The following is a 210,575-nucleotide window of genomic DNA, read 5'->3' on the forward strand; positions in this document are numbered from 1 at the left end:
CCACCCGCGATCACTGATGCGCCCACGGGCAGCCGCCCCTGGGGCTGGGGGCTTTGGAACACTCACGGGGGTCGGGATCTTCTGGCCTCTGAAATAACCCAGAACGAAGGGAATTACGACGCGTATTATAAGAATGGCATAAAAGGCGATGAGGCCCAAAGGAGAGAGAGAACAGCAATTCAGGGAGACAGTGTGGGTGCTGTTGCTGTTGGGTTTTTTTTTTTTTTTTTTTTCCAAGTGCACGCTGAGATCCCCATGCCATCTTGCTTCTGCCCTTGTTCCTGTCATGGTTAAGCCTCAGAAGAGTGAGAGCATCAGTAAATAGAGGGAGTGCTACAAATGATCCATGACCCACACCTTGACTGAACTGCCTTTTGAAAGAGGTTTGAGTTCATTTTCATGCTTTTGTGCTTCCTTTCTCGGCCGTTGGCTGAGCTAGATCCTCAGTTTTAGTTGCCAGCAGAGCAGACATAGTCAAGGCATTACTTTAACTCTTTGGGGTGCAAGTTCACCTTTTTCCACCTTACCTGTCTCTGCAGCTTTAGTTCTTGGGCAGAATCAGCAGAGATAGCTAGTCCACGCAAGAACAGATTGATACTAACAAAGTTAGTATCAACTTTGGACGGCCCATCGTGAAGAAGCATTTTTCTCTCTCTCCCCAAACTCTATAGGTTTGTCCCATTTCATCTGACAAATCTTGAAGTTGAGATTTACTGGGATCTCCCCTACACTTTTATCTAGAAACAAGTGATCCTTTAACAAGAGGAGAATGCAGAGAGTTGAAGCTAATCCAAAATAAATAACACTTAGAGACTCATTGAGCTTCAAAGATCTTCCTTGTTTTCCCTGGTATAATTCATTGGGCCTTAGTACACAAGTTATAATCTTTTACCTCCCCCAACGTGTATCTGCCTTGGTTGGTGAGAATAGGATTCAGAGGGCACTGGGAACAATTTTAAACGCTGCATCTACCTCACAGGAATGTCAATGTCTGGTCCTCTTGGAATCAGGTAAAATTAATAATACTTCTATATTCAAGGGCTGCTTATAATTACTACAGACCCTGCTCACTGTTCTCCTGATTGGCATTAAAATAAATAGCATGCCTATAACTGGAAATGAGTGTTCTACAGATGTATGGCATGGGTATTTCTTATCGGATGGTGTTATTTACACAACCAGATCACCATCACATAATAGAGATATTATTAAACTCCACACAAGTTTCTCCTCAGGACACCCAGGAAGAGTGAAAAGTGAGCCACTTTTGAATTCCTGTCTACTCAGCACAAGTAGGTGACCATGAGTAAGTTGCCTAATGGTAATAAACCTTCTTTCTAACCTACAAAAGACAGGGAGCAGATGGGAGCACCTTAGGTGGTGGTCATGAGAGTGAAGTAGCATTCTCTAGCATTCCTAGCAAGATGCTGATGTGGAATAGGTGCTCCCTATATGTTAATTCCCTTCCTTCCTTTCTCCGTTGGGTTTTCTCTACTATTCTTATGATAGGATAATCATAAAGTTTTCATAATTGAACGTACTACACTCCAAACTCCTCAGTTTGTGTCAGAGTACCATTTTTCTATGCTCCCACCAAAACCCCAAAACAAAACAAAACAAAAGCAAAATAAATAAATAAATAAATAAATAAATATCCTAAAAGGCCATATGAAATAGTTTATTTATTTTCCAATTTCCTGGTTGGTCAGGGGCATCTGGCCACAATGATCCAGTGGGTAGTCATCGAAACTAAAGAAAGTGAATTTCTGTGGAAAACATTTTGGTATAAAGTTTCCACTATTCAAATTTAGCCTAGGACTGCCTAGTCACATTCACCACTTCCTGTTGTATTTCAGTGTTCCTTGTGGTGGGAAACTGTCACTGAAATAACGTTAAGTGTCCCAAAGTATTTGACTATGCTTCTACTAAAAGTTTCAAAGCAACACAGTGCTGAGGAGGAAAAGCGAAGTTTTTGTATTAGGGAATTTTGTAGCGTTTGGTGGAATTTGTGGAGAGAAGCTTGGATTTCTAGGGCTGAGTTCTGAGGAAGAACACGGTGGATGTATGTGCATGGGAGCATGGGGAAGTGCCACCAGAACCAGAGACCACTACATGGGGCCTTCCCCCATCCATAGGTGGTCTTGAGCACTGAGGCTGGTTCATTTCAGGAGACAGGGCCTTGGGCTCCAGGATTTGGTAAGTTTGCCAGGCTGGAATCCTGTAAACCTCACTAGCAAGTCTGTGAGGACTTTACATGAGCACCCAGACCTCAGAAACAAAGCAGAGTCACAAAAGAGCATTCTCTCTCCTTCTCTCCCCTGGTACAGCATGTGCTTAGGCTGTATTCATGTTTGTGTTAGCTGCTTACCGTCTTTTGGTTTTCAATACAATCATAGCTTTATTCTATATGGCATCCCAAACCCTGCCTCAAAATAACACCAGCACTTCTGAAGTGGACAGCCGATGAGGACAAAGGAGGTTTTCAAAGAGCATTCAGAGTGACATGGAGAAATCCACAGAGGGCTGTCTCCAGCAAGAGGAGCAACTGAGAAGGCACTGTCACCAACAGAGGCAAAATTGTGTGGATCATTTAATTCAGTCAACAATATCCCAGGAAAAAGCAAAAGCCAGCAGGTCCACTTGAGGCCAGGATCTGAAGAGTTTTACAAACAAGAATTTGGATCTTGCCCCAGAACCAGCAGAAAGATCTGTAGGTAAATGATAGGATCATTTTATCTTCCCATAACAAAGCACCTGGCTCCAAAAGCATGGAGACCCTCTGCAGTGAGTAATGCAGAACAGATCATGGACCAATGCCCAAGAACCAGGTCTGACTTTCTTAAAATCCAAATTTCTGGACCCCATTTAAGAGAGTCTGATTCTGGGTCGGGGCCTGGAATCCGCATTTTTTAAACAATCTCAGCCAATGCTCATACTGATACTGGTATATAGACTGTACTTTAAGAAACGCTGTTTCAGAGCTCCACCCATTTCTCTAAACTATAAATGACATTCCAAACCTCCTTTTGTAAATAACATTTTAAGTGCTTTCTTTGGAGATATTTCCTGTTTGCTGAAAAGTTGCTTAAAAAACAAACTTATAAAATGCTATTACAGGGTCCTTTACCCTAAATTTTTATGGTTATTTTTACTGAAGATCTACCAGGTGCTTAAAATTGGGGAGAACTCAGATGAACTAGACTGTCTGTCGACAGATTCATTTTGTAGTGCTGCCTGTGAAGTGCCTCACAATGGAGTAGATATTTCCCAGAGCCCCAGAAATTTCTTGGGCTATAGCCCCAAGTACCTGAGCCTCATCTGGCCATAGAAATGTAATTCACTGCCATCACAAGAGACACCTGCTCCTTGGCTTTCTTCGCAAGCAGATTGACAAGTACTGGAACCCCTGGCACTGAATCTTATTAGCAGTGAATCTTTGGATAGGATGCAAAACCTATTTACTGGCTGTGTGCTCCATGAGAGTGTTCAGGTCCATCTCTAGTAATGATCTTTGAAAGATATCTAAAAGATGAATATTCAGACACCATAGGACCCAGCAGGTCCACTCCCAGAACATACATCAAAATCATCAAAAGATGGATTCAAGAATCTCCGCAGTAGCACTACTTTTAAGTTTATGTAAAAAATGTCATCTAGTCTGTGACCCTGGTTTCATAAATGAGGAAGCTGAAACCCAGAAATTGTAAGTAACTTGCTCGAGGCCAACCAGCTAGTGCTATTGCTAGTGTGACTTTCCATTTGGATGCGTCGTGATTCAAGTGTGGGTTTGGGGAATACTAGTTTAGGTAAAGCCAAAGCTAAAGGAATGAGAAGAGAGAGAGAGGGAGGGAGGGAGGGGGAGGGAGGGAGAGAGAGAGAGAGAGAGAGAGAGAGAGAGAGAGAGAGAGAGAGAGAGAGAGAGAGAGAGAGAGAGAGAGAGAGAGAGAGAGAGAGAGAGAGAGAGAGGAAGGAAAGAGAAAGAGAATCAGCAATTGTCATTTGCCCACCAGTCATGTGCCTCTCTTCACTGTTCTCTCTTCCTCCCTCTCCCTTCAAATCAGTGTTACAAGGATCTAATGCCTGGAGCTATTAGAGCCATCTTGTGGCCAACGGTAGCAACATTCTCAGTACTCCTGAGGATAGCTGAGTGGATAAATGGAAAGAGCCTGTGTCTTTGATGGCATCATTGAACCCCTGCACCTAACTCAGCAGTCCCCAACATTTTCAGCACCAGGGTCCGGTGCTCCTATGACGATCTAATGCCTGTTGATCTGAGGCAGAGCTGAGGCAGTGAAGCTAGCCTGGGGAGCGGCTGCAAATAGAGACGAAGCTTCGCTGTCCTGTGCACCGTTCACCTCCTGCTGTGCGGCCCAGTTCCTAACAGGCCACAGACCGATATCCGTCTGCAGCCCAGGGGTTAGGGACCCCTGACCTAACTCCAGACTTAAACAATAAACACCCATATGGTCTCAGTCAGTTTCATTGGGATGGATCCCTGTAACATGCCGCTGAACTCATCCTCAGGAGTTCAAAAGATAAGGAAAACAAGCACGTAGAATGCCTAAGAAGAGAGCCCCCCTCTGAGCCTGGCCTCCAAGTTTGTTGAAAGAAAAACTTCTCCCTCATTAGGCATAGTCATTTCTTCCCAAAATCTAGTTAAGAAGTGGGGGTCTACTTGATTAGAGGGTAGGAAAAGATTGAGAATACATTCCAGATGAAGGATGTAAATGTAAAAATAAAATATTAGCAGAATATTTATATAACCTTAGAGTGGAGACCATAAGCCACACTGGCAAGTGGAAACCTAGAAGCTGGAAAAGAAAATATAGAGATATTTGATTATAGGAAAATTAAGGAAATTTGATATTTAAAATACCACATATAAAAAGACAAATTGTGTTGGGGAACTGAGGGTGATTGTTAATGGGTACAAGATTTCTTTTGGGGGTGATTAAATGTTTTTAAATTGGTTGTGGAGATGGTTATACAACTCTGAATATATTAAAAACCATTGAATAGTATACTTTAAATGGAATATTGATGGGTATGTTAATTAGCTCAGTTGAGATAATCAATTCACAATGTATACTGATACCAAAACGTTACATTGTACACCTTAAGTATATGTTACTTTTATTTGTCAATTATACTTCAAGTATATATGACTTGTCAATTATATCTCAATAAAATTGGAAAAAATAATGTAGATAAATAAATAGGTGAATTGTATGGTATGTGAATTAGAACACAATAAAGCTTTTACCAAAAAAAGACAAAGGATAATCTAGAGAAAATTATTTGGAACACAAATGACCCACTACATATTAATATCCTTAATATACACAGCCCCTACAACTTAATAAGAAACAATCAAAAAATGACAAAAGGATAGGAATGGTCAATTCAAAGAGGAAATAGAAATGACCAACACATATGAGAAAGAAATGTTTAATCTCACTAGAGATCCGCAAAATGTCAACAAAAGCAAAAAGATACAATTTATGCTTATCCTACTGGTAAATATTGAAAGACTAATAAGTTATAATCAGATAAGGATTCATGCTTTATGAGGCATAAAATTTAAACGATTTAGGGGCCCTTTTCAAGAAAAAGAATTTAAAATTTCAAATGTATTTAGCATGAGAAAATAAATCACCACAATTTTAAGTTTTATGAAACTGATATCACAAATATCACAAAAATTTTTTAGATTATTAACTTCCCAACATACCTCTGTAATACCATTTTTCATAGTCTTTGGATTCATGTTCTCTAAGAACTTCACTAGACAACTTTTATAATATTTTCTACAGAGAGAACAGAAAGATAATGAAGTTTTTCTTTTAGCATGGCTGATTGAAATTTGTGTTTTATTACTGATAGCTTAAAAAGTTTATTTCAACCTCAAATTCATTCTTGGTAATGTGTAAGATCCAACCTATTATGTTAGCAGGCATAAAATACGTAGTTTAACACCAAACGTACCTGCTGTTTATAGAACTGCAACAGATTTTTACCCTGTAAACTCAAGAACTCTTATTCTGTTTCAAGTAAGTTCCACCAATACAAAAAACAAAAACAAAAACAAAAACAAAAAACTGTATGGTGAGTTTATAATTGTATGTATTGCTTTATCAAGGACATTCCCAATAGGAGAAAATTTATCAATGAGAATGAAATCATTTGCTTATAATTCTATAGCTTTAACTATAGGAAGAATTTTCTACAGACCAGCTCTGGCTCTATATATTTCAAACTTTATTTCTTCTCTAGTACCCCATAGATCTGGTGCCAGGTATCATAAGATGACTTCATTTCACAGTGTTACCTCTGGCCCTGTATCTTCACAGGAGTATACCTGGAAGCTCTTCCTACACCAGGATGTCTAGCAATAACCCCACAGAAGTGACAGTGAACCTGCTAAATACATCCTGCTAAACTTAAATTAGATGTATCCCAACTCAACTTTCAAAAATGCCTGCAGCCACTAAAAGACCATTCAACCTAAGGGGAAGTGTGAGCGGAGGGAAATTCAGAGTGGAAAGGGAAAGTCACAGTTGTCTTAACTGGTTGCAGATAAACTAACTTACTTTTTCAAAAATTACAAAAATAATGACCCTGTGAGCACATTGTCAAGACTTCTCCTAAAGCCTTGGGGTTGGGGCCAGTTAGGAGGTAGGGATAGATGTTCAAGTAAACATCCCTAAAACTTCATCAGCTTCAAATACTATCTACCTCCACATCCACTGCTAGTGAGGGTACAGGGAAATGGGTGCTTTCAAATAGCATTGCCACAAATGTGTAGTGCTATCAAAATAAAAGCACTAGCACCTAAGGGTATATGTGCAAAGACATTTATTGCAGCATTGTAGAGGCAAAAAGAGTGGAAACAACCTACATACACATCACTATGGAAAAGGCTCAAAAATTATAGTACATTCACACTATATTAAGCAGCAACGAAAAATGAATTAGACCTTTATGTACTGGGAGGTCTATGATAAATTTAAAAGGCAAGCGGTAAAATGATATGTATACTAATATCACTGCATAGGAACGTATATGTGTATATATACATATATGAATGTATATGTTCATACAAGAATAGGAAAAGGCTTGATAGGATATGGACCAGACGGCTAGGGGTTTTAACTTGGGGTTGAGGGGGCAGCAGGACAGAGCCAGACCAGATTAACATTTCTTTCTACGACTTCATATTGTTTACTTTCACGCATTACCATGAGCATTTATGTATTTTGTAATTTAAAAATTCTAATAAGGAAAAAAAATGTTAAAACATGAGAAACATTGGAGTTAATTAAACATATTTACAATGCCTCCTACTTCTTTTCCAAGGCTAAGCAATTTGTGTCAGCCCAACTTCTGCTTGCCTTTCTCCACTCCTAAAGTGATATAATTATAAAAACAACTTCAAGAGCACTTTAAAAAAAAAAAAAATCCTATGACAGGTATCATTTGCTATTTCAAAGTATGTTTATATGCTACTCAATAGCAACAAAGACAATTTTCAGGTACAATCCTATAGCTATAGGCCTTATAGCTATGTCACACCTTTCTCCACTTGACATACTTCTTTTTGCCCTAACTCACTTTTATCAGACGTGAGACATATATTAACAATCGGGGTTGAATTTGCGCTGTATAATTTGAGGTGCACTACAGAAGCATTTCCAATTTTAGAAAAAAATTTCAATTCTACGTGTTAGAATTCTTTTTTAACACTTCAGAATTATGTCCCTTTGCTGTTAACTTTATATACAATATGTGTTTTTAACTGGAGCTGGTATATTCTCAGCATCTTAACTTTGACGATGATCTTAAAAGTTTTCTTGATATTCTGAACACATTCTGAATATAAAATATAACAGCATATGCTGAGTCATCTAGATGACCTGTTCTTAATTGATGAATGAAATAGATATTAGTTCCCACATTTTACATTTAAGATCAAGAAACTACCAAATATTTTGACTCTAATTTTCCTGTGCTAATGATGGAAGAACAGCAGCAAGCTTAACACAGGTAAACATATGCCTAGTCAGGCCCATCTGCGCATTTGTGGGACCCGGGGCAAGAGTACAGATGCGGGCTCACATTCCATATGTGTAAATATTTGAAAGTTATAAATCAAGCTAACAAATACGTGCCATGCTATGGCTTTGAAAGGACTGAAAGTTGGCTAAATATCAAAGACAACAAACTTTGCTATTTTTCATGTCTGTGTGGTCTGTTGATATTTGATATGAGTAATAAAATAAATACATAAACAGTTCATAAAATGTTCTTTCTCCTGCTTTCATAGCAGCAAAATAATATTTACATTGTTATAAGATTACAAGACTTTTCACATAAATTGTGTCCCATTGATAGTGTTAAAAGGTAAGCTGAGGCATATTAAAATTTTTAAGGGTTTGAGAAAAAAAAATCAGTTCCAATTGGGCAGCACCAAACTGAAAGTGGTTAGAAGAGCACTACCAACAGGAGCTAGGGAGAAACTTTTATAGAGAAAAGGCAAAAGCAAAATAAGATAATTGATTGGCTGCTGCTTAAAGCCTAGTTGTTTGTAATTGGTTGTCTTTAGGTTTTAATTTTGTAACCTTGAGTCATTTACTGGCTTACATTTTGGGTTGCTTATGAAGGCCACCATGGCATTAGAGCCACCTCAGTTTAATGGCCTCCTTGTTTAATTTAACAACAATAATGTCACACTGGACAAACTTTCTTGAGTGACGTAGTTCTTTTATTAATTTCAATTTGGAGAAAACATGTCCTCTAGTAAGGAAACAACTGAAAATACCAAAGAAAGGTGACCTTACCTGAAAAAAAATCCTTTTTTTCTGTTACGACTTTCTTGTCCCACCCCTTCTCTGTCTTTAAAAATCCTTCCTTTTCTGTGGTTCTTTGATGTTCTTTTCTATTTGCAAGGTGGGATGCTGCCTGACTCATGAATCATTGAATAAAGCCAGTTTGAACTTTAGTCAGTTGAATTTTTATTGTTTGACACATGATACATATAAACCTACATACACACAAATATAAGAATCACTTGCTTAATATTGCATAAATGTTCCTCAGCCACCAGTACAACTATTGTGAATACTGTACCAAGTCATGAGGAACTCCAGAATCACAAATGAGAAGACAAGCCAAAAAAGGGACATTTAGCACTAAACAGAAATAACAGTTGGTTGTGCGAGAATGTATTGAATTCATCTAATCTCAGAGGAAGTATTTGCAAGTTAAAAATTTGTTTTTTCTCTTCTGCTGCTGATCTATTCCCTGTGCTCAAAAGCAGTGTCTACTTCTGATCTTCTGAAATAATAGAAAATATACATATTGATCTCTGTCCCTCTCACCCCTCATTCCTGGCACAGAGCTCCTGAAATCCTTGTAAATTCTTAAGTGATAAGAGTACTAGTAGCATTCCTTTGTACCTTTATTTGATCTTTGACATTTGAACTTTAAAATTTTTTCTGTAATTCTTCACTCCTGCCTTAGACATTATACAGATTGTCATCAGTACAGTATGCGTCAGTGCCTGGTTTCTAGTCAAGTGTAAAACCTCCTCAAAGAAAACCTCTTCGTGCCCAGACTGCTTGACACCCCTCCTGATGACCACCTGAAATTTATTACCATAATTATCAATACTAGTTGACTCGGCAAAATGGACCAATCAAATAGCTAAGCTTGCAGGGCTTCTTTCTCTCTTGGATTCAGTCGCATTATAAAAATATATAATTTTTCTTTGTTCTGTGGAACACTCTGGGCTTTGCCTAGCTATGTTTCCAGCGTGCAAACTCTAAGACCCATGAATAAATTTTTGTTATTTATTTTTAACCAAAGCCTCCGGATTCTTTTTTATTATGTTCGACAGGAGGCAGCCCTTTACCTCTCCCCATGAGGTGTCATAGTGACCCAATTCCTTGGTATCTGTGCCACATAGAGTGGGCCTGCAAACTGTGGATGAGACCTGAATCCACACGGGGTCTCAGTCTGCACTAGTTGGCAAATGATTAGGTCTTGAGGGAATTAATAAATCCTATTTATTAATCTCATAAATGGGATTAGTGACCTTATAAAGGAGACCCCCTGTGAAGCTACAGCAAAAGACAGCCATCTATGAACCAGGAAATGGGTCCTCACCAGAGCCCGACCACACTGGCACCTTGATCAAGGACTTCTCAGCCTCTGGAACTGTGAGAAATAAAAATCTGTTGTACATAAAACACCCAGCCTATGATATTCTGTTATAGAAGCCTAAATGGACTAAGACAGTCCCCAGTGATCTGTCCTCCTAGTATTTACAGCCTTGTAGTCCCTTCCACACTGCATAAAGTTTGGTCTGTGTGACCGACAGTATATGGCAGAAGCAATGGGTACGTCAAAATCAGGTTATAAAAGACACTGTGGCTTCTGTCTTGGTCACTCTCTTTAACTCTTATATCACTTGCTCTGGCCATGAGCTGCCACGTCATGAGCAACCCTATGGAAACGCCCGCATGGTGAGGAACCGAAGCCTCCTGCTGTTAGCCACACGAGTGAGCTCTGCAAGCAGATGCTTCCCTCCAGTCGAGCTTTCAAATGACCGTAGCCCCAGCTGGCATCTTGACTGCATCCTCATAAAATATCCTAAGCCAGAGCCACCCATCTCTGCTGCCTAGATTCCAGCCCCTCAGAAACTGTAAAAGAATACATATTTCCTGTTTTAAACTGACAAGTTTGGGGGTAATTTGTTATAAGCAATAGATAACTAATACAGTAATTGTCTCAAACGTCTACACGTTTGACTCTAAAGTCTGTATAGCCTAATGCATTTCCCATGAATATTTTAGCACAGAATAGCAAAAGAGGATTAGGTGGCTTCATTTGGAAACTGGAGACTCTTCTCGACACTGCTTTGATATTGAAGGTCTATAATAATCATAATGGCTTCACGAGGAAGCAATTCACACACTGCTACCTCACATTTCCTTATCATTTAATAGAACCACAGAACTATAGCATGTATTCCTTTTATCCTGGACTTTCCCATTGTAGATATGTAGGAGCTAAGTATTTATCAGCTGACTTATTGACCAAGTATCAAGATATTCAGTAAAACAAAGATCTTTCATAATTGCTGCCATCAGCACCATCTGTCTCCAGAACCCTTTTCATTTCCTAAAACTAAAACATTATACCCATTAAACAACGCTCCATTCTCCCCTTCCCCCAACCCCTGGCAACCACCAATCTGCTTTCTGTTGCTACGAATTTTTTTGAGGGGGGGGGTCTCTATGATTTTGACTACTCTAAGTACTTCATATAAATGGAAATACAACGTAAATAGAGTTTCTGGACCCATTTCTGACATTGGGGGGCGGTCCCACATACCAATAAGCAATTCTCAGACTCCAGCAAAGTATCGAAGAATTCAACTCAATTCCGACACTCTCTACCTGGGGATAGCATTGGATTCCACAGGTTAAAGGGTCAGTCCTACAAGACTCCTTCCCTCCCAACACACACTTCAGACACCAGACACAAGCTCAAACCTGTGCTTCTGGCCAACTGGCTACAGGTAGGAGTTCCAACCACCTCTCCTTGGGTTTAATTAATTTGCTAGAATGGCTCATAGAAGTCAGGAAAACCCATTTACTCCCTAGATTAATGATTTATTACAATGGATATTAAAGGATACAAATCGACAGCCAAATGAAGAGATATACAGGGCAAGGTCCCGAACAAAGGAGCTTCTGTCCTCATAGAGCTTGGGACCTGACACTGTGGCACATGCAAGCATTCCAGCTCCCCAACAGGGAAGTTCTCCCAACACCCTCCTTTTGGGTTTTTATAAAGGCTTCAGCACATAAGCCTAATTGTTTAAATCATTGCCCATGGGTGATTGAACTCAGTCTCTAGCCTCTCCCATCCCAGAAAGTCAGGGGTAGAACTAGATGTTTCAACCCTCAAATCATTTGGTTGGCTCCACTGGCAACCGGTCCCTATCCTTAGGTGCTCTCCAAAAGTCACCTCATTGGCATTACAAAAGATACCTCTATCACTCTCAATACTTGGGAAAGTTCCAAGGTTTCTGGAGGTGTGAGCCAGAAATTGTGGCCAAAGACCAACACTTCTGAGAAATATATATATTTGGTCATCTGAAAGACCAATTATATATTTCTTATAAATCACAATATCGCACACAGTATTTGTCTTTTTTTGCGACTAGCTTATACCACTTAGCATAATGTCTTCAAGTTTCATGCATGCTATAGCATATGTCAAAATGTCATTTCTTTAAGGCTGAGTAATATTTAATTGCATATATATGTCACATTTTGTTTATCCATTCATCTATCGATGAACATTTGGGTTGCTTCCACATCTTGGCTATTGTGAATGGTGCTGTTATGAACATGGGTGTCCAAATACCTCTTCAAAGCCCTGCTTTCAGTTCTTTTGGGTATACACCCAGAACTGGAATTGCTGAATCAAGTAGTAAATCTATTTTTAAATTTCGGAGTAACTGCCATACTGTGTTCCTTAGCAGCTGTACTATTTTACATGCTCCGCAATGCACAAGGGTTCCACTTTCTCCACATCCTCACCAACACTTGTCATTTAATTTTCCATTTTTTTAATAGCAGCCATCTAATGGGTGTGAGGTGGTCATTCATTTTGACTTCCTTTTTATATATGACAGAACCAAAGCACCAAAAAGTTAAATGAGAGCTTACAATCATTAAATGTCAGAGCTTGGGTTTGAACTCAAGTAACCTGACCCACTATTAACCAATAAATTAAAAGTCTTGTGAGGTACAAGTTACAAAAACGCAAGCAGAAGATAGAGGGGTTCGAGGGCTACCACCCACCACTAAAAGGCAAAATGATTAGCAGCAAGTTAAATTTATCTTTCTCCTGATGTTCTCCCCAGCCCTAGAAGGCTGAACTTGCCAGGAAATTGCAAAATGTTCTGAAGGTGGAACTCTTTCTCTCTTTCTCCTTAAATAAACTCTGCCCGAAATGTTCATGAGGGACTTATACTAGAGCTTTCTTATGCCCTAGTTCTGTGTTGTCTAGTCAGGCAACCTAAAACCCAAAAGTTCTCCTATCCATCTTGGTCATCTTTTTAGTCACTCCAGGGCTCGAAAAGCCCTCTTAATTGAAAAGGGATTCTGGCCAACTACCAAAATGCTCTTGTGTCACAATTTATATCTAGATTAAAGGAGTCAGCAAGAGCTGGTCTCAGAGCAATTCCTTCCTCCAGAGCAGAAATGATGTATGAGGTTTAAAAACCTGGGCTTTAGTATCTGGCAGACTTTAGTCATTTTAACCTCTGCTGGCTGATTGACATAAAGTAACAAATCAGGGATGACAGACCTGGAGCTGACCCACAGGAACCACCTAACACTCAGAAGGTGCTCATTAAGTGCTTGGTAGTATTACTACTTCAGTCACAGATCCATAAACAACAAAAAAGTGCATCATAAACATTTACTATTACGCAAACACCGATTATTAAGAATGTATGTTCAAATTCTAGAAAAGATACAAAATGGATTAACGGCCACAGAACAGGCTACATACATCAATACAAGGTTAGCTTTTAATGTAAATGTGCAAATCTATTGCGCCGGATCAGGTATCAGGTGAGATCCCACTGGGAGGGATTTAGTGTTTTGAGATGTAGCACATCTATTTCTTAAATACAGATTATTGAACAGTAGTAAAAACTTGTACATGTTTAGTGCTTTTCTTATGTTTAATTGCGTAAATTATAAAAGATAAAACTATCCCTGGTACTTGTGTGTGTAAATCTGCAACTCGAGATAGTTGTTATAGCTTGAAAGCGAGCCCAACTTATGAAGACTCGCCCTTCTAGTCCAAGCAACAGCTAGCTGGGTCTCGGTCCCTGCCTAAGTGTATTCATTCACAACTTCGCAAGATCCGCTGGGCTGGTGGCTTTTCTCCGGGGAGCTGCCGGGACCAAAGCGCTACCACCGGTGCTAGGGACCCAGCTGTTCTCCGCCACGCCCCTGCCTAGCTGAGCCAGTAGGATTCGTCACCAGGCCCCGCCCCGCTTCGCCCGAGTCCCGTCCCCCAAAGTGTGGCCTGCATCTCCCATGAGCCTCTTTGGCTGCCACTCTTCGGAAGGGAAGTGGAATATGCGCTGAGGCGGCAGTTAAAGTACGAATAGCCATGGGCAGCAGCCTCTGGGTCCTGGTGGGAGGCGGGACTTCCGCTCCCTCGGGTTTACGTCATCAGGAGGCGGAAGCGCAGTGGGGGCGGGAAGGTTGTAGAGCTGCACGCTGGGCTGGGTTTGCCGGTCTTTAAGTGGTCGCGCCCCCTTGGAGAGGGCGATCCGACGGCAGGGTGGTCCCGGGCGCTCTCGCGTCCCCGGTAAGTAGGACTGTTCGGCGGCGCCGGGGGATGGAGGTGTGTGGCTCCGGCGCTGAACTGCTGCGGTTGTCTTTGTTGCCTCTGGGCAGTGGTCTCCCCGCTTCGCTCGCCTCCCGAAGTTTCTCACTCCTGTCTTCGGTCTCGGCCGCAGCCCTGGGCCAGCCTGCCCTCCACGCCCGCCTCCTCTGATAGGCAGGTTCAGCCCTGTCACATTCCTGATTGACGTTCCCTTTCACAATATGTGGCCCTCTTGTTCCTCCCGTCTTAACCCAGCTTCGCTAGCCCTGTGCTTCAGCCACAGGAGACACCTAAACCATATTTTGTTAAAAACCGACATGTATTTGTTAGCCCTTGTACTTTCCCGGGCTCCCCTGAAGGCATCCCTAATCACGCCAATAGAAACAGTTCCTCTCTGCTTCCAGAGCAGTGTTTACGCCTCTTAAAGAGCGCGTTTGTTAAAGTTTCTTTAGTATGATTGCTTGAATGAGACTGTATTTTCCCACCGTATTATGTTCCTTGAGGGCAGAAGTGGATCCTGCTCATTTGAGGTCTCTCCTCGTTTTCCTTTTAAGTTTGCAGTGTACACAATTGTTGCCGGGTACGTTTTTTTAAGTGAATTGAGAGACATCATAGATGAGTGATTTTTCTTCCTAACACTGATCGTACTGATGTTATTAAAACTGCTTGATACATTTGGTAGTATTTGATAAACACAACCTTAAGATATATTAAAGACAGTAATGCTAAATGTTGGTATCAACATTTGCAATAATAAACATTTAACCTTTATACTCTAATTAAATACTTGAGGCGCTTGTAGAGTTTAAATTTGTGATTTCAGTCTGTGTGCTTTTCAGATGTATGTTTCTAGAGCGGTGGAGAAACTGTAAACGTTTCATTTTAGGGAGGCTAGCTGTTCGTGACAACTTTTAATTATTAAAGTATGGTACATTTTATATGCGTGTACACACATGTTTTTTACAGGTGATTGTAAAGTGCTGACCAATTGCCACTGAATATAGTTGAAACAGAAAATAAGAAGATGGCAGCAAATTCTTCAGGACAAGGTAATGCATGCTAGAATTTATTTTATTACTAGAAACTTTCCCCCATATAGTAAATGTATTTTAATAGAAAATTTGGCATAGGGAAGTTACTGTAGCTGGAATAAAAAAAGTAAAACCCTATATTTGAAGCAAGTCCAACATTGTATCAGATATTTAACATCCTCAATAGCTATTAATCCTATATTTTAATCTGTGTTAAGATTATTTACATTGTAAACCTTAGATCCTCCTCTAACATCTGTGTTCTCATTTACTTGAAATCTGAACCACTTTTAAAGAAGTTATGTTGTCACTGGGCAGTATCCATACCTTTATCTTCATTTGCTCTGAAAACTTTCATATTTCACCTGTGTTAAGAGCTCTCTAAAGCAAGTTGAGTTAGACACATCCTAAAGAAGTTTTTAGTTAAAGATAGATTTTAAAAAGTAAAATTTAATCTCTAGAAAGTATTAAATCCCATTTTGTAAGTAGTTTCCGGCTCCAAAACTTGACGCAAACTTATATTTCCTTTCTATATCAAGTCTAAACTCCTGTTTAACCTACCATATATTTTTTTATTACTCCGTTCTGATTTTTTAAAATCTCAGTTTTGTCTTATCTTAAACATATAAGTGGAATCATAAAGTGTGCACATGTTTGTGTCCAGCGTCTTTCACTCACTACTATCTGTGAGACTGATCCATTGTGTGCCAGGTATCAGTAGTTTATCCCTTTTTATTGTGGAGTAGTATTCCATTGTATGAATTTACCACAATTTGTTATTCATTCTCCTGTTTGGAGGCTTTGGGGTTGTTGGCTCAGTTTTGGCCATTGTGAATAAAGCTGCTTTGAATATTTGCTTGTAAGCCTTTTTGTAGATATTTGGATAAAGATCTAGGAATGAAGCAGATAGCTGAGAGTATAGTTCACTTTATGAAAAACTGCCAAACCTTTTCCTAAGTTTTTGTACCATTTATGGTGTCTCCAGAAATATGTGAGAATTCTGCTTGCTCCATAGAGCACTGGCTGTTGGTCTTTTTTATTATAGCCATTTTAGAGGGTGCGAAGTCACATCTTTCTTTAGTATTCACTTGCATTTCCTTGGTGACAAATGTTGAGCACTTTTTAATGTACTTATCGGCCATTGTAAATTTTCCTTTGTTAATTGGTCGAGTCTTTTGCTCATTTTTTAAAAACCGCGTTTTTTTTTATTATCAAGGTATTTTTTTTTAGAGTTTGGATATAGGTCCTTTGTCACTGCTGATTGGATCATCCAGATCATCTTAGAGTTGGTTTCAGTTGACTACATGTTTTTTTTTTTTTTTTTTTTACTATGGGCTACGTTTCCTTTTTTTTCCTTACTAAGTGATTTGTTATTGGATACTAAATATTCCGACTAATACATTGTAGAGATGCTAGATGCTGTTGTGTTCCTCTGAAGCGTGATTTTTGTTCTAGCGGATGGCTTGGCTCAACTTATACTGCAGACTTATCTCCCTTGTGTTGGGTAGCTGCTCAGATCTGCCCATTCTTGTCAGCTTCCAGCTGCTGCTTTATTGCTGGGCACCGTGTGGTCTCCTCATGTATGTGTAGTTTAGCAGGATGCAAAAACTTTGAGTGGATTTTATAAACATGTTTTGGGCTTTTCTCCCCCTGCCTTTCCCTCTTAGGTCTCTCCCCCAATTTTTTGGCTACTCTGCCAGCCCTGAATTCTGTGCTGTGATACAAGCCAGTCAGGTGCGGTTATCCAAGCTGTTTATGGATTGGGGAGTGCTTCAGGCAACAAGTCACAGATTCCCAAATCTTACCAATTGCAGTTTCCATCAGATTTTGGTCAGAAGGTATTAGATACCTTCAAATAATGAATGTTTTATATTTTGTTCAGAATTTATAATTATATTTGCAGCAGCGTTAATCTAACCAAACTACTCTGCCTGTACTGGAAGTTGGAAGCCTGCTGAATCTATTTTAGTATATTAGCTGCATTTAGGACAAACTAAAGGTTACATGAGTTTTATAGACGTGTAGTATTAAAAGCTGGCTGTGGTAACAGCTGTACCAGCTGTAACCAGCAAGTACTGTTCTGTTCTCTCAACCATGTGCGATTTGTGTGCTCTGTAGATTAATCACGGGTCAACATTCCTCTATGGTCTTTAATCCGAGTTGTAAGGACTCAGATTAAAAATAATTTAAATGAATCAAAAATGGAAACTAAGAGAGGTCTATTTTGGAAAGAAAATATGCAGCTAAAAATCACACAGTGCAATCCAAATGAAAATAAAATGTTAATTATCCTTCTGTTCTAATAGTACAGATCATTGAGATTTACAATTTGCCGGTTACTTTTTTTTTTTTTTTTTTTTGCAGTTGCAATGAAACGCAGCCATTTGTAGTGTTGCCTTTGATTGATCCATAGTGAAATGCACTATGAAACAGTCAAAGCCACTTTGGTGTTTGTTATTCTTTTGTCAGAAATTTTATTGGTTATGGAGCTGCTGCCACTAGCCACCAGCAGAGGGAGGCCATATCATGTTCTATAGCTTCTCAGACTCAATGAAATTTTTAAAAAGTCTTGTTTATTTGGATCTGTTGCATTTTACTCTCTATATTAAATTATTTCTGTACTGTTTATTTGTGTAGGAACTACTTATTATGAAGATTGACTGTCAAGTGCTAGAATTATCTTACAATAATAACTGAAAGAACAATGACTTTGTAAGAAAAATCTTGATCTCTGATGTAGGGGACAGAATCCCATTGTGTTTACTAAGCCTTCTTTCAGATCTAGCAGTCTGTCATACTGTAGTATTAATTGGACTGCTAAATTTCATAAGCTCTTGGCAGATAGTTACTAAAGTGTCATCTTCTTCTTAGCATCCATTGTAGTGTGGAACATTTATTATTTGATTGATTAGAAGTAACATTTTGAGAATTTTAATGTGTAATGGCAGATTTTTAAACTGGAATTTGTACAGGGTGTCATTCCTATGTAAAGAATCTTTCATTATTGGTAATATCAAGGTCCTGGGATCATGTGGTGGTAGTTGAATTGGTCTAATCTAACCTGACTTCAGATACACAGAGAAACCTGATGAAAAACTGAGTAAGGAACATGAATTCTTTTCTTCGGTTATTTTATAGTTATCTCAAAATGCTTATAGTAATAACTATAAGCCCTGCAGATCAGGTAGTTGGAACTATTGATTTGGGGTCACTCTGGGTGCTCTCAGCTGAGATTTCAGGGTGCTGTTAGGAATGGGGTGGCATAGCTCCTGGCAGGTAGTCCTGCTTGACCTCAGACCCAAGTAGAAGGCTTTCCTAAACCATCTATGGTCCTATGGTCCAGAAGGAACGCAGATTTGCCCTTCAGGCTTGTGCGAAGGTATGCTATGTCTGAATTAAGAGTTTGTCCCGGTGATTTATAACTTGCTTTTTCTGGAACTTTTGACTTAACTACAGTTTCCTGTGTCTGCCCCTTTCTCCTTTACCTAAACAAAAAAGTACACAGCTATACTTTAGAAACAGACTTACACTTAAGATAAACAAGACACCAAAATGTTAACATTAACCTAATTATTAATGTAATAACTGTTATTTTTACCCTTTTAATAACTATCTTTTTATGTACTTTAACTTTTCTTTTTGTATCTTATTATGAATTCATGGCTTATCATAGATTCAACTTGTTCCAGTTAGCTGTTAATTATTATTATTTTTTATGTTCCACCTGTGATAGCCTGGTTAATCTCAAACTGGCTTCTTTGTTCTTTGAGCACTGTTCTGGGCCTTTTAAAAAAAAAAAAAAATCTTCTCACTTTCTGCCAACAAGATATTCTAGGCCTATCCTGACTATTTTCATGCCCTAAGATATGGAACTAGTACTCTCCTGGAACTCTGGTTCCTTTTAATAGACGATACTAAGACTAAAATTTGTTTCTTATGGAGTCGATGACAAAGTGGAAGGCATTGTTGCTTGCCATCGTAGTGACAGAACAGGGAAACACGTTTCTTTTAAGAGCATATTTTAACTTTAATATTACTACATCTTTTTATATCTCATTTTTCTTCATTATAAGGTTTTGTTGACTACTAACATTGTCTGTTACATTAACATGCATCTTTCTTCATGAAGCTCCCTCTGCCAGGAAGGACTCCAACCACCCACCCTTTTGATTGTTTGGCAAACTTAGTAAAGTGAAGAGGAAATAGAATAATTTTGTATCACTTATTTCCTCATTCCCATGCCACCTAACTCCTGTGTGCTTTGGAAACAAAAAATATTTTCATGAGGTTGTAATTTTTAATATTACTGAACAGATTCTGGACCTTTAAAAATAATTTAAGTTTATATACATTGAAAAGCTCCATTGTGCTTGTATGTATATGAACATTATCGATTGAATTACCTTTGTGTAGCCTTTTTAATGCTTTGCCTATTGTTGCCTGTGTGTACAATTTCTATGTACATAAAATTACTTTAATACAGTAACCCTAAATTTTTTTTTGTAAGCAAATCTAGAGGGAAATTGATACTTCTGTAAACAGCACTTTAGTACTTTCCAAAGTGGTGACCTATTTTGCCGATTATATAATTTAGAACACTATCAGATTTTTTAATTTGCTTTTCAAGGACTTTCTATTTTATATTTATAATATCTCTAAATCTTCAAAAAGAAAGACCTACATAAATCTTCTAGGAATGCATTAGCCTCTTATGAGAATGTAGCTAGTGGTGTAACTTCCCTTAAACATAGGCAACTTCGTATATACAAATGGGAGAGTACCAATTTCCTTCAGAAAGAATTCTTCACTTTCCAAAGAACTCACTTTTTGGGTTCCTTGAAATAACATGTTCCAGTATATACTTATCCTTCCATAATTACCTTGATTTGTATTATATCATCTTTAGGAAAATTTCTGTTGTATAAAATTAGTAATACCCACATTCTATACTTCCCACCTGATCCATTGTCAGATCATTTACACTGATTTATTTATTTGGATAAAAAGCCAACCATGAGATGGTAAATAGACTGAGAATAACATAGCCTTCTTTAGTGGGCTAAGATCATTGACAGTCGAAACTATATTAATTTAGGAATTATATATTAATTTAGAGCCCATAGTTATTAATTTTTATTCTTAATTTCTATAGTAACAGGTAGTTAACTATAGCTGCCTGTGCTCTGATTGTTAAACATGCATGAATTTTATTAAGGAGGCTGTGCCTTCTTGACTCAGCCAAGAAAGATATATATGAGTAAAAAAACAGTTGGCGAATCATATGAAATTATTGTTTTTGTAGGTAGAAAATGGTCAAATATAGGCAATTTAATAAAAATATATAAAAATTCCCTTCTAGTGGTTATTATGTTTACATAACATTCCTAATAGTAGAAATATGAGTTGATATTTATGGTTTGTGCTGGTCATCCTTATTAGAGAGGTCTCTAAATTTTATAAGAAATTATTTTTGTCGAAAGTATTTTTTTATTACCTTTATTTGCGTAGCACCTAAGTTTGAAGCCCCCTTGGCAGATTGCCTTGATAAAATGGAAGGGAAATTGTTCATCAGTTGCTTTGGTAGCAGCTGAAGAAAAGGTCTAAAGCTGTAATTTGCGAACTACAGTGGTCCCCTCCTGGCCCTTGGCGATATGTTCCAAGACGCCCTGGATGCCTGAGACCATAGATAGTCCTGAACGTTATGTATAGTATGTTTTTCCTATACGTACATAATACCCATGATAAAGTTAAATTTCTAAGTTAGGCATAGTAAGAGATTAACAACAATAATTAATAATAAAATAGAACAATTATAACAATGTACTGTAATAAAAGTTACGTGAACGTGGTCCCTTTCAAAATAGCTTATTGTACTGTATATACAGCATGGATATACTGGACAAAGGGATGGAGCAGGGTGGTGCACGAATTAGCCGAAGATACTGCAGACCTCAGTGTGAATATTTTGTATGTACTCTCTCTAAGTGTTGACATTTAATTCAAATTTTTAAAACAAAGCTGGATGCTGCTCCTAGGCCAAGACTTTGCAACCGCTGCTCTAGATCTTATGTAAGTTTGGAGCTCAAAATCCAGCCCAGTATTAAGTATTTCATAAAGAATATATCTATTCACACCCTATCAGTTGTGCTTCATTTCTTCCTCAGAATTACTTCTTAGTTACAATTCTTTTATATTTTTCCTTGAAAAATTGTGTGTCATTTCTGAATGAAAGCAGTTGAGAAAAAGAAAGATTGTTTTGATCTGAGTATGTCTAATGCTTTTTCCCTCCATGAAAGAGGCTTTCACAAAGAGGCCTAAAACTGAGAGCTAAGAAAATCTCCACTCCCAGAGATTGACTTAGCAGAATAGAGCTTGGACTCTGCAGTATTTGGGGCCACAGAGATTTTGTTAAAAATCAAATGCCATTACCCACACCTCAGTGATTAAAATTCTTTAGAATTGAGTCTTAAAAGTCCTCAGTCAGTATTGTATTTTGCATATATCCATGTATTATGCTGTTAAAATTGCTGAGAATTAGGCAGTAGAGAAACTAACCATCTAAGGAAATGACTTACTAGCGAGTTCATTATGTTAAAGAGAATTTTGCTATCTGGGTTTCTGGATAGCCTAGGTTTATAAAATAACATTAAAATGTTATTTTATTTCTCTATCTCTTTCTCTTCTGTCTACTCCCCCCCACCCCGCTTTTTTTTTAGGTTTTCAAAACAAAAATAGAGTTGCAATCCTGGCAGAACTGGACAAAGAGAAAAGAAAATTACTAATGCAGAACCAATCTTCAACAAATCATCCTGGAGCTAGGTATTAAAGACCATGTGGTTTTTATACTCAGTGATATAAAAAATATCTTAGACAAAATAACTCCAATCGGTTGACAATGGTTTGTTTTTTTAACATCGGAATTTATATATTATGTTTTCTTTCTTAGATTTGAAAAATTAGACTAGTTAATTAGGTTTTAAATATTTTCATTCTTATCAGAATATTTAATTTCCCCCGCAACCTACTTTTAAAAAGGTTTTATATGTTTTCTGTTTGTTACTGAAATTATTTCCAGTGTCCCACTTTTTAAGCATTTTGCAAAACAGGTAAATTTAGGTAGCTTAATGAGCTTTATTGTACAGTATTCAGTTTCTGCCATCTTAAATCTCTTCCCTCAGATCCGTTAACCCATTCAGCCACCACCCTAACTTTCCAGTCTTTTTCAGCTAGACTTCTTAAAACAGTTGTCTATACTCACCTCTATTTTCTCATGTCTTTAGTCCTCAACCCACTACAACCTGACTACCAGGCGTCCTCCTCCCCTACCTTGAATAAATTTTTGCCTAGGTCACTTGCAACCTCCTTGTGGCTAAATCTGGCAGACCAAAGTCCTTTTCTTGTTCGACATCTTAGCATTATTTGATAGCACTGATCACTTTCTCCTTTAAATACTCCCTTTCCTTGGTTTTCATTCACTCACTGTTATCCTATCTTGATTTTTTTTAATAGACATTTCTCCACTGCCTGTCTCTTGAATGTTGATGTTCCTCAGAGTTCTGTTCCAGACCCAGTTTCCCAGTCTACATCTTTTCACTGGATACGCATCCACTTTCACAACCTGTTAATTATGTGCCAACAACTTTTATCCATTTGCATCTCTAGCCTAGTCCTCTCTCCCAAACACCAGACTGTCTGTCTCTTGGATATCTCCACTTCGCTGTCCAACAGACATTTCAAATTTAGTATGCCCTAAACTGAATTAATCTTCTCTTCCCTATCTCTAAATAAGCACTTAATAGTCTTAAGTTTCTTGTCTCAATGAGTGGTACAGATCTACTAGTTATCAAAGTCAGAATTGTGAACTCTAATTGTTTATTATTCCCATTGACTTCCATCTCCAAGCATTTACCATTCTCTGTTTACACTTAGTGATATGTTTCAAATCTGTACATTTTTCTTCATTGCTACTGTTGCTGCCCTGGTCCTAGCTACTGTCATTTCTTGCCTTAATTACTATAACTGCTTCCTCACTGAATTTCCTGTAGTCTTAAGTCTTCTCAAATACATTTATCAGTTGTGTCAATTAGGATGTTTTAATCTGGAAGTAACAGAAGACCAACAAAGTTGGCATAAACATTAGGACATGTTCATCAGGAACGTGAAGATAAGGTGGTTCCAGAGCAGCTTCGTGCAGAGGCACAACAGTGTCGGCAGCGATCCAGTTTCCTCATCTTTCCCTTCTGCCTTTCTCCTTTTGAGTCAGCAGCTTCCTGATGGTCAGAATATGACTGCAATAGCCTAGGCCTCAGCTCTGCACCGAGCCATCTGTAGAGGTAAAAACCAGAAAGTTTCCTATCCTATGCCCCTTTTGTAAGATTGAGGAAAAGGTTCTTAGAAGCCTTCCAGCAGACCACCCATGAAGTCTCTTTGTTCAGAATTGTATTCCTTTCTCTTGCCTACACTGGAAACCAACAAGGGGAATGGCACTGTCTAACACCAAAGTTCACACCCTGAGGGAAAAGCCTAGCCCACCTTGAAGCATGGGACCACCAACAATTTCACTAAGTTTGGGTTCCATTAGCAAGGAAGAAGAGAGAGAAACAATCGTTGAGGTGACTAGCACTGTCTGCCATCACGGTGGTCTTTCCAAACTGTCCTGTGGTACTTGTCATCATGTTCAGCATGATGCTTATGATTCTCTTTGGAAATCTCCTTAAGTGCTCTGATAAGGTTCACATTTCTTAATTTATTTCACAAGGCTCTGCATATCCTGGCACCTGCCTTCCTCCCCTGCCTCATGTTTTTTTTTTTTTTTTTTTGCCAACCCCACCCTTTCCCAACCCTGACCTCTAGTCCTGTTGAACTCTAATTTCTTCAAACACATCAACCTTTTTCGTCCTAAGCTTCTTCACTTGCTATACCTTCTGCTTGAAATATTCAGCTCTTCAGTTTTCATCATAGATGTAACCTTATGATAAACTGGGGTATGTCAAATCTGTTTGAAAGTAGGGGACCATAAATCATCAATCAAAAGGAGTTAATGTGAAGCCCCAATAAATAACATAGGCTTTCTTTGTATACGTTAATGCAGACAGTGGGAGAAGAAAAAAAGGCCTATTGTGGAAGGTCTTTCTTTATTTTTAAATTCCTATAAAGAATAGATAATGAAAAATGTGATTCAGAAGTAAGGACGTCTGTACCTTGAACAGCCAGGTAACTGAGATTCCCGTTTTAGCATTGCACTTTCGAGACCTCTTAATAAGGACTTCCGGGATCATGCTGAACAGCAGCACATCGCAGCCCAACAGAAGGCAGCTTTGCAGGTGAGCAAAGTGTAACTGACATTCTCGTCTCATTGGACATTTCCTAGGTCTTGGAAACTGGTACAATTTCTATTTTATATTTCAGTGGAGCAATATCAATAAAAATGTTCCACACATAATTGCAGTGGTTTGCCGATGTTCAGTTGAGCCCAAAGGATTTGAAGGACCAATACAGCAGTAATGAAAGTATCTTTTATGGTGTTGATGCAGCTATGATTGATACAGTGCTATACCTGGCAAGGGATTGCATGTGCACAAGAGTTTTAAGATATTTGGTTGGACAGAATGATCTTAAAAGCTGAACTGGCTAGTTTAATAGTACGTACTTATTTTTTTTTTCAAATTCGTCATGCCATTATATCCTTCGATAATCTTACTGGTTTGTTATTGTTGTGTGGATTCTTTTTTTAATGGCCAGCATGACTATTGTACAGGAAATGTTTAAAAATGAACTTCCTTCTGTCACTGGTGGTTTTCTGTTACTTACATTCCAACATTCTCTACAAAATGTTATCTTAATTACCAGTAATTAGCTGCCTTTACCCACCTCTCTTTCCAACTACTACCCTTCTTAACCTCCTGCTTCGTTGATCAAAAGCAGAGTACTTTGGGTCCTTTGTTGCTAGTTTTCCCCCACTCCAAGGAACGAAGTACATAATTCGTGATTTTGACTCATTTGCTGACTGTAGAGAATCATAGCAGAGAGCGTGGGGTAGATAGATGAGTACCTGGTACAACTTGGTAATATAAATTCTTTATCATTGTCCATTTCCTGTGTATTTAAACGAAATGAGCAGCACAAGAACTGATTTTTAAAATAAATTTGGTCTCAAGCACTCAGGAAGGGTAACTGATTTAATGCTTTGGTTGAAGAATTGTGACTCTAATCTCTTAATTGTCTGTCTGTTTTTTAAACTCTTTCCCAGCATGCACACGCACATTCATCTGGATACTTCATAACTCAAGACTCTGCATTTGGGAATCTTATTCTTCCTGTTTTACCTCGCCTTGACCCAGAATGAAGAAAATATTTCTAATGAAATTGACTTTGTAATATCAAATGCCAAAGCTACTATCATTTAGTGCTATACAAGCTGTGACTTTCAGAATTTTGGTGAACTTTCATGTATTTTGCTTCTTCATAAGAAAGGTATGTGTAAGTGAAAGCAAAAAAAAACAAACAAAAAACAAAAAACAAAACAGGGAGGTCACCAGGATGATGAAAGCTGTGGAAGCTATATTATCTGAGGAACTGATTATGCTACCTGTGACTGTAACTTATTTGTAATGCAGTTTGATTTTAACGCGAAATCACGCTCTGAATTGGATGGTCACATAAACTCACTCCCCAGCCCCCAACTAGTTGGACTGAGTACATCATGTCCATGATAGACTTTTAAGAAGCATTTATAGTACTTAACTTTAAAGAACAAGGGTGCTTTTAAAAATGTGAACCAAAAGGCTTAAATAAGTTACATTCATATTGCTGTTTATAGAATTGATATCAGTGTACCTTTTGAGTTTATAGTCAAAATATCATCCTGAAATATTCTTTAAATCCTAGTTTCCTTATTAATTTTAAAAGAAAGCCCAAGGTAAGACTAAGTTAACCAATCAGTCTTAAACATTGTTTTTAAACCTATGCCACTATAAATTATGTGACTAAATGCTATTAAAAACAATTATAAGAAATGTGGTTTTAAATTTTGTACATGTTCTTATTTAGTGTTCTAGCATAAATGGTGTGCCTGCGTAATTTTATTGTCCATTTCTGTTCTAATTAAAACTATGCAAGTTAAGCCCCTTTTAATGACTAATGAGGAAGGAGTTAGGTTAAGCAGTGTCTCAACATGATATTTTTAACAGAATCCAGGGTGCTTATTTAAATACGTGGTCCCTACCACCTTGCCCTAGTCATACAGAATTAGAATCTCTAATTCAAAATAAAGGCTGACAACCATGGCTTGGAGAATTCAATTTTCGTGACATATGTTTATAAATTTATAGATTTGTAGAGCCCCCGAAACTTAAAGGTCATTTAACTAAAATCTACATCATTTTACTTTTAATCGGATTGAAATTATATTTTATATTATATCGCAGATAACAGTATTTTATATAACACTTGTAACTGACCTCATCTTGGCCTTGAGTCCCCATATTCTCTAATGGTAGAATGAAATTTAAACGTAAAATTCCATTTTGGGTCCGTATTTAATCAAATTCATCTCCCTTTGCAAAAAAATGTCTTTTCCTCCCTCCCTTGATATTTGCACCGGCCACACAGCCCCATCTTACCCAAACTAAGTCAATCAAGAGTAGACAATTCCAGACTTTGCTGTGCCACTTAGAGCTTTCTCTTGAGAATTTGAACTGGTGTTCTTTATCTGAGTAAGTTGCTCACCACTGTAGCCAAGATGCCCGCCCTCCTGCTGCTAAGGACCTCCCCGGGCCTCTGGCTCCTGTCCGCCTCAGGTCTAGCCAGCTATAGTTGTCCTCATTTTTTTGAATGAATTTGACTAAGTTTCTGTTCTTTGTAATCCACGACCTAAATCCATGGTTCGAAATCTGTCTACTTGATGTAAGGGAGATAGAAAATGTGGATTGTAGTTTTTATACTCTTAAAACCTCTAACATGTGTGGCTTTTATAACCTAGGTTAAAGAGATCTGTTTTCCAGTGGTATCTTTTCTAGTCTCTTAGCCTTTTAAATAGATGAAGTTGCCTAAATCCTGCAGTTCTGGCGAGTAAGAACTTCCTCCCATCCTACTCCTTTGAGTTACTTTCAAATTCAATTCCATATGTATTTATTAATACCCACTCTGTAAAACACTGTGCTTTGGGGAGAAAGGTGAGTGATAACCTGCTCTTAAGGAGATCACAGTGAAGAGGAGCCAGGCACAGCAGTGATGATAAAGGGAGCCCCGGCGCAGTGAGTGGCACAGGAGAGGCCTCCTGGAGCACGTAACAGCCTACAAAGGCCTAAAAGTATTGATACGATTTTTACCTGGCAAAGGAGGGGAAGAGCTGCCCCAGGCAGAGGCCAAGATTTCTTAATCAAAGACTTTAGAACGTGAATCCAAAGACTTGCGAGCACTACAGAGGATAATGGAAAACAGCAGAAGACTCTCTCAAGCCCTGAGGTGAAGGTTCAGTATTGCTTCCCTCAGCTTGTGGATGAATTTGGCTAACTCGCTTAAACTCTCTTTACATGTCACTCCGTCCCATCTGTAACATAGGAACAGAACACACTGCCTACTTCGTAAATTGTCTAAACCAGTATTTTTCAAAGTGCAGGTCTCAAGCCATTAGTGAATTGAGAAGCCAACATAATGGCTTAATGGAGTGCGACTAGCATTTTTTTAAAAAACAAAATACAAAAACATCAGGGCGGCATAGCATGTAGTAATAGGTTTTGTTTCATGAGTCATCTGTTTCTGTGCGTTCGTGTGTGTGTGTTTTACTTAATTTGTTTATTGTATGTTCTGCCAGCGTGTGAGGTCTCTGAAGGCAAGGACGTTTGTTTCCCTCCTTCCCTCCCCTTTTGTTTACTACTGTACTCTGCTTAGAATAGTACTTGGCATATAGTAGATGGTCAGTACTTACTTATTGAAGGAATGAATGAATAAATATATATGACCTGAGTCATGATGGAGAGGGTTTTTTTGTTTTGTTTTGTTTTGTTTTTACTGTGAGTCATGACAATAAAGTTTGGAAAGCCACTGCTAAATAATACAGATGATAGTGCTTTGTATGATGCTGGAATAAAAACGAAAATGACACAATAATTTCTAAAGCCGATATTTTTTCCTGAACAATCTGTCAGCTATCTCATTAAGTTCTCAGTTCTTTGCTTCACTTTGGCACTAGAAACTCGGCCTTTATATGAGTTTAAGGCCCACTGAGGCAAGGGTTTGGGCAAATATGGTTACACAGATCTATAGAATGCCGATCGATTAGTGCAGTTCAACCCCACAACCAGAATCCCGTCAGCTAGCACAAGTCCCATTTCAACAGCATTAAGCTCAGCCAATATTTACTGAATGCTTTTCTTATTCACCTCTATGCATACGGTGACTAGCTCACTGTAGATGCTGCCGATTTATTTGTTTGTTTATTTTTTCACGAGCAAGGGAGGAATGAACGTGGATGGAGGAAGAAAACTGTCCTCAAGAATCTGACCATCTAGAGTGGACGAGACAAGCACACTAACAACAAATACTGGGTGCAGCTTAGTGAGGAGAGAGTGAATACATGAGCCTGGAAGGACCAGTAAAGGCCACATCAGAGAACAAGCATTTGAACTTGGCTTTCAAGATGAGAGGATCTCAGCCAGGAAAGTTAGGAGAGCGACACTAAAAGCAAAGGAAAAGCCTGCATGAAAAGGAGGAGAGCAGGTGTAGGGACCATTGTGAAGCACCCAAGTCCAATTCGTCTGGCCTTGTATGGATTTGGGTGGACTTATATAGGACGGTCATCAGAAACGAGGCCAGAGGTAGGCTGGACTCATTCTAAAGAGTCTTGAATCCCAGGGTGAGATAAGTATCTTTAGCCAGGCACTCAGCTGGGAGCTATTGAGCATTGTTGAGCGTAGGCAGGTTAGAGATGAACCAATTAGGCTCTCATCAGCTCTTAGGAGAGGGGAACTTGGGAGGCACAAGAAGAATATCACTCTTAGTGGCGAGTTCAGGCAGGTGTGTTCTGTTTATATCAACATGTCAGCTCCAGCCCCATCTACCTCTGCTTGTCTCTTTCATTTAGTTCTTGTACCCTTCCCCTAAATTTCTCTTTCCTCACCTCCCTCCCTCATCTACCTTTCTTTTCTCCGCAGCTTTTGTCTATTAGCTACCTTCACGAACCTTTTAAGAAAGAAAAAGCAAGGCATTGTCACCGTTTTTATTTGATCGTCACAACAGCTCAGTGAGGTAGTGGATATTCTCAGTAATCTACTCTGCATGAATTCTTCCTTTCCCCGTTCCTGACAACACTCAGGATTTTATGGGGGTATTCTCCTTCCCCAGGGCAGCAAGTGCTTCGAGAGAAGCTGACTGCCCAGCAGCAGCACTGAGTCTTACATGTCCCACACTGACCGGGGGGATTCCCTTTGCCACAGCCACTCAGTACAAGATATTTCACAGACCACAGGAAATGGTTTAACATTGGCCATGTTACCCAAATTCAACCCAAATGAGACTCCAGGAGAGGGTTGCTGGGTTTATGGAAAATATATATTCTCACCTTTCTGAGAATGCTACCAAAAGGGGGACTTTCTAGATATATAAAAGAAAGTGTATCTATACCCAGATGCTCCTTGGGGTTATGTTCCAAGAAACGCATCATAAATTGAAAACCTAAGTAGAAGATGAATTTAATATGCCTGGCCTACCGAACATCATAGCTTGGCCTCGCCGACCTCAAATGTGCTCAGAACACAACATCCAGAACCCAGTGGCAGCACGGCACACCGCGGAATGTTGGCGCTTCACCCCTGTGACCGCCACCCGGCTGGGTGCTGCGCTTGCCACCGCTGGCCAGCTTCGCGAGCGTGGCGTGCCACCTGCCACTCGCCCGGGAAAAGACCAAAATTCAAAATCAAAGTATAGTTTTTAGTGAATGCGTATCGCCTTTGCGCCACCGTGAAGTTGAAAAATCTTAGGTTGAACCATTGTATGTCGGGACTGTCTGTACATATGTAATCTTGAGTATTATTGGCAGGTGTCACATGAGTATGAGATGGGACCAGTCTTAGGACCTGTCAGGTGCATCAGAGAAATAAAAAGAATTGGGCTCTCGGTGACATCATTGTGCCGCTGAGTTGAACAATCACTAAAGTGCTACCTTTCCTCTGGAATTTCCAGTTATGGGAGGTAATAAGTCCTTACTGTTTAAGCCAGATTAAAGTAGGTTTTCTGTCACTTGCCATGTAAATACCCTCGTACGAGATGTGCTGACTAACCTCTTAGCCACGCAGGTAGTAGTAAAGCAGAACTGGAGCACATCGGCCTCCCCTCATGACCACACTGCTGTCTCCACCACCACCTTATGCCACACTTAACCGGCACCAAAGCCACCAAAGTCAATTGCCTATGTATTCCCTCCCTCCCATTCCCTGTCGAACTTAACCCTCACGTGACATGTCCTTTTCTAATGATTGCCCTATTGTGATTGCTGGAATCCTTTGGTTCAATCACCAGAATATATCTATACACTCCAGCTCTTCCTCGGTCCCTCCTTTCTTTTGGGGTCTACAGGTCCTTATACCTCGCAAAGCAGCTCAGGAGTCCCATCCTGGCTGTCAATTCAGCCAGTTTCCAGCACGCTCACCACTGCCACTCCGGAACATTGTTTTAACTTCATTTTAAAATTCACTTCTTAAAAACACACGTCCCCTCCTCCCTTACACAAAGCCACACCACCCCAGTGCCATCATTGCCAAGTTCTGCGGGCATTCCTTCATATTCCTTAGGGACCTTGACTCCTACTCCACAGTCTTCATCTCCTCTGCATTACTCCTGCTGTTTTCCTGGGGATATCACCAGCCACCTTCGTATAAACTAATGTCCTAGTCTCCCAGGTCCTTCACGTCCTCTGCTCCAAAGGCTGCCTTCTGCATTCCAGTCACCACGCTCTGGCCATTCTCTGAACCTGGACTATGCCCTTCTTCTTCCTCCCTAAGTTCTGCATCTGTTCTGCATTCATTCTGCAGCCACATATTCTGAGGTTTCACACTGTCCATTACCTCCTTCTCCTACCTCTCCGCAGAATTGTGGTTGTTGCCTATCAATGTGTACCCGCTTAAAGACCTTCCAACGATCTTACACCTAGTTCAACTGTCCCTTCACCACCAGACTGTATGTGTTTCTACAGCACCTCCTACTGCCACATCTAACCACTAGACCTGCATTTGTGACCATATATACTCAGCCTTTCTTGCTGTAATGGATGAATGGTTCACATTACTTTTGAAAGCTGATTTCTACATTTGTCTTCCTTTGATGTATCTCCCATTCATTACTGCTTCATTTCTCTGCTTCCCTGTATAACATACTCGCCCAGAGTTGTATGTCTTTAATTTTTCTCCTTCCAGTATCTCTGGAACTCACCCTAGTCAAGCTTATGTCTCCACATATTTACTGAAATTATACTTGTAAAATCACCAGTCGACCCCACTCAGTCAAATCCAATGTCAGTCTTCATCCCTTGTTTTATCTGAACTTTCAGCAGTGTGTCCCACAACTGATCACTTCCTCTTTCTTGAAATACTAGCTGCACTTGTCTCAGCAACACCACACTCTCCTGGTTTTCCTCCTACCTTATTAGTAGTTAGTTCTTCTCAGTCTCATTTGCTGGTTTCTCCTTTCAAATGCAAAATGTTGAAATACCCTAGAGATCAGTTTTTCCATTTATTTTTCTAGCGACAGTCATTCCCTGGGTAATCTCTATCCAGTACCATGGCTTTATGTACCAATTATCTTCTGATTACTTACAACCTTAGATTACCAACCCCAATCTCTCTCTTTGTGGTGCTTAGTTTCAAAAAAATGGCTGCCATCAATTTCTCCCATCCTTGTAGACATATAACACTGTTCCAAAAGCTGGAGTCTGTTTCCCCTCCCCCTGGATATGTGCTGGCCTTGTGATGTGACAAATAGCACACAGCAGAAGAGATGCTACATCAGTTTGGACCTATCCTTTAATAGGCCTGAAGGCTTCTGCTCTTGTCCTTTCTGGTGAAGTCAGCCACTAGGCAAGATGCCTTACTCCCTGTGGCCGCCATGCTGCAAGGAAGCCCAAGCTAACCATGTGGAGAGGCCATATGGTGGCTCACTGAGGGACCAGACATGTGAGTGAAGCCACTTTGGCTCTTCCTGCTCAGCCCAGGCCCCTAGCTAAATGCAGCCAAATGAGTGACCCCAATTGATGCCACTAGGAGCAGAACTGCCCAGGTAAGTGGAATTCCCACAGAATTGTAAGAAATAATAAAGTATTATTTTAAACCTCTAAGTTTTGAGGTAGTTTATTGTGCAGCAAAAAAATAACTGAAAAAAATAAATAAATAAAAATAAAAATAAACCTTGATCTCCAAACTCCTGTATCCCATATCAACATGACATCTCCACTCGGAAGTCTAACAGGCGTCCGTTTCTAACATACCCAAAATCAGACTCTTAATATCTCACCTTCCCAGCATGCTCTTCCCCCAGGATCCCCACAGCAGTACAAGGCCATTTGCACAGCTGTAAACATAGGAGTCATTTTAGACTCCTTTCTTACTCCTTTCTCACACTCCTCTGCCAATCGAGCAGTTCTAGCTTCAGAATACTTCCAGAATCCCATGAATTCTTACCACTTCCATTGCTATCATTTTGTCCCAAGCTACCATCATTTACCTACTGCAATAGCCTAACTGGTCTTCCTCCTTCCACATTTGTCTCATGCCCTCCATAGTTGAGAATATTCAACACGGCAGCCAGAGCGATACTTTAAAAATGTAAGACACAGGAAAAGATTCTCAGCATTACTAACCATTAGGGAAATTCAAATCAAAACCCACAATGACACCACATCCAGTAGGATGGCTATTATCAAAAAAAAAAAAAAAAAAAAGGAAAAGAAGTGCTGGTGAGGATGTGGAGAAATTGGAACCCTCATGCACTATTGGTAGGATTGTAAAATGGTACAGCTACTATGGAAAACAGTACAGTGGTTTCTCAAAAAATTAAACATAAAATCCCCATTTGATCTAGTAATTTCACTTCTGGGCATATACCCAAAAGAACTGAAAAGCAGGGACTTGAACAGATATTTGTACATCCATATTTATAGCAGCATTATTCACAATAACCAGTGTCCGCGGACGAATAAAACATGAACAGATAAACGATGTGTTCTATACACACAATGGAATATTTTTTAGCCTCAAAAATAAAATTTGGATGCATGCTACAGCATCGATGAACCTTGAAGACATTATGTTAAATGAAACAAGCCAGACACAAAAGTTCAAGTATTGTATGATTCTACTATATGAGATACTTAGAATAGTCAAATTCATAGAGACAGAAAGAATGGTGGTTACCAGGGCCTGGGGGACGAGGAATGAGGAGCTATTGTTTAAATGCTACTGAACCGTAATGTTTAAAAATAGTTGCAATGGTTAAGTTTCATGTCATGTATATTTTACCACAATAAATTGTTTAATATAAATAAGATCATGTCATTTTCTTCTCTGAGTTTCCAGCTCATTAAGAGTAAGAGCCAAAATCTTTACAATGGATTACAAATATGGAAAATATTATCAAATGAGTCTCTTTGTCGGACCGCAAAGAATTTAGCTGAAAATGGGCAAAGTAAAGTATTTTTCTCCTTCGAATTGAATGTATTCTTTCTCTTTCCCCCTTAGAGGTATTAAGCTCTTCTATTGAGAGGTTGTTGATCTACTGAAAATGACCAATGACCAAAATGACAATTGGAATCTGAGCCAAAAGTATATGTGCTTCCGTCCTGTTCTGTGGAACCAGGAGGTCTGAATAATAATGAATGTCAGTCCCTGGGCCAGAGTGAGATCCCTATTCTGTGCGGCTTTGGTCAGGCAAACTGGCCTGGTCCATCAAACAGAAAATGGTTTGACCTGAGATGCTTCCACTATTCCAGGAGGTGATGATTTTTTTTTGTTTTTTGTTTTTGTTTTTGTTTTGTTTTTTTTAGCACCTGCAGTCTGCTTTAACGCCAGGCAAAAGCGACTTTGAAGACATAGTCCCCCAGATCCCTCTGGGGCCTCAGGGCCTTTGCACTTGTTCTCACTCACTGGCATGCATTTCTTCCTGTTACCCATCCTCCAGTCTTTACTTAAGTGTCATCTTCTCGATGACGTCTTCTCTAACCACCTTATTCAAAATTCCATCACCCTTCCCCTCTACAACCTTGCTTAATTTTTCCCTGAGGCACTTAGCAACTTCTAACATAGAACGTAATTTACTTTCTTATTTTGTTTATTATCTGACTTCTGCCATTAGAACGTAGGTACTTTTATGTGGTTATATTTTCACTAACATATATCCCCAGTGCTTAGGACAGTTCCTGGCACATCATAGCCTGTGTTCAGACATTTTAAGGAATAAATGAAATAAGTCTGACTCCAAAGGCAAAACTGGCATCTCCATCTTCCCAAGTGAAATGCACATATACACATACACAAAAAATTATGCCTACAATTTTAGGGGGTTCCTGGAATTCCTGAAGCCCAGTCATAGTGCCATGCTAAAACCCTTTGATCAAACAGATTTTCGCTTCTACTCCTTTGGATGCTTCTCCAATGCAGCCTCTTGGAACTCTTCTTATGCCACAGATGTTATTACCATTGGGAGTCTCCAGGAGATTTTGAGCCTTGCAATGTTGTAGCAAATACAGTGAAGCTGGCAGCCATGGTTCTGTTAAGAAAACAGGAGTGTGTGCCAGCCCCTCATTCTTCATTACTGAGCTATTAATTCAAGTTCTCTTAGGAAAGCATCCAACAGTGAAAATACAGGCTCTGAGCAGCCACAAGCTGGAGCATAGCCCTCCATCCTGGGTGGTACAGTCCTTCATTAGAGAACTGAATTCTCCTGGTTTAGCCACCTCGTGAGTCAAATGCTCACAGATGCAAAGTAGCTCCCTTTGAATGGGAGTGGAACATGGCCTGCAAGGTGACAGCGATCGGACTGCAGGTTCTGTTCAACGTTGCTAACTTCTGAAACTGCAGAATCCGAGAGGACTGGCTGCTCCTTAGCGGAGGAATTCATGCACAGCATGCCAGATGAGTGGCAGGGATGGAGGGAGAGGGCGTCCCAGGCAGAGGATGAGGGAGGAGCAGGCACAATGGCAGAGAGGGAGGGAACGGTATATCAGCACGAGAGAGCGATCCGCGTGGAGGGTTCGGAGTTTATTAGAAAGGCTTTGGAGAGCCATTAAGGGGGAAATGACAGAATAAGGTTTGTATTTAGTGAGATTTTCCCAGGAAGCAGTGGAGGATAAAGTGGTAGAGGCAAGGAGACCACTCAAGTTGCTTTTAAGCGATCATAAGGCAAAACGGTATGGGCTAACCAAGCTGGTGGCAGTGAGGAGAATGGGAAGGAAGAGATTCAAAAATAATTAAGGTAGGAAGAATTATCCAATAATGGAAACCGATTATGGAGGATGAAAAAGGAGCGGGAGAGAGGGGGGACGTCCTAGAATAACTGTCAGGTTTCTGGCTTGGGCAACAAGGCGGACACAGGTGCCCCTTCCTTAAGAAGAAATACAGGGTGGGGACATGGGGTGGAGGAACCTTTCCCAGCTGTGCTTTTACTAGAGCGGTAAACCCTAATGCCCTAAGGCCTCCACTGTCTGGAATCAATGAACATCTCTCCCTTGCACCCAGAATGGTACCAGTAGTTGTGTTGTTCCTCAGTTCAGAAGAAAATAGGCACTTGTGTCATCTTCTGCATTCGATGGTTCAGGTAAAGAACCCCAGTGGAGAAAGGTTTAGACAATGCAGGTTTACTTACACTAAGGATATGGGGATGGAATTGCCTTGAGGAAGTGTATACAATTGAATCAGGATAAATGACAGAATCAAAGGGTGAGGAGCCTGAGAGAGAGAATCTAGAGATGCAACGAGAAAACCAGGAGACAGTGTTCTCACGGGAGCCGAGGAGAAGATAATTTTAAAAAGGAGAGGACGCTAAACCTATTTCCCAAGGTGTGGTTATCGTGCCACACCTTGGCACATATTCTTGGGGAACATAAGGGCAACGCTTTTTAATAGTTATGCATTTATATCTGTTTATTACAATACAGCATTTATAAAGTGATATAAATAACCATAGATAACAGTTATTTTTTGAGTTAGTATTTACCAGCCATTGTTCTAAGTGCTTTATATGTGTTAATATGTTTACTTAATCCTCGCCACAACCCTACATGGTAGATATTATTGTTATCCTCCTTTCAAAGATGAAGCAGTTGAGGCACAGAGAGGTCAAGTAACTTGCCCAAGGTCACAGAACTAGTAAGAGGCAGAGCTGGAGTTTGAATCCAAATAGTTTGACTCTAGGAAAACTGCTTTTTAAAAAAAGCATTTATTATTTTTTTGCTTTAAGATAATCAATTTAAATACTGAATAGAGAACAGAAAAAGTGGACTCAGCTCTCACAAAGACTGTAGAGGAGATAACATGAATGACTGACGCTCGTGAAATAGTGTGTTGGCTGGAGTCACATTAAGAAATCATAAGAGAGCAAGAGCAATACAATGCCGGATAGCAGATTATCCACAGTCTACACATGTCCTGAGAATAGAAGATGAAAGGGAACAACGGGATCTTACTGCTCCCTGCCTAGGGAGAGGTCAAATTGCATCCTTTCAGTTCTGGGTCATTATCTGTGGGACAGACAACAACATACCACAAATACAGTACTAACTATTAACTGTCAAAATGTACATGTTATTACGGGGAGTTGGATTCTTTAATGATGTCCTAGAAGATTCACTGGGTTCTTTAAATTTGGCCAAACTCTTAAGCATTATTACCATAGTTAAGTGTATTAGAAATGCGCTAAATTACTTCCTTGATTGCATTTTGAACATTTCAACAGCTGAGTACATTGTAAATACTCCAGCAGGAATTTTTATTTCTCATCCTTATTTCTTTGGGATCCCATGAGAAATACAAGAATCTTGTTTATTGCTGAAATATATCTTGTTTAATGTCTCTCCTATCTGTCCCTCGTGTGTTACCAGCAAAAACGGTAGTGAAAATCTTCCTAAGCAGAGGAAGAAATAAAACAAGGAAACTGAAAGAAAAGAAAATGTATTAGGAAAGAAGATGGGACACACACCTTCTGGGGCTCCGGGTCTTAATCTGGGAGAAGGCAAGAAAAAGGAGACTGAAATAAGCCAAAATGTACTGGTTATGAGAAGCACCCTTCAAGCACTGGGAGATGATGTCTTGTCCCCTATGTGCAAGTGGGCACGCACCAGGCTACAGGTGCATCTACCCTTCCTGCGTACCTTGCTGGTGCTCACCTGGAGGTCCTTTCCTTCTTTCAAGGTTTTGGTAGCTCATAGTTTCCTTAGCAACTTCTCCGGGAGACCTGCCCTTGAAGCCACATGTTGGGTCCCTGGACCTTCTGACTCAGAATGTCAGCCTTCATAGTCCTTTCAGCACGACTGGATCTCACCTGGATCTGTGTCGTCAGGACAGCTCTCTTAAGGCTTCTGGACTCAACCCCCATGGCTTTCACAGATCTACTTTATGCCTTAAAGGGAGAGAACAAAAAGTGTTCCCACCTGGTAGGTACAAATGAAGCCATCTTCATTGTAATAAGTCAAATTTCAGCAGTTCTTGCCCTCACTGCTACAACACAGCATTCTCACCTGAAAATCTACCTCAGGTATAGTAGGGAGGGTCTTATCTGTATGTGTTGATGTCTGCACTCTCTCTCCTCAGGTCCTTCCTTGCAGCTTGAAGATTCTGTGATTCTATGAGATTGGTGAGGAGGGCTATGGAATCTCTAGCACAGGAGCTTTTTGTGTGTGTTTATTTTTCAATTCTGCTTTATAGAAAATTTCAAACATATACAAAAGAACAGAGAGGAGGGTAACAAACTCTCACATACACATCTATTTGCTTTAACAATTACCTGCTCAGTAACCATTTGTATATCAACTCCACCTCCACCTCTACCTACTCTACCCCTCTGGATTATTTTGAAATAAATCCTTCGATATTTTGAAATATATCTCAAAAAGACAACTCTTTTAAAGAGCCAGTGTGTGTACTTAAATCTGTTTATGTATGTTAAATGTTGTATGCATATAAGCATTTTCCTGAGAAAAGTCTATTGCTTCATCCAATTTTATTTTATTTTATTATTATTATTTTTTAGGTGAGGCAACCCTTGGTTAATCTCACAGATTGCAAGGACGTTGTCTGCTTACAATCCCTTATTTTTAAAAAAATTTTTTATGCCTATTGCACTTGATCTTCCTAGGTGGTCTCCCATCCAAGTCCTAACCAAGCCCAACCCTGCTTAGCTTCCAAGATCAGATGAGATAAGACACATGCAGGGTGGCATGGCCATAGATGCTTCAGCAAATTTTAAAACTGGTTCAAGTGTCTACAATTTTAAAAATTAGTGCTCTAAGTAGAATAAGAGAGTCAATTTGCCTGAGGACCAGTAATTGTCAATGAAATAGCTCATCTTTTCACCATTACCACCATTCTACTCATTTGGAAGTATTTTTCAGAAATTTATTTGTTAGAAATGGTTTTAGCTGTTGTATATATAGAACAGTAAATTTCTACTTAAAAAGTTTTAGGATTAAATGTACTCTCCAAAAGCTATAAACGATAATTTAGAGAGCAGGAAAAAAAAAAAAAACCCAAACACATTAATTAGAGGCATATATTCAATGGTCAATATACAATCACTATGAGAACTTTCCAGATGGGCTCTCGGACTGCCCACTGAAAAAAACCTAAGTCAGAGAAGCAGAGGGAGAGTCATTTAGAACCATTTCACCCAGAGCATTCACTCAGAAGCATAGAATACAGGTCTGGAACTGCTCAAGATGGCCTAACATTTTGCAAAGTACAAAGGAAAACATTACTCCCAGGAACGTGATACTAAAAAACATTCAGAAACCATACGTACTGCTGATTAAGTTAAAATCTCTACGTTGTTTTAATAAAACAGACATAAAATATACATTAATGTTTTTATTTTCAAAAATCTGGTTTAAACAGCAAGCTGCATGTACATAAACCAAACCAAACAACAATAACAACTTAAAAAAAAAAAACAAAAAACCCAGCACCTTGTAAATTGTTAAAGACTCTCCTAGACTATCTGCCAGAGGGCTGGACTTGATGAACAAGAAAGTGCCTTCCAATTCTGACACTGTGACAGAAACTAGATGTTACACGTGCTTTCCCGCTCGTGTGCTCCTAGGCGCACATGCATCACTGGGGAAAAGTAGAAAAAGTTGAAAATGGAACAAGAAAATCATTTATGTTACTCTGTATTTTTGATATTCAGAATGTTGTTCCCAATGTTAAAAAATTATGGATATCTTCCTCTACATTTAAAATAAAGTCCCAAAACACAGCCAGGACAGTCACAACATTAGGACACAGTTTTGTTGCTGACATTTGGAACACAGCCGTGGAGAAAATATTAAAAACTTAAATACAAGCATTGTGTTTCTTATCTAAATAGTTCAGAGTAAACAGTTATGGCCAAGCAAGGCTCCGGAGACCCTGGGAAAGGTGATACTTGGAACGTGTCCAGAAGATTTCTACCTAGAAGAGGTTTGCTGTGCTTCAAAATGACAAACCAGGCAAACTCAAAGCAACCCATTAACTATTCTATCGCTAAATTTAAAGTAAATGTGCTGGTGTTGCTGAAAATTTAGAGTTTAAATCGGCAAGACAACTTGGGGCACAGATGAAACCTTTATGCTGCCAGGGAGGAACTGAGCATTAAGGCCATCGATACTGGACATTTCCATGTGTTTTCAAGTCCTTCCAGTGCAAGCTGATGAAAACCAGAATGAAACAACCCAGCTGCCATTCTAACACTGACATTGTAGACACCGGAAGTAATTTATTATTATTGTTGTTTACTGCTTTTATTCTTTTAGTATCCTCATTTAAATACAGTTCCATAAAACTTCACGTACAGTTAAGGAAAGCACCTCACTGCCCCAGGCCAGGTTCCCGCAGTTGAAACTGAACTTTTCTTGCATTTGTATTCTAAAACAAGTTTCATTCCCCCTGCCTGCATATCTGATCTCTTTTTTAAAGCACAGTTATATTCTGTAATTTTCTAATTTTGCACCTGTTGTCAGCTCTGAGTTTGAAGAGAGCAGAGAAGCACATGGTACCCTCTGACCCCTTGCCTTTTCTCACTTGGATGCAAGGGACTCTTTCAGGATTGTATTTTAAATAGTAGTGAAGAAAACTGAGAACAATTTGAATTTTATTTGTAAAATATGTATCTGAATTTTCTATTTATATCATAATGATCATAATGATTATTTCAGTAATAAAAATAAAGAAACATAACACTGTGATATGGCAATTATTTTTAGGTACATTTTCTTGTATTAGTTTAACCCATTCATGTGAGGACTTTGGGAAGTTTCAGATATGTGGCTTCAAGCATTATTATCTATTCATCTATTTAAAAGCATATATATCCTTCTTCTAGTGGGTAATGATCTGATATCTAATACACCTGAGTCCCTTAAAATTATATTAAGCAAAAATTGTTTCTTAACCAAGCTTAGTAAGTTGCAGTACAATTTATCTTTATTAGAATACTATACAGATGGTTTATCTCCTTAATGCTTATCATAACTAAAAATATTTTCTGTATTTTAACACATAAAATATATCAAATTCCAAAGTCACAACTTTCCCCTCAAAATTATCTATTGTTTTCTGGCATTTGGTGCTATAGTGTAGAAATCTAAAGCCAGAATGCTGTTTTGTTTTCTGACAGCAACTCCTTACTTTCTGAGTGCCTGCAGGAGTCCTCATTCTCTCTCCTGGGTAGTTTAAAATTTTTTCCATGAGATGCTTAGATAGGAGTCTCTTCCTTCCTTCCTTATTATTATTATTATTATTTTGGCCTGGAATGCAGTTAACTCCTTTCACTCTACAAATACAGATTTTCGCTCTGTTCAGGAAAGATTTCATTTTTATAGTTTGATATTTTTTTCTCCACAGTCTTTCCATCCAGAAGGCAAATACCAGTAATGTCAGCTAATATTTAGTCTTCCATATCATTGTTCCCCATTATTTTTACCTGTTTTTTTTTTTTTAAACATTAGGAAGAAAATCTCAAGTTTGTCCTTCATGCTATTGATTTTTTTTAACATATCAGTTGATCTTTTGTTTCCGATGTGGATTTTAATCTGATGTTTTTAGCTTTCTTAAAATCTTTCTTTCTAATTTATCTTCTTTTTCATTTTATTCTATTGCCTTCTTTCCTCAGCCTACTCCTATTTTAAGTATTGCTGCATACAAGCAATGCTGTTCTTTCCATTACAACAAAAAGAACCCTAAAAATTTGTAGACCACTTTCATTTTCAAATGTTCTGTCCATTTTCCTTGGTTCGGTCACATTTTAAAAATATGCTCCATTTCACTTTTTTCTCTATATTCATCCTTAAATGTGGTCTTTACTTCCCATATCCCAGTATCTGCCCTTGATTATGCTAACTGTCCACTTGAGTTGTTTGTCAAATCCTGTTTTTGGATATTGAGATTGACGCTAAGGAGATGTGCAGATTTCCAAGTTCATTTCTAGTTCAGCACTTTTCTACTGAAGTGGTATTCTTTTCCTTCCTATTATCAAGTTTTCTGGCTCTCTGAACCCACATCATACATGGAAAATCACAATATTTGCATGTTCCGCTCCTTTGTTACTTATTGTTTCTGCTCTCACCTAAAGGGTGTTTATCTTAGAAGGTGCTATGCCTCTACCAGATCCTCTTTGCTTTGTGCTTACATTTCAGCCCTAGGACTTGGAGTCTTGGGGTGCACAAAGAGGAGGTGGGGCTGGGAGAAAGAAGAGAGCGTGGGGCAGAGAACCTTTCCAATTCCTTCCAGACACCAGAATTGAGATTCGACCTTCTTCTGGGTCTTTACGAGTGTTATTCTCAAAAGACAGGGGCTCACTGGGGGATTCTGATAGAAGCAAATCCATTAATTAATTCTTAAAAATTCAAACTTCCCAGCGACGGAATGGAGAAAAGAGTTCTGGACTAATTTTCCGGTTCTGAATCTACTGCTTATGGTCTTGGTGATCTTGGATGGGCCCTTTACTATATCTGGGCTTCAATGTCTTTATTGGTAAAATGAGGGAATATGACTATCCAATCTCAGAGTTACCTATATTCTATTGTTTTCTTAAGTCTCGAAGCAGAAAATAAATATGCCTCGATAAAGGAAAGAAGAATAAAAAACAAATGACTATGTAAGTATTTTGCTATGGGTGCTTTAGCTTAAAATTTATAAAAATCCTCTGTCACCAAAATTAAAAAGAGAAAGTAAAAAAACTTGAGCATGTACTTGTGACATAGGTAGCCCTTTACATTTTAAGTCATGATACCAATGTCAAAACAGCTGCAGTTTGTAAGTTACTTGACTTTTATTAGAATAAATTGGCATGACCATCAGCCCTTTTAGGTTGATAGCATGTAACATGAGAGTTATTTATTGGATAAAGGCAAGGCAGAAAATTGTATGCTACTCCCAGAAGACAATTAGGCATTACCAGGAACGACTAAATTATACCACGTGACCAACTGATTAGTAAGAGAGTACATATAAGGTGTGAGACAGTATGGGTTAAGAACATATTTCCCAAACAAATAGAAACTGTGTTTAATTTTTTAAAAGCCCTGTGGTAAGTGGACCTCCGTTAGTCTTAAGAAAGCAGTTTCGTCTAATGGACTGAGCACTGGATTTGGAGTCAGAAGATCTGGGATCAAACTTATGCTCTCCAGCTTATTAGCTCTGTGAACTTTGGGAAATTACTTCTCTGAGATTTGGTTTCTCAATAAATAAAATGGGAATAATGAGACCGACCTTTCATAGCTGTTGTGAGAATTCAATGAGAATATGAGGCAGCTGGAGAAAGCGTTTACCATAGCGTTAGTCAAATCTGCATCTTCTAGAGGCTTATTTGAACAAATCAGTAACAATAACTACAATTAAATACAAAGTAATCAAACCAGTTATATGGACCACAAAAGTCTTAAGCACTCATTCTCATCTCAGTCGGGGAGAGGTTCTATCTAATTGCTATTGGTGGTAATGGAAGCAATATGTACCTTCATATAATTCAGCGATTATTTTTTGGTCTTAATAAATATTTCCTGAAATTGTTAACTTCCATATGAGCTTCAATAGATAAAAATAAAGCATATTAATTGAGCATAATAATCTTATTCTGATCGACAACTAACCATGGGGAACTAGTATGGATTTTTTGGACTGTAAAGAGCGAGAGGTACTCAAAATCATAATAATATGCAAACTTTGCCAGAAGAATGGGCAGTCTCCCTCAAAGGAGTTTTGGGAAATCCTGTGGTATCAGAATATGTAGATACAGAACACAGAGCTTCCAGAGATAAGTTAGTTATCATCACACATGGCCTCCTCCTCTTTTATAAAGGGACCCTAGCCCTAGGTCGCCACCAATCTCTCCCTCCACTCACGTTTTTGCCAAGTGGTTAATTTATATAGGAAAGTACAATGAAGATTTTTACTTAACGACACCACGTAAACAATTGAATGTTTTTCTTACAATAAAGAGCATTAAAAATTCACCCCCAAAACGAAATCATTTAAATATATATATATATAAATTCAGAATTTTTAATGGAGTCTTCTGTTCAGGGCTATTTGTTAACAGCTTCTTAATATGTATGAGCCTTAATGAGCCTTAACTTAGACTAACTTGCAGCTTATGTGGAGAAAATGAGGTAACTCTTCTTGGAGGTGTTCATAATTTGCATTTATTGATGCCTACAAGTAACTGGTTACTAATTCAAAACTGTTTAGCAATCCAGATTTCAATAAAAGCAACCAAGTGATGCATGTTCGATAAGCATAATAAACATTGTTTACTTTATTTAAGTAGTAACAATGTGGTCAGTGTCAGCCTGAAAAGAAAAATAATCAACACTCTGCTGCCCAGAGGCAGTAAAATATTTTTAGAAGTTGTGAAATTTGAAAATTCAAGAAAACTGTTATTCTTAAAGAAAATGTTCCAGTCTAGTGAGAGGCACTAATTTAGGAGATTCGTCATATGACCTTGAGGAATTGGGAATTTTGCTTCCTAGTTTTGCCCCTTCCGAACTACATGGCCTTGAACTGCAGAAGTGTAACATTCACTTTGGAGATGATCCACTCCAATGATCCCACTTTACAGCTCAGGAAAGTGAGACCAGAATTTGCCGAGTAGTGAAGGGGCTCCCAGTCTAGTAATCGCTCTACCACAGCAAGAGGCTTCAGCTGTTTCATGAGGATTATTTTGTCCATATTCTCCTAATGACTGTGAGAATGGTAGAGTGCTTAATTGCCTTAAATAATGCTGAATTAAAATCAGAATCAAAGTAACAGAATCCAAATTGTTATTTATCAGGGAAGATTAATCCAGCATATGTCTAATCCAAGGAAAGCTGGGAAACACGACATGACTAAGGAGGACCATTTCTTTCACAACTTTGGTTAGGTTCTTCCATGCTATTCCGCTTTGCAAACATACTAAACAATAGAGAACCTTGCTCATAAAGTTTCTAAAGGTTTCCCCATTCTTCACTTGTTTTTGCTTATATCTGAGGTATCAGGGCTTGGCTGTGTTAGAGGTAGAATTTATGGGCATAAGTGTGAACAGATGATCAGTTTTGGTTTCCTCTTCAAGTTTAACAGTTCAAAGGAGGGAGAATCTCCATAATGGAAGAAATAAGCGGTACAATGCAGATCAGTCGAATGATATTAGTTATTCCTATTGCCAAAAGTTGTAAATAAAATAGCTAACATTTATTGCATACTTATTATGTGCCTAGTGCTGTCCTAAACCCTTTTTATTTCATTGAACCATACCCTCGAGCTGATGCCCTAACATCTCTGCCAGAATACACTTCCAAGGGGAGACCTGCTGGATTCGGGGAGGGGGCACCGCGCGAACAGGGCTCACTTTAGAGCAGATGCAGAAGATGCTGCAGGCAAGAGCTCGCCCAAAGGACTCCACAGGTCCTGTCACAACACCTACAGCACCACCATTACCGACACAAAGCCAGAAGCAACACATGCCTAGGTAAACTTGTAAATTCCTGATAGTCATTCTGACTTTTGAGTTAAAAACAAAACAAAACAACAACAACAACAACAACAAAAAACCTCAAGGTAAAGGAGAAAACATTCTTAATCTCCCCCTTCCTTCCCTTGAGATGCTCCCTTCTCCTGGCTTAGGCCAAGAATAGAAAACTATGGAGTCACCAGGAGATATGGTTTAAAGCTGTCAGCAAGGACAACTGCCTTAGCTGCACGTCAACTAGAACTAGCTACCCTGCCCCCCTTCGGCTCCTCTGAGGATGGACAAAGCTGAATAGATGGATAGGTGCCATGCCATTTTAGCAGGTTTACTAGGTGTTACTGCATGTAAAGTGTGTGATACAAACATATACATCTACATACAAATACATAACAGACTAAGTACCCAGTACAATGGGCGGCACAGAATAACACTCCCCAAGGAGGCATGTAATAAATAGCAGTTAGGATGCTGAGATACAATTCTTTCATTCCATCAGGTGTCACTGAAGATTCCGCCGCCTGATTTTTTATTATAATCATTCACTTCAAAACTCTGAAATTTTACACTACATCAAATAGGTAATAAGCAACAAATTTGAAGCGGACATGGTTATTCAGCTGATGGAAAGCCACCATCGACAGAAAGATTATATATAACCTCTGAATCAGTGATTGCTCCTTCTGGAAAGGTTAAATCTGAAAAGATCCCACTGATTCCTAATGGCAATTTCTTCTTGAATCTATTTAAAATAAAAGTGGAGATTTTATTGAATGAGGCTGCAGGCTCTGTCCAATAGTTCACATAGGTTCTATTTCTGTTTAAGTGCAGAACTGACAAAAAAATGAAAAATAAAAAAAAGACTATCTGCTTTCCACAAACAAAATATCCTTTGGGTGTTTAGCAAACTAAAGGAAACTGTATCTAATGGTTTGTGGTTTTTTAATTCAAAACCTTAAATCATTATAGGAAATCATAATAGAATAGTATGCAATGTCAAGTCAGAACATCAATTTTTAATTATTACCTGTTATTTATATACAAATGGAGACACAACAAAATTAATCTATATTCAGGAAAGATCCACTGGTGAACAAAATTACAAATGTGCAGTAACTAAAAAAGGAACATTAACCTTTAAGGCAGCATTGGTTGAGTCTTCTCTGGTATTACATATTTTAGGAAGTATTACATATTTCAATGACCAGTGAATGTTTTTTAAAAACAATTAAAATAAATACTAAAATAATGTTTTGAAAAAGAAAAAAGAACAGATTTCGGGTCTCCTGCAATTCCAATTTATACTGGAATTTTAATTTTGAATTTGAAAGCACATACAAGGAACACAATGGTATAAAGTTATAGCAGTTTTTTCTCAAATACAAAATAAAGATCCCTAGAAATTATTATTATTAATTAGCACTCTTTGGGCTCCTTTTTCACTTCTCATTCATAGTAGTTATTTAAAAAGTCTGCTGATGTTTCAATAGCATGTGGTCAGGTTGAATTTTACCTGAGTGAAATGGTTTCAGATTGCATTAATAACTTATCACCATGCTCTGAGTTTGACAACTATGTCCCTAATGCTGGGTTTGCTTACCTGGTAGGCTGCCTACATCATCGTGTCCCAAGCCTTGGTGCCAACCTAAAATGATGACATCTACTATGGCTGAAAAAGTCATAGTTCAACAAAAAAAGTTCAAAGCTCTTTAATAAACACATTCTTTTTTAGATTTGTTTCCTTTGTAGCTTGTTTTGTTGGGTTTTCCTGGCTCAGCCCAAAAATTATCTTTAGGTTTTCACAGATCCAGCGCTATATGCTGACAGAACAACTGTAGGACACAAAGAACAAAACAAAATAAAACAAAACAAAACTCTAAAAAACGTGCAAATGAAAAAAGTTTTTGTATGGTGCTGATAAAGAAAACGTAGGCACTTCTGCTTTGGGAGCTTTTCATATTTTGAACACAGTCCGCTTTTCCAAGCCACTTACTTTTACTACTAGAGACTCTCTCGTGGTACAAACCATCCAGTTCACTGGAAACCTTGTTCTCACAAACACCTTTTGATACATTAATCTTTTTCCACAAAACTGTCTCCACCGATGCAGAGACCAAGTTCCTCCCAGTGCTGAAAGCCTGACTGAGTGCAGCCCCACAATCTTCCACCAAACAAGGCTGCTTGCTTTGCAGAACCAAGTTACTCACCAACACGATAAAAGAAGAGTGTCAAGTGCAATTTTTCTCCTGGAAATAGTGAATGCGTCTGCCTCTCTCTAGTTCTTACTGTGTGTGTAATTCAACAAAGTGTATATAGTCTTCAGAACATTCTAAAGCTACTAGGCTACCAGGATTTTTAAAAATGACTAATTAAACAGGGTTTTTTTTTTTCCTTTTCCTTTTTTTTTTTTGAGAAAATCTGTGCTAAAAAGGCACTAGATAAAATGAACTTCATTGCTCCTGCGTACGTAGCAATTATACAGTGTATTAGATTCTATAATTTAACAAAGGTGACATATATTTGGATAAAACATCCTAATTATTCAGACTCATCTACTTTCAGTTAGAAAATCCAAAGTCAAAGAAATGGCAGGTCGCACTGACACAGACCAGCCTGGCCACAGAGTCACGGTTGTACCCTGCTGCCTCAGAGCTCTGGCTTCGGGTGCCTGAGGAAGCTCTCACCTGTCAGGGGAGCAGGACAGTGGCCTGGACCCAGAGAAGACTCACTGGCAGCAGCTGTGGGAGTCGAGCCTCCTAGAGACCTGAGTAAATGAGACGAAGGTGAAGTTCTCACAGTTTTCCAGCTTGACCTTCTTGGCTAAGTTTGGGACAATTCCCCGAAGCGACCGCAGTCCCATCCTCTGCTCCTCATACCACACGCTGCCCATGTCTATGGCCTCCTTCCTGGCGGTAAGGTAGAATGGGGACTTGGCCTCCATTTGGGTGGGGGGCCGGTGGATGTACATGTACTTGTAGAGGAGGCAGTAGGGGCACTGTTTGTGTCCCCTGGAATGCTCATGGTAAATTTTCCCGTGACATATCCTAGTGGAACCACTCCGACTCTCCCTCTTGACACTGTCTGTCCGGGCAAAATAGGGCTGGTTTTGTGGGTCTTTGAGTAGCTCGATGTCACCATACATCAGATCTGCGTGCTCCTGCAGTGTCCGCATATTCAGGTATTGGCTATTGTACTTGACCACAGTGGACAGGAGGGTAACAGGGCTGTCATCCCCTAGACACCCTGCCTGCCACATCTCCTCCTCATCAGAAAGGGAAAAGTAGATGATATTGCGAGAACGGGCACCTGACATCCCTGCCTTACTCAGCACCCACAGCTTCTCCTTGAGTTTCTTGGTGGAAGAGCTGAAGGTGCTGCTGGTGATGGAGAAGCCCACACCTGCATTCTTCAGGATGCGGTCCAGGCCTCGGCGAATGGCATGGAGCGAAGTGGCCAGGAAGTCTGAGCCGTCACTCTTCTTAACGGTGACATAAAAGTTCTCGAGGAGCTCGTTCAACTTCACTGCAGGGATCTCAAATGAGACAAACACTCAGGTTACACATCTGAGGACACGCAAATAGCCAGACCCCTCCTTCCTTCTCCTAATCCTCACCAGGGGCGGTATTGTAGACAAGACATTTTGTGGCCTCTAGAGGGTTGACTCCTTAGCATGATATAGTGGAAAGAACAGTGAACTTCAAGCTGGAAGATCTAGGTTCCATACTTGGCTCCACTTAATCTCTTTAAACCTCAGTGTTCCAAGCTGCAAAACGGGACATAATAATCAATACCTTCTCAAAGGATTATTGTGATAAATAAGGTAGTGGACGTGAAAGGGTTTGTAAATAGTAATGAACACACACATATACATACATACATACATACACACACATTTATAATAATAATAGTTATAATAGTAATTATTAATGGCCTTTATAACGTTCACTGCTCCTCTCTGGAAAGCCCTTTCTTCTCTTTTCTAGCAAATCATTTTGTTCCCTCCCCTTCAATAAGATTCAACCACCCTCTCTGAAGAATTCCTGAACTAAACTTACCAAACTCGAAATCACTCCGACCTTAATTTCCTTGATATCCACACAGACTGTGTAGTACTGCTGGCACTAAATATAGTGCTGTCAGGAAAGATGACTGATTTGTCCACTTTCCATGGCAGGTTAATGATCCTTGAATTTTTGCTTGAATTTGTATCTCTGGCTTAATGATCCGTAAGGCTTAGATATTAATATTTGCTCAAAAGATACAAAAAACTAAGTGACTAGCCTAACAATTAGAGAGAGCTCCCTATTAGGTATGGTAGAAGGAGAAGGAAGCTTGGCTGGTAGGAAGGCTTTATATTTCAAGAGGGAGCTAGCTGTAAAGAGAAAACCAGATCTTGTTCATAGCAAAGTCAGGCAGAATACATATTCTAGGACAAAAAAAAAAAAAGTTTCAGTAAAAACCGTTTTAAAAGTAGAAACTGTACAGGTAACATTGTCTTTTCTTCTAATAGTCCTTGGGTCAAAGAGAACACACAAACAAAATTATATAGATTTAAAATGAACCAAATTGAAAACATTACATATCAAAATGTATGAGATGTTGCATTTAATAATCCAATAACATCATAGTCTTGAATGATTGTGTTAGAACGCTTAATTGAAAATAAGCAAACATTATTTAACTCAAAAAGCTAGAAGTCAGCCAAACTCAAAAATAGTAGAGTGGATCAATAAAAATGAAACATAAATTAATGAACTAGAAAAGATATAAATTGGGATAGATAAAACATGAAAATACATAATCTTTAAAAAGACCCATAAAGTTGACAAACTTGTAGCAGGTCTGACAGAAAGAAAGAAAGAAAGAAAAAAAAGAGAAAAGGAAATACACTTAAATAATATTAGGAATGAGAAAGAGTACAACTACAGAAAATGAATGAAGAATATGAAAAAACATATGTCATGTGTATCAATTTCAAAATCCAGATAACCTGAACACTTTTCCAGCAAAATATAAATTACCAAATTGGTTCGATAAGAGGTAAAAGATCTGAGGAGCCCCAAGCAAGAGCAGAGTGAAATGACTGTCAAAGGTGTACGCCACTCTTAAAGAGGCTGCGTGTCGAGTCCTTCCACCTTTTCTTTTGTATTTAAACAGTTTTGGAACATAGGAAGAAGAAATGTTCTTCATTTTTTTTTCTAACCCAAATCTGACAAGTATTATACCAAAAGATAAAGTATGTGAATATAAATGTGAACTTCCTTAAGTAATAGAGAGGCAATTTCCATTTTGCACAGACATAAAATGCGTGTACATCAGAGCCACGCGAAGCAACGGCATGGCTCTGTTATGCATAAGCAGGGACCGGCATGGCACCATGCAAAGTCAGGACCGCCTCTGCGATCGTGTCACACTCAGGACGGCAGGAAAGCAACAGTATGCCAGGAGAAGGAGGGATTATTGCAGAGTGCAAGGATGATTCGGTCTTAAAAATATCTTAATGTAATTGACTTATTCACATATCCAGTGGAAATAATATGAGTTTGATAAATACTAAAAATTATTTGAAAAAATGCGATACCCATTTTGAATTTTTAAAAATTCAAATTAAATTTAGATTTAAAAAATAATCCTTTTACTATAATGAAGAGTATTTTACAGACAAAAACTATAAAAAAATTACACCCAAAATGGAAACATTAGAATCTTTCTTATAAAGCCAGATAGAATGAACATGCTGAATATCATTGCTATTATACAACATTGTTCCAGCAAACCAGATAAGAAAAAGAAATTACACACACACACACACACACACGTATGTATATAGGAAAGAAAAAAAGACAAAATATAATTGTTTTTTGCTAATCTGATTGTTGGTCTAGGAAAAGCCAAAAGAACCATCGGGAAGGGTAGGGTTGCTATACAAAAAATACAAAAAGCAACAGCTTTCTTACATACCAGTAAAAATCCATTAAAGTAACTTCCCAATAATCATGAGACCCAAACTCAGCTGGTTTCAAATTTTTATGTTGTCACTTCCAACTCCCTACCTGCAGTTGTTAACTTCTCTTTGTATAAGTTGGGACTTGTTTGGTTGCAAGAGATAGACTAAACTTGAACAAGCCTAGGCAAAGGGACATCAGAATCAGTGGACTCCATGGCCATCAGGCCTCTCTCTCTCATCTCTGCTTCTCCATGCAGAGCACCTTTCTTCATACAGCTCAAAACAGCCACCCAGCACCCCCCACCCCACCAAGGTTTACATCTGATGGCTTCAAGTATTGGCAAAAGACCAACTCTCATTATCAGCAGAAACAAATTTAAAGGAAAGATTCTGATTGGCCCACTCCTGATCCAAACGACTGACCCAAACATGGGCCATTGTGTTAACATGACGGCTTCTATAACAACCATGGGGATTGCAGGAGAGGGATGGTTCCTAAATAAGAGATTCTGAGCAGGAAACCTTACTTATTACTTTAGTACTTAAAAACAAAACAAAACAAAAAACAAACTTCTGGTAAGTTTTCTGTTGCCCTTAGGATAAAGGCAACTGACTTGACTGCAAAACTTCGCAATCCGGCTCCACTCTGAGGTAGATTGTTCCCCCAAAACAGCCATAATTCCTCCCCTCTGTATTTCCACGCTCCTTTGCAATGTGACGTTGCAGCTCCTCCCACCAAGAGGTAGAATCTATTTTCCACCCTTGGCATCTGGGCTGGCCATTAGTTATTCAAACCAATAAAACGTGGCATAAATGACAGTGTGTGAATTCCAAGCCTATACCTCAAGAGAGTCTGCTTTCACCTGCTTTAGACTTATAAGTTCATACAAGTTATGCTTTCACTGTCGTAGGATGTGATTTTGCCATGTGAGGAAGCCCCATTAGACCATGGGAACATGAAGCAGAGACAAGCTGTCTCTCATCTAATATCTGGATGACCGTAGCCACGAGTACACTAAATGAGACCAGTAGAAGAACCACCCAGCTGAGCACAATCCATAGAAGCAAGAGCAAATAAAATGAACGTTGCTTTGGGCCACTAAGTTCTGGGATGGTTTGTAATGCAGTGATAGATAACTGGTACAAACCCTATTTCTCTGGCCTGATCATCTGTTCTTTTCATATTCTATTTCCAGCCTCGATGAACTTTGTGTCATTCACAGAAACCAAAAGGCTCTTTCATGCTTTTAAATCTTTGTACGTGCTGCTTCCTCTGCCTAGAATGCTTTTTATTCTAACATCTATTTGCAAAATCTCTATTCATTATTTCAGATCTAGCTCGAATTCTGCTGTCTATATAAAGGCTTCTCTAGCGTCCCTAGGCTAAATTACTCTCTCTAACCTGGGATCCCATTTTATTATGGCCCTCCACATTGCACAGCCTTTTACCTATTTACATGTTGGTCTCTCAAAGTAGACTTAAAGCTCCTTATACATGACTGGGTCTTCATCACATACCAGAAGGCCTGAACTGTATCTATGACACCCAATGAACTGATAAGCATGGGTTAAATCAATGAATTAAACTTGGAGTCAAAAGAATCAAGCTGACATATGATGCAGAACATTTTTCTGATTTACAAAGACTACCACAAATTTCGACATAAAATCACAGTTAAAGCAATGGCTGGAAAAAGGTCAAGTCACAAAATTTATATTGCTGGCACATGAGAAACTGTTCATTATGGCCCATGTTGGCTGCCTCCTTTGTTTTCTCAGACTGAGTTTTGGTTGTAGATTACTCCTCCTGGTCACCAAGGTCTTCAATTTGTTATAAAGACATTGCAAGAAACTATATTCCTTCATTAGGTACTCTGAATAGATATACCATCCCAAAATTCACTATGGGTTATAAACGTGGCTTCCCTAACATAAAGATGACCAAAGAGGTAGAAAGAGCTTGGTCATGGGGCAGACGAGTCTAGGCGGGAAAGAACAAAATAAGAAAAAAACTGACTTATTAGGCAAATTCCAGAATCTGGAACTACACAGTAATCCTTAAAACTTGAAATGCTATAAAACAAATAAAACCAAGAGTTACTTTTGGGGAATGCCTCAAACTCCCGTTTGTGATAATAATCTTGTCCAGGGGGTTGATGAAGTAGAGAAAACGCTTATGAACTACAAGTATTCTAATCAGAAAACAAAATGAATCTTGAAGAAACCACTGCTAACAATAAAAATGACTTCATTTTTGCAGTTACGAAATTTTACTTTATTCAGAAAGATAGGTATTGAACTTCAAGATGCTCTATTTTCTGTGTGAATCTACTGAAGACAGAAGTCAATGACAGCAGCCTTGAGGGAAGATCAATCAGTGAGGATTAAGTCACATTTGTAAAGAAAAAGTACTGAGCTGAACACACACAGTAGGTCATAGAGTAATTGTAGAGTAAGATTAGCAATGTATACTGTTTATTTAGATGACATTTTAAAGTCTAATTTAACTCCTTGTTTTCTTCCTTAAACAAACAACTAAATTTGAGGCTCAACAGCTACCAAACCATGATGAAGAGCTGACAGTTACATCCATCTTTAAAGATACATCTAGACTAAAAATATCTTGCATTGAGACCAAGAAATTGAGATGAAAGAATATAGGCCTTGATACCTCAATTCCTTCTTTTAACTAAATACTCACTCATTCTCTAAAATATTGGCCTCTTTTAAAAAGATTATTAAAAATGTTTGAGTGGCCCATATGAGTGGATTACAGAGGATCAAAATATATCTTCTTCCTCTCCCATTATTCCTCTAGATCAGCGGTCCCCAATCTTTTTGGCACCAGGGACCGGTGCTCCTATGAGCATCTAATGTCTTATGACCTGAGGTGGAGCTGAGGTGGTGATGCTAGCACTGGGGAGCGGCTGCAAATACAGATGAAGCTTCACTGGCTCACCACTCACCTCCTGCTATGCAGCCCAGTTCCTAACAGGCCAAGGACCAGTAATGGTCCGTGGCCTGGGGGTTGGGGACCCCTGTTCTAGATAACACAGAGAAAACTATGAAATACTAGTACCTAAAAGTGGTGATAAGGAGCACTCCACTGGACAGCTGAGACATTTTCATCCCCTGGGATGTATAAGTTATTTAAGCCATGGGGGGTGTGGAGAAATGAGCCTTTTTTCATGGATTACTACACAGAAATGTAAAGGTTTTCAGTAACAGACAGTTGTCTTCACAATGACTTCACCAAGTTTGGAAAATAAATCCCCCCAGCCTAGACACAGTTAAGGTTGGTGTGGATGAAGAAGTGGTGTTGGGGACCTGTGAGAACAGGTGAATTTTAAAATTATTATTGATGAAGGTGAAATAGTTGCATTTTATTGATTTGCATTTTTTTTGTGGTTTTGTATATATCATAACATTTACCATCTTAATCATTTATAAGTGTACAATTCAGTGGCATTCGCTACATTCATAATGTTGTGCAATCATCATCAGTATTCATGTCCAGAACTTCTTCATTATTCCAAACAGAAACTGTACTCATTAAACAATAACTCCACATTTCTTCCTCCCTCCAGCCCTTGGTAATCTCTATTCTACTTTCTGTCTCTGTGAACTTGCCTATTCTAGGTACCTTACATAAATGAAATCTTACATGTTTGTCCTTTGGTGTCTGACTTATTTCACTTGGTATAACATTTTTGAGGTTCATCCATGCTGTAAGCATGTATCAATACTTCATTTCTTTTCATTGCTAAACTAATATTCCATTGTATGTATAGGCCAAAATTTGTTTATCCATTTGTTTGTTGATGGACCTTTGGGTTGTTTCTATATTTTGGCTATTGTAAATAACGCTACAGTGAGTATTTTTGTACAAGTTTTTGTATAGATGTACGTTTTTAATTTTCTTGGTTATATGCCTAGGAGTAGAATTGCTGGGTGATAGAGTAACTCTATGTTTAACTCTTGGGGAACTGACAGACTGTTTCCAAAGCAGCTGCATCATTTGAGATTCCTACCAGAAGTGTATGACAGGTCCAATTTCTCTATATCCTCATCAACACTTCCTACTGGATATGAAGTGAAATCTCATGCGGTTTTAATTTGTATATCCCGGTGTCTAATGAGCTGTGCATCTTTTAATGTGTTTATTGACCATTTGTTTATCTTCTTTATAATAATAGTTCAATGTCCTTGCCTGTTAATTCTAAAACCCATGTCAGTTCTGGGTTGGTTTTGATTGATTCATCCTTTAAGGACTATATTTTCTCACTTCTTTGCATGTCTGATAATTTTTGTTTCATTACCAGACATTGTGAATTTTATTTCTTGGGTTCTGGATAATTTTATATTTGTGTAAATATTCTTAAACTTTGTTCTGGGACACAGTTAAATTACTTGAAAATCATTTGATCCTGTTAGGTCTTGATTTTTTCCACTTACTTTTAAAAAATGAGATATAATTGACATATGTATTATATTAGTTTCAGTTATGTAAGATAATGATTTGATATTTGTATATATTACAAAATTATCACCATGGGTCTAGTTAACATCCATCACCACATATAGTTAAAATTTTTTTTTCTTGTGATGAGACTTACGAATTACTCTCTAAGCAACTTTCAAATATATCATCCAGTATTATAAACCATAGTCACTAAGTCACCACAGTCACATTAGATCTCAGTCCTTTTGACTATTTACACACATTTTGCACCAACCCCCTCCCACCTCTAGCAGCTACCAATTTGTTTTCTGTATCTACAAGTTTGGTTTTTTTAAAAAAAGATTTCACAGATAAGTGAGATCATATGGTATTTGTTTCTCTCTGTCTGACTTATTTTACTTAGCATAATGCCTTCGAGGTCCATCCATGTTGTTGAAAATGGCAAGATTTTGTTCTTTTTTTTTTATGGCTGAATAATATTCCATTGTATTATACACCACAATTTCTTTATCCGTTCATCCATCTATGGACTCTTACGTTGCTTCCATGTCTTGTCTATCGTAAGTAATGCTGCGATGAACATGAAGGTGCATATATCTTTTCAAGTTAGCATTTTCATTTCCTTCAGATAAATGTTCAGATAAATGGGTTGTATGGTAGTTCTAGTTTTAATGTTTTGAGCAACCTCCATCCTGTTTTCCATAGAGGCTGTACCAATTTACATAGCACAAGGGTTCTCTTTTCTCCACATCCTCGGTTACACTTGGTGTTTCTTATCTTTTTGATAATAGACATTCTAACAGGTATGAGGTGACACCTCATTGTGGTTTTAAATTGCATTTCCTTGTTGAGTAGTGATATTTACCACCTTTTCACTACCTGAGTCTTGCTTTTAAGATTTGTTTGTGTGGCATTAAAGCAGAGCTCCATCTAGGGTTAATTATTCTCCACATTTGATGCAAGACCTTTCTGAATACTCTACTTCATGAATCTTGAGGTTTTTCCAATCTGGCTGGTGGGAACAGGTATTATTTTCAGTTCTGTGTGAGCTCCAGGTACCACTGCCTCTGAACCTTTCAGGTAGTTTCTTCACATGCATACGTTGATCAGTACTCAGCTAAATATTTGAGGGGAACCATCTTCATTTCTCTTAGGTTCTCTCTTTTAAGCTCTCTACTTTGAAACAATCTGTCATGACAATCTAACCACCTCGGTCTCTTGACTCAGCAAGCCCACTGGGCTCTACCTGCATTCTCCCTGAGCACCTACATTTTGAATGTTTCCCTTCAAAGATCATTAGCATATGACTCTGTGAGAAGCCAGGGTATGCTACTGACCTATCTTTCAGGCCCCTTACGGAGTCCTCCCCTAAATCAAGGATTCTCCAGTTCATCTACCTGTCTCTTCTCTTCCTTAATAATATTGTCAAAGATATGCCCCACAGGAAGATAGATGGAACAAAAGGGGTCAAATATGTGGTGACAGAAAGCAATCTAACTATGGGCAGTGAACATATAATGTAATATATATGACTTACACTTGAAACTTACTGGATTTTGTTAACTAATGTCACCATTAAAAAAAAAAAAGCCTTCTAGTAGAGCCTTCCATTTCACATGTGCTTACTGCTTGCTGCTCCAGTTTCGGCTGTCCTTTTTTGGGGGGCCCTGCAGATGGTTCCCCCTCTTTCTTCAAGTACGGCAGAAGGGCTCCATATAGTATCTAGTACACCATGCTGCCAGAAGTAGTAACCCACATTTCCTATTTCATTTCTTGTTAATGCCCTAAAGGTTACCACCCAAACTTGGAGATGACACCTGCCCTGGGCTTCAATTATGACCTCCATTCGCAAGACCTTTAAACCTATACTTCAGGTTTAACATTTTCCCATGTTTTAAATTCCACATTCCCAAATGATCTTTGGACATGTCCACCTGACTAGCCATCTGATTTAGATTCAATACATCCAAACCAAAATACAACATCTTTCTCTTCTGTCTCTATGTGTCCAAGAATTTTTCCTTCCATTCATAAACCTACAACATTTCAAGTTAGCTTTGCAGAATTCATTTTCCAAAGTTTTGCTCAACACTTCTTAATTTCTCTAAAATATCACTTTCGTTTTGTTTCTTCACATTCAAAAAGCTTCAGTGGTTTCCCTTTTACCTAAGACACTTGTAGATCTTATGGTCACAGTGTTCTCACTATTGCAACAGTTTCTACCCCACTGCCCCGGGAATAATCCTTCAAATAAAATCTCTCCTTACAAACAAAAACAAAAACAAAAAACTTCAGTGGTTTCCCAATCTTCACAAGATTTTAGCTAGGCACTTAATGGGTATCCAGTCTAGTTTTATGTCCATGAATCCCATATACAAAGCCCCTGCTACAGGCAAGAGAGTCTATCCTTCCAAATCTCTTTTTCACATCACTAAGCCTAGAAGACTCTTGTCTCCATCTGCTTCTACTGAAATTCTGTCTCTCTCTGAAAACACAGCTAAAATATCAATGCCTTTGCTAGTGTACCAAACTGAAATCAATTTGTCCAACTGAATTTTTTTTTTTTTGCATTTCTGATCTGAAAATTCATAGAACACTTATTAAATTCCACTTTGCACTGTGGATATATTTCTATTTAATGTTCTTTCAAAGTTTCTCCAGGCAGAAAGCAGCTGTTCTGTGCTTCCCACAATGCTCAGCACAGTGCCTGGCACTGGGAAGCTCAGTGAAGTTGGCTGAAAGAAGTAAACTCAAGAGTTTCTTACCTTGGTGATGTCCGTATGATCTTTGAGCCCGTTGGTCATACACCAATATCGCCACACATTCAGGGCATAGCGCGTGGCTTTGGTAGTATTTGGGCTTACTGCACTGGTACACAGATCATTCAAGTCATCGTTAATATTAAATACAGGAAATTTGTTGAGCTTAGTAGAATAGGCTAGAAACAGAAAAAATAAAAGGCATTAAAATAATTTGCCATTCCTTTCTTTAGAGAATTACATCTTGGGATCATGTTAAATCACAGGAAACTCCTCAGAGATAGCACTTTTGAAAAAATGAAATTTCTATTGAGTACACATATATTAGAATAAATAAAGTAGGGAACAATATTTCTAGCATAAGTTCCCGAATCAATGCAGTAACCTTGCATTTCATTCCCAAAATTTTGCCCTATAAACTAACCGATGCACTAATGCAGGCATTCAAATAATGAAGGGGGGGGGTGAGGAGGACGAATGTGGAAAAACAAAGAATGTTCTATCTAAAATGTTCACTGGACAAAATAGCATTTCTATTAACAACGACAACAAAATGAAAGAAGGGAAGACAAGTTAACACATCCTTTCTCTTTACCCATGGCACATGAAGAGCTATTATTTCTCTGCAATATATAGTCTCAAATGTCTTATGAGCCATCCTGGTGTTAGCATATTTCTTTAATTCTTTTCACAAATAAAGAGAACGATATTGAAACCCTGACACATAACCCATTAGCTAGCTTAGAATAAGAATGGAAAGGCAAGGCGGGGAAAGAGCCAGGGAAAGGAGGGAGAATGTTCCAGAGAGGCGCACATGGTCTCAGAGGAGAGGGAACAGATTTCAAATTGCAATTGCTAAATTACTTCAAATAAAAAACTGGTTTTCCTCAATGTATCCACTTTTAGTGTTGGTAGCCAGAAAGATAATCAAATCCACAAACTTAGCTGGCCCTTCTTCGTATTCTAATCCACTAAAACCAGAATTAAACTATTCAAATTGTGGTGTACAGATAAAAAAAAAAAATCAAGGTAGACCACCTCAAAGTAAAAACAATGTCAACCTGTACTTTAGTGGTTCTGACTCTCTCTGGAATGTTCCTGTCTTCAAACAACACAACAAAGGGCTAAGAAATAGCAAAATGAAAGTGAAGGTGATCATACCAAGGTGACCTGCAGATTGGCTTCCTGTTCTCTAACTCGCCTCACCTTTCACTGCTCCTACTGAGGAACCACCAGCCTTCTGTTGTGTCCGGCATCTGCTGGCAGCCAGGACACCCGCCCCACACCTTTCCCACACTTAGCCTGAGAAATCTCCCCAGAGTCTGTGTGCCCATCAAAAGTGTCTTTTTTTTCCAATTCCATTTGCAAGCCCATTCTACATAATCCTTCCCCATACTACCCAGCTCCCTCATTTTCTCCTTCACTCTGTCTCACATTTGCTTTAGTATTTCACGGAACTGTGATCTAATTGTATCCAGAATATCACTTTGATTGGATTGTATGCTCCTTAAGACTCTGTCTTTATCCTTTCAGTCTTCTGTTGAACTGTTGAACACTCAATCAGCTTTAATGCTAAAAATGCTATTGGAAGCAACTTAGTCATGTAGGTATATTCTCTTGACACCCGTATAAACCAAGATAACTTACATTATTTTCGGGACTTGCTTGATATTAAGGAAAGGATTCTACTATAAAGTGTATTATTACATCTAGCACTAACTGAAAGCTTACTATATGCCGAGAGTTATATAAATTATCTGCAAGCTACAAGCAACCCTGTTGCTGTAACTATTTCACAAATAAGGAAACAGAACCTCATACATTTAGTAACTTCAAACATCACTCATCCAATATGTAGTTAGTGCCAGGCACTGTGCTGTCCCTGTCCTAGCGTCAGCAAGTGGTCAAGCCAGGGTTTGAACCTGGGTCCCACTGACTCTATGTCTGACCACTACACAAAGGAATCTTGTACTACAAGGATAAAGTTCTCAGTACAGAATGCAATTTAAATATCAGCCACTTACAAAAAGTATATCCTGGCCCCCCAAATTTATTCGGATTAACTCTCTGTGAGGAGAACTAAATCTGGTGTATTTCAACAACCACTATAATTCACTATGTTTCTATTAAAAACAACAAAAGGATTATTTGTACCAGAGCCCAGTCCCCATCACTTAAATACAGTGTAAGCATAGAAGAGTCACACTGCAAAGTGGACAAATATCTAGAAAAGCTACAACTTACCAAAACTAAATAAGATACAATTTATATAATTCTATACCCACTAAAGAAATTGAATCTATAATTTAAAATACACAAAAAAACCCATTCATGTTCAGATGGATGTCACCAGTAAATTCTTTTAACATCTAAGGAACTAATATACTGTCAGATCTAAACACTCTACTAGTAAACAGAGAAAGAAGAAATATTAACCAGTGTCTTTTCTAGAACAGCCTACGTTTTCTATAAAAATACGATGAGAATACAATAAAATAAAATTACAAGTCAACGGAGCTTATAAACACAGACATAAAGATCCTTAACACACTAGGAGCAAACTGGATGACTACCTCACACCATGAACAACAAAAAATTCCAAATGTATCATGCCCTCAATGTGAACGGTAAAATGAAAAAGTTTCTAGACAAAAACATTGGAGACAATTTTTGTGACCTTAGGGTAGCTAAATATTTTTCAACGGGACATCAATATCACTACCCCAAAAGTAAAAGGCTGATAAACTGAATTTCATTAAAATTAAAAAGGCTTTTCTCAAAATGCACCCTTAAGAGAGTGAAAAGGCAAGCGACTTAGTGGGAGAAGATATGTGAAGTGCATATATCTGACCGATCAATGAGAGGGCACATGGTCCAATTAAACATGGACAAACTTAAATGGGCTCTGCATAAAATAGGAAATGTCATTACTATTTCAGGAAATATAAAGTAAAATGCTCTCACCAAAATATCTAAAATGAAGAACTAACCTATAAACATCAAGTGCTGATGAGGATGTGAAACAACAGGAACGCTTCCTGGGCTGGTAAGAGTGTCGGTTTGTATGACCACCTTGGAGACTAGCTGGCAATATCTCCTAAAGTTGACTGTACATGTATTCTAGGACCCGGCAATCCTACATCTGAGTATATACCCAACAGAAATGTGTATTTGTGTATTAAAAGGTATGTATGTGTGTTGATAAAAGCATAATTAATAATAAATACTGGAGACGACCCCATGCCCATAAATAGAATGCATATGAAATGATAAAATATTTATATAATAATTATACGATAACAAGGAATGGACTACTGTAATGAACGATATGCCAAAACGCAGATGAATCCCCAAAACACAATGTTAAGCAAAAGAAGCCAGACATAATAGAGTATATTAAAAAGGTCCATTTATATACTTCAAAAACGGATAAAATGACTCTATGGTAAAGTAATATAACGGTTACCTCAGGGAGGTATCAAAGAGAGGGCACATGAGGGAAGCTTTTAGGCTTCAGGCAAGGCTCTATGTCTGCCTCTAGGTGCTGGTTATAGCAATATGTTTGCTTCATAAAAATTAATCAAGCTGCACACTAATGATTTGTGCACTTTTCTGTTTGTATAATTCAGTAAGAAAACTTTCCAAAAATCCTTAAAATTAAAAATATACAAACAGAATGAAGAGTTACACCAAAAAAAAAAAATATATATATATACACTGTACCTAAATGGTAATGCTCAATATTATAAAGATGTTTAATTTCTTCAAGTAATCTTTAATGCAATGTAATTCTAATTAAAATCACCCAGTGTGTTGTTACTTGACTGGTATTCTAAAGTTTACCTAGGAGAATAAATGTATAAGAAAAGGAATGCAGTTTTGAAAATAATGATTGGGAGGTCTTGCCCTGAAAGACGTAAATGGGTACTATAACATTGCAATAATTTAAATTTCAAGTTCTTGTAAAGAAATATGCAAATAGATCAATACTACAGAAGAGAGTGCAGAAAAGATCTGCGTAAATATGCAAATTGAGTATATAATAAAGGCTCCAATTCACATCGCTGGGGAAAGGATGGACTTTTCAATAGATGCTTTGAGATAACAAGCTACTGAGTTAGAAAAACAAAAACAAAAGCATATTTAGATTCCTATTTCATTCCACACACAAGTAACACATTTCCAAATGGACCATTTCGAAAAGCTATTTCCATAAAGAAGACAATTTTCATGATTTCAGGAGTAAGGAAAGCCTTCTCAGTATGACACAACCCAGAGGAATAAAAAAATAGATTAACAAATCAGATGACAAAAAAAATTCAAAGTTCTGCATTTGATATATCTTAAAAGACAATAAACAGATCTAGACAAAATACTTAAAAAAGTGACAAACTACATATGAAAAGCTACTATAAATCAGCTGGAAAAAGATACCTCAAGAAAATTGGCCCAAGATATACAAGCAACTATTCATACAAGAAATACAAATGTGAAAAAACATTAGTAATAATTGAGTATGATAATCAAAATAAGATGTATTTCATTTATCAGACTGGCAAAAGTACAAAAAGGTCCATTTCTAAATCTTGGTCAGGATGCAGACGAACTTGCACTACTAGTACAGAAAAAAATTTAGGAGATACATCACATTGGTTAGCCATTACCTCTGTGGGACTTCTAAACTTTACAATACGAATGTATTGTTTTCGCAAGTTACAAAAATCACTAGGACTTTGGAAATGCATATGTGGGAAAAATAAATAAAATGCACTTTTTATTTGACCCAAGAATTCCTATTTTAGAAATTTATTCTAAGGGTATAATCAGAGAGATGTATAAAAGGTATGCTCGAAGGTGTTCTTTAAGGCATATTTTATAAAAGTGAAAAACTGAAAATAGATCTAATCCGGCAAAAATATTATAGTACAACAAAATAGCTTTTGGTACTACTGTGCAACAGAAAACTATGTAGCTAAATAGTAATCACACTTTCAAAGGCTAAAGATCTTTTACAAATATACAAAACAGTAAATATAGTTTGACTACAATTTTTGAAAGTACAGTTAACCCTTGAATAACATGGGCTTGAACGGCACAGGTCCACTTATACATGGATTTTCTCCCAATAAAAATGTACAATGCTGTAAATATATTTCATCTTGGTTTTTTAAGTAAAGTTTTTTAAGAAGCTTCTCTTTATTGTAAGAATATAGTATATAACATACAAAATATATGTTGACTGATGCTATAAGGTTTCAGTCAATGGTAGTCTACTGGTAAATTTTTTGGGAGTTAAAAGTTATATGCAGATTTCTGACTGCATGGGATAAGTGCACCTCACCCTCCACCTTGTTCAAGGGTCAAGTGTACCTTTATGCTTAAAAAATTCCAAAACACCAAAATGTTTTAAGTTATTATGGGTAAGATTCCTGTGATTTTTATTTCCTATTTTAATAGGAAATTAATTTAATTTCTTTTAATAAAGAAAATGTTTTTTAAAAATGATAGCTCAGTCTAAAAATATTTGCCGCCAAATTCAATATTTGCTTTTCTCTCTTCAGATGATGTGTCACCAACATTAAGTATGTTATACATATTAGCCACTTCAGTCACTTGAAATCGTCTTGGGAAAGATTATGAATAAATAAATTAACTTTTTAAAAAACATTTTCTGACTTGTAGGCTGAATGTTACTCAACCTGAATTCTAATATCCTTCCCCTATCAGTGAGTAAAATTTGTCTTATTTTAAATATATAACTTGTTTCTTAAAGTATTAGGAAAACAAACTAAGTTACAACTATTTATAAAGTAATTTTAATATTTAAAATACCATCATACAAAAATACAATCATTGTTTCTATTTGTAATATTCAGCTTTACATGAGTAAAGACTTTGGTGGATTATTCACCTATATGAAAGAACTACATTTGTATTTCTCTAAAATAATTAACGGTGAGAGAGAACATTATATTTTCTGGTGTTTTAATATGCTTTATTCAATAATTTTAGTGACATGAAGATGTCTGAAATTAACACTTACTCATTTTGAACAACCACTCCTGTTCTGTTCAAAAGAGACTTTCTGTCAAATGTACTAGAGGTAATGAATGGCACATGGAGATCTGTATCTGACCAAAAAGATTTTCTTAAAAGTGAGGCGGTCTAGAATCTGACCTCTACTTAACTTGGTATAACACAGTTGTCTGACAGAGGTCCAAGACAAGACAGACAGACAGAGAGAGGGTGAGTTTGCAGTGAAGCCTTCTGCTCCATTAACAGGATTTTGGAGACTGGGGCTCCAGGAAACACATGATTAATTCAGCTGTTGTTGCCTTCTTGAAACGCCTCCCCTACCCCATGGGCTGCTTCTGAGCACTCACAGGTAGAGACGCTTCTCCTTTCACAATTTCTCCCTCCTCAGTGGTAAGAAACATGTGACATGGAATGCTTTGCCCAATATGCATTGGCTATAAGGGGCCGAGGCTTAGTGACCGGGACAATTCTGTTTTTCATAACACAGTTTAACTTGTTTTTAAACTGTTTGTTGTGGCTACAAAAACTCAACCACCTTTGCAGAAAACCACGTATTAAATGAATGAAGACTGCTCATACCCAAAAACAGACAAAATACTGTGATTAAAACACGCTCTCATTATACAGACATAAATGACACTCGTTAGCTGATTTTATTGGATTGTTTTTCTTATTTCCATAAGTTTTAGGCTGTACCAACAAATATTGAAAACAAGAGAAAATTACACTTACATTAGAGGCAAACATTATACACACAATGGAATAGACCACTGGGACACAGTACTAGTATTTTATTTAGAGCACAAGTACATAGACACATATGAAGCAGAAACAGTGAGCTGATAAAGATGAAAACATCTCAGTGTAAAAGATCAGTGAGCAGCAAAATAAAAATGAAACCAAGAGAATATTAATGAAAAAATTCTATCATATTACAAATATCACCTGGCAGAATATTAACCAAGAGTATCACCATCACATATTTTAACATCTTAACAGAAAGTTTTCTCCATTTCGATTCACCTTTTCTCCTCTTTCACAAATTATAACTGTAGCAGCTTGAGAATTTTCAAATATGATTAGCGTGAACAGGCACACATGTGCTTTTTCCATGTTAATTAGTTAAAAGCCGAGTGGCCAGAAAACGTATCAAAAGTGACAATCTATCAAGTACCGGGGAAAGTAAATGCATCTTTAAAGGACAGTTCTATTTTTTCATTAAATTTTTCTAAGTATTATTTTTAGTGGTTATATTTCTAAAAAAGATGTCTGGTATTAAATTATACTGACTAAATTGATAAATCTACCTTTTTATTCCCAATTAACTTCCAAGCAGTAGAGTAAAAGGAACCTTACAATCATTCTCATAATCTGTAAGAAAGATGGAAGACCTTAAGTTGGACACAGCATTCATTCTACTAAACCACCAGAGTCCTTCATTTAAACGGATGAATGAGTCATGTACAGTGATTCCTTTGAATCCAAAACGCTTCCAGTCATTCTCTCACCAGGTTTCAGCCTACAGGGTTACAGTGACATTTTCAGATCACAACGAAAAAGGTACAAGCTATTATTGCTCACCACGGGGCTAATCTGGAAAATCTATGTCTAACATTAGCAGTGAAAAAAAGTTTAAAGTCACGGTGGAAACAGACTCTATAATTTAGAAACCTAATAAATATATATGTATTATTTGATTAAAAAGTCGCCCTAGGCAAAAAAGGCCTCAGGACAGACATACAAAATGTACAGAAGACCCAAAGGGGGTAAATAAATCCAAGAGCAGTATTCAAATAAATGTGCCCACTGCTATCTAATAGAAACTGTTAATTAAGCGTCAGGATATATCATGCCATCATCTTTGGTGTCCAAAATATAAAAGGAATTCTAAGTACAAAGGCCTTGTCTGCAAACTCCCGACACAGGAATCAAGAAATACTTCAGTGTTACAGTGGAGGCCACGGGACAAGGGCAGAACTTCTTTAGAATATGCATAATTGAATTTCCTTTTATTGCTTTATTACCTTCCTTGAAGGGCAAATGTTTAAAAACGTATTCTGGAGAAAGGCTCACAGTTAAGATCTGCCTTTCTTTTCCTTTAAGCAAAGAAGTAGCAGGGGCCTTGATGAATTAGTTTTAATATTCTTAGAATTAAATCAGCACATTCAGCAGCAGTGTTTCCAAATACGGCAATGGCTGTTGCCATGTATCTGACAGTCACACAAAAAGCCTCTATATAATCCAGGAGATTATCCCTTTATTAAAGGAATCTTATAATTATACACCCATTAAACAGACAAAATGAAACCCTAAACTGAGGAATTTCGGCATGTTGGTGTAAAAAGGCTCTTGAGGAAGTAGCCCTTTTTTCTTAACATTTATGACAGTTACTCTTCTATTTTAAGAGTATAAATGTATATTGATTTTTCTCTCATGTTGAATTTTAACAAGTAGAATGGTAGAATTAATTCACTTAAATAATTTTCTCTTTTCTTGTAGAGTTTGGAATTGCTGAGACAAAACAGAAATACTAGAAACTAAGCTAAAGACACGGCCATGAAAAAAAACCTGATGGTCATAAGGCAACCAAATGTTAAATAAATTCATGAGAATGCTGAATATAAAATTAATATTTGGGAACTCTGAGGTTTCTATGGTCCCTTATATATATAATTTAAAAACTAAATATTCTTATTAAATACAATTTAAATAAGCCATGATAACCAAAAAAAAAAATGTAGGTACCTCCTAGTCCTCTGTTATTACATTGTTCAACTTAAAAATATGCTGATCAAAGGAAATTATGCTGCTACATTGTTATTCTATTGGATTTCTCTGAAAGGTGCTCAACTATTAGAAAAAAAAAAATTTAAGGTGGGGGAGGTATACCGGAAAAGTTCAGAATTCTTGCTTTCTCTTTTTTCAAATGCTTCCCTTTCAAAGAGCTGGGGACAGTGAGGAGAAAAGCTACCTGCAATCATATCTATGAAACGAGATTTTGAAGTTGGCACTACTTGACAAAAACAGTATTTCCTCCTGTAGAGGCCACTAAGTGCTGGCTCAAAATATTCAACAACTAAGTACATAATTCCACAAATCACACATAAAATGTTGACTGGCACAGCCTCTTAGCACAGTTTGTCAGTTCAACTACGATAATGGATAGCAGCAATGGTTAACAATTCCACGTAAACACCACAAACACACATATGAAAGAGCACCCTACAGTAACATGCAAAATTTCAACAATGACATCACTGAATATTACACAATGCATAGAAATCGTAATGGTTTTTGGCAAGATTATTTTTGTAACAAATACTTTATAAAACAAAAGTTCTTTGTTATAAATGCTATTTAAAAAGTTGTAATATAATGGATTATAGATATAAAAGTTCAGTCAGATAAAGTTAATTTGAGTGGATTAATACTAAAATGAACCTGCTACTTCATCCAATACAAATAATCAATTATAAATTATTTTCTAGTGGAAGTACACTAAGGTATTTGATTTATAAAATGTAAGAATTACAGAAAGTAAACAGGCATAAAAATCACTTAAATACAGTATGCACAATTATTGTTAGGAGTCTATATTGCTGATGCCTTCCTAATTCTGCCTACCACAAATAAATAAATTAGCTATTTTCAAAGTTCTTTGAAATGAATGTATAATGGTGAAAATGCTAATTCCAGTGTAATACAAAATAAAGAAAAACACATTAGAAACCTAGCAAAATTCAACATTTCATTCAAAAGACAAAATTTCGTTGTACCTTTTAATATCCTAGAATTTCTTTTTTCTTCAACTGTGATTTAGTAAGTATAACCTGTAAATTAAAAATTTGTAAAATGGTTTTATCTTTATGCTTGAATCCTTTTTAGAAGAGCAAGCAAGATATGAGAATTTACAAATACTTTGTATTTCTACATCTTCCTGCTGTAGGTCACTTTCATAGTTCCCATTTTCTGTTCATTTCCTATCTCTAAATAAATTCACATCAGAAAAATTCTAATATGTTGATAGAAATTTGATTATTTTGATTGAAGATATGTCCCAAACCTTCAAGATGACTTTTTAAACTCTCCGTAGACTAAAAAGGGATAGACTACATTCTAAACCAATAATATAGATGCTATGTAGCTGGATATTCAAATAAATATGATAAATTTTTAGTTACTTTTTAGTTTATAACCTATAACTTGAATTCTTATACCTGAAAACTATAGTTCGTTTCCTCTCTATAAATGAAAACTAAATATAGATGGGTAGGCTAAGAGATGTTCATTAAAATAAAAAGGTGAAAGATTACATTTGGAGATTATCCCATCAACTTTCAAAAGAAGTTGTTAAAATCAAGATATAATACTACACAGTGAAAAGTGAAAATTCACATGCAATGAATAGTGAAAATTCATATTCAATAAAAAGCCTATTTGAACACTGGCAGCTTGGATATACTCCTAATAGAAACTTGACTGAGGGTTTAACATTTTTACCATTTTGAAAACAAGGATATTCTTTCTAACTCAGGAGGAATATAGCATTGTTTTTCCTCCCTAAACTCTGCTTATGGACTGAAAGTCAGGATGCCTGGGCTCTAGTCTTGGTTCTGACAAGGTGCATGGACCTGGGCATTCATCTAATCTGTCTGGGGCTGTTTTCCTCTTCTGTAAAAGAAGAGGGGTGGGTTAGATTAGATGTTTCCAATGCTATATTCCAGCCCAGTATACCTGAAGATGCGTAAAAGACGTAATAGCTCATTTGGTCTAGTGAGTCTCTAAGTAGGACGGTAAGGAGCATAGGGAAGGTGAGAATTCCTGGGAAACCTATGTTTCACGATGCATTCATTCCCTTTGCAATTTCCATCTCCTTGACCTCATGCCCCCTTCCCTCAAGAGAATGGTGACTCCCACTCTTTGTAGTACTGAAAATCAATGGGTTAGATGAGCTCTTGGGTCCTTTCCAGGTCCAGTCTCTATGAGTATAATTCAATAAAGATGGGTTAATTAATATTCTGAACCAAATTAGTATTCTAACTTAATCAATACTCTAATTGAACTAGGTCATGACTTACATAAAAACTGTTTAAAAATAATGCAATATTCAATGCCACATCAGGTCCTTCCCTCAGCTTTGGCAGGCCCAAATTTATAAATTGGTCAATAAGAAACTTTATCTTTCTGTTTAAAAAAGTAAACTCAAAGTTGTTGGCAGTTTACCAATATCAACCTCCCTTTTCTGTTTTTACATAATTGGAACCATACCACCCACCAAAAGGATGACATGCAGTGTATTTCTTTATCCCAGTTATAGTCTATGGCAAGGATGTCTTAAAATCATCCTAGTTGTATTACTTGGCCATATAAAACGCTATGTATTCCTATCATCTCAGCTAGCTCCAAGTGGAGAAGAGAAGCAATGTCTGACTATCACACATTAAGGAAAAAACAAAAAACAATCGAGGGTGCCCTTGCTATGGTGTTTCTTAATAAGTAACTATCTGCACCATATCATATGCTGAAGGTACAGAGATATGTCTTGCATATTTAAGAAAAATATATTAAAACGATTGAGAACTTGTTAACTCTTTAGTATTTATAACTATTTTTTTCATGAATAAACACTTAAAAAAATATCTTACTGCAATAAATTATTGTATATTCTCCTTGATTTTCCCCCTAAGCTTAGAAATTTACTTCATTATATGGTAGGGAGTTTTTATTTATAGACACTAAGTATTACGGCTTTATTTTGCCTAGAGAAATAAAGGTCAAAATACATCTTTCCTATAACTAAAGAAAACCAGTCAGAAAAAGCCTGGTTAAAATCAGGACAGTTTGTCTCATATATTAAACTGTGGAGACAGTCAAACTAGAAAAAAATCTGAATGGTTTCACAATCCATCTAATTCTGAGAATCATAAGGACAGTATTTTCTCCAAAAGCTCTGTTATAAACAATCATGATTAATTAAAAAATAATAAAACACTTTATTAGATATTGTTAATTTACTGGCACCAAATATGTAGGCAAGACCAAAGTCCCTGGCAGACTGGCAACCAGTATCTAGTATTTGGTGGATGGCAGTTATCACTTTTGGGCTCAAGAGAGGTGTGCTTTCTGCCTAGAACCTCCCCCCTTACCTGTCTGAATTAAAGGAACTCACTTGAAATTGGTTTCTTTGGGGTAAAAACAAATGGCAATCCTTTTTAAAAATATAATTCCTTGTGCGCATACACGCTCACCTCTACAACAAAGTTAAGTGTTCTTTAAAGAGTGTCACAAATTTTTGCTCTCATGGCCAGGGGGAAACAAACTCTCCTGAATGTCCTCTCTCAAAATAATTGCAGTAACGGGGCCTAAACGATGTGCTAACAAACATGCCAGGTGATGGCACTGCTCTCAATCAACTCAGAGCTGAAAGAATATCAACGATTTTATCACACCAGGGATTTCATTTATAATTTGTCACTTCAGAGTCTACGGAAGCACAGCAAATCACTCTGTGAACAAGCAGCTACAGCAGATAAAGATGGTGCTTAATGGTGTCTGGATCTAGTTTCAGATCCTGATGTTCTTAAGTATCAATTGTGACATGGGCAACCCATTTGACATCTCTGGATTCCTCATTTAGAAAAGAGAAATAATGACACCCTCAAAAGACTACTGTGAGAACTAAGTGAAACAACTTATAGAAACACTTAGTACTATGGTACAGGGTAAGAATTCAACTAATGATGGTCATTGATTCCTATGCATGCGTACACCTGTGTGAACAAAATGGCTGATGTAGAAATGGCTTTGCCTTATTGATTTTAAAACAGGCTCTAAGGAAGATTCTCCACAAAATACTCAAACCAATATTATGTATTCTATAGCAAATAAACATATTCAATGGCTAAATGAGTGAAAAGTTTGGGAAACTATGAAAAATAGTAGTGGCATAGATTTTTTTTGCTGGGCTTTCAAAAATAAAATGAAATTTATTAGAGTATCCTTTATAAATTCTGAGAGCAGGGACTATTTACGTATCTTTGTACCCTCCCTTTGTATACTAGGGGCGCAATTACTTGTTATATATGACTATTAATTTTCATCTCAGTGAAGTGATTTGATTTCATGGTGTCTGGAAGCTAAGTCACTGAACATAGACAGGTTAATATGATGAAAGTTTCAGCTAACAATGATCTAATTGAAAAACCGAAGAGACTCGACTTATACTAAAAAATTTTCTGATTATTCTTTTGTAGATGAGGACGTGATTTACCAATAGGGAATGTGAAATAGGAAAAATTTAACATTGGGAAAAACAATTATAAAATAAGAACTATTTTAAATAGCTAATGTATACTAATGAATCCTATTCAGACCAGCTCTACTAACCAAGATAACAAAGAGAATCTCAAGAATAAACATCTTGAATATTGCTAACCTTTTCAAACATCTATGGTTTTCAATAGTCAGTTAGTTGCATGAATATAAAAGATGGATTATATAGCTTTGTCTTCCAAACTGATGGATGGGTCTGGCATTTTTGGTATAGTTAGTGCAAAACTTCCAGAGTCATGTGAGGGGCACTGGGAAATTTCTTACATGACGTTACCCAGACCTTAAACTGTAAACATTGCAAATAAAGTTTTGTTTTTGGATGAACTGTGAAATTGCTTGGATAGGCAGCACATTCTGTTGTAGTGAATACTTGTTGAATTTTGGCTAAAACACATGTATGATTTTGGCATTTACCACTGCCACAGTATGAAGGTAATTTAAGTTATGATAACAAATAATAAAAATGGCATCTGGCAGTAGCATGTCCTCAGTATTGTTTATACAAAAACATAAAATTTAGAGGTAGTTAGAGACAATTTTTCGTAATTTGATTAACTCAAATTGATACTATAATTTGGCTATACTTCTACCAAGCCATTCTTCAGGAAAATAGTTTTCTAAATCTGTCACAATGTTCCTATTTGGTTTGAGTTATCAAAGCAGAATATAAATAAATAAATAATTCGCATTCTCAATCTGTGTTCTTCTAAATGAAAGTGCAATAGAATTAAACAGAAGAGAGATTGTAATGGTAAACACAAACAGAAATTTGAAATTTCCTAGTTCCGTTTTCTCAGTGCATACTGACTGCCCTTCGTCCTTATGACAAACTTACTTTCCTGCCAAAAACATACCAAGAATTAAAAAAAAAAGTCAAAGCAAAAATAAAATGCATAATAACATTTTAAAGTGTTTTACAGAAATCTTTTTTAAAACATGAAAAGTGACCTATGTTAAAAATAGCCTTATGTTTAAAGTCACTTGACAGTAGGCTGCCCTGTGCACTCAGAGACCAGTTACAGAATAACGAGATCAGAACAAAGAGAATTGGGAGAAAGAGATCCTGTGGTTCAAAATGAACGGGAGGTCACAGTATGCCCCCATGAAAGATAACTCAGCATTTCTTTTTATCAGACAGCCTAGAGAGATGGGAAGGCACTGTGTTCCCATATCTGGCTCAACTCTCTGGAAACTAATTATAAGTTGGAACTCAGAAAGGTAAATAGAAAAAACTCTGGAGTCAGATGACAGTACCATTTCCTCAGCTACACTCTAACTGATTTGTCTTGATCTCAACAGAAAATAGAGATAACGCACCTTCCTCTCAAAGTTGTTGAAAGGATTAAAGGTATATATAGAAATAAATATGTATTTATCAAATGTCTGAAGACATATTTACCAAAATGTTAACAGTGGTTATTTCTGGCTAGCAGATTTACAAATATATATTTTGTTTTCTTTACGCTTATCTGTATTTTCTAATTTTCATACAATTAGTAACTATTTCTTATATAAGTGATGCATGTAAGTCACTTAGCACAGTGGTGGCATACATACTGGCTCAAAAATGGTGCCCATCATCATTATCAATACAAAAAACAAAGCAAGATATCTTCTGCCCTTTCTTCTTGTTTCTGGATGAGTATCTATGGAGGAAAAGTCATGAAATGAAGTTGATTCCACCACACAAAGTCCACGACAGACTTCCTACTCCTGAGCCAAAGGCCACAGCTTAGAGGAATGGGTCTTTATGTGCTGTGATAGTGTTGCAAAGAGCTGCATAGCCATGGGAAAGCTCAGTTAATTTGATGATTTAGCAAAGGAAATCAAAATGAAATTTATCCTGGTCGTACAATAAACTAATACATAAAACACCGCCTATTTTCCTAGCTAATGGGAATTGAGAAGTTGCCTTGAAGAACAAATACTTCCCAACAGAATGCCCAGATCCAACAAAGCAATTAAGATCTGGATTTTTTTATATTAATGATTATACAAGATAGGAAACTAGCTCAGCTTCACTGTGGTCCTAATGTCTAAATTTATTTTAAAGTATCTTAACTAATAATTCATCACAGGCTTCAAGACTTGAAAATAAAGACCCTGGGAAAATCACTGTAAAGAGCTCTTTAACCCAAAATGTTAAAATTCAAAGATGTTACAGAAAAATTTATATTTATATTTACTGTAGAAGATACTCTGCACATTTTCAAGAATGCTTTGAATTCAGCTAAATCTGGTAACAAAATGTTACCTAAAGTGAATGTCGATATTCCTTTGATCTCAACTACAGAGTCAAGTAATCCCCTAGGGGAAAAATACTGAAGTTTAATGCTTATAAATAAAAAATTCAAGGGGGATTTGAGCTTTGAAGAAGATGAGTTTTGTTGCTGTTGTCTTAACTAGTGCTCCTAGATCTTTAAGTAAGAACTTTTCCATTCTCTGCCTTCTCTTTATACTTGATATACAATCTAATACTTAGGGACATTTTCAAACTTTTGGTCATTTTAAATTTCTTATGAATCTGGTAATCGAATTTCATTCACATTAATTTTCTTAAGGAAGAAAAAAATTGTACCCAGGTTCAAGCACAACAGTAAAAATGAGCTATGTAACAGTCTTTTTTTTTTTTTTTTGCCACAATATTGGACTTTGCATTTTATTTAAAAAATTATATATGTTCCAAAAAGAATGGCACCTTTTTTCTCTCCTTCTACCCCTTTTCCACTCAGGAGACAAAATGTTAGCTAAACCTCTAGGTTTTCATATTAAGAAGAAAAAAGAGAGAGTAGTATATAAATAATTTGATGTCGAGCTTATGTCAAACTTTCATATTCTGGATCTGACTGAATACGATTTTGTATAAGCAGTAAAGTTAGTGTTATCTTCTGATTTGTAGAGAATTTTAAAAATTAAAAAAATAAAACCATTTAAGTAGACTAAAAATGAGAGGGGAGGTGGAAAGGAAAGGCAGGAGTTGAGGACACAAGTGTCTAGGATGACTCTGTTTCCTTTTCAACTTTTTGACAAAAACGGAATTCCTTTTCTACTTTGTGTTGCCTGAGAACCACTATGGTTTTGTAAAGTCTGTAACAGTAATTACATTTAATCATCCACAAGTACATTTGTTTTAAGCCTATAAATACTATGTTAGTAATACTAAACTATCTCCATTGGCTTATTTGTAAAAAGAAAAATATATTATATATATTTTTATAAAGTTAACACTGAGGGTAGAGGAAAGGTATCGAGAAGCAGTGTATAATCACAGTTTCTCTGGACATGGTAACCACACTGGGGTCTAGTTCAAGCCACCTGGTCAAGCAGTATCTGAGGAAGAGTCATAGGAGGCGGAGACGATAAAATTGCCACTGTTGGAGTGCCCAGCCACTGACTGGGCCGCCTGCTGGCTCAGATTGTTACAGATAAGCACCAGCTGGTTGCTCTGGGCCTCCGACAAGGTGCTGCAGCTCTGATACACACTGAAGTTGGTTTTCCTGCCAGGGATGTTGCCCTTCTCACACATGGTCTTCACCATCTTGGCCAGCTTGTTCTTGCCAAGGGCTTGGCAGTTGTACCAATGCAGAGCTGCCAAATTCACAACTGGTTTGATGGACAAGTAGAAAGGGGCATCTTCGTAGCGCATGGCAGGAGGCCGCCGCTGGGCATACTCCTTATAGTCCTGTACGGGGCACGTCTGCGGGGCATGCTGGGTGGCATACACCCGGGAGTCTGTCCCCCCTCTCTTGGTTTTGGCATTCAGGTCACCGGTGTCTTGACCCATCCATTCTAGGTACTCCAGCCCCGTTTCTGTTACCCGGAGCCGGATATCACCCCACTTCAAGGTAGATCCATGGAAGCCTGTGCAGTGCCCAAAAGCTTTTGTGTTGTTGAGCCAGACGAGGTTGAGCAGACCCTCAGGGTTGTATCGGCTGAGCAGTCCCCTCTTCCGCAGAATGAGCTCATCGGCGAAGGTGAGCTTCATGGACTTGTGTGGCTTATTTCCTTTTCCTTTGCAGCGGAGTTCAATTTGCTTCTGCTTCAGGGCCTCTTGGGAACGCTTGAATTCCTTATCCCTGGTGATGCTGTAGCCATACCTGTGTTCTTTCAGGTACCGTTCCAATCCACACTGGTAATTGGCCAAGCTGTTGGGTTCATATTCGGACCCATCCTTCTGCCTGGCATCCACAAAGAAAGAGGCGAGGTAGGCATCCAACTCCTTACAAGGGATGACATAAATCTCTCTTGTTTCAGAAGGATACTTGGAGATAAGGAACTCGCGGAAATTGCGGAGCGCAGTCTGCGTGCTCCGGATGGTTTTCTCATTCTGCTCCCTGCTGAGCTCAGCTGCTCTTTCATCCTGGTCTGCAACAAATTGGGGAGGGGAGGGATAGAGAGGGTGTTGATGAGTTCAGACAATGCACTTGCTACTCTGAAATAAAGTTTCCTTTTATAATGAAAAGAGAAAGAAGGAATCGATTTACAGAGATCACTAATAAATGTTATTTACATACCTGTTGCATTATAATAGCCAACTTCAGTTTCACAAATGATGTACTAGACAAGAGTATGGCCCATTGCAATCAAAATGAGCTTCTGGAGTCACTGGCACATAGTGTAGTGCATGAAGGTTTGTGGAAAGAGCGAGATTAGAGGCAGCCTTAGTTTTAGGAAACAAGTGAGACAGAAATGTGCTATTTATCCTACTGCGGAGTGCAAGGGCCCCATGAAAGCTGACACTTCATTTGTGAAACCAGAGGTTGTACTGGTTCCATTTTAATCAATTAAACTAAAATATCTGAATTTCTTATTTAGCATATCACTAGAGATCTGTATTTAAAAATTACTAAGCAGGTCATTACAGGAATTAATTCCATATTTATTCTACAGCAATTCAGGTAAGCACAGTTTACAAATATTCTGTATGTAACTGCAGGGTAGTTTATAATGAGTGACAAAAATACTTGGTATTTTGGAAAGTAATGAGGATAAAACTTCACAGCTATAAGAAACTAGAATTTGAATTAGGCTATTTTAATCAAGATGTAAGGAAGGGGGGCGTCTGTCTCCTGGAAAAATTATTTTATTAATTTATTATTTATATCTGCCACTCTTTCCATTATGGATCATTCATGACTACATAGTATTATTCTGGAGTAGGGGTTCTCACACTTTAGGGTGCCTCAGTTTCACTCAGGATGCTCAACCAAAATCAGATTCCCAGGTGGCAGGTCTAGGAATCTGTATCTTAACTACTTAGCATCATCTACATGGTCAGGACGAGGTTCAAAAAACACATATTTTGAGAAATAAAGTTCTAGTGTTTAAATCTTATGAAAAAACTCTAACTCAAAACTTTTTACAATGATTAAAATCGATGATCATTTAAATCATTTCGTTGCCTTTCAATAATATGTAATTTAAATTTGGAATTTTAACATTAACATTTTGTCAAAATCACCACTATTATGTCAGACATGGTCTAGAAAAAACTCAAAAGAGAAATCCTAAAAATAAAATTACACAATAGAAAACCAGGCTATCGTATTGATTATTGAGAGGCAAACACTAATGCTAATTTAAAGCAACATAAAAATATAATTTCTGATTCTACAGTATGAGGTAAAATATTTTGTTTATGTGGATTATCTCTATTAAAAAATCTTTAGTTTGCAAGGTTGCTCAGTGGAAATAAGCCTTTGTAATAACCAGATACAACAATGCAAATAAAATTTCTAATAAACTGAATTTTATTATTAAAACACTACTTTTCAAATTACTGTACACATTTGTGAATGACCATGTTATTTTAAAATGACAGTTCTAAGGTATAATTGCCAAAATCGTCATAGCCTTATAAAATGAAATCAACTAAAATTCATGAAACTAGCAAATTAGATATTTTACAGGCACATTTTTGAGATCATATTTCCAAAATTCAAATAAAATATATTTTATGCTTCATTAGCTTAACTTTCAGTTATGCTATTCTCTTTCAGTTCAAAATGCTTATATATCAACAATAAAGATGTGTATCTTTACAACAAAAAGACAGAAGCCACAGGTTACACGTAACCTGTACCGCACTGGCTCCCTTGACTGCTTTCATGGAAGGCTAAAGGGGCCAGCACATCTGTTTACTTTGGCTACTTGTTCAACTATCTGTCACAGCGGGCTTCAAGCATCAAACAAACACTTTCTAAGAAATAAACAGTCATAGACAACTTCAGGGGGAAAATTTCCAGTTCCTTAACTTTCTCATGGGATCTTTTCTAAAACATATTTGTTTGATGTGAGGACTGAGTTGGCACATGTTGCCATTCCAAATATACTTCCTCTGGGGGTGTAAAACACTTCGAAGGAACCAAGCAAAATTCATGTATCGGTGATTAAATACGTATGCTTCTTGTCCTTCGGTCTCATACATACTCTAAATTTGCCATGAGAAACAGGCTGATTGGGCCTGAGTTGGGGTGTGCTGAATTCAGGACTTCTAAAAGGGTTATAGGTTAGTGAGGTGGAGTCTTTTAACAGAAACTGGAATATTTGGCAGGACTACCATAATGCTAAAATTGTATCCAAGTCTTTCAGATTCGGTGTGCTTTTGGTTCACAAGATGCTGAACAAGGATTAACAAAACGTACGAACTACCAGCTCTAGTTGCAGTCGGTCCTCATCTTCATTTTATATAATATTCAATATTTTCTACTTCCTTTTTACAAAAACAAACAAATTGAAACTTACATTGAAAAACCTTTGGGTGCCAATTTAAAAACAAGTGAGTGGTATACAATTTTTTGAAATTCTTTTAAGGGGTATGTAAGAGTTTAAGTCTGTTGGACTTAATTATGCAGCATTAGTTAGTATACTGTAAGTAGAAGGTGTGAATGACTTTGGTCCTTTGAATGAATGATCACTGATTTCTTGCCTGTACCATCCACAAGAGCCATAATATTCATTACTTTAACTTACTCCAAGCTTCTCAAAAGGAGAAGCCATCCCATAAAACCTAGTACAGACAGCCTTTTTCGAAAGTTTACACCAATTCGCTTTTACAAAATACCTACATTAGTACTGCCTGTTTTCACCAACCGAAAGAAATCTGAAGATTCTTGTACAGAAAAAGGCGAAGAAAGCATTCAGTGTTTGTTTTGCAGCGAGCCATTACAGAAGCAGCACAAAACCCAAACAGTTAGAATGGCCCTCAAGCTCCTTCTCCAGGAACCACACTCAGCATAGCATCTCGGCATCAAGCTGCCACAGGTTCGAACTGTGTCTATGAACACCAGTGCTTTACCTCGATTTTTTTTCATGCATTCATTAGCAAGATGTGTATTCATAAGAGAGCTTATGAGGGTGTTATGATTAGCATAAAACTGGACATAATTAGCGTTTCAATCACGGTCAATGAAATAAAGACGTGTAAGTTAATGGTAACTGCTTCTTCACTTTACGCCATTTCGTCTTATGAAAGGTTTCATAGGAATGTTCTACTTTCTGACAGCAGAGGGAAATGTACACTGTGAAACAGGCCTTCAATAAAGGAACCCGAAAAACAGAAAGGTTTTAGGTTATTGATTTCCAAGAGGTCTGCGACCTGAAGAGAAGCCCCAGGCAGAGCCTCAGCACTGGCTCAGGAACTCTGCCTGAGACTAGTAAAGTTTTTACACAGACAGCTTTTCTGTACTTATTTACATAGTATTCATGGCCCATTAATCCAATTATTTCCCTCCTTGTTAGGAGATGGCATGGAAAAACACATAATTAGTGCAGAATCTTGTGCTCTCACTTAATTCGTGATTTATGTTAGTTTTAAATTAAGATCCATTAACTTCTATTGCTATAGCATTCGATTTAACAAAAAATAAACTCAGCTATCATGTCCCTTTTATGTTTTTGTTAAAGTAATACATCTGAAGCAATAAGAAACATTCTTGATGTTTAATTTCTTTATTATTTTCATTTGAGGAGAGTATTTTGTCTTTTCACTTGATAAATGTTGTTCAAAGTCTCTTTATAAATCAGTAAATGAGAAATCCATGAGCTTATTAAATAAAAATGTATTTTAAATTTGAAAAGTAAAAAAATAAAAAAGAAATCTGGTGAGTAGATTTATATTTATGAGGCTGCAGTTGGAATTAATATTTAATTCACATTTGTGAGTATCCACTATGCCCACTAGCATTTCAAGAAGGCCTGTAGGGTATAGTCAAAGGTAAACCCCTAATGGTTATGTAGATTCCATCATCACTAGAAAAGATGACTATTATACACAAAACTAATTAAAAAGACCATACACAGCTGTGTAATTAGAAATGGAGTTTGTGGCTTTAGGTCCTATAGGAATTCAGAAACAAAAGAGAAAAATGTCAAATAGAGCTTGAGCTGTGTTGGAGCTTTATTCCTTGGGGGAACAAGGACTTTGGTTAGGTATTAAAGGATGGCTACCATTTGGTTAATCAGAATAGGAGGGTCAGGCATTCTAGAAAAACAATGCATTAACAAAGGGAAAGAGATGGGAAGGAATCTGGCTTGTGCTCATGAGGACTGTAAAATACCGGTCCTGGTTTGAGATTGCGAGAAGGGTTGGAGTGGAGAATGAAGCTAGGCCAGTGGGATGACCACACAGTCTTACATGATTATAAATATATACACCAAAGAGAGGAGACTGAATATTCTAAGTGCAAAGAACCTCTAAATGCCAGACATTTGAAGCTGCTTTAAAAAAAATTTTTTTTCCAACACTCCAATTCTCCACCTCTGACATTTATTCTCATGTTGTTATTTTTTTGCATATGCCTATCACCATCTGACATACTGCATATTTGCTTGATAACCTGCTTAGCATCTGTCTCTTCGCGGTGGGCTGTGAGCTCCATAAGAGCCAGGATGTCACTGCTTTCTTTAGTCCCAGGATTTAAAAAAAACCCTTGAGAATGTAGCAGTCATTAAAAATCTGTTGACTGAAGTAACACAAAAGCTGAAAGGAGTTACTGAGATAACTTTGTGTGTGTAATTACACAATCCACTTTAGACCAACCATACTGACTGCATTTAGAAAGAACTACAAAACAGTGACATAAAATTAAATTTGGGGACTCACAATCAGACTCTCATAGACACTTATCCTTTGCTAAGGCTAGGGATGTAGACATCTATAATAATGGTATGAACTGATTTATGAGGCCACGGGAAGCTTTTCCCAGTGCAAATTCCTTAGGAAATAAGGACCTATCAACAATCCTTACTCTTAGGATAAAGAAAAAGAATAATACTTTAACAAAAGTTCATAATAGATATATCCACAAAATCAAGGGATAGCTTCTGCCCACCCTTAATCCTGACTTCCACTTTAAAAAGAGATTATATGGTCATTATGGTGTTGCCCATTACGTACTTCCTTCATCCACATGTGTATTTATTTCAAAGAACTTTTCTTATGACTCTTTCTCTGTTCAAGGAAAATAATCTTGGTATTAAAAAATATATATATATATATATGCCTTGGTTAGTCCTCTTAGGAAATAGACCAACTTCAATTTTATTTGTCATGGGTTACAAAAATCGTATTTGCCAATATTCGTGTTTCATTTTTTGAAAATGGTAATAGTTTCTAACCCTTGCTATTTATTGGGGGAAAAAATAGTGAGCTACATTTACTTTAGAAGCGGAAAACAAATTGAGATAACCTTATAACCACCACAAAATGTATTAAAAAGTCAGTGTCTTCTCTCTCCTTTAAACACTGAACTTTTTGCACATTTTTATGTTTTCTCTGAGAACTTTAAAATGCAGGCTCTTTTCTAGGATTGTTAACATCACTAATTGAAGCCAGACCTATATGCTATTATAACTATCTGACCAGCAAATTATTTTTATGCTCAGTTAATCTTTTCCAATAGTGGGAATGAAACACATTTCTTACACACACATTCAGGAGCATGAAAATTTAGAATAGTACCAGTTAGTCCAGTATGATTTTTCATAGTATTTTTCACTGAGGTGGGAATCAGTTAAATAAACATTAGCCATCTGCTCATTTTTCCTGGTTGTATGTTATGTGACTCTAGAGTGTCTGAAAATTTTTTTCCTTAACAAAAATTTAGAAATAAATGGAGCACAAAAAATACCAGCATTATTAAACAAATAAAGTACAGGCAAAAAACCTTCTTTGTCATGCATATTCACTGTTATCTCTATAGGTGAATTAAATCAGGCCTAGGAGCTGTGTGTGTTGGATCGTGGGGTAAGATAATCCAGGTGTAAGGAAAAGGAGGCGCTGACCTTGCAGAGCCTCACAACAAGGAATTTACGGCCAACACGTGCAAGAGTCTGCATTTTTAACAAGTTCTCAGATAATTCTAATATAAGTGTGGTCATGCAATGAGAAACTGTGCCTTATCTCTCTCCCTTCCCCTAGAACGCCTAGAAAATGACTCTTTCAAATAAGCCTCAACTCAAGTCCAGCCTCAGTTACAGTACTGGCTGCGCTGCTGGAATAGTGGATTTTCTGATCTGAAATTTTTTATTTCCCAGGCAGAGCAGTTGCTCCATAAACAAACAAACAAACAAACAAACATACAAATAAATAGTAAATATTTAAATGATTTCTGCTTCAGTGAAAAATACTATCAAAAATCATACTCATAGACAATGGACTAGTGGTTATCAGAGGGGAGAGGGAAGAGGAAAAAATAAAACGTTAAAAAAAAAATCATACTAGACTAACCAGTATTATTATTTGACAAAAGAATGAACAATTAATGAGTTAAATTATTATTTCCCTCTGAAACCTACTGGGTTCAGACCTTTTCTTTCATAACCTTTCTGAAATTATTAGGTGCAACACTGTTTTTCTAATTGCCAAAAATAATTTCTTAAAGCTAATTTCATTTGGTCCCTTTTAGGGCATTTGACATAGGTAGTGTAGCAAATGGTTAAGGGCTCGAGCTTTGCCAGTGGGAATGCAGTCCAAATCCCAGCTCTGCTGCTTGAAATAGCTATGTGAATCTATGTGAGCTTTTTAAACTTAGGCCTCAGTTTCTTCAATTGTAAAATGCGCATACAAAATAATAACTGTATCTATCTTTTAAGTGTTGATGAGTATTGATTACGATAAGAAAGCAAACCACTTAGCTCAGTATTGGGCACATAAATTATCCAGTTCAACTCTTTAAACACATCACTGCTTAGAAATGTGTACCTACCAATGATTTGTAGCAAATACTTGCTAATTCTCCTAAGCCAGATCTACAAATGTTACCAATGTTTGTTAGGCATTTGTGCATAACTGAACATTTCCTGTTGCAAAAATATGTAAACAACTGGAATTAATATCTACATCTAAAACAGCTCTTAGGAGACCTTTCATTCCACATGATCTAGAATCCTATAATTTGACAAGCTCATTGTGTCACTGTAAGAAGAGACATTATGTGACTGTATGAATTCGGTACAGTACTAAACGAGGGTATAATCGTGGAATTCTTTTAAGACTGTTTTAAAATTCAATTAAGAAATTGAGGGTTTCTCAATTGCTCCCCCACTTAAAAAGAGCCCAAGTGTAATTTAACAAGCCTTGCAGTCAGTTCTGCTAGCTAGGGACAGATCTAGGCTAGCCACATTTGCTTAAAAGGAAAAAAACTTAAAACACGTTTCTCATATATAAGACACAAAGAGGCAAAAATGAGACCAGATGACAAGAATGAATGAAAACTAGATGAAGCTTCTCAAATTTTAAACTTAATTGCAAGTCACAGAAAAGAAATTAAGCATTCAGAAGGCAAAAGAATAGAACGAGAAAGTAAATATTGTACTATATTAATCACAATAAGAAGCACTTTCATCTTGGCCAAAATATATTTTAAATCAACTTTAGAATGTGGCTGCATTTTCGGGCTTAGCAGCATGAAACCCACATGACTGTAATTAATGTAATAAATCATGCTGTGGAATTTTCTACAGAATCTGACAGTACGCATTGATATAGGGCTTATTAGAGACTGTAGAGATTTCTCCCCCACTTTTTTGTTATTCTGCCAGAGATACTGAATCAAGAGTAGCTTCTGATATAAAGTATCTGCTGCTGGTGTAATACATAAAATACATAGTGAGCTGCTGCCATTAGGTTTTCCAGATGTGACATTTACATATTCCAGTTTCGGTCATAAAGACAGTTTTGCACACATGGCTCTCCTTTTTAGTTTATTCTCTGATGACTCCATTACTATGTAGCAAGAATACTATTAGAGGGGTATTATTTCATCAGCCTAGATGTGTTCTTGCATTGTTTTCACATCTGACTCTTAAGTAAAATATCACTGAATATTAAATCATTTTCAGGAGTAAAAATTAATCCTTACACAGTTCAGGAATTTAGCCATGACTGCATTTCACCTCAGTGAGTTTACATATTCTTAAATATACCTTGAATAAATAAAAAAGATAGTTAAAGGGTGACTATTCACAAGAGGAAAAGATTATTTCATGTATATTTCCCCTAATAAAATTTCTCATTTTCCATAAAAGTAATACATGTTTAATATAAAATTTTCCCCAGATAATGAAGCAAAGCTGCCTATAAATTTATGCTCCAAAAATAGCCATTGGATACATTTTGGTGTATATCTGATTTGAAATTTTAATTATAATATTATTCTATAATCACCAAGAGTCTAGTCCATTGCATCTTAACTATACACTTCATTTTTCTTTTGTGATTTATTTTCCTCTGGAAATTTGCTTTGTTTTAGTTTTATGTTCAAGAAGAAAGTTACTGTTAACACAGTAATGCCTAAATAAGTTACTATTTCTGACATATTTCTTTTGATCATCTGAAATCATAGACTTTTAAGGCTTGAATAATAATTTGGTATTGGATTTATTATCTATTGGTGACACAGAAATTCCTTTCTTAGCTACTGAGAATTCCCTATGTCCAGTCTTGTCCCCAAACTGTTCTCCACACAGCAGCCTGAGAGAGTTTTCCCAAAAGAAAGCAGAGGACATGAAAGTTATCTTTTTTCTTTCTACAAATTTTATTTGCATAGTTGCTTCAACATTCAATAAAAATATATTTACACTACCACATGGTAGGCATTGTTTTAGGCACGTCTGCTTGTTTCCTTAACTGTTAAACACTTTCATCACTTCTTTTTGGGACAATTAGAAATAAAAGCAGATGGAGATTGGGACTAGAAAAGAAAGAGTGAAAACTAGAATTTTTGGCAACGAAGTTTTTGAAGAAATTAAGAAAACTGAGGTCTAGGTCCTAAAACAAGACTTTAAGTGCTAATAGGAAAGATGCTGAAACATGTAAAGGAAGCATCGTCATGACAAGTGAGCCCAGTGGTTAAGAGCACAAACTTGGGAGACAGACTGTCCAGGTCAGAATCACCCTCTTACTGGTTTACCTCCAGCAAGTTCAACCATTTGAGCCTTAGTTTTTTCATCTGTAAAATGGAGTTAATTATAATCCTAACTTCAGAGGGTTGTGAGAACTGAGTTCCATGAGTAATTACTGAGATAATAAGCACTCTATAAGTACTATTTTTATTGTTATTTGGCATCCAGCATATGACCCTGCCCACTGAAGAGTTTAGAAGTAAAATAATCAACATTTGTTAACAGTTCATCAGCATGTCAGTCAGAACTGAGTATTTAAGGAGCACTTTTCATAAGTTTGTCAAAATTCCATAGCTTCAATGATTGAGAGCTCAAGCACAATATATGATGTAGCATCTGATAGATTTGAGATGAAATGCTATATCACAGTAGAAATAGTTATAACAAATTTGATTAGAAACCATTTCTTCCTTTAAATTTGCATTCAGTTTATGGGACTGCATATCTTAATGAGTAAAGATCAAAATGTGAAGGCATCTCTTACTGAAATGCACAAGACTTTCAAAAACACAAAAAGAATTATTAATCAACTTGAAACAAAAGATGTATGGCACATAAAGCAAAGGAAAACAACATAAAAAGGGAAATGCATAAAACTCTAATAAATTTCCTCCTTTTCAGAGTTAGGCTATTAATATTCATTAAATTTCATCCAGGAAGTAATAACCTAATGGATAGAAGGATGTTATTTTCAGTTAATAACAAAACATATTTTGAAAAGTTCACTATACAATAATCATTTTTCTATATTGGTTAGCTTCCTATTACTCATTTGTAAGTATAGGCAAAACAGGAAAATAAAGCTTTTTTCTTAACAATGAGATGCCGCTAAATTATTATTACATAGAATAACAGCACACTTTTACTTTGGTAAGAAATGCTACCAAAAATTTTAGGAAAACAATTACTATTACATAGAATAATTTAGCACAGTAATTATAAATGTAAAAGGTGCAGAAGAAACCAAGACCAGATTCCTGTCCTGTGTTCTTAAATGTGAACAATTAGACTAGGCATCAAGAAAAAACTGGCATCATTAAAAAGAAGGATAAAGAAAAAGGAACAAGAAAACCGAAGGAAAATATAATTCAAGGACAGAAAATTTTTTTTTAAAAACTTCCTAATTAAAATTCTCAAAGAGATTTGAGAGTTTACCATAAGTATAATCCTTAGAAAAGGAACAAATGCTAAAGGAAAACTTTTAAAAATCGTATTAGAGAAAAGAAACTTTTAGCAATTTAAAGACTCAAAGTTTATTTTCCACTTATCCATTCTCATGAAATTATTTGATGGACTCCAGCAAAATGAGGAAAAAATAGAGGGAAACAAAATTTAGGGAACAGTGGATACAACCGAGGAGAAACCTCAGGGTACAAGAGTTACCTCAGGCTCACATTAAATCAACTAGTCCAAAATGCAGTAGGAAGACTGAAGACCCAACATGGTTATCTTGGGAGGATCACACAGACATGATAAGGGCACACTGCTATTTTGTTAAGAAGTGCTATTAAAAATTTTAGGAACACACACACACATACACCGCCCCTATCCCAAACTAGAACAGCACCATGTTTCATTGATTGTATGACGTACTTCACATATTAACATCCCTGAAATTAGTCTCACAATTCCTGGGGATTATAGTTTAATTGGTAGCATGCTTTTTTTCTTTGTGGAACATCAAAGAATGGTACATCTTAACAATCAATGACATTTCAGATGCAATGAAATACAGTGATAATAATAATACTGGGACATACTTACTGAGGGCTTACTCTCTGTATCAGGAATTGGTCTAAGCTCTTTATATAGATTAAGTCATTTATTCACACAACTGTTTGAAACATTCTCTTTTTGGTGACTAAGATATCATGAAATTTATCAGGATGGAAAGAAATTCAATTTTAGAACACTAAAAGCTATGAACAATACTTACACTGTCAAAATAATATAAATTGGTTTTGAATGTTTAGAGTCAACTTAAGGATAAAGCAGAAAAGAGTTACGGCCACAAAAGAGAATGAAAATACTGACAACCGTGTGAAGTTAAGACGACGTAAGAAGGAGGGAGGCAAAAACAGTGGAAGGAAAAGATAGGGACACTAATATCTTAGGTTGAGAAAGCATATTTCCGCTTCCATTATTTTTAATTTTTCTATTGAGTACTTATGTATTTTAATAACATAAGCAAATATTAGAAAGGTAATGAAAGAGTTAAATCATTCATAAAAGAAACAAAAGTATATAATATTGTCCACCAATATTATTTTATTGATTGCCATATACACATATTACCTTGATAAAAATAAAGAAAATTGAAAAAAGGCAATAAATACTGTTTTTGTCTAAGAAATCAATCCTGTAGTTTTTAAGGCAGTATTGAAGAATAAGCCTGATATGTGTATCAATAAACTAAGGTGCATCACTCATTAAATCCGATTTACTTGATTGCAAATCTGATCATTGTTCTCACCTAAAACGAAGCTTTAAATCATCTTATAGTCATAGAGGCATCATTTATCATTTTTGCCATGTTATATAAATACTTCTTCTGAGTCTAATACCCTCTTGGGAACACAAGTCATTAGTTACATAAATGAGATCTATATTGAAAATTATTGCTGGGCCTAAACTATAGTGGATCACCTGCACTCTGCCCATCCCTGCAGAGACCCAAGATGGTCACGAAACTCAGGGAGGAGATGGGGGAGGCTGCTGCTTCTCTGAGGAAGAGGAAAAGGGATCATGGGACACCGAAGCTGCGACTTTTGTGTTCTGACACCGATTTGTCTGCTCTGGATTGTACATTGTTTCATCTTTTCGTACCACAAAGACTACCAAAGCCTAGCAAATCGAGGTCAATGCCTCTTCTGTTCTGAACTGCTTCCTGGCTTCCTAGCAGTCTTAGTCAAATCCAAATTCATTGAAAGAAAGTTACATCCTGAGGTTTACGGCTATTTGTTAAGTCTGCTGTATTTGGGTACATATTGCTAATTTGTAAGCCTCAGGTCTATTTAGGCGAACTTCTAAATACATATAAATAACAGTTTTTACTTCATTGGCATAACAGAAAAATGCTTTTATTTTAAAGAAATAGTTAACTGGGAAGACTTTCTTGTGAAATATTAAAACAAGTGATAATAAGGATATGCAAGCATTGAAGAAAAAGCTAAAACTAATAATTTCTCAGAAAATTATACATTTGTACAGCAGAAAGTAATTAGCTTAATTTTCTATTTTTGCCTTTCAGACAACTATCTTTTAGAATTAAAAGATAGGTCACTAGTTGTCTGCAAAAATAAGCAAGATTACGATGTTAATATAAATAGGCTCATGTTATTTTTAGCTGAGTAGAAAGTGTTTCAAATAAATTATGATGTGGAATGGGTTGCCTGTAGCCTTTGCACATTTAATGTCTAGCTAAGAAAGTCTCATTTTCCATTTATCACTGTGGCTTAATTTATTCATTTAACCACTTTTAGCCATATATCATCCTAGAAACAGCCTTAATAAATGTATTATCTAAAGGCAATCAATTTAGTTTACAAAGTCATTCACAGTTGAACAGCATCTTTGTTCGTTTTTTTTTTTTTTTAATTGGGGATGTTTTGAGAGAGGAAGTGTTATGACATCTTTCTCCCATTATAGTGTAAGCAGTATGATTATGGCATGCTGCAAAATTCCTAACACTGCTTTATCTTACACAGAGAGAATTACGACTTCACTGCAGATATTTACGTTGTGAAGACCTTTCGGTGTTACCTAAAACAGTGTTGGTGCCTTTGGACAGAGAACATGAGGATGGCAACAGAGATACCAAGAAGCCGCTCAGAGGTCATCAAGGTCTGTACTTCCTAACGTCTGAACCATCAACCTCTGTCTCCTCTCCAGTGCCTTTACTGTTGCCACATTTGAGGAGTACTGTCATTCCCCATCTGGATTACTGTAATACCTTATCAAATAGCTTGTGTCCCAGTCTCTGCTCTCTCACTGCAACCGGTATGTTCTTCTAAGATAATGAACCGTGTCCCTCTACTACCCACATAGGACATTTGTGACATTATAACACGCATGCACAGACAGCTCTCGCCCAACTTTCCAGCAGCAAATCTGACCCCTGTGAAATCTACTCGCAAGCCATACTCTACTCCTTGCTTCCCTAAGTAGTCTGCATACGTCTATGCTCTAATGTCTTTGCTTGTGTTGTTCCATCAATCTGAAATACCCTTCCCTGTGTCCCCGCTGAGCTGACTGCTCCTCACTTATGTGCCACTGCTCTTTATATAGCTCTCTGTACCCACCTGGAGCTGGAGTGGCTGTTTCGTCTGCGTCCTTCTCTAAACCATGATATTCTGTGGCGGGGAATTTGACATTCATCTTTGTATTTTTATCAGCCCTGCCATACAGGTGACTCTGAAAAAATGTCTGATAAATTGAAGTGCAAGTGATGTGTCCAGATGCTCAGTAGAAAAAGAGCCTAAGACATGTCTCCCTGCACCTGACACAGTGAATCCTTCAATTAAACTGTGGGTCCTTTTAAAAATGATTCTCGGGAAAAAAAAATAGATGATCTCGTTAGGACATATTCTAGCAGCCTAAACTCTGGTTAAGTGATAGGTATGACCTGAAAATGAAAAAAGGGAAAGCGATCACTAGTTTAGAGGCTATTCCTACACCAGGATTGGCAGAGGTAGGGACTACGGTGTAGAGCAGAGACTCTATCCCTCTTAGTTAATAAGTATGAAACCAAGTTTCTTCCTATTATAACTCCAAGCAAATTATCTAGGTTATTTTGTGTGCGCGCGTGCGTGTGTGTGTGTGTGCGCGCACGCGTGCCTTATTTCCCAACAATAAAATAAAGGAAACGATCTCTTTCTTCATGGAATTCATGCAGTGTTGATCCTGGAAATAAAAGTGCTGTATGGATAATAGATGACATTTTGTTTCCGTGTTTTTAAATTTATTCCAGCAGATCTTAAAAGAAATTCCCCATGAGAGCATCCCATCATAATCACAGGAGGAAAGCCATGGTAGTGAAATTTGTTAAGAATAATTCTCAAATTCTTTGTCCTTAAACAAGTACACCAGAAGATAATGTTTGTAAAGTTTTGCTTTCTTACAAAAAAAACTCTATATTCAGTAATAAAAATAACAAAGTCATGATATAAATATTCCACCATCAATTTTTTGCTTTGCGGTCTATCTTTTAAAAGTCATCACATTAAAATATACAGAAAGGTATACAGAATATTAAAAGTATGCTTACTAAGAGCCTGAAGATTTTGTATATATTAATTTCTTACATGAAAACCCTATAGAACAGATATGTTTTCTTCATTTTACAGCTGAGAAAGCTAAGCCATGGAGAGGTTAAGAAACTTGCCAGCATCACCCAGAAAATGAATGGCAGAGGTGGGATGTGAATCCTGGTAACTGTGCGTCTGGATTTCCATAATTAAGCACTGAGCTTATATTACCTCTTGTACAACACAAACTCATGTTCCTGTCATTCTGATTTAACAAGTTAAATTTAGTCATATTTTTTTTACATGTTTTAAAAAGAAAATGTTACAGATATGTATAGCTCAAGTCTCCTGTGTACCCATTCTCGTGGCCCCTCCTCCCCAAAGGCAACCACTACCATGCATCCGTTGCGTCTCCTCAGTCCACGTTTCATGATTATGTGTGTTGTGTGTGTATGTGTGTAACACACAATACGTAGTAATTTTCTGAAGGTACAGTACTCTATCATTCTGCAACTTTGCTTTCAAGATTTACTTATATTAATAAATACAGATCTGGTTGACACACATATTCCACTGAAAAACATATCACAATTTATCTATCTCTCTATAGACAAACATTGAGGCTAACTGATATTTTCCTTGTTACCACAAAGTTGCACTGTACACCACTGCACATTTTTACTCTCTCTCTCTCTCTATATATATATATATTCCTCAAAAATATATATTTTCCTCAAAAGTGTGCGCGTGTGTGTATAGAGAGAGGTTTCTCTAGGGCAGATGCCTAGAAATTGAAATCCTAGGTTATATAATATGTACATATTTAACTTTTTTAGATATTGTAAACTGCTCTCCAAAGTGGTTGTACCAATTTATATTCCCACCAACATGTACCTATTTTCCTATACTTTTAACGAGGATAGTTAAATAATTTTTTGCCTTTCTGATGGTACTTTATTGTTGTTGTAATTTGCATTCCCCTGATTACCAATGAGGTGGAACATTTTTTCATATATTTATGAACTATATGGGATTCCTCTTATGAGAAATGCCTCTTCATTTCCTTTGCTCATTTCTCTTTTGGATTATTTGACCTTTTTCCTGCTGATTTGTGCAAATCTTTATATATTCTACTTATGTGTATTTCTGGTTATGCACACTGAAATCATTTTACAGATTGTTGCTTATCTTTTAACTTTGTTTATGCTATCCCCTGTCCTGGAAAAGATTTTTATTTTAAGGCTCTGAGCATTTTCAATTTTTTCCTTTATGGTTTGTGCTTTTTGTCTCATGTTTAAAAAACTCGTTCTGACACCAAAGCCATTCCACAATATTTCCATCAGTTTTAAGTTTTATATTTCCATATTTATATCTTTCAATGAGATTTATTTTCATGTCTGATGTGAGCTGAAGATCTAATTTTATTTTGTTCCACATGGGTGACCAGTTATCCCATACCACTCATAGACCCGTTCGTCCTCCTCCTGATTTGTGATGACATCTTTCATGTACAGTTCCCATACGAGTGTGTAGGTGTGTTTGAGTTCTCTATCTTGTTCCATTGCTCTACTTGTCTATCTTTGTGTCAGACCATTCCATTTTAATTCCTACAGATTTATAATAACAAGGTATATATGTTATAATGGGTTTTTATTATTGCCGTGGTAAAACTGTCTTTGTAAAAACCTAAATACTTTGAAAAGACATAATGATATAGTTGATTCTTTATCTTTTTTAAAAGAATGACTGTACTTAATCACATATCCCCTCCCCATACCTCTCCACCAGTGTCAAAAACAAAGCTAAAAATCACTATTTTAAAACCAAGGCTTTCTCTTTCCTAAGACTGCATTGGAAGGAAGGAGAAAAGTGCTGACCAGCCAAGGACTAAAGACCACCATCTCCATCCAGCTCTTTAAGTGCATCATGATTACAGGCTTTCTACTGTACATGATAAAACCTAAGATAACCCCAACCACCACTCTGCACTTTGATTGACCAGGTGGAAGGGCTTTGCAACACTTAGGGGACAGAAGATCCTATGACACTCAAGTAGGAGAGTCAAGAGCTGGTGATCTTCAAGTAGAGAAATAATGAGACCTGTGATACTCAGCAGAAGGATGGCAGGTAGCCTCCAAAAGGTTATGGTTAGGGGTGATGACAGGTCAGATCTGAAAAGGCTCATGGTGTCGTTACACATTAGGGATCTATAATTTCATCAAGGTTTTGACTTGTTCTCTCTTCCTATGAACATGCAGTCCCTTATCATAATGGAGGAGGACTGATTTCTTCACTGCCCAATTAGGTGAATGAACGAATGAAACAAGATCATCACTTTAGATGATGTTGTTAACATCAAGCTGTAAGTTTCGGGAACTCCTGGAACCAGGTACATAATTTTTCCCTAGGATATGTTCTTGTAGTTAGTTATCATTAACATGATGGCCATCTGTGTACCACGTGCAAGGCACTGGGATTGAAGAGAAGGGTCCTGTTAAGTTCCATTAAAGTCTCTCTCAGTATTATCAGAGGAGAACAAGAATAAATTAGGTAAAAGCATCTAGTCCATTAACTTTTTTTTTAAGAGGCCTAATAAAATAAAGCATGCTTCCTTTCACCAGATCTGACTAAACTATCCACATTGTCACCACTACCAATGGCAACTCAAGGGTGAAATTATGCAAGGAGAGAAAGAAGTGGAAGGCAAGAAGGAAGAAAAGAAATGAAACATATTAGGCAATACAAAATGTCAGTGTCCAGATTCCTAACATCTTCATTTTGGCTACTTCCTGGTGATTTTGCTGTTCGATCCCTCTGTCACACGAGATCAAATTTAGAAATGGTAAAGAAGTAAAAACAGATTGCTTCAGGAAATAGTATCATGTGAATTGACTTGGAAAAATATACACCGATGGGGAAACTAATATTCAAAATTAACGTTTTAATAAATATTCAACGTCATGGTAAGAAGTTCCAACGAGAACAACTCTTATTCCTCAGAACTGCCCTTAAATCCCTGGGTGGAAAACAAAGTCATAAGTACCTCCTTCTCCCATTCTAGGTTCAGGAAGTGTGCCACCTACAGGGCCAACCACTCCCTACAATGGACATAGATCAGCAAAAACTCCCACTGGGAAGGGAGGAAAGGTTGAGTGTGAGGAGAAGTTATCTCTACCCCCACCATCCTATGGGTGGCTTGTATAGTTTGTACAGCAAGAGAGCACACAATACGGGGCATCACGGTACCAGTGCTTACTCACCAAAGGGATGTCAATTATTTAGCTGAAAGTATGAACCTAGTGGCAAGAAGAAAATTATTTTATTTTTCATGCAATACCTAGAAGAGGTTATATTCCTCCAGATTCTTTGTTTAAAACAATGAAGCCCACTCTAACTAGTTTAGACCAAAAAAGAACCTAATGAAGGCCACAGAATTTCTTGGAACACCAGTAAATCAGGCTTGAAGGTATCTACAAATAATGGCCCAATCACACCAGATTCGATCTGGTAGAGTAACAACCCAGCTACCAAAACTCTAGCTTGGGCCTCTAACTCTGGAACTACTATTGGAATACTGTTCCTGCTGCATCTAGAAACTGACTGCTATTTTGCAAAACATTCTTCCAGGTACTTCTGATTAGAGTCTGGTGTGGGTGCATTCCACTGGCAAAGACTAAGGTCACAAGACTGTCCTCACTGAAATATAAGCTTGGAAAGCAAGTTTACTGGTGTTCCTTTATTTAAATTTTTTTCTGCCTAAACTAGCCAGACTGGGCTTTCATTGTTTTGAACAAAGAATTTGGAGGAATATAACCTCTGAACCTAGTGGGAAAGTACAAATGCACAAAGAATGAAATTCTCCCACACGGCAAGTGTTCAGAGTACTGGGTGGCCCGATGAAGTAACAATGTGCCTTAGAATGTGGATTCTGCACTCCCCAGATTACTGCTTCTTACACTTCAGTGTGCATACAAATTACCTGGAGATCTTATTAAAATACGAATTCTGATTCTGTAGGTCTGGGGTACAGCCTGAAATTCTGCATTTCTAATAAGCTCTCAGATGATACTACATTATAGTAGCTGAATGGGTATAACTGCATTAAACCGAAATCTACTTCACAGTTTAAGAGTACTGAGCGGAATCTAATAATGACAACAATAACAGTGATAATGAAAATAAAAATGGTGGAAATTATTATTTATTAAATGTTTATCAAAATTCAGGTACATTCTTTAGTGCTTTACCTATATTTTTGCATTTGGTTCTCAAACTACACCGCTCTTTTTCTCTGAATGCATTTTGCTTTGTATAAAATATAGTCAAATAGTAAAAAACAGAAGAAAAAAGATAATCAATAAAAACAGAATTGAAAATCTAGACACAGACCCAATTATAAACAAAATATGGTATACAAATCAACTCACTGGAGATCGAGAATAAGTCAATAAATGATGTTGGAACATTTGACTACCTGTAAAAAGACTGAAGTGAGGTTCCACCCCCAAATATATTCTAATTGTAGAGTTAATTGTGAAAAAATAAAGGAGACAAATGGGAGAAGAATAAAAGAAAACTAGAAAAGAACCAGAGGAAAATACAGGTAAATATTTTTCTCATTCGAAGAAGGGAAATAATTTCCTAAGCAAAATACCAAAGGCAGAAAAGATGACAGTATGCTAGACAGACAGAGGTCAAAAGGATAGCCTTCAAACAATTAGGGAAACTCATACCTCAAAAAATACAACTCAACAGCAAAAAAACCTAAATAATCTGATTTAAAAATGGGTAGGCGATTTAAATAGACATTTTCTCAAAGAGGACATAGATATGGCCGACTGGTACATGAAAAGATGCTCTACATCACTAATCATCAGGGAAATGCAAATCAAAAACACAGTGTGATATCACCTCACACTTAACAGAATGGCTATTATCAAAAAGAGTAGAAATAACAGAGTGTTGGTGAGGATGTGGAGAAAAGGAAACCCTCATGCACTCCTGGTGGGCATGTAAACTGGTGCAGCTACTATGGAAAACAGTATAGAGGTCCCTCAAAAAATTAAAAGCAGAACTACAATATGATGCAGCAATTCCACTTCTAGGTATTTATCTGAAGAAAATGAAAACACTAATTCAAAAAGATAAACACACCCCTATGTTCAATATAATGTTATTTTCAATAGCCAAGATATGGAAACAATCTAAGTGTCTACTGATACATGAATGGATGAAGATGTGGTGTTTAGGGGGCGGGTGTGTGCGTGTGCAATAAAACGTTATTCAGCCATAAAAAAGAAATGAAATCTTGCTATTTGTGATAACATGAATGGACCTCAAGGACATTACGCCAAGAAAATAAGTCAGATAAAGACAGACAAATACCAAATGATCTCTTTCGTATGTGGAATCTAAAATACATACATATATTTTTTTAAAAAGCTCACAATGCAGAGACTAGAATGGTGGTTTCCAGAGGTAGTAGGGTGAAGGTTGGGAGAAATGGGTGAATTGTTTTTGTTTTTCTTGAAATAAATTGAATTTTTAAAATTTTGGATATTAAAACACTCTAAAGAAAAAAAAATACCATCGACAAAATTAAAGGTTAATTAAACATATTTCCAACAGATATTATATGTATTTCCAACACACATGGTAGACTATGAGTTAATATTTCTAATAGATAAAGAACAAAATGATCTATAGAAAAAGACGAAGATGTATATTTTCAAAAGAAAAAACATTACCAATCAGCAAAAGCTGATTGCTTGCTACCATAACGCTTCTGATATAAGAGTTGATTAATAAAAGGGATCCTTGCACTAATTATGTATCATGATAAGTGGTGTGTACGTGTGTGTATATGTGAGAAATATACACAGAAAGACCTAACTTATGATGTAATAGAGATCTAAAATTATGACAAATGTCCAAATTAAAAACTTCAAATAATTAATGGAATCTAAACTACTAGGAGATAATTGATAATTCTTCTAATAACATATGTTCTCTTGTTACTATTTGCCAAGATCTGGGTTGAGCAATATGACAAAATTGAGATGAAAATTAATGTTATCCACACCTTGATTAATATTTTATAACTTTGTGAGTTTAGTTCTGAACAGAAATAAGGAGGATTTTCCACTGAGGGGAATAAAATTTAAATGGCATCAGTAAAAGCAAACAAAATGGAACAATTTGTCTTTGTTTCTGGCTTACTCAATAGCCATTTGTCAAATTATTTATTTAAAAAATATTATTCAAAGATATGTACTATTTCTACAATGATTTGATACAGACTCAAGTTTATACAGCATCTGTTTTAAATGTACCTGATTCTGCTTTCGGTTCTTTCTTTCAGAACCTCTCTTCTTTGCCTAGTCCCAAATATGCTATACATATTAACTATGTAAGGTCCATCTGTACATATTTATTCATAAATATTTAGATGTGCTGAATTGTTAATTTTTCATATATCTACGTTTAGAATAAAGACTATTATAAATATACAAAACAAATAAAACTTAAAGTACAATCATTTAAGTACAACTGCAAATAAATATGCAAATACAAATAAATAAAACTTTTATAGCACAAAGCATAGTTTGGACTCTGTTAACGTTATATATCTCTCCCAATAGAAAAATGCCAATCAGATTTTTATTTGTCCCATTGATGTTTCTAATCCAAATAATGTTTCTCTAAAGCTAATAATATCTTAGCGATATGATATTCTTCCACAGAACAAGGAATCAAAATATCAGAATCACTCTTTAGGAAACTCCCATTACCAGTTCTTCAGTATTGTTTTTCTTGAAGGTTCAATTCCAAGCTAAACCAATCCTCCCTGTGAGAGTAAAGCCAAATCATAGTTTATGGCTGTATATGTTATGTGCTATCCTTAGCCATGCTTGCTTTTTATGGCTATCATAAAAAGTATACTTTCGTTGAGAGAAAGGGGGGGGGAACCCTAAAAATAAGTAAGCTATACAACAATAAATAGATTAAAGTATTTTTTCCAATAGGCTGAATTTATTCTCCAAAATAATTGCATAGCTCATGTCTGGTTTAGTAAAAGGCCTAAATGTCTCATTTACTATCCACTAGGCAGATGCAAGGAAATCTTGCTTTGCATGGGATAAGTTAATGGAAGGGTGTGCAACACAAATGACAGTCTTATTAAGCTGTTTTCGTATACAGACCCACTTTGCAAAGTACATTTCTGAGTTCAACCCTCAAGTATAAATTAAGTGAGAATATAGAAAACTGTAAGGCTAACTCTCTTATTTTACAAAAAAAAAAAAAAAGTAAGGGAGAGACAAATCAGATTCACAATTATTTAAGTGAAAAGGTACTACTTACATCCTACATGTGGCAAGAATCAGATATCCTAGTACAAAGACTTTTGCCAGCCTAATAAAGATAACACTGTGTCTAATGAGCCGAAGATCATGTTGTTATTAAATAACTGAAGTAAACCTTGGGGGGGGGGGGAGAAAGGGAGGGAGGAAGGAACAACCATGGAATGGAAGAAAATATTTATAAATCCCATATCTAATAAGGGACTTATGATCAGAATGTATTAAGAGCTCTTACAACTCACCAAGAAAAAAGATTACCTAATTAGAAAATGGTCAAAGTATTTGAATTTCTGAAAAGATAATACAAATGGCCAATAAGCACATGAAAAAATATTTCACCATCATTAGTTACTAGGGTAATGTAAATCAAAACCACAAGGAGATACTACTTTGCACATCCAATAGGAAAGCTATAGCTTTTTTAATAGCAAATAACAAGTACTGTTGAACATTTGGAGAAACAGGAACCTTTGAACATTGCTGGGGAGACTGTAAAATGGTGTTGCTGCTTTGGAAAATAGTTTCGCAGCTCCTCAAAAAGTTAAACAGAGAGTAACCATATGACCCAGCAATTCCACATCTAGGTAACTGCCCAAGTGAAATGAAAACATACATCCACACAAAAACTTTTTCGCAAATGTTATTAACAGCATTACTCATAATAGCCCCCAAAAGGAAACAACCTAAATGTCCATCAACTGATGAAAAAAAATATGGTATTACCCGTACAATGAAGTATTATTTGGCAATAAAAAGGAAAGAAATGCTGATATATGCTACAACATAGCTTAACCCTAAAAAAATTATGCTAAGTGCAAGAAGGTCATCACAAAAGCCTACATAATGTGACTCCATTTACATGAAATGTGCAGAATAGGCAAATTCACAGATACACAAAGTAGATTATTGGTTGATAGAGGCTGGAAGGAGGGGAAGAATAACTGCTAATGGGCATGGAGTTTCTTTCTGGGGTGATGAAATTGTTCTGAAATTAGATAAGTGGTGATGGCTGCACAAGTCTGGATATACCAAAAACCACTGAATCATAAACTTTTTTAAAGAGCGATTTTTGTGGTATATGAATTACATCTCAAGAAAGTTATTATTTTAAAGTGAAATAAAATGAACTGAAAAGCATAATTTTGAATCAAGATGTGAATATCTGCAATTGTATCTTTTATTATAATACCATAACTGTTTTAGGAAGATCATAAATCACAGATTTCCTTTAGTGATCTTAAAGTTGACAATGACATCAGGGAAGCATATTTATTAAGCAACTTAATTCCAGGAAGTTACAGGCTAAAGGCACAGGTACCTCAGACTTCTGGGAAGCTTTTCCCCAAATACATGACTTTCTTGAGAGGGACTAAAATGAAACCAAAATGTGCCATGGATTTGTTTACTGTTTCTCTGCATGTCTATTATGTTTCTAACCTCTGGCCTATTAGACTTGAATCATAAATCTAAAATAAAAGCATGACATTGAAACTCCCTTTATATAATAATGACCCAGATTAAATAAATATTGAATGTTAAAATTACAGAACATAAGAATATTAGAATTACAGATATGGGTCCCATATAATTATTTCCCTTTCCTCTCAATCCATTCCAGTTAGACTCATGTATTCCAAAAATGAAAGCTGAATCTTTTAAATTTTGAGAAGAGATCAAATACTTCTTTTAGAAAGGCTTGTTGCTTTTTAAAAAACGCAGTTTAAACTGTCACATCAATTAAAATGAATAGAAATACCTAGCTGGTTCAGACAAATAATAATGGAAAACCATTAGGTCTATTGTCATTATATGCCTACATCATTTCGGCTTCATGCAGCAACCAAACACCTTGATGCTAATATGGCAGCATAAAATTTTTTTCAAAAATAACTATATAAAAATTCACCTCAAACCTTAAATCTAGCAGTGCAATATCAACAGCATGATCCTACAGTTATCCTCTCAGCCCTAAGGTACATTAACTGGATGGATGGCCTTAATTCAGAATTTCCTTTATAGGATCCCCTGAATGTAATACTTTTCACTATTTCTATCTTTCTGAGAATAACAAAGGCCTGAATTATAGCCAACTGAGCTAATGGTTTTAGAAGTGTTGACGGCGCAGAATCCTCTCATGTATGTGAATGAGGGACTCACTGTCACCTCACATGCCATACCTGGTATGCACTGTGCCATGGCCTCAGTGGTTATGGATGGAGCAACTGGGGGCTGCTGCTGACTGGAGCTCACTTCTGGCTCTGTGTTAACTGAGGGAGAAAGGGCTACCTCACAGGAGGAGACCTGGCTGGGCAGGTGGGGCAGGAACTCTTCAGAAGCAACTTGCTCATCCTGTCCAGGCAGCTGCAGGGCAGACAAAGGGATGCTGATCTGTTTGTTAGGATGGGATGTGCTCACGGGCATCTGCATGGCCACCTGCTGGTTGGTGCCATGGGCACCGGGGGGTCCTCTGTTTGGTGAGGCCAGAGATGCCCTGGCAGTCTTGTGGACAACTGGTCTGGACATCACAGAAGGGGATGCAGACACACCATGTGGGTCTAGCTCTGTGCTGATGGCAGATGTTACATGGGGAATTAGCTTAGCAGACCCTACACAGGAGGGACCAGCATGAGTCTGAGGCTTGGGTTTTGCCATCTGAGTCAAGGAAAGGGCTGGTCCATCTATTCCTCCAGTCAGCTCTGCATTTGCCACAATGTAATAATCTTCTGGAATCTCTTGTTTGATTTTCTTGATGATGACATCACTGCTGCATTCATCAATCATCTGAGCATGGGAGCCTGAATGGAGAGAAGACGGAACTATACCAGGCCTTTTTCGAGCAATGCTTTGAGGCCTTTGGGTTTGGGGTTCAAAGTCACTATCCTCATCTGTAACAGAAGACTCACAAACCATGTCAAAGAGGGTGTTTTCATCTTCATATTCTTCAACAGCTTCGTCCAGCTCCGAGGGCTCACTGCAATAAGAGAAGTCACAAGAGTCTCTGGTCCGATTACAGTCTAGCTTCGCTTTCACTGGTCTCCCAGGATACCTTTCAACTGGGCTAGTTTGTGTCTCAGAGGGCACTCCAATTATACTGGGACTATCAGAGTTAAAACTTCTGTTATCCTGGAAACAGACCCTTTCTTGGGACCCAGCTCTGCAGGTAGCTGTCAGTGGCCAATGATAAGCATGGCCAGCACTACAGCCCCACATTGCCGTCAGGTTCCCATGGGAACCTTCGGAAAGCAAGTGTTTCAGGTTAGGAATGAGGCTGCAAATTGTCCCATGGCTGTGGGCCCAGCTGACCAATTTGGACAGATTCTCAGATGAGGTATGAAGGCAATCCTCCATGGCACAGGATCAGCAGTGTCTTTCCTACAGGGAAATAATCAAAATAAGAAGCCATTATTACCCAAGATATTCTCATATCTCAACTACTTCAATTTCCTTGAACTATGAGCATCACGTAGCATAAAAAAAAAATGCACTTCAAAACTGTGTCTAGTTAATATTACTATATATGAGCAGAACTGGAAGAAAATACAACAAAAAGCAAAAGCGATTGATGCCTTATGGTTATGAATTTGAGAAAACTTTATTAGTTTCCTTTATTGTTATAACAATGCCTGCATAAGAAAAAAAAAGAGGGAAAGAAATATAAGAAACAATCAATTAAAAAGAGGCGAGCTTTTTCATGGTACATTTTCAGTCTAAAGTCACAAAGGGAAACATTCAGTCAGCCCCTTAATAATAAAATGTTTTATTTGTGTTAACCAAGAGGCTGCACTTACGACTTCACCCTCTGTCATCAGAAACTTCATTACTAGAGGCAGAGCCAACAAAGGCTTAGACCCATTCTAGGATGGATGTCAGACAAGGGAGGCCAGGCAACAGATGATGCGACGGGGAGTCCAAGGAGAGAATGAGGGGCTAAATTTGAAAAATGGAGAAGAAAGGTCTTTAGCAGAGAAGAGAGAACAGACTGGAAGGAGAGCCACCAGAGGCTCCCTGCAGGGGTCAGGGGCACAGGCGGGCTACAGACCAGAAGGGAGCAGGTGGGCCAGGTGCCAGCACTCTAACCGAATCTTAAGAGCAGGATTCTCATCTCCTCGCTGTCTGAAATTCCTAAAATGCTGCCTTTCATCTCACAACTAGAGGTAAAAAATGTGTCTGATGCATTCCACCATCTGAGGTTCCTATACACCCAATGATAACTAATTACCAAAGAGGAGTATATCTTTCCTTAGTGGGCAGAGGTCAAAAAGAATCAGCGGTTATGAGTCCTTGACTAGGTAAGAGTTGAGGACAACAGGATGGACAGGAAAAGCAAAATGGGGTATGTGCAGTCAGCACATGAGTAGAAAGGTCAAGAAAGGCTCTGCCCAAAGGAAGACCCTAGGGAGAACTGGGCAGGGAGGACCAAGGATGGTGAAATATGGTTCAGCCTGCCCTGGTCATCTGAAGCTGTGGGTAACAGTCAAGATCTAACTATGTGATCTGAGCCTCTATTCCTTACCCAGCCTCCATGGTACTCCATCAGCAGAGTTAGGTAAATTCACATCCTTTAACAGCAGTTCTCAACCTTTTTGGAACCAGCTCCTGCTGGTTGCTGCTGTTATGCCTAATGATCTGAGGTAGAGCTGAGATGGTGATGCTAGCACCGGGAAGTGGCTACAAATACAAACGAAACTTCACTTGCCTGCCGCTCACCTCCTGCTTTGCGGCCTGGTTCCTAACAGGCCACGGCTGTGGTCTGGGTTTGGGGACCCCTGCTTTAACATGTTTTGAGGCCTCTGTGATGTGCCTATGCCCACAGCGCCAAACTGTCAAGTCTCATTTCCTACTATCACAGCCTTTTCCCGCATTTCTCGTGGTTTTCTCATCTTTAAACACAGTTTCTCACCCACACTGGGCCTCTAAAAACATGTTCTTTGGTTTGATATGCAGCCCTCCTCTTTCTTCACCTGAAAACTCCTACAAGATTGAACTTGGGGCCATCTCTCACCGAAGCCTTTCCAGATCCCCTTTCAGCCTCATTCTCTTATCTGTGCAACCATCATCTTGGGGAACTTTGCCTTTGCTACACTGTCATCACTGACATTCTTGTCTATCTCCCGGGGTTGACTGAGGATTCTCTCAGGACAGAAACTATAATATAATTTTTTATCCATGAGGACCTACCTGTGGATACAGAAATTAATAAGACATGGTCCTGCTCCTGAAATCTTATATTGCTGGTGCTGAAAAAATGAAGAATGAATGAACACATAAATACAGGTAGCACCATCAAGCGTAGCAAGTTGAACATATAAGATTCTCAAATAAGAAACGTGAAATTTCCTTTAATCACTTTTATTGTAACCATTCAAGGGTCTAGAAGATTTTTTTCCCTAATCGTGTAATCAAAACACAACTGTCTCGTCTATGTAGGAGAGAGTAACACATGAGCAACCAGATTTTACAAAGCATCACAGTAAATGGAAAGAACAGTGATGCTTTGGAATTCAGGAACTTCAAATTCCAGTCCTGGAACTTACATCTGTGGCCTCAGACTAGTCACTAATTATCTCTAAGCCTAAAAATGACAGGACTATATGACCTTTATTTTCCTTCAGACTCCAGCAATTTCTGGACTTATTTCATTTAAATTCCTTTCATATAACTTTGGTTAAAGTAGAAATACAGATAAAAGAGAAAGACTGATTTTGTCCATTTTTGAGCTTTCTTAACATCCCTATTTAATTGGTATGGCAAAGACTGCTTATTTGCCTACCCAATGTTTATTCTCTCTTATTCCTTAAAAAGAGTCCGATTTTGGGAGGCAGCAATATTTCCATAGAAAACATACTTTCCAGCTTCCCTTGAAATAGGGGTGGCCATATGACACAGTTCTGACCAGTGATGTGTAAATGGAAGTCACTGGAAAAACCCTGTGACACACAGACTTGCCTGGTTTTTGCCTTTTTGCCCTCTGTTCTCTTTCTTCCTGCCTGGAACAAGAACATGACGGTCCACCTGGGAGCATGAACTAGGAACTTAAAGATGGGAGAGACCAGATGGAGCGTGGGTCCCTGGTAACATCCTGGAGCCACGGCATCAGCTCCGAACTGCCTAGGATCCCTTGTGACATAGGGAAGGATGACCCCCCACCTTGCTTAAGCCACTGCTGTTGAGTATTTTATTACATACAGCTGAATTCAATCACTAATCGATACCCACAAAATAATATAGACATCTCTGGTTTTTGAACTCTTAGAACAGAATCCTTCATTTTCTCTGTACCGTATCCCAGTACAATATTTCTCAGAGTAGACTCCACAAATTCTTGGGAGGTCTGTAATTCTATGTCAAATGTTTTAACTATCTTTAGTTTGAGTGTAAGAAAAAACAGGCTAATATAAGCATATCATAAATCGTCTAAATAGTCACCTTATATCCAAGCATTGCTGTGTAATTTCAGCACCCCTCTGGCCTTTGTACCTATACTCACGTTAGTGTCCATAATAACCTAAAGTAATATTACTCAACTTTTAATTTATTGGGAAATCTGTTCGTGCCGTAGTCTTTTTAGTGGATATCAATATAAAACTTCTCGTCTGCCTTAGTAATTTTCAAATAAAAGGCATCATGATTTGACATCATGAAAACAGCCTAAGTGATGGTGGAGCAATATACCTCTAAGTGTCTCAGGCTAATGAGAAAATAAAAAAGAGTTGAAATAAATGATATATTTATAGGAAAAAACATGTACATTAAGGCACAATATTCACATGAAGGTGTAACAGTTCGAATATGTAAAAATGTGGCAGAATCAAAAAATAAAATTGTATAAGTATGTAGAACTCAAAAGTATTGTCCAGATAAAAGCTACTATACAGTTGGTAAAAGAGTACTATTGCTGAAGGCCCCAAAGCTAAAATATACATATATATATATATATATATATATATATATAATTATACAAAATAAATAAAATTTAAAATTTTGTTACAGGCTTATTCACTTATTTCTATAATTAACTGTCTACCTTTAAGATCAACAGGTATTAACCGTAAGTTGCTTTTATTACACTCTGAAATTCCCTAGCAATCTCATGAAGAGGCTCTTAAACTTTTCTTGAGTGCCATAAATTAAAATATTTTTCCAGTATTATTATTAATATACTTCAACCAGATAACAGATGTTAACTGGTAGTTATGAGAGCATAATTAGCTGATACGGTAATTAAATGGATTGAGGCCCAGATGACAAGAAATAGCTATCAATGCACTACAGTATAAATTTAATACATAATAGAATCAATAAGACAATGAAGGTATTTTCAAAATGCTGAAAATAAGTAGTCTCTAGAATCTATTCATTCCCTTCAGCAGTGTGATAAGCTCCATGTCAAAAAATGTTTTCTATACATTTTCGAGAACTAAAAATAGCTTCAGATAGTTATTTTCACATATCTGATATAGACAATGATTGGATTTATACATTCAGTTTTACGGAGTTATCAACTGACACTCCATTAAAAATGGAAACTCAAGGACTCCTGCCTAGCACAATTTAGGTTAAGTATGAGACCTGACTGTGCTAAATTAGCAAACAAAGCTATAAAGTTATCACTACAGTGTACATTAAGTTGGGCAAACAAACATTCTATGCATCAGTATTTACATTATTAAAATCAAATCGGAAATGTTAAATACAGAATCAGACTTTCTACCATTAAACCCAACACTGATCATTAGATTTCACTAAAATAATAATATAAAACTAATTATTATTAACAGCTAACATTTATTAAACAATTAGTGTTTGCCAAGCACTGTTCTAGGACGTGACAAACCAATAATTCTAATTATATCATAATTCTAGTAAGTTAGGTGAATTATCCTCATTCTATAAATAAGTAAACTAAGTCACATGAACAGGATAAATGGTGAGCAAAAACCTGAACTTCTTTCTTACTCCAGAGGCCATACTCTCTCCTAATTACCATACATACTGCCTTCTGCATTATAATAGTAAAAAGGTATTGAGTCAAGTCTGGTTCCCTATCACATTAATGTTATTAATTTGAATTGTGTCGATTTTCTATTTTTACTTAAATTGCATTTGTATGTCTGTTTTGCTTTACAGCTTCGTCAGAACTATAAGCATAAATTCTGTTAATACATATTTAAATAACATTATGATAAAAATGACTTAAGCCAGCACTCGGCATGAAGAAGGTCCATGAAAATATATTTCTTTCAAAAGTTTAAGAAAAATGTCTTTACAGAAAAAAAGTATGAAAAGATTATGTTACTTTTCCAAAACCTGATAGTTACCAGCCAAATACGAGTGAATGTCTAAGTGGCTTTCATCTGACTTCAGTTATAACAATCTGCCCCATAGTCCTTGTAGTCTCTTTAAAAGGTTCTGAACCTTTCAAAGGATTTGTTGTTGCTGTTGTTTTAATATCACTAAATCTCAACTGCTGATGGCTGACAAAATTGACCTAAGAAACAGAAAATCTGAGTAGTCATATATCTATAAAAATTTTATAATTAAAAAAATATATATATTTTCCAAAAAAAAAAAAAGTTCATTGGAAAATTCTACCACACATTCAGGAAAAAAATAATACCAAAATTATGCAAATATTTTCCAAAAATAGTAAGAGGAGAGAGCATTACCTAACTTGTTTGAGAAGGCCAACATAACCCTAATACCAAAACCTGACAAAACTATTTAAGAAAATCATAGCTCAATATTCCTCATTGGATGCAAAAATCCTTTATAAAACATTAGCAAACTGAACCCAACAATAGATGAAATATCACCAAGTAAAACTTATCCCAGGAATGCAAATTTGGTAAACCTACATAAACCAATCAATATAATTCAACAACAGTCCTCAAAAGAAAAAGCACATTATCATTGCAATAGAGACAAAGTGTCTGTCTGAACAAACCTGACCCTGTCTGATCTTGGAAGCTAAGCAGGGTCGGGCCTGGTTAGTACTTGGATGGGAGACCACCTAGGAAGACCAGGTGCTGTAGATGTAAAAAAAAGAATAAAAAAATAAGGGAATGTAAATTGACAAGGTCATGGCAAACTGTGAGGTCAACCAAGGGCTGCCTTCTTAAATAAAAAACAAAGCAACAAAAAACAAAGCATCTGACAAAACTCAATATACAGTTATGATAAAAACTCAACAAACTAATAATAATAGGGTATCTATGAGAAATCTACAGCTATATCACTGTTTTTTCCTATATATACATATCAATAATAAAGTTTAAGACATAAATTAGACACAATAAGAGATTAACAATAACATAATAAAATAATAGAATAATTATAATACACTGTAATAAAAGTTATGTGAATGTGGTTTCTATTATTAAGTCAAAAACTCTCACCTTTTCACTTAAAGGCAACACCTTACAGCTTCTCTTCGGCATACTCTTGAGGTTTGAGGCATTATTAAATAAAATAACGGTCACTTGAATACAAGCACTGGGATACCGTGACCATTGACCTGAACACCCAGATGGCTTCTAAATGACTCTCAGGTGGATAGTATATGTAGCATGGACATGCTGGATAAAAGGATGATTCACGTCCTGGGGGTATGGAGCAGGACAACAGGAGATTTCATCATGCAACTCAGAACGGCATGCAATTTAAAACTTATGATTGTACATTACTTGGATTTTCCATTCAATATTTTTGGACCGCGGCTGACTGTGGGTAACTGAAACTGTGGAAAGTGAAACTGCGGATAAGGGGGGACCGCTGCAGTCTACATAACTTACATATAAAATCTCCCGACCTGTAAACAAACATACTTTCTATGAAAAGTATGCCCTGTTTGATTCTGGAGAATGATTTAAGATAATTTTAAAAGTAAAAACCATTTCGTTCGACTTTCAAAATCATTTTAGTCACGTTTCCTGGGTGAGAGCAAGAAATATGTGCCTTTAGAGAGATTCACTAGTTCACTTAACTTATTTCCTTGAGTCAAATGTAATGCTTCTTGATCCATTCTTTCAACAACTATATATTTAAGCATTGTAAAACCATGGCCTAAACCCTGGAAATAGAGTGACAAAGACAGACAGACTGTATCAGCACAGAGTCTATAGCCTAGGAAGAGAGAAACAAAAAAAATAATTTCAATGAAGCATAGTAAGTGCTACAACAGAGTTGGAACAAGGTATTACGGAAGGAGAAGGCAGGGACAACTAACCCAGACCAGCATGGGTCAGGGAAAGTTACCTAAATACCCTAATCATAGGCAAGTTGAGAATCAAAGGGTACAAGGAAGTTAGTTAGGCAAGAGACAGGAAAAGTGGTCCTGCATGAGGACCCAGAGGATATAGAGAACAGCTATGTCTGAGGAAAAATTAAAGTTGTTCTGTATGGCTGAGTAGAAAAACATAAGGAGGGAACCATAAGGGATGAAGATGAAACAAGCTGTGTCCGAAAAAGTAAGCAAGGGCCAGCTTGCGAAGGTCTTGAAGATTATGCAAGACTTTGGACTTTAGAAAAGAGATAACAAGAAAGTGTTATATGGCTGTAAACAAGAAAATGACTTTAAAATCATCATTCTGATCATAATTGGAAGAAATCGAGACTAGAGGCAGGAATCCAGTTAGAGATACTATAGTAATTCAGGTAAGATGTAATAGTAACCTGCCTTGGATAGCGGCAGGAGGGATGAAAAGAAAAGGATAAATTCGAAAACCAATTTAAGAGGTAGAAGATGAAAGACTGGATGTGGTAGGTGGGAGGAAAGAAGAATTTATAGATGTTGACATGGATACTAAAAAAGGGTTTGACTTATGCTGTGTTACTTTGCAGTGCCTTTAAGACAGACAAAAGGAGAAGTACCAAAAAGACAATATACAGATCAGTATAAAGAGACTAATAAAAGGAATGATGCACTATAAATACAAAACATCTATGAACATTTTTACAAAGTTATAGATTATAAAAACTGGATACACAAAAACAGCACTGACAATAGTCCCGTGAACTCTGAGCTCAAAGAATTTAGAGATTTATCCAAATCTGGTTGGGGATTGCTGGGAGCAGCAGAAGCGGGAATGTTACCTTGACAACTGATGGCTAACTTTCCTCTATCTCAGCAGTGATGATTTTGCCCCATTTCTATTTGAGCATTCAGATTGGAATTTAAGAAGAAAGGGAATTAAATGTATGAGCTTAACCCATGATTACATCGACACCATTTTGACAAATGTCAATGTTCGGATTATCTGAGAGGTGAGACCTAGTAAATCAAAACAAGGTTAATGGGAGGATGGATATAGAAGGACATCGGGTCCTCAGGTACAAAGCGGAGAATCAGTGACATTTTCTACTGACTGGTACAGATAAAATCTGAGTTTCCCAAAAGGGCCTCAGCAGTGGAAGTTGTGGGTAACTCTGATTAGGTGAGGGTTAGATAAAACTTTCTAAAAGCTCAACTGTCCTCCTTCAAGCCCAATCTTATATATATAAAACTAAAGAAGTTCTTCACTCAGACTATTCTGGATGTGTATAAGGGATCATTTAATATGGGATAAGACAATAGAGAAGTTAAAAGCATGGACTCCACTGTCAAGACATTCTGGGTTTAAATTCCAGCTCTCCCATTTGCTAGCTATGTGATCCTGAGCAAGTAACTTTACCTCTAGTTTCCTTATTTGTAAAATGATAATAATAATATTGACCTCATAGTGCTATTCTGAATACCAAATTCATACAGTAAGATGCCTCGAATAATCACTATATAATTGTTCACCCAAAATAGGATTTTCCCCATTTCGGTGGTCTACAATAAAATTACAGAGGACATACAATACAATACAGTACACTCATGGATAAATGAGGCCCAGAGAACATACAATACAGCATGGGACACTGCGTCAATAATGAGGTCCTCATTTAACTTTCTCAGCCTCCTCTAAATTAACAGATATATCAAAGCACACCCCTAAATTCAAAGCAGCATTATGGAACAAGGCTCAGTAACCCAGATATCCCTGGGAGTCATGCAAATAGGCCCCTAAACCAAAGTTATATGATCTATTCTGCAGCCATGTTAAAACTTCAGCCCCAGAGTTTCTTTTACAAGAAATCCTATGGGCTTTTCAGTGGCATTCCTTCATTCCACAAATACTGAATGACACCGGGTCACTAGGCGCTAGGAAAACTGTCATGTATGATACAGTCATGACTGTGCCTACATGGAATTCACTCATGACAGGGTGAGAGGGGACAAACAATTACTTATACAATAAGTATTCTGTTGCAGCTTTGATAAGAATTTTGCAAAAGCAATGTATTGAGTGCTAAGAGAGCATAAAACCAGAGAGACTTGTTCTATTCTGGGGGATCACAGAAAGCTTCTCTGAGAGAGTGATATTTAGGCTAAGAGCTGAAGGATTAGTATAAATTCATAATGAAAAAGAAAAAGGAAGCAGCAGTAGGAGAGAACAGCCTTATAGGCATAAGATAAGTGCAAGCAAAGAGCCTAAGAAAGGTTCTGGAATTCTCCCCATTATATATCCACCCTTGGCAATGACCCCACAACATTCTAGCACAGAGAGTCAGGATAACAGATGCAGTGATTCAAAGTACTTTTTTTATCGACCCATTCTACCACAGCTCACCTGCTCCCTCCTAACAGATGCTGCTCACCATCTCTTTGAGAGACTGATCCAATTTAAGTCCTAACGTGAAATATGTATTTGTCATGCGAGCTAGTTATGCCTTTGCCAAGAAAACAAATTAAAAAATAATTTTAAATAAAATTTCTACTGTCATAAAAAATAAACACCATAGTCAATAATTTGATACTGATACTATCTATATTCAAAATACTTTCAAAAATATTAATGCATCTAAAATACCCATGAATACCTCAAAATTCTTAACACCCAATTATTCACAGTTTTAATTTCTACAGTTTACACTAAGTGTAGGTTTTTACTATATACTCCCAGAAAGAATCAAAATTATGATGACATTCCTCATTCAAACTGTTCCACGTGTTTACTAGCAACATTATTTGATCACATTTTAAAGTGGTTTTCCCATCAATGAGCATGATTTGACATGATGATTCATGCTTTACAGCCCACTCAAAGAATTGTAGTAAACAGAAAAACTGAAAATTCTGTCTCAAAGTGAATGATGTTAACATTTTTAGCTATCTTTAAATTTACATAGCCTCATTCTTCTGATGGAATTTTCCAAGACTTAAGAAAGTAGCAGTGTCTTATAATGAAGAATCTGCCCTACATGCTAAAATATAGCCCCAACTCATTAAGAGAATTAAAGGCAAGATGACCCCAGACTTCAGAGAATAACATGAAAATACACATACCGCTACACTCTCCACTGGAACTGCTTAGGCCAAGGTCACCGATAATCTCCATGTCAAGGACTTCAACCGACACTCCTCAGTTCTCTTCATTTGGCTTCTCAGCAGCTTGAAGAGCTATCTGCCTTACATGAAATCATCTCTTTCCTTGGCTTCCACAAGACTGCCCTTCGCTACTTTGCTATTTCTCAGTTTCCTTTGCTGAGACTCATCGCCCTTGTTATGACCTTTAAAACTAGAGTACATCAGTAGTCCTGGCACGGTTCTCATGTTACTGTCTCACCAGATGATGCTCTCATCCACCCATACAGATCTGGTTATCAGGAATATATCCTGACAATTAATATCCAAATTAATATCTTGATAAATGCATTACCATCTTTTCAGCTGCTGAAACCCAAATCCTGCAAGGCACCTTCGACTCCAGTATGTCCTTCACATCTCTATGCACAGAAACCCACGGGGCTGGTTCAATTCTAAAAACTCAACTCTGGTCACTGGTATCCAAAAATTATTAGGTTTTACAATGCTTCTGGTTTATATTAATGCTATACTTCTAAAGTTTGTAGAAAAGGATAAAACATTCAGAGATGTATTTTCTTTATGCATAGTGGATAAACAAATTATTTTAAATGTGGTAATACGTATGGATACAGTTATGTAATAGATATGGATACAGTTATATAATACATATATTAAATCTTACATCTTTATGGGGTCTCAGGAAAGGAGGGAAAGTCTTTCTTATTATGGTGAAATATCTGCTCATGGGAATGAGATTTGGAAGCACTGTATATATCCTGTAAATAGTCTTTTTATGCCGACTCTCACTTTTAGGAATGAGGGTGGTAAGCAGTCAAAGTGGTATAAATGTTCCAGATGTGATGAGTTTGTGACAGGTGTTGGGAATGTGAGTAACCTAGTTTTGCTCATAAAGTAAAATATTTGAGAAATTCTGAAAAGGGAAACTGGTAATATGACTAAATCCTCCAATTTGGGGACACAGCATTCATTTTAGAAAATACTCAAAGACAGAAAGAGACCGTTTCCCCCAAGAAATGCAAAGGAAGTAAAAAACTGACATGGTTTTGGTTGAATATATGGTCCTTTTGCAAAAGCACGAAAATTTCCCTGCTTTCCCACGTATTTTTTATATTCTGATTCACTGATCTATTTACCTATTTTACAATTAATACGAATCATTTAAAATTTCTATAGCTGAATATATATGAATTCCTATACATGAATATGGTTTCATATATAGGAAGGTAAATCTCTCCTCATTATCCCCTATTTTTCAAAATTGTTTTCTAATTCTTAACTTTTTCAGCAAAACTTCAGGTGTTTAATTATGATATTTAATATTTGTTCCTAATAAGTTTTTTTAACTATGTTAAAATGTTTTGTTTCTTACTTATAAAGGATATTGCATTTTATCAAGCATTTAGTCAACTATAAATTTGATCTTTTTTCTTTTTCATGTCGGAAGTTACATTTGCAGATTTCTCAGTGTTGACCCACTTTGCACTCCTACTGCTACTTATAAATTTGTCACTGGCTTGTTTTAACCTTTAAAACTAAGTTCGTCAGTCGTCCAGGCAATCTTCTCATGGCACTGTCTTACTAGATGATGCTTTCATCCACCTCTGTGAATCGTGTTAGATACATATTCCCTAATGCTTCCCTTATTGACATCTCAGTAAATGGCACTACCATTTTCCCGACTACTGAAGTCCAAATCCCAGAATTAGATTTCTAAACGTTGTTTTTAGAATTTGGAGATCTTCACAAAAATATACTGCTCAGGGGCTAGGTAAGTGTGTACAAGGCATCTTCTTGCTGGATAATCCTCTAAGCACTAAATGCAAAACGTGGAAGGGTAGAACCTTACCCAAGTACTGTGTCTCCAGTACCTCTGACAAAGCCTGATACACAAAAGGCAAATGATAAATACTGAACAGATATCGAATAAATGCATGTCAAGTAAGAAAACTCAATTGAGTTATCATGAAATCTTTGATGTGATATAAACTACCTGCCTGTTCTGTCCACCTGTCACCTTGACCTTGTATCTCCTCTGCCCCACCACTTCCTGCCCAACCTGAAAGAACAGATGCCACTCCTGGCCGATTCACATACGGGATTACATGAAGCGCAGCAGCAGTTCAGAGAAAGGATAAGGGCTAACAATCCAAGTAAAATATTCACTGGCTAAAAATCCTTCAGAAAATATGTATCATCTTTAATCGCGATTATACATTACTAAAAATTGACCCAGAAAGCCTGCCACAATCTTTTGCCTGGCTCACTCGGGAAGTCTAAGTGAAGAGGGCTGTATAATATACATTTTACAACAAAACCAGAGAGTAAAGCTATAAGCCTGTGAATTACGTAAGAATATGGGAGTATGTGCATACATGTATGTTAGGTGGTAAACTTTTCAAAACTGTGCCCTGCTCTACTTAAAACAACTCAGCCAGGAGCTACGTAGCTTCAAAGACTTCCCATGGGCGTACAGGAGCAGAAACCGATAACGTTCTTCAAGGGAGTAAGATATGTTGCATTCTGTGTGGTGCAACATCTCAGTCTTGTTTGTTCCTTAACCTGTCTCTTGCCTGGCCTCTGCTCATCGGAGTTCAGGATCATCCATGGTGACTAAAACTGTAAATGAATTCACTCACTCTTAATGAGATATTCCTTCAAAATAATGCCTGGAGGTGAGCTCTGAGGAAGATGCTCTATGTCAGGAGGTGGTACAACCACACCTCCAAACCAAGCCTTGCTGCTCTAACTTTAGGAGACTCTTTTGTTCTTGTGGGGGATATTCATTCACTGACTTTTCCATGGGGGTTGGAGGGAGAAGACTCTTCCTTAGCTTGTATAGGTACTCAGCATTGATTAGCTTTTCTGAATAATCTGATCTCATCTTCTTCCTGACTTTTTTTTTTTTTTGAAGGTGAGGGGTCCCTTCTGAAGTCCTCTTTCCTTGTTTTCCAGGGTTCCTATAGATTTTAATATAGTTGGCATTTCAGTTGGCTTTAAGAGCTGAGTAGAACCTTTGCCAAGCTGACTGTGAGTAGATGCATACAGGAGAGCCAGTGCAACAGGTTCCCAAATCAGACTGTGCACTGAAATCACCTAGGGCTCTTGTTAGAAAACAAGATCTGTTTCTTAGCTCAACTCTAGAGATTCTGATGCCAGAGATGCTGATTCATTTTCCCAAGAGACTGAGTTTGGGAATCTGTTTTTATCTAATGTTTGGTGACTGTCTTGTGGTCAATATAAGAATCTTCATTTGAGAACTACAGTTCTATATGATTTTTAACTATAGATATACTATAATTAATGTTTATTTTTAAACATTTTGCTTAGTCCGATTCTAATTATTCACTAATGTAAGTGCTACAATGAACAACTTTTTATATTAACCTTTTAATTTACCTCTACATCATTTTGATAAATGCCTAGACAAAGAATCAAAAGTGAAGACTTTAATTCTTCTGGTCAAATTGCCTTCTAGGTCTACCACAGACTGCTCCCAACTGCAGTACATGACACTGTCTATCTATCCCTTACCTCTCTGCCTAGGTATGACAGTATTTTCGTCTTTGCTAATTTCGGAGGTGAAACAACATCTTATTGCTGAGTTATTTTATAATTGTAAAAATACTTATTCATTCAATAAGTAATTTTTAAACACTTAACAGGCTCAATGAACAATGTGAGCAAAAACAAATATGATTCTTATTCTCACTTATACAGAAAGTGTCATTAATCCAATAATCAAATAAGTAAACCTACTAAGTGGTACTCATTATCATCACTGTGATAAGTGGTGCTATTAGATATTATAAAGCAAAGTCTTGTTCTATTTAGAAATCTGAGAAAGCTCCTCGAGAATTGAATTTAATAATAAAGATAATAACACACTACACATAGAGCACTTACTATATGCCAGGCTCTTTTCTAGGCACATCAGATATATTCATGCATTGACCTTTATGAGCAGGTACTATTATTATCTCCATTTCACAGATGAGAAAACTGAGTCAGGCTGTTTAAGAAACCTATCCAGTGTCATGTACCTAGTAAATTAAAAGAGTCAGGATTCAAATCAATGTAGTCTGTCTCAGGGCTACTAACCACTACGTTATGCTGCTACCTCTCGAGTGATGCTCCTGGAACCCGGTGTCCCACCAGAAAGTAATGATGTGCTGAACTGCTCCAAAGAAATGGCAAGCAAGCTCTTTCCTCTCACTTTAGTGCTACAGACACTGCTCCACAACCCCCAGAGTACCAAAGGTGCTGGAGGAGGAAGAGAATTTTCCTTGTTTTAAAATTAGTAATTCCCAAATCACCCATGTTGATGATTTCTTGGTAATCATCTCTGCATTATGACACATTTGATCATCTCTGTATTATGACACATTTGAACATTAAGTACCACTGTTTCATGAGGACGTGGGGCGGGGGGGGGGGGAATCCATTGATCTCTGATTTTTAAACATCTCAAGCTAAGAGTGATGGCTCTTGTAATGATCCTGCCTGACACAGGTCTGGTTCCCATAGGCTGGCAATCTATTTTTATACTCGCAAGTACATTAGGCTTGTAAACACTAAGGATGGATTACTTTGAACATGGTGAATGGAGACTAGGCATTGGAAACAAGGGAAATAAATATAGAGGCTTAAAAGCAAAGATCCTTAATTCTCTGTTAGTCTGCCAAATTTTTTGAAAGTTTAAAGTATGACAACTTAAAGAAGCACGTTCCAAGATTTTGTGAGGAACATTCACTCACTTCAGGGCCTAATTAAGTGAGCTAATTTCTCTAGCAGATTATTGAGCAAACACACTCTACTCCCACAAATAAAGTACAGAAGTCTTCGTTATCCAGAGCCTCATTAACCAGGACCCTATAATCATGAGATTGTGTAGAAAAGCAACACCTGGCATACACAAAAATATTCGCCAATGAGATGACCACTCAAACTTCCCCTCAAATACCAGTGTCCACTGCTGGGGACCTGCTTACGCCATCCTCTCTATCTGGATTTCTAGATGCTGCAAACACCTGACCACATAAAAGCAGGATGAATGTAAACTGAAACTAAAAATGTTTCCAAAAGTGCAGGATTTAAAGAACTTGCTGAAAAAAAATGCTAGAGGACTACTTATACACATGCAAAGCCATTTTAACAAATTAATGTCTAGCGGACGTAGACCAGTTAGCAAATGTGGAGAATTCTCAAAGATGATACGATACTTCAAAAAAGAATAAATCAAATCTCCAAGAACTGAGAGAGGCCCTTAGGAAAACTGAAGAAGCAAAGGAATATTTTTGGAAAAACATCCCTCTTCCTGACCTGGCTGAGTGAAATGAAATTGGTGAAGGACACTGACTTATGCTCTTATGTAATTGTGTCAGGAAAACTATACCCCCCAAACGAGCACTCAAGATATTTCCTGCTCATTCTAACGATTAGCACAGTTCTTCAATTATATAAAAATTTTTAAATATATGATTAAAAAAAAAACTATCAATAATTTTTAGGTCACCCACTACAAGTCGAAGCCTGTGCAGTATCAGGGTTAAAAAAGAATAAAATTCTAATACATGCCACAACATATATGCTAAGTGAAATAAGCCAGGCAAAAAGGAACAAATACTGTATGATTCCACTCATGAGTTACCCAGAAAGGTCAAATTCGAAGAGACAGAAAGTTGAATAGTGGTAACCTGGGTCTGGGGGAGAGTGGAAGAGGCGTTCTTGTTTAATGGGTAAATTTTCAATTTGGGACGATGAGAAAGTTCTGGAGCTGGACAGTAGTGATGATAGCACAACCATGTGCAATGTAAATGTACTCAATGCCACTGAACAGTACACTGAAAAATGGTTAAGTGGTTAAGTTCTGTTAGTATATTTTATCATAATTAAAAAAACTCATAGTAAAGCAGAAATAAAATGTAACTTTCTTAACCTTCAAAAAAAAGGTCCGTGCACTAAAGGGTTAATTTAGCAGGCTGGTGTTGGGCTGGATAATCCTTTGTTGTGTGTGTGGGGGGGAGGCTGTCCTGTGCATAGGATATTTTTGCAGCATCCCTGGCCTCTACCCACTGGGGGCAAACAGCACACTCCACCTACAAGTTGTGACAACCAAAAAGTCTCCAGACATTGTCAAATGCTTCCATCTGCCCCACCTTGGTTTGAGAACCACTGATTTAGCACAGTTTCTTCAACATCCCCTCCCACAACCCCACTCCGCCTTCCACCAAAGCTTGATTAGGCTGGCACTCCATTTGCTCCCCTACGGCCCTACGGTACTATATACTAAAGTGTTAACTCCTTGAGCCTCAGGCTTATGGTTTTATTAATCATTATACTCTTAGCTCCTAGTCTAGTGCGCCTGGCATTTAGTGAGACTTCATTAAATGCTTGTGGATCAGGATACAACGATGAGTAAGTAGGTATTACAGGGAGAAAACAATGTTGAGTAAAGGCAAGAAGGTGGAAAGTTTGGGGTGTACAGAGAACACCAAATACTTTCATTTGCTTGAAAATAGAGCAGGTTAAGGAAAGCAGCAGGACATGAGTTAAGAATTGAGTTACAAAGGCCAAACGAAAGAGCCAAACTTTATTGAAAAGGAGAAATCAGGGGACTGAAACAGTGATTTGTTAACAGTCCCATCCACATATGCTATTCGTGAGTTTAAAGAATACCAAGCATGAGTTTACATATTACCCTGGTAAAAATGAGGCGGTACATCCTCTGGTGTTTCTTTGGTCAACTGCTGTCCTGTACAGCTGTCCTTTGCATTTTGAAAGCCACTACGCAGAAATGTGTAAGTTGCAGAGTTTGGCATGCACTTAAAGAAATTAATCATTCCCACAAACCTTGACTCTCCAGAGTGCTGGAAGTAGATTACAAATGTCCAATGTTTAGTATGCTAAACTGAGATTCAGCAGCTGTGGGCTACAAGTCCCTTCACCAATCTTCATTCATTTATTCAACACCAATAACTGAATATCTACAGTAAGTCTTCACATCACATCTCGACAGGTTCTACGACTAAGCAAAATGATGTATAATGAAACCAACTTTACCACAGGCTAATTAATACAAACAAGAGTTAGGTTCCTGCAGCACCTCATCACTACAATGAAACATCATTCACTATAACCTGCTGTATTCTCTTATGAGCATTGCGCTCAGTGCCAGAGATGCGGCATTAAATAAAATAGATGTAATCCTATTCCCACTGAGGTTAAAAACGCCTACAATTTAACAAGCAATTGTAAAACAGTGTGGCATGAGTTATAGTGAGGAAATAATTAGAACTTCAGGTTTTTCATCAGCAAAACAAAAGGAATAAATAGTGAGTCTCTGAGGATCCTCTAAAATCAAACAGTACAGAAAAATTTTAAAACTTTTCAAGTTGCTAAACATTTTCCTCCATTTTATAGTAAAAAAAAAAAAAAAAAAAAAAAAAAAAAAGGCTACAGACCTGAAAAGGGCTAAGAAATGCACCTAGTATACTATAGAACTGTGAGAGGATTTTAGTGCACAAAAATTGGGTACACAGAGGAAAAGAGGACATCTTTATTAAGACAACAAAGACACAGACAAAGGCCCACTTCTATCACCTTTAACTAGTTAATAGGCAAAAGAGCAACACAAACACCATAGGGAAAAAGTAAATACTATAGAAAAATCTATATTCCCATGACTTGGTATTTCAGCTGAAATTGTTAAGGGGGGAAATTCTTCTAATGGCCAACTTCTGCTTGCTTGTTTAATGTTTAACCAGGTTGCAGCTCTAGAAGTTATCCTGTGCAAAAGATATCCTAATGTTAAGGGTGTAGTTATCCTGTGCAAAGATATGCTAATGGATAACTTCTGCTTCTGTAAACCTACTTGCTTGTTTAATGTAATTTTGGGCTTTATAAGCTGCCTCCTCTACAAGTTCAGAGCTGATTCTCTAGTGAGGAGAGTCAGTCACTGGCCGGCTAATAAAGGCTCATAATTAATCTCAATTGGCTCCGTGGGTCTCAGATTTAAAGGCACCACAACAAAATCTCTTACAAATATGATGATAATCATCCATAATAAGGTATTTCCATGATAGATATTTCATAACTTATTCGTTAAAAAGGTTAAGCATCTTCTATGTACAATAAATGGTACTAGATGCTGTAGCAGAGTAACTACACATCAGACATGGGCACTGACTTTAAGAAGCGTAGTTTAGTGGTAAGCTTAAAGAAGGAGTAAAGCATTTTGCAGAATTCTTTGTACGAACATCAGAAAATTAGTATCACATGTAAAACTTCATATAACCAAGGTGTTCACAAGATGTGGCCCACTCAGAAGCTATTTACATTTAATGGTTAATTGTTCACTCAGATTTACATGTGAAGTAGATGATTATTTTTGTGCATCCATGGAATGTTAAGAGACTTTAATATCTTGTTTCCCCAAAATATGTGCTTATAATGTGTGGGATTTTGTTGTTGTTTTTTATGAATGAGTTGAGAAATTCAGGTTGTTTGTTGCTGGCAGGAAGCCCTCTGGATGTGGTTCCAGAGCTGTCCAGAGCTCCAATCCACTCAAGGTGAACACAGACCATGAAGAATGCTTAATTGATGAGATCTCAGGGTAGTAAACTGTTTGAAGCCTGAACATTCCTTTCTGAACTACGGAAACACAAAGATGGGGTAAGAAACTCACAAGGCAAGCCATGTGATTCTGTTTTCCTCCGTTTTGAGTCAAGCTCTATCATTTTGAAGATGGTAACTGGGCTAAACTTCTCAGCCCCCAAATACTACCTATTCGACAAAATAGTAAACTTCAGAGTCTTATCAGCTCCAAGTTTAAATGTATTAAATTTTCCTACAGTGAAGAACGCCTCCCAAGTATACCCTAGATGTGTTTACAATCCAATATAAGTGGCACCCACTTGTTAATGTTGCTGTAAATGTTAAGTGAGAAGGTATGGTAAGCACCTAACCTAGCATCTAGCACTTTACTAAGGAGAAGAAATCCAGATCTCTTTCTTAGTGGCCTGCAAAGCCCACTCTGAACTTCCCCATTCCAACTCTCCATTTCATATCCAAACTAAAATCCATTAATCAAAATTAGATAACTGTGCTTTTATATTCATATTTAGTAATTTTGTATTTTGTTGCTAAAACTTCCTTTGTAATCGCTTTTTCTCAAAGCAGAGATGTGCTACTTTTAATATCTAATAGGTATGTCAAAATTACAATTGATAATCCTTTTATCAAACAAGACTTTGAGAAATGAGTATGTTGTGTTCACAAAAAGCACAAGAATACAAATAGCAGTCTTATTCCGGCCCCAGTCTTATTTCAATCTGGAAACAGCTCAAACTCAGGAGAATGAACTAAAAAATAGTTGTATAGTCATACATTGGACAGTAATTAAAAAAAGAAAAACTACTACTGATACAAGCAACTATAATGAATAAACTTCAGAAATATCATGCTCAGTCAAAAAAGCCAGGGACATCAGAATACTCATCGTATATTCTATGTATATGAATTTCACAAACAAGCCAAACAATGTATAGTGACAGGGGTCAGAACAGTGGTTATCTTTAGACAGTAAGTATTGACTAGGAAGGAACACAAAGAAACATTCTATGGTAAAGAAAGTGTTCTACATTTTACTTAGTGGGGTTCGTACATAAGAATTTATTTTTCAATACATGGTTTTTATTGCACCTTTAAAATATTACAATTAACTCTGAGGAATCCAACATTTTGCTGTTTCTATAGCTGGACAATTTAGACCTTATTCACTAGCCTCCTGAACTGTTCCTTTTTCAGAAACATAGATACCATCGCAAAATTTTCTGATATCATTGTTTTGTAACTGTTGTGGCTTGTTGAATCAAAGCAGCTGAATTTGACAAAAGTTTAATGTCATTTCCTTCAAGAATTAACTCATCTTTCTGGGTCTGAGATACTGAACAAGCAATGCCTGGCTTCATTCAAATCCTGCAGTTCTATTTTTCACCCAAGAAATTCTGAATTTCAACAAGAGAACCGGTCTCCTGAATAACGACATTGATGGGGAAGTGAGCATACACAGACCTCATCTTGTAACGGAAGCCGGTGTAACACACTTGACCATATTCTGTACATGACTATAGACGGTGTGAACAGTGGCCAGTTCTTTTCGATTTCTCCACCATTTGTTAACCTGGAGCCTCTTTTTCTTTCCAAGGAGACTGAGTTCTATTGATATGATTGAAGCCCCTCTGCAGGGTCCCCCTGCAGCCCTTCAAAATAACTGTACATCCCTTTGGAGTGATGTCAACATTTTCTTGAATGCCAACAGTCCTGATTGCTGAGAATGGTCTTTGTCCTCGCAGTACATGCGGCAAAGAGCCATATGTAAGAATTTATCAATCTATACTCTTTTAATATTTATGCATTTTACTGTATGTAAATTATCTCAAAAAAACAAGACTCAGGTGTGGAGGCAGTAAATGGAGTTTGGTTTTCAAATGCACGTGGTCCAACCATAGAAAACACTCTATTACTAAACTATAGTCCCATGAATGTTAACCCAAGGGAGATAAACAGGAACTCGACAAAACAATGTCTGGCTACTCTTACTGCCTGACATTAGTCTCATTTACCTGAGTGCTTTACTCCTGGGATGTCGTGCAGTGTCATCAGGTCCAAAAGGTACCACCATTTCTTTAGTGTCATTAATTCAACTTCTCTGAGTACTCAGATAGTTCAACTGTTTTCAATATCCTCTTTTCCTTGTCTTGATTTTCCCAGAATAGATGCTATAATAATGGTTCATTTTATGTTGAGAGAGAGGGCTCTAAATTAATTTGCCAAAAAGTATTCACTAGGAGCCAATTCGTAAATAGATCAATTCACTGAATATATCAATTTATATTTTTTCTCTTACTGAAGATTTCAATGAAATTTCAGGATTTGCTTCATATCAGCATTTTAAAAATGATTTAATTTATAAAAAGCAAAGAGTTGTAGTTTAGCTTTCTTAGGAATATACTCTTTATGAATATATTCAATAAACGTGAATATATTCTTTATAATGATTATATTCATGAATATATCTTCCTTATGAATATATTCATGAATATAGTCTTCTTTGCCCTACAGGGAAAACATTTTAATGCAGTTTTAAATTAATGAATATCAATATATTCATGAACATTTTCACAAGTTTATATTCATATTCATGAGCTATGTTCTTCACCATATTGGGGCATTTTAAACCTAGTTTAAAATTTAATGAATATCAATATATTCATTAAGACTATATTCATATTTTCAACGGCATATATTCATATTCATACCCTGTACTCTTGATCATATTGGGAAGTTTGAGCTCAATTCAAAATTTAATGAATATCAATAGATTCACCAAGAATATATTCCTAAGAATACAATCATTTTCATTGTGTATATTCAAGAAGAGAATATTTACAAGGCAACCCATCCAATAATTTTAACCTTTGACAAAATGAGCATTCCCTAAAACAGTGCTGAGAACATATTTGTTTTTATTGGTGAATTGGCATACTTCCTTCTAGAAGGGCTTTTTATCTCCAAGCACTCAGGCCCAAGATTTACCAAGTGAAACTCATTTGGATATGTACCAATGGTTTCCCAGCATTTCTCAGATCTCACAGGCTCTGTGACTGCTCTGTTTTTCTTGTTTTACTATAACACATTGATTTGGGATATATACAGGATTGATTTTTTTTGTCTGAATGTAAGAACTTCTAGCATCCCCTCTACCTTCAGGTATCATTTCTGTTTTACTTTTTATAATTGTTTTTCATCAATTTTTTTCTAAATTTAATTCTCTGATTTGACTGTCCTGTTTTACTTATTTTAATGTTAGAAGAAAACATCTTTAACCCAATAAATAATATTTATCGAAAATCATAAAACCTTAAAACTGGAACCAGAGATTTCCTTTAAAAATAAGGCTGCCTATTCATCATAATCGTTCAAAGCTGTTCTAAATGTGCTGGCCTATGCAATAAGCCAAGATGGCAGGCAAGATATTAGAAAAGAATCACAAAACCATCATTATTTCCTGATGAAATGTCTGTCCAGCTAGAAAAAAAGAGTAATGACTTTTTAAAAATAGAATTAATAAACAGATAACATTAAATTCAAAATAGCTTAGACATTTAAATGAAAGGATTAGAAAAATAATTTCATAATTTTGGAATGTTCAAGGCATTTTTCTCTTCATTTAGTGTGATTTAAAAGTTTTAATATGTAAATATAATAATGTGATCATAGAAAAATTCTGGTGGAGCTTTCTAACTAATTTTTTATTATCAAAGATATATAAAAGTTGATAGACTAGTAAAATGATCACCCATATAACTTCCACATAGTCAACTACTGTTAATATAACAAAAACACTATGCTGTAAATTTTAAATATTGTTTTTTTCTAATACCTGATCATTGCAAAATATTGAGATACTACAGCAAAATTTACGACATGGATGCACCTTGAAAACATTATCCTAAGTGAAATAACCAAGTCATAAAGGACCACACATTTCATTTACATAAAATGGGTAGAGTAGGCAAATCTACGGAGACAGAATGTTGATTAGTGGTTGCTAATGACTGGGAGCGGGTTTGGGGGAAATCAGAAGTAAATGCTAATGAATGCCAGGTTTCTTTCTAGAGCAATGAAAATGTTCTCAAACTGATTGTGGGTGATCAGGTTGCAAAACTCAGTAAAATATACTAAAAACCATTGAATAGTACAGGTTAAATAGGTGTTGATGGTATGTGAACTCTATCTTGAAGCTGATATTAAAATCCAGAAATTAATTAAAATTAAATCAGTTGACTGACTTCAAAGGAGTTCTCCAAAGTATGTTGGAGTAAAGAAAGCAAGATGCAGAAAAATGTACACAATTTCATTTTTGTAAAACAATGACAAAATTGCACACATGAATATATGTATGCATGCAATTAAATGAACACGGAATAAATATAGGAGGATGCATACTAGGTTGTGAATATGAGTTACCCAGATAGGGAGTGCTAATGTGGGCAGAGGGTGACTAGAGGGGAAGAAAAGGTAACAATGCAATACAGGACCGGTTGAGACAAACCCTACTTAAAAAGAGCATGATGGGTCACATCTGCAACTTACTTTCGGATGGTTCAGTAAGAATGTATGTGTATACGTACATAATTTCATATATACATACATGTATACACACATAAAGATGGACAGATAAAACAAATAGGATCAAATGGCAACAGTTTATTATATGATACATAGTTATTTCTCAATTTTGAAATGGTTTTGGTTTTGCAAACAGACAGCCAAGTTTTCTTGCAACATAATTTTAAGGGCTATTTTTAAGTACCAATATTAAGAAAAGAGGCATTACAGTTTTCACATGTTTGATTATCATTTTAGAGGACTAATAAATTCCATTATGAAGAATTCATGGGCATTCTACTGAAAGGTACACTAGCTTATCAAGGCACAGGGTAAGCTTATACCATGCACAGTGGCACACAAGTCTGAAGGAACTAATCCATTAAATGAGACTACCATAATGCAACCCAAGTTTTTGATGTTGTGATAGCTGGGCTACCAAATGCTGTGGTAATCCCACCACTGTTTATACACATCAGAATCTTCTATTAGAAGAGACTAACACTCAGGAGGCAACCAGGGGAATGACCACTCCAGTCTCTACTCTCTTAAGTATCATATTTCTCAGTAAACAGAAAGAACAGGAAGTTGGGACTGGCTATAGGGACAAGGGTCACATTAGAAAAAAAGAAATTTTCTCTGGCTTAACTTAAAAAAAAAAAAAGGTGGGGGGAGGAGCTTTACAAAAAGGAAAGAGACTTAAAATGCATTTTCCTTTAATTGTGGTACCTGTGCAATTTCTTTTGAAGACTGGAACATATAATCTATAAAGTCTATAAACTATAATCTATAAAATTTATAAACTATAATCTTCTATCTATGCCCCATCCTACGGACACCCAGTGACATCAGCCTGCTAAAGCTACTCTGCAACTTCCAAGCCTCAATTCACCTACCCCTTGCCACTAAAAAAAAAGTTCAAAGCAGCCAAAAATGCTAGGTATTTTTCATGCAAAAAGGCTCCCTTAGGTATCTATTGAGGCCATCAGTTTCCTATGAGAGGAATGGGAGGCTGTCCCTCAAAATGTGATTTTTCAGCAGCCACGGCAGAGGCCAGGCTTCACTCTGCAGCCCTTAGGGCCCCCGGCCCCCAGCCCCCAGCTCTGCTCCAGTGCGCAGACATGAATGAGGTCATGGTTTCAATACATCAACACTGAATGTTAACTTTACACTCTGATCCAGTTGTGTGTCTAAATGAAGTAAAATATCCATCTAATATAGTTTCTTTTTTTGTTTTTTGTTTTTTTTTAAGAATGAAGTAAGATATATTTAAAAATTTGTAAACTGTAAATAAAGAGTTGATGTTATAAAAATAAGAACTGGTGGAGAAAACCAATCTGGCTTATGGAATATTTTTTTTTTTAAAGGTCTTTTAGCTTTCAGTATCTGGGATAGAACAAACAAATAAGTACCTAGTAAAAATCCTTGCAGAATGTGTTTTCCTAAATTTAAAAAATTCTCTCATTTCCTCATTAAACAAGTAATATTAATGCCAACTTTTTAAAAGGAGAAAAATAACAGAAAAGCTATGTCACTCTACCTAATAAGACATTCACTGTTAACATTTTGGTATTTTCCTTCTCATCTTTTATTTGTACTTGGGTTCAGTTATTTTTTTTTTAAACACAGATGTAATCAAACTAAACATTACTATATAGATCCTGTTATCTTAAGCATTTCCCATGTTGTTGTCAATCGCTTGCTATATGTTATTCCATCAACTATAACTCAGAATTAGCTGAACATGTATAATGGAATTACTGACAGTTTCATAACAGTCTCTGAAATATTTAGTTGGAGATAAACATATGAAGAATTCCAGGCTTCTAAAAGCTAAACTTAATTTCTGGCAAGCATACTGGTAATTATAACCAAAAGCCAAATATTATGGAATTCTTTTTTTAGACTAAGCAATCTTACCACTCAGCATATATAATCACTGAAATACTTTCTACATAATGATATCTGTTTAGCTACTGGCAACCATAATGTCCCTGAAAGCCAGAGAAATGTAAAATTTCTCTAATATGATTTGCAAAGTAAAAGTTACATCTGAGCAAACTGAAATATAAAGCTGGTCATGAACACAATATTTATTCTGAAAAAAGTCTTACCACTTATTAGAAGTAGCTATAGAAATCATCATACAAACCAATCAATACTAATTATTTTTTATCTACTAAATAAGTTTGAGTTCACATAAGCATATCAAAGTATTTTTAAATTCTATACAAAATTATTGAGGGGAAATTATTTAAATGTTTAAGAAAAGATATTTGTGTATCCCTATGGCACAAGGAAATAAAGAAATGCTCAAAAACCAAACTGGTGAGAATATGCCAAAGGGACACAGGAACCAACTCAAAGAGCTCCCAATGGCCAAAGCTAAAGTAACTGGAGCAACAAAATAAATCAGTACTGGATTATAAACCAAAGTAGAAATAAATATCCACGAGTCCATAGTGATTTAAATCCAAATAATTTATATAAATACTAGCTCCTCAAGAAGGTAGAGTATAGCTCCCCGCCCTCTAAGTGTGGGCTGTACACAGTGATGGGGCACTACTTTACAGTGAAAAACCTGACAAACACTACCTCGGCCAAGTGATCAAGGCATCGGTAGTGATAATTCATGTTGACGGCATGTACCATTGATGATGTGTTGAGAATGGCATTTTATCTCTTTGGTCGTCCTCCCAAGAACCTATAATCCCCATCTAACCATGAGAAAAATACCTGACAAACTGAAATTAAGGGATATTCTTCATTTTACAGAATACACCAGTACTCTGTAAAATCATCAAGCACATCAAAAACAACATCTGAAAAACTGCCATAGTTCACAGGACTCTAACAGGGCATGATGATTAAACGTATTATGGTATCACACATGGGGTCTCCAACATTAGGTAAAAACTAAGGAAATCTGACTAAAGTATGGACTTTAGTTAATAATAATGTATAACAGAGCTTCATTAATCCTAACAAATCTCTCATACTAATGTAAGATGTTAATAATAGGGGAAAATGATATGGGGTATAAGGAAACTCTTTGTAACATCTTCACAACTTTTCTGTAAATCTAAAACAATCCCAGAATTACATATGATTCAAATGGATATATAGGTATAGACAGATCATACACACATCAAAGTTTCAAAACAGCAGAGACTTTGTTCTGTTCACTACTCCATATTGCAGTTAGAACACTTCCTGGCACTCAATAAACATTTCTGGAATGAATAAGTGAACACACATGTTTTGTAGTACTGGTTTTATCTCTATAATTCCATCCACAAATAAGAATATCATAAAGGAAAAGTATTACCTAATACTGGCCAAGAAATTAGCACACATTCATTGACGGAGCCATTCGACAAACATTTATGATATCTTTACTATAATCTAAAAACTGCTGGATGTTGGGAATTGAAATACAAAACATGAAATTCACAGTCTAATTGTGAGGAAGAAAGCTGAGAATGATAGATGATAATGGCAGAAAATAATTCAATATGAGGTACTTGTTCTGGGTATCATGGGAGTATATACCAGGGGCACCTAACCCAGTACAAAATAGTGAGTTGCAAAGGATTCATAAGCAAATAAAATCAAGCAGGCCCAAAACCACTGATGTATGGGAGACAGTGCTATGATAGAGACTTATAAGGGGAGACCTAATGAGGATGGTCGGGGAAGGCCTTTGTGAAAAAGTGATTAAGCTGAGAACTGAGAAATACGAAGGAACGAGTCATGTGAAGCGGAGTTGGAGGAAAATTACAGGTAAAGAGAACAGTAAGTGTAAGATGCTGAAGTAGGCAAGTGTCTTAATGCCTAGATAATATTGTCTATTTAAATGCTGAAATGAAAAGGCTGGTACATAAACATGTTAGTGCCTGAATGAGTTCATCAAACACCTCTCAGGCTTACCGAAGTAGGAACCTCAGCCTGTTTAGCACCTCCCAGAGATGTACAAAGGGAATTCTTTTCTTTAAACTTTGCAGAATTACTTAGAGATATATAAATACCAAGGCCCCTGACAGTCAATGATTAGGATGGCACTGGAAGAAATCATCAGTGGGGATACATCAGAATAAAAAACTTAAAAGGAGCAAGCTTTCCAATATCTCCCACTCCCAAGGGCCCTAATAATAGCCCTTGAATCCTTTGTTCTATTCCTTCTGTTCTGTGCTCACCCAGATTCAGTAAGTTAAGGGTCTATTTGTTTGTATTTTAGGAAATGTAATAAGTTTGCAAAACAGCAACAATAATCAAGGACACAATGTGGCTTCTCTCACTCAGGGGAAGTAAAATTGTGGAATCCTATGAGGGCTAGAAAATTACATAAAAAAGAAATATGCAATAAATTCTCCTTCATATAATAGGTACTAGGCAAAATTACTTTTACATATGAATAATTGCAGCAATAAACACCAATAAAGCAGGAGTAATGGCATCATTAAAAACAGCCAAATAATTCAGGCAATGAACAGACCACCAGTGGTCCCCAGAATCAGTCTACTTCACCATTACTGGGAACATACCATTATGAATAAATGAAAACCACAGGAAATGCTCATTTTCTCAAGATTTGTATGCTTATGAGGAGGTCAACTGCTGTGGATTCCAGGAGAGAATGTATTTCTAGCATTTATGGTCCTGAGAGAATGGGCAATGAGTAACTGATTGGAAATCAGAGCAAAGGAGAAAAAGAAATATGTCAAATGTCAACTCATAGCTAGGAAATGTAAAATGTTCTCTGATTATTCAGTATATAGAACACCTACCCAAATACCTTCATTGATGAAACCATCTCTGACACACCAGTTAAAGAGTCAACATGTATTGAGCCTTATATACAATGTGCTGCAATCCGCTGTGGAATTCTGGGGAAATAAAGCATAAAAAATATGGCAAGTCTCTTTAAAGACACAGAAGTCCAAAGGTGGTAGTAAATCAATTGGCTTAGAATACAAATGAGGATTTTACCATAAAAACAATCTCTACACATAAAGTAATTAGGTGCTCAGGCCACCCACAAAAATTTCTTAGCTTACTCTTGCTGACCAGAAATATAGAACTAAGACTGCTATATAACAAAGCCAGCCTGAATTTTTATTATTTCTATGAGAAAATGCAATCCTAGGTCACTACAGATGGCAAGCTCTGACTCCTTTCAGGCATCAAAACTCTGCCCGGCAACAACCCTAAGAGCCAGGGCAGCACCAGGGCCATTAAAGACAGACCAGTTCTCTTTTACAGTGGCTATTTAAACTTAAAATAATTAAAATTAAATAAAATTAAAATGTCAGTTCTTCGCTACCACATTCCAAGTGCTCACTGGCCACATGTGGCTATAATGGCTATCACATTGGACAGTGCAAAAAGGGAACATTTCCATCATCACAGGAAGTGCTACAGGACAGCACTGCTTTATACCTATCTCTATGAGGAAAGTTTCTCACTCTTCTATAGCATCATAAAAGAAAGCAACCCTATGTGGACAGATGGTGATGACGGTAGAACAGCAATGTGAATGCATTTAATGCCTCTGAACTGTACTCTTAAAATGGTTAAGATGGAAAGTTTTATGTTATATGTATTGATCACCAAAAAAATAAAGCAGCTCCCTGTTACACTCTCTCCTTATATTCCAAGGCATGGCATAATTTGCCATGCAACTGGTCACTAAACTGGATCTCCTTTAAGCGTATGTCACGCCAAAGCCAAGATTTTGTAAGTGGTTGTTAACACACACACACACACACACACACACACACACACACACACAGGCCAATTCCTGCAGTCCACTTCTACTGTCTATGCTTTGGTTTTCTGAGTTTTCACATGTCCTTGGTTGGGTCTTAGATAAATCTACATTTTATTTCAATAGCATTGTAATCTGACCTCTTCTCAAATCTCTCTCTCTCAATCTCTCTCTCTCTCTCTCTCTCTACACACACACACACACACACACACACACACACACACTCTTCTTTCCTTCAGAGCTATGTTAATGACTCAGCACTGATATCAGTGCCACCAGTGACATCTCATTGGCTTTGGATATGTGGAAATATGAACAAAAAATAATTGATCAATTCTGAAAAAAGAACGGAAATCAACAGGAGAGATAGGATGGGGTGGAGGAATACACAAACACACAAAAAAACTCCTTTAAAAATTCAAATTAGTAGTAAATCGGTTTGTTAGAACAAGAGCAGCAAAAAGCCTTGTGTGTATGTGGGGGTGGGGGTGGTCGATGCCCCTGAAGTAAGAATACCTTGAAATTACTGTAATTACTTACAAACCTCAGGGCTCCCTACATTATGAAATCTTACTCAAGAGTCCTGACCTAAACCTATTAGAGGATTTACATATTATGTATACTCCCCACCTGGGGCATCGTTGATATATGCAACAGTCTTCTAGAAACACAATTTCCCACATAAACAATACCTATCTACTCATGAGGTCCAAGAAGGAAAACAAAGCTACCTGAACCAGGGCCAACTTTATCACTATATGCCCATCTCAGGTTTTGTTTTAGAATTTTCTTTTTATATAGAAAAATACTAACTTCATCAACAATGCTTAAGTCATACACACTGAGTTTTCTGTGGCTCTGCTAAACCACCCCCATTTTGCTTTCCTAATCCCACCAGTCAGCGGTCTATAAACATGGAACAACTGGCCTTTGAATGAAGCCAACACGCCTGAAATGGCATCATATGTGTGATGTGGGCTTGTATGAACCATCTGGCAACCCACTCAGATTCACTGTTGATGCTCGCTCTCTTTCAATTCTCAAACCTTAAACTTTAAGAGTTATTTGCAAATTTCCATTCAGGGCAAGGTTTCTGTTAAATCTGTTCAGACATAGTGGGGCAAACTTAAAGGCTTTTTATAAGGTGAATTCAAGATCACAGTCTGTCCTCAATACATGGTAGCGATTATTTATTATAGTACTACACTCCTCATCCAAACTAGCTCTGTCCCCTAACATCACCTCTGCTAGTTTGCAGACTCACCAATTATGACATCTTAGAGCATACTCTACAGCCAACCAGTGCTCCTGCCCCTTTCCAGTTGGCCCCTTGCCCTTCCACAGCTGATCCATCGTGCCTGCTCCTATTGAGACCAGTTCCACATAAGTCTAGATTAGAAGTTAAAGAACCTGCTCTAAAATGACACTAGGGCATATGCTGGCACACACACTTTCTGGAAAGATTTATGTGATGGTTGACTTTTGTTCACTTTTAACCATTTTCAGAAAGATATTTCACTAAGAAACTCTAACCTTTTTTCCCTTGGACTATCAAAAAACATAAAACAAGGTGAGAAAATTCTAGGCCAGAGAGCAGATCTGAAAAATAGCCTAAATTTCATTTAATCCAGGAAAAATTTCTAAAACCACATGTCTACTGGTTGGTGCTTTCAAATCATCACATCCAGTTATGCGTGTGTCTGAAAAGTCTCAGCATCCTACCAGGGCCACCCTCGTCCCTTAGTATTTGATTCTCATGTCACTTCTCAAGTTAGGAGTTATAAATACAAAAAGAAATCAGTTTCTGCTGGGTGGCTGTGATGACGGTGGCTACAATAGTAGGTGGCTTTGTTGTGGGTAGAAAAGATATTGCCTAGTTGTCATCACATAGCTCTATATCTTACTAGTTAAGTTGGGGGTACTCCCACCACCCACTCATCCCTAAAGCAATTTGGACCTTATAGATTCAAACTTCCATTCTACCTATTATGACCAAGAGGCAGAGGCTGGATGTTAGATGCGCATAATGAGAAGAATCTCCTTCACTCGTGCTCTTGGCTATTCCGAGGACTTACTAGAGGTTAAGCCAAATCCTTCTAAATAATAAATAAGTACATTCATTTTGCCCAGCTTTAGACTCAGGGAAGGATAAGGGGGGATAACTGCTATAGCTATAACCAAGGATCAAGCCACAGAAAAGTAGATATGGCAAGTGGAAATAAGGGAAGCTGGTCCTAGCTGGGTCAACAAGGGTCAGAGTCCAAGGTCAAAGCAAGCAATGAGAATGATTACACATGTCAAGCCAATCATAACTGGTATGGAACCAAGAAAAAGGGAATCCTGGCCTCTTCAAAGATACCAGGAGTTGAGATAGTTGTATGAAGAACAGGGACTGGACAGGTATCAAATGTGATTCAGGTGAAAGGAAAGTAGGCCCAGAGCTAGTTAGAGACAGCAGAGATACTAAACAAACAGGATAAGACTTGGGTGGCTGGTGCCGGGGAGCAGTATTAGGGATAAAGCACTAAAACAGAATATGAGATACCTTATCTGCAACATGAAATACTATAAGACAACAAAGATAGTCTACAGTTTCTTAAGGAAAAGCTCTTTAAAACCAGAATTCTATGCCCAGCAGTGATCATTCAAGTATGTGGACAAAAATAAAGATGTTTCATTTAAAAACATGCAAGGTAAAAGCATCAGGCATATGCTGTTGCTTTATCGGACATGATAAATAATTCACAACTAATGCAAAATATCAATTTCATCCTGTCTCTAGTTACTTGAGACTATACCTCATGCATTATCTTACCTACAAAGGAAGGTAATACTTCTACTCAAAGCCATTGCTAAAGACTGAATTAAATTTCCCTGGAAGTAATATACATGTAGTATGTTGATCTACCTCTATCTTTTCTATTTCCCACCTTAAGTATTTTTAAAATGTAAAAGCAATTTAATTTGCTGCTCCCTTTCTACTAACCAATCTAATCAATCAAGCCAAGTGTAAAATGTCAAAAAAAAACACCTGTTTTCAAAACTGTTTTCACTTTGCCATTTTCCTAAACACACAAAACTTAAGCACTCTTTGGTCTTAATTAAGATGACATAGCACCAAGGGGACTGAACCACCTCTCTTCTATTATACTTGTCTACTTCCTGTAATACTGTATAATTAGGAACGAGAGACAAGGTGATGTATTTATATCAGTACTTACTGAAATACTAATTAAATGCTTTAATAACCCAACAACTACATGAACATAATCCAATGGGATCAAGTTATTCCCATGTAGTTACTGTTTGATCAGAAACAAGTTAGTACATAAATGTCTCTGAACTCCACAAGGTACACAAAGGTAAACCCGCATTTCTCAGTTATTACTTGTAGCAATAACATGTATCTGCTGGAAATGACTCGAAGAACAGAAACATTTAGAATTTATTTTCATAATCACCACCCCTTACACAATATCTACTCGCTCAATAAATAATCGATGGACATCTGTGTACCAGGTGCTAAGGAAGGCAAACTTATCTATAGAACTGTTCAGAGGAGTCACAAGGATAATTCAAAACAAATTTCTAAAAACCTGTAAGTCTTTGATAAGGCTTCTGTTATTGTGAAATTATATTTAAAAACCAGAACATGTGATGTCCTGGTGATAACCAACACTTGGAACCTCCAAATGGATCCTGAACAGTTTGGGATGCTATGAGCACAAGCTCAGGCATCATAAAGAAACATCTAATTTGTGTTAAATCTCATGTTAGCATGATAACATAGATTAGTAAAAGCCACGTGATGTTTTATAGAACGATCAACAGAGAAATCATGAACTAAAACCAGCAAAGAATGACACTTCTGCTTTCTTTGGTTGTCATTTACTTTATGTGTTGTTACTGACCCGTTTTAATTTTCCTATGTGTTATGAGGCAGGGGTCAAACTTCATTCTTTTGTGTATGGAAATACAGTTGTCCCATCTGTTGAAGAAACTATTCCTTTCTCATTGAATGGACTTGGCGCTCTTGTCAAAAATCAATTAGCCATTGATATATGGGTATATTTCTGGACCATCAATTTTATTCCAGTGGTCTATTATTTCTATCCTTATGCCAATACCACATTGTTCTGATTACTATAGCTTTGTAATAAGTTTTGAAATCAGGAAGTGTGAGTTATTCAACTTTGTTGTTTTTCAGAATTGTTTTGACTCCTCAGGGCCTCTGGCAATTCCAACTGAATCTGAGGATCAGCTTTTTTATTTCTGTAAAAAAGGCTACTGGAATTTTGATGAGAATAGCTCTGGGGAGTATTGATACGTTAACTATGTTAAGTCTTCCTACCCATGAACATGAGATATATTTCCATTTATTTATGTTTTTAGAAAATTTCTTTTGGTACTGTTATATAGTTCTCAATGTTCAAGTTATTCACCACCTTGGTTAAATTTTTCCTTGGAATTTTATTCTTTTAGATGCTATTGTAAATAAAACTGCTTTCTTAATTTCTTTTCAGATTATTCATTGGTTGTGTATAGAAATACAACTGACTTTGTCACCTTGCAAGTTTGCTGAATTCATGAGATCTAATTGCTTTCTTGTAGATTCCTTAAGATTTTCCGGAGGTCCCTGTAATCTGCGAATAGAGAAGGTCTTCCTTCTGCTTATGAACTCTAGTGACCTTGGCCTCCTCAGACTCCCTGCCCCATGTTCTTAGGAAGACTGGGCGCCTCCACTTGGGTTTCCCCTTGCACCACAGCCTAGAAACCCTTTCCAGGTGGTAAACTGGGGCAATCATAGGGTTCATCTTATTTGTTTCTCATCTCAGAGATCACTGTACTTTCACTGCCTGATATACAATGTCTTAAAAATCACTGCTTAATATATTTTGTCTCATTTATTATTTTAAGTGGTGTGATGGTTAATTTTATGTGTTGACTTGACTGGGCCACAGGGTACCTAGATATCTCATCAATGTTATTCTGGGTGTCTGTAAAGGTGTTTCAGGATGAGATTAATATTTGAATCAGTAGAATGAATAAAGCAGGCTGCCCTCCTTAATATGGGTCACTCCATCCAATCAACTGAAGACCTTAATAGGATAAAAGGTCTGAGTAAAAAGGAACTCCCCCTGCTTGACTGCTGAGCTGAGTCATCAGTCTCCCTACCTTCTTCCTACCTTCGTACTTAAACTGAAACATCACTTCTTCTTGGGTTTCAAGTCTGCCGGCTTTCAGACTGCAGCTTACACCACTGGCTCTTCTGGTTCTCAGGCCTTCACACTGACTGGAACCACAACCACTGGCTCTCCTAGCTCTCCAACTTGCTGGCTGCAAAACTAGGGAGTTCTCGGCCTCCATAATTATGTGATCCAATTCCTTATAATAAATCTCTTTATGTGTGTGTGCGTGTATGTATGTATATGTATATGTATACATACACATCCTATTGGTTCTGTTACTCTGGAGAACCCTATTACAGGTGGAATGATAAATGAGCTCCCATTACTCCATGTTGGCCAGAAGCATAAGTCTAATGTATTTTTAAGACACTATTTCATTACAAGGCAAGTAATTACGAGTTATGAACTCTTTTTTCCTACTTTTCTATAAGATTCATATTTTTTTCATAACCATGAGGCAAGGTTCTTTGCACTACACAAACAAAAAATATAGGATACAGAAGAGAAGAAAGGCAGTGTGGAAGAGTGGAGGGCATAGACTAGAAAATGGGACTCCATATTTTACAAAATATTTTCATCCATTTGTCTCTCATTTCATATTCTGAACAGCTGTGAGGCTAAGCTGTTAGTTGCTTTTAGTTCCATTGTACAGATATTGGAATTTGTTCAGAGATTAAATGACAAGATAACAATAAAGGCAACACTTGAATTCAAAACTTTTGAGTCAAAATGACTTGCTTTGATATTCAATTTTAAAGTCAGAACACAATGATTATGAAGAGATGTGGCTGGAGGAAAAATACCTGGGATTTGGAATCAATCAGATCTGTGTTAAAATTTCTTTCACTGACCTATTCTTTCAGCCACTGGGACCTAAGTTAATTGATCCTATCATGTTTTCACTGCCTCAATGACCCATCCTCACTTCTTTCTTCCTGCAGCTTAGATTTCATGGGCCATCATTTAAAACAACCCTTTGTACACACTCAATTCTTAAATGTAACCTAGACTGTTTTCACATTAAACTTAAGACCACTAAACTCAAGTGGGTCCTCAGGGTTACCAAGTAATTGTACTTACCTCTCTATTCCAATGGTTCTCAAACTTTTTTGTACATTAGAATAACCCAGAGGGCTTGTTAAAACACAGATTGTTTGCTCTCACCTCCAGATTTTCTAATTCAGTAGGTCTGGGATGAAGCTCAAGAATTTGCATTTCTAACACACTTCCAGATGACATTGATGCTGCTGGTCCAGGGACCACAATTTGCTCAAATCCACACACTCCACTGTCCTAACTGAATATCTCTTTACGTCTCCAAATCCTTCTGCTTCATTCCACTCTCACTGAGGAACAAGAAGCAATCAGATGACCATTTCCAAACGCTCCCAATGTGACGTCTTTCTTCTGGGTCACTCTGTCCCATCTGCAAAATCCTCCTTGCCCTTCCTCAAAGGCAACAACATTGCCCCCACTTCAGGAACTTTGCACTGCTATTTGGAATGCTCTTCTCCCTAAACATTTGCATGATTTGCCCCTTCACTTCCTTTAAATCTGCTTAAGTGTCCTCTTATCAGAGAGGCCTTCCCAGACCACTCTACAAACCTCCCCACATGTGCCTGGCACTCCCTATACTCCCATCTTGAAGTACTTTTCTCCATGGCATATATTATTACCACCTGATAGTTTCCTTAGTTGTTTATTTGTCTATTTACCACCTATGTTAAACATGTGAGTGGAAAAGAGATAGTGGCAGCCAAATTCTCTAGGATTAAAGAGAGTTAGAGATAAGAGAATGGATAGCACTGAATCCATTTATCTAAGAAATCTGGCTGAGAAAGAGAACAAGGAGCAGCAGACTCAGGCAGAAGTTTCTCAGGATGCAAAGGCAGGGCTAAAGGAACAGGGGCCAAAAGCAGTGCAAAGAGACAGTTTAAGGATACTAAGAATTGAAAGAATGTATGTATAGGAAACGAGATTGCTCGAATATCGGGAAATAACAGATTCACAGAGCATAGGATTTTTGCTTTTGTTTTTAAAGCAGGTGTCTACTAAGAGCTTACTATATGCAGGGCACTGTGGAAAACAGTTCACTATCACATCTGATTTAATCTCCACAACCCTAGGAAGTAGGAATTATCATCTAGGCCTTTTTGTTCACAATTGGAGACATTGTACTGACTGACATATCTGTCCACAGACTTCTCCCAGTTTCATACTTCCTCTCTTCCTTACGGACCTCGATTATAACTGATCCTACAAGATCTCCAACTTTTGGGTTTCATGCAGTCAAATATTAGATCTCAAGAGCTAACTTTTGTGAAAGGGCCTGAACCACCTCTTTACCACCTCAATGGTTTATGCTCCGAGAATCCGGAAGTCACCCTGACTCACAGGAACCAATCTCTGTTGACTGACTCCATAGGGTCTTCGTATAAATTCACCCTCAGTTGAAGTCTTAGGGCTATACCAAATAATTCATCACAGCTGCTACACCACATACTTTCTTCGGTTTTTCTGAGTTGTCCAATTTTATCCTCCGCCCCTCTACTTGCAGTAGGAAGCCTTCGTTCACCACCACCATGGAGGGTACCCGATAGAAAACGTTTCAGCCTCCCTTCCCACCACTTCAAACTTTCATTTTATTCTTGGGAATGTTCTTCTCTATCTCATCACTATTCTTGCAAATGGTGATAACTGTAGGGCTTCCTTGAAAACATCTGCATCCCCTTTTCTTGCCTTATCTGACTTCACTGACTGGGACCTCCAAAACAATGGTGATGACAGACATCCTTATCTCTGGTTCCTGACTTAACCTGCAGGCCTTCAGTGTTTTCTTCAGTTAAGAATGGGCCTGGTTTCTCGCAACATTGCTTATTTTAAATGTCTCAAGGACAGAACATCCGCAAGGAATCAGTTCCGGGCTCATCTAAAACTTCTTCTTATGGATAAAACTTATCCATACACTATTCTGCTAATATAGACAGAGCAGACATTAGACATACCCACATTATCTTTTTTTCCCCTACCATATGTTATCTTTTTAGGCATTTTAATTACAAGTCAGCTATTTGTAGACATGTTTATTTTAGTGTCTTCTTTATCACCAAATAATTTTCTTTCTATAGTGACTATAAATGCAGGCTATGTATGCTCATTTCATAAACGTACAATATAGATGAATGACCTATAAAGGTCAAAGGCTTTTAAACTGAACCATATAGTTTAACTAGTGGTCAGCAGGGCCAAATAATCTTATACAAATCTCATTAGAAAAAAAAAATTAGATAATTAGCTTTACGGCACAAATAAGCCAACAGAAAACAGATTTCAAAAATAATTCTCAAATGTTTAATAATGTCCATTTTTACGACCTGACTTTCAGCTGTTGTTTCTCCTTCTGGCTAGACTGAATCCACTTTTAACCACTCTTATGGTATTGTACATATGCAGAGAACAAATGCAATCTATTGAAGCAAAGCAGTGTGTGTAAAAGAGCTCAATTAAATGGTGGAATATTTCTTGTAAATTAAAGCCCTATTCAATAATCATCTTCCATGCGAATTATCTTTCATGGGGTGTTCCAATAATGTGCCATTATCATATGTAGCCCCTTTAATACATGCTTACTTGTAATGCTTGACAAATGAATTCTCCCTCTTTATTCCTGTAGAAATGAGAATGAAAATTTAAACTTTTTAATTTTTCCTTGCTAGACTGCCTTTGTGAATACCCGAGTGGTGAGACGCTATTCATAATCTATAATGCAGAAGAATGATTTAACGAAATGCACAGTATTAGCACATTTATCAGAAACAACAGTTTAAATGAATTCCTGATAGAAAAATACCAGGTTATCCTCTCCTCCTTCAAAAAAGTCAATTTTCCCTGGAAGCCCATAAGTTCATTAACCAATCCTTACCTCAAACTTTTAAGGTTTCTATTCTTAGACAGAAGAAAGTCATAGGCTAAAATGTAATTACACAAAATAGAGATTGCTAACACAATGCATGGAGGGGAGGCCACACAGTTCTTAAAACCTATACAAAACTGTACGTTGTATGTGCAGATGTGCATTTTCTGAGAATCCAGAGTTTTTTTTATCTGATTCTCATAGGAGTCAAATACCCACAAAAAGATTAAGAATTACCACATGAAACCAAAAGATATCTCAATCATACTTTGATCTTACAGGTACAGAAAATCTGATTGCTGTTCCAGTCAATATAAATTTAGTTCCCTTGTTGCTAATTCTGCACATTTATCACACAGAACAAAAATTCCAACTCAAAAAAAAAAAATATATCGAACTAAAACATTCAATCACAGTCATCTCCTAAAACCTAAAGTGAGATTCCACACATCCTTCCCGAGAATTCCAGATTATGTGCATATGATGAACCAACTTGAGCCCTGAAGAGAATAACTGACAAGGGTGTTAAGGGGGGAATCTGAGTCATTTGCTATTCCTTGGACCAGAGCCTGGTATATTGGCAGAGAACTGGGAAAAATAGGCAAATTCAGTGTCGCAATTTCATGTTTCATGAAGGTCTCTGTAAATGTACGGCTTCCTTCCCCCCACACCCAAATGCTTCTAAAAGTCCCTAGCTTAACTATTAACTAAATCATAAATACTGAATTGCATTTTTAAAAACATTCTCATAGGTCTTGCCACTCACTTTACTCTAATGGACTAGGAAAAATCCAAGGGACTTTCAGGGTCAATTAAATACCACAACTGCTACAACGGCGATGTACTACAAGGCATGTAAGTACCTCAGTCCTGTTAGGAACTTACTACTCAAACTGCCACCCTTCTAGTTAACAAGTACAATCCCCACGTTCTATTCAGAATTAATGTGCCCACAGAAACCCTAAGTTACAAACCATGATTCTGCAAGGGGGGAAGAAACTTTCTTATAAAGCTAGTGTGGTGTAAACACTGCTGACTATGGCTGCATTTATCCAGCTATATTTAAAAAAAAAAAAAAAGGGAGCAGCTTGAGCAAGTATAATTTCTAAAGACTTAGTACTGAAGAAAATAAGATCAACACTGTAAAAAGATTTCAGATTTCTCATAGTATAAAGTATTAGAATCTTATGCAATCTCCAAATAGTCACAACACAAAATACATTAGGGATGCACTATGTATATAAAATTATCCTTAACTAATTAAATACCACAAAGAAAAAATATCTAACATTTTTTCACAATTTTTTTTTCACAAAATGCATGCTGTAAGCTCAATTTCATTTTCAGTACTTCAAATTTTACCAAAAGCTTTCCCATATTTTAAGAATTAAGTCATTTTCTTGAAGAACTTTAAAAATGTTCATTCTTAATTATATGCATTATGTCAGTTCGGTGGTCTTCAGCCTCTCTGAAGAGGGGACACTCAAGTACTGGAATTTTGGTGGCACATTTCAAGGACAGGATTACATCCTCACTCCTCAGTCTGCTTGAATCCCCTTTCACCGCTGTGTATCTGTTTAAATAGAGTTCTTTACTGCCCTGACCTATATACTCACAGAGTCCTTGCATGCTCCAATAAACAAGCAATCCCCTAGAACTGGCTCAACACCACGCTTCGCCTACATAACCCACACGGGTGTTCACCTAAGTCACGGCGTTTCTCCTACTGAATTAAAAATCAACGTTCTTTTCTCCAAAATTCGATAACCACCTATAAAGGGTATATAGCACAAGTGCTACAACAGCACATAATCTGAAGCCACTGTGCTAGTTAAGATGATTGGCTTTAAAATGTTCTTAATAAATTACTGTGTTACCTATGAAGTCAAAGTAGACAAAATCAAACATTCAACAATACAAGTATTTGTTGAACTTAACTTTCTCCGCACGTCTGGAGTTCAAATAGCTTCCCTTCTAGATAGTTAAACCTCAATAATTTCTCCTATGTGCTCTTTTTATGACATGAATTTCTTTCATCTTCACAACGACCCTATGAGGTAATATATACTCATCCCTTGGTACCACAGGGGATTGGTTCTAGAACACCCAACAGATACCAAAATCCACACAAATCAGCCCTTAGTCCATTTCTGTTCCCTATGCCTCAAATGCTCCTCTTCCAACCTCCAGCATGGCAAGCATTTTCACTCATTTTAAGTCCTTATTCAAATCATTTTATCAGTGAGGCCTTCTTTGGCAATCTAAGTTGTCAGACCCTCACCTTGAAATATTTCATATCTCCCTTCCCTGCTTTTTTTAAATCTCAGCACTTACCCCTTAACATGTTTGTTTGTTTGTTTTTTTAATCCTGTTTATTCTGTCTCCTCAACTGAAATTAAAGTTCTATGAGGGCAGGAATTTTTGTCTTTACTGATTTCCCAGCACCCATAAAAGTACCTAATGCATAGCAAATGTTCAATAAATGTTTACTGAATGAATAATCTCTATGATCATTTAAAAAAGCTATATATCCTATTCCATCGAGTGCTTACACCAAGATTTATGTCATAATCCCCCTACCGATGGATATACTGGTTATTGCCAATCTTTCATTAATCCATGTAATGCTTGAGTGCAGAGTCAGCAAACTTTTTCTGGTAAGGGTCAGATAGTAAATATTTCTGCTTTGCAAGGTTTCTGTAACAACTAAGCTCTGCCACTGTGGCACAAAAGCAGCTATAGACATAGAATGGTTGTGACTGGATTTGGGCTGCACCAGGCCAAATTTAGCCAGTGGTCCCTCATCTCTGCTTCACCATTTTTTAATTTTTATTTTTTGGCGTATCTTTTTCTATCTTTTCGATTAGTAGAATTACTGGATAAATGGATATGAACATATTTATGGCTCTTGATACATTCTGTCAAATTGCTTGGGGGGGTTCATCCAGATGCCAGAAAAGAATTCCTTTGGCAGATTTCCAAAGTAACTGAATTATCACCTTTACTTAAACTACATGTGAGGAACTTTTCTCCAAAAAGTTTAAAATTTTAAGTTTTGTACAGGAGATAAACTTTAGCTATACAGAAATTCATTTATGTAGAGCTCCTTGTCTTCTCAAAATAACAGATAAAGTACATCATTGAACAAGAATTATCATGAAAACATTAACAACTTGAGTAATTTACACATGAAGTAAACTCTCTGAACAAATATATATTGGCTCATCACTATATTATAGAACAGATAAACAAGATAAGCTGTTAATAATCAAGCAATTGCATATCTTACCTTTTTTTTTTTAACTACACAACTATCTGTCCCCTTTGATCAAGAGAAATAAACAGTTTTCCAAGATAACAAAAATCATACTTAATAATAAACAAGGGCTTATTAGCAAGCAGGACAGTAGCAGAGGCTTAGTTTTAGACTTGCTTCAAATCATAAAAACAGACAGAGCAGACCAAGAAATAGACCCACATGTATGCTCAACTAATTTTTTATAAAGGTCAAAAAACAATTCAAAAGAGAAAGTGTAGCTTTTTAAAAAAGTGCTGGAGCGACTGGACATCCATAGGTAAAAAGTGAACTTCAACCTAAACTTCATACCTTAAATAAAATTTAACACAAAATGAATCACAGACTTAACTATAAAACATAAAACAAACCAAAAAAGCCTGGTAGAAAACAACATAGGAGAAAATCCCTGGGATGTAGGGCTAGGCAAAGAGTTCTTAGATTTGATACCAAAAGCATGATTCATAAAAGGAAAAATTGGTAAAATTAAAATCTTTTGTTTTGTGGAAGCCATGTGAAGAGGATTAAAAAACAAGCTAGAGGCTGGAAGGAAACACTTGCAAACCACATATCTGACAAAGCACAAGTTTCTAGAATATTTAAAGAACCCTCGAAACAGTAAAAAAATCCAATTAGAGAATGGGCAAAAAAAAGATGATACACAGATGGCAGATACACATATGAAGAGATGAGTAACATTAGCCATTAGAGAAATGCCAATTAAAACCACAATATCACTACGCACACATCTGAAAATAAAAAATAGTGATGACATCGAATGTTGGCAAGGATATGGAGAGACTCGATCACTTATATATTGCTTGTGGAAACATAAATGGTCCAGTCACTTTGGAAAAGTTTGGCAGTTACTCAAAAAACAAACAAACAAACAAACAAAAAAACTAAGCATGTAATTACTATCATACTACTATATGATAAGGCAATTACATGCCTGGGTATGTATGCCAGAGAAATTAAAAGTAAAAGCCAAGAAATGGAATCTGTCCAAAGGACCTTTGACAGATGATGGTTAAACAAACTATGGTATGCCAATGAACTACTACTCAGGAATAAAAAGGAACAAGCTATCGATACATACAACAACCCAGATAAATTTCCAGGGAATTATGGCTTAGTGAAAAAAACTAATCCTCAAGATTATAGATACTATGATTCCATTTATATAATTTTTTTTAAGTAACAAAATTTCAGAAATGGAAGACCTATTAATGGTTGTCAGAGGTTAGGAATGGGATTGCAGGATGGGAGGAGATAGGAGGGGCCGCTAGAAACAGGAACATACACAGATAATAAAATTGTATTGAACCATACACACACACACACACACACCAATAAAATGGGAAATCTGCATAACAGTGATGGATTGCACCAATGCTAATGTATTTGATTGCTAGGGAGACCAAAGCAAAATACTGCAGACTGGGTGGCTTAAAATTTTTCTGAAGCTAAAAATCCAAATTTAAGGTGTTAGTAGGTTTGGTTTCTTCTAAAGCCTCTCTCTCCCTGGCTTCCAGGAAACCATGTCCTCAATGTATCCTCATGGTCTTTCCTCTGTACACATATCTCTGGTTCTCTTTTTTCATTCAAATTTCCTCTTCTTTCAGGGACACTAGTCAGATTGGATTAGGAGCACACTAACAACTTCATTTTAACTTAATCATCTCTTAAAAGGCCCTAGCTCTAAATCTAGGAAATTCTGATGCATTTGGAGGTTAGGATTTCAACATATGAATTTGGGGGAAAGCATATAATTCAGCACATAACAATTAATATCCTGGTTGTGATATTATAATTTTACAAAATGCCGCCATTAGGGGAAACTAGGTAAAATATGCAAAGAAGCTCAGCAAGGAAAAAAAAAAACAAACCCAAAAAACAGATTAACAGCTAGGATAGATAGATAACAAAGGATAAGATATCCAACAGAATTCTGTGATGAGGTAGCCCCATGAATCCTGGATGAGTGGGCAGAGCTAACGGAACAGGTCCAAGATCAAAAATTGGGCAGGTGAGGTGGAGAGAAAGGAGAGTTCCGATTAAAAAGTTGGTGAACAAGAAATTATCAACTATCGCCTTTGAAAAGAGAGGACCCATTTAAGTGAAATTGGATCTGAGAAAAGTAAAGTTTCTCAGGCTTCAAAACCTCTTGAAGAAAACTGTTGGGATTAAAATCCCAATCAAACAAAGAAGCATTGCTGGGGATGAAGGAGAGAGATAGCAAAGGAGGCCAATCTCAGAAAATCAAGGAGGAGGCTAAGTAAAGAGGACATATTTTTTCCTTTATGTTGAAATATAAAATACAATCATAAAAGGACAGAAATATGTGAACAACCCACTGATATTTCACTACTTCACAAACAGAACACATCTATGTAATCAGCAACCAGAACAAGAAACAGAACATGACCTGCACCCCAGAAGACTCTATTTTTTTCTTTCTATTTTCTACATCCTCGAGGGTAGCCACTGTCTGGTTTCTGACTAAATTTATTGGTTTTGCTTCTTTGGAGATTTTACATTTATGCAGGCATACAGTATGTATGAATTATGTTCCCTGAAATTCATGTATTGAAGTCCTAACCCCCAGTACCTCAGTAAAACTCTTATCTGGCTTTTTTAGCTCCACATGTCTGTGAGATTCATATACACTACTGTACGTAGTTGTGAATTGTTTATTCTCATTGTTCTACAGTATTTCACTGTGTGAATATGCAATAATTTATCGAGTCAGCTTATATTGTAAAAAAACACCTGAAAACTTAGTGGCTTAAACAATTCCTTATTTCTCACAATTCTATGGGTTTTTCTCTCTTGGCTCTACCTGGACTTGTTCATATGGCTACATTAGGATGGAGGGTCAGGTGAACTGAAAAGTCAAAGATGGCCTTACTCACATGTGTGACAATAAGCCCTGGTCATCACTGGAGTGTCTCCATTCTCCTCCACCTGACCTCTCCTACTCAAGTAACTTCCTTATATTGTGGTCTCAGGGCAATCAATATTCCCCCCAGTATGTAAGAATTTATCAAGTCTCTGTGGCAACACACCTGGCAATGTCCATTGGCCAAAGTAAGTTACATTACCAAAGTCAGACTCACTGTGGAAAGGGACAACACAAGGGTGTAGACACCGGGAGATGTGATTTATTTACTTATTTATTTGGGGCCATCAATGTAACACTCTAACACATAGTATACTGACGGTCATCTGAGCAGACATTAGTTCAGGGCTATTAGAAATAGTGCTATGAACATTCTAGTACATTTATTTTGGTACACATGTATCTTCAAGTGAAATTACTGAGTCACAGGATATGCATATGCAGCTTTAGTAAACACTGCCAAACAGTTTTCCAAATTGCTTATATTCATTTACATTTCTGTACCAATTTACACTTCCAATAGCAATACATGAGAACTACAGTTACTCTACATTCTCACCAACGTCTGCTATTTTTTCCCTTTTTAATTTAACCATTCTAGTGTGTGTGCAATGGTATCTCACTTTGATTTTAACTGAGCAGCCATATTTTTTAATACTTCACATAAGCAAGAAAGGTGAAAATTTCAAAACATAAAACTGAGAAAACTACCTTGGCCTGCTCTCACCGCCACAGAAACTTTCTCCTAAAGTACTGGCAAATCCATCTAATTTAAACATGAATAAGAGAAAAGAATGAAATCTTAACCTATGAAAGGTACTGTGAGAAAAAAGATGAAAAAGAACCAAATAATGTACCAATGGCCGGTGAAGGCACATGACAAAAATATGGCCATAAAGCAGATGAGAACTGTAACATAATATTTCAATATGAATTTTAAAAGAAATTTTGAAAATGATATGATATCAAAGAAAGCATACATAAGAAACAGAAAAACTATTAAAAAGAATGGACAAATAAAGAGCTTTACAAAGAGAAATGATAAAGGGCAGAATAGGAAAAAAAAAAACTCAGAAGGAAGATAAAACTAGAAAAAACACTAGATTTAATAGATACCATGGAAAGTACATTAAAGAGTCTAAAGGATAAAAAGGAAAAAATTTTAAAAAGCAAATATAAAAAATAAGATAAAGAATTTAAAGATATAAATATAAGACAAGCAAAGACGATCCAAAATATACATAACGAGACCTCAAAGAAGAAAATAAAAAAGATGAAACAATACTAAAATCTATAATTGATTAAAATGTTTATGAAAAAATATTTGACCCAACATAATAAAATACACATTGTGTTTCAGGAAAAATTAAGTGAGAACGACCAACATTCAAGACATATTCTAGTAAAATTATTGGCCTAAAAAGACAGTCTCTTGGGTATCTAAACAATAAAAAAAAAAAAAATCACTTAAAAAAGACAGAAAATTATATTGGTGTTAGAATTTGACAACACTTTTTACCAGAATACAATAGAGTAGGACTTAGCAAACTATGGCTTGCGGACCAAATCCCGCCCACTATCTGGTTCTGTACATAAAGTTTTACTAGGACACAGTTATGCTTGTTCATTTACATATTCTCTGGCTGCTTTTACACTACAGTGGCATAGTTAAATAACTGTGAAAGCAATCTATGGTCAACAAAGCTTAAAATAATTACTTACCATTTGGCCTTTTACAAAAAAGGTTTGCCAAACCCTAAAAAAGAGTTACATATTTAAGATACTTAAGAAAAGAAAATGTAAGCCAAGTACATATATTCAGCCAAAGTGAACTTCGAGTGTAAAAGCCAAATAGTTTTAAATATGAAAGTAGATATTATTCACATGAGCCATTTATGGGGATTTAATGAGCTTCAGACTATCAAAGGATTACAGAAGCCTTAGCATTAGAACTTGTGTTGCACACTGAATATATTTAACTGTAGACCAAGATCAATGATAGGCAAAGGTGACAGTCATATGTGATTTGCATGGGGGAAGAGACAGAACTGAGGAATCTGGGGGAGCAGGAACTGAATGCTCTAGGGGCTCGATTATATATGGAAGAATAAGGAAGGAGTCACAGACGACTCCTAGATTTCTAGACTAGGAAAATGGATGAAAGGTGGTACCATTCACTAAGTTAGGGAACACAAGAAAAGACACATATGAAGAGAAACGCAAGTCAAATTTCGGGAATGTTGAATGTGAAATGCTTGTGGCGTATCAAGTGACTATGTCCAGTTGGTAGCTGTATACATTTAGATTTCAAGAGTGAGGCTCTGACTGGATACTGGATTCAGGGGTCATCAGTCAAGGAATGTATGAAATGATCAGGATAGTGCATAATTTACCACATAAGCAGCAAGACCAATGTCTGAAAAACAGCACCAAAAGAAACATGTCCTTGGAATTTATAAGAAATTATCATCAGCACTTCCACTGAATTTGGCCACACTGATATTCTCCCATATTCCAAACCAATTATTAAAAATTTTCAACTTTAAACTCTTCAAAATAAAGTATTTAAAAATAATCGATATGAAGAGTGAGAAAAAAAAGGCCTTTGCCTACCCACTTCATTTTTATGGCATACAGAGTTGATCATATTGCTGTATATTGGGCCTTGCAATCAGGTGACAAAACCGCCAAGAGAGCAAGACATAAAAGGTGAAACCACTACAAAACTACACAAATTGAGTGCAGTTTATGTATGAAAGATAATGGGTGAAGGAACAGGCTGTGTTATGGGCTGAACTGTGTTTCCCCAAATTTACACAAGTCCTAACACCCAGTACTCCAGAAAGCGACTGTATTTAAAGACAGGGTTTTTAAAGAGGTGATTCAATTAAAGTAAAATGAGGTCATTTGGGTGAGTCCTAAGTATATGGACTGATGTGCTTATAAGAAGAGGAGATCTGGACAAAGACAGGCACACAGGAAAGACCATGTGAAGACGCGTGAGGAAGTCAACCACCTACAAGACAAGGAGAGAGGCCTCGGAAGGACCCAGCCCTGCCAACATCTTTATCTGGGATTTCTAGACTCCGGAACTGCGAGAATAAATTCTTGTTGTTTAAGCCACCCAGTCTGTCATAATTTTATGGTGGCCCTTGCAAAATAATCCTAGCTGGGTAAGAGTTCATGAACATTGTTAACTCTACCCGAGAAGTATGAAATCTCTTAGCAAAAAAGTGTAGCTTTTGATATATGGTGATTATGCCTTAAACAATATGATGATAAAAAAATATTTTTTTAATAATAAATATTTATCAGGGACTATATTTACAAGGGAAAACCGAAAGGACATGATATCTGCAATTAGAAAAGTATAGAAAAGGTTAAAGTAGTGTTTTGAGGAAAACCAAGAAGAGAGAATCCAACCAAGATATATCCTATAGTGAAATTAACTGAAAAGGTAAATAAATAATTCAAAAACAATCTATCCAAGCAAGGGAGAGTAATGGAGGCAACTCTGAATAAACCTCTAGAATTCAGAATTTTTTTTTTTAATTTCAGCTAATGAAATTTTTGATGATTAACAAACGAAACATTTCTAGGCATCAAATGAAAAGATATTTGCAGTGGGTATTAATGGAATTCTAATTCTTTGTCAGTTTTTTTTTGTTTTGTTTAGCAAACAGGTAATAATTCTTAACAATTACACACATACCACATCTTGCCCTGCATCTAGGGCTACAGAGGCAACAGATTTCAAGAGGAGAGTGAAGAGGCGGGAAAAGCTGTTCTCTGAGACCTGCTCCCTGGTGCTGGGACAAAGTTCAGGCAGATCAGAAGGAAAAATGCTACGGTAACAATGTATAATGTTATATAATAAGACTTTTAATGTTTTTAAACGTTTCCTAAATGTTTTAATGTCTTCTTAAAGATTTTTAAAGTTGTGTTTCACACAAAGTTGCACAATTTATCTTCTGAGACATATGTTTTTCTTTCTGTAAAAAAGGGTCAATTACTAATGTCCTAGATCATATCGCTTTGCTTTGTATTAAGTGTGATAAAGTGTTTCTGAAAAACATCTTTGTCGCTAGAAATAGGAAAAATTAAAAAATCTCTCCAACTGTTTAAGACTTCGCAAAACAAATTTGAATAACTGATGCCTGATGTGCCTTTCCCCAAAAAAATGTATTAAACTTTGTTGACACTGGATACGAAATAAAACTTAAAAAATTTGCATTTTCAGTACTTTTGGTTTCTTGACCTTTATTTGAATTTGAGACTAAGCTTTACCAAACAACAGAATTTACACTGTAACTAGCCAACCACAGTCCTCATTATGGAATCTATGCAGTGCATTTGTTACCTAGGAAACAGACCAGAGCACCGGCAGAGTGCAATTTCAGTATAGCAAAAGAATTCTCAATCATACTGGTAAATAAAGTCCATAAATCAACTAAGCAGAAGCAAAGTTAAGAAGTATCATGTAAGAGTAAAGCTCTATGAAAACTTTTTTAAAGAAAAAAAAGAAACCTGTGGGTCTCCTTCCCGCAACTATGTAGCTCTCTTAAGTAAATATTATGAACAGGTTTCTTTACAAACACAAACTGCCAGAAAATAAACTGTTCAAAATAAATGGCTCCTCTCCAATCTTCAGCTTCTCTATTTTTGACAGTATTTAAGAGAAAAGCTTCTTTAGAGCCAGCCTCATACATCTGGTAACAGAATATTAATCCAAGAATGAATTCTACATTTTCAGCAAGCAGCAAGGGTTTGTGCTATTCTTAAACAATGCAGGACCACACAGAGGTCACTGTTCACACATCCCTCAGTCAGACCTGCTTCCCCATCAGCCCACAAAACACTTCATGAAAAAGGACTTGAAAGTCATGAATCTATTATAAAGAATAAAATTGTTGCTTTTCAGCTTTCCATTTGGTTATTACTAAAGGTGATACTAATAAATTGAGGATTCAAAGTAACATAAAGTAGCCATTTTAAATTTCCTTTAATGGTACCACACTGATAACTAACAAACAGGGAAAGGCTAGAAAAATCTATGGATTTTAAAGCCTATTAAATTTAACTATGAACAGCTTAGTGTCGTTTTAAAAAAAAGAAACTGATGAATGTCAGTTTATACTACTGAGGTGTATTTAAAATCCAACCTTTTGATAATACGAAATAAAAATTTCTGAAAGTAGAATTTGTCATAATATCAAAAGCAGAAAAAAATATCCACCATAAAAAGTGAAAAATAACTTATATGCTTTCCTAAACAACAATGTACCAGAAAGGAAATCAGTTAAAAATATGTAAGTTTCTCTGGAATGCCTCTGATTACACTAAAATATTATACAAAAACCAAAAAATTGATATCTACATGTCATATTCAAAAAACAAAACAAAAAACAGGTGTCATCTTTTAGCCAGCTCACAAAAAGACACTAACTACACTGCCAATCCCAGAAAACTATTAGGCACAACTACAACTCTGCCAAGCAATTCTCAACACAAGTCACAATACTCTCTTACTGTTTAGTTTATACAGTGACTCTTTGTTAAACCTTATCACTAAGACAGTCTTGTAAATAAATACATAAATAAGCAATTCAATTTGTTAGCTTATTTTTTTGAATACTTCTAAGAGCTGATGAAGAGTTAAGAGCTGAAACTCTAGGAGTAACAGAATATTAATAGAACTCCATTCTACATTCAAGGATAAAGCCTGAACAAATTTCAATACCTATCCTCTTTGGGCCATCCTTAATGAAAAAGGAAGAGGAACCTCGCTCAAGGGCCGATCAGTAACTCACACTGAGCTGTGTGCCTTTGTGTAGTTTCAACTCATTTACCTAATCTAGACTGGAAGTCAGAGCAGGAACTAATAAAATTTTATCAACTCTAAGAGATTAGCATGATCATTGCTAAATGTTACCTCTTCTACCTTTTAAGTGTACAAAAATGTACACTCCAGGCATTTACAAAATTAGGCATGCACTAATATTAATCTGTAAACGTAACTAGGGCAAGAATCTAGGATGAATTATTCTCCTAGAAAAAGACTATTTTAGGCATACCTGACTCCTCTTTATGACAAAAATCAGCTTGCCTAATTAAAATCACATTAGATTGTATATTGTTTTCTGATGAATTCTGACATCTTCATGAAAATTTAAATATTTTTGTTTTTCCTTCAAGATTAGATAATTTTTAAGTTTTCTGAAAGCCTCCATTTTCTATATGTAACTGTACATATAACTGTCTGAGTGCCTCCAAAACAGTTGTTTAAAAAAATCTTGGTAATTGTGAGATTTAAGTTTGCCAATACAGATTCTCATACAATAGACAAAAATAAATACAAGTCTCCAGCAATGAGAAGTAGATTGAGATTAATACAAAAATACAATTTCGTACCTGTGTTAAAAATCTAAATCTGTAAAATTAATTTTCTGGGTGTTTATTCAATTTCATGTAGTATCTAAGTATCTGCAAAAGTATAGCAAACTGTTTATAGGAAACGTGGCCAGGTAAATAGTATAAAACAGAAATATCATCTACGTTACTTTTCCAAACACTCACATCCACTAATTTACAATCCAATTGTTGCGTTATGTACAGAGAAGAATACATATGATAAAATAGGAAAAGCACAATCACAGGGGGTTTAAATCAGTTCTAACTTTCACGTTCTCCCCATATGCTGTGAAAGACTTTCAATCTCAAACGAGCAAAATTAAAGGTTTCAGCCTGAACGGAAAGCTAGATAATTGTTTACTGAACTCCAATTTAACCTCCACCGAGGAAGCTGTCACCACCTGACTCGCTTAACTGTTTAATAGGTAGAAGACTCTGTCACACTAATCCTAAAGAGTCTGGGATACAACAAAACTTTACCTCAAACTTTAAAATATACGTACACAAAATTTCGTAAGAATCACATCCAAGTTCATCTTTTATTTCTTGCCTTTAAGTCGCTATCTTAATCTTTAAAAAAGAAAGAAATACGCAAGCAAACCTGCCACCCTGAAATCACAACCATCCTTTGATTTACGTTTGATTTGGATTTGATTTTGGTTCGCCCAACCTCCTTCTACCCAGGGAAATAATTTCTCGATGTATTTGATAACAAACACAAATCACTGTGCGCAGCCTCAGATTGGGGGGCGGGGGAAGAGCCTTTCGGAGAAAGCCCTCCTCCGTTAGAAACAATAAATAAGGGACCGAAGCGATGCACGTTCCTTCACACACGCCCCAAACGCACCTCGGCGTGCCTCCCGTGGGGGACACAAGTCGGGCAAAGCCCTGATCCACCTCTCTCCCTCTCTCCGCAACCATCTCAAGACTTGGAAACTAAGAGAACAGATCTTTTCTTTCTCCTTCCCGCCCTCTTTCCCCCCTCAAACGGACCCAAGAGCAGGAGCAGGCAAGGCAGACCCACGCAACGCGCCCGCGCCGCCGCGGCGACTGGAGATGCTGGGCGGCGGGCCGGCCCCGGGGAGGGGACCGCAGCGGCGCCCCCCGGAGCTCGCTCCGGGAGCCCGCTCGGCCGCCTGGGATCTCCGCCCCTCACGCCCCCAAGCCCGTCGCCGGCGACGTCCGGTCGCCCGGCTCTCTGCCCTGGCTCTCGGCCTTCCCACCCTCCCCCCCAGAGGAGACAAAAGGAGGATTCAGCCGGGTCACAGCGCGGCCGCCGAGGGGGAGGCTGAGCGGACCCCAGCGCAGCCGCCCCCCACACAAAGGGACTCCCCGGCCCAGGTCGCCGCGTCGGCGCGCACGTCCCCGCCCCGCGCGCGGGCTCTCACCCACCTGCAGGTGTCTGTGCGTCTGTCCATAGGAACGCGGGCGGCAGGGGTGAGGGGGGGGGGCCTGCGGGAGCCGGGCAGCCGGGGCGGGACGGGGCGGGACGGAGCGGCGGGAGGGAGCGCGGCCGGAGGGCCGAGGAGTGCAGGCAAGTGGAGCGGGAAAGGCGCCGGGCGGCCAGCGGACGGAGGTGCGGGGCCGGGGGCGGGGGGCGCCAGCCTGGCTCGCCGACCAGCGAGCGCCGCTCCGTGCGCCCCGGGCTCCTGGCGCCCGGTTCCGAGCGCGGCTGGCGGACGGGCGGGCGGGGGGCGGGGCGCGGGCGGGGCGGGGCCGGAGAGCGGGGCGGGGGCTCGGACCCCGGGCTCCAGCCGGCACCGGAAACGCGCCGTGGTCCGCGAGACCCACAGGAAGTGTGTAACGACACCTCCTACGACGCGCACCGAGCTCGCAGTTGTCGCTGCCCGCGGGGAGTGTGGACCGACCCTTCTACGACATACGCGCGCGCACGAGCTGGGTCTCCGCACCCCGACAGGTGTGGAACCCACGATCTCCAGTATGGTCTGAGCTGGGCAGCACCCACTCCTGCCTTACGACACGGCCCGCGGTCCCCGCTGGAGTTCCATACAGCTCCGCCTAAATGCTAGAAGCAGACCATACAAGACCCTGTTCCGTGTGTGACAGGTGTGTGGCACCTGTTTTAACACGCTGAACAGTCAGTCACCTGTACACCACCTGGGCATGTGCAAGAACACCTCTGACCGACAGACACACAACCCAGCCACCGCTGCCCTGTAGAAGATCCTAATCCAACCGCAACACACAGACCCTTCCCTTGGAAGGAGCGGGGCCGCTTAAAAACACCTAAAACGCACTGAGACTGGGAAGCATGCACTAACATCATCTACACTGCTGGGCACAACAGAGGTAAGGCTGGATGTGCTACATGCTACCAGGCGCCCTCCGCCCTAATTTTACCCAGCAAACACTTTCAGAGCACTTACTATGTATGTGTCCAGGGTTTACAGTAAGTGCTTAGCGAATATTAATTTATTTAATCCTAATAACTACACGAAGTGGGTGTTAGCATTACCATTTTACAGATGGGGAAGCTTGCACAGAGAAATTAAGAAATCTGCCCAAGATCACATTGTGGCTGGAGGAACCCAGATTCATCTCAGGGCAGTCTGGCTGCAGAGTCCATGTTCTTAACTCCCTGTCTACTTACAGCACTGAGCCTCTCCAAAAGATAATGGTAATAAGTAACATTTAGAGCATAGCTGATTAGCCATATGTGGGACGCATATCTTGGCCTCACCCCAACTGTGACAGAGAAACCTTAGCCACTCCTACCCTTGGGGTAGGTAGAGAAGAATATGACTGAGGCAGAGAGAGACTAACTTCAAAGGAAAAAGGATTCTTAATACCTGGCTCTATTAACATTCTTCCTGGTCCAGACTGAATGAAAAAAATGCACATTTTTTGACAAAATGATGTACGTTAAAAACAGTTAATTGCTACATATTTTAAATATGTAATACTGTGGAGAAATTGGAACCCTGTGTACTGCTGGTGAGAGACACTGGCATACCCGTGTTCACTGCCACTTTACTCACAATAGCCAAGAGGTCGGAGCAGCCCAAATGTTATGGATGGACGAATGTATAAAAATGTGGCATGTCCATGCAATAGAATACTATTCAGGCTTAAAAAAAAGAAATGTAGTCACCTGATACAACACAGATGAAACCTGGAGCTTTCCCACTAAGATAATAATCAAGGATGTCCCCTCTCACTGCTACTATTTTTCAACATCGTACTGGAAGTCCTGGCTAATAAAATAACAAAGTTATACAGACTGGGAAGGAAAAAACAAAACTTCACAGATGATACAACTGTCTATGCAAAAAAATCTGAAGTAACTGACCAAAAAAAAAAAAAATCCTCCTGGAATTACTAAATGATTAAAGCAAGCTTGTAGGATGTAAATTTAGTATACAAAAGTCAGTTGCTTTCCTATATACCAGCAATGAACAAGTGAAATTGAAATAAAAAAAAAAAACACATTAGCGCCCCACAAAATGAAATACTGAAGTACAAATCTAACAAAATATGTTTAAGAGCTATATAAAGAAACCTACAAAATTCTGATGAAAGAGATCAAAGAACAACTTAATGGATAAGAAGACTCAACATTGTCAAAACATCTGCTTGTCCAAAACTGATTCATAGATTTAGTGCAATACCAAAATTATTTTGTGGGTATCAGGAAAATGATTCTAAAGTTTATATGTAAAGGCAAAAGACCCAGAATAGCCAAGTCAATACTGAAGAACAAAGTTGGAGGACTGACACTGCCTGACTTCAAGACTTACTATAAAGCTGTAGTTACCAAGGAGTGTGGCATTGGTGAAAGAATAAACAAATAGATCAAAGGAACAGAAGAGACCCCTGACTTAGACACGCATAACTATAATCAATTAATCTTTAAAAAAGGAGCCAAGATAGTCTTTTCCACAAATGGTGCTTGAACAATTAGATATGCACATGCAAAAAAAAGTAAATCTAAGCAAAGACTTTACAAAAAATTAACTAAAGATGGATCACAGATACAAAAGTATAATGTGAAACTATAAAACTCCTAGAAACTAACAGGAGAAAACCCAGATGACCTTGGGAATGGTAACAACTTTATAAATATACTACAAGGCATGATTCAGGAAAGAGATGACTAGTAAGCTGGACTTCATTAAAATGAAAAACTTATGCTCTGTGAAAGAATGTCAAGAGAATGAGATAACAAGTCAAGAACTGAGAGAAAATATTTGCAAAAGATATGTCTAACAAAGGGCTGTTGTCCAAAATATACAAAGGGCTATTAGGATACAACAAAAAGAAAACAAACAACCTAATTTAAAAATGAGCCAAATAAGACACCTCACCAAAGAACAGAGAGAGCCAAGTAAGCAAATGAAAAGATGTTCAACATCTTGTTATTAGGGAACTGCAGATTAAACCAACGAGATACCACTACACACACCACTACACACCTATTAGTGTGGCCAAAATCCACAACACTGACAATATCAAATGCTGATGAGGATATGGAGCAACAGGAGCACTCATTCATTGCTAGTGGGAATGCAAAATGGTACAGCCATTTTGGAAGACTTTGACAGTTTCTTACAAAACTGAACATACTCTTATTATACAATCCATGTATTTTCCTTCACACAATTTGCCACACTAGAAAGTCAAAGTATTTTCCTTTGTGTTACTTCTCTATTGTTCTTTCGTTAAGATATTATATTAGCTCAACTTCTAACCATCCCTTTTGAGTTACTCATGTTTGAATGCTCCCATGTATATATATAGATATATGCAGTATAGATGTTAATAAATTCTATTTGTTTTTCTCTTGTTAATCTATCTTTTGTTAGTCTAATTTATAGGGCCTCAGCTGAGGACTTAAGATATAGAAAAAAGATGGGTTTTTTCCCCCCTATTTAAGAGGATTAAGAGGCATACTATATGAGGATTTTTTAAACTACAGGATTACTAGCAACAAACCATCTTTAAAATAATGTCTAAATAACTTCACTTAATCACTAAAAAGCCCAACAGTGTGACTTCACTCCATACCAATCTTGTTTCAGAAACAGGGCTCCATTGGCTACTGGGCAACACACGAAATGGCCATTCAAAACTTCTGGGAATATCTAAACTTCAACAGATTTATTGGACAAATTCCAAGAAAAGGAAACACAAGTGAATTGATTGAGGAGGATGTGGCAAGAGAAAAGGTTTCAGGAATGTAGGTGTGATCACCTTTACTTCTAACAGAATAGTGCAGTACTTCCTAGTAATGAGCATAAAGGGGCTGTAGATGACCTCACCGAAGTCCAATTACTGATGTGAAAACCAGGGCCCTGTGGATTTTTTTTTTTTCCTTCGATATCCTAAAGCCTTTCCATTAGGAAGTTCATGTTTTAGTGACCAGAACCCCAGAATTCCTGCTTCACAATATTTTCTACTTTGTATTTCCCATTCGGAGAATGCAGAAAAGTGGGGCAAGAAGTCTTTAGAAAACTCCAGTAGAGAAAGTTGACAACATCTCATGTGACTTGGGTCCTCACATCGCTAGAAATGACTGGGAGATGCCGAGGAAGTTGTAAGGCTACCATACAAAAGTCAATCCATCTGGGCTTCATGGAGGGGGAGATGAGGCAGTCAAGTTCTATTCAAAGCCAATGTACAGGGAGGTTTTTTTGGGACAGGGCTTGTTAATTTTGGCCTTGGGCTAGTCCTTTCTCATCTCTGATCCTCTGTTTCTTCATTTGTAAAAAATACATTAAATCCCCTAACATTATGATTCTATGTGAAATGTCAGAATCAACTAAATTGCTTAACAGCATAATAATAGTAGAGTAGAAGATGAGAAGTAAAAACATTACACTCAACAAGTATTTTTAACTGATTAAAATGAACCGTAAGGACTTTTTTTAAGTTCAGCTTTTTTAAAAAAAGACAAACCATTTTATTAGTTTGCTAGGGTTGCCAGAACAAAAATATCACAGACTGTGGCTAAACCAATGAAAACGTCTTTGAGTTCTGAAGACTGGAAGTCTAAGATCAAGGTGTCCACAGATTTGGTTTCTTCTGAGGCCTCTCTCCTTGACTTGCAAATGACGTTTTGCTGTGTTCTCACATGTTCTTTCCTGTGTGCATCCCTAGTCGCTCTTTTGCACCCAAATTTCCTCTTCTTATACAGACACCATCTTAAAAATTGCATTAGGGTCCACCCTAAAAGCCTCATTTTAACTTATCACCTCTTTTAAAGGCTTTCTCTCCAAATACAGTCACATTCTGAAGTACTAGGAATTAAAATTTCAACATATGAATTTGGGGGGCAGATAATTAAACCTCTAACAACCATCTATTGTTCTCAGTTCAAAACATTGTAACCAAGTGCATACTTCTGGGGAGAAATTATTTTATTTTAGGACATTTCTACATACTTTAAAATAGGATACATACTGTGATTAGTTGAATTACATTAAAATTTTCCTGTAGAAAACTTACACCTGGAAAGTGAGTTAACAAAATGAAGACTGTCTTTGTTTTACTAGACTTCAAAATAGTATTAAGTAGTTTAGTATGTGATTCCTATGAAAATATATTGTAGATCTTCTTTAAAATAAGTATTTAAAAATCTAAAATATTAAGAATAGTATATAATCCCTCATTAAAAATTTCAGAACCAACTAGCCTCATTTTACATGGGAAGAAGCTTTGAAAAGAGCTAATTTTACTGTTTGACCCTGACTAGTTGCTCATGATACTTTTCCTAGAAGAAGATGGTGAATGGTTTATAATGCTCAGAGGACGAAACTCATAAAACATACAAAACAGAATGTCTCAGAATTCCACTTAATGAAGCTTATGTTTGATTAGCTAGCTGTTTTAACTATAATTTCAAGTCTTATAGATACAGAAATTCTTTTTTTCAGAACAAACATGCATAACCTTATACAATAGAGAAGAAAACAAAATTAGATTTTAACTGTTGAGCTCTTTTACTTTTTGAGCTTAGAGGTCGACACATTTTTTTCTTTTCTTTCACAGCTTGGCCTGCAACTGGTTCATTAGCTTCTCCAATTTCATTGCTAGGGCCATGTTTCCCTTAATCTTCAATTTTCCTGACATGAATGCCATTGTTGGTTTTAGTTTCCCTAAAAGGAAAAATGAGAGAGCGAAAATTATCCTTTAGTGCCCTTAGAAATATAGTGCTTCAAGACCGTGCATTATAAAAGAATCTCCTTGAGTTCTATAAACCTCTGAAGCACAGAAATTCGTATTACAGCCTTTTAAAAAAATTATTATTATCATTATCTTGGGAATCCCAATTCCTAGACTTAGATGTTAACAATATCTTATAATATGAAACAGTAAAAACAACAATCGGAAAAAGATTATAGCCGAAAGCTGAAGATGCAACATTTGTTTACTAGTTTAGTGCCCTCAAGGATAGATGGCCCTCAAATGAGTTGAGGTAAACAAATACTATCTATTTTAGTTAATTCTCCAATCTATTATAGTTTATTAAACTTTTAACAATTTGAGTTTAGGTTAAAAAAATCAAATGGTGTAAATGTATATAATATTCTTGGTGATCATTAAAAATATAGGTATGGGCAAAAAGGATCTGTTAGCATTATTTTAACCACAGAAATGCCAGGATATAAAGCATGAGCATTAAAACTGAATTATAGCTAATAACATATAATAGAAGCTCCATGGAGGGAAAAAACTTTGCTTTTATTTGCAACTCTCATTTGAGTGCTTGTATAGGGACTGACACACAAGAAAATTAATGAGGAAACTGAGGCTCAGAGAGAATTTTGACTTTCTCAAGGTCTAACAGCTTGTATATGACAGTGCTGCAATTCAAAGCCAGGTGTGTCTCATTTAGTTTTCTGAGTTATATTATGCCAACTTATATATAGGTCATATCTACAGAAGGCACATTATGTATCTGGTGCATTAGTAAACCTTTACTGGACCACACACAGGCTCTTTGTAGAAGAAAATGTGTAGTTTAATATATTGTGTATATTGAGATACTAAACATTTTAATTATTAGGAGCTATACAGCAGTTGTAGCTAAACATTACAGATTGGGTACAGATAGAAAAGATCAAGTCCAATTCTTTTATTTTAATGAATAAACTGATCTGTGTACTATTCCAAGGAAACGTGATATTAAAATACACAAATTTGCTATAGCCATGTCATGCTGAACAAGCTGGATTCCACCTGATCTCGGAAGTTAAGCAGGGTCACTGGGCCTGGTTAGTACTTGGATGGGAGACCACCTAGGAAGACCAGGTACAAAATAAAAAATAAGGGATTGTAAGCTGACAAGGTCCTTGCAATCTGTGAGTCGACCAAGGGTTGCTTCTCTTTAAAAAAAAAAAAAGAAAAGAAAAGAAAAGATAATTTTTATTTACATGGAAGATACTAGAAGATCTTTATTCTTTGAAGGAACAGAACAGTCCTTCCAAAAACAGTACTGACATTTGAGTGGTCTTCAGCAAAAACCTGGCTCCCTGCTGTCATTCTACAGTGAAACCCAATAGTCCACAAACTCACTAGAGTCCACTCATGCATACACAGCTTCCAATTAGCTCTATAGAGCTTTGCCTATAAGGATAAATGGACATCAAATGGAGACTAAAAAGAAAAACATCCCCAAAACAAAAACGGATAAAAGCAATTTGGAGGAAACAGAGAATATAGGTGCAGAAGAAAAGTGAAACAAAGTAAATGAATAACAAATAAAAAATTCCATAAGTCATGTCATCATTGATAAGAAAAGATATAACACCATGTATCAAGAACAAAATGGTGAAAAAGAAAGGGGAAGAAGAGAAACACAGGAAAGAAGGTGAAAAGGAGGAGGGAATAAAAGAGGTAAAGGAAAATGAGTAATGAGAAGAAAGGGGAGAAGCAAAAGAAGGGGAATGGAATTAGGTAGAGTTGAGAAGGAAGAAGGGGGCAGTAAGAGAAGAATAAAGAAATAAGAGTAAGCATTTGGGAATTAAAATTTGGTAGACTATATTAAAATACAACCAAGACACTTGCAGATCTTCTGGCCACAGCAGTATCTACTGCAACAATCTCCCTCCCACTATTGCAAAAGCCTTCCACCATCAACCCTACCTGCACCAATAACTGTTTCAAATAGAGTCTCTCCTTAATACAAAAAAAAAAAAAAAAAAAAAAAAGTAATAGAAAGGAAAGAATAAGAAGGTAAATCAAGCTTCTAAAAAGTGAGATGATTAGAGATCTAATGTTTTCTCCAGAAAGTGAGAACTGAGAAAACGGAGAGAACTATCATAGAAATAATAAAAGATACATTCCCAAAGAGCCAGCCCATCAAGTACCTAGGAAAATGAAAGAAAAAAAGACCATACCACCTTCTATCACTGTGAAATTTCAGAATACGACAAAGAAATCATTTTGATTCTGAAGCTTTCTGAAAGGGAAGGGGTGGATACAAAAGATTAAGAAAAAGAATAGTATCAAATTCTCAATGGTAATCTTAGAAGATGAAACAGTGCCTTCAAAATTCTGAGAGAAAAGCTATTTCAACCCAGAAATCTCTACCTAGCCAATAATCAACGTGTTGATAGAATACAAGTAGTTTTAGATATTCTCTAAAATTACCTCTTTGGATCTTTTCTCATGAAGCTACTGCATAATGTGTGCCACCAAAATGAAGATGTAAAATAAACCAAGAAAAAAGATATGGGATGCAGGAAGTAGGAGATTAAATGCAGGAGAGAGTTAAAGAATTTTCTAGGATCACAGCTGTGTAGCAGGCTATTATAATGACCTACCTACCTGTTCAGACTGTAACAAGACAAAGGGCTCCAGAAAAAAGAAGACTGCCAGGTAATTTGACACATTTAGCAGAGTAGAAAATTGCATCAAGAGGTTCTGAGAGGAATACAGGAAGACTTTGCTTAGTTTCTTTATAACTATTCTAATGGGGTAAAAATAGGGCATTTTTTACATCCGGGAAAAATAAAAGTTCTCTCTGAGAGGAAACATATACTATTTGACTCAACAGCAAATTAAATCATAATTAAACAGAGAGTACTGATTTAAGCAAAATGGTGAAATAACTATATTGGGAGCATGAGGGAAGTGAATCAGAATCAAGGTACTATAAGAGAATTTAATTCTCATCTATCAGTCTTTAGATTAGTGAATCTAAAGAAAACAGTATCAGTACTATAATATACTACAACACTGAAAAATGTGATAACGTTGAAAAGTGTAGAGTTAAACATTGAAAGAAATACCAAAAAGACTTGAAGATTACCTGTGGGGAACAGAAAGGGGAAAGGCCAAAGAATGCTTTTTAAATACATATGCTTTTAAAAACTCAGGTGAAGTTCACATGACATAAAATTAACCATTTTAAGGTGAACAATTCAGCAGCATTTAAGTATAGTCATGATATTTTATAACCACCACCTCAATTTAGTCCCCAAACAATTCATTATTCCAAAAGGAAATCCTTTATGGCTTAGCTGTTCTCCCTCCCTCTTAGCCCTGACAACCACCAATCAGCTTTCCATCTCTATGGATTTACCTAGTTTTCCAAATAAATGGATTCATATGATATGTGATCTTTCATGTCTGGCTTCTTTCACTTAACATGTTTTTCAGGTTCATCCATAAAATAGTACTTCATTTATTTTTATGACTGAATAAAGTTTCATTTTACATATAATAATTTGTTGACATATAATAATTTGTTTACCCATTAATCAGTTGATAGACATTTGTGTTTCCATCTTTTGGCTACTGTGCATAGTGCTGCTATGAACATGTATATACATGTATTTGAGTATTTGTTTTCACTTCTTTTGAGCATATATCTAGGAGTAGAAATGCTGGGTCCTATGGTAATTCTAGGGTTAACTAAATGGGTTTAACTTGTGGGTTTTACTAAACCTATACATCTGTGGTCAACTGCTCTTAAACAAGGTTGCCAAAACCATTCTATAGGGGGAAAGAATGACCTATTCAACAAACAGTGCTAGGACAACAAGATATCCACTTGCAAATAAATGAAGGTGGACTCCTGTTTACACCATATACAATATTAACTCAAAATGGGTCAGAGGCCTAATGGTAAGAGCTAGAACTAAACACTCTTAGAAGGAAACATAAGGGTAAATCATCAAAGCTGGGGTTTGACAAATGATTCTTAGATATAATAGCAAAATCACAAGCAACAAAAGAAAAGCGGAAAAATGGGATATCATCAAAATTAAAAACTTTTGTGTTTCAAATACATCATCGAAAAAAGTGAAAAGACAACCCACAAAAAATGGGAGAAAATAGTTGCAAATTATACACTCGATAAGGGATATCTTCTTTATATGCGCAATATATAAAGAATTCTTAAAACTCAAAAACCAAAACGCACTCAATTAAAATGTGCAAAGGTCCTGAAAAGACATTTGTTTAAGGAAGATAAAGCATATCACCAATAAGAGCACAAGAAAATATGCTGAAAATCATTAGCCGTTAGGGAAATGCAAATCAAAACCACAATGAGATATCACTTCACACCCACTAGGATTGCTATTAAGAAAAAAAAAAGAAATATAACAAGTGTTGGTAAAGGTAAGCATGCAGAGAAATAGAAACCCCGATACACTGCTAGTAGAAATGTAAATGGTATAGTTATTATAGAAAACAATTCTCCAGCAATATAAGAGAAAAACATACATCCACAAGAGAAACTTGGACACAAACGTTTATAGCAGCAATATTCAACACAGCCAAACAGTGGAAATAACCCAAATGTCTGCCAATAGATGAACAAATAAACAATGGTATATTCATACGATGAAATATTAAGTCATAAAAAGAAATGAAGTACTAATACATGCTACATGGATTAACCTTGAAAACATTATGCTAAGTGAAAGGAGCCACACACAAAAAGTCACGTATTGTATGATTCCACTTATATGAACTATCAAGAATTGGTAAATCCATAGAAAGAGAAAGAAAGCACATTAGTGGTTTGCCATGGGATGGTGGAGGCTGAAATGGGGAGTGTTACTTAAATGGTATGGGGTATTCTAGAGTGATGTAAAGTTTTGAAACTAAAGATTAGCGGTGGTTGATAGCATGGTAAATGCACCAAATTAAATTCCACCAAACTGTATACTTTAAAATAGTTAATTGTATGTTTTGTGAATTTCAATTCTATCTTTTTAAAAAAAGGGATGAAGTACTGATATATGCTACGTCAAGAATGAAACTTGAAAACATGCTAAAAGAAGCAACATGATGAAAGAAGCCAGTCATAAAAAATCACATATTGTATGATTCTGTTCATGTGAAAGTCCAGAATAAGGAAATTTATAGAGATAGAAAGTAGGTTAGTGGTGGCTGGAGGCTGGAGGCAGGTAGATGGAGGATAAGGGGTTAAGAGCCCGTGGGTATGGGGTTTCTTTTTCAGGTCATAAAAATGTCATAAAAGCAACCGTGGTGATGGTTGTAAACATCTGTGAATATGCTAAAAACTATTGAATTATATGATTTAAATGAGCAAATTGTATGGTATGTGAATTATATCTCAATAAAGCTGTATAAAAAATAAAAGCTGTTTAACATATAACAATAAATTGAATTAGTAATTTAAAATTTTCCCACAAAAATCCCAGACCTAAATGGCTTCACTGGTTAATTCACAGGATATAACATCACTACACAAAAATTAATTGTAGTGATGGATACTAGCAACAAACAATTAAAAAATAAGACAAAAAATTTCTCTAATAGAATAAAAAGAATGAAACACTTAGGGGGTAAAGCATGAAACATAAAAGAAAGAAATGATAAATTAGACTTTATCAGAACTAAAAACTTGTAATTCAAAGGACATCAGTAAGAAAAACGAAAAGATAAGCCACACACTAAGGGAAAATATTTGTAATTCACATACATCTAGAATTTATAGAGAACTTAAAACTTAATAATAAAAAGACAAGTCAATTTAAAGGTGAGTACAGATTTGAATAGACAGTTCATCAACTATAAATAGCCATTAAGGACATGAAAAGATGCTCAACATCATTAATCATTAAGGAAATACAAATTAAAACCATAATAAGATACCACCACACGCCCATGAGAATGGCTGTAACAAAGACACTGCCATTTGTGACAGCATGGATAAGCCTGGAGGACATTATGCTACATGAAATAAACCAGACACAGAAAGACAAATACTGTATGATCTCTCTTCTATCTAGAATAAATTTGAACTCATAGAAACAGAAAGTAGAATGGTGGTCACCAGGGGTGAGAGGTAGGAAAAATGGAGATATTGGGCAAAGAGCACAAACTTTCAGTCATAAGACAAGTTCTGAGGATCTAATGTATAGCATGGTGACTTTAAGTAATAATACTGTATTGTATGCTTGAAATTTGCTGAGAGTAGATCTTAAGTGTTCTTACCACAAACACACAAAAAAGGTAACTTGGTGAAGGGTGGATTAGCTTGCTTGATTGTAGTAATTTTACAATGTATATGTGTATCAAATTCACCATATCTTATACCTTAAATGTATAGTTTTCATTTGCCAATTATACCTCAATAAAGCTTTAAAAAAAAAAAGAAGAAATTAATATGTTATTGACAATTTGGAGAAACTGGAACTTTTATACATTGCTAAAGAGTATATTAAATTTTATAGCTACTTTAGCAAACAGTTGGTAATTTCTTAAAAAGTTATATATCAACATAACCATATGACCCAGCAATTTCACTCTTACGAATCTACCCAAGGGAAATGAAACGATATATCCACACAAATACATGTATGAGAACATTCATAGTAGCATTATTTATAATAGCCAAAAATTTGAAACAATCCAAATGTCTACCAGCTGGTGGAGATAAATAACATGTGGTATATCCATATGATGGAATACTGTTCCGTGAGAAAAAGGAACTGCTGTTAATACATGCTGCAACGTGGATGGATGAATCTCAAAAGCCTTATGCTAGGTGAAAGAAGCTAGACAAAAAAGACTATCTATACTGTTTGATTTCATTTATATGAAATGTCCAGAAACAGCAAATCTGTAGAAATAAAAAGCAGATGAGCATTTTTCTGGCTAGGAGGTAAAAATGGAGGCTGACTGCAAAGAAAATTTTGGGGGTGATGGAAATGTTCTCAAACTGAATTGCAACTGATGGTTGGTTGTATGGCTACAAATTACGAAAAACCATGTACCTTCATAATGGGTGGATTTTATGGCATGTAAATTATACCTCAATAATACCGTTTAAAAAATAACTTTTAAAAACAGCTAGTAGGCACAAAATCCTATATATAATCCCTCCTCCCGATATATTAATCAGATAATCGAGTACATTTTCTTTCTATCACAATGCTTTACCATACAGCGGCCTCTACTGGTGAAAAGGAGAGATTTTGATTACTTGATCCCTAGGTGCCTTAAGTTTTTATATTTATAATGTATCTACTATTTATATTAGGTCATAGAAATGGCTATGGTTTCTTAAAAGAGAATGCTTAGGATTATAAGGTCTAAACTGTGCACATTCAAAAGAAAATAAAGAACAAAATGACATAAGAAGTAGAAGCAAACTCACTCCCAATCTAAACTGTTGCTATAAAATAAACCTTACAAAAATGCTTTTTAAAAAATTACTCATTTAGCTGACTAACCTCTCCCACTGAATTCAGGAAACAGAAAGCACATTCACATAAAGTTATAAAGGGAAAGCCCATTATCACAAGTTTATGTAATACATAAATAAAATGTAAATTAAAGAAGTAACTTTATGATTAAAAGAGCCCAAGCTTGGACATTAGCTTAGATTCAATAGTATAATGATTAAAAGAGCCCAAGCTTGGACATTAGCTTAGATTCAAATCCTGGCTCCAATATTTACTTATAATGTGACCTTGGGTTTACTATTTAATTCATTAATGCCTCAGTCTCCATTTTTATAAAATGGAGAAAATATTTTATCTAAAGACATTGTTTTGAGTACTGCTTAACTCACAGTAATCATAAAATAGATATTCACTATAATTATTGTTATATCTATGGAGAAACTGATACATTTTTATTTTAAATGATCTAAGTTTAAAACACTGGATATTTATAGATTCGAATTTACCAAACATTAATTGAGTATCTGCTATGTCTAAACCACTGTGTTTAAGCTTTATTGAGAAACAGTTGAAATACTAAACAAACACTAAAGAGACAACTGCAAATGGTTAAAGAATTAACTTCATTAATATTGAAGATGTTATACAAGAGACAAAGAAGGACCCAGCAAACCCGCTTCTGGGTATTTATCTAAACGAACCCAAAACACTACTTGGAAGAGAAATGTGAATTCGTATGTTCACTGCAGCATTATTTACAACAGCCAAGATACAGAAGCAACCTGGCAGTGTCCATCAATAGATGGATAAAGAAGAGGTGGTACATTTATACAATGGAATATTACTCAGCCATAAAAAAGAATGAAATTTTGCCATCTGCAACAGCATCAATAGACCTAGAAGGCACTGTGCTGAGTGGAGTCAGACAGAGAAAGATAAATGCCATATGATTTCACTTACATGTGAAATCTGAAAAACAAAACAAACAGAAACAAACTCATAGATATAGAGAATATTTTCATGGTTGCCAGATGGAAGAGGGGTTGGAGGGTGGGTGAAAAAGGGGAGGGGATTAAAAAGTAGAAATTGGTACTTATAAAACAGTCGAGGGGACGTATAATATAAAGAATATAGCCAATATTATTGTAATAAACATGTATGGCATCAAATGGGTACTATATTTATCAAGTGATCACTCTTTAAGTTATATAAATGTCTAATCACCATGTTGTGCACCTGAAAGTAATATAATATTGTATGTCAACTGTAAATTAAAAATAAATAAAGACATGTTATAATGTATTAAGTTAAAAGATTGCCAAATAGTAATACTACTACACTATTTTCATAAGTATGGATATATATTAATATACATTCACATATTTACATAAATGACTATAAACCAAAATCAACTGATGGTCATCTTTTAGTAGTGTGATAAAGAATAATTTTATCTAATTTTTTCTAAAGGGGATTTTCTGATTTTTGCACCATAAATATTTAACACAACTATTTAAAAAAAAAAAAAAGGAAAAGTTGAAGAGACCTCAATTAGTAATACCATACACAGACTAGCTCAGATAATATGTAAGCTATTAGCATCCTGGATAAGAATTGGAAAGCAAGACTTACAGGGCACAGAATACACTATGATCTTTAATTTTTGAAGATTAAAACAGAACAAAGAATGAATAATATTCATAATTCGTTAAATGAAAGAATCTTTAGAATGCTTTGAAGTGCTGCTTCTAATAAATATATGTGTTATTTACTGTTTGGAGTAGTGTTCTAAGAGTAGAATATAGAAAAAAAATTACCCTTAAAATTCTTCTGGCACAGTTAGAGGTACATGTACAGAACAGAAAATCATGCAAAAGGTTCTCTTGGTTAGGGATCCCCTAGATCTCTAACTGGGCCATGGGAAAGGGCTGCTATTTCATATCACGACAGTTGGCAAGATTGAAGGATGACTTTGCTCTCAATAAATGAGCTCCAGCTGAGTTCAGAACCTCTGTTTATTCACATGTTACTGAAATGATATCTTAGTCCAACTAGCAGAAATGAAGCCCACTTTGAAGTCCTTCTGAATTGTCTCTGTGTTGTCAACATTATCTTATTAGCTTCTCGGTCAGGCAGAAAGGACATTCTAATATCTACTCCCGTTTGACAGTTGAAGTGCAAAGGGCAGGAGAGGTAACAGTAAGAACCACCTTCCCAAGACTATGTTCTCTTCAACAGCTGCTAAGATTCTACTGCTACAAATACTTACGAGTCTTAATTAATTGGAAAGGAATGAAGCCAAAAGTTAGAACTAAATTTTCTTTGATCAGTAAATTAATATAGTTGAAAACTTACCTGAAAACATTTTTACAAAATCATCAGTAGACATACTCATCACCACATCTGCCTGGTCAGATGGCTCTCCATATCCGACATTCCCACTCTTGCTTTTAAGATCAAGAAACCAAGTTCCACCATCTTCGCCTACACAGAAGATAAATATATAAATGCCAAAGAAGCCCTTTTCCTCTTAAACTTAATAACTGCTACAATTAGAATAATCTTATATAATGCTGTTTCCTGGGCTAAAATCCCCAAGCCTCTATCAAATTCAGCAAATATTTATTAAGTACTTATTAAGTGCCAGGCACTAAGCTAAGCTCTGAAGACTCTTCAGTAACATAGTTTTTAACAAAAGAGGAAGTGGAGGGTGATGTGGAGTCGGGAAAGCCCAGCTGAAGCTGGGAATCAAAAGTTAAGTAAGAATTAGCTAGATGAGGAACTGAAAAAAGTACAGTAGGACCAGGAAGTAAAAAGAGAGCGGACGGTGGCATCAGATGAGCTCGTAAAGCAGCTCAGACGCAGAGTACAGTGAGCCATGTAAAGGATTCGCTGACTTCATCCTAAGGGATATGCTGTGGAAGGAGAATGACACAGACTCGTGTTTTAAATATATCACCTTAACAACAGTATAGAGAATATATTGGAGAGGGATAAGAAAGGATGCAGAAGACTGGTTAGGACAATGTTGGGTAATTTTAGAGCTTGAAGATGTATGTCTGGATCAGGATCATGGCAATGGGAATGGAGAAAAGTAGCCACATTTAAGAGGGAATGTCAAAGCAGACGAGACTAGGTAATGGATTAAATATGAAAAGGAAAATGTAGGGAGGGTACATAGAACGATTTGCTAGTTTTAGTCTTGGGAAATGGCAAATACTAGTATGAGTTTTACTGAGAGAGGACTACTGAAGAAGAGCAGATTTAACAGGTAGTGCCAAAGGCAGGTATTGGTGAGTTTTTTTGGACATTTTCAAAGTGAGGCATCTTTGTGACAGACAAGTGAGAATGTCTAATGAAGTCTGACTAGGCTAGAAATATAAATATATAAGTAATGAATGTATAAGTAATGAATGGTCATTGAAGTCATATGAGTGGCTGGAGTACACTAAGGTCTACAGAATATAAATAGTGCTAGAGGAGCATCTAACTCTGGAGACTGAGAAGGCGTCATTATAGAGAGAGAAGGAAAGCAAGGAAAGGAAGCATTTCTAGAAGGAAAGAGCACTCAATGGCATCAAATGCTGCAGAGTGGTGATAGGGTAGGGATGACAAAGGCCCCCTGGGGACACAGAAGCAACTGAGGACCGTGGTGAAAACAAATTCAACGGAATGGAGAAAAATGATACCAGAGCAGGGTGAATTGTAGATGAAAATAAGTTTTGCTCTGAAAGGGAAAAGAAAGACAAGAGGGGGATTTGGGTGAAGGGGCAGTTATTATTACTGTTGTTTTAAACATAGAATAGACTGAGAATGTTAAAATAGGCTGCAGAATAAACAGGTAGGAGAGGGGATATTTAATAGCACAAAGTCTCTGAGGAGGCCAGGGGAAATGGTACTTTGCTACTCGAAGTGTGATCCATGCATGCAGTACTGTCATCATGTGACAGAAAGGCAGAATTCAGACCCCGCCTCGGACGTACTGAATCAGATTCTGCATTTGAGCATGAACCCGGGCAATCAGTATGAACATTAAAGCCTGAGATGAATTCATCTAGAGTTGAGCTCTGCTCTACCAGGAGGGAAAGAAGAGAGGATAATGCCTATAAATAGTTAATTTAATACAGATGAAAAGAAACTGAAATTTATTTGTAGGCTTCCGTTACCTCTGTGAAAGACATGGGCTTATTTGCTGAGACTGGCAGGGAAGTGGCGAAGAGAGAGACGGAAGATATGAGGAACACTGAGATTTAAAATAGTCACTGTGGAAAGTGGGGCAGTAGGCTGACCACAGAAACACAGAATTCTGAGGTGCTGCTTAGACCCCAAGCGAAGAGTGAAGAGATGAATTTCTACTGGTACAGATCCACTGGGTGGTGTCATTTATTATCTATCTATCTATCTATCTATCTATCTATTTAATTTTTCATTTCTCCAGAAAGATTTAAAAATCTGGATGCAACTGTGACTAAGGTTTTGACAGGTGGTGACATAAGTATGAAAGGTCCAGAAGTTCGACCACAGTCAAGGAAGTAACTTGAAGCAATGGAAGATGGATTTTCAGACTAGAAAAGGAAGTAAAAACAGGATGGTGCAGATGGATTAAGAAAAAATAAAGGAGACGAAGGATAAAAGAGTGATAACGTCAGAGTTTGTGTACAATGGGACTGAGGTAACTAGTTCTTAAAACCGTCATTAACAGGTGTTAATACTATATTGAGAAGAAAAATATTGAGAAGTTTAAAAAAGCTAACTATGTTCAAACTGACTTGAATAATATCAAATATAAAAATGACAAGGTGCCCATGATGGATGATAAATTACTGTATTACACTACCTGTCATAATCCATATGCCCCTCTAAATAGGATTTTTTCCTCAATTACATATGCCAGGGAGTTATTTAACACTGGAAGTAACTGTAATGAAATTTTATATTACATGTGTCACATGCACTGATTTTAACTTAAAAATACACATCCGTAGTTACTTGTTATGCGTAAATGTCTAACTTCTGGGTAAGTGTTCTGGATACAGCCAACTAGCCAGTTGATTACTACTGGAGGCTGATTTTCTTCCAAGAGTTTGAAACAACCTACTTTGTTTCATAAAGTCTTCAGATGATCAGACTTACCGGAGAGTTCAAACTGAAAGACTGCTTGGGTGGCTTTAACAATGTCATCACTGAGAGAGTCCTTAACAATTCTAAATGTTTCTTCCACAGCTCCAGAACGTGGTTCTGCTGGTGGCTGTGGCTTTTTTCCTTTCAATTCTGGAACAGCACCTGTAAAATATTATTGATGTAAATCGCTGTAAAGCCTAGGCACTATAAAACCACATACCAAATTAATTAGTTAGAATATATTTGCTAATCAATTAAACCTGTTTGAGCAAAATGCCCTTACATACACTGAGTGACATCTAAAAGCAGAAATCAAACCAATGGAGTAACAGCCAAACGCATCAATTAAGATTATAAATATAAATGGTTTATACTCTCTAAGTAAAATGCTGACTCTCAGATTAGGTTAAAAAAAAACCTACTAAACTATACAGTGTTTATAATAAATGGACCTAAACAAACTACTGGAGTTTTAGGGGTAGTAATCAATCATTCTTTTATCATCCTCTCTGACCTCTAAAACCAAATGAGAAAAAAACGCACCAGAGTCAGAAAGATGGAGATCAGAATATCAACTGTGTAATTGGTGGAGTAGAACTCAAGATTGCACTCAGTAGACTATAACTACGTAAGCTTTACTGGGAAAGAGAGCACTTCAATAACAAAAAACAAAGACACACGGCTAGCAGCCCCTGACACAGCCTCTCCTAAGTTCACACTAAATAAATATAAAAATGCAAAAACAACTAAGCAAACACTAAATATCACCTAGACTGAAACACAATCTACTGTCAGAATCTAGGAAGAAATGATCAGTAACTTTAAGGTAGAGAGAGTCAGCCTAAGACTCGGCTCATCTACATGAAGAGAGGGTCTTACATTTTAAACCACTGAATCAGTCTCTGGGCTTAAGACTCGAATCTGTCCCCTTGTTCTACAATGCGATTTTTCAAGAAAGCCCCCATCTTTCAAATCCCATTTCAAAGCTCAGAGCTCCCAAATATCAGAGGAGCAGACAGTAGGCTAGGTCCCAGTGGTGGTTCACCTTGGGAAGTATACACCGCCCAAAAGCATGACTGATAAAGATGGGGAGGGGAAGAACCTTGGCAAGAGGGCATGCTGAACAGAGTACTTTTTAAGCATAGGAGGTAAAAGAAGGTGCCGTGTCAGCCTTGCACACTGGCACTAGCTATATGCCTAACAGGTACCACTATAGAAACTACAGCTTTGAGAAAGGATTTCCACCAGATAGACAGGGAATGCAACCAAAAGCAGCCTACACATCCTTGTCATTCAACTACACTAGTTCTAGAGATATCTCCTACTATGAGGATGAATTAACAGGGAAAAAGAATAACCTTATGTCTACGAAACAACAATGTACCACATGGATAATGGAAGGTTATTCTGAAGAGCAAAAGTCTATCTCTTAAATTAATTTACTATGCAATCCACAAGAATTCCTCCACATGAAAACCATATGAAACAAGGGCAGAAAGTCATATACAACTGGCTGAGATGAAAAATCAATAGAAAAAAATGAAAATGAAATGGGATACATGAGAAACAAAAAATTCAAGAGCAAAATTAAACAAAGGCAATATGAAACAGAGATAAAAGTGTTGAAAATCTTATCGGTAATATAGAGTATACACCTGAAAAGGAATCCCAGAAAGCTGAAGAACAGGACAAAAGATGAAAATAATTAGAGATGGTGATAACTATGAGAAAAAGAGGAAAGGTAGCCAAGTTAAGAATAAGTGTTTCTGTATGGCTGTGCCACCTTGAATAAGCCTGATCCCGTATGATCTCAGAAGCTAAGCAGGGTTGGGCCTGGTTAGTACTTGGATGGGAGCCCACCTAGGAAGACTAGGTGCTGTAGGTGTAAAAAAAATAAAATAAAAAAATAAGAGTTTCTGAGGAAAATCCGGAACACTAAAACTATACCTAAAGAAAACTAAATAAATAAATAAACTGGAGGTAAAAAAAGAAATAAAATGGGCCCTCTGTGTTGCAATTGGGGTTTAGGGGAGGTGTTAATGAATGAAAAAAAAAATCAATGAAGAAATGACAGTATTGCTTTCAATATGAGAAATAAGTGTTAATTTAAAATTATGTACATAGTTTACAATATATTATTACAGAGTTACATATATAATAGGTGAGACAAATATACATAGCACAAATACCAGAAAAGGTAAAATTAAATGTAACAGGATTATTAAATAGTGGGTGCAACAGAAAGGTGAGCCTCACCCCCTTTGGAAATGAGGGATACACACTTAGCTCTGAGACACAGACTAAATTCAACATACATAGATTTGGATATGAATGTAAAAAAGTCACCTGAAAGATGTAAGTTAGATCCAGGCCAGATATACTGGACTATATGAATATATTAATATATTTAGAAAAAATGTCAAGTAGAATTAGTTGAATGAACCAGGAAGAATAGGGAAAAGAGAGCTATAGAAGTAAATACTCTCTCTAGCACTGTATGGTGAAGAGAAGTTTAGCCAAAAGTATTCTGACCTCAAAAGGATATGCGCATCCCTTATAAGGAGACAGATATATGGTTCACAGTCAATGCACTTGACATTCTGATCCCATAGGCAAAAATCATTCCTATCAAAGCCTGATGCCAAAAAACATTTATCTTACATTTTACTTATCTCACCTCTCTTGTTCTGATTCCATGGTCGTGAAACAATCTGCTGATTATGATTCTGTTCCCTATATAGTTATGCCCAAAGGGAGAGAATAGGCTGATCATAACAACAACACATTTAGTCCAAGAGATGGCAACTTCTCATTATAAATTAATAAATTAAATTACTGGAGTGGCAGGGGGAATATGGTAATTTAAAGGACTTGTATTCAGGAGTTAGGAAAGCAATTTAAGTTTACTGGTTTAATGGTATGAGCTTTGGAATCAGAGAAATAGGAAATTAAATCCTGGCTCTGCCATCTGCCAGCGATGGGATCTCAGATGCAAAATGAGGATAATACCTGTCCTGCAGGAGCATCAATAATTAAATGAGACAATGCATGCAAAGTACTTAACACGGTATTTGGCACATAGCAGGCACCCAATAAATATTTGTTGAAAAACAAAATATGTATGATCAGTAAGTGTCTCTCATTAATCAAATTTGGAATTTAAATGAGCTCAGTTCATGTATATCTTCCTCCAAAAGATAGATGTAATCTTAAAGTGCTAAACAAAAATCAGAATGTTAGACTTGCCTCTATTAGAGGACTTGACTCTATTAGACTTTGATAAACTAATTAAACCAAAACTAATTTCTTCCATTCTGTAAGAGGCCTCTTGAGAAAAAGACTGACAGTCTTGTTTTATACTGATACATCCATGGGGCAACCAAATGGCAACCAGATTTATACTGATACAACCATGTGGCAACCAGATTTAATTTTTAAAATTAAAATAGTTAAATTTTAAAAGGAGCTACCTCTGGGTGGTAGGATTATGAGTAACTTTTTCCTTTCTATATTTTTCAAATTTTCAAATTTTCTACAAAACAAAAGTTGCCTTTTTTGTTACTTAAGTAATTTTTTAAAATTATCTCCAAAAATCTGGACAAAGAAAAGACGAGAGCTATAAAAGATAAGATTCAGCCAGAAAAAAGGTTTGGCACTAAAATGCACTGCAGTAAGATTCTTGAAGTTTGCTAAATATACAGAAGAAATTCGTTCATAAATTATCTAGCAGCTATCTAAAGAATATAGGATCACTTAGGAGATTTAGTGTCTATAAGAAAAAAATAAGGTTAAGGGCCCAGAAGAATAACAGCTATCCTTGCTAATAAACCATGAAAGAAAGCTTCTCACGGGTATTTGTTAAAGAGTATTTCATCTGACATCGTTCAGTAAACTAGTGGCATAATGACAGAACACAAAGACTAACATGTAAACCCTGGACTAGTTCAAGGGAGCTATTGTTTCTGAATTATAAAAACAAAATGAAGTAAAACCAAAATTTCCATCAAAGTTAATTTTTCTTGTAGACACACATCACAAATTCTGTGAATGGTGTTAGATATACTTTGTGTGACACATTTTTCTGCAAAATAAAATAACACATCAACATAAAATACCTAAAGGCAGTGCCACAGAAAAGAAATAAAACCTCAACAAAGGATTGATACATTTTTTAAACAACTTTTTTTTTTAATCAAATGAAAAAACTATATTAGGAGCTTCTTACCGTTAGATGAAAAAGGCAACCTTCGTTGCTAGAACTAAAACTTCACATTACTTGTCTAGTTTAAATTAAAATATGGTTTAAAAGCAGAATGTAGAAATGTCCAATTCAATATTTTGGGAGAAATACATAAGTAGGTATCTTTATTTTCCTACATAAAATATGGTCTATACCTTACCATGTGATTCCGGTTTCTTGGTAGCTTGATCTAGGTATTCATCTAAGAACAAATCTGGCATCAAAGAATAGCCTGAAAAATTGACCCCAAAATAATCAGGTTATTATAACAAGTTCAATATATTAAGATTTTAACAGCTGTTTAATAAACATTACATCTGTTTTTATTTAAATGATCATTCTGGCGTAATGGAAAGATGCCTATGAGAACTATCAAACTACCTGTCCTTTAGTAAGCTAAAATACTTTCCCTATAACCCAGTTATCCTCCTCCTGTGGCAAATTTCACCAATTAAGCTCATAACTGCTCTCCCAGGAGCCTTTGTCCTCTTCTCAACTATCCATGCAACCTTCTGTCCTACATCCCTCTAATGTGCTCCAGAGTCATTTCTTACTGGGACCCCTGAGAGAAGTGGGTTCCTCATTAAGGATTTATTTACCACTGCCATCTCAGTCTACTCCTGTCTCCCAGATGATTTAAAAAATTGGACAGCAGAAATACATCGGTCTTCGTTGTATCCTAATACTTATCATAGTACCTAGTTTTCAACACTTGGTAGGATTTAATTAATTTTAATTAATTTACATCTAATTTAAAATTTAAAATTTTGTATGGTCTGCGGCCATGCCACCCTAAACAAGCCCGATGTTTGATCTTGGAAGCGAAGCAGGGTCGGGCCTGGTTAGTACTTGGATGGGAGACCACCTAGGAAGACCAGGTGCTGTAGGCATAAATAATAATAAATAATACAAAAATTAAAAATTTAAAAAAGTTTAAAAATTTTGTGCACAAATCCACTGTGTCTTTAAAACCTGAAGTGTACCAGGACCCAGAAGACCTGGATCTCCTTCAGGTTCTGATACTTATCAGCTGACTGCTCTTAGGCAAAGGCTTATCTCCTTGAACCTGTTTTTCTACCATAAATATTGACAACTTAACACTACCATCATACCATATGCCAGGTACTGTGCTAAACACCTTATACACATTGTTGCATTTAGTTCTTATAAAAATCCTGTGTTGAAGTTATCATTCCCTTAATTTTAGCAATAAGATTGAAGCTCAGAGAAAGCAGGTAACAGCATAGTTAGTAAGCAACTAGGCTGGACAAGGAACCTGGGTTATCTTCTCTCAAACTCCATGTTCTTAATCACTAAACCGTTTTCTTCCTTCACAGGATTGTTTGACATTAAATAGAGAATGTATAAAAGTGCTTTGTAAAGCTGTTAAGAGATATTTAATTCAATTTAGTTCAAATCGAAGAGACAGACAGGGATGATACAAATATAAACATGTGGTTTCTCTCACCCAGAAGTTCAACCTAATAATATTTAAAATATATGTTAGCACAAATAAATGTAACTTCATTTACGGCTATACTATCTATCATTTAATATATACTATATTTTATACAAGTAAAATGCATTAACACCATCATCATCTGCAATTTCAGAAAGGAAGAACAATTTTGAACGAGGGGGACTTCTGATAACTTCTGAAATTATACACTCTGTACACAGGACAGACCCTGCTCACTCACCTTTACCATCTATCATTAAGATCCTCTAAGAGGCTGTACCTAAAAGACAAATATGGAAAGAGTCCATAATCTTAAAATTTTTGTGAAAAATACACTGTGGTTACCATATTCTCGAATAAAATCTTTACTCAGTGACTTTAAGACAAACTTTTAAAACTAATTTTCATTTTTTGTTTCAAAATTTGGAAATAGTGATAGCTAATGTAACCTTCTGCACCTGTACGTCACTTAGAAAGCCCTCAACTCACTTCTATTTCTCCTTTCTCTTTTAAGGTGTGTTGTCGGTATGGGTTTTTCCCTTCTTTGGGAGGATAGCTCTTAAAAGAACATGTTAATTTTCTAATCACACAAACACACACAAAACAGATGTGTGTTCATTGTAGAAAACATGGAAAAACAAATCATTCCTTTAAAAAACTATATGCATTACCTTGTTTAACTGCATAGACATCAAAATTTTTTATTCCTTCTTCTTTTAAGATATTTTCATCAATAATAAAGTTGCCTGTAAAACTTTTTGGCTTTTTGAAAATGGAATATGCAGCGTCTGCCATGATATCAACTTTTCTACAATGGCTTTCGATATCCAATCCTCCCAGCATAGTCATAGCAGCAGTGTGTATGGCTACAGAGAAAAAAAACATATACATTCATAACTCCAAATCAAATAATGGGACTATGTAAGTAACAAGCAAGACAGCTAATCTCTTTATTTCTCAGGTCATGAGAACAAGGTCCAGAGAGCGTACCTCTATTGACATAAGTGGTAGAAAACACATGTTCCTTGCTATACACAACACTGCCTTATATAGAACTCCTTCACGAAGACCAAAGCACCATGTACTACTCAAGCTCTCTCTAGGAACTCTGAGTATTTATTTTCTCTCCAGTATTCTCTACTCTGCCCCATTCCATCCTCTGACCCAGAGAGGAACAGAGTCCTTCACAAGCTTCTTTGTTCTCTCAGAGAATCGATGCCTTGCTCATTTCTTCCAAGTCCTGCCTAACTGCCACCCCACCATCTGCTTCACTCGGGAGAGTTTGCTGGTGGTTGGAAAGGGAGGACAGCAAGAGCATGACTCCCAACAGCCACCTTCTCAGAAACCTCCTCTCCCCTCAAGGAAGTGGAAAATATTCCAATTGTCATGTGTATGTTTCAAGGAATGTAAGAGCATGAAGATACTTTCAAAAGATATCCAAAATTATCATTTATTCAACAAATACCTGAGGGACCCCTAAGTGCAGGGCATTGTCCCAGGAGCAGAAACACTAGTATTGATCCCCAGAGCATTTCCTTGGTAAGGGGCCACACTTACCTGCATGTTTAAGTTCTAATGTTAGTGTAATAAAGGTTGTTAAATTTTTAAAAAGTGAAATGAAAAAGTAGTTCCCACTGTGTATACTCCTTATCATTATACAGACTTTTCTGGGATAGGAGTGCCATTTAGATTTAAGATGAACGACATTAAGGTTTTTACAGATTACCTATTAAATATGTGGAAAAACATATAATGAAAAGATTGTCTTTTCTTTCTCCTCCATTAAGCTATTATGACACGTAAGTGGAGAATAAGAACCCACATGGAGGACAAGCTTTCCCTTTGTATCATTTTTGTTGGGTCTTCCTCATTTTAATACAGCATATTCCCAAGCCCTCAGCTTCTGTCATACAGTAACTCTAAAGCTACATACAAAGTCTAGCAATATCCAGGTTCTTCTGTCACCTAATGGGGGCCTAGGCATGCTGAGAACTCCGAACTGATATGAAAGTACAGATAGGTCGGCTTTTTATAAAGGAAAAAGATAAAACGAGTTAAGAATATAAGAAAGTAAAGAAGCACGTGCTAGGATGTATAAGGAGAAAACAAGAGTATGAGAATCTGCAGAATTTAGTAAGGTACCAAAGATGAGAATGGAGAAAAGGTTAGGGAAGCACAGCTGGCTTCTTGTTGGCTTTAATGAAATTCTTCAAATGTTCCAGTGTTCAGTGTTTCTAGTATAGCAATCAGCTGAAGAGTAAGTCTTACATCCAAGTCAAAGCTCAAAGATGACTAAAAAGGGCCTTATATGTACTGTAGAAAGTTTCACTTATTTCCCAACAGACAGAGGTTACCTCGATAGTCTACTCACTCCTATCTATCCTTCTCATCCAAGACGCATCTCAAGACTGTCAAGGACACTCAATGATTTAAAAAATATGGATTTTTTAAAAGGCACATACCTGTTTTAGGCCATAATGCATTGACGGCAATTTCACCTTTAAATTCTTCTGCCATTCCAAGCACACACATAGACATACCATACTTAGCAATGGTATAAGCTGAAAGAAACCACAAGTAATAATAATTTAATAAAGAAACAAATTAATTTGTGAGTATAAAAAACCAATTTCTTCCTATTACTATTTCCTCCTTGATATTTTTTCATAATTCTTTAATAATACTATATACAAAATATAATTTTAAACTGTACTATTTTTAAAAGAAGTTTTCATGAAGTAATTGAACTAGTTTCACATATATCATGGATAAACTAGTTTTAGATATTGCTATCCTAATATTTGGGGTTTTTTTGCAATATTAAATATTAGTTTCAGGTATACGACACAGTGATTTGACACAACTTGCAAAATGATCACCCCCATGTCAAGGGCCCGTCTGGCACCACGCAGAATTGTTATAATATTATTGACTATATTCCCTATGCTGTACTTTACATCCCCATGACTGTTTTTATAACTGGCAATCTGTCATCCTAACATTTGATTAAAAGAAACAGTAACACACTTTCATTTTTCTTAATATTATAGAGATAGCTTACATTATTATTTCTTAATCGTTTTTTTTTCTTTTGAAGAATGAAAGGGATCATTTAAAGGGAAACTGCACTTGTAAAGCATCAACAAAATGTTAAAATGCTTTTAACCTAGTCAATTAAAACTGAACTTCTTTTAAGCTTTGTTCTGTAGGTTACTATTTCACCTGTCTTTTCAAATTTAAGTGAATTATGTAGAAATAAGGGCTAAGTTTCTGATACTATTCTTCTATAGGAGGCACCTATACATAGACCTTGTTATTTAGTATACTTACCTTAAGTCATTAGTTGACTGTAAAGTCAAGTATTTCGAGGATAGTTTTTTCTTTTTTCAAGGATACTTTTAAACAAACTTTATAGAAGAATAAGGTACATACAATAAAACATACCCACTGAGACTTAAAGGAGTTTTCTGGGTTGATAGAAATCCGTTTTCTGATTTGGATGTTGGTTATACAGTGTATCCATTTGTCAAAACTCACCAAACTGAACCATTAAGATCTGAATTTTATTGAATGTAAATTATGCTTCAATCTTTAAAATTAAAGATTAAGATACTTCCCAAAATGCTACTGATTCTGCATAGAAAGCTTAATGTTGAATACGTATAAATTGTGATTAAATCATATACACTGATTTAATACAAAACAGGTTAACCAAACAAAGTACTCCTTCATTATACCACCTACCACAGTGCTGTTTAAACCACAGTGGATTTAGGTTCAGCGGTGGGCTGAGATTGAGGATATGAGCAACTTTACTCTTTTTCAAATAAGGAATACATGCTTTAGATCTGAAAGCAAAAGAAAACACAAGTCAATAGCTTTCTAACAACATCACCACTTTTTGTTACATTTTAAGCTACTTCCACAGAGCAGCTGAACTTGTTCAATAACTGGTAGGGTATTTTTTTGTTTTTATTTTTCTAGAATGAACATAGGGAAACCAACTTATTTTCATCCTTGAAGCTTTGCTTAGTGGCCTGACATGACCTGCTTGATGACAATAAGCAAATCCTTGGCACATTAGTCTTAAATCCAACTGAGATTATTCGCAACTACATCCTTCCAAATTCTTCCTTCCCTGCGCGCGCGCGCGCTCTCTCTCTCTCTCTCTCTCTCTCCAGTGACAATTAATATACTTGTCAGCCAGCAAAGCCAGCACTACAGTAAAGAACATGGGTATTCAAGTCAAACCTGGGCTCAAATTCTCCTGCTCCTTCACTGTGTTCTCTTGGTAAAAATATATAGCATTCTAATTCTCAGTTTTCCTATTTTTAAGTGCTGATAATATCTGCTACTATCTAAGATTAACCGAGGGATTAACTGAGATATATATGAGATACTTAAAACAGTGCATATACTAAACATGGAATAAACAATTGCTATTATTAGTACGATAGATGCGGATTCATTTCACCTTAGTAGATATAGTATTCCTACTATGCTGGAATTACAATTTAATAACATAACTTCCAATACATTTGTCATGGGGTTGTGCCACTATATCATTAGTTAACTTTCAAACTTCTGACTTTCTTGTATTCTCTCCCTAACATATCACCTGACAAAAGCTGGCTGAACTTGTCAAGAAAAGGTAGAAAATCCAGGGCCTGCTAAGCCTACCACCACCAAGAAACCAATTAGCACCTGAAAAATTCAAGATGGCACTTGAGACCCCTTCCCAAGCAACACTTAGAATAACTTTTCTCTATGAGCATACTAAAAAATCACACCCAAGGATGGAGATTTAACATAAAATGAGACACGTAATACATGGCTAGGCATGTCTCAAGCATGTTTAGGAACTGTGCATGCTCCCTTGGAAATCCAAGAACTCTCCACCCTTCCTTGGAAATCCCCACCCTTGAACTCACCTACTTCCCCACCACACCCTTTAATACTTTACTAATTCCCCAGAACTGGGAGGAAGGAATCATCAGGCATTTGATTATCTTTCTCCATTCCTCAACTAAGGCATGAAGTTTCTGACGTGCTTTGCAGAAAACTATCTCATCCTATTGATGTGAGCAACACTGGGCAGAACCACCATAATTTGGGGTCTATGGCCCGCAGGGGTCAGTGACACAATCTCAAATTTAATTTGCACCAATATGTAATGTAATAGGCCTTCGAGAGCAATATTTAGTTTTATTTTTTAAAATACTGTTCATAAAGGTAGGTAATTTATTGTACAAAAACACTCAGGTCCAATATTTAAAATTTTTAATTATAAGGCTATAAAATATTAAAGCTCAGCTTAATAATTCTATAGCTTTTAGTTTTATTTCACATTCAATAACTTCTAGGACTTTGAACTTATCCATTCTTTCAAATGTATGACATTACCAAATGTACAACATTCTTGTAACCATTTGCAATGTCTTTTCAAGTTTATAAACCAAATATAGTCAATATTGGTAAAGGATTTCTGTACATGTTATTTTTTCCTAACGGTGCTTCACTTTTACAGAGGTGAGGTGGGGAGGGGCAAACAATAGTACTGCTGATAGCCGTTAAAACAGCGAAGCCGCATCTTGATGCTTCAGTAGGAAACAACCCAAATCTATTCCAGGCAATAAGACCATATTTCAGATTCACAGGAAAAAAACTTATTTCATTCACATTAGAAACATGAATTTCTCATTTGATCTATAAGACAAAACCTTTCTACTTGTACTTTGCTGGCCTGGCCTCCATTACCAACCCTAAATCAGGTACATTTTTCTACAGCAACATGCCCTATCTTATATATTATATTGAAAACTCTTAGCACCATGCTTAGATGCTAACACCTTCAAGTAATAAAATAGTTAAGTTTATTGAAAACTTACTGTATGCTAGCCATTGCACTTATTACTTTTACATGAATTAATTCACTTAATCTGAGTTGCAAGATCAAAGGCCCATAGGGAATTTGAGCCAGTGAATAAAGTAAGCTGGGTACAGAAAAAATCAACTGTTCAGAAATATAATCGAACTTTGTTACTGAATTTCTATAAAAATTTAACATGACACAAACGTATATAATACTGGAGATTACATATTTAATTAAACAAAAATAAAATTTAAGGGTCTGCCTTCCACCTCACCTCTGCCTTCTAACCCTGTTTCCCTAAACCACTAAAACACAGGTAACAGGCCACAGGCGCTGGGCACCAGGGATTAGGAAACAGTTCCATATCCTCAATGAAACCTCTAAATAGGTTAGTTCTTTGGGCCTTGCCCCCACTCTCTCCTTGAGGATGCTTTTCAGGCTTCCCTGAAAAAACAATCTATATTTATCTTCCATGAATAATAAGTATCACAAAGTAAACAAATATTAAAATGGAAATGTTTCATTGTGAATTTCTCTTTTATAACTTAGACCTTTTATAGAAGGCCAAAAACCTGACACCTTTTCTTTAATCCAAAGGTCAGTATCAAGTCATTTGGCATTACAATTTAACTGAGAGCAATATTTAGTTTTATTTTAAAAACAGCTGTTCATAAATGTAGGAACTTTCAACAGTGAATAGAATCTTTGCTAAAAAGTTTTTAGTGCCATGCATCTTATATATTCCATTTGTAGTTCTTCAACTACACAAATAATATTTATTGAGAAAGGTAAATGAACAAGGTTAGTTCTTTTTCTTATGGTTTGGAATCAGTGTTTTTGTTTTGTTTTAAACAGAACCTTCAAATCCACAACTGTAGGAATGTAGTTTAGGCCATCATTTTCATTTCTGGAAAATGACTTCAGTATAGAAAAGGGGCCAGATTGTTCTTGCCAGATGGGTTTTTTAAAGACATAATTTCACAAGGAATGAGCAATGAGGATCATACATTTGTGTTTACATGTCGTAATGTCAACTAAAAAAGCCAAGTCTGATCTAGTCTTTGGGAACTGAGCTGGGAAATTTCTCTTGGGTGGCAAAAGAGTTGATTTCTTTCAAATTAAAAAACAAAACTTGTCTATGGCCATATCACCTTGAACGAGCCTGATCCCATCTGATCTCGGAAGCTAAGCAGGGTCGGGCCTGGTTAGTACTTGGATGGGAGACTACTTAGGCTGACCAGGTGATGTAGGTGTAAAACCTAAAAAATAAGAAACTGTAAGCTGACAAGGTCCTTGCAATCTGTGAGGTGAACTAAGGGTTGCCTCGCCTAAAAAAATAAAAAAAACCCTCTCTTTTCATAAACTATCTAAATGTCTAACCAATGTATTATATACATAAAACTAAAAAATCTCTTCGACCATACACTATGGCCACACAATCTTGTCATATAACAGATGATCAGATTTGTATTTAGTAACAGTAAAGCACTGAAATGTCTGTTTCAAACCATGGTGTCGTTTTTAGTTCTTATAATTCATAACATAGTCTGTTTCTAACATTTTAGCAATATGCTTTTGGTATCTAGTGAACAATATAATGAACAAACTTAATTTCTGTGCCTCCATGAAACACTTCTACATTAGTTGAGATTTTAATAAGTGTAAAGTTAATACTGACTATCTGAGTAGCACTGCCTATAGTTAAAATTGCTAATTTTGTAAATCTATACGAAATGTCCTAAGATACTTCTCAGTACTTAACAAGTCATTTCCTAATGTTCATGACATGGATATCTAGTCTAAAAAAAATGTTTAATCATATAAAAATTCTCCTGATACTAAATAAATATAACTAGGTGGGTAAAGTATTTCCATCTGTGGTTTCATCATCTACAATAGAAACTGCCACAGATGATATAACTTTTCACACAGCGTGTCATTCTAAGCCTTAATTTAATATGCTGAGCAATAATATTCCTGGTTACTTTTACATTTTTAAATACTTGTTTAAATGAGTGTTTACATTCAATCAAAATTCTTTCACAAAGTTACCAGCTGTAAAAGATTATGATGCCCGGATCGTTTCTTCATGTAACACTTAACTGCATCATATAGCAGCATTGCTTATTTTGTTTGAAAACACAAACCTTATTGAAATGTGAGTCCTTTTTCTAGTCCATTAAGTTTTTCAACATAATCTTTTCTATATGCTTTTTGTAGTTCTTGCTATGGTTGGATTCACCATGGTTTTGATTCAACAGAGATATATCCTGCATATTGAATATATAGAAATATTCTCCAACTACAAAGAAGTTAGTTTTCACTTATTTTATTTGAACATATGGCCCTCTTGGCATATGTCTCATTTTCCCACTTCAGATGGAGGAATGGGTATGAGAAATATTTTATTTTCCTCCTTAATATAAGAAACACAATAGTTCGGGCACAATAACAAGTGGCGACTTTTTAGCCAGCCTGTCCTCAGCATCTGGAAGACAATGGAGCTCATGGCCCATCCACCAAGGCTATTGATACTCCGCCACTCAACTGTAGCAGCTGTTGCCATGTGGGAATGCTGTCTCTATGTGGTCAGATTTTCCAATGTTTCAAGAAAAGCCGGAAATAAAGATTTTGTGTAAATTTCCTCATTTTTTTTTTTATGTAGGCAACTAATGAAATTTTGAATGTATCTAACTATAAAAACAAAAATTTTAACACTGCAGGAACAAATTTTGCAGAGCCAATAAAATATGTCTAGGGCAAAGGTCAGGACTAATGACAAATTTTACATTTAACCCTCATGCCCAATCCTATGACTCCATCATTCCGATTTTACAAGTGAGGAAACAGAATCTATAAAGAGGTTAAGTTCCTTGTGCAAGGTCATGAGATAGCAAGTCATGAAGAGAAGGGTACAGGATTTGAATCCTACCCAAAGGAATCTGATGCCGAAGCCCAAGATCCCAGCCACCTAGTCTATGAATACATATAAGGCAAATCCATATAAGGCAGACAAGGTCTATGCTGATCTATCCTCATGTCCACTTGGAAAATGGTAGAACCTGAGAGGAAATAAACAGATAAATGGACAAATAAACAAAGGAGTAGACTGCCTGACCAATCCAGAACAGATTAGGACTACATTTGCTTTCATTCTATATTCTCTATTTCCCAATATTACTCAAGATAGTGTTAGCCTTTTGTCAGTTACATTAAAATGTGACTCATAATGAGCTTCCTGTTATTTATATAATTAAAACCCAAATATTTTTCAAAAGAAGGAAAACTGGCTAGCTTTAGTAATCAAAAGACTTGGTAAGCACACATGTATTTCTTCAATCAAATGTTTGAAAATGCTTGAGCTATACTTTAGTATTTATTACATTCACAGAGAAAAAGAGCTCTGAATAAAACTACTTAAAATACTATCTGGTGACCTGGAGCATTTTCAAGCACGTATAAGGATTAACTAGATTTTAGACTGTACTGCAATTCTGGTTCAAATCTGTTTACAACTAGTCCTCTGAGAAAAAATTGCAAAGTTCTCCCCCACAACTCTTTAACTTACGTAAGGTAAGTGCCTCTGACGTTGACATTCATCATCAAATCCACCCTCTTCGTAGGTGTTTCCAATGTGTTGGTCAAGGAAATAGCACTGGCATTATTCACCAAAATATCAATTCCTGTTTTCAAATAATCAACTTCCTATTAATGTAATTTAAACTTTATAACAAAAGGAAATAAACACATTTAATCTGTACAGCTGAACCCTAAGTTGGTTCACAAATACTTCCTTTAGAAGTATTAAACTGACCAATACACCAATGAAGGATTTACTAGCTGTGTCAAAACACAAATGATTTTCGCTGGCACAATGGAGAGAGCCAATCACCAGAGCACCATGTGAAACTACCAGGAGGCTTAGTCCTTAGTGGTTTGTAGCTTCCACTCTTATCTGTTCTCTTATCTCCTGTCTTCCCTCCTTATCTCCAAGAACCCTAGCTGAACTTTCCTTAAAGTTTCCCCTCTTCTCTAGCATCTTTCCAAGCCCTCCCTTCTTCCAAGCACATTAGTTTTCCTCCTCTTTAAGGCTCTTACTGAAATGAAAGAACTCCTTCCTGGTCTTGGGATCTAGGAAAAGAGAAAAGACCCAGAATTCCAATTCCAGGCAAATCATCAAAATAGATCAAATCTGTTTTAGTTAACTCATATATTAAAAAAAAAAAAAATGAATCTAGAATAACAATTATTTCTGCATGTTCTATCCAGTCCCCCCATAAGTAACATACAGTTAACATTAATTGAAGAGAGGCAAGAGAATGGGATCTGGGGAAATAGTTTTGGTTACATGTCTGTTACTGTCAAGGTCCTAACTTTACACTGAATGGTAGATTTGTTATATTTTTCAAAATAATTTTTATAAATTAAAAAAAGTCATCAGATGGTTTTAAGCGACATTTCTATTCCTTACTGGTTATACACCAAAGACTCAGAAAACTTTTTTAAAAATTAAATTAAAATTATAGTTATACCAATCAATAATTATTTCAGAATTAAGGTACTACCTCCAAAGCTCTCAACTGCTTTCTCCACTGCATTATTAATTTGCTGTTCATCTCTCACATCAACAATACATGGCAAGGCCTTTCCTCCAGCTGCTTCAACTGCAAAGGGTAAACAAAAAAAGCATTAAAGCATTCAAATAGTAAACCTTTCATTCTGATACCAGGGGCAAATGAAATAAGTACCCTATATTCATAAAATCAATATAAATAACTAAGTCATAGCTATTAGCAATTCCACCCTACGGGAGAACAGATTAACTAATCCATATCCAGCTTCAGACAAGGTAGGCCAACGCTATTAAAAAAAAAAAACAAAAAACAGAAAGAGAAAGGTAATATAAAAAATTACATTAAAAAGTAAAAAAAGGAAGGTAATTTTAATAAACTTTATTATGGAAAATTTCAAAAAATATATACAAATATAAAGAACAGTATAATAAACTACCATGAATCTTCAATGATTGTTAATGTTTTTCCTGTTTATCTACCTCCAATTCCATTTTGTTTTTTGCTGGTGTATTTTTTTTTTAAATTTTATTAGTTTCAAGTATACAGCGCATTGGTTAGACATTTATATACTCTATAAAAAGATCCTCCTAATTGCTCTTTCTCTCATCTGGCTCTCCACCTAGCCATTACATTAAAGCTAACTGCATTCCCTAAAGCAGTGCTTGATGATGTATTTTAAAACAAGTCCCAGGCATCGCTTTACCAATACTTCATATGTATTCCCCTAACATAACCACAGTGCTATTAACATAACTAACAAAACCAACAGTATCAAGGGTAACTGACTTTTTAAGCCCTTTCTAGCATAATGCCTTGAATATAAGCACTCAATAATTATTTGTGAACTGAAAATGTTAAAATAATAACTTGCGAAAAGTGCAAAGAATAAGTAACATGGAAAACTTTTCAAAGTGTTCACATGATCCACCTCTCAAATTCTCTCCTACTTCTACTCCCCCATACTCTGCTCAGTACCTCATGAGACATGATTTATGATTTTTAATGGGAGTTGCGTACATCTCAGAAGTGCTGGGGATGAAAAATATTTCCTAATCACTGTTCTAAGGTGACACAATACTTTCTGAAGTAGATAAAATTATTTTAGGGCAACATGCAAATAGCTACAATTAAACTTTCCAACAAATTCTCTATGTACTGAAACTATAGTGAGGACATTTCATGAAATAGTATTGTCACACTCACTTTCTTCAGCAGCAGTATAGATTGTGCCTGAAAGTTTGGGGTGTGCCTGAGTGGTCTTTGCAGCAATGACAATATTTGCTCCATCCTTTGCTGCTTTCAATGCAATAGCTTTGCCAATGCCACGGCTTGCACCTGTGATGAAAACTGTACATCCCGCTAGTTTCCTACAACAGAACAAATGTGACCTTATTAGAAACCTCAATATTTTATCAGGAATATATGCTTATTTTCACAAAATATAGGTTTACTCCTCTGTGAAAACTTTTTCTAAACCCTCCTCCCTCCCCAAATGATACCTAATAACTCTACTGTACTCCCGCTGCACAATGATTTATAAATTATTACAACAACAATTATTACGGTCTTGCTGTGATTTGGCAAACAAAATCTGCTCAAATGAAAAAAATCTTAAAAAGAAATGAGGACTTAATAAACTACATGAATGTGTATTTCTCCTTCCCCACAGGAAAAGTGTTAATGAAGCTTATTTTTGAGTGGTGGGATTATGAATAAATTTTATCATATTTTTTATATTCTTCTGGAATTTTCAAATTTCCTTCAGTGAATACATACCACCTAAAAGAAATTACTTAAAAGCAAGCAATTATTCAATGAATGATCATCACTGTTCATAATAGCCAAAATGGAAGCAACGTAAATGTCCATCAACTGATGAATTGGTAAATAAAATGTGCTACGTCCATACAATGAAATATATACAGCAGTGAAAATGAATTACTGATCCATTCTATAAATGGATGAGCCTTGAAAACATTATGCTAAGTGAAAAAAGCCAATCACAAAAAATCACATATATTATGATTCCATTTATATGAAATATCCAGAATACGTAAGTATATATAGACACAAAGATTAGTGGTTGGCTTGGGCTGGGAGGGGAGGGGTGTTGGAGCTTGACAGCTGAGAGGCATGGGATTTATTTTGGGGATGATGAAAAGATTTTAAAATTGGTTATGGTGATGGTTACACAACTCTGTGAATTTACTAAAAGCCAATGAACGGTACACTTTAAATAGGTGAATTCTGTGGTGTGTGAAATACATCTCCGTAAAGCTGTTAAACAAACCTAGAAGGCTGGCAAAGAGCTCAGATCAAAAGATTCTCTGATCAAAATGTACTGAGGGAAGTTCTCTATGCCCATCCACTCTTTACAAATCCCTCTACCTTAACTTTAAACTTTGTACTTGTAAGAAGAAAACGTCTAAAATAAAGTCAGATAACAGGGAGGGAAACCTATGTTCTTGCTTTCTAAAGCAAATTAACAAACATGTCTAAGAAGGAAGAATAGAAGACAGCAAAAATGACAATAACATAGAGATGAGGGGAGGAGACAGTAACCAGAGACAGGGGTTACAGATGAGAAGGCTTGTTAACAAAGAACATAAAGCTTTTGCCAAGATCTAGAGGAATACACTCCAAAAGTTAAGAAAGTTAAGAGATCAGGAGTGAATTTGAGAGAAGGGTTTTAAAAAAATAAGGATTAACTTTGGTAAGATGGAAGGGGAGCGGAGAAGTGAGGAAGAAACAGAGAGGTGGCAACCATTTTTAGTGACAATAGTAAACATACAAAAAGCATATAAAGTGTATAAAGAACAAAATAAAATGAATACTAATAAAAATAGAATATTACCAGTACCCTAGAAGCCCCATGTATTCCTCCCTATCCTTTCTTTCTTCTTCCTCCAACCTACAAAGTAACAACTACTTTACTTTTATTTTTTTATTGAAGTATAGCTGACATACAATATTATATTAAAGGTGTATAATGTAGTTATTCGACATTTATATAGCTTATAAAGTGATCACAGTATGTCTAGTAACCATCATTCTACTGTTACTATATTATTGACTATATTCGCTACACTGTATATTATATCCCCATAACTTATTTATTTTATAACTGGAAGTTTGTACTTCTTAATCCTCTGCACCTTTTTTGCCTATCTCCCACACCGCTCCCCTCTGGCAGTCATCAGTTTGTTTCCTGAATCTGAGTCTGTTTTGTTTTTTAGACCCCACAAAAAATATCATGCAGTATGTCTTTCTCTGTCTGAATTAGCAATAATACTCCCTAGGCCCATCCAACTTGGTAAGATTTTATTATTTTTATGGCTGAATGATATTCCATTGTGTATGTATATACATCTTTATCCATTCCTCTATCTTTTGACACCTAGGTTATTTCCATATCGTGGCTATTGTAAATAATGCTGCAACGAACATGGGGTGCATATATCTTTTGGAATTGTTGTCGTTTTCTTCAGATAATTACCCAAAGTGGAATAGGTAGGCCATATGGTAGTTGTTTTTAATCTTTTGACAAACCTCCATAATGTTTTCCGTAGTGACTGGATCCATTTACAATCCCACCAACAGTGCAGAAGAGCTAGCCAGCACTTGTAATTTGTTGTCTTTTTGAGAATAGCCATTCTAACAGGTGTAAGTTACTATCTCATTGTGGTTTTGATTTGCATTTCCCTAATGATTAGTGATGTTGGGCATCTTTTCATGTGTCCGTTGGCCATTTGTATGTCTTCTCTGGAGAATGTCTATTCAGGTCCTCTATCCATTTTTTTAATCGAATTGTTTTTTGGTTTTTTTTGGATGATGAGTTGTATGAGTTCATTATATATTTTGAATATTAACCCCTTATCAGATATATCATTGGCAAGTATTTTCTCCCATTCAGTAGGCTGCCTTTTCATTTCGCTGATGGTTTCAAAACAAAAATAAATGATACGTAGAACAGAGGAACCTACTCAAAGGACTGTGAATAATAAATCATTTTTCTCCCAAAAGCTTTATGGCTTATCTTTTAAATTTTGGTCTTTGATTTATCAAAATTTTTGTGTAGGAATTGAGGTAGGGATCCAATTACATTTTTTCTCATGTAAATAACTGTCCCAGAAAAATGGGGAAAAGCCCATTTTCCCCACAGATCTTCAATGCCAGCATTCTTGTAGACTGATTGTCCCTACATATATTGATCTGTTTCTAGCCTTTTTAATCTCTTCCATTGGTCTACATGGATCCTGCTGTCTTAATTATAATAGCTTTATCAGTCCTGATAACTATGAAGGCAAAAACTTCCCATTTGTTCTTCTTCAAGAGTTTCTTGGCTATACTTGAACCTTTGCTTTTCCACATATATTTTAGAATCTGCTTATATAATTGCATAAGCAACATCAGTTGGATTTTGACAGAAATTACATGAAATCTGTAATTCCATTTGGAAAGAATTTATATCTTTATAACACTGGGTGCTCCAATCCATGAAAAAGTATCACTCTCTATTTATTTAGGTCTTCTTTAGTATCTTTCAGTAAATTGCATAATTTTCTACAGAAAGGTATTACACATCTTGTGTTGGCTTTATTCTTGGATCTTTCATTCTTTTTAACAATTTTTACTTGTAAATAATTTCAAACAAAAAAGTTGCAAAAATAATAGCACAAAGAATACACATACATCCCCACATTCACATATTGTTAACATTTTACCCTACTGCTTTAGCATTTATGTTCATTATTTCTCTCTCTCTCTACCTTTCTCTTCCTGGGTATCATATTTTTCTTGAACCACTTAAAAGTAAGTTGAATATATCATGGCCCATTCTTTTATCTAACCAGAGTTATCAACTTCAGTATATATAACATTGATACAATAATTACTTTTATCTAATACACTGTCAACATTTTTGTCAATTGACCCAATAATGCCCCTTACAGTAATTTTTGCTCTCCAGTACAGGATCTAGTTTAGGATAAGACAGTACATTTAGTTGTTATATCTCTTTAGTCTTCTTTAATCTAGAACATTTTTGCAACCTCTCTTGTCTTTTATGATATTAACTTTTTGAAGAATACAGTGTCACTTGTTTTTTAAAACAGAATTAAATTCAGGTTATTTATTCTCACCCAGAATATGTGATATTGTGTCTATGGTATATCACACCCAGAAGCACATGATGTCCATCTGTATTTACTGGTAATGTCAATTTCAATTATGGTGTTATCAGATTTCTCCACTGTATAATTACTCTTCTTTCCCTTGCAACTAAAAACCAATCAGTGCAAAGACACTTTTAAGACCATTATTAAATTTTTATTATGGAATTTTCAAATATATTCAAAACTAGAGAAAATAGTATATAATAGGTTCTCATGTTTATTTAACAATTCCACAATTACCAAAATTTTGAGTGATTATCAGAAAGCATCTGAGGTCATACAATTTCATCTACCAATCTGCATCTTTTTCACAATGCCAATATTACAACTAAGAAAATAATTCAAAAGTATTTGGTACCTACACATATTCAAAATTTAATAAATATCTCATGTCCCAACTATTGCTTTAAAGAGTCCTATCTCTTTGCCTTCAGTCTAGCTTAATTGATTCCCAGTAGGATAAAAGACATCTTCCTCCTTATTTGGAGTCTCAAGCACTGCAGAAAGAAAGGCAAAGGCAGTGTCTGTACTACTAAGTGCCTGGTTTATACTACTAAGGAACTCCTCCAGCTCTGAAGCATTAGAACCAGAGTACATAAGGTGAAAAAGAAAGGTCCTAAATTCCTCAGTACTACTGGTAGATGGCTCAAACTTGCTAATGTTAACCTGCACTACAATTTACCCAAATTCTCTGGTATCTCAAAATAAAGGTGATAAAATTTTTAAATATTAAAAAAAAAAATAAAAGGAAAGTCACTGGAAAAAAAAAGCTATTCAAGCTACTTGGAATAATAAACATCCAGAAATAACCAGGAAAATTCTGGAAAAAAAATCCAAATGAGGCAAGAACTAGCCTGCTCAGACATTAAAATATTTTCTAAAGCCAGAGCAATTAACATAGTTTGCTACTGGTACATGAAGAGACAAACCAAAGTAATAGAATTAAAAAAATTAGGAAACAGATCCTGAGAATTCAGCATATAATAGAGGTGAAATTTCCAACAGAAAGGGAAAGGTAACTAATCAATGGTACTGGGACAACCAGAGAGCCAGGCCATCTGAACCAAAATGAAGTGGGCTTCCTAACTCACTTCCTATGCCAAAATAGTATGCAAAATAGTATTTCATCTCAGGTGGATAAAATATCTGAGTGCGAAAAGGAAAAAAAACCATTAAAATACTAGATCTTACCAATTTTTTAAAAATCTTGAATTAAGATGGCCTTATAGGTCTGCACAAAAATATAAAAGCCTTAAAAGACTGATAAATTTGATTCAATAAATGCACATATCTGCATTAGTCTAACTGAAGTCCAAACACAGTGGAAAAAAAAAACTGAGAAAAATATCTGTGACACATATTATATAGAATAACTTTTTAAAATAGAGCTTTCAGAGATCAAAAAATCTAATTTTGTAAAGCCAGGCAAAGAAAAAGTACACAGATGGCTTTAAACCAGCATTTCTTAATCTCTGCAAAATACCTATTGACACATATATTTCTTTGTTGCAGGCACAATATTGTGCGTTATCTTGTGTAACAGCCTCTCAACCATGGCAATCAAAAATGTTCCCAGATATTATTACCAAATATCCTACAAGCCTCAAAAGTACTCTTCGATGAGGACTATTGATTTAAACATATAAAACAATCCTCATCCTCACTCGTGATTCAAATTTTTACTATAATGAGTTTGTTCTCTATATTTTTATTATGAAATATTTTGCTATTTTCCAGCGTGTTGGATTAGGAAATCTCATTTATCCTTTTAGATGTGCAACCTTTTTGGAGGGCTATTAATATTGGCTATCAAAATTTAAAGTGCATTAGGCTTTGACCCAGCAACCTCACTTCCAGGAATTTATCACAGAGACACATTCAAACAAGTGAATACGAGGTTAATTATTGCAGCAAAGATGGAATAACAAAAACTAGAAATGGATCTAGTCCCAGTGATAGGGAGCTGGTTAAATAAATTACGGTACATCAATTGAATACTATGTAAACATTAAGTGAAAATCTTTATGTACTGGCACTGTGTGTTCCAGAACTTATAAGGTAAAACGAGTAAAGTCCAGAAGAGTTTATTATTAAATCTGTGTGTGTGTGTGTGTGTGTGTGTGTGTGTGTGTGTAAGTGGTGCACGAAATGTGTTTATAAATGTATAGAATATCCTTGGGTATTTGACCAGAGAATAATAATTGAAAGACTGGAAGTTAAAGATGAGGAAACTCACTTTATATACCCTTTTGAGCTGTTTTAATTCCTTTGGCCATGTTTCAAGCAAATTACAAAATGGGACACTCAGCTCAAGACTTTATAGAAACAAAGCTGAATGGTGGTTGCCTGGTGCTGGGGAAAAGCAGAAAAGAGGAAAAGAGTTGTTTTATGTATATAGTTTGTTTTGCAAGTTGAAAAAGTTCTAATGATTGGTTGCACAACAGTGTGAGTATACTTAACACTACTGAACTATACACTTAAAAATGGTTAAGATGGAAGTTTTACTTATGTATATCTTACAATTAAAAATCTTTTTAAAGTGAAAAAAAACCCACGAAAAAGATACCCATACTATAAGATTAGTTTAACTTGTTACTAATTTGAAAATCACTTTTTAAACAATCCATTATTATTCCAGAATTGAGCGTTCTGACCTAGAGGGCAATAATTAGCTTTCCAGTGACCTTTCACCTAGAACTTTTGCACCTTCAGGAAGACACGCTAAACCCAAAATGAGGCCCACCCTAAGGGCGACGGGGTAACCCACTACGGGTCCTTTACCTGTAGAAGAGGTTTTTCTATGGCAGCCATGCCCAAGCACATCACTTTGCGTTACTTTTGCTTTACCGCAGATGGTGGGACTAACGCCTACAGGGCGGCGGGCCAGCAACCCAGAGCAGCCTCATCAATCCACCGACCTCCGAGGCCGCGCCTTCGGGGCCACTATCCCCGCCCCACGTAGCCGCGCACTCCGCGCGGCCTCGTCTTTCTCCGTGGCCCCCCTATCTCCTTACCCAGTGTTAGGTAACATGACTTTCGTTGGTCAGAATCCGTGGTAGGGACAACAGCAGCGAGAGCGAGAAACAGTTGTTCTTCCCTCTGGGTTTAGGACAACCCCAGGCCCCGCCCCCGCGTCCGCCCGCAAGTCCCGCCCAGAGGCTGGCGGGGATGGGGCGCTCGCAGTCGGAGGTTGCTGAGTGCGCCTGCGTAAGCAGTGGGCCTCCCTGGCGCTGGGCGCTAATTCCCGCTTGCCCTTAGGCAGACTCCTGAAAACCCGCTCTCTGCGATAGCGCGGTGAGAGACAAGTCCGCCCCGCCCTTCCCGCGAGCTCTACGGTGACAATTGGTCGCCCGCTGGCGTCTAGTTTACTGGGCGCGTCATCTGCAACGTACGTGGTTCCCTGGCCAGAAAGGGTTCTTCGGCTTAACGCTGCCTTCTTTTGCCAGCGGGATATCCTTGTGAGTCGTGCAAATTAGGAAAGTTGAGGTTTCTCAACAGACTGGCCTGGGAACACTTTGTTCTGGTTTGCTCTCCCTCCACGCCCCAACCTGGGAACCTGTTCGGCAGCACGCGCTTCTTTGGAGACTCCCCTTAGGAACGCCTTTTCTTGCAGATACTCTCGCCTACAGCCGGCCAGCGTCACATTTCGAATCTCTTCCGGAGTCAGCCCGACCTCACGGGTCTGTAGCTAGCACTGGTGAGAGGCAGCGTCTAGATCAGAGCTCTTTGTAATTGTTGCGCCAAAGAATTCATAATTAACTGGTTTTTTGATCCTTAGTGGATATCTCCCAGTCTCAGTGCTGGGGTAAGGAATCCTGGGATACAGTATTGCTTTTGCTAGTATACCTTGGACATAACTACCCTAATGAACTGAAGGCTGGCATATTGTTAGGGAGGCATGAAGAAATTGCTCTGTATTGTAAAGGCGTAAAACAGGATAAGGAGGTTCTTTTTGAGGACTGTTTAAAGAAACTAGCCTGAAGATGGGGTATGTCTCCCTTTTATTACAAACCCTGATAGCTCTATTTACTCCTTTATAGCATTCGTCGGTCTCCTATAAGCATTTAAATTTGTGATTCATGATATCGTGCTTAGAGACCCCAGAGGAATTTTCTTATTCAACAAATATTAACTCCTACTATGTGTCAGTCACGGAAGATACAGCAAGACAAGAAGGACAAAGTCTCTGTCTATGTGAGGGGAAATAAGGAAAACCCAATGTATTTTTTAAGCTGTTGTAAATAGGTGTTTTAGAGTGTTTGTCGATAGGGATGGTTAGATGAAAAACCTACTCTCCACTCAAAGTGAAAATGCAACCTACAGGATGAAAGAAAATATTTGCAAATCATATATCTGATAAGGTCTACTATCCAGACTATAAAGAGAACTCTTAACTCAGCAACTTTTGTTAAGATGAACAGCGTAATTGAAAAATTAGCAAAGGATCTGAGTAGACATTTCTCCAAAGACGATATACAAATAGCCAGCAAGCATACTTAAAGATGCCCAACAGCATTAGTTATTAGGAAAATGCAAGTTGAAACCAAAATGAGATTCCATTTTACATACATTAGGATGGTTATAATAGAAAAGATAGAAAATAAGTTTTGGCCAGGCTGTGGAGAAACTGGAATGTCATAAATTGTGGGTGTAAATGGTAGAGCCACTTTGGCAAACAGTTTTGCAGTTCCTCAAAAAGGTGAATATCGGTACTAGCTACTGGATAGTCACATGCAATTACAATCTTACATACTCAAGAGAAATGAAAGGTTCAGAATAAACACTAGATGGCACTGTTATTTTAAAAATCAAAATATGATATGGCAAATGTTAATTGACAAGAGTGTGATATAATCTGAGTTGTGTTAAGGCAAAAATAACATGAGGTTCTCTTTAGTAGCATTCCTCAACCTTTTTGGCACCAGGGACCGGTGCTCCTATGAGAATCTAATGCTTGATGATCTGAGGTGGAGCTGAGGTGGTAAGGCTAGCGCTGGGGAGCTGCTGCAAATACAGATGAAGCTTTGCTGTCTTCCTCGCCACTCACCTGTTGTATGGCCAGATTCCTAACAAGCCACAGATTATTATTGGTCTGCAGCCCGGGGGGTTGGACTCCTATTGAAAGGGAACTAAGAGGAGGTATAATTTTAAAATTCCTTAAAGAAAATAAAGCTTTGTATCATTAAAACTCTAATCCATTTTATATTGTTATCATAAAATAGTCAAAGTTGTCTTGTGACTTCTAAAGTCTATTAAGTTTAATTTTCCAATATTAAAAAGTAATTCTCAGATACGTAGATTGAAAATGATGACTTACATTGAAATATCAAAAGATGTGACATTAAAAACAACTTTAATATTAAATTATCAAATAAGGACTCTTCTAACCCCAACCCTGTGTAAGAATATATGTTTAAGTGTATAATGCAGTAACAATCACATTTGTTGACCACAGCTCACAAAAGGAAATAAATTTTTTATCCATACCCAGTTTTCTATTCCATTTGAATCTATTATATCTTCTTCTGTTTTTTAAGTTGATTATAACCTACTAAATTATTTTGATGACTCCTTAATGGATCATAACCAACCGTTTGAAAAACATTGCTTTGGTGTGTTGTAATTTGCCATTGTGACTTTTCAACTTGCCTTTTAAGATATTCTAGGCTTCTCCAGTCAAATATAAAATTACTGATTAATGGTCAGAGGCCAACAGTACGATGTGACTAAGAGCGATGGATGCTTTCAATAGCTTTTGAAGAATCAGGGATTTTGAAACTTTCCATTTCCTTCATCCACAAGATAGCCCATCCAGAAGGTTAAATGGGGAAATCCTTGAGGGTTCGAAGGTATGGAAGTTGTTTCTGATAATGTACCAAATCTTTCCCATAGGACTCCTAGCTGTGCCTTTTTTTGCATAATGAATTATTTCCAGTCATTATTTAATTAGTAACTAACTTGGATATTAACCTCATTGTATTTTATTTTCTATGTCTTTCGAGATAATACATGATTCCAATGATCTAGAGAAAATGAAAGTTTCTAACACTGCACCTCAGAGATAATCATTATTAATAGTTTGGCATGTATCCTTCAAGACTTTGAAATTTTTATATAGATTTTGATCATTTTTAAAGCATGAGGAGTTATATACTATATTGTTTTGGAAATTGTTTTTGTTTTGTTTAATGTATCTTCTAAAGTTTACACCTAAAATTTTACCTTAACATTTAAAAGTATAATTTTATTTTATATGAATGTGCTCCATATTAATTTTCCCCTTGTCATTTTTGGTGGACGTTTGAGTTTTAAAATTATCTGTATGATAAACAACATTGCAATAAAAGTCATTGTGCATATTGTCATTGTTCACTAATCATATTTCTCTAGCATACATTCCTAGAAATTAGGTGGTTTGCTCAATGGATGTACCCATTTAATACCCTTTAGCAAAGTTTTCTCAGCCTTCCCACTATTGGCCTTTTAGGATATATAATCCTTTGTTGTAGGAGTCTATCATGTGTATTATAGAATGTTTACCGGCATTCCTGGCCTGTATCCACTACATGCTATAGCCTCCCACCCCAGTTTTCTTTGTTCATTGTGGTGAAATATCCACAACATAAAAATTTATCTTTTTTACCACTTTTAAGTGTATACTTCAGTAGCATTAAGTACCTTCACATTGTTGTGCAACCAACACCACTATCCATCTCCAGCCCTTCCAATTTTGACAACCAAAGATGTCTCCAGAAATTACTAAATGTCCCCTGGAAGGAAAAATTACCCCGGCTGTTTATACCATCACAGAAGTGAATGTGAAATCCAAAATATCAATGTCATTTTAAAAAAAAAATGAAAGGCTGAAGATCTATAATAAAGACTAAAAAGACATTACAACTAAATGAAAGATTTGATTCTGTCTAGAAAACAAAAGTAGCACAATTGACAAAATGGAAAATGTACTACAGATTAAAGTATTGTGTCAATGATAAATTTCCTGGATTTGATTACTGTGGTTATGTAAGAATGTCTGGCTTCTTAGTATGAAGTATTAAGGGATAAAAGTATATAAATATGTACTTGCTCTTAAATTGTGTGTGTGTGTGTGTGTGTGAGAGAGAGACAGAGAGAGAGATAGACAGAGAGAGAGATAGATAGAGAGAGAGAGAGAGAGAGAGAGAGAGAGAGAGAGAGAGAGAGAGAGAAAGAGAGAGAGAAGGGGGTAGAGGGGATGCTTAAAATAAATGAAATGTGAGAAAATGTTAAAATTGCTGATTTGGGGTAAAGATATATAAGTTCTTTTATTATTACAACTTTTCTGTAAACTTGAATTCAAACTAAAAAGTTTTGTTTGTTTTAAGTAAATGGGAATACTTATAGTTGAGACTATAGTTTATCTGCTCACGCTTTTCGATTCCTGGTTCCTTGCTAATTTTGTTTATTAATGCTACAGAAAAGGTAACTATAATTGCAGCTCAGGGTAAAATACTGATTGGTGTAGGTCAATGGTTCTCAAACTATAATATGCACCAAAATTACTTGAAGAATTTTGTAAAACACAGATTAATAGGCCTGACCTCCAGAGTTTCTGATTAACTAAGTCTTAAAGAATGTCTATTTCCAGCAAGTTTCCAGGTATTGCTAATGCTGTAGGTTGGGCACCGGGAGGTTTGTAGGCCAGTAGTTCCCAGCTTTGTTTTCAAATTGGAATTACTGAGAGAACTTTAAAAAATTATGATGTCTGGGTCTTACCCCCAGGGATTCCAATTAAACTGGTATGCGGTACACACAGGTAGTAGTATTTTTTAAAAAAACTCCCAGGTAGTCCTAATATGCAGCCAAGACTGAGAATCACTGATTTTGGTCAAGGTAATCCCATTCTCCTTGTCAATGTCTTGTTCAGAAGTGGGCACGTTATCCAGTTATGACAAACGTGAAGTCTGATGGGAAAGGTTTTCTTACTTAAAGAAAGAGACCACAGAATTGCCTCCTTTCTTTTAGGTGTCATTTCTGGATATGATGCTTGGATCAGCTGCATCTATCTTTCAATCATAAGGGGAACTAGCTCTCCCCTTTCCCCATAGCTCCTTCAAAGGTAACTTTTTTCTATAATATACATGAAGGAACAGTTGGGGTTGGGGGGACAGTTGTCTCAGAACCCTCCCATTAGCTTTCTAATACTCCCATTGTGGGTTTTTCTCACTTTATGGCTGGCCATCTCTTAGGATTCCAGGAAAGAGTTCCCTCAACAGACAACTGCTCTCTTGTATGAGGAGAAATAGTGAAATGGGTGTGTGAATCATACAAATTTCACTTTTTTTTTTTTGTTTATTTACTACAACTCCGTCAAAGAGTTGAGGCTTACATGAGGGAATTACACATATAAAAAATTAATTTCATATGGCAAATGCTATGTCAGAGACTACTATTTGCCTACCCATTATGCATTTCCACTTCTTACCAACAGTATCTATTATTAGAGGTGGCACTATGCCCAGTAAAAACACTGCATCTCTCAGCCCTTCTTGCATCTGGGGGTGGTCAAGAGACCAAATTGTGGCTCATGAGACATAAGTGGAAGATGTTGGTCTTCTGAGACAACTTCTTTAAAGACCTTCTAGCCATTTTAAGACCTTGAGAATGAAAGCCAGATGCTCGCATAATTGAGTAAAAAGGAAACTGGATCTTTGATGGAGTGTCGTAACAGCCTTAAAACTACTACTTCTAGAATTCTTGTGTATGAGAAATACATTTTTATCTAGGTTAAGGCACTGTTACTTTTAGTTTTCTGTTAATATGTTTCTGGACCTAACTCTTAATGATACTCTGTCTCAAGGCAAAAGTATCAAAATAATATAAACCATTGCAGAGGGTTCTCTCTTGAACACATTCAAATCCCTAGCTTTGCTATGTCTTCATATCTGCTTTTCTCCCTGACCGCATCAATGTTGCTCAAATTTCCTTCTTTAAAATTGCCTTTAATATCCCCACCCACTTTCAAAAGACCCCTTGGCCAGCTCACAAGGGTTGGTCTCATACCAGGATCTATCCTTTCTCAAGCCAAATATTTTCCATGTCTCACTTTACCAAGAGAGTCCAGGGTAGGTGTGGGTTCCAAGTCCAGTTCCCTTGGAGCTATTTCCACCTAATTCTTCCTGGTATCCTCACTTAATAGTAGGTAACTATTATGTCAAATACACCCACATTTCCCAAAGTCAGACATTAATTGAGATGCAGTACTCTACTTTGAGTACATGTACACTTGCCACACTGAGAAAGAGAAACATTTGACTCTTCTTTAATCAACATAGCTTCACCCCTGCTCATTATAAAGATAGTATTTTCTTTTGCAGGACAATGTCACTTCTTTTTTATCGTCTAGCTTTCAAACTGGTCCTACCAAGCATTTTAAAAAGGAGAAAAAAAGAACATTCAAATTTAGCTTAAGATATTAGGTCCAGGATTGAGCCATCTGTCTCTTAATGACCACTACTTGCTACACAAAGATTAAGCTTTAGAATTATACCCTTCCCCCATCCCGTCTTTACTCTGTGCCAGATGAAATTTGTGAAGGTGTCATCCTCCTCCTACCCTTCACTAAATTAAATTCTTGATTAAAGTCTCATACTCCCACTGCTCCAGTGGAAGAGAGGCTATAAGAAGACTTAGTATATCCTCCGATAAAAGTAAGTCCTCCACCTCCATGGATAGGGAAAGGGCTAGGGAGATTTGCTTTGCCAGTTACACAAATAACACGTTCTCATAGAGAAATGTTCCAGATTGTTCTTTTGTTTTGTTTTTCTGTGAGTGACCTTTTGCTTGTTTGCCTGTTCAAGGTTGAACATTCGCCTGATGCCCTTTGGGATCATCAGCAGTTAAACATTTTTTAGAACCCTATTGGGGAGAGATAACAACAGCTCTCTCCAGTTGTCTGGCATCCCAGGAAACTTTCCACTGACCTTGTAGACTGTGATCTGCTTTTTGTGCAAGGCTATTATTTTGACAAAGGGCAAATAAGGAAAAATAAAATAATACACTTTAACCAATCTATCTGGTTCCTTGTTAAACAGTTATGTCATAAAATTTAGAGAGTTTTGAATTAATGGCCAGTGTGCAGAGCTTGTTCTACCTGTAAAATAAAATTTTATTTCCTATTAGTGATATGGTCTCAGACACCTAAGGGACTATTTTATCCCATGTAAGAACATTTACAATATTACAGGCATCTCTAATGTGTAAAAACTTCATGTATCTGTACACAAATGGAATACCAAGGCAGGAAAAGCAAATCAACTCTTTGGATAGCAGGTTAACTGCAGTTCACGGAGGAAGAGTTATAGGCAAAAGGTTAATTAATTAAAGAGAAAAAAAGGGAGTTTTCTTTTTTCCTCTGCTACCTACTCACAGCTATTCCTCCACCTCCTCTTCTTTGAAAAAATTGGGGTGACTCACTTGTTGGTTAACTGGCAGAGATGGAAACATTAAGGGAGAATTATGCTAAGGGCTAGTGAAAGGACAGTATCCGTGACTGCTAAAAAGAGTGGAAATATATAACTTCCAGGGAAGATGGAAGTCTAGTAAAATGAACAAAAGTGAAACAAAACCAGAGAAGAAATTTCAAGTTTAATGAAACTAAGGAATTGACATAACCCTACCACAAAGATTGCAAAGGATACCTTCTAATTTATATCCAAATTAAGGAAAATAGTTAAGATTTGACAAGCATTTCCTCTAAATAGTAATTCAGTGCCATTTTCATCAAGTAAACAAGATGGTCCTAAAGTGTCAGTGGTAATCTGAGACTTGAAGAAATAAGGACTTGGGACCTGAGTAAACCATGGAAAAATTAAGACCACCATTGAGGTCCATTCCCAGGTGGTAAGGAAGGTTGACTTAAGAAAGAGATAATGTGACACACATTGTGGTTTTCCAAGATTCAGTTTCCTGACCTATAACTCAAACTTGGATATGAGGGGCAGATGAAGAGTTAACTGTGACCTACAAGTTGACCCAAGTAAACTGAGCAGAGTAAACAAACACTGACTATAAGATAAAAATCATATGGCAGGGTAGATGGGTAGATCTCTTGAACCTCTTGGACTAAAAAAAAAAAAAAAAAAAAAATTCCCAGTTCTCAAGAAGTAGATAGCCAAAGGGTAAGTCTGGAAAAGTGCATTCTGTGGGCTTAGATGGCAAAAATAAGTAAACAAGTAAAAATTTTTTAAAAAATTAAAAAAAGTTAATGGAAATATATTCTACCTTGAATTTAGCAATACACACATGCTGTGGACTAAGTGGTCCAATTTTGTGTAGGGGTTGCAGAAAAATTTAGCCCTTTATATCAGTGATTTTCAAAATTTGGTGTCTATACTGTCATCTGCAGCAGGCTAACCTGGGAATCTGCTAGAAATGCAAATTCTTGGGCCCCACCTCTGAATATTAAATAATCATTTCCTGTTTAACAAGCCTTCCAAGTGATTCTAATGCATAGTAAAGTTTAACTACTGCGCTACGCTGATCATTTATCAGCAATTTAAAATGATCAGTGATAGGTACTTAGGGATCACTAAACTATTTTATTTATATGTTTGAAATAATTCCATAAAAAAAAGGAAAAAATAAAGAATATATTCACATGTTACTTGTAAAATAAAATGATAAAACAGAAAAGGGGATCCATATATTTGAGAATGAGACTAGTGCTTCTCAAATTGTGGTGAAGAATCATTTAAGAAAATTTTCCAATCTTTTGTGAACTAATACTCTTAAACGAATAACTAAAATAGAAATAAAAACAAATACAGAATATTAATCCAATGTTATTATTAAATTCAACAGAAATAATATTTCTGTAAAATTGCTATGAAATTTTCTAGACACTTATTCTCAAATTTCATATTTTCTTGTTAGGGACTAGTAATAGTTTTTAGATTGGCACCATTCTATAGTCCACTCTAAATGATTCATGAACTGTTTTCAAGGAATTCTGCTTCGTAAGCTCATAATAGTAATAATTATTAATAGTATAAACATTGATCACTAACCATGTGTTAAACATAGTTTTAAGTATTTTTTACATATTGATTCATTTAAACTTTCCCCAAAAGCTATTGGATAGTACTGTTTATTATCCCTTCTTTGTAGTTCAAGAAACTAAAGTACAGAGAGGTTAAGTAACTTGTCCTTATTTACACTTTCAGCTAGTGCTGGTCTATAATTTTTGTTTTTATTTTTTTAATTTTGCTTAAAAAAATTCTGACACATCAGGAATGGAGTTTTAAGCAGGGTAGTGATGCAGTAGAGAGAAACTATGGGATGGCAATTGGGAGTTGCAGGGGTAGGTGGCAGTAGTATCTCCATCACCCCAAGCCTGGTATCATCTACTCAATAGGGAAAGGCTGACGCATTCTATAATGGGTGGATTAGTCCTCTACCCTCTGCTAAATGTAGATGTTTATCTCAGCAAGTGCCTCACTAACATTGACCTCAGAGTGATCCAGAACATCATTGAAGATCCTAGCATCATTCTCGCCTGACAGAAATATGATGACCAAGCCCTTGGTGCCAAATCAAACTGCTCTGGTTAAACGATGCAGGTTTGTATTAGAATCCTCAGGCACGTTGTTGCTAAGGCAATACTCACCTGCTCGATGTCCATGCCTCTGCTGAATAGGTCTGTAACTGCAAGAATTCATTGTTGAAAATCTTTAAACTACTGAAACTGAGAAAGCTTCTCTTCCTGGGGCATCTCATAGTAGATGGCAACAACTGGGAAGTTCTGCTCCCTAAGTAGCTGTACCAGTGCCATGCAACGCTGCACAGACTTTACGGAGTTTTAAGATTCTAACCAGCTAGTCTGGTTCTAGATCATATTCTTTACCACTATACACTACTATTAAGTAGAAGTCTTCCTCTACTTAACTCAAATATTGCCTTTTTTCTAGTTCTTTGACAAATATGGTTAGTGAATAGGATTCTTTCTTTGTGGGAGTGAGGGTTTCAGCTTGAAATTAAGTAGAACCGAATATACTCAAGCATATCTGAAGAGATGTGAAGACCTCTATTTCCAAAAGATATACTTCTAAGTAGGGTCCAGGAAACTCCTAGGTGAGAACACACCCTCAGAGCAGAGAGTGGGAGGCACCAGTTTTAAGGACAAAAGCTCAGTGCTTATGGGGACTAATGTAGTGATTATCACTCAGATTGTTCTCTGTCCTTGTTCCCCAGTCTCATGCCTAAATCCTAAAGGATGTCGTAAGTGAAAATGGAAAGAGCTGTTTTATTAAAAGCTTTGAGGATGTGGTTCCATAGTGTAGTGGTTAGCATGTCTTCTTTACACACAGAAGGTCCTGGGTTTGTGCACCAGTGGAGCCACGGTTCATGGTCTACAGCCATGCCACCCTAATAAGCCCGATGTCTGATCTTGTGAAGCTAAGCAGGGTTGGGCCTGGTAAGTACTTGGATAGGAGACCATAAATAATAATAAATAATTAAAAATAAATAAATAAATAAATAAAAAGCTTTGAGAGGCACTGGGATCTAGATATAGTTGGACAAAAAGATGGGGTCAAAGCATTCTCTCCTTCAGAAAAGTGCTCCAGAAAATCCAGAAAATTGACCTGGGCTGGCAACTCCTACTACAGGACAGTGACAGGAGACAGCATATTCAGTGCAAACATTGGAGTCTTCTGAACCAGGAACTGGACATGTTAGGAGTCGCACAGAGATGATTATATTAGGGCCACGCACAGGATGAGGGGAATAAACATGACTCATGGTGGTGAAGAGGTCAGTGAGTACGTAGGAGATGCTTTCAAGCCTCCTCCTCAAATAATTGGGAAGGACTTTGAAGGAAGGCTCATTATTCAACCGAATGGGCAGAGTCTGTCAGACTCAGTGTGTGTCAGCTATTGTAACCTAGTTTGATTTACCAAGGTGATGTGACCTGAAAAATAGGAATTATAATCCCACACATTTTTCTTAAGATTTTTGTTATTGCTTAACTATTAAACAAATAACAAGTATTAAGGGAACACTACAAGATTTTTTGTTTTATTTTGACATACTTACAGATTCATAGAAAGCTTAAAAAGTAGTGCAAAGAGGTCCTGTGTACTCTTCATCCAGTTTCCCCCAGTAAGATGGTAATATCTTAATAATTATAAAACAGGAACTTGACATTGGTACAATCTACAAATCTTATTCAGATCTTGCCAGTTTTACATGCACTTATGTGTATCTAAAGCTCTATGCAATTTTATCATGTGCAGAACCCCATCATCAAATACAGAACTGTTCCATTACTACAAACATCCCCCTTGCTACTCTGTTAAAGTCACACCAATCCCCTTCTCTCTCCATTCCCTCCCACCTGATTCCTAACCCCCAGAAACCACTTACCTGTTATCCCTCTCTATAATTTTGTCCTTTTGAGAATGTTATATAAATGGAATCATGCAGTCTGTAATCCTTTGAGTTTAGCTTTTTTCACCCAGTCTAATTTCAGATGTTTCTGTTTTAGGGAATACAGGTTAATGATTATGATTTTATATTTGTCAAGAGATAAAATGATATCAAAATGTCCACCTCTCAGAGTGACCTAATGACTGGTCTTATTTCTGTCTTATATTGGCATTTTTGTATTACTTTTATATCTTAACAAGTCTTACCTGTAAACACGAGAAGAATAATGTTGGTTAAATATCAACTACCACTACATACTGGAATGCCTTAAGGCAAATATTCAAAGGTTATTATTTTGTCCAAACATAGTAATAGTTAGTGGAGGGTATCTCTTATCAGATGAAGGTATTTCAGGGGAATTTCTTAGACAAATTAGAACAAAAATACAAGAAAGGTAAAATGTTAGAAAATTTATAAATTATTATAACTGCCTTACATTTCAAAAGTACAGAGCAATTAGCAAATAGAGAATGTATTTTCCTCTTCACCAACAAGTAGTAGTATACATACAGAACATAAAACTCTCATGCCACACCAGGTCACATGGGTGATGTCTGATCATTCCAAATACTTAGAAACTTGCTGAGATTATAGAAGGCCATGGCTTTTCCATGCCATATGGACTCTGGGAAAGCTAGGATTCTAAAAGTAGTCCTAACCTAAGTTCCATCCTATTTACTGTTTTTGAATCAGAGGGACTTGCAAACCTATGGAGCTCAATCCATGAGAAGTCTTTTGAATTTATGACCAAGAAGTAGGGGAAAGGAAAAGGTTTCACCTTTTCTGATGTGAGCTGTTCTCTTACATTAGGCTTCTGTTAAAACTGGACATTAAGTGGTTAGGAAATGTCACACATTTTGTTTACTTTAGTCAGGTACACTGTCTTTACACTGGTGACTTTTCAGAGTTATTGTTGGTGATATTGATGGAATTTCAGACAAACTTCACATTTATTTTTAACATCGAAATTTATTAAGCTATCTTAAGGCATGGGGCTAAAACAACTCTGTTTTTTAAATAAAGTGTAAATTGTACACCTTTTTGGGAAACATTTTGGCAATATTTGAAAAATATTGGAAACGCTTATACTCTTCATTCTGCAATTCTACTTCTAGAAATCTATTCCTCAGATGTAATTGTGTGCAAAAATGTTCATGGGTACATAATGTCCTTTGTGACACTGTTAGTTATTTTAAATAATTAGAAGCAATGCAAATTTCCAATTTGTAAAACATTAATTTATGGTACATGAAATTATGAAATATCATGCCGTATTAAAAAGAATTAAGTAGATGGAAGTACTGATGTGGAAAAAATCTCCAAAATCTTCAAATGAAAAAAGCAAATAAAAAATAGTGAAGGTTTAGAAGGATGCACACAGAATTGTTACAATGGCTATCATGGGTAGGGTTAATCTGTGAAGAAAAATAATTATAACTTTTTAACATTTAATATTGTTGGAATTTTCTAAAATGAGCATGATTGCATTATCTGCGTAGTTAAAAAAAAGATTATGAAAATTTCATCAATAGAATATATCCACCAAACAACAGCAAGACAATATCAGCTACTTATCTTGCTGATACTTTTAACATCTGTTTGGCAATGCAGGGTGGCGATATTTACAACTGCAACTTAACATTTGGATTTAACATATAAAATATATTTGACCTTTTGGAAAGAGGGATTGAGGTTAGATACAATACTTTAAAAATGGCCTCCCCAAATGAGATACTTGAGCTATTTGAAAATTGTTTTTGTCCAATAAATAAATATAAATTGAACGAACATGGAATCCATTCCATCGTGAAAGCTGGAACCTGATTTCCTTGGGTACGTACCCCTGCAGCGCTTGGGCATATAGCAAACTCTCAATAAATATTGAATGAATGATGAATGAATAGACGATTTAAATCTTTTTAGCAGCACCCACTTATTTAAAAGCAGCCTATTAGCAAGGATATATATCTCTTGTTACTTGAGCAGCTTTTCAAATGAGGAGGCAGAGAGAGAAGCCCTTTCTACTCTGGAGATAAGAATTTGGTTGAGGATAGTGTTTAGTGACTCATATTTTGATGATTTGTGAGTTGAAAGATAATTAAATTTCAGAACAAGACGGAATACAAAAGGCAAAAAAGTGAGTTTGCCACTATTATAGCCATACAATTTTGCGCAAACCAGAGAGATAAGGGCTCCTGTGGCTGTGAAACTGTGGGCAAGTTACCATATCCGTGTCTAAATTTTTATCTGAAAAACGGCAATCACTCCCTCGTAAGTTTTCTTTCTTTCTTTTTTTTTTTTTTACATAGAGGAAAGTGAAAACTTTTACAAAATTCTGGCATTATAGTGGCCATCCCATACTGTATAATAAATGTTTCATATAAAGTCAATCTCAGACTGTCTGGTCTAAAAGCCCTCGAAGACTAAAATACAAATGTTCTCAAGTTCGGGGCAGGGTCTTCCATCTTAAACCAAACCTATGGAGAGGCGCGATTCCCAGTCGACTCCCAGCACCGCGAGTTCTTCCCCGCCGGGGTCCCGAGCATCGACTTCCTCGAAATGCAGGGCCCGGGACTCCGGGGGACGACAGCCCGCGCCTGGCCTCTGTGCTTGGGGCCGAGCCACCGATAGCCTCGCCCATCCAAAGCAAATTCGGCCGTGGTGCTGCGGTCCTCGCGGGACACTCTTACCTCCTCTCCGGAGTCAGATCCCAACGTTTTTACCGCCAGTAGAGGAAAGTGTGCAAGCCAGGCAGACCTCGGTGCAGAAGCCCGAAGGCCAGCGAATCCTGCGGGAAGGCGGGAGCCG

The 210,575-nt window shown here is 36.7% G+C and overlaps 3 protein-coding genes and 4 pseudogenes across 7 annotated transcripts; 4 read left to right on the forward strand and 3 right to left on the reverse strand.

Annotated features, from left to right (window-relative positions):
- The first annotated feature begins 14,257 nt into the window (after nucleotides 1-14,257).
- On the forward strand, nucleotides 14,258-28,562 carry LOC107500768 (INTS3 and NABP interacting protein). The gene is made up of 5 exons (XM_016126335.2): nucleotides 14,258-14,403; nucleotides 15,388-15,470; nucleotides 22,169-22,271; nucleotides 24,688-24,775; nucleotides 25,702-28,562. Exons 2-5 carry the CDS (start codon nucleotides 15,446-15,448, stop codon nucleotides 25,795-25,797), a joined length of 312 nt encoding a protein of 103 aa, XP_015981821.1. The 5' UTR covers nucleotides 14,258-14,403; nucleotides 15,388-15,445; the 3' UTR covers nucleotides 25,798-28,562.
- Nucleotides 28,563-38,761: 10,199 nt separating this feature from the next.
- On the reverse strand, nucleotides 38,762-38,880 carry LOC118600586 (annotated as a pseudogene).
- A 7,742-nt stretch (nucleotides 38,881-46,622) lies between these two features.
- KIAA1958 (KIAA1958 ortholog) lies at nucleotides 46,623-153,776 on the reverse strand. Of its 5 annotated transcripts, XM_036239534.1 has the most exons (7): nucleotides 129,542-146,814; nucleotides 107,569-107,772; nucleotides 103,352-103,410; nucleotides 100,351-101,545; nucleotides 76,444-76,527; nucleotides 58,801-58,973; nucleotides 46,623-49,158 (listed from the first exon to the last, which is right to left on the reverse strand). In XM_036239534.1, the coding sequence occupies exons 4-7, from the start codon at nucleotides 101,519-101,521 to the stop codon at nucleotides 48,352-48,354; spliced, it is 2,235 nt and encodes a 744-aa protein (XP_036095427.1). In that variant the 5' UTR covers nucleotides 101,522-101,545; nucleotides 103,352-103,410; nucleotides 107,569-107,772; nucleotides 129,542-146,814; the 3' UTR covers nucleotides 46,623-48,351. The 5 variants fall into 5 exon arrangements, 4 of the variants coding, with proteins under 4 accessions (XP_036095427.1, XP_015981812.1, XP_015981808.1 ...); XR_004956352.1 differs by lacking the exons at nucleotides 76,444-76,527; nucleotides 103,352-103,410; nucleotides 107,569-107,772; nucleotides 129,542-146,814 and adding exons at nucleotides 49,240-49,389; nucleotides 153,624-153,714 and having other exon boundaries at nucleotides 49,046-49,158; XM_016126326.2 differs by lacking the exons at nucleotides 76,444-76,527; nucleotides 103,352-103,410; nucleotides 107,569-107,772; nucleotides 129,542-146,814 and adding an exon at nucleotides 153,624-153,776.
- A 4,811-nt stretch (nucleotides 153,777-158,587) lies between these two features.
- Nucleotides 158,588-196,442, reverse strand: HSDL2 (hydroxysteroid dehydrogenase like 2). The gene is made up of 11 exons (XM_016126350.2): nucleotides 196,316-196,442; nucleotides 189,331-189,494; nucleotides 188,119-188,217; nucleotides 187,122-187,236; nucleotides 181,426-181,529; nucleotides 180,144-180,242; nucleotides 178,353-178,547; nucleotides 176,383-176,454; nucleotides 171,995-172,144; nucleotides 169,217-169,345; nucleotides 158,588-159,346 (listed from the first exon to the last, which is right to left on the reverse strand). The coding sequence occupies exons 1-11, from the start codon at nucleotides 196,330-196,332 to the stop codon at nucleotides 159,234-159,236; spliced, it is 1,257 nt and encodes a 418-aa protein (XP_015981836.1). The 5' UTR covers nucleotides 196,333-196,442; the 3' UTR covers nucleotides 158,588-159,233.
- On the forward strand, nucleotides 173,749-173,867 carry LOC118601466 (annotated as a pseudogene).
- LOC118600599 lies at nucleotides 176,997-177,112 on the forward strand (annotated as a pseudogene).
- Nucleotides 184,688-184,806, forward strand: LOC118600467 (annotated as a pseudogene).
- Nucleotides 196,443-210,575: the final 14,133 nt, after the last annotated feature.

This window comes from Rousettus aegyptiacus, unplaced genomic scaffold (assembly GCF_014176215.1).
Source record: "Rousettus aegyptiacus isolate mRouAeg1 unplaced genomic scaffold, mRouAeg1.p scaffold_m13_p_3, whole genome shotgun sequence".
NCBI classification, from domain to species: Eukaryota; Metazoa; Chordata; class Mammalia; order Chiroptera; family Pteropodidae; genus Rousettus; species Rousettus aegyptiacus.

Excerpts from the sequence above, each read along its gene's own strand:
- LOC107500768 (XM_016126335.2), top strand. The coding sequence starts at position 15,446 with ATGGCAGCAAATTCTTCAGGACAAG. Across the intron at positions 15,471-22,168 it reads AGCAAATTCTTCAGGACAAG|GTTTTCAAAACAAAAATAGA; the intron begins GTAATGCATGCT and ends CTTTTTTTTTAG. Across the intron at positions 24,776-25,701 it reads AACAGAAGGCAGCTTTGCAG|CATGCACACGCACATTCATC; the intron begins GTGAGCAAAGTG and ends ACTCTTTCCCAG.
- KIAA1958 (XM_036239534.1), bottom strand. The coding sequence starts at position 101,521 with ATGGAGGATTGCCTTCATACCTCATCTGAGAATCTGTCCAAATTGGTC. Across the intron at positions 58,974-76,443 it reads GACTGCGCTCCGCAATTTCC|CCTATTCTACTAAGCTCAAC; the intron begins GCGAGTTCCTTA and ends TTCTGTTTCTAG. Across the intron at positions 49,159-58,800 it reads ATCATACGGACATCACCAAG|ATCCCTGCAGTGAAGTTGAA; the intron begins GTAAGAAACTCT and ends GTCTCATTTGAG.
- HSDL2 (XM_016126350.2), bottom strand. Across the intron at positions 180,243-181,425 it reads GTGGTTTAAACAGCACTGTG|CTTATACCATTGCTAAGTAT; the intron begins GTAGGTGGTATA and ends GGTTTCTTTCAG. Across the intron at positions 176,455-178,352 it reads TGTCTATGCAGTTAAACAAG|GCTATTCTTTGATGCCAGAT; the intron begins GTAATGCATATA and ends TCAATTTTTCAG.